A 288,358-nucleotide genomic window follows, 5' to 3' on the forward strand; every position below is an offset into this window, starting at 1 on the left:
CCTTGTTGTGCCTCCAAACATCAATTTTGATGCTCTGAAAACACAAATTTTCAAGCACAAGCTATGAAACAGGGTTCTAAGAGCATGATGTGTGTCAAAATTGCATTTTGATGCTATTGGCTCTGGAATCAACAATTGCATCTTGAAAGCTTGTTGTGCCTCCAAACACCAATTTTGATGCTCCAAAATCAAGGCTTTTGATGCACAAGCTCCGAAAAGAAAATGATATTCGTCTAATTCAAATTTTAACAGTACCGACTCTTGAATTGGGACTTGCATCTTGAAAGCTTGTTGTGCCTCCAAACACCAATTTTTATGCTCCAAAACTAGTGCTTTCAATGCACAATCTCTTAAAGGAGGTTCTAAGAGCACAATGTGCGTCAAAATTGAATTTTGATGCTATCGGCTCTGAAATCAGGACTTGCGCCTTGAAAACTTGTTGTACATCCAAACACTGATTTTCATTCTCTAAAGTAGGGGATTTCAAGGCACAATATCCAAAATGAAGTTATAAGAGCACGATGTGCATTAAAATCATGTTTTGATGCTACCGGCTCAGGAATCGAGACTTGTGTCTTGAAACCTCCTTTTGCCTCCAAACATTGATTTTGATGCTCTGAACTCAGGGCTTTCGAGGTATAAGATCCTTCTAAGAGCATAATGTGTGCCAAAATCATGTTTTAATGCTACTGACTCTGGAATCTAGACTTGGGTCTTGAAACTATGTTGTGCCTCCAAACAACAATTATGATGCTCTGAAATTGGGGCTTTTGAGGCATAAGATCCAAAATGAGGTTATAAGAGAATGACATGCATAAAAACAAAATTTTGATGCTATCGGCTCCAAACTCGGGACTTCCATCTTGAAACCTTGTTGTGCCTCCAAACACTGATTTTGATTCTTCGAAACCGAGGCTTTCGAGACACAATTTCAAAAATGATGTTCTAAAAGCACGAAGTGCACCAAAATAGCTTTTTGACACTACAAGCTTCAAAATCGGGACTTGCATATTGAAACCCTGTTATGCCGCCAAACATCTATTTTGATACTTTTAAACCAAGGCCTTCAAGGCACAAGCTCCAAAAAGGGGTTCTAAGAGCACAATGTGCATCAAAGTCAAATTTTAATGCTACAGGCTCTAAAACTGGGACTTGCATCTTGAAACCATGTTGTGCCTCAAAACACCAATTTTGGTGCTCTAACACTGGGGCTTTTGAAGCACAAGCTTTGAAATGAAGTTCTAAGAGCATGATGTGTGCCAAAATTGCGTTTTGACGCTACCAGCTCTAGAATCAGGACTTATGACTTGAATTCAACCTTGTTGTGCCTCGAAACATAGAGTTTGATGCTCCAAAACTTGGGCTTTCAAGGTAAAAGCCCCAAAATGAGCTTCTATGAGAATGATGTGCACAAAATTGAATTTTGATGCTACCGGCTCCAAAATCGAGACTTCCATCATGCTCGTGGCTTTGGAATCAAAACTTGTATTTTCAAACCTTGTTGTACCTCAAAACAAACATTTTGATTCTTCAAACCTTCCGTTTAGTAACCAAAAGCTTCAAAAGGATGATTTTGGAGTACAATAAGTTTCATAACTGTGTTTCCATGCTTGTGGCTTTGAAATTAGAACTTGCATTTTCAAGTTTGTTGTACCTCCAAACACACATGTTAATGATTAAAAAGTTGCATTTAGGAAGCGCAAGCTTCAAAATGGTGATTTTGGATTCGGATAAGTTTCATAATAGAGCTTTCATGCTTGTGGCTTCAGAATTAGAACTTGCACATTTTCAAAGCTTGTTGTACCTCCAAAAACACATTTTGATTCTTCAAACCTTGCATTTAGTAACCAAAAGCTTCAAAATGATGATTTGGGAGTACGATAAGCTTCATGACCGTGTTTCCATGCTCGTGGCTTTGAAATTAGAACTCACATTTTCATTCTTGTTGTACCTCCAAACACACATGTTAATGATTAAAAACTTGCGTTTAGGAAGCACAAGCTTCAAAATGATGATTTTGGATTCCGATAAGTTTCACAACAGAGCTTTCAAGCTTGTGGCTTCAGAATTAGAACTTGGATTTTTAAGCTTGTCGTGCTTCCAAACACACATTTTGATGTTTCTAAACTTATGTCTAGGAAGCACAAGCTTCAAAATGATGATTTGGGAATAGGATAAGTTTCATAATCGTGCTTTCATGCGAAGCTTGTGCTTCCTAAATGCAAGTTGTAAAACCATCATAATGTGTTTTTGGAGATACAACAAGCTTGAAAATGCAAGTTTATATTCCGAAGCCACAAGCATGAAAGCACGATTATGAAAGTTATCGTACTCCCAAATCATCATTTTGAAGTTTGTGCTTCCTAAAACACATGTTTTCAAGCATCAAAAAGGGTGTTTGGAGGCACAACAAGATTGAAAATGCAAGTTTTGATTCTAAAGCCTCAACCATGATTATGAAACTTATCATACTCCAAAATCATCAGTTTAAAATTTATGCTTCCTAAAAGCATGTATTGAAGCATGAAAATGGGTGTTGGGAGGCACAAGAAGTTTGAAAATGCAAGTTTTGATTTCGAAGCCATGAGCATGAAAGCATTGTTGTGAAACTTATCGCACTCCCAAATCATCATTTCGAAACATGTGCTTCCTAAACAAAGGTTTTGAAGTGTCAAAATGGGTGTTTGGAGGCACAACAAGCTTGAAAATGTAAGTTCTAATTTAGGGGCGACAAGCATGAAAGCGTGATTGTGAAACTTATCGTACTCCCAAATCATAATTTTGAAGTTTGTGCTTCCAAAACGCAATTTTTTGAATTATGAAAATGTGTGTTTGGAGGTAGAATAACCTTGAAAATGGAAGTTATGATTTTGAATCCATGAGCATGAAAGTGTGACTGGGAAACTTATCGTACTCTTTAGGCAGTGTTCCTGAATGCATGTGCATTCCCCCTAATAATATTTTCACGTACTACTCTGTAGGGTATCATTTTAATGTGAGTAGCTTCCCACCGTGATTTTTACCTTAACTAGGTTTTCCACATCAAACTCTTGGTGTTATGTGAGCTGTTGTTATTTATTTAATCTTTGTTCTTATTGAAATTGATCAGATATGAAGTTGTGATAAAATTGTTATAGCCAATGAAAACTGATTCACCCCCTCTCAGTTTTCCTTCATTATTATTGCCGACTCGATTTTTATGCTCCGAAATGAGGTTCTAAGAGAACAATGACCGTCAAAATCATGTTTCGATGCTACTGGCTCTAGAATTAGGACTTGCATCTTCTAACCTTGTTTTGCATCCAAACACTGATTTTGATGCTCTAAAACTAAGGATTTTGAGTGACAAGCTCCAAAGCAAGGTTCTAAGAGCATGAGGTGTGTCAAAATCAAATTTTGACACTACCAGCTCTGGAATAAGGACTTGCATCTTCAAACCTTGTTGTGCCTCCAAATATTGATTTCGATGCTCCAAAACTAGGGCTTTTGAGGCACAATTTCGAAAACAAGGTTCTAAGAGCATAATGTGCATCAAAATTGAATTTTGATTCTACTGGCTCTAGAATCGGGGCTTGCATCTTGAGACCTTGTTGTGCCTCAAAACACTTATTTACATGCTCTGAAACTGGGGCTTTCGAGGCACAAGCTTCGAAATGAGGTTCTAAGAGCACTATGTGCGCCAAAATCAGATTTTGATGCTATTGACTCTAGAATCGAGACTTGCATCTTGAAACTTTGTTGTGCCTCTAAAAGAATAATGTGCGTCAAAATTGAATATTGACGCTACAGGCTCCGAAATAGGGACATTCGTGCAACCTTGTGCCTCCAAACACCAATTTTGATGCTATGAAACTGGGGCTTTCGAGGCACAAGCTCCTAAACAAGGTTCTAAGAGCACAATGTGCTTCAAAATCGCATTTTGACACTACCGGCTTTGGAATCGAGACTTGCATCTTGAAACCTTGTTGTGCCTCCAAACACCAATTTTGATCTTCCAAAACCGAGGCTTTCGATGTGCAAGCTCCAAAACAAGGTTCTAAGAGAACAATGTGCATCAAATTTCAATTTTGATGCAACTAGCATAGGAATCGGGACTTGCATCTTGAAAACATTGATTTTGATGTTCCAAAATCAGGGCTTTCAAGGCACAAGCTCCGAAATGAGGTTCTAAGAGAACGATGTACATCAAAATTGCGTTTTGACACTACCGACTCTGGAATCGGGACTTGTGTCTTGAAACCTTGTTGTGCCTCCAAACACTAATTTTTATCCTCCAAAAATGAGGCTTTTGAGGCACAACCTCCGAAATGAGGTTCTAAGAACACCATGTTTGTCAAAATCGTGTTTTGACGCTATCAGCTTGAGAATCAGACTTGTGTCTTGAAACCTTGTTATGCCTTTAAACATTGATTTTGATGTTTTGAAATTGGAGCTTTCGAGCCACATGCTCTGAAATGAGGTACAAAGAGCACGATGTGCATCAAAATCATGGTTTGACACTACAGGCTCCGGAATAGGGACTTGCATCTTGAAAGCATGTCGTGCCTCCCAACACCAATTTTGATGGTTTGAAACCAAATAGTTCGAGGCATAAGCTCCAAAACAAAGTTCTAAGAGCACGATGTGCATCAAAATCAAATTTTCATGCTATTGGCTCCAGAATCAGGACTTGTGTCTTGAAACCTTGTTGTGCCTCCAAACATCAATTTTGATGCTCTGAAACTGCAAATTTTTCAGGCACAAGCTCTAAAATGAGTTTCTAAGAGCACGATGTGTGTCAAAATTGCATTTTGATGCTATCAGCTTCGGAATTAACACTTGCATCTTGAAAGCTTGTTGTGCCTCCAAACACCAATTTTGATACTCCAAAATCAAGGCTTTTGATGCACAAGCTCTGAAAAGAAAATGATATTCATCTGATTCAAATTTTGACAGTACTGACTCTTCGATGCACAAGCTTCGAAATGAAGTTCTAAGAGCATGATGTGCGCCAAAATTGCGTTTTGACGCTACCGGCTCTAGAATCAAGACTTATGACTTGAATTCAACCTTGTTATACCTCAAAACACTGATTTTGATGCTCCGCAACTGGGGCTTTCAAGGCACAAACCCCAAAATGAGCTTCTAAGGGAATGATCTGCACCAAATTGAATTTTGATGCTACCGGCTCCAGAATAGAGACTTGCATCATGCTCATGGCTTTGGAATCAGAACTTGCATTTTCAAAGCTTGTTGTACCTCGAAACAAACATTTTGATTCTTCAAACCTTGCATTTAGTAACCAAAAGCTTCAAAAGGATGATTTTAGAGTACGATAAGTTTCATAACCGTGTTTCCATGCTCGTGGCTTTGAAATTAGAACTTGCATTTTCAAGCTTGTTGTACCTCCAAACACACATGTTAATGAATAAAAAATTGTGTTTAGGAAGTGCGAGCTTCAAAATGGTGATTTTGGATTCGGATAAGTTTCTTAATAGAGCTTTCACGCTCGTAGCTTTAGAATTAGAACTTGCACATTTTCAAATCTTGTTGTACCTCCAAAAACACATTTTGATTCTTCAAACCTTGCATTTAGTAACCAAAAGCTTCAAAATGATGATTTGGGAGTACGATAAGTTTCATGACCGTGTTTCCATGCTCGTGGCTTTGAAATTAGAACTCGCATTTTCATTCTTGTTGTACCTCCAAACACACATGTTAATGATTAAAAACTTGCGTTTAGGAAGTGCGAGCTTCAAAATGATGATTTTGGATTCCGATAAGGTTCATAATAGAGCTTTCACGCTCGTGGCTTCAGAATTAGAACTTGCATTTTTAAGCTTGTCGTGCTTCCACACACACATTTTGATATTTCTAAACTTATGTCTAGGAAGCACAAGCTTCAAAATGATGATTTGGGAGTAGGATAAGTTTCATAATCACGCTTTCATGTGAAGCTTGCGCTTCCTAAACGCAAGTTGTAAAACCATGAAAATGTGTTTTTGTAGATACAACAAGCTTGAAAATGCAAGTTTCTATTCCGAGGCCACGAGCATGAAAGTGCCATTATGAAAGTTATCGTAATCCCAAATCATCATTTTGAAGTTTGTGCTTCCTAAAACACATGTTTTGAAGCATCAAAAAGGGTGTTTGGAGGCACCACAAGATTGAAAATGCAAGTTTTGATTCTGAAGCCTCAACCATGATTATGAAACTTATCATACTCCAAAATCATCAGTTTAAAATTTATGCTTCCTAAAAGCATGTATTGAAGCATCAAAATGGGTGTTGGGAGGCACAAGAAGTTTGAAAATGCAAGTTCTGATTTCTAAGCCACGAGCATGAAAGCGTCGTTGTGAAACTTATCGCACTCCCAAATCATCATTTTGAAACATGTGCTTCCTAAACACAAGTTTTGAAGTGTCAAAATAGGTGTTTGGAGGCACACCAAGCTTGAAAATGTAAGTTCTAATTGAGGGGTGACGAGCATGAAAGTGTGATTATGAAACTTATCGTACTCCCAAATCAAAATTTTGAAACTTGTGCTTTCTAAACGCAATTTTTTGAAGAATGAAAATGTGTGTTTGGTGCGACTGGTGTTATGTGAGTTGTTGTTATTTAATTTATCTTTGTTCTTATTGCAATTGATCAGATACGAAGTTGTGATAAAATTGTTATATCCAATGAAAACTGATTCAGCCCCCTCTTAGTTTTCCTTCATTATTATTGCCGACTTGATTTTGATGCTCCAAAATGAGGTTCTAAAAGAACAATGACCGTCAAAATCATGTTTTGATGCTATTGGCTCTAAAATTAGGACTTGCATCTTCAAACCTTGTTTTGCATCCAAACATTGATTTTGATGCTCTAAAACTGAGGCTTTTGAGTGACAAGCTCCAAAGCAAGGTTCTAAGAGCATGAGGTGTGTCAAAATCAAATTTGACACTACCAGCTCTAGAATAAGGACTTGCATCTTCAAACCTTTTTGTACCTCCAAACATCGATTTCGATGCTACAAAACTGGGGCTTTTGAGGCACAATTTCTAAAATAAGGTTCTAAGAGCACCAATGTGCATCAAAATTGAATTTTGATTCTACTGGCTCTAGAATCAAGGCTTGCATCTTGAAACCTTGTTGTGCCTCAAAACACTTATTTAGATGATCCGAAACTAGATCTTTCAGGCCACGAGCTCCGAAATTAGCTTCTAAGAGAATGATGTGCATCAAAATCAAATTTTGACGCTACGGGCTCCGGAATAGGGACTTGCTTCCTGAAACCTTGGTGCCTTCAAACAATGATTTTGATGTTTCAAAATCAGAGCTTTCGAGGCACGAGCTCTGCAAACGAGGTTCTAGGAGCATGATGTGTGTCAAAATCACGTTTCGACGCTACCGGCTTCGAAATCGCGACTTGCATCTTGCAACCTTTTGCCTCCAAACATGAATTTTGATGCTCCAAAACCCGGGCTTTCGAGGCACCAGCTCCTAAATAAGGTTCTAAGAGCACAATGTGCTTCAAAATTGCATTTTGACACTACCGGCTTTGGAATCGGGACTTGCATCTTGAAACCTTGTTGTGCCTCCAAACACCAATTTTGATGCTCCAATTCGATGTGCAAGCTCTGAAACAAGTTTCTAAGAGAACGATGTGCATCAAAATTGAATTTTGATGCTACCAGCATGAGAATCGGGACTTGCATCTTGAAAACATTGATTTTGATGTTCCAAAATCAGGGCTTTCAAGGCACAAGCTCAGAAATGAGGTTCTAAGAGCATGATGTACATCAAAATTGCGTTTTGACGCTACCGACTCTGGAATCAGGACTTGTGTCTTGAAACCTTGTTTTGCTTCCAAACACTAATTTTTATGCTCCAAAAATGAGGCTTTTGAGGCACAACCTCCGAAATGAGGTTCTAAGAACACCATGTGTTGTCAAAATTGTGTTTTGACGCTATCAGCTTGAGAATCGGGACTTGTGTCTTGAAACCTTGTGTGCCTTTAAACATTGATTTTGATGTTTTGAAATGGGAACTTTTGAGCCACATGCTCCGAAACAAGGTACTAAGAGCACGATGTGCATCAAAATCATGTTTTGACACTACAGGCTCCGAAATACGGGCTTGCATCTTGAAAGCGTGTTGTGCCTCCAAACACCAATTTTGATGCTTCGAAACTGAAGATTTTGAGGCATAAGCTCCAAAACAAAACAAGGTTCTAAGAGCACGATGTGCATCAAAATCAAATTTTGATGCTACTGGCTCCAGATTCAGGACTTGTGTCTTGAAATCTTGTTGTGCCTCCAAACATCAATTTTGATGCTCTAAAACCACAAATTTTCAGGCACAAGCTTTGAAACGAGGTTCTAAGAGCATGATGTGTGCCTAAATTGCATTTTGACGCTATCGGCTCTAGAATCAACACTTGCATCTTGAAAGCTTCTTGTGCCTTCAAACACCGATTTTGATGATCCAAAATCAAGACTTTTGATGCACAAGCTTCAAAAAGAGAATGATATTCGTCTGATTGAAATTTTCATAGTACCGACTCTTCAATTGGGACTTGCATGTTGAAAGCTTGTTGTGCCTCCAAACACTAATTTTTATGCTCCGAAACTGGTGCTTTCAACACACAATCTCTTAAAGGAGTTTCTAAGAGCACAATGTGTGTCAAAATTGAATTTTGTTGCTATCGGCTCCGAAATCGGGACTTGCGCCTTGAAAACTTCTTGTACATCCAAACACTAATTTTCATTCTCTAAAGTAGGGGCTTCCAAGGCACAACATCCAAAATGAGGTTCTAAGAGCTCGATGTGCGTTAAAATCACATTTTGATGCTACCGGCTCAAGAATCGAGACTTGTGTCTTTAAACCTCCTTCTGCCTCTAAACACTAATTTTGATGCTTTGAAATCAGGGCTTTCGAGGTATAAGCTCCTTCTAAGAGCATAATGTGTGCTGAAATCATGTTTTAATGCTATCGACTCTAGAATCTGGACTTGGGTCCTAAAACTGTATTGTGCCTCCAAACAACAATTTTGATGCTTTGAAATTGGGCCTTTCGAGGCATAAGATCCAAAATGAGGTTATAAGAGAATTATGTGCATAAAAATAAAATTTTGATGCTATCGGCTCCAAAATCGGGATTTGCATCTTGAAACCTTGTTGTGCCTCCAAACACCAATTTTGATTCTTCGAAACCGAGGCTTTCGAGACACAATTTCAAAAATGATGTTCTAAAAGCACGAAGTGCACCAAAATAGCGTTTTGATGCTACCAGCTTCGAAATCGAGACTTGCATCTTGAAACGCTGTTATGCCACCAAACATCTATTTTCATACTTTGAAACCGAGGCCTTCAAGGCACAAGTTTCAAAAAGGGGTTCTAAGAGCACAATGTGCATCAAAGTCAAATTTTAATGCTACGGGTTCTAAAACTAGGACTTGCATCTTGAAATCGTGTTGTGCCTCAAAACACCAATTTTGGTGCTCTGAAACTGGGGCTTTCAATGCACAAGCTTCAAAATGAAGTTCTAAGAGGATGATGTGTGCCAAAATTGCATTTTGATGCTACCGGCTCTAGAATCAGTACTTATGACTTGAATTCAACCTTGTTGTGCCTCGAAACACTGATTTTGATGCTCTGAAACTTGGGCTTTCAAGGTAGAAGCCCCAAAATGAGCTTCTATGAGAATGATGTGCACAAAATTGAATTTTGATGCTACCGGCTCCAGAATCGAGACTTGCATCATGCTCGTGGCTTTAGAATCGGAACTTGCATTTTCAAAGCTTGTTGTACCTCCAAACACACATTTTGATTCTTCAAACCTTGCATTTAGTAACCAAAAGCTTCAAAAAGATGATTTGGGAGTACGATAAGTTTCATAACCATGTTTCCATGCTCTTGGCTTTGAAATTAGAACTTGCATTTTCAAGCTTGTTGTACCTCCAAACACACATGTTAATGATTAAAAAGTTGCATTTAGGAAGTGGAAGATTCAAAATGTTTATTTTGGATTCCGATAAGTTTCATAATAGAGCTTTCATGCTCGTGGCTTTGGAATTAGAACTTGCATTTTTAAGCCTGTCATGCTTCCAAACACACATTTTGATGTTTCTAAACTTATTTCTAGGAAGCACAAGCTTCAAAATGATCATTTGGGAATAGGATAAGTTTCATAATCACGCTTTCATGCGCTTCCTATACGCAAGTTGTAAAACCATCAAAATGTGTTTTTCGAGATACAACAAGCTTGAAAATGCAAGTTTCTATTCCGAAGCCATGAGCATGAAAGTGCAATTATGAAAGTTATGGTACTCCCAAATCATCATTTTGAAGTTTGTGCTTCCTAAAACACATGTTTTGAAGGATCAAAAAGGGTGTTTGGAGGCACAACAAGATTGAAAATGCAAGTTTTGATTCTGAAGCCTCAACCATGATTATGAAACTTATCATACTCCAAAATCATCAATTTAAAATTTATGATTCCTAAAAGCATGTATTGAAGCATCAAAATGGGTGTTGGGAGGCACAAGAAGTTTGAAAATGCAAGTTCTGATTCTGAAGCCACGAGTATGAAAGCGTCATTGTGAAACTTATCGCACTCCCAAATCATCATTTCGAAACATGTGCTTCCTAAACACAAGTTTTGAAGTGTCAAAATGGGTGTTTGGAGGCACACCAAGCTTGAAAATGTAAGTTCTAATTGAGGGGCGACAAGCATGAAAGCATGATTATGAAACTTATCGTACTCCCAAATCATAATTTTGAAGCTTGTGCTTCCTAAACAAAATTTTTTGAAGTATGAAAATGTGTGTTTTGAGGTACAGTAAGCTTGAAAATGCAAGTTATGATTTTGAAGCCATGAGCATGAAAGTACGACTGGGAAACTTATCGTACTCTCTAGGCAGTGTTCCTGAATGCATGTGCATTCCCTGTTATAATATTTTAATGTGGATAGCTTCCCAGCGTGGTTTTTCCCTTAACTAGTTTTTCCATGTCAAACTATTGGTGTTATGTGAGTTGTTATTTATTTTATCTTTGTTCATATTGCAATTGATCAGATACAAAGTTGTGATAAAATTGTTATATCCAGTGAAAACTGATTCAACCCCCTCTCAAGTTTCCTTCATTATTATTGCCGACTCAATTTTGATGCTCTGAAATGAGGTTCTAAGAGAACAATGACTGTCAAAATCATGTTTTGATGCTACTGGCTCTAAAATTAGGACTTGCATCTTCAAACCTTGTGTTTACATCCAAACACTGATTTTGATGCTCTAAAACTGAGGCTTTCAAGTGACAAGCTCCAAAGCAAGGTTCTAAGAGCATGAGGTGTGTCAAAATCAAATTTTGACACTACTAGCTCTGGAATAAGGACTTCCATCTTCAAACCTTGTTGTGCCTCCAAACATCGATTTCAATGCTCCAAAACTGGGGCTTTTCAGGCACAATTTCTAAAATAAGGTTCTAAGAGCACAATGTGCATCAAAATTGAATTTTGATTCTACTGGCTCTAGAATCGGGGCTTGCATTTTGAAACGTTTTTGTGCCTCAAAACACTTATTTAGATGCTCCAAAACCTGGGCTTTCGAGGGACAAGCTTTGAAATGAGGTTCTAAGAGCAAGATGTGTGCCAAAATCATATTTTGGCACTATTGACTCTAGAATTGGGACTTGCATCTTGAAACTTTGTTGTGCCTCCAAACACCAATTTTGATGCTCCAAAACTGGGGCTTTCGAGGCACGAGCTCTTAAACAAGGCTCTAAGAGCACAATGTGCTTCAAAATCGCATTTTGACACTACTGGCTCTGGAATCGGGACTTGCATCTTGAAACCTTGTTGTGCCTCCAAACACCAATCTTGACGCTCTGAAATCGGGGCTTTTGATGTGCAAGCTCCGAAACAAGGTTCTAAGAGAACGATGTGCATCAAAATTCAACATGGGAATCGGGACTTGCATCTTGGAAACATTGATTTTGATGTTCCAAAATAAGGGCTTTCAAGGCACAAGCTCCGAAATGAGGTTCTAAGAGCATGATGTACATCAAAATTGCATTTTGACGCTATCGACTTTGGAATTGGGACTTGTGTCTTGAAACCTTGTTGTGCCTCCAAACACTAATTTTTATGCTCCAAAAATGAGGCTTTTGAGGCACAACCTCCAAAATGAGGTTCTAAGAACACCATGTTTGTCAAAATCGTGTTTTGACGCTATGAGCTTGAGAATCGGGACTTGTGTCTTGAAACGTTGTTGTGCCTTTAAATATTGATTTTGATGTTTTAAAACTGGAGATTTTGAACCACATGCTCCAAAACAAGGTACTAAGAGCACGATGTGCATCAAAATCACATTTTGACACTACAAGCTCCAGAATAGGGGTTTGCATCTTGAAAGCTTGTTAAAAATCACGTTTTGACACTACAGGCTCCGGAATAGGGGCTTGCATCTTGAAAGCTTGTTGTGCCTCCAAACACCAATTTTGATGCTTCAAAACTAAAGATTTTGAGGCATAAGCTCCAAAACAAGGTTCTAACAACACAATGTGTGTCAAAATCAAATTTTGACACTACCGGCTCTAGAATCAGGACTTGTATCTTGAAACCTTGTTGTGCCTCCAAACATCAATTTTGATGCTCTGAAACCATAGATTTTCAGACACAAGCTCCGAAATGAGATTCTAAGACCACGATGTGTGTCAAAATTGCATTTTGATGCTATCAGCTCTAGAATCATCACTTGCATCTTGAAAGCTTGTTGTGCCTCCAAACACCGATTTTGATGCACCAAAATTGAGGCTTTTGATGCACAAGCTCCGAAAAGAGAATGATATTCGTTTGAATCAAATTTTGACAGAACCCACTCCTGAATTGGGACTTGCATCCTGAAAGCTTGTTGTGCCTCCCAAAACTATTTTTTATGCTCCAAAAATGAGGCTTTTGAGGCACAACCTCTGAAATGAGCTTCTAAGAACACCATGGTTGTCAAAATTGTGTTTTGACGCTATGAGCTTGAGAATTGGGACTTGTGTCTTGAAACCTTATTGTGCCTTTAAACATTGATTTTGATGTTTTGAAACTAGAGCTTTCAAGCCACATGCTCTGAAATGAGGTACTAAGAGCACGATGTGCATCAAAATCACATTTTGACACTACAAGCTCCGGAATAGGGGTTTGCATCTTGAATGCTTGTTCAAAATCACATTTTGACACTACAGGCTTTGGAATAGGGTCTTGCATCTTAAAAGCTTGTTGTGCCTCCAAAAACCAATTTTTATGCTTTGAAATCAAAGATTTTGAGGCATAAGCTGCAAAACAAGGTTTTAACAGCACAATGTGCGTCAAAATTAAATTTTGACACTACCAGCTCTAAAATCAGGACTTGTGTCTTGAAACCTTGTTGTGCCTCCAAACATCAATTTTGATGCTCTGAAACTACATATTTTTAGGCACAAGCTCCGGAATGAGGTTCTAAGAGCACGATGTGTGTCAAAATCAAATTTTGATGCTATCAGCTCCAGAATCAGCACTTGCATCTTGAAAGCTTGTTGTGCCTCCAAACACCGATTTTGATGCTCCAAAATCGAGGCTTTTGATGCACAAGCCCGAAAAGAGAATGATATTCGTTTGAATCAAATTTTGACAGTACCCACTCTTGAATTGGGACTTGCATCTTGAAAGCTTGTTGTGCCTCCAAACACCAATTTTTATGCTCTAAAACTGGTGCTTTCAATGCACAAGCTCTTAAAGGAGGTTCTGAGAGCACAATGTGCGTCAAAATTGAATTTTGATGCTATCAGTTCCAAAATCAAGACTTGGGCCTTGAAAACTTGTTGTACATCCAAACACTTATCATACTCCCAAATCATAATTTTTAAATTTATGCTTCCTAAAAGCATGTTCTGAAGCATCAAAAAGGGTGTTTGGAGGCACAATAAGCTTGAAAATGCAAGTTTTGATTCTGAAGCCACAAGCATGATTATGAAACTTATCATACTTCCAAATCACCAATTTGAAGCTTTGTGGTTTCTAAACTCAAGTTTTGAAGTATGAAAATGAGTCTTTGAAGGCACAACAAACTTGAAAATGGGAGTTCTGATTCAAAAGCCAAGAGTATGAAAGCATGATGATGAAACTTATCGTACTCCCAAATCATGATTTTGAAGTTTGTGATTTCCTAAACGCAAGTTTTGAAGCATCGAAATGTGTGTTTGGAGGGACAACAAGTTTGAAAATGCAAGTTTTTTTTTCCGAAGCCACAAGCATTAAAGCGCGATTATGAAAGTTATTGTACTCCCAAATCATCACTTTTAAATTTATGCTTCCTAAAAGCATGTTTTGAAGCATCAAAGAGGGTGTTTGGAGGCACAAGAAGCTTTAAAATGGAAATTTTGATTATGAAGCCACCAACATGAAAGCGTCGTTGTGAAACTTATCATACTCCCAAATCATCATTTTGAAACATGTGTTTCCTATACACAAGTTTTGAAGTATCAAAATGGGTGTTTGGAGGCACAACAAGCTTGAAAATTTAAGTTCTAATTGAGGGGCCATGAGCATGAAAGTGCGGTTATTAAACTTATCGTACTCGCGAATCAAAATTTTGAAGCTTGTGCTTCCTAAATGCAAGTTTTGAAGCATCAAAATGGGTGTTTCATGGAACACCAAGTTTGAAAATGCACAATTAAATTTTGAATCCACAAGAATACAAGTTTTGAAGTGTCAAATGGGTGTTTGGAGGCACAAAAAGCTTGAAAGTGCAAGTTATGATTTCAAAGCCACGAGCATGAAAGCGTGATTATGAAAATTATCGTACAACCAAATCAACATTTTGAAGCATAAAAATGGGTGTATGGAGGCACAACAAGCATGAAAATGCTTGGCCTGATTCTAAAGCCACTAGCATGTAAGTACGATGATGAAACTTATCATACTACCAAATTATCATTTTCAAGCTTGTGCTGCCTAAATGCAAGTTTCGAAGCATCAAAATGTGTGTTTAGAGGTACAACAAGCTTGAAATTGCAAGTTTTGATTCTAAAGGCATGATCATGAAACTTATCGTACTACCAAATCATCATTTTGAAGTTTTTCTTCCTAAAGTTATGTTTTGAAGCATCAAAATGGGTATGTTGAGGCACAACAAGATTGAAAATGCAAGTTCTGATTTTGGAACCACAAGCATGAAAGAGCGATTATGAAACTTATCATCATTTTGAATCATCAAAATGTGTGTTTGGACGTACAAAAAGCTTGAAAATGCAAGTTTTGATTCCGAACCAACATGAAAGCACAATTATGAAATTTATCATTCTCCCAAATCATCGTTTTGAAGTTTGTACTTTCTAAACGCATGTTTTGAAGCATCAAAAAGGGTGTTTGGATGCACAAAAATATTCAAAATGTAACTTTTGATTTTGAAGCCATGACCATGAAAGTGCGATTATGAAACTTATCCTACTCCCAAATCATTGTTTTGAAGCTTGTGCTTCCTAAACATAAATTTTTTAACATCAAAATGTATGTTTGGAATCATAACAAGCTTGAAAATGCAATTTCTAATTCCGAAGCCACGAGCGTGAAATCTCAGTTATGAAACTTATCGTAATCCCAAATCATCATTTTGAAGCGCTAAACACAAGTTTTTAAGCATTAACATGTGTGTTTGGAGGCACGAAAAGCTTGAAAATGCATCTTTTGATTATGAAGCCACAAACATATAAGCGCGATTATGAGACTAATCATACTCCCAAATCATCATTTTGAAGCATCAAAATATGTGTTTGGAGGTACAAAAAGGTTGAAAATGCAAGTTTTGATTCTGAAGCCACGAGCATGAAATTGTGATTATGAAACTTATCGCACTCCCAAATTATCATTTATAAGATTATGCTTCCTAAATGCAAATTTTGAAGCATCAAAATGGTTGTTTGGAGGCACAATAAGCTTGATAACGCAAGTTCTAATTCGGAAGCCACAAGCAGGAAAGCATTATTATGAAACTTATCATACTTCCAAACCATCATTTTGAAGCTTGTGGTTCCTAAACGCAAGTTTTGAAGTATGAAAATGAGTCTTTGGAGGCAAAACAAACTTGAAAATACAAGTTTTGATTCAGAAGCCATGAGCATGAAAGCGCGATTATGAAACTTATCGTACCCTCAAATCATGATTTTGAAGTTTGTGCTTCCTAAAAGCATTTTTTGAAGCATCAAAAATGGTGTTTGGAGGAACAAGAAGCTTGAAAATGCAAGTTTTGATTCTGAATCCACAAGCATGAAAGCATGATTATGAAACTTATCATACTTCCAAATCATCATTTTGAAGCTTGTGGTTCCTAAACACAAGTTTGGAAGTATGAAAATGGGTCTTTGGAGGCACAACAAACTTGAAAATGCAAGTTCTGATTCAGAAGCCATGATTATGAAACTTATCGTACTCCCAAATCATGATTTTGAAGTTTGTGTTGTCCTAAACACAAGTTTTGAAGCATCAAAGTGTGTGTTTGGAGGTACAACAATTTTTAAAAGGCAAGTTTTGATTTAGAAGCCATGACCATGAGAGCATGAAAGCGCAATTATGAAAGTTATCATACTTCCAAATCATCATTTTGAAGTTTGTGCTTCCTAAACACATGTTTTGAAGCATCAAAAAGGGAGTTTGGAGGCACAACAAAATTGAAAATTCAAGTTTTGATTCTAAAGCTACAACCATGAAAGCGCAATTATGAAACTTATCATACTTCCAAATCATCATTTTTAAATTTATGCTTCGTACAAGCATGTTTTTGAAGCATAAAAAATGGTGTTTGGAGGCACAAGAAGATTGAAAATGCAAGTTCTAATTCAGAAGCCACCAGCATGAAAGTGTCATTGTGAAACTTATTGTACTCCCAAATCATTATTTCGAAACATGTGTTTCCTAAACACAAATTTTGGAGTATCAAAATGGATTTTTGTAGGCACAACAAGCATGAAAATGCAAGTTATGATTTTGAAGCCACGAGCATGAAAGCGTGGTTATGAAACTTATCGTACTATGAAATCAACATTTTGAAGCTTGTGCTTCCTAAACGCACATTTTGAAGCATAAAAATGGGTATTTGGAGGTACAACAAGTTTGAAATTGCATGTTCTGATTCCGAAGCCACTAGCATGTAAGCGTACTCACAACAAGCTTGAAAATGCAAGTTCTGATTTTGAAGCCATGAGTATGAAAGCATGATTATGAAACTTATCATACTCACAAATCATCATTTTGAAGTTTTTTTCCTAAATTTATGTTTTGAAGCATCAAAATGGGTATATGGAGGCACAACAAGCTTGAAAATGCAAGTTTAGATTTTGGAGCCACGAGCATGAAAGCACGATTATGGAACTTATCATACTCCCAAATGATCATTTTGAAGTTGGTGCTTCTGAAACACATGTTTTGTAGAATCAATATATCTTTGGATGGTACAAAAAGCTTGAAAATGCAATTTTTGATTCAGAAGACACATGAAAGCACAGTTTTATCATACTCCAAAATCATCATTTTGAAGCTTTTGCTTCTTAAATGCACATTTTAAAGCATAAAAATAGGTGTTTGTTGGAACAACAAGCTTGAAAATGCACATTCTTATTCGGAAGCCACTAGCATGTAAGCGCAATGATGAAACTTATCATACTCCCAAATCATCATTTTGAAGCTTGTGCTTCCTAAATGCAAATTTTGAAGCATCAAAATGTGTGTTTGGAGGTACAACAAGATTGAAAAAGCAAGTTCTGATTCTGAATCCATGAGCATGATTATGTAAATTATCATGCTCGTAAATCATCATTTTGAAGTTTTTCTTCCTAAACTTATTCTTTGAAGCATCAAAATGGGTATGTGGAGGAACAACAAGCTTGAAAATGCAAGTTCTAAAACTTATCGTCCTCCCAAATCAACCTTTTCAAGCTTGCCCTTCCTAAATGCATGTTTTGAAGCATCAAAATGGGTGTTTGGAGGGACAAGCTTGAAAATGCAAGTTTTTATTCTAAAGCAAGAAGCATGAAAGCACAATTATGAAACTTATCATTTTTTGGTTCCGAAGCCAAGCATGAAAGCGTGATTATGAAAATTCTCCTGCTCCCAAATCATCATTTTGAAGCTTGTGCTTCCTAAACATATGTTTTGAAAAATCAAAATGTGTGTTTGGAAGCACATCAAGCTTGAAATTGCAAGTTCTAATTCCAAAGCCACGAGCGTGAAAGCTAAGTTATGAACTTATCGTACTCCCAAATCATCATTTTGAAGCTTGTGCTTCCTAAACATAAGTTTTTAAGCATTAATATGTGTGTTTGGAGACACAACAAGCGTGAAAATGCAAGTTCTAATTTCAAGATTGTGCTTCCTAAACGTAAGTTTTGAAGCATCAAAATGGTTGTTTGGAGGCACAACAAGCTTGAAAATGCAAGTTCTGATTCTGAAGCCACAAGCATGAAAGCATGATTATGAAATTTATCATCATTTTGAAGCTTGTTGTTCGTAAACACAAGTTTTGAATTTTGAAAATGGATCTTTGGAGGCACAATAAACTTGAAAATGCAAGTTGTGATTCATAAGCCATGAGTATGAAAGGGCAATTATGAAACTTATCATACTCCCAAATCATGATTTTGAAATTTGTGCTTTCCTAAATGCAAGTTTTGAAGCATCAAATTGTGTGTTTGGTGGTACAACAAACTTGAAAATGCAAGTTTTGATTAATCATGAGCATGAAAGCATGATTAAGAAACTTATTGTACTCCCAAATCATCTTATTCAAGGTTGTGCTTCCTAAATATATGTTTTCAAGCATCAAAATGGGTGTTTGGAGGGACAACAAGCTTTAAAATGCAAGTTTTTATTCTGAAGCCACGAGCATGAAAGCGTGATTATGAAAGTTATCGTACTCTCAAATCATTATTTTGAAGTTTGTGCTTCCTAAACACATGTTTTGAAGCATCAAAAAGGGTGTTTGGAGGCACAACAAGATTGAAAATGCTTCCTAAATGCAAGTTTTGATGTATGAAAATGTGTGTTTGGAGGTACAATAAGATTGAAAATGCAAGTTATGATTTCGAAGCCATGAGCATGAAACTGTGTTTATTAAACTTATCGTACTCACAAAATAAGTTTTGAAGCATCAAAATGGATGTTTCATGGAACACCAAGTTTGAAAATTCACAATTGAATTTTGAAGCCATGAGAATGAAAGCACACGATTGTGAAACTTATCGTACTCCAAATCATCATTTTGAAACTTTTGCTTCCTAAACACAAGATGTAAAAGCATAAAAATACGTGTTTGGAGATACAACAAGATTGAAAATGCAAGTTCTGATTCTGAAGCCATGAGCATGAAAGCACAATTATGAAATTTATCATACTCCCAAATCATTAATTTGAAGATTGTGCTTCTTAAATGAAAGTTTTGAAGTGTCAAAATGGGTGTTTGGAGGGACAACAAGCTTCAAAATGCAAGTTATGATTCTGAAGTGCATGAAAGCGTGATTATGAAACTTATCATACTAACAAATCAACATTTTGAAGCATAAAAATAGGTGTTTGGAGGCACAACATTTTGAACCTCATTGTACTCCCAAATCATCATTTTGAAGCTTGTGCTTCCTAAATGCAAGTTGTAAAAGCATCAAAATGCACGTTTGGAAATGCAACAAACTTGAAAATGGAAGTTTTGATTCCGAAGCCACGAGCATGAAAGGATGATTGTGAAACTTATCGTACTCCCAAATCATCATTTTGAAGCTTGTGCTTCCCGAATTAAAGTTTTGAAGTGTCAAAATAGGTGTTTGGAGGCACAACAAGCTTGAAAATGCAAGTTTTGATTCCAAAGCCACGAGCATGAAAGCGTGATTATGAAACTTGTCGTACTTCCAAATGAACAATTTGAAGCTTGTGCTTCCCATATACACATTTTTAAGCATAAAAATGGGTGTTTGAAGGCACAACAAGCTTGAAAATGCATGTTTTGATTCCAAAGCCACTAGCAAGTAAGCACAATGATGAAACTTATTATACACCCAAATCATCATTTTGAAGCTTGCGCTTCCTAAACGCAAGTTTTGAAGCATCATCAAATAGTATGTTTGGAGGTACAAAAAGTTTGAAAATGCAAGTTTTGATTCTGAAGCCATAAACATGAAAGCATGATTATGAAACTTATCGTACTTGTAAATCATCATTTTGAAGTTTTTCTTCCTAAACTTATATTTTGAAGCATCAAAATGGGTATGTGGAGGCACAACAAGCTTGAAAATGCAAGTTTTGATTTCGGAGCCACGAGCATGAAAATGTGATTATGCAACTTATGATACTCCCAAATGATCATTTTGATGTTGGTGCTCACTAAACACAAGTTTTGAAGCTTCAAAATGTGTGTTTGGACGCACAAAAATCTTGAAATGCAATTTTTGATTTCATAGTTATAAAACTTATCGTACTCCCAAATCATCATTTTCAAGCCTGCCCTTCCTAAACGCATGTTTTGAAGCATCAAAATGGGTGTTTGGAGGGACAAGAATCTTGAAAATGTGAATTTTTATTCTGAAGCCACGAGCATGAAAGCACAATTATGAAACTTATTGTACTCCTCAATCATCATTTTGAAGTTTGTGGTTTCTAAATGCATGTTTTGAAGAATAAAAAATGGTGTTTGGATGCACAAAAAGTGAAAATGTAACTTTTGATTCCAAAGCCATGATTATGAAACTTATCCTACTCCCAAATAATCATTTTGAAGCTTGTTCTTCCTAAACGCAAGTTGTAAAAGCATCAAAATGCGTGTTTGGAGATACAACAAGCTTGAAAATGGAAGTTCTGATTTCGAAGCCATGAGCATTAAAGCATGTTTATGAAACTTATCGTTCTCCCAATTTTTAATCATTAACATGTGTGTTTGGAGGTACAACAAGCTTGAAAATGCAAGTTCTAATTTCAAAGCCACGAGCATGGAAACAGGGTTATGAAACTTATCATACTCCCAAATCATCCTTTTGAAGCTTTTGGTTACTAAATGCAAGGTTTGAAGAATCAAAATGTGTGTTTGGAGGTACAACAAGCTTTGAAAATGCAAGTTTCGATTCCAAAGCCACAAGCATGATGCAAGTCTCGATTCTGGAGCTAGTAGCATCAAAATTCAATTTTAAGCACATCATTCTCTTACAAGCTCATTTTGGGGCTTGTGCCTCGGTAGCCCCATTTTCGAAGCATCAAAATCACTTTTTCAAGGCACAACAAGGTTGAATTCAAATCACAAGTCCTGATTCTAGAGACGGTAGTGTCAGAATGCAATTTTGCTGCACATCATGCTCTTAGAACTTCATTTTGAAGCTTGTGCATCGAAAGCCCCAGTTTCAGAGCATCAAAATTGGTGTTTTGAGGCACAACATAGTTTCAAGATGCAAGTCCCAATTTTAGAGCCCGTAGTGTTAAAAATTGACTTTAATGCATATTGTGCTCTTAGAACCCTTTTTTGGAGCTTGTGCCTCGAAGGCCCCGGTTTCAAAGTATCAAAATAAATGTTTGGTGGCATAACAACGTTTCAAGATGCAAGTCCCGATTTCAAAGCTGGTAGCGTCAAAACGCTATTTTGGTGCACATCGTGCTTTTGGAACATCATTTTTGAAACTGTGTCTCAAAGGCCTTGGTTTTGAAGAATCAAAATCGGTGTTTGGAGGCACAACAAGGTTTCAAGATGCAAGTCCCGATTTTGTAGCCGATAGCATCAAAATTTTATTTTTATGCACATCATTCTCTTATAACCTCATTTTGGATCTTATACCTCGAAAGCCCCGATTTCAAAGCATCAACTTTGTTGTCTGGAGGCACAACACAGTTTCAAGATGCAAGTCTAGTTTCCAGAGTTGGTAGCGTTAAAACATGATTTTCGTACACATTATGCTCTTAGAAGGAGCTTATACCTCGAAAGCCTTGATTTCAGAGCATCAAAATCAATGTTTGGAGGCACAAGGAGGTTCCAAGACACAAGTCTCGATTCCTGAGCCAGTAGCATCAAAACGCGATTATAATGCACATCGTGCTTTTAGAACCTTGTTTTGGATATTATGCCTTGAAGGCCCCTGCTTTAGAGAATGAAAATCAATGTTTGGATGTACAACAAATTTTCAAGTTGTGAGTCCTGATTTCGGAGCCGATAGCATCAAATTTCAATTTTGACGCACATTGTGCTCTTAGAACATCCTTTAAGAGCTTGTGCGTTGAAAGCACCAGATTTGAAGCATAAAATTGGTGTTTGGAGACACAACAAGCTTTCAAGATGCAAGTCCCAATTCAAGAGTTGGTACTATCAAAATTTGATTCATACGAATATCATTCTCTTAGAACCTCATTTCGGAGCTTGTGCATCAAAAGCCTCGATTTTGGAGCATCAAAATCGATGTTTGGAGGCACAACAAGCTTTCAAGATGCAAGTTCTGATACCGAAGCCAATAGCGTCAAAATGCGATTTTGACACACATCGTGCTCTTAGAACCTCATTTCGGAGCTTGTGCCTGAAAATGTGCGATTTCAGAGCATCAAAATTGATGTTTGGGGGCACAACAAGGTTTCAAGACTCAAGTCCTGATTTTGGGGCTGATAGCATCAAAATTTGCTTTTGGCGCACATCGTGCTCTTACAACCTTGTTTTGGAGCTTATGCCTCAAAATTTTTGGTTTCGAAGCATCAAAATTGGTGTTTGGAGGCAAACAAGCTTTCAAGATGCAAGCCCCTATTCCGGAGCCTATAGTGTCAAAACATGATTTTGATGCACATCATGCTCTTAGTACCTCATTTTTGAGTGTGTGGCTCGAAATCTCCAATTTCAAAACATCAAAATCAATGTTTAAAGGCACAACAAGGTTTCAAGACACAAGTCCTGATTCTCAAGCTAATAGCATCAAAACACTTGTTGTGCCTCTGGAATTAGGGCTGGCTCTAGAATCGGGGCTTGCATCTTGAAACCTTGTTGTGCCTCAAAACACTTATTTAGATGCTCCGAAACTGGGGCTTTCGAGGCACAAGCTTGGAAATGAGGTTCTAAGAGCACGATGTGTGCCAAAATCAGATTCTAATGCTATTGACTCTAGAATCGGGACTTGCATCTTGAAACCTTATTGTGCCTCCAAACATTGATTTTGATGGTCTAAAACTGGATCTTTTGAGCCACTAGCTCCGAAATTAGCTTCTAAGAGAATGATGTGCATCAAAATCAAAATTTGACGTTACAGGCTCCAAAATAGGGACTTGCTTCTTGAAACCTTGTTTGATGCTCTGAAATCGGGGCTTTTGAGGCACAAGCTCCTAAACAAGGTTCTAAGAGCACAATGTGTTTCAAAATCGCATTTTGACACTACTAGCTCTGTAATCATGACTTGTGTCTTGAAACCTAGTTGTGCCTCCAAACACCAATTTTGATGCTCTGAAACTATGGCTTTCAATATGCAAGCTCAAAAACAATGTTCTAAGAGAATGATGTGCATCAAAATTGAATTTTGATGCTACCAGTATGGGAATCGGGACTTGCATCTTGAAAACATTGATTTTGATCTTCCAAAATCAGGGCTTTCAAGGCACAAGCTCCGAAATGAGGTTCTCAGAGCATGATGTACATAAAAATTGCATTTTGACGCTACCAACTCTTGAAACCTTGTTGTGCATCCAAACACGAATTTTTATGCTTCAAAAATGAGGGATTTGAGGCACAACCTCTGAAATGAGGTTCTACGAACACCATGTTTGTGAAGAAATTTTGTTGTACATCCAAACATTGATTTTCATTCTCTAAAGCAGGGGCTTTCAAGGCACAATATCCAAAATGAGGTTCTAAGACCATGATGTATGTTAAAATAACATTTTAATGCTACCAGCTCAGGAATCAAGACGTGTGCCTTGAAACCTCCTTGTGCCTCCAAACATTGATTTTGATGCTCTGAAATCATGGCTTTCGACGCTACCGACTCTGGAATCTGGACTTGTGTCTTGAAACTATGTTGTGCCTCCAAACAACGATTTTGATGCTCTAAAATCAGGGCTTTTGAGGCATAATCTCTAAAATGAGGTTATATGAGAATGATGTGCATAAAAATAAAATTTTGACGCTATCGGCTCCAAAATTGGGGCTTGCATCTTGAAACCTTGTTGTGCCTCCAAACACCGATTTTGATTCTTCGAAACCAAGGCTTTTGAGACACAATTTCAAAAATGATGTTCTAAAAGCACGATGTGCACCAAAATAGCATTTTGACACTACCAGCTTCGAAATCGGGACTTGCATCTTGAAACCTTATTATGCCACCAAACATCAATTTTCACACTTTGAAACCAGGGCTTTCGAGGCACAAGCTCCAAAAAAAGTTCTAAGAGCACAATGTGCATCAAAGTAAAATTTTAATGCTACGGGCTTTAAAATTGGGTCTTGCATCTTGAAACCTTGTTGTGCCTCAAAACACCAATTTTGATGCTCTGAAACTGGGGCTTTCAATGCAAAAGCTTCAAAATGAACTTCTAATAGCATGATGTGCGCGAAAATTGCGTTTTGATGCTACCGGCTCTAGAATTAGGACTTGCGACTTGAATTAAACCTTGTTGTGCCTTCACACATTGATTTTAATGCTCCAAAAATGGGGCTTTCGGGGCACAAGCCCCAAATTGAGCTTCTAAAAGAATGATCTACGTCAAAATTGATTTTTTGTGCTACCGGCTCCAAAATCGAGACTTGCATCATGCTCATGGCTTTGGAATCAAAACTTGCATTTTCAAGCTTGTTGTACCTCCCAACACATATTTTGATTCTTCAAACCTTGCATTTAGTAACCAAAAGCTTCAAAATGATGATTTGGGAGTACGATAAGTTTCATAACCATGTTTCCATGCTCGTGGCATTGAAATTAGAACTTGCATTTTCAAGCTTGTTGTACCTCCAAACACACATTTTAATGATTAAAAACTTGCATTTAGGAAGTGCAAGCTTCAAAAGGATGATTTTGAATTCTGATAAGTTTCATAGCTGAGTTCATGCTCGTGGCTTTGGAATTAGAACTCGCATTTTTAAGCTTGTTATGCTTCCAAACACACATTTTGATGTTTCAAAACTTACATCTAGGAAGCGCAAGCTTCAAAACAATGATTTAGGAGTAGGACTTAGTTTCATAATCATTCTTTCATGTGAAGCTTGTGCTTCCTAAATGCAAGTTGTAAAACAATCAAAATGTGTGTTTGGAGATACAACAAGCTTGAAAATGCAAGTTTCTATTCCAAAGCCATGAGCATGAAAGCGCGATTATGAAAGTTATTGTACTCCCAAATCATCATTTTGAAGTTTTTTGTTTCTAAAACACATGTTTTGAAGCATCAAAAAGGGTGTTTGGAGGCACAACAAGATTGAAAATGCAAATTTTGATTCTAAAGCCACGACCATGATTATGAAACTTATCACACTCCAAAATCATCATTTTAAAATTTCTGCTTCCTAAAAGCATGTATTGAAGCATCAAAAAGGGTGTTCGGAGGCACAAGAAGCTTGAAAATGCAAGTTCTGATTTCAAAGCCATGAGCATGAAAGCATTGTAGTGAAACTTATCGCACTCCCAAATTATCATTTCAAAACATGTGCTTCCTAAACACAAGTTTTGAAGTGTCAAAATGGGTGTTTGGAGGCACACCATGCTGAAAATGTAAGTTCTAATTGAGGGTATTTTTAAGCTTGTTCCTTCCTAAATACAATTTTTTGGAGGTACAAGAAGCTTGAAAATGCAAGTTATGATTTTGAAGCCATGAGCATTTACTCCCTAGGCAGTGAACCTGAATGCATGTGCATTCTCCATTATAATATTTTCACATACTGCTGTAGGGTATCATTTTTAATGTGGGTAGGTTCCCATTGTGGTTTGTGCCTTAACTTGGTTTTCCACATCAAACTCTTGGTATTATGTGTGTTGTTGCTATTTATTTTATCTTTGTTCTTATTGCAATTGAACAGATATGAAGTTGTGATTAAATTGTTATATCTAGTGAAAACTGATTCACCCTCTTCTCAGTTTTCCTTTTGCCGAATCGATTTTGATGCTCTGAAACTAGGGTTTTTGAGGAACAAGCTCCAAAATAAGGTTCTAATAGAACAATGATCGTTAAATTCATGTTTTGATGCTACTGGCTCTAGAATTAGGACCTACATCTTCAAACCTTGTTTTGTATCCAAACACTGATTTTGATGCTCTAAAACTGAGGATTTCAAGTGACATGCTTCAAAGCAAGGTTCTAATAGCACGATGTGTGTCAAAATCAAATTTTGATACTACCAGCTCTAAAATTACGACTTGCATCTTGAAACCTTGTTGTGCCTCCAAACATCGATTTTGATGCTCCAAAACTAGGGCTTTTGAGGCACAATTTCTAAAACAAGGTTCTAAGAGCACAATGTGCATCAAAATTGAATTTTGATGTTACTAGTTCTAGAATCGGGGCTTGCATCTTGAAACCTTGTTGTGCCTCAAAACACTGATTTTGATGCTCGAAAATTGGGGATTTTGAGGCACAAGCTTCGAAATGAGGTTCTAAGAGCACGATGTGCTCCAAAATCAGATTTTGATGCAATTGACTCTAGAATCGAGACTTGCATCTTGAGACCTTGTTGTGCCTCCAAACATTGATTTTGATCTTGAAAACTGGGTCTTTCAAGGCAAAAGTTCCAAAATGAGCTTCTAAGAGAATGATGTGCATCAAAATCGAATTTTGATGCTATAGGCTCTGGAATAGGGACTTGCTTCTTGATACCTTGCTGTGACTCCAAATAGTGATTTTGATGTTTCTAAATTGAGGCTTTCGAGGCACAAGCTCCACAAACGAGGTTCTAAGAGCACGATGTGCGTCAAAATCATGTTTTGACGCTACTAGCTCCAAAATTGCAAGTTGCGTCTTGCAACCTTATGCCTCCAAACACCAATTTTGATGCTCTGAAACTAGGGTATTTGAGGCACAAGCTCCTAAACAAGGTTCCAAGAGCACAATGTGCTTCAAAATTGCATTTTGACACTACTGGCTTTACAATCGAGTATTGTGTCTTGAAACCTTGTTGTGCCTCCAAACACCAATTTTGATGCTCCGAAACTGAGGCTTTCGTGGTGCAAGCTTGGAAACAAGGTTCTAAGAGAACGATGTGCATCAAAATTGAATTTTGATGCTACCAGCATGGGAATTGGGACTTGCATCTTCAAACCTTGTTGTGGCTCCAAACATTGATTTTGATGTTCCAAAATTAGTGCTTTCAAGGAACAAGCTCTGAAATGAGGTTCTAAGAGCATGATGTACATCAAAATTGCATTTTGATGCTACCGACTCTAGAATGGGGACTTGTGTCTTGAAACCTTGTTGTGCCTCCAAACACTAATTTTTACGCTCCAAAAATGAGGCTTTTGAGGCACAACCTCCAAAATGAGGTTCTAAGAACACCATGTTTGTCAAAATCGTGTTTTGACGCTATTAGCTTGAGAATCAGGACTTGTATCTTGAAGCCTTGTTGTGCCTTTAAACATTGAATTTGATGTTTTGAAACTGGAGCTTTCGAGCCACATGCTCCAAAATGTGGTTCTAAGAGCATGATGTGCATCAAAATCATGTTTTGATAGTACAAGCTCCAAAATAGGGACTTGCACGTTGAAAGCTTGTTGTGCCTCCAAACACCAATGTGCATCAAAATCAAATTTTGATGCTACCAGCTCTAGAATCAGGACTTGTGTCTTGAAACCTTCTTTTTCCTCCAAACATCAATTTTGATGCTCTAAAACTGTAGATTTTCAGGCACAAGCTCCAAAATGAGGTTCTAAGAGCACAGTGTGTCAAAATCCCATCTTGACGCTATCGGCTCCAAAATCAGCACTTGCATCTTGAAAGCTTGTTGTTCTTTCCAACATCGATTTTGATGCTCCAAAATCAAGGCTTTTGATGTACAAGCTCCGTAACGAGGTTCTAAGAGAATGATATTCGTCACAATTAAATTTTGATAGTATCGACTCTTGAAGTGGAACTTGAATCTTGAAATCTTGTTGTGCCTCCAAACACCGATTTTGATTCTTTGAAACTAAGGCTTTCAAGACACAAGTACAAAAATGATGTTCTAAAAGCACGATGTGCACCAAAATAGCACTTTGACGCTACCAGCTTTGAAATCAGGACTTGCATCTTGAAACCTTGTTATGCTGCCAAACATCAATTTTGATATTTTGAAACTGGGGCTTTCGAGGCACAAGCTCCAAAAAAGGGTTCTAAGAGCACAATGTGCATCAAAGTCGAATTTTAACGCTACGAGCTCTAAAATTGGGACTTGCCTCTTCAAACCTTGTTGTGTGTCAAAACACTAATTTTCAAGCTCTGAAATAGGGGCTTTTGATGCACAAGCTTCGAAATGAAGTTGTAAGAGTATGATGAGTGCCAAAATTCCATTTTGATGCTATCTGCTCTAGAATCAGAACTTGTGACATGAATTCAATCTTGTTGTATGTCCAAACACTAATTTTGATGCTCAGAAACTAGGGCTTTCGAGGCACAAGCCCCAAAGGAGCTTCTAAGAGAATGATGTGCATCAAAATTGAATTTTGATGCTACTAGCTCCAGAATTGAGACTTGCATCATGCTACCGGCAAGTTGTAAAACCATCAAAATGTGTGTTTGGAGATACAACAAGCTCAAACATGAAAGTTTCTATTCTGAAGCCACGAGCATGAAAGCACAAATATGAAAGTTATCGTACTCCAAGATCATCATTTTGAAGTTTGTGCTTACTAAAACACATGTTTTGAAGCATCAAAAAGGGTGTTTGGAGGCACAACAAGATTGAAAATGCAAATTTTGATTCTGAAGCCACGACCATGATTATGAAACTCATCATACCCCCAAATCATCATTTTGAAATTTATGCTTCCTAAAAGCATGTATTGAAGCATCAAAAAGGGTGTTTGGGGGCACAAGGAGCTTGAAAATTCAAGTTCTGATTCCGAAGCCACTAGCATGAAAGTGTTGTTGTGAAACTTATCGCACTCCCAAATCATCATTTCAAAACATGTGCTTCCTAAACACAAGTTTTGAAGTGTCAAAATGGGTGTTTGGAGGCACACCAAGCTTGAAAATGTAAGTTCTAATTGAGCAGCGATGAGCATGAAAGCATGATTATGAAACTTATTGTAGTCCCAAATCATAATTTTGAAGCTTGTGCTTCGTAAACACAATTTTCTGAAATATGAAAATGTGTGTTTGGAGTTACAATAAGCTTGAAAATGCAAGTTATGATTTCTAAGCCATGAGCATGAAAGTGAGATTGGGAAACTTATCATACTCCCTAGGCTGTGTTCCTGAATGCATGTGCATTCCCCATTATAATATTTTCACATACTAATGTAGGGTATCATTTTAATGTGGGTAGGTTCCCACTGTGGTTTCTCCCTTAACCAAGTTTTCCACGTCAAACTCTTGGTGTTATCTGTGTTGTTGTTATTTATTTTATCATTGCTTTTATTGCAATTGATTAGATATGAAGTTGTGATTAAATTGTTATATCCAGTGAAAACTGATTCACCACCCTCTCATTTTTCCTTCATTATTATTGTCGACTCGATTTTGATGCTCTGAAACTAGGGTTTTCGAGGCACAAGCTCCAAAATGATGTTCTAAGAGAACAATGAATGTCAAAATCATGTTTTGATGCTACTGGCTCTTGAATTAGGACTTGCATCCTCATACCTTGTTTTGCCTCCAAACATTGATTTTGTTGCTCTGAAACTGAGGCTTTCAAGTGACAAGCTCCAAAGCAAGGTTCTAGGGGCACGATATGTGTCAAAATCAAATTTTGACACTACCAGCTCCACAATCAGGGCTTGCATCTTGAAACCTTTTTGTGCCTCCAAACATCGATTTTGATGCTCCAAAATTAGGGCTTTTGAGGCATAATTTCTAAAACAAGGTTCTAAGAGCACAATGTGCATCAAAATTCAATTTTGATGCTACTAGCTCTAGAATCGGGGTTTGCATCTTGAAATCTTGTTGTGCCTCAAAACACTAATTTTTATGCTCTAAAACTGGGGCTTTCAAGCCACAAGCTTTAAAATGAGGTTCTAAGAGCTTGGAAATCAGATTTTGACACTATTGACTCTATAATCAGGACTTGCATCTTGAAACCTTGTTTTGCCTCCAAACATTGATTTTGATTCTCCAAAACTGAGTCTTTCAAGGAATAAGCTCTGAAACCGCGACTTGCGTCTTGCAACCTTGTGCCTCGAAACACCAATTTTGATGCTCCAAAATAGGGGCTTTCTAGGAACAAGCTCCTAAACAAGGTTCTAAGAGCACAATGTGCTTCAAAATCGCATTTTGACACTACCGGTTCTAGAATCAGGACTTGCATCTTGAAACCTTGTTGTGCCTACAAACACCAATTTTGATGTTCCAAAACCAGGGCTTTTAAGGTGCAAGCTCTGAAACAAGGTTCTAAGAGAACGATGTGCATCAAAATTCAATTTTGATGCTACCAGCATGAGAATCAAGACTTGCATCTTGAATACATTGATTTTGATGTTCCAAAATTAGGGCTTTCAAGGCACAAGCTCCGAAATGAGGTTCTAAGAGCATGATGTACATCAAAATTATGTTCTGATGCTACCGAGTTCGTAATCAAGACTTGTGTCTTGAAACCTTGTTGTGCCTCCAAGCACTAATTTTTATGCTCCAAAAATGAGGCTTTTGAGGCACAACCTCTGAAATGAGGTTCTAACAACACCATGTTTGTCAAAATCATGTTTTGATGCTATTAGCTTGAGAATCAGGACTTGTGTCTTGAAACCTTATTGTGCCTTTAAGAATTGATTTGATGTTTTGAAACTAGACCTTTCAAGCCACACACTCCGAAATGAGGTTCTAAGAGCATGATGTGCATCAAAATCATGTTTTGACAGTACGGGCTCTAGAATAGGGACTTGTGTCTTGAAAGGTTGTTGTGCCTCCAAACACCAATTTTGATGCTTCGAAACTGAAGATTTTTAGGCATAAGCTCCAAAACAAGGTTCTAAGAGCACGATGTTTGTCAAAATTGCATTTTGACGCTATCAGCTCTAGAATTAGCACTTGCATCTTGAAAGCTTGTTGTGCCTCCAAACACTGATTTTGATTATCCAAAATCGAGGCTTTTGATGCACAAGCTCCAAAATGAGGTTCTAAGAGAATGATATTCATCTAAATCAAATTTTGATAGTACTGACTCTTGAATTGGGACTTGCATCTTGAAAGCTTGTTGTGCCTCCAAAGACCAATTTCTATGCTCTAAAACTAGTGCTTTCAATGCACAAGCTCTTAAAGGAGATTCTAAGAGCACAATGTGCGTCAAAATTGAAATTTGATGCTATCGGCTCTGAAATCAGGACTTGCGCTTGAAACCTTGTTGTACATCCAAACACTGATTTTCATTCTCTAAAACAGGGGCTTTCAAGGCACAATCTCCAAAATGAGGTTCTAAGAGCACGATGTGCATTGAAATCGTGTTTTGATGCTACCGGTTCAAGAATCAAGACTAGTGTTTTGAAACCTCCTTGTGGCTCCAAACATTAATTTTGATGCTCTAAAATCAGGGCTTTCGAGATAGAAGATCCTAGATGAGGTTCTAAGACCATAATGTGTGTCAAAAACATGTTTTGACACTACCAACTCTGGAATCTAGACTTACATCTTGAAACTGTGTTGTGCTCTAAACAATGACTTTGATGCTATGAAATTGGAGCTTTCGAGGCATAAGCTCCAAAATGAGTTTATAAGAGAATGATGTGCATAAAAATAAAATTTTAACACTACCGGCTCCAAAGTTGAGACTTGCATCTTGAAACCTTGTTGTGCCTCCAAACACCCTTTTTGATTCTTCAAAACCAAAGTGCCAAAATTGCATTTTGATACTACCAGCTCTAGAATCTGGACTTGCAACTTGAAACCTTGTTATGCCTCCAAACACTGATTTCGATGCTCTGAAACTAGAGCTTTGGAATTGGAACTTGCATTTTCAAGCTTGTTGTACCTCCAAACACACATTTTGATTTTTCAAACCTTGCATTTACTAACCAAAAGCTTCAAAATGATGATTTGGGAGTACGATAAGTTTCATAACCATGTTTCCATGCTCGTGGCTTTGAAATTAGAACTTGCATTTTAAACCTTGTTGTACCTCCAACACACATTTTAATGATTAAAAACTTGCATTTAGGAAGCACAAGCTTCAAAATGATGATTTCGAATTCCGATAATTTTCATGACTGAGCTTTCACACTCATGGCTTCGGAAATAAAACTTGCATTTTTAAGCTTGTTGTGCTTCCAAACAGACATTTTGATGTTTCAAAACTTATGTGTAGGAAGCACAATATTCAAAATGATGATTTGGGAGTAGGACTTAGTTTCATAATCGTGCTTTCATGTGAAGCTTGTGCTTCCTAAACGCAAGTTGTAAAACCATCAAAATATGTGTTTGGAGATACAACAAGCTTGAAAATGCAAGTTTCTATTCCGAAGCCGTGATTATGAAAGTTATAGTACTCCCAAACCATCATTTTGAAGTTTGTGCTTTCTAAATACATGTTTTGAAGCATCAAAAAGGGTGTTTGGAGGCACAACAAAATTGAAAATGCAAGTTTTAATTTTGAAGCCATGACCATGATCATGAAACTTATCACTCCCAAATCATCATTTTGAAATTTATGCTTCCTAAAAGCATGTATCGAAGCATAAAAAAGGGTGTTGGGAGGCACAAGAAGTTTGAAAATGCAAGTTCTAATTCCGAAGCCACGAGCATGAAAGCGTCGTTGTGAAACTTATCGCACTCCCAAATTGTCATTTCAAAACATGTGCTTCCTAAACACAAGTTATGAAGTGTCAGAATGTGTGTGTGGAGGCATACGAAGCTTGAAACTGTTAGTTCTAATTGAGGGGTGATGAGCATGAAAGCGTGATTATGAAACTTATCATACTCCCAAATCATTATTTTGAAGCTCGTGCTTCCTAAACGCAATTTTTTGAAGTATGAAAATGTGTGTTTGGAGGTACAATAAGCTTGAAAATGCCAGCTATGATTTCAAGGCCATGAGCATGAAAGTACGATTGGGAAACTTATCATACTCCATAGGCAGTGTTCCTGAATGCATGTGCATTCCCCATTATAATATTTTCACATACTACTATAGGGTATCATTTTAATGTGGGTAGCTTTACCGTGGTTTTTCCCTTAACTAGGTTTTCCACATCAAACTCTTGGTGTTATGTGTGTTGTTATTTATTTTAGCTTTGTTGTTATTGTAATTGATCAGATATGAAGTTGTGATTAAATTTTTATATCTAGTGAAAACTGATTCACCCCCCTCTTAGTTTTCCTGCAATATTGTTGCCAACTTGATTTTGATGCTCCGAAACTAAGGTTTTTGAGGCGCAAGCTCCAAAATGACTTTCTAAGAGAACAATGACTGTCAAAATCATGTTTGATGCTACTGGCTCTTGAATTAGGACTTGCATCTTCAAACCTTGTTTTGCCTCCAAACACTGATTTCGATGCTCTGAAGCTGAGGTTCTAAGAGCATGATGTGTGTCATAATCATATTTTGACACTACCACCTCTGTTTTAAAGCTTGTTGTATCTCCAAACACACATGTTAATGATTAAGAACTTGTTTCTAGGAAGCACAAGCTTCAACATGATGATTTTGGATTTCGATAAGTTTCATAACTGAGCTTTCATGCTCGTGACCTCAAAAATTAGAACTTGCATTTTTAAGCTTGTTGTGCTTCCAAACACACATTTTGATGTTTCAAAACTTGTGTCTAGGAACCACAAGCTTCAAAACAATGATTTGGGAGTAGGATAAGTTTCATAATCGTGCTTTAATGCGAAGCTTGTGCTTCCTAAATGCAAGTTGTAAAACCATCAAAATGTGTGTTTGGAGATACAGCAAGCTTGAAAATGCAAGTTTCTATTCCTAAGCCACAAGCATGAATAGGCAATTATGAAAGTTATCGTACTCCCAAATCATCATTTTAAAGTTTGTGCTTCCTAGAACACATGTTTGAAGCATCAAAAATGGTGTTTGGAGGCACAACAAGATTGAAAATGCAAGTTTTGATTCTGAGGCCACGCCATAATTATGAAACTTACCATACTCCCAAATCATCATTTTGAAATTTATGTTTCCTAAAAGCATGTATTGAAGCATCAAAAAGGGTGTTTGGAGGCACAAGAAGCTTGAAAATGCAAGTTCTAATTCCGAAGCCACAAGCATGAGAGCATCCTTATGAAACTTATCGCACTCCCAAATCATCATTTCAAAACATGTGCTTCTTAAACACTGATTTTGATGATCTGAAACTGAGGCTTTTGAGTGACAAGCTCCAAAACAAGGTTCTAAGAGCACGATGTGTGTGAAAATCAAATTTTGACACTACTAGCTCTAGAATCAGGAATTGCATCTTGAAACCTTGTTTTGCCTCCAAACGTCAATTTTGATGCTCCAAAACTAGGGCTTTTGAGGCACAATTTCTAATACAAGATTCTAAGAGCACAATATGCATCAAAATTGAATTTTGATGCTACTGGCTCTAGAATTGGGGCTTGCATCTTGAAACCTTATTGTGCCTCAAAAAACTGATTTTGATGCTTTGAAACCGGGGCTTTCGAGGCACAACCTTCGAAATGAGGTTCTAAGAGCACAATGTGTGCCAAAATCAAATTTTGATGCTATTGACTCTAGAATCAGGACTTGTAACTTGAAACCTTGTTGTGCCTCCAAACATTGATTTTGATGCTCCAAAACTAGGTCTTTCGAGGCACAAGCTCCGAAATGAGTTTCTACAAGAATAATGTTCGTCAAAATCAAATTTTGATGCTACAAGCTCCGGAATAGGGACTTGCTTCTTGAAACGTTGTTTTGCCTCCAAACACTAATTTTGATGTTTCAAAATCAGGGATTTCAAGGCACAAGCTCTACAAACGAGGTTCTAAGAGCATGATGTGCATCAAAATAACATTTTGATGCTACCGGCTTCGAAATCGTGACTTGCATCTTGCAACCTTGTGCCTTCAAACACCAATTTTGATGCTTTGAAACCAGGGCTTTTGAGGCACAAGCACCTAAACAATGTTCTAAGAGAACAATGTGCACCAAAATTGAATTTTGATGCTACCAGCATGGGAAGTGGGAATTGCATCGTCAAACCTTTTTGTGCCTGCAAATATTGATTTTGATGTTCCAATATTAGGGCTTTCAAGGCATAAGATCCAAAAAGAGGTTCTAAGAGCATGATGTTTATAAAAATTGCATTTTGACACTACCGACTCTGGAATGGGTTGTGTCTTGAAACCTTGTTGTGTATCCAAACACTAACTTTTATGCTCCAAAATTGAGGCTTTTGAGGCACAACCTCTGAAATGAGGTTCTAAGAACACCATGTTTGTCAAAATCATTTTTTGACGCTATCAACTTGAGAATGCGAACTTGTGTCTTGAAACCTTGTTGTGCCTTTAAACATTGATTTTGATGTTTCAAAATTGGAGCTTTTGAGTTTGTTTGGAGAGAAAACAAGCTTTCAAATGAAAGTTCCAAGCTTCGAATGAGGTTTTAAGAGCATGATGTGCACCAAAATCAGATTTTGACGCTATTGAATCTATAATCGGGACTTGCATCTTGAAACTTTGTTGTGGCTCAAAAAATCAATTTTGATGCTCCAAAACCAGAGCTTTTGAGATACAATTTCTAAAACAAGGTTCTAAGGGAAAAATTTGCATTAAACTTGAATTTTCATGCTACTGGCTCTAGAATAGGGGCTTGCATCTTGAAACCTTGTTGTGCCTCAAAACACTGATTTTAATGATCCGAAACTAGGGATTTTGACGCACAAGCTTCAAAATGAGGTTTTAAGAGCACGATGTGCACCAAAATCAAATTTTGATGCTATTGAATCTAGAATCAGGACTTGCATCTTCAAACCTTGTTGTGCCTCCAAACATTGATTTTGATGCTCCAAAACTGAGTCTTTTGAGGCACGAGCTCCGAAATGAGCTTCTCAAACAATGATGGAATTTTGACACTACTAGCTCCACAATAGGGACTTGTTTCTTGAAACCTTGTTGTGCCTCAAAACATTGATTTTGATGTGCCAAAATCACGGCTTTCAAGGCACAATCTCCGAAATGAGGTTCTAAGAGCATGATGTACATCAAAATTGCATTTTGACTCTACCCACTCTGGAATTGGGACTTGTGTCTTGAAACGTTGTTGTGTTTCCAAACACTAATTTTTATGTTCCAAAAATGAGGCTTTTGAGTCACAAACTCCAAAATGAGGTTCTAAGAACACCACGTTTGTGAAAATTGTGTTTTGATGCTATCAACTTGAGAATTGGGACTTGTGTCTTGAAACCTTGTTGTGCCTTTAAACATTGATTTGGGTGTTTTGAAACTGGTACTTTCAAGCCACAAGCTCCGAAATGAGTTTCTAAGACCATGATGTGCATCAAAATCATGTTTTGACACTACAGGCTCGGGAATAGGGACTTGCCTCTCGAAAGCTTGTTATGACTCCAAACACCAATTTTGAGGCTACGAAACTGATGATTTTCAGGCATAAGCTCCAAACCAAGGTTCTAAGAGCATGATGTGCATCAAAATAAAATTTTGACCCTACTGGCTCCAGAATCAGGACATGCATCTTGAAACCTTGTTGTGCCAATTGGGGCTTTTGAGGCACAATTTCTGAAACAAGGTTCTAAGAGCACAATGTGCATCAAAATTAAATTTTGATGCTACTAGCTCTAGAATCAGGGCTTGCATCTTGAAACCTTGTTGTGCCTCAAAACATTGATTTTGATACTCTAAATCTGGGGCTTTTGAGGCACAACCTTTGAATGAGGTTTTAAGAGCACGATGTGTGCCAAAATCAGATTTTGATGCTATTGACTCTATAATCGGGACTTGCATCTTGAAACCCTGTTGTGCCTTGAAACATTGATTTTGATGCTCCAAAACTGAGTCTTTCGAGGCACAAGCTCTGAAATGAGCTTCTAAGCGAATGATGTGCATCAAAATGGAATTTTGACGCTACTAGCTCCAAAATAGGGACTTGTTTCTTGAAACCTTGTTGTGCCTCAAAACACTGATTTTGATGTGCCAAAATCAGGGCTTTAAAGGCACAATCTCCGAAATGAGGTTCTATAAGCATGATGTTCCAAAAATTATGCTTTTGAGTCACAACCTCCGAAACGAGTTTCTAAGAGGACGATGTGCATCAAAATCACGTTTTGACACTATAGGCTCCGAAATAGGGACTTGCATCTCGAAAGCTTCTTGTGCCTCCAAACACCAATTTTGATGCTTCGAAACCGATGATTTTGAGGCATAAGCTCCAAAACAAGGTTCTAAGTGCACTGTGTGCATCAAAATCAAATTTTGATGCTACCGGCTCGAGAATTAGGACTTGCATCTTGAAACCTTGTTGTGCCTCCAACGATGTGCACCAAAATCATGTTTTGACACTATAGGCTCTGGATTAGGGACTTGCGACTGGAAAGCTTGTTGTGCCTCCAAACACCAATTTTGATGCTTTGAAACTGATGATTTTGAGGCATAAGCTCCAAAACAAGGTTCTAATAGCATGATGTGCATCAAAATCGATGCTCCAAAATTGGGGCTTTTGAGGCACAATTTCTAAAACAAGGCTCTAAGGGCACAATGTGCATCAAACTTGAATTTTGATGCTACTGGCTCTAGAATAGGGGCTTGCATCTTCAAACCTTATTGTGCCTCAAAACACTGATTTTGATGATCCAAAACTAGGGCTTTTGAGACACAAGCTTCGAAATGAGGTTCGAAGAGCACGATGTGCACCAAAATCAAATTTTGATGCTATTGACTCTAGAATTAGGACTTGCCTCTTGAAACCTTGTTGTGCCTCCAAATGTTGATTTTGATGCTCCAAAACTGAGTCTTTTGATGCACAAGCTCTGAAATGTGCTTCTCAAAGAATGATGTGCGTCGAAATTGACGCTACTGGCTCCGGAATAGGGACTTGTTTCTTGAAACCTTGTTGTGCCTCAAAACATTGATTTTGATGTGCCAAAATTAGGGCTTTCAAGGCACAAACTCCGAAATGAGGTTCTAAGAGCATGATGTACATCAAAATTGCATTTTGACTCTACCCACTCTAGAATTGGGACTTGTGTCTTGAAACCTTTTTGTGACTCCAAACACTAATTTTTATGTTCCAAAAATGAGTCTTTTGAGTGGCAACCTCCAAAATGAGGTTCTAATAAGAACACCATGTTTTTCAAAATCGTGTTTTAATGCTATCAGCTTGAGAATTGGGACTTGTGTCTTGAAACATTGTTGTGCCTTTAAACATTGATTTGGTTCTTTTGAAACTGGAGCTTTCGAGCCACATGCTTCGAAATGAGTTTCTAAGAGCACGATGTGCATCAAAATCAAGTTTTGACACTACAGGTTTTGGAATAGGGACTTGCCTGTTGTGCCTCGAAAAAAAAAATTTGATGCTTTGAAACTGATGATTTTGAGGTATAAACTTCAAAACAAGGTTCTAAGAGCATGATGTGCGTGAAAATCAAATTTTGACTCTATGGGCTCTAGAATTAGGACTTGCATCTTGAAACCTTGTTGTGCCTCCAAAAATCGATTTTGATGCTCAAAAACTGTGGCTTTTGAGGCACAATTTCTAAAACAGGGTTCTAAGAGCACAATGTGCATCAAAATTAAATTTTGATCCTACTGTCTCTAGAATCGAGGCTTGCTTCTTGAAATCTTGTTGTGCCTGAAAACACTGATTTTGATGATTCGAAACCAGGGCTTTTGAGACACAAGCTTTGAAATGAGGTTCTAAGAGAACGATGTGCACCAAAATCAGATTTTGATGCTCCAAAACTGAGTCTTTCGAGGCACAAGCTTTGAAATGAGCTTCTCAAAGAATGTTGTGTGTCAAAATGGAATTTGGATGGTACTGGCTCTGGAATAGGGACTTGTTTCTTGAAACCTTGTTGTGCCTGAAAACATTGATTTTGATGTGCGAAAATCAGGGCTTTCAAGGCACAATCTCCGAAATGAGGTTCTATGAGCATGATGTTCCAAAAATTATGCTTTTGAGTCACAACCTCCGAAATGAGTTTCTAAGAGGACGATGTGCATCAAAATTACGTTTTGACACTATAGGCTCCGAAATAGGGACTTGCATCTCGAAAGCTTCTTGTGCCTCCAAACATCAATTTTGATGCTTCGAAACCGATGATTTTGAGGCATAAGCTCCAAAACAAGGTTCTAAGAGCACGATGTGCGTGAAAATAAAATTTTGATGCTAGCGGCTCTAGAATAAGGACTTGCATCTTGAAACCTTGTTGTGCCTCCAAACATCAATTTTGATGCTCCAAAATTGGGGCTTTTGAGGCACAATGTGCTTCAAAATTAAATTTTGATGATACTAAGTCTAGAATCGAGGCTTGCAACTTGAAACCTAGTTGTGCCTCAAAACATTGATTTTGATGCACTGAATTTGGGTCTTTTGAGGCACAAGCTTCAAATGAGGTTTTAAGAGCACAATGTGCACCAAAATCATATTTTGATGCTATTGACTCTATAATCGGCACTTGCATCTTGTAACTTTATTGTGACTCCAAAAATCGATTTTGATGCTCCAAAACTGGGGCTTTTGAGGAACATTTTCTAAAATAGGGTTCTAAGGTCACAATGTGCATCAAACTTGAATTTCGATGCTACTGGCTCTAGAATAGGAGCTTGCATCTTGAAACCTTGTTGTGCCTCAAAACACTAATTTTATTGATCTGAAACCAGGGCTTTTAAGGCACAACCTCGGAAATGAGGTTCTAAGAACACTACATTTGTCAAAATTATGTTTTGATGCTATCAGCTTGAGAATTGGGACTTGTGTCTTGAAACCTTGTTGTACCCTTAAACATGTATTTGAGTATTTTGAAACTCATGCTTTCAAGCCACATGCTCCAAAATGAGTGTCTAAGAGCATGATGTCCATCAAAATCACGTTTTGACACTACATGCTAGAAAATAGGGACATGTGTCTTGAAAGCTTTTGAGTCACAACCTCGGAAATGAGGTTCTAAAAACACTACGTTTGTCAAAATCATGTTTTGATGCTCTGAAACTAAGGCTTTTGAGGCACAAGCTTCAAAATGAGGTTCTAAATGTACAATGTGAACCAAAATCAGATTTTGATGCTATTGATTGTAGAATCAGGAATTGCATCTTGAAACCTTGTTGTGCCTCCAAACATTGATTTTGATGCTCCAAAACTAAGTCTTTCGAGGCACAAGCTCTGAAATGAGCTTCTCAAAGAATGATGTGCGTCAAAATGGAATTTTGACGCTACTGGCTCCAGAATAGGGACTTGTTTCTTGAAACCTTGTTGTGCCTCAAAACATTGACTTTGACGTGCCAAAATCAGGGCTTTCAAGGCACAACCTCCAAAATGAGGTTCTTAAATGCTAATTTTTATGTTCCAAAAATGAGGTTCAAGGCACAATATCTGAAATGAGGTTCTAAGAGCATGATGTACATCAAAATTGCATTTTGACTCTACCCACTCTGGAATTGGGACTTGTGTCTTGAAACCTTGTTGTGACTCCAAACACTAATTTTTATGTTCCAAAAATGACGCTTTTGAGTCACAACCTCCGAAATGAGGTCCTAACAACACCATGTTTGTCAAAATAGTGTTTTGATGCTATCAGCTTGAGAAATTGGACTTCTGTCGTGAAACCTTGTTGTGCCTTCAAACATTGATTTGGGTGTTGTCAAACTGGTGCTTTCGAGCCCCATGCTCTGAAATGAGTTTCTAAGAGCATGACGTGCATCAAAATCACATTTTGACACTACAAGCTTTGGAATAGGGACTTGCATCTCCAAAGCTTGTTGTGCCTGCAAACACCAATTTTGATGCTTCGAAACCAATTATTTTGATGCATAAGCTCCAAAACAAGGTTCTAAGAGCATGATGTGCGTCAAAATTAAATTTTGATGCTACCAGCTCCAAAATAAGGACTTGCATCTTGAAACCTTGTTCTTGCTCCAAACAACAATTTTGATGCTCCAAAATTGGGGCTTTTGAGGCACAACTTCTGAAACAGGGTTCTAAGAGCATAATGTGTATCAAAATTAAATTTTGATGCTACTGGCTCTAGAATCGGGGCTTGCATCTTGAAACCTTATTGTGCCTCAAAACATTGATTTTCATGCTTTGAATCTGGGGCTTTTGAGGCACAAGCTTCGAATGAGCTTTTAAGAGCACGATGTGCGCCAAAATCATATTTTGATGCTATCGACTCAAAACCCTTATTTTTGGAATATAAAAATTAGTGTTTGGAGTCACAACAAGGTTTCAAGACACAAGTCCCAATTCCAGGGTGGGTAGAGTCAAAATGCAATTTTGATGTACAACATGCTCTTAGAACCTCATTTCGAAGATTGTAACTTGAAAGCCTTGATTTTGGCACATCAAAATCAATGTTTTGAGGCACAACAAGGTTTCAAGAAACAAGTCCCTATTCCGGAGCCAGTAGCGTCAAAATTCCATTTTGACGCACATCATTCTTTGAGAAGCTCATTTCAGACCTTGTGCCTTGAAAGACTCAGTTTTGGAGCACCAAAATCAATGTTTGGAGGCACAACAAGTTTTCAAGATGCAAGTCCTGATTCTAGAGTCAATAGCATCAAAATCTGATTTTGGTGCACATTGTGCTCTTAGAACCTCCTTTCAAAGCTTGTGCCTTAAAAGCCCTGGTTTCGGATCATCAAAATCAGTGTTTTGAGGCACAACAAGGTTTCAAGATGCAAGCCCCTATTCTAGAGTCAGCAGCATCAAAATTCAAGTTTGATGCACATTGTGCCCTTATGACCCTGTTTTAGAAATTGTGCCTCAAAAGCCCCAGTTTTGGAGCATCAAAATCAATTTTTTGAGTCACTACAAAGTTTCAAGATGCAAGTGCTAATTATAGAGTCAATAGCATCAAAATATGATTTTGGCGCACATCGTGCTCTTAAAATCTCATTCGAAGCTTGTGCCTCAAAAGCCACAGATTCAGAGCATCAAAATCAATCTTTTGAGGCACAACAATGTTCCAAGATGCAAGCATTGATTCTAGAACCAGTAGCATCAAAATTTAATTTTGATGCACATTGTGCTCTTAGAATCCTGTTTCAGAAATTGTGCCTTAAAAGCCCCAATTTTGGAGCCTCAAAATCGATGTTTGGAGGCACAACAATGTCTTAAGATGCAAGTCTTGATTCTGGAGCTGGTAGCATCAGAATTTGATTTTGATGCACATCATGCTCTTAGAACCTTGTTTCGGAGCTTATGCCTCAAAATCGTCGGTTTCGAAGTATCTATATTGGTGTTTGGAGGCACAACAAGCTTCCGAGACGCAAGTCCCTATTCCAGAGCCTATAATGTCAAAACGTGATTTTGATGCACATCGTGCTTTTAGAAACTAGTTTCAAAGCATGTGGCTCGAAAGCACCAGTTTCAAAAATCAAAGCATGTTGAAACTTTGTTGTGACTCCAAAAATTGATTTTGATGCTCCAAAACTGGGGCTTTTGAGGCACAATTTCTAAAATAGGGTTCTAAGGGCACAATGTGCATCAAACTTAAATTTTGATGCTACTGGCTCTAGAATAGGGGCTTGCATCTTGAAACCTTATTGTGCCTCAAAACACTTATTTTGATGATCCGAAACCAGTGCTTTTGAGGCACAAGCTTCAAAATGAGGTTCTAAGAGTACAATGTGCACCAAAATCAGATTTTGATGCTATTGACTCTAGAAACAAGACTTGCATCTTGAAACCTTGTTATGCCTCCAAACATTGATTTTGATTCTCCAAAACTGAGTCTTTTGAGGTACAAGCTCTGAAATGAGCTTCTCAAAGAATGATGTGCGTCAAAATGGAATTTTGACGCTACTATCTCCGGAATAGGGACTTGTTTATTGAAACCTTGTTGTGCCTCAAAATAATGATTTCGATATTCCAAAATCAGGGGTTTGAAGCCACAATATCCGAAATGAGGTTCTAAGAGCATGATGTACATCAAAATTGCATTTTGACTCTACCCACTCTAGAATTGGCACTTGTGTCTTGAACAACACGTTTGTCAAAATCATGTTTTGATGCTATGAGCTTGAGAATTGGGACTTGTGTCTTGAAACCTTGTTGTGCCTTTAAACATTGATTTGGGTGTTTTGAAACTGGTAGTTTTGAGCCACATGCTCTGAAACGAGTTTTTAAGAGCATGATCTGCATCAAAATCATGTTTTGACACTATAGACTCCGGAATCGAGAATCAGGTTTTACATCTTGAAACCTTGTTGTGCCTCCAAACATCAATTTTGATGCTCCAAAATTGGGGCTTTTGAGGAACAAATTTTGAAACAGGGTTCTTAGAGCACAATGTGCATCAAAATTAAATTTTGATGCTACTGGCTCTAGAATCGGGGGCTTGCATCATGAAACCTTGTTGTGCCTCAAAACATTGATTTTGATGCTTTGAATCTGGGGATTTTGAGGACAAACTTCGAATGAGATTTTAAGAGCATGATGTGCGCCAAAATCATATTTTGATGCTATTGACTCTATAATCGGTACTTGTGTCTCTAAACTTTGTTGTGACTCCAAAAATTGATTTTGATGCTCCAAAACTAGGGCTTTTGAGGCACGATTTCTAAAACAAGGTTCTAAGGGCACAATATGCATCAAACTTGAATTTTGATGCTACTAAAACCTTGTTGTGCCTCAAAACATTGATATTGATGATCTGAAACCAGGGCTTTTGAGGCACAAGCTTCGTAATGAGGTTCTAAGAGGATGATGTGCACCAAAATCAGATTTTGATGTTATTGACTCTAGAATCAGGAATTGCATCTTGGAACCTTCTTGTGCGTCCAAACATTGATTTTGATGCTCCAAAACTGAGTCTTTCGAGGCACAAGCTCTGAAATGAGCTTCTTAAAGAATGATGTGCGTCAAAATGGAATTTTGACGCTACTGGCTCCAGAATAGGGACTCATTTCTTGAAACATTGGTGTGCCTCAAAACATTGATTTTGATGTGCCAAAATTAGGGCTTTCAAGGCACAATCTCCAAAATGAGGTTCTAAGAGCATGATGTACATCAAAATTGCATTTTGACTCTACCCACTCTAGAATTGGGACTTGTGTCTTGAAACCTTATTGTGACTCCAAATACTAATTTTTATGTTCCAAAAATGAAGTTTTAAGAACACCATGTTTGTCAAAAATCATGTTTTGATGCTATCAGCTTGAGAATCGGGACTTGTGTCTTGAAACCTTGATGTGCCTTTAAACATTGATTTGGGTGTTTTGAAACTAGAGCTTTCAAGCCACATGCTCCGAAATGAGTTTCTAAGAGCATGATGTGCATCAAAATCACATTTTGACACTATAGGCTCCGGAATAGGGATTTGCGTCTCGAAAGCTTGTTGTGCCTCCAAACACCAATTTTGATGGTTTGAAACTAATGATTTTGAGGCATAAGCTCCAAAACAAGATTCTAAGAGCACAATGTGCGTCAAAATCAAATTTTGACGCTACCCGATCCAGAATCAGGACTTGCATTTTGAAACCTTGTTGTGCCTCCAACTATGTGCATCAAAATCACGTTTTGACAATACAGGCTTCGAAATAGGGACTTGCGTCTTGAAAGCTTGTTGTGGCTCCAAACACCAATTTTGATGCTTCAAAATCAATGATTTTGAGGCATAAGCTCCAAAAAAAGGTTCTAAGAGCACGATGTGTGACAAAATCAAATTTTGACACTATCAGCTCCAGAATTAGGACATGCATCTCAAAACCTTGTTGTGCCTCCAACGATGTGCATCTTGACACCTTTTTGTGCCTCCTAACATCAATTTTGATGCTCCAAAATTGGGGCTTTTGAGGCACAATTTCCGAAATAGGGTTCTAAGAGCACAATGTGCATCAAAATTAAATTTTGATGCTACTGGCTCTAGAATCGGGGCTTGCATCTTGAAACCTTGTTGTGCCTCAAAACATTGATTTTGATGCTCTGAATCTGGGGCTTTTGAGGCACAAGCTTCGAATGAGGTTTTAAGAGCAGGGTGTGCACCAAAATCACATTTTGATGCTATTGACTCTATAATCAGGACTTGCATCTTGAAACTTTGTTGTGACTCCAAAAATTGATTTTGATGCTCCAAAACTAGGGCTTTTCAGGCATAATTTCTAAAACAGGGTTATAAGGAAACAATGTGCATCAAACTTGAATTTTGATGCAACTATCTCTAGAATAGGGGATTGCATCTTGAAACCTTGTTGTGCCTCAAAACACTGATTTTGATGATCCGAAACCAGGGCTTTTGAGGCACAAGCTTCGAAATGAGGTTCTAAGAGCAGGATGTGCACCAAAAACAGATTTTGATGATATCAATTCTAGAATCAGGACTTGCATCTTCAAACCTTGTTGTGCCTCCAGACATTGATTTTGATGCTCCAAAACTGAGTCTTTCAAGGTACAAGCTCTGAAATGAGCTTCTCAAAAAAGGATGTGCGTCAAAATGGAATTTTGACGCTACTGGCTCTGAAATAGGGACTTGTTTCTTGAAACCTTGTGGTGCCTCAAAACATTGATTTTGATGTGCCAAAATCAGGCCTTTCAAAGCACAATCTCTGAAAGGAGGTTCTAAGAGCATGGTGTGCCTCAAAATTGCATTTTGACTCTACCCACTCTGGAATTGGGACTTGTGTCTTGAAAACTTGTTGTCACTCGAAACACTAATTTTTATGTTCCAAAAATGAGGCTGTTGAGTCACAACCTCCGAAATGAGGTTTTAAGAACACCACTTGTCAAAATCGTGTTTTGATGCTATGAGCTTGAGAATTGGGACTTGTGTCTTCAAACCTTGTTGTGCCTTTAAACATTGATTTGTGTGTTTTGAAACTAGTGCTTTCGAGCCACATGCTTCGAAATGAGTTTCTAAGAGCACGATGTGCGTCAAAATGGCTCCAGAATAGGGACTTGTTTCTTGAAACCTTGTTGTGCCTCAAAACATTGATTTTGATGTGCCAAAATTAGGGCTTTCAAGGCACAATCTCCGAAATGAGTTCTAAGAGCATGATGTACATCAAAATTGCATTTTGACTCTACCCACTCTAGAATTGGGCCTTGTGTCTTGAAACCTTGTTGTGAGTCCAAACACTAATTTTTATGTTACAAAAATGAGGCTTTTGAGTCACAACCTCTGAAATTAGGTTCTAAGAACACTACGTTTGTCAAAATCATGTTTTGATGCTATCAGCTTGATAATTGGGACTTGTGTCTTGAAACCTTATTGTGCCTTTAAACATTGATTTGGGTGTTTTGAAACTAGTGCTTTCGAGCCACATGCTCGGAAACGAGTTTCTAACAGCACGATCTGCATCAAAATCACGTTTTGACACTACAGGCTTTGAAATAGGTACTTGCATCTCGAAAGCTTGTTGTACCTCCAAACACCAATTTTGATGCTTCGAATTCGATGATTTTGAGGCATAAGCTCCAAAACAAGGTTCTAAGAGAACGATGTGTGTCAAAATCAAATTTTGACTCTACCGGCTCCAGAATCAGAAGCATCTTGAAACCTTGTTGTGCCTCCAAACATCAATTTTGATGCTCCAAAATCAGGGCTTTCAAGGCACAATCTCCGAAATGAGGTTGAAAATTAAATTTTGATGCTAATGGCTCTAGAATCAGGGCTTGCATCTTGGAACCTTGTTGTGCCTCAAAACATTGATTTTGATGCTCTGAATATGGGGCTTTTGAGGCACAAGGTTCGAATGAGGTTTTAAGGGCACGATGTGCGCCAACATCATATTTTGAGACTATTAACTCTATAATGGGGACTTACATCTTGAAACTTTGTTGTGACTCCAAAAATCGATTTTGATGCTCCAAAACTAGGAATTCTGAGGCACAATTTCTAAAATAGGGTTCTAAGGGCACAATGTGAATCAAACTTGAATTTTGATGCTACTCAAACCTTGTTGTGCCTCAAAACACTGATTTTGATAATCCAAAACCAGGACTTTAGAGGCACAAGCTTCGAAATGAGGTTCTAAGAGCACGATGTGCACCAAAATAAGATTTTGATGCTATTGACTCCAGAATCAGGACTTGCATCTTGAAACCTTGTTGTGCCTCAAAACATTGATTTTGATGCTCTGAATCTTGGGCTTTTGAGCCACAAGCTTCGAATGCTCTGAAACTTTGTTGTGACTCGAAAAAATTCATTTTGATGCTCCAAAACTTGGGCTTTTGAGTTACAATTTCTAAAACAGGGATCTAAGAGCACAATGTGCATCAAAATTAAAATTTGATGCTACTGGCTCTAGAATCGGGGCTTGCATCTTGAAACCTTGTTGTGCCTCAAAACATTGATTTTGATGCTCTGAATCTCGGGCTTTTGAGCCACAAGCTTCGAATGCTCTGAAACTTTGTTGTGACTCGAAAAAATTCATTTTGATGCTCCAAAACTGGGGCTTTTGAGGCACAATTTCTAAAACAGGGTTCTAAGGGCACAATGGGCATCAAACTTGAATTTTGATGCTACTGGCCCTAGAATAGGGGCTTGCATCTTGAAACCTTGTTGTGCCTCAAAATACTGATTTTGATGATCCGAAACAAGGGCTTTTGAGACACAAGCTTCAAAATGAGGTCCGAAGAGCACGATGTGCATGAAAATCAAATTTTGATGCTATTGACTCTAGAATCAGGACTTGCATCTTGAAACCTTGTTGTGCCTCCAAACATTGATTTTGATGCTCCAAAATTGAGTCTTTCGAGGCACAAGCTCTGAAATGAGCTTCCCAAAGAATGATGTGCGTCAAAATGGAATAGGGACTTGTTTCTTGAAACCTTGTTGTGCTCAAAACATTGATTTTGATGTGCCAAAATCAAGGCTTTCAAGGCACAATCTCCAAAATGAGGTTCTAAGAGCATGATGTACATTGAAATTGCATTTTGACTCTACCCACTCTGGAATTCGGACTTGTGTCTTGAAACCTTTTTGTGACTCCAAACACTAATTTTTATGTTCCAAAAATGAGGCTTTTGAGTGGCAACCTTCAAAATGAGGTTCTAAGAACACCATGTTTGTCAAAATCATGTTGTGATGCTATCAGCTTGAAAATTGGATCTTGTGTCTTGAAACCTTGTTGTGCCTTTAAACATTGATTTGGGTGTTTTGAAACTGGAACTTTCGAGCCACATGCTCCGAAATGAGTTTCTAAGAGCACGATGTGCATCAAAATCACGTTTTGACACTACAGGCTCTAGAATAATGACTTGCGTCTCGAAAGCTTTTTGTGCCTCCAAACACCAATTTTGATGCTTTTAAACTAATGATTTTGAGGCATAAGCTCCAAAACAAGGTTCTAAGAGCATGATGTGCGTCAAAATCAAATTTTGATGCTACCGGGTCCAGAATGAGGACTTGCATTTTGAAACCTTGTTGTGCCTCCAACGATATGCATCAAAATCATGTTTTGACACTACCGGCTCCGGAATAGGGTCTTGCATCTCGAAAGCTTGTTGTGCCTCCAAACACCAATTTTGATGCTTTCAAATTGATGGTTTTGAGGCATAAGCTCCAAAACATGGTTCTAAGAGCACGATGTGTGTCAAAATCAAATTTTGACGCTATCAGCTCCAGAATCAGGACATGCATCTTGAAACCTTGTTGTGCCTCCAACAATGTGCATCAAAATCACGTTTTGACACTACAGGCGCCAGAATAGGGACTTCCGTCTTGAAAGCTTATTGTGCCTCAAAACATTGATTCTGATGCTCTGAATCTGGGGGTTTTGAGGCACAAGCTTCGAATGATGTTTTAAGAGCATGGTGTGCGCCAAAATTAGATTTTGATGCCATTGACTCTATAATCGGGACTTGCACCTTCAAACTTTGTTGTGACTGCAAAAATCATGTTTGATGCTCCAAAACTGGGGTTTTTGAGGCACAATTTCTAAAACAGGGTTCTAAGGGCACAATGTGCATCAAACTTGAATTTTGATGCTACTGGCTCTAGAATAGAGGTTTGCATCTTGAAACCTTGTTGTGCCTCAAAACACTGATTTTGATCATCCGAAACCAGGGCTTTTGAGGTAGAAACTTTGAAATGAGGTTCTAAGAGCACGATGTGCACCAAAATAAGATTTTGATGCTGTTGACTCTAGAATCAGGACTTGCATCTTGAAACCTTGTTGTGCCTCCAAACATTAATTTTGATTCTCCAAAACTGAGTGTTTCAAGGCACAAGCTCTAAAATGAGCTTCTCAAAGAATGATGTGCATCAAAATCAAATTTTGACGCAACTAGCTCCAGAATAGGGACTTTTTTCTTGAAACCATGTTGTGCATCAAAACATTGATTTTGATGCACCGAATTCAGGGCTTTCAAGGCACAATCTTCTAAATGAGGTTCTAAGAGCATGATGTACATCAAAATTGCATTTTGACTCTACCCACTCTGGAATTGGGACTTGCATCTTGAAACCTTGTTGTGACTCCAAACACTAATTTTTATGTTCCAAAAATGAGGCTTTTGAGTCACAACCTCCGAAATGAGGTTCTAAGAACACCACGTTTGTCAAAATCGTGTTTTGATGCTATCAGCTTGAGAATTGGGACTTGTGTCTTGAAAGCTTGTTGTGCCTTTAAACATTGATTTTTGTGTTTTCAAACTGGTGCTTTCGAGCCACATGCTCTGAAATGAGTTTCTAAGAACACGATGTGCATCAAAATCACGTTTTGACAGTACAAGCTCCGGAATAGGGACTTGCATCTCGAAAGCTTGTTGTGCCTCCAAATACCAATTTTGATGCTTTGAAACTGATGATTTTCAGCCATAAGCTCCAAAACAAGGTTCTAAGAACACGATGTGCGTCTTGAAAGCTTGTTGTGCATCCAAACACCAATTTTGATGCTTCGAAAATGATGATTTTCAGGCATAAGCTCCAAAACAAGGTTCTAAGAGCACAATGTGCATCAAAATCAAATTTTGACGCTACTGGCTCCAAAATCAGGACTTGCATCTTGAAACCTTGTTGTGCCTGCAAACATCAATTTTGATGCTCCAAAATTGGGGTTTTGAGGCACAATTTCTGAAATAGGGTTGTAAGAGCATAGTGTGGATCAAAATTAAATTTTCATGCTACTGGCTCTAGAATCGGGGCTTGTATCTTGAAACCTTCTTGTGCCTCAAAACATTGATTTTGATGATCCGAAACAAAGGCTTTTGAGGCACAAGCTTCGAAATGAGGTTCTAAGAGCACGATGTGCACCAAAATCAGATTTTGATGCTATTGACTCTAGAAATAGAACATGCATCTTGAAACCTTGTTGTGCCTCCAAACATTGATTTTGATGCTTCAAAACTGAGTATTTCAAGGCACAAGCTATGAAAGGAGCTTCTTAAAGAATGATGTGCGTCAAAATGGAATTTTGATGCTACTGGCTCTGGAATAGGGACTTGTTTCTTAAAACCTTGTTGTGCTCAAAACATTGATTTTGATGTGCCAAAATCAAGGCTTTCAAGGCACAATCTCCGAAATGAGGTTATAAGAGCATGATGTCAATCAAAATTGCATTTTGACTCTACCCACTCTGGAATTGGGACTTGCATCTTGAAACCTTGTTGTGACTCCAAACACTAATTTTTATGTTCCAAAAATGAGGCTTTTGAGTCACACCCTCCGAAATGAGGTTTTAAGAACACCACGTTTGTCAAAATCATGTTTTGATGCTATCAGCTTGAGAATTGGGACTTGTTGTGCATCCAAACACCAATTTTGATGCTTCAAAAGCGATAGTTTTGAGGCATAAGCTCCAAACTAATTTTTATGTTCCAAAAATGAGGCTTTTGAGTCACAACCTCTGAAATGAGGTTCTAAGAGCATGATGTGCGTCAAAATCAAATTTTGATGCTATCGGCTCTAAAATCAGGACTTGCATTTTGAAACCTTGTTGTGCCTCCAAACATCGATTTTGATTCTCCAAAATTGGGGCTTTTGAGGCACAATTTCTGAAATAGGGTTCTAAGAGCACAATGTGCATCAAAATTAAATTTTGATCCTACTGGCTCTAGAATCGGGGCTTGCATCTTGAAACCTTGTTGTGCCTGAAAACATTGATTTTGATTCTCTGAATCTGGGCCTTTTGAGGCACAATCTTTGAATGAGGTTTTAAGAGCACGATGTGTGCCGAAATCAGATTTTGACGCTATTGACTCTATAATCAGAACTTGCATCTTGAAACATTGTTGTGACTCCAAAACTTGATTTTGATTCTGCAAAACTAGGGCTTTTGAGGCACAATTTCTAAAATAGGGTTCTAAGCGCACAATGTGCATCGAACTTGAATTTTGATGCTACTGGCTCTAGAATCAGGACTTGCATCTTGAAACCTTGTTGTGCCTCCAAACACTGATTTTGATGCTCCAAAACCGAGTCTTTCGACGCACAAGCTCTGAAATGAGCTTCTCAAAGAATGATGTGCCTCCAAACATTGATTTTGATGTGCCAAAATCAGGGCTTCCAAGGCACAATCTTCGAAACGAGGTTCTAAGAGCATGATGTACATCAAAATTGCATTTTGACTCTACTCACTCTAGAATTGGGACTTGTGTCTTGAAACCTTGTGGTAACTCCTTTTGATGCTACTGGCTCTAGAATCGAGGCTTGCATCTTGAAACATTGTTGTGCCTCAAAACATTGATTTTGATGCTCTGAATCTGGGGCTTTTGAGGCACAAGCTTCAAATGAGGTTTTAAGAGCACGATGTGTGCAAAATCAGATTTTCACGCTATTGACTCTATAATGGGGACTTGCATCTTGAAACTTTGTTGTGACTCCAAAAATCGATTTTGATAATCAAAAACTGGGGCTTTTGAGGCACAATTTCTAAAATAGGGATCTAAGGGCACAATGTGCATCAAACTTGAATTTTCATGCTACTGATACCTTGTTGTGCCTCAAAACACTGATATTGATAATCTGAAACCATGGCTCTTGAGGCACAAGCTTTGTTATGAGGTTCAAAGAGCATGATGTGCACGAAAATCAGATTTTGATGTTATTGACTCTAGAATCAGGACTTGCATCTTGAAACCTTTTTGTGACTCCAAACACTTATTTTTATGTTCCAAAAATGAGGCTTTTGAGTGACAACCTCCGAAATGAGGTTCTAAGAACACCACGTTTTTCAAAATCATGTTTTGATGCTATCAGCTTGAGAACTGCGACTTGTGTCTTGAAACCTTGTTGTGCCTTTAAACATTGATTTCGGTGTTTTGAAACTGGTGCTTTCGAGCCACATGCTCCGAAACGAGTTTCTAAGAGCACGATGTGCATCAAAATCATGTTTTGAGACTACAGGCTCTAGAATAGGGACTTGCATCTCGGAAGCTTGTTGTGCCTCCAAACACCAATTTTGATGCTTCGAAACTAATGATTTTGAGGCATAAACTCCAAAACAAGGTTCTAAGAGCACGGTGTGCAACAAAATCAAATGTTGATGCTACCAGCTCCAGAATCAGGAATTGCATCTTGAAACCTTGTTGTGCCTCCAAACATCGATTTTGATTCTCCAAAATTGGGGCTTTCGAGGCACAATTTCTAAAATAGGGTTCTAAGAGCACAATGTCCATCAAAATTAAATTTTCATGCTACTTGCTCTAGAATCAGGGCTTGCACCTTGAAACCTTGTTGTGCCTCAAAACATTGATTTTGATGCTCTGAATCTGGGACTTTTGAGGCACAAGCTTCGAATGAGGTTTCAAGAGCACGATGTGCACCAAAATCAGATTTTGACGCTATTGACTCTATAATCGGGACTTCCATCTTGAAACTTTGTTGTGACTCCAAAAATTGATTTTGATGCTCCAAAACTAGGGTTTTTGAGGCACAATTTCTAAAACAGGGTTCTAAGGGTACAATGTGCATCAAACTTGAATTTTGATGCTCCTAAAACCTTGTTGTGCCTAAAAACACTAATTTTGATGATCCAAAACCAGGGCTTTTCAATCAGAAGCTTTGAAATGAGGTTCTAAGAGCACGATGTGCACAAAAATCAGATTTTAATGCTATTGACTCTAGAATCGGGACTTGCATCTTGAAACCTTGTTGTGCCTCCAAACATTGGTTTTGATGCTCAAAAACTGAGTCTTTCGAGGCAAGAGCTCCGATATGAGCTTCTCAAAGAATGATGTGTGTCAAAATCGAATTTTGACGATACTGGCTCTGGAATAGGGACTTGTTTCTTGAAAACTTGTTGTGCCTCAAAACATTGATTTTGATGTGCCAAAATTAGGGCTTTCAAGGCACAATCTCCAAAATGAGGTTGAAAATTAAATTTTGATGCCACTGGCTCTAGAATCGGGGCTTGCATCTTGAAACCTTGTTGTGCCTCAAAACTTTGATTTTGATGCTCTGAATCTGGTTCTTTTGAGGCACAAGCTTTGAATGAGGTTTTAAGAGCACGATGTGCACCAAAATTAGATTTTGATGCTATTGACTCTATAATCAAGACTTGCATCTTGAAACTTTGTTGTGACTCCAAAAATTGATTTAGATGCTCCAAAACTAGGGCTTTTGAGGCACAATTTCAAAAACAGGGTTCTAAGGTCACAATGTGCATCAAACTTGAATTTTGATGCTACTGGCTCTAGAAAACAGGCTTGCATTTTGAAACCTTGTTGTGCCTCAAAACACTGATTTTGATGATACGAAACTAGGGCTTTTGAGGCACAAGCTTTGAAATGAGCTTCTAAGAGCACGATGTGCGCCAAAATCAGATTTTGATGCTATTGACTCTAGAATCAGGACTTGCATCTTGAAACCTTGTTGTGCCTCCAAATATTTATTTTGATGCTCCAAAACTGAGTCTTTCGAGGCACAAGTTCTGAAATGAGCTTCTCAAAGAATGATGTGCGTCAAAATGGAATTTTGATGCTACTGGATCCGGAAAAGGGACCTGTTTCTTGAAACCTTCTTGTGCCTCAAAACATTGATTTTGATGTGCCAAAATCAGGGCTTTCAAGGCACAATCTCCGAAATGAGGTTCTAAGAGCATAATGTACATCAAAATTACATTTTGATTGTACCCACTCTGGAATTGGGACTTGTGTCTTGAAACCTTGTTGTGACTACAAAAACTAATTTTTATGTTCCAAAAATGAGGCTTTTGAGTCACAACCTTAGAAATGAGGTTCTAAGAACACAATGTTTGTCAAAATCATGTTTTGATGCTATCAGCTTGAGAATTGGGACTTGTGTCTTGAAACCTTGTTGTGCCTTTAAACATTGATTTGGGTGTTTTGAAACTGGTCCTTTCGAGCCACATTCTCTGAAACGAGTTTCTAAGAGCATGATATGCATCAAAATCACGTTCTGACACTACAGACTCCGAAATAGCGACTTGCCTCTCGAAAGCTTGTTGTGTGTCCAAACATCAATTTTGATATTTCAAAACTGATGATTTTGAAGCGTAAGTTGCAAAAGAAGGTTCTAAGAGCATGATGTGCGTCAAAATCAAATTTTGATGCTACCGGCTCGAGAATTAGGACTTGCATCTTGAAACCTTGTTGTGCCTCCAAACATCGATTTTGATGCTCCAAAATTGGGGTTTTTGAGGCACAATTTCTGAAACAGGGTTCTAAGAACACAATGTGCATCAAAATTAAATTTTGGTGCTATTGCCTCTAGAATCGGGGCTTGCATCTTGAAACCTTGTTGTGCCTCAAAACATTGATTTTGATGCTTTGAATCTAGGTCTTTTGAGGCACAAGCTTCGAATGAGGTTTTAAGAGCACTATGTGTGCCAAAATTAGATTTTGATGCTATTGACTCTATAATCGAGATGTGCATCTTGAAACTTTGTTGTGAATCCAAAAATCAATTTTGATGCTCCAAAACTAGGGCTTTTGAGGTACAATTTCTAAAACAGGGTTCTAAGGGCACAATGTGCATCGAACTTGAATTTTGATGCTACTGAAACCTTGTTGTGCCTCAAAACACTGATTTTGATGATCCCAAATGAAGGCTTTTTAGGCACAAGCTTCGAAATGAGGTTCTAAGAGCATGATGTGCACCAAAATAAGATTTTGATACTATTGACTCTAGAATCAGGACTTGCATCTTGAAACCTTGTTTTGCCTCCAAACGTTGATTTTGATGCTCCAAAACTAAGTATTTCTAGAAACAAGCTCTGAAATGAGCTTCTCAAATAATGATGTGGGTCAAAATAGAATTTTGACGCAACTGGCTCCGGAATAGGGACTTGTTTCTTGAAACCTTGTTGTGCCTCAAAACATTGATTTTGATGTGCCAAAATCAGGGCTTTCAAGGCACAATCTCGGAAAAGAGGTTCTAAGAGCATGATGTACATCAAAATTGCATTTTGACTCTACCTACTCTGGAATTGGGACTTGTGTCTGAAACCTTGTTGTGACTCCAAACACTAATTTTTATGTTCCAAAAATGAGGCTTTTGAGTCACAACCTCTGGAATGAGGTTCTAAGAACACCATGTTTGTGAAAATCGTGTTTTGATGCTATCAGCTTGAGAATTGGGACTTGTGTCTAGAAACTTTGTTGTACCTTTAAACATTGATTTGGGTGTTTTGAAACTGGAGCTTTCGAGCCACATGCTCTGAAATGAGTCCCTATTCCAGAGCTTTCAACATGATTTTGACGCAAGTCCCTATTTCGGAGCCCGTAGTGTCAAAACATGATTTTGATGCTACTGGCTCCAGAATAAGGACTTGCATCTTAAATAGGGTTCTAAGAGCACAATGTGCATGAAAATTAAATTTTGATGCTATTGGCTCTAGAATCGGGGCTTGCATTTTGAAACCTTGTTGAGCCTCAAAATATTGATTTTGATGCTCTGAATCTGGGGCTTTTGAGGCACAAGCTTCGAATGAGGTATTAAAAGCATGATGTGCGCCAAAATCAGATTTTGACGCTATTGACTCTATAATCAGGAATTGCATCTTGAAACTTTGTTCTGACACCAAAAATCGATTTTGATGCTCCAAAACTGGGGCTTTTGAGGCACAATTTCTGAAACAGGGTTCTAAGGGTACAATGTGCATCAAACTTGAATTTTGATGCTTCTCGCTCTAGAATAGGGGCTTGCATATTCAAACCTTGTTGTTCCTAAAAACACTAATTTTGATGATATGAAACCAAGGCTTTTGAGGCACAAGCTTTGAAATGAGGTTCTAAGAGCACGATGTGCACGAAAATCAAATTTTGATACTATTGACTATAGAATCAGGAATTTCTTCTTGAAACCTTGTTGTGCCTCCAAACATTGATTTTGATGCTCCAAAATTGAGTCTTTCGAGGCACAAGCTCTGAAATGAGCTTCTCAAAGAATAATGTGCGTCAAAATAGAATTTTGACGCTACTGGCTCTGGAATAGGGACTTGCTTCATGAAACCTTGTTGTGCCTGAAAACATTGATTTTGATGTGCCAAAATCAGCGCTTTCAAGGCACAATCTCTGAAATGAGGTTCTAAGAGCATGATGTAAATCAAAATTGCATTTTGACTCCACCCACTCTGGAATTGGGACTTGTGTCTAGAAACCTTGTTGTACCTTTAAACATTGATTTGGGTGTTTTGAAATTGGAGCTTTCGAGCCACGTGCTCTTCTTTCGAGGCACAAGCTCTAAAATGAGCTTCTCAAAGAATGATGTGTGTCAAAATGGAATTTTGACGCTGCTGGCTCCTGAATAGGGACTTGTTTCTTGAAACCTTGTTGTGCCTCAAAACATTGATTTTGATGTGCCAACATCAGGGCTTTCAAGGCACAATCTCCGTAATGAGGTTCTAAGAACATGATGTACATCAAAATTGCCTTTTGACTCTACCCACTCTGGAATTGGGACTTGTGTCTTGAAACCTTTTTGTGACACCAAACACTAATTTTTATGTTCCAAAAATGAAGCTTTTGAGTCACAACCTCCGAAATGAGGTTCTAAGAACAACATGTTTGTCAAAATCGTGTTTTGATGCTATCAGCTTGAGAATTGGGACTTGTGTCTAGAAACCTTGTCGTACCTTTAAAGATTGATTTGGGTGTTTTGAAACTGGAGCTTTCGAGCCACATGAACTAAAATGAGTCCCTATTACGAAGCTGTCAACATGATTTTGACGCAAGTCCCTCTTCCGGAGCCTGTAGTGTCAAAACATGATTTTGACGCTACTGGCTCTAGAATAGGGGCTTGCATCTTGAAACCTTGTTGTGCCTCAAAACACTGATTTTGATGATCCAAAACCAGGGCTTTTGAGGCACAAGCTTTGAAATGAGGTTCTAAGAGCACGATGTGCACCAAAATTGGATTTTGACGCTATTGACTCTATAATCAGGACTTGCATCTTGAAACTTTGTTGTGACTCCAAAAATCGATTTTCATGCTCCAAAACTGGGCCATTTGAGGCACAATTTCTAAAACAGGTTTCTAAGGGCACAATGTGCATCAAACTTGAATTTTGACGCTACTGAAACCTTTTTGTGGCTTAAAACACTAATTTTGATCATCCGAAACCAGGGCTTTAGAGGCACAAGCTTCGAAATGAGGTTCTAAGAGCACGATGTGCACCAAAATAAGATTTTGATGATATTGACTCTAGAATCAGGAATTGCATCTTGAAACATTGTTGTGCCTCCAAACATTGATTTTGATGCTCCAAAACTGAGTCTTTCAAGGCACAAGCTATGAAATGAGCTTCTCAAAGAATGATGTGCGTCAAAATGGAATTTTGACGCTACTGGCTTCGGAATAGGTACTTGTTTCTTGAAACCTTGTTGTGACTCCAAACACTAATTTTTATGTTGCAAAAATGAGGCTTTTGAGTCACAACCTCCGAAATGAGGTTCTCAGAACACAATGTTTGTCAAAATTGTGTTTTGATGCTATCAGCTTGAGAATTGGGATTTGTGTCTTGAAACCTAATTGTGCCTTTAAACAAATATTTGGGTGTTTTGAAACTGGTGCTTTCGAGCCACATGCTCTGAAATGAGTTTCTAAGAGCACGATGTGCATCAAAATCAAATTTTGATGCTACCGGCTCCAGAATCAGGACTTTCATCTTGAAACCTTGTTGTGCCTCCAAACATCAATTTTGATGCTCCAAAATTGGGGCTTTTGAGGCACAATTTTCTAAAACAGGGTTCTAAGAGCACAATGTGCATCAAAATTAAATTTTTATGCTACTAGCTCTAGAATCGGGGCTTTCATCTTGAAACCTTGTTGTGCCTCAAAACATTGATTTTGATGCTCTGAATCTAGAGATTTTGAGGCACAAGCTTTAAATGTGGTTTTAAGAGCACGATATGGGCCAAAATCAAATTTTGACACTTTACTCTATAATCGGGACTTGAATCTTGAAACTTTGTTGTGACTCCAAAAATCATGTTTGATGCTCAAAAACTGGGGCTTTTGAGGCACAATTTCTAAATCAGGGTTCTAAGGGCACAATGTGCATCAAACTTGAGTTTTGATGCTATGGGCTCTAGAATAGGGGCTTGCATCTTGAAACCCTCTTGTGCCTCAAAACACTGATTTTGATGATCCAAAACCAAGGCTTTTGAGGAACAAGCTTCGAAATGAGGTTCTAAGAGCACGATGTGCACCAAAACCAGATTTTGATTCTATTGATTCTAGAATCAAGACTTGCATCTTCAAACCTTGTTGTGCCTCCAAACATTGATTTTCATTCTCCAAAACTGAGTCTTTCGAGGCACAAGCTCTGAAATAAGATTCTCAAAGAATAATGTGCGTCAAAATAGAATTTTGATGCTACTGGCTCTGGAATAGGGACTTGTTTCTTGAAACCTTGTTGTGCCCCAAAACATTGATTTTGATGTGACTCTAAACACTAATTTTTATGTTCCAAAAATGAGGCTTTTGAGTCACAACCTCCAAAATGAGGTTCTAAGAACACCACGTTTGTCAAAATCATGTTTTGATGCTAGCAGCTTGATAATTGGGACTTGTGTCTTGAAACCTTATTGTGCCTTTAAACATTGATTTGGGTGCTTTCAAACTGGTGCTTTCGAGCCACATGCTCCGAAATGAGTTTCTAAGAGCACGATGTGCATCAAAATCACATTTTTACAGGCTCCAGAATAGGGACTTGCATCTCGAAAGCTTGTTGTTCCTCCAAATACCAATTTTGATGCTTCGAAACCGATGATTTTGAGGCATAAGCTCCAAAACAAGGTTCTAAGAGCACGGTGTGCATCAAAATCAAATTTTGACGCTACCAGCTCCAGAATAAGGACTTGCATCTTGAAAACTTGTTGTGCCTCCAAACATCAATTTTGATGCTCCAAAATTGGGGCTTTTAAGGCACAATTTCTGAAACAGGGTTCTAACAGCACAATGTGCATCAAAATTAAATTTTGATGCTACTGGCTCTAGAATCGGGGCTTGCATCTTGAAACCTTCTTGTGCCTCAAAACATTGATTTTGATGCTCTGAATCAGGGGCTTTTGAGGCACAACCTTTGAATGAGGTTTTAAAAGCACAGTGTGCACCAAAATTAGATTTTGATACTATTGACTCTATAATCGGGACTTGCATCTTGAAAATTTGTTGTGACTCCAAAAATCGATTTTTATGCTGCAAAACTAGGGCTTTTGACAATCCAAAACTAGGGCTTTTGAGGCACAAGCTTTGAAATGAGGTTCTAAGAGCACGATGTGCAATAAAATAAGATTTTGATGCTATTGACTCTACAATCAGGACTTGCATCTTGAAACTTTGTTGTGCCTCCAAACATAGATTTTGATGCTCCAAAACTGAGTCTTTCGAGTCACAACCTCTGAAATGAGGTTCTAAGGACACCATGTTTGTCAAAATCATGTTTTGATGCTATCAGCTTGAGAATTGGGACTTGTGTCTTGAAACCTTGGTGTGCCTTTAAACATTGATTTGGGTGTTTTGAAACTGGTGCTTTCGAACCACATGCTCCGAAATGAGTTTCTAAGAGCACAATGTGCATAAAAATGATGTTTTGACACTACAATCTATGGAATAGGGACTTGTGTCTCAAAAGCTTGTTGTGCCTCCAAACACCAATTTTGATGCTTCGAAACCAATGATTTTGAGGCATAAGCTCCAAAACAAGGTTCTAAGAACATGATGTGAGTCAAAATCAAATTTTGACACCACCGGCTCCAAAATTAGGACTTTCATCTTGAAACCTTGTTGTGCCTCCAAACATCAATTTTGACGCTCAAAAATTGGGACTTTTGAGGCACAATTTCTAAAATAGAGTTCTCAGAGCACAATATGCATCAAAATTAAATTTTGATTCTACAGGCTCTAGAATTGGGGAATGCATCTTGAAACCTTGTTATGCCTCAAAACATTGATTTTCATGCTCTGAATCTGGGGCTTTTGAGGCACAAGATTTGAATGAGGTTTTAAGAGCATGATGTGCGCCAAAATCAAGCTTTGACTTGCATCTTGAAACTTTGTTGTGACTCCAAAAATTGATTTTTATGATCCAAAATTGAGGCTTTTGAGGCACAATTTCTAAAACACGGTTCTAAGGGCACAATGTGCATCAAACTTGAATTTTGATGCTACTGAAACTTTGTTGTGCCTCAAAACACTAATTTTGATGATCCGAAATCAGGCCTTTTGAGACACAAGCTTCAAAATGAGGTTCTAAGAGCACGATGTGCACCAAAATCAAATTTTGATGCTATTGACTCTAGAATCAAGACTTGCATCTTGAAACCTTGTTTTGCCTCCAAACATTGATTTTGATGCTCAAAAACTAAGTCTTTCGAGGCACAAGCTCTGAAATGAGCTTCTCAAAGAATGATGTTCGTCAAAATGGAATTTTGACGCAACTGGCTCTGAAATAGGGACTTGATTCTTGAAACCTTGTTGTGCCTCAAAACATTGATTTTGATGTGCCAAAATCAGGGCTTTCAAGGCACAATCTCCGAAATGAGGTTTTAAGAGCATGATGTACATGAAAATTGCATTTTGACTCTACCCACTCTGCAAATGGGACTTGTGTCTGGAAACATTGTTACGACTCCAAACACTAATTTTTATTTTCCAAAAATGAAGCTTTTGAGTCAGAACCTCCAAAATGAGGTTCTAAGAACACCATGTTTGTCAAAATCGTGTTTTGATGCTATCAGCTTGAGAATTGGGACATGTATCTTGAAACCTTGTCGTAACTTTAAACTGATACTTTCGAGCCACATGCTCCGAAATGAGTTTCTAAGAGCACGATGTGCATCAAAATCATGTTTTCACACTACAGGCTCCGGAATAGGGACTTGCATCTCGAAAGCTTGTTTTGCCTCCAACCACCAATTTTGATGCTTCGAAACTGTTGATTTTGAGGAATAAGCTCCAAAAGAAGGTTCTAAGAGCACGATGTCCATCAAAATCAAATTTTGACGCTACCAGCTCAAGAATCAGGAGTTGCATCTTGAAACCTTGTTGTGCCTCCAAACATCGATTTTGATGCTTTAAAATTCGGGCTTTTGAGACACAATTTCTAAAAAAGGGTTCTAAGAGCACAATGTGCATCAAAATTAAATTTTGATGCTACTGGCTCTAGAATCGGGGCTTGCATTTTGAAACCTTGTTGTGCCTCAAAACATTGATTTTGATACTCTAAATCTGGGGCTTTTGAAGCACAATCTTCGAATGAGGTTTTAAGAGCACGATGTGCGCAAAATCAAATTTTGACGCTATTGACTCTATAATTAGGACTTGCATCTTGAAACTTTTTTGTGACTCCAAAAATCAATTTTGATAATCCAAAACTGGGGCTTTTCAGGCACAATTTCTAAAATAAGGTTCTAAGGGCACAATGTGCATCAAACTTGAATTTTGATGCTATTGAAACCTTGTTGTGCCTCAAAACATTGAAATCGATGATCCAAAACTAGGACTTTTGAGGCACAAGCTTCGTAATGAGGTTCTAAGAGCATGATGTGCACGAAAATCAGATTTTGATGTTATTGACTCTAGAATCAGGACTTGCATCTTGAAACCTTGTTGTGCCTCCGAACGTTGATTTTGATGCTCCAAAACTGAGTCTTTCGAGGCACAAGCTCTGAAATGAACTTCTCAAAGAATGGTATGAGTCAAAAATGGAATTTTGACACTACTGGCTCCGAAATATGGACTTGTTTCTTGAAACCTTGTTGTGCCTCAAAACATTGATTTTGATGTGCCAAAATCAGGGCTTTCAAAGCACAATCTCCGAAATGAAATTCTAAGAGCATGATGTACATCAAAATTGCATTTTGACAGTACCCACTCTGGAATTGGGACTTGTGTCTTGAAACCTTGTTGTGACTCCAAACACATATTTTTATGTTCCAAAAATGAGGCTTTTGAGTCACAACTTCCGAAATGAAGTTCTAAGAACACCACGTTTGTCAAAATCATTTTTTGATGCTATCAGCTTGAGAATTGGGACTTGTATCTCGAAAACTTGTTGTACCTTTAAACATTGATTTGCGTGTTTTGAAATTGGTGCTTTCGAGCCACATGCTCCGAAATGATTTTCTAAGAGCACGATGTGCATCAAAATCACATTTTGACACTACAGGCTCCGGAATAGGGACTTGCGTCCCGAAAGCTTGTTTAGCCTCCAAACACCAATTTTGATGCTTCGAAACCGATGATTTTAAGGCATAAGCTACAAAACAAGGTTCTAAAAGCACGATGTGTGTCAAAATCAAATTTTGATGCTACCGGCTACAAAATCAAGACTTGCGTCTTGAAACCTTGTTGTGCCTCCAAACATCGATTTTGATGCTCCAAAATTGGGGCTTTTGAGGCACAATTTCTGAAACAGGGTTATAAGAGCACAATGTGCATCAAAATTAAATTTTGATGCTACTAGCTCTAGAATCGGGGATTGCATCTTGAAACCTTGTTGTGCCTCAAAACATTGATTTTGATGCTCTGAACCTGGGGCTTTTGAGGCACAAGCTTCGAATGAGGTTTTAAGAGCACGATGTGTGCCAAAATCAACTTTTGATGCTATTGACTCTAAAATCAGGACTTGCAACTTGAAACTTTGTTGTGACTCCAAAAATCAATTTTCATGCTCCAAAACTAGGGCTTTTGACGAACAATTTCGAAAATAGGGTTCTAAGGGCACAATCTGCATCAAACTTGAATTTTGATACTACTGGCTCTAGAATAGGGGCTTGCATCTTGAAACCTTGTTTTGCCTCAAAACATTGATTTTGATAATCTGAATCTAAGCCTTCTGAGGCACAAGCTTCGAATGAGGTTTGAAGAGCACAATGTGGGCCAAAATTAGATTTTGACGCTATTGAGTCTATAATTAGGACTTGCATCTTGAAACTTTGTTGTGACTCCAAAAATTGATTTTGATGCTCCAAAACTAGGGCTTTTGAGGTACAATTTCTAAAACAGGGTTCTAACAGTACAATGTGCACCAAACTTGAATTTTGATGATACTGGCTCTAGAATAGAGGCTTGCATCTTGAAACCTTCTTGTGCCTCAAACCGTTGATTTTGCCAATTCGAAACCAGGGCTTTTGAGGTACAAGCTTCGAAATGAGGTTCTAAGAGCACGATGTGCACCAAAATCAGATTTTGATGCTATTGACTCTAGAATCAGGACTTGCATCTTGAAACCTTGTTGTGCCTCCAAACATTGATTTTGATGCTCCAAAACTGAGTCTTTTGAGGCACAAGCTCTGAAATGACCTTGTCAAAGAATGATGTGCATCAAAATGGAATTTTGACACTACTGGCTCTGGAATAGGGACTTGTTTCCTGAAACCTTGTTGTGCTCAAAACATTGATTTTGATGCGCCAAAATCAGGGCTTTCAAGGCACAATTTCTGAAATGAGGTTCTAAGAGCATGATGTACATCAAAATTGCATTTTGCCTGTACCCACTTTGGAATTGGGACTTGTGTCTTGAAACCTTGTTGTGACTCCAAACACTAATTTTTATGTTCCAAAAATGAGGCTTTTGAGTGGCAACCTCCGAAATGAGGTTCTTAGAACACCATGTTTGTCAAAATCGTGTTTTGATGCTATCAGCTTGAGAATTGGGACTTGTGTCTTGAAACCTTATTGTGCCTTTAAACATTGATTTGGGTGTTTTCAAACTGGAACTTTCGAGCCACATGCTCCAAAATGAGTTTCTAAGATCACGATGTGCATCAAAATCACGTTTTGACATTACAGGCTCCGGAATAGGGACTTGCATCTCGAAATCTTGTTGTACCTCCAAACACCAATTTTGATACTTTGAAACTAATGATTTGAGGCATAAGCTCCAAAACAAGGTTCTAAGAGCATGATGTGCGTCAAAATCAAATTTTGACACTACCAGGTCCAGAATCAGGACTTGAAACCTTGTTCTGCCTCCAACGATGTGCACCAAAATCAAGTTTTGACACTATAGGCTCCGGAATAGGGACTTGCATCTCGAAAGCTTGTTGTGCCTCCAAAAACCAATTTTGATGCTTTCAAATCGATGATTTTGAGGCATAAGCTCCAAAACAAGGTTGTAAGAGCACGATGTGCATAAAAATCAAATTTTGATGCTATCGGCTCTAGAATCAAGACATCCATCTTGAAACCTTGTTATGCCTCCAACGATGTGCATCAAAATCACGTTTTGACACTACAGGATCCGAAATAGGGACTTGTGTCTTAAAAGCTTGTTGTGCCACCAAACAACAATTTTGATGCTTTGAAACTGATGATTTTGAGGCATAAGCTCCGAAACAAGGTTCTAAGAGCACGATGTGTGTCAAAATCAAATTTTGATGCTATCGACTCCAAAATTAGGACTTGCATCTTGAAACCTTGTTGTGCCTCCAAACATCGATTTTGATGTTCCAAAACTAGGGATTTTGAGGAACAATTTCTAAAATAGGGTTCTAAGAGCACAATGTGCATCATAATTAAATTTTGATGCTACTAGCTCCAGAATCAGGGCTTGCATCTTGAAACCTTGTTGTGCCTCAAAACAATGATTTTGATGCTCTGAATCTGGGGGTTTTGAGGCACAAGCTTCAAATGATATTTTAAGAGCATGGTGTGCGCCAAAATCAGATTTTGACGCTATTGACTCTATAATCGGGACTTGCATCTTGAAATTTTGTTGTGACTCCAAAAATCATGTTTGATGCTCCAAAACTGGGGCTTTTGAGGCATAATTTCTAAAACAGGGTTCTGAGGGCAAAATGTGTATCAAACTTGACCTTTGATGCTACTAGCTCTAGAATAGGGGCTTCCATCTTGAAACCTTCTTGTGCCTCAAAACACTGATTTTGACGATCCAAAACTAGGGCTTTTGAGGCACAAGCTTCGAAATGAGGTTCTAAGAGCACGATGTGCACCAAAATCAGATTTTGATGCTATTGACTCTAGAATCAGGACTTGCATCTTGAAACCTTGTTGTGCCTCCAAACATTGATTTTGATGCTCCAAAAATGTGTCTTTCGAGGCACAAGCTCTGAAATGAGCTTCTCAAAGAATGATCTGCGTCAAAATGGAATTTTGACGCTACTGGCTTTGGAATAGGGACTTGTTTCTTGAAACCTTGTTGTGCCTCAAAACAATCATTTTGATGTGCCAAAATCAGGGCTTTCAAGGCACAATCTCTAAAATGAGGTTCTAAGAGCATGGTGTACATCAAAATAGGGTCTTGAATCTTGAAACCTTTTTGTGACTCAAAACATTGATTTTGATGTGCTTTTCAGGGCTTTCAAGGCTTAATCTCCGAAATGAGGTTCTAAGAGCATGATGTACATCAAAATTGTATTTTGACTCTACCCACTTTGGAATTGGGACTTGTGTCTTCAAACCTTGTTGTGAATCCAAACACTAATTTTTATGTTCCAAAAATGAGGCTTTTGAGTCAAAACCTCCAAAATGGGGTTCTAAGAACACCACGTTTGTCAAAATCATGTTTTGATAAAATCAGCTTGAGAATTGGGACTTGTTTCTTAAAACCTTGTTGTGCCTTTAAGCATTGATTTAGGTGTTTTGAAACTGGTGCTTTCCAGCCACATGCTCTGAAATGAGTTTCTAAAAGCACAATGTGCATCAAAATCATGTTTTGACACTACAAGCTCCGGAATAGGGACTTGCATCTCGAAAGCTTGTTGTACCTCCAAACACCAATTTTGATGCTTCGAAACCGATGATTTTGACGCATAAGCTCCAAAACAAGGTTCTAAGAGCATGATGTGCGTCAAAATCAAATTTTGACGCTATCGGCTCCAAAATTAGGACTTGCATCTTGAAACCTTGTTGTGCCTCCAAACATCGATTTTGAAGCTCCAAAATTGGGGCTTTTGAGGCACAATTTCTAAAACAGGGTTCTAAGAGCACAATGTGCATCAAAATTAAATATTGATGCTACTGGCTCTAGAATTGGGGCTTGCATCTTGAAACCTTGTGCCTCAAAACATTGATTTTGATGCTCTAAATCTAGGGCTTTTGAGGCACAAGCTTCGAATGTTTGGAGCATCAAAATCGATGTTTGGAGGCACAACAAGGTTTCAAGATGCAAGTCCTGATTCTGGAGCCGGTAGCGTCAAAATTTGATTTTGATGCACATCGTGCTGTTAGAACCTCATCAGTTTCAAAGCATCAAAATTAGTGTTTTGCATCAAAATCAATTTTTGGAGTCACAACAAAGTTTCAATATGCAAGTCCCGATTATATAGTCAATAGCGTCAAAAAATTATGTTGGCGCACATCATGCTCTTTAAACCTCATTCGAACCTTGTGCCTCAAAAGCCCCAGATTCAAAGCATCAAAATCAATGCTTTGAGGCGCAACAAGCTTTCGAGATGCAAGTACCTATTTCGAAGCCTGTAGTGTCAAAACGTGATTTTAATGCACATCGTGCTCTTAGAAACTCGTTTCGGAGCATGTGGCTCGAAAGCACCAATTTAGAAACACCCAAATCAATGTTTAATGGCACAACAATGTTTCAAGACACAAATCCCAATTCTAAAGTTGATAGCACCAAAACATGATTTTGACAAACATTGTATTCTTAGAACCTCATTTCGGAGGTTGTGACTCAAAAGCCTCATTTTTGGAACATGAAAATTAGTGCCTCGAGTCACCACAAGGTTTCAAGACACAAGTCCCAATTCTAGAGTGGGTAGAGTCAAAATTCAATTTTGATGTACATCATGCTCTTAGAACCTCATTTTGAAGATTGTGCCTTGGAAGCCCTGATTTTGGCACATCAAAATCAATGTTTGGAGGCACATCATTCTTTGAGAAGCTCATTTCAGAGCTTGTGCCTCGAAAGACTCAGTTTTGGAGCATCAAAATCAATGTTTGGCGGCACAACAAGGTTTCAAGATGCAAGTCCTGATTCTAGAGCCAATAGCATCAAAATTCAAGTTTGATACACATTGTGCCCTTAGAACCCTATTTTAGAAATTGTGCCTCAAAAGCCCCAGTTTTGGAGCATCAAAATTGGTTTTTGGAGTCACAACAAAGTTTCAAGATGCAAGTCCTGATTATAGAGTCAATAGCGTCAAAATGTGATTTTGGCGCACATCGTGTTCTTAAAACCTCATTCAAAGTTTGTGCCTCAAAAGGCCCAGATTCAGAGCATCAAAATCAATGTTTTGAGGCACAACAAGGTTTCAAGATGCAAGCCCCGATTGTAGAGCCAGTAGCATCAAAATTTAATTTTGATGCACAATGTGCTCTTAGAACCCTTTTTCAGAAATTGTGCATCAAAAGCCCCTATTATGGAGCATCAAAATCGATGTTTGGAGGCAGAACAAAGTTTCAAGATGCAAGTCCATATTTTGGAGCCGGTAGCGTTAAAATTTGGTTTTGACGCACATCGTACTCTTAGAACCTCATTTTGGAGCTTATGCCTGAATATCATCGGTTTCGAAGCATTAAAATTGGTGTTTGGAGGCACAACAAGCTTTCGAGATGCACATCGTGCTTTTAGAACCTTGTTTTGGAGCTTATGCCTGAAAATCATTGGTTTCCAAGCATCAAAATTGGTGTTTGGAGGCACAACAAGCTTTCGACACGCAAGTCCCTATTCCAGAGCTTGTAGTGTTAAAACGTGATTTTGATGCACGTCGTGCTCTTAGAAACTCGTTTCGGAGCATGTGGCTCGAAAGCACCAGTTTCAAAACACCCTAATCAATGTTTAAAGGCACAAGAAGGTTTCAAGACACAGATCGCAATTCTCAAGCTGATAGCCTCAAAACACAATTTTGACAAACATGGTATTCTTATAACCTCATTTTGGAGGTTGTGACTCAAAAGCCTCATTTTTGGAACATAAAAATTAGTATTTGGAGTCACAACAAGGTTTCAACACACAAGTCCCAATTCCGGAGTGGGTAGAGTCAAAATGCAATTTTGATGTACATCATGCTCTTAGAACCTCATTTCAGAGATTGTGCCTTGAAAGCCCTGATTTTTGTACATCAAAATCAATGTATTGAGACACAACAAGGTTTCAAGAAACAAGTCCCTATTCCAGAGCCAGTAGTGTCAAAATTTTATTTTGAAGCACATTATTTTTTAAGAAGTTCATTTCAGAGCTTGTGCCTCAAAAGACTCAATTTTGGAGCATCAAAATCAATGTTTGGAGGCACAACAAGGTTTCAAGATGCAAGTCCTGATTCTAGAGTCAATAGCATCAAAATCTGATTTTGGTGCACATCGTGTTCTTAGAACCTCATTTTGAAGCTTGTGCCTCAAAAGCCCTGGTTTCGGATGATCAAAATCAGTGTTTTGAGGAACAACAAGGTTTCAGTAGCATCAAAAGTCAAGTTTGATGCACATTGTGCCCTTAGAACCCTATTTTAGAAATTGTGCCACAAAAGCCCCAGATTCAGAGCATCAAAATCAATGTTTTAAGGCACAACAAGGTTTCAAAATGCAAGCCCCGATTCTATAGTCAATGGCATTAAAATTTAATTTTGATGCATATTGTGCTCTTAGAACCCTTTTTCAGAAATTGTGCCTCAAAAGCTCCAATTTTGGAGCATGAAAATCGATGTTTGGAGGCACAACAAGTTTTCAAGATGCAATTCCTAATTCTGGAGCCGGTAGGGTCAAAATTTGATTTTGACGCACATCATGCTCTTAGAACCTTGTTTTGGAGCTTATGCCTCAAAATCATCGGTTTCAAACCTCATTTCGAAGCTTGTGCCTCAAAAGCCCTGGTTTCGGATCATCAAAATAAGTGTTTTGAGGCACATCAAGGTTTCAAGATGCAAGAGCCAGTAGCATCAAAACTCAAGTTTGATGCACATTGTTCCCTTAGAACCCTGTTTTAGAAATTGTGCCTCAAAAACCCCAGTTTTTAAGCATCAAACATGATTTTTGGAGTCAAAACAAAGTTTCAAGATGCAAGTCCTGATTATAGAGTCAATAGCATCAAAATCTGATTTTGGCGCACACCATGCTCTTAAAACATCATTCAAAGCTTGTGCCTCAAAACCCCCAAATTCAGAGCATCAGAATCAATGTTTTGAGGCCCAACAAGGTTTCAAGATGCAAGCCCCGATTCTAAAGCCAATAGCATCAAAATTTAATTTTGATGCACATTGTGCTCTTAGAACCCTGTTTTAGAAATTATGCCTCAAAAGCCCCAGTTTTGGAGCATCAAAATCGATGTTTGGAGGCACAACAAGGTTTAAAGATGCAAGTCCTGATTTTGGAGCCGGTAGCATCAAAATTTGATTTTGATGCACATCGTGCTCTTATAACCTTGTTTTGGAGCTTATGCCTCAAAATCATCGATTTCGAAGCATCAAAATTGGTGTTTGGAGGCAAAACAAGCTTTGGGAGACGCAAGTCCCTATTCCAGAGCCTGTAGTGTCAAAACATGAATTTGATGCACATCATTGGAGGCACAACAAGGTTTCAAAATGCAAGTCCTAATTCTCGACCTGGTAGCATCAAATTTTGATTTTGACGCACATCGTGCTCTTAGAACCTTGTTTTGGAGCTTATGCCTCAAAATCATCAGTTTGAAAGCATGAAAATTTGTGTTTGGAGGCACAACAAGCTTTCGGGATGCAAGTCCCTATTCCAGAGCCTCTAGTGTCAAAACGTGATTTTGATGCACATCATGCTCTTATAAACTCATTTCGAAGCATGTGGCTCGAAAGTTCTAGTTTCAAAACACCCAAATCAATGTTTAAAGGCACAACAAGGTTTCAAGACACAAGTCCCAATTCTCAAGCTGGTAGCATCAAAACACAATTTTGACAAAAATGGTGTTCATAGAACCTCATTTCAGAGGTTGCCACTCAAAAGCCTCATTTTTGGAACATAAATATTAGTGTTTAGAGTCACAACAAGGTTTCAAGACACAAGTCCCAATTCCAGAGTGCGTAGAGTCAAAATGCAATTTTGATGTATATCATGCTCTTAGAACCTCATTTCGGAGATTTTGCCTTGAAAGCCCTGATTTTGGCACATCAAAATCAATGTTTTGAGCACAACAAGGTTATAAGAAACAAGTCCCGATTCTGGAGCCAGTAGCGTCAAAATTCCATTTTGATGCACATCATTCATTGAGAAGCTCATTTCAAAGCTTTTGCCTCGAAAGACTTAGTTTTGGAGCATCAAAATCAATGTTTGGAGGCACAACAAGGTTTCAAGATGCAAGTCCTGATTCTAGAGTCAATAGCATAGAAATCTGATTTTGGTGCACATCGTGCTCTTAGAACCTCATTTCAAAGCTTGTGCCTCAAAAGCCCTGGTTTCGGATCGTCAAAATTAGTGTTTTGAGGCACAAGAAGGTTTCAAGATGCAAGCCTCTATTCTAGAGCCAGTATCATCAAAATTCAAGTTTGATGCACATTGTACCCTTAGAACCCTGTTTTAGAAATTGTGTCTCAAAAGCCCCAGTTTTGGAGCATCAAAATCGATTTTTGGAGTCACAACAAAGTTTCAAGATGCAAGTCCCAATTATAGATTCAATAGCATCAAAATTTGATTTTGGTGCACATCGTGCTCTTAAAACTTCATTCGAAGCTTGTGCCTCAAAAGCCCCAGAGTCAGAGCATCAAAATCAATGTTTTAAGGCATAACAAGGTTTCAAGATGCAAGCCCCGATTGTAGAGCCACTAGATCAAAATTTAATTTTGATGCACATTCTGCTCTTAGAACCCTATTTCAGAAATTGTGCCTCAAAAGCCCCAATTCGGGAGCATCAAAATCGATGTTTGGAGGCACAACAAGTTTTCAAGATGGAAGTCCTCATTCTGGAGCCGGTAGCGTCAAAATTTGATTTTGACGCACATCGTGCTTTTAGAACCTTTTTCTGGAGCTTATGCCTCAAAACCATCAGTTTTGAAGCATCAAAATTGGTGTTTGGAGGCACAACAAGCTTTTGAGATGCAAGTCCCTATTCGAGAGCCTGTAGTGTGAAAACGTGATTTTGATGCACATCGTGCTCTTAGAAACTTGTTTCAGAGCATGTGGCTCAAAAACACCAGTTTCAAAACACCTAAATCAATGTTTAAAGCCACAACAAGGTTTCAAGAGACAAGTCCCAATTCTCAAGCTGATAGCATCAAAACACGATTTTCACAAATGTGGTGTTCTTAGAATCTCATTTCGGAGGTTGTGACTCAAAAGCCTCATTTTTGGAACATAAATATTAGGTTGTGACCAATTTTGATGCTTCGAAACCGACGATTTTAAGGCATAAGCTCCAAAACAAGGTTCTAAAAGCACGATGTGCAACAAAATCAAATTTTGACGCTACCGGCTACAAAATCAAGACTTGCATCTTGAAACCTTGTTGTGCCTCCAAACATCGATTTTGATGCTCCAAAATTGGGGCTTTTGAGGCACAATTTCTGAAACAAGGTTCTAAGAGCATGCATCAAAATTAAATTTTGGTGCTACTAGCTCTAGAATCGGAGCTTGCATCTTGAAACCTTGTTGTGCCTCAAAACATTGATTTTGATGCTCTGAATCTGGGGCTTTTGAGGCACAAGCTTCGAATGAGGTTTTAAGAGCACGATGTGCGCCAAAATTAAATTTTGACGCTATTCACTCTATAATCGGGACTTGCATCTTGAAACTTTGTTGTGACTCCAAAAATCAATTTTGATGCTCCAAAACTAGGGCTTTTGATGCACAATTTCTAAAATAGGGTTCTAAGGGCACAATGTGCATCAAACTTGAATTTTGATGCTACTGGCTCTAGAATAGGGGCTTGCATCTTGAAACCTTGTTGTTCCTCAAAAGATTAATTTTGATACTCTGAATTTGGGCCTTTGGAGGCACAAGCTTCAAATGAGGTTTTAAGGGCACGATGTGGGCCAAAATCAGATTTTGATGCTATTGAGTCTATAATCATGACTTGCATCTTGAAACTTTGTTGTGACTCCAAAAATCGATTTTGATGCTCCAAAATTGGGGCTTTTGAGGCACAATTTCTAAAACAGGGTTCTAAGGGTACAATGTGCATCAAACTTGAATTTTGATGATACTGGCTTTAGAATAGGGGCTTGGATCTTGAAACCTTCTTGTGCCTCCAAACATTGATTTTGATGCTCCAAAACTGAGTCTTTCGAGGCACAAGCTCTAAAATGAGCTTCTCAAAGAATGATGTCTGTCAAAATAGAATTTTGACGCTACTGGCTCCGGAATAGGGACTTGTTTCTTGAAACCTTGTTGTGCTCAAAACATTGATTTTGATGTGCCAAAATCAGGGCTTTCAAGGCACAATCTCCTAAATGAGGTTCTAAGAGCATGATGTACATCAAAACTACATTTTGACTTTACGCACTCTAGAATTTGGATTTGTGTCTTGAAACCTTGTTGTGACTCCAAACACTAATTTTTATGTTCCAAAAATGAGGCTTTTGAGTGGCAACCTCTGAAATGAGGTTCTTAGAACACTATGTTTGTCAAAATCGTGTTTTGATGCTATCATTAGAACCTCATTTCGAAGCTTGTGCCTCAAAAGACCTAGTTTCGAATCATCAAAATCAATGTTTTGAGGCACAGCAAGGTTTCAATAGCATCAAAATTCAAGTTTGATGCACATTGTGCCCTTAGAACCATGTTTTAGAAATTGTGCCTCAAAACCCCCAGTTTTTGAGCATCAAAATTGATTTTTGGAGTCACAACAAAGTTTCAAGATGCAAGTCCCGATTATAGAGTCAATAGCGTCAAAATATGATTTTGGCACAAATCGTGCTTTTACAACCTCATTCGAAGCTCGTGCCTCAAAAGCCCCAGATTCATAGCATCAAAATCAATGTTTTGAGGCACACCAAGGTTTCAAGATGCAAGCCTCGATTCTAGAGCCAGTAGCATCAAAATTTAATTTTGATGCACATTGTGCTCTTAGAACCCTATTTCAGAAATTGTGCGTCAAAAGCCCCAATTTTGGAGCATCAAAATCGATATCTGGAGGCACAACAAGGTTTCAAGATGCAAGTCCTGATTCTAGAGCCGGTAGTGTCAAAATTTGAATTTGATGCACATCGTCCTCCTAGAACCTTGATTTGGAGCTTATACCTCCAAATCATTGGTTTTGAAGCATCAAGCCTCAAAAGCCATGGTTTGGGATCATGAAAATCAGTGTTTTGAGGCACAACAAAGTTTCACTAGCATCAAAATTCAAGTTTGATGCACATTGTCCCCTTAGAACCCTATTTTAGAAATTGTACCTCAAAAGCCCCAGTTTTGGAGTATCAAAATCGATTTTTGGTGTCACAACAAAGTTTCAAGATGCAAGTCCCGATTATAGAGTCAATAGCGTCAAAATTTGAATTTGGTGCACATCGTGCTCTTAAAACCTCATTCGAAGCTTGTGCCTCAAAAGGCCCAGATTCAGAGCATCAAAATCAATGTTTTGAGGCACAACAAGGTTTCAAGATGCAATCCCCGATTCTAGAGCGAGTAGGATCAATTTTGATGCACATTGTGCTCTTAGAACCCTATTTTAGAAATTATGCTTCAAAAGCCCCAATTTTGGAGCATCAGAATCAATGTTTGGAGGCACAACAAGGTTTCAAGATGCAAGTCCTGATTCTGGAGCCGGTAGCATCAAAATTTGATTTTGACGCACATCGTGCCCTTAGAACCTTGGTTTGGAGTTTATGCCTCAAAATCATCGGTTTCAAAGCATCAAAATTGGTGTTTGTAGGCACAACAAGCTTTCGAGACGCAAGTCCCTATTCCGGAGCCTGTAGTGTCAAAACGTGATTTTGATGCAGATCGTGCTCTTAGAAACTTGTTTCGGAGCATGTGACTCGAAAGCACTAGTTTCAAAACACCCAAGTCAATGTTTAAAGGCAAAACAAGGTTTCAAGACACAAATCCCAATTCTCGAGCTGATAGCATCAAAACACGATATTGACAAACGTGGGGTTCTTAGAACCTCATTTCGGAGGTTGTGACTCAAAAGCCTCATTTTTCCCACATTAAAATTAGTGTTTGGACTCACAACAAGGTTTAAAGACACAAGTCCCAATTCCAGAGTGGGTAGAGACAAAATGGAATTTTGATGTACATCATGCTCTCAGAACCTCATTTCAGAGATTGTGCCTTGAAAGTCCTGATTTTGGCACATCAAAATCAATGTTTTGAAGAAACAAGTCCCTATTCCGGAGCCAGTAGTGTCAAAATTCCATTTTGATGCACATCATTCTTTGAGAAACTCATTTTAGAGATTGTGCCTCGGAAGAGTTAGTTTTGGAGCATCAAAATCAATGTTTGGAGGCACAACAAGGTTTCAAGATGCAAGTCCTGATTCTAGAGTCAATAGAATCAAAATCGGATTTTGGTGCACATCGTGATCTTAGAACCTCATTTCGAAGCTTGTGCCTCAAAAGCCCTGGTTTTGGATCATCAAAATCAATGTTTTGAGGCACAACAAGGTTTTTATTAGCATCAAAATTCAAGTTTGATGCACATTGTGCCCTTAGAACCCTATTTTAGAAATTGTGTCTCAAAAGCCCTAGTTTTGGAGCATCAAAATCAATTTTTGAAGTCACAACAAAGTTTCAAGATGCAAGTCCCAATTATAGAGTCAATAGCATCAAAATCTAATTTTGGCGCACATCGTGCTCTTGAAACCTCATTCAAAGCTTGTGCCTCAAAAGCGCCAGATTCAGAGCATCAAAATAAATGTTTTGAGGCACAACAAGGTTTCAAGATGCAAGCCCGATTCTAGAGCCAGTAGCATCAAAATTTAAATTTGATGCACATTGTGCTCTTAGAACCCTGTTTCAAAAATTGTACTTGAAAAGCTCCAATTTTGGAGCATCAAAATCAATGTTTGGAGGCACAACAAGGTTTCAAAATGCAGGTCCTGATTCTTGAGCCGATAGTGTCAAAATTTGATTTTGACGCACATCATGCTCTTAGAACCTCATTTTGGAGGTTGTGACTCAAAAGCCTCATTTTTTGAACACAAAAATTAGTTTGGAGCTTATGCCGCAAAATCATCAGTTTTGAAGCATCAAAATTGGTGTTTGTAGGCACAACAAGCTTTCGAGACGCATGTCCCTATTTTGGAGCCTGTAGTGTCAAAACATGATTTTGATGCACATCATGCTCTTAGAAATACATTTCGGAGCATGTGGCTCGAAAGTACCAGTTTCAAAACACCCAAATCAATCTTTAAAGGCACAACAAGGTTTCAAGATATATGTCCCAATTCTCAAGCTGATAGCATCAAAACACAATTTTGACAAACAACGTGTTCTTAGAACGTCATTTCGGAAGTTGTGACTCAAACGCGTCATTTTTAGAACATAAAAATTAGTGTTTGGCTTCAAAACAATGTTTCAAGACACAAGTCCCAATTCCAAAGTGGGTAGAGTCAAAATGCAATTTTGATGTACATCATGCTCTTAGAACCACATTTCGGAGATTGTGCCTTGAAAGCCCTAATTTTGGCACATCAAAATCAATGTTTTGAGGCACAACAAGGTTTCAAGAAACAAGTCCCTATTCCTGAGCCAGTATTGTCAAAATTCCATTTTGACGCACATCATTCTTTGAGAAGCTCATTTCAGAGCTTGTGTCTCGAAAGACTCATTTTTGGAGCATCAAAATCAATGTTTGGAGGCACAACAAGGTTTAAAGATACAAACCCCTATTCTAGAGCCAGTAGCATCAAATTCAAGTTTGATGCACATTGTGCCCTTAGAACCCTATTTTAGAAATTTTGCCTCAAAAGCCCCAGTTTTGGAGCATCTAAATCGATTTTTGGAGTCAGAACAAAGTTTCAAGATGCAAGTCCCGATTATAGAGTCAATAGTGTCAAAATCTGATTTTGGCGCACATCATGCTCTTAAAACCTCATTCGAAGCTTGTGCCTGAAAAGCCCCAGATTAAGAGCATCAAAATAAATGTTTTGAGGCACAACAAGGTTTCAAGATGCAAGCCCTGATTCTAGAGCCAGTAGCATCAAAATTTAATTTTGATGCACATTGTGCTCTTAGAAACCTGTTTCAAAAATTGTGCCTCAAAAGCCCCAATTTTGGAGCATCAAAATCGATGTTTGTAGGCACAACAAGATTTCAAGATGCAAGTCCTGATTCTGGAGTTGGTAGCATCAAAATCTGATTTTGATGCACATCATGCTCTTAGAACCTTGTTCTAGAGCTTATGCCTCAAAATCATCGGTTTCAAAGCATCAAAATTGGTGTTTGGAGGGACAACAAGCTTTCAAGATGCAAGTCCAAATTCTGAAGCTTGTAGTGTCAAAACATGATTTTGATGCATATCATTCTCTTAGAAACTCATTTCGGAGGATGTGGCTCGAAAGCATTAGTTTCAAAACACCCAAATCAATGTTGAAAGGCACAACAAGGTTTCAAGACACAAGTCTCCATTCTCGAGCTGATAGCATCAAAACATGATTTTGACAAATGTGGTGTTCTTAGAACTTCATTTAAGAGTTTGTGACTCAAAAGCCTCATTTTTGGAATAGAAAAATTAGTGTTTGGAGTCACAACAAGGTTTCAAGACACAAGTCCCAATTCCAGAGTTGGTAGAGTCAAAATGAAATTTTGATGTACATCATGCTCTAAGAACCTCATTTCGGAGATTGTGCTTGAAAGCCCTGATTTTGGCACATCAAAATCAATGTTTTGAGACACAACAAGGTTTCAAGAAACAAGGCCCTATTCTTGAGCCAGTAGCGTGAAAATTCCATTTTGAGGAATATCATTCTTTGAGAAGCTCATTTCAGAGCTTATGAGTCAAAAGACTCAGTTTTGGAGCATCAAAATCAATGTTTGGAGGCACAAAAAGGTTTGAAGATGCAAGTCCTGATTCTAGAGTCAATAGCATCAACATCTGATTTTGGAGCACATCGTGCTCTTAGAACCTCATTTCAAAGCTTGTGCCTCAAAAGCCCTGGTTTCGGATCATCAAAATCAATATTTTGAGGCACAACAAGGTTTCAGTAGTATCAAAATTCAAGTTTGATGCACATTGTGGCCTTAGAACCCTGTTTTAGAACTTGTGCCTCAAAAGCCCCAGTTTTGGAGCATCAAAATCAATTTTTGGAGTCACAACAAAGTTTCAAGATGCAAGTCTCGATTATAGATTCAATAGCATCAAAATCTGATTTTGGTGCACATCGTGCTCTTAAAACCTCATTCGAAGCTTGTGCCTCAAAAGCCCCAGATTCAGAGCATCAAAATCATTGTTTTGAGGCACAACAAGGTTTCAAGATGCAAGCCCCGATTCTACAGCCAATAGCATCAAAATTTAATTTTGATGGACATTTTGCTCTTAGAACCTTGTTTTAGAAATTTAATTTTGATGCATATTGTGCTCTTAGAAATTTGTTTTGGAGCTTATGCCTCAAAATCATCGGTTTCGAAGCATCAAAATTGGTGTTTGGAGGCACAACAAGCTTTCATGATGCAAGTCCCTATTTTGTAGCCTGTAGTGTCAGAACATGATTTTGATACACATCGTGCTCTTAGAAACTCATTTCGGAGCTTGTGTTTCGAAAGCACCAGTTTCAAAACACCCAAGTCAATGTTTAAAGGCACAACAAGGTTTCAAGACACAAGTCCCAATTCTAAAGCTGATAGCGTCAAAACACAATTTTGACAAACGTGGTGTTCTTAGAACCTCATTTCAGAGGTGGTGACTCAAAAGGCTCATTGTTGGAACATAAAAATTAGTGTTTGGAGTCACAACAAGGTTTCAAGACACAAGTCCCAATTCCAGAGTGGGTAGAGTCAAAATGCAATTTTGATGTACATCATGCTCTTAGAACCTCATTTTGGACATTGTGCCTTGAAAGCCCTGATTTTGGGACATGAAAATCAATGTTTTGAGGCACAACAAGGTTTCAAGAAATAAGTCCCTATTTCGGAGCCAATTGCGTCAAAATTCCATTTTGATGCACACCATTCTTTGAGAAGCTCATTTCGGAGCTTGTTCCTCGAAAGACTTAGTTTATTGGAATCAAAATCAATGTTTGGAGGCACAACAAGGTTTCAAGATACAAGTCCTGATTCTAGAGTCAATACCATCAAAATCTGATTTTGGTGCACATCGTGCTCTTAGAACCTCATTTCGAAGCTTGTGCCTCAAAAGCCCTCTTTTCGGATCATCAAAATTAGTGTTTTGAGGCAAAAGAAAGTTTCAAGACGCAAGCCCCTATTCTAGAGCCAGTAGCATCAGAATTCAAGGTTGATGCACATTGAAACCTTAGAACCCTATTTTAGAAATTGTGCCTCAAAAGCCCCAGTTTTGGAGCATCAAAATCAATTTTTGCTGTCACAACAAAGTTTCAAGATACAAGTCCCGATTATAGAGTCAATAGCATCAAAATATGATTTTGGCGCACCTCATGCTCTTAAAATGTCATTCGAAGCTTGTGCCTAAAAAGTCTCAGATTCAAAATCTAATTTTGGTGCACATCGTGTTCTTGAATGTCATTTCGAAGCTTGTGCCTCAAAACCCTGGTTTTTGATCATCAATATCAGTGTTTTGAGGCACAAGAAGGTTTCAAGATGCAAGCCCCTATTCTAGAGCCAGTAGCATCAAAATTTATGTTCAATGCACATTGTGCCCTTAGAACCCTGTTTTAGAAATTGTGCCTCAAAAGCACCAGTTTTAGAGCATCAAAATCAACTTTTGGAGTCACAACAAAGTTTCAAGATGCAAGTCCCCATTATAGAGTCAGTACCATCAAAATCTGATTTTGGCGCACACAGTGCTCTTAAAACCTCATTCGAAGCTTGTGCCTCAATAGCCCTAGATTCAGAGCATCAAAATCAATGTTTTGAGGCACAACAAGGTTTCAAGATGCAAGCCCTGATTCTAGAGCCAGTAGCATCAAAATTTAATTCTGATGCACATTGTGCTTTTAGAACCCTATTTCAAAAATTGTGCCTGAAAAGCCACAATTTTGGAGCATCAAAATCGATGTTTGGAGGCACAACAAGGTTTAAAGATGCAAGTCCTGATTCTGGAGCCAGTAGCATCAAAATTTGATTTTGATGCACATCGTGCTCTTAGAACCTCATTTCAGAGGTTGTGACTCAAAAGCCTCATTTTTGGAACATAAAAATTAGTTTGGAGCTTATGCCTCAAAATCATCAGTTTCGAAGCATCAAAATTGGTGTTTGGATGCACAACAAGCTTTCGAGATGCAAGTTCCTATTCCGAAGCCTGTAGTGTCAAAACATGATTTTGATGCACATCGTGCTCTTAAAAACTCATTTTGGAGCATGTGGCTCGAAAGCACCAGTTTCAAAACACCCAAATCAAGTTTTGAAGGCACAACAAGGTATCAAGACACGATTTTGACAAACATTGTGCTCTTAGAACCTCATTTTGAACTTTATGCCTTGAAAGCCATGATTTTGGCACATCAAAATCAATGTTTTGACGCACAACAAGATTTCCAGAAACAAGTCCCTATTCCGAAGCCAGTTGCGTCAAAATTCAAAAGCTCATTTCAGAGCTTGTGCCTTGAAAGACTCAATTTTGGAGCATCAAAATCAATGTTTGGAGGCACAATAAGGTTTTGAGATGCAAGTCTTGATTCTAGAATCAATAGCATCAAAATCTGATTTTGGTGCATTTGGAACCTTGTGCCTCAAAAGCCTTGGTTTTGGATCATCAAAATTAGTGTTTTGAGGCACAACAAGGTTTCAAAATGCAAGCCCATTTTCTAAAGCTAGCAACATCAAAATTCAAGTTTCATGCACATTGTGCCCTTAGAACCCTGTTATAGAAATTGTGCCTCAAAAGCCCTAGTTTTGAAGCATCAAAATCAATTTTTGGAGTCACAACAAAGTTTCAAGATGCAAGTCTTGATTATAGAGTCAATAGCATCAAAATCTGATTTTGGCACACATCGTGCTCTTAAAACCTCATTCGAAGCTTGTGCCTTAAAAGACCCAGATTCAGAGCATCAAAATCAATGTTTTGAGGCACAACAAGGTTTAAAGATGCAAGCCCCAATTCTAGAGCCAGTAGCATCAAAATTTAATTTTGATGCACATTGTGCTGTTAGAAACCTATTTCAGAAATTGTGCCTCAAAAGCCACAATTTTGGATCATCAAAATTGATGTTTGGAGGCACAACAAGGTTTCAAGATGCAAGTCCTGATTCTGGAGCCGGTAGCATCAAAATCTGATTTTGACGCACGACGTGCTCTTAGAACCTCATTTTGGAGGTTGTGACTCAAAAGCCTCATTTTTGGAACATAAAAATTAGTTTGGAGCTTATGCCTCAAAATCATCGATTTCGAAGCGTCAAAATTGGTGTTTGGAGGCACAACAAGCTTTCGAGATGCAAGTCCCTATTCCGGAGCCTATAGTGTCAAAACGTGATTTTGATGCACATCGTGCTCTTAGAATCTCATTTCGAAGTATGTGGCTCAAAATTACCAGTTTCAAAACACCCAAATCAATGTTTAAAGGCACAAAAAGGTTTCAAGACACAGGTCCCAATTCTCAAGCTGATAGCATCAAAACACAATTTTGACAAACCTGGTGTTCTTAGAACCTCATTTCAGAGGTTGTGACTCAAAAGCGTCATTTTTGGAACTTGCATCTTGAAACTTTGTTGTGACTCCAAAAATCGATTTTGATGCTCCAAAACTGGGTCTTTTGAGGCACAATTCCTAAAACAAGGTTCTAAGGGCACAATGTGCATCAAACTTGAATTTTGTTGCTACTGAAACCTTGTTGTGCCTCAAAACACTAATTTTGATGATCCCAAACCAAGGCTTTTGAAGCACAAGCTTTGAAATGAGATTCTAAGAGCACGATGTAAACCAAAATCAGATTTTGATGCTATTGACTCTAGAATCAGGACTTGCATCTTGAAACCTTGTTTTGCCTCCATACATTGATTTTGATGCTCCAAAACTGAGTCTTTCAAGGCACAAGCTCTGAAATGAGCTTCTCAAAGAATGATGGAATTTTGACACTACTGGCTCCAGAATAGGGACTTTGTTGGAGGAGCACCCTAGTTAGGCTAAGTATCTAAATGTAATAAAGGTTCTATTTGGATACCATCTGTAAGACCTAGCCCCAGAATTGGCGTTTATAAGCCCTCGGGTAGCTAATGGTTAATGGGTTATCCTGAACCTTAGCATTAGGACAGTCATTTAGATTTTATGTTCTTGTTAATAAGATCCATGTTGGATCACCCAAAATTGGTTTAAGACCAAGTTGGTTATTTAGTTTAGGAAAAACTTTAAACTCATTCCCAAGTGGCTAGTTGGTTTTCAACTATATTGTAACCACTGGGAATGCATCTACTTAACCCACAGGCGGGAAGTAGAAAGGGAGAAAAAAAGTTGTAATCTATTTTGAAATCAATAAAATAAAACTCTGTTTCCCTGTTATCTCTTTTTGAACACTCGTTTCCTGTAGATGTATTTGGTGGTTTGAAAACAATCTCGTAGCATTAGCATTTGATCTGCATCTGCCCCAAACCAGTGTTCGTTGTGTGAATTGAAGCAGCCGGTTGAGGAAGGTTTGTGTGTGGAATCTGGTTCACTAGTTGGATGCCCTAAATTGGTTCACATTGGAGATTGAGGACTGTCCCGAACTCCACAATGGGAATCTAATATCCTCTGGTGGAGATTTTATCTTTCATGTCTTTATTATGCAACTTTGGAATGTGGGTTTGCAGGGAACAGGGCGTTTATTGATGCATTAAGTGCACATAACTAGTTGTGCACCCAGACTCGCTGATAACAGTCCACTCCCTCTCTTTGAAATTACAGACTTATTATGCCACGCACGGCTCAGGATTGCAGACTTTACGCATCCCTTTACCTGGAAAAAAGTGACAGATAGATTTGGAGGTCATGATAAAGTGCTGGTAGTGTTTCAAGTTGTGCCAGCCCTTTTCATTTGTAGTGAATGAATGCGGCTTGATGACAGCCATTTTCCACAAATGAATCTCGAGTTCATATCAGTGCACTCCAGATTAACTAAGGCGTCGATGAAGGTAGCATGATTGTTTGAAGGCGTGGGCTATGAATCAAGATACATGTCAAATGTTTGCGGAAATGCCACACAGGTTTGACCGAAGGCATCAGCAGTGTGACCGAACATTGAACCCTATTTTTTTGAAGTCCTTGAGTTCGTGAGGAATGCTGACTGGTTTCTAATCCATGTCGACATGTCAAATAGAAGTGCCTTGAATTCCAAATTGGTGACCCCCTGTCTTCCCGCCGAAGCCTGGTAAGGAATTTGTCTATACAACTGGCACGTTATGAAATAATGAAAGTGGTGTTCTGAGTTGTTCGATTGTTTACGTTGAGGTTTGTGAAGCCGAGTCTATCACTTGTAAGTCCTTTGCATTTTTAGATTCTCAAAATCTCTATCTTCTCCATCGAATTTGAATGTCGAATGGAGTAGTAAGACTATTCTGTTTTGAAAAAAAAAAACCAAGTGTGTCAACGATACAACATACTTTGGGCTGTCGGCATTTTAATTCATATTGTGTTTGGAAGGCCTTAAGCCTGAGTCTTATGTTGGACTATTGAATGTATCAACTATTGCACTGTGTTTCTTAGAACCCAAGAAGGGTAATACAATCTTTTACTACTTCAAGGACAAACTAATATGCAGTGGCAATCTCAATAGAGATGTTTTGTGATTTTGACTACAAGTAATGTTGCGTAGAGTCCCAAGAAAAGGGTTGTTTCATTTAGTCCTATTCATTTCATTGTCATCTTGGTGAATCCATTTTTCTTGTCTGTTACAATCAGGTCTGTGTAGTACACCAAACCTTAATAGGACACCCTGTTCATTGTGATTCATTTGCAATAAGTTAACAACTTGTGAGTCCATACCTGTATCTGTTGTTGACCAGTGATTGGTTAACTATTGGCTTAATTGGGGTTCAGTGATTGAGCACCATTTTGGCAGGCTATGATAGCCTACAATGAGTCCTTGACAGCAAGTCTGAAAGAGTACAGGGAACACCAGAACAAAGGCCCTCATTTTCCAGATTCTTGGTTAGTTTTTGGAAGGTTTGAAAGGGCAAATACAGAGTTAATCCACACTTCCAGTGACCACTTGCATCAGACTTGTTTCTTGAAACCTTGTTATGCCTCAAAACATTGATTTTGATGTGCCAAAATCATGGCTTTCAAGGCACAATCTCCGAAACAAGGTTCTAAGAGCATGATGTACATCAAAATTGCATTTTGACTCTACCCACTCTCGAATTGGGACTTGTGTCTTGAAACCTTGTTGTGACTCCAAACACTTATTTTTATGTTCCAAAAATGAGGCTTTTGAGTCACAACCTCCGAATTGAGGTTCTAAGAACACCACGTTTGTCAAAATCATGTTTTGATGCTATAAGATTGAGAATTGGGACTTGTGTCTTGAAACCTTTTTGTGCCTTTAAACATTGATTTGGGTGTTTTGAAACTGGAGCTTTTGAGCCTCATGCTATGAAATGAGTTTCTAAGAGCACGATGTGCATCAAAATCACATTTTGACACTACAGCCTCTAGAATAATGACTTGCATCTCGAAAGCTTGTTGTGCCTCCAAACACCAATTTTGATGCTTCGAAACCGATGATTTTGAGGCATAAGCTCCAAAACAAGGTTCAAAGACTATGATGTGCGTGAAAATAAAATTTTGATGATACCGGCTCCAGAATCAGGACTTGCATCTTGAAACCTTGTTGTGACTCCAAACATTGATTTTCATGATCCAAAATTGGGGCTTTTGAGGCACAATTTCTGAAACAGAATTCTAATAGCACAATGTGCATCAAAATTAAATTTTGATGCTACTGGCTCTAGAATCCGGGCTTGCATCTTGAAACCTTGTTGTGCCTCTAAACATTGATTTTGATGCTCTGAATCTGGGCCTTTTGAGGCACAAGCTTCGAATGAGGTTTTAAGAGCACGATGTGTGCCAAAATCAGATTTTGACGCTATTGACTCTATAATCGGGACTTGCATCTCGAAACTTTTTTTCGACTCCAAAAATTGATTTTGATGCTCCAAACTTGGGGCTTTTGAGGCACAATTTCTAAAATAGGGTTCTAAGGGCACAATGTGCATCAAACTTGAATTTTGATGCTACTGAAACCTTGTTGTGCCTCAAAACACTGATTTTGATGATCCGAAACCAAGGCTTTTGAGGCACAAGCTTCGAAATGAGGTTCTAAGAGCACGATGTGCACCAAAATCAGATTTTGGTGCTATTGACTCTAGAATCAGGACTTGCATCTTGAAACCTTTTTGTGCCTCCAAGCATTGATTTTGATGATCCAAAATTGAGTCTTTCGAGGCACAAGCTCTGAAATGAGCTTCTCAAAAAATGATGTGCTTCAAAATGAAAGTTTGACACTACTGGCTCCGGAATAGGGATTTGTTTCTTGAAACCTCGTTCTTCCTCAAAACATTGATTTTGATGTACCAAAATCAGGGCTTTCAAGGCACAATCTCCATAATGAGGTTCTAAGAGCATGATGTACATCAAAATTGCATTTTGACTCTACCCACTCTAGAATTGGGACTTGTGTCTTGAAACCTTGTTGTGACTCCAAACACTAATTTTTATGTTCCAAAAATGAGGCTTTTGAGTCACAACCTCCGAAATGAGGTTCTAAGAACACCATGTTTGTCAAATTGTGTTTTGATGCTATCAGCTTGAAAATTGGGACTTGTGTCTTGAAAGTTTGTTGTGCCTTTAAACATTGATTTTTGTGTTTTCAAACTGGTGCTTTTGAGCCACATGCTCCGAAATGAGTTTCTAAGAGCACGATGTGCATCAAAATCATGTTTTGACACTACAATCTCCGGAATAGGGACTTGCGTCTCGAAAACTTGTTGTGCCTCCAAACACCAATTTTGATGCTTCGAAACCGATTATTTTCAGCCATAAGCTCCAAAACAAGGTTCTAAGAGCACGATGTGCATCTTGAAAGCTTGTTGTGCCTCCGAACACCAATTTTGATGCTTCAAAAATGATGATTTTCAGGCATAAGCTCCAAAACAAGATTCTAAGAGCATAATGTGCATCAAATGGTTACAGAATCAAGACTTGCATCTTGAAACCTTGTTGTGCCAACAAACATCGAATTTGATGCTCCAAAATTGGGGCTTTTGAGCCACAATTTCTGAAATAGGGTTCTAAGAGCACAATGTGCAACAAAGTTAAATGTTTATGCTACTGGCTCTACAATCGGGACTTGCGTTTTGAAACCTTGTTGTGCCTCAAAACATATATTTTGAAACTCTAAATCTGGGGCTTTTGAGGGACAAGCTTCGAATGAGCTGTTAAGAGCACGATGTGTGCCAAAATTAGATTTTCACGCTATTGAGTCTATAATCAGGACTTGCATCCTGAAACATTGTTGTGACTCCAAAAATTGTTTTTGATGCTCCAAAACTGGGGCTTTTCACGCACAATTTCTAAAACAGGGTTCTAAGGGTACAATGTGCATCAAACTTGAATTTTGATGATACTGACTCTAGAATAGGGGCTTGCATCTTGAAACCTTCTTGTGCCTCAAAACACTAATTTTCAGGATCCAAAACCAAGGCTTTTGAGGCACAAGCTTCGAAATGAGGTTCTAAGAGCACGATGTTCACCAAAATCAGATTTTGATGCTGCTGACTCTAGAATCAGGACTTCCATATTGAAACCTTGTTGTGCCTCCAAACATTGATTTTGATGCTCCAAAACTGAGTCTTTCGAGGCACAAGCTTTGAAATTAGCTTCTCAAAGAATGATGTGCATCAAAATGGAATTTTGACACAACTGCCTCCGGAATAGGGACTTGTTTCTTGAAACCTTGTTGTGCACGAAAACATTGATTTTGATGTGCCAAAATCAGGGCTTTCAAGGCACAATCTCCGAAATGAGGTTCTAAGAGCATGATGTACATCGAAATTGCATTTTGACTCTACCCACTCTCAAATTGGGACTTGTGTCTTGAAACCTTGTTGTGACTCCAAACACTTATTTTTATTTTCCAAAAATGAGGCTTTTGAGTCACAACCTCTGAAATGAGGTTCTAAGAACACCACGTTTGTCAAAATCGTGTTTTGATGCTATCAGCTCAAGAATTGTGAGTTGTCTCTTGAAACCTTGTTGTGCCTTTAAACATTGATTTGGGTGTTTTTAAACTAGTGCTTTCGAGCCACATGCTCTGAAACGATTTTCTAAGAGAACGATGTGCATCAAAATCACATTTTGACACTATAGTCTACGTAATAGGGACTTGCATCTGGAAACCTTGTTGTGACTCCAAACACCAATTTTGATGCCTTGAAACCAATGATTTTGAGGCATAAGCTCCAAAACAAGGATCTTTTGAGGCACAATTTCTAAAACAGGGTTCTAAGGGCACAATGTGCATCAAACTTGAATTTTGATGCTACTGGCTCTAGAATAGGGGTTTGCATCTTGAAACCTTGTTTTGCCTCAAAACACTGATTTTGATGATCTGAAACCAAGGCTTCTAAGGCACAAGCTTCAGAATGAGGTTCTAAGAGGACGATGTGCACCAAAAAAATATTTTGATGCTATTGACCCTAGAATCAGGACTTGCATCCTGAAACCTTGTTGTGCCTCCAAACATTGATTTTGATGCTCCAAAACTGAGTCTTTCAAGCCACAAGCTCTGAAATGAGCTTCTCAAAGAATGATGTGCATCAAAATGGAATTTTGACGCAACTGGCTCCGGAATATGGACTTTTTTCTTGAAACCTTGTTGTGCCTCAAAACATTGATTTTGGTGTGTCAAAATCAGGGCTTTCAAGGCACAATCTCTGAAATGATGTTCTAAGAGCATGATGTACATCAAAATTGCATTTTGACTCTACGCACTCTAGAATTGGGACTTGTGTCTTGAAACCTTGTTCTGCCTTTATACATTGATTTGGGTGTTTTCAAACTGGAACTTTTGAGCCACATGCTCCGAAATGAATTTCTAAGAGCACGATGTACATCAAAATCACGTTTTGACATTACAGGCTCCGGAATATGGACTTGCATCTCGAAATCTTGTTGTGCCTCCAAACATGAATTTTGATGCTTTGAAACTGATGATTTTGAGGCATAAGTTCCAAAACAATGCTCTGAATATGGGGCTTTTGAGGGACAAGCTTCGAATGAGGTTTTAAGAGCACGATGTGCTCCAAAATTTGATTTTAACACTATTGACTCTATAATGGGGACTTGCATCTTGAAAATTTGTTGTGACTCCAAAATACGATTTGGATGCTCCAAAACTGGGGCTTTTCAGGCACAATTTCTAAAATATGGTTCTAAGGGCACAATGTGCATCCAAGTTGAATTTTGATGCTACTGGCTCTAGAATAGGGGTTTGCATCTTGAAACCTTGTTGTGCCTCAAAACACTGATTTTGATGATCCGAAACCAGGGCTTTTGAGGTACAAGCTTCGAAATGAGGTTCTAAGAGCACGATGTGCACCAAAATTAGATTTTGATGCTATTAACTCTAGAATCAGGACTTGGATCTCGAAACTTTGATGTGCCTCCAAACATTCATTTTGATGCTTCAAAACTGAGTCCTTCGAGGCACAACCTCTGAAATGAGCTTCTCAAAGAATGATGTGCGTCAAAATTACTGGCTCTGGAATAGGGACTTGTTTCTTCAATCCTTTTTGTGCCTAAAAACATTGATTTTGATGTGCCAAAATCAGGGCTTTCAAGGCACAATCTCTGAAATGAGGTTCTAAGAGCATGATGTAAATCAGAATTGCATTTTGACTCTACCCACTCTGAAATTGGGACTTGTGTCTTGAAACCTTGTTGTGACTCCAAACACTAATTTTTATGTTCCAAGAGCACAATGTGCATCAAGATTAAATTTTTATGCTACTGGCTCTAGAATCGGGGCTTGCATCTTGAATCCTTGTTGTGCTTGAAAACATTGATTTTGATGCTTTGAATCTGGGGCATTTGAGGCACAACCTTGGAATGAGGTTTTAAGAGCACGATGTGCACCAAAATCAGATTTTCATGCTATTGACTCTATAATCAGGACTTGCATCTTGAAACTTTGTTGTGACTCCAAAAATCGATTTTGATGCTCCAAAACTGGGGCTTATAAGGCACAGTTTCTAAAATAGGGTTCTAAGGGCACAATGTGCATCAAACTTGAATTTTTATGCTATTGGCTCTAGAATAGGGGCTTGCATATTGAAACCTTGTTGTGCCTCAAAACACTAATTTTGATGATCCGAACCCAGAGCTTTTGAGGCACAAGCTTCAAAATGAGGTTGTAAGAGCATGATGTGTACCAAAATCATATTTTGATGCTATTGACTCTAGAATCAGCACTTCCATCTTGAAACCTTGTTGTGCCTCCAAACATTGATTTTGATGCTCCAAAACTGAGTCTTTCGAGGCACAAGCTCTGAAATGAGCTTCTCAAAGAATGATGTGCGTCAAAGTGGAATTTTGACGCAACTGGCTCCGGAATAGGGACTTGTTTCTTGAAACCTTGTTGTGCCTCAAAACATTGATTTTGATTTGCCAAAATCATGGCTTTCAAGGTACAATCTCCGAAACGAGGTTCTGAGAGCATGATGTTCATCAAAATTGCATTTTGACTCTACCCACTCTCAAATTGGGACTTGTGTCTTGAAACCTTGTTGTGACTCCAAACACTTATTTTTATGTTCCAAAAATGAGGCTTTTGAGTCACAACCTCTGAAATGAGGTTCTAAGAACACCACGTTTGTCAAAATCGTGTTTTGATGCTATCAACTCAAGAATTGGGACTTGTGTCTTGAAACCTTGTTGTGCCTTTAAACAATGATTTGGATGTTTTTAAACTAGTGCTTTCGAGCCACATGCTCTGAAACGAGTTTCTAAGAGTACGATGTGCATCAAAATCATGTTTTGACAATACAGGCTACGTAATAGGGACGTGTATCTCAAAATCTTGTTGTGACTCCAAACACCAATTTTGAAGCTTCAAAATCGATGATTTTGAGGCATAAGCTCCAAAACAAGGTTCTAAGAGCACGATGTGCGTCAAAATCAAATTTTGACACTACCGGCTCCAGAATCAGGACTTGCATCTTGAAACCTTGTTGTACCTCCAAACATCGATTTTGATGATCCAAAATTGGGGCTTTTGAGGCACAATTTATGAAATAGGGTCCTAAGAGGACAATGTGCATCAAAATTAAATTTTGATGCTACTGGCTCTAGAATCAGGGCTTGCATCTTGAAACTTTGTTGTGCCTCAAAACATTGATTTTGATGCTCTGAATCTGGGGCTTTTGAGGCACAAGCTTCGAATGAGGTTTTAAGAGCATGATGTGCGCCAACATCATATTTTGACGCTATTCACTCTATAATCGGAACTTGCATCTTGAAACTTTGTTGTGACTCCAAAAATCAATTTTGATGCTCCAAAACTGGGGCTTTTGAGGAACAAATATGTTTGGAGGCACAACAAGGTTTCAAGATGCAATCCTGATTCTAGAGTCAATAGCAATAAAATCTTATTTTGGTGCACATCATGCTCTTAGAACCTCATTTCAAAGCTTGTGCCTCAAAAGCCCTGGTTTCGGATCATCAAAATCAGTGTTTTGAGGCACAACAAGGCTTTAGTAGCATCAAAATTCAAGTTTGATGCACATTGTATCCTTAGAACCCTGTTTTAGAAATTGTGCCTCAAAAGCCCTAGTTTTGGAGCATTAAAATCGATTTTCGGAGTCACAACAATGTTTCAAGATGCAAGTCCCGATTATAGAGTCAATAGCGTCAAAATCTGATTTTGGTGCACATCGTGCTCTTAAAACCTTAATCAAAGCTTGTGCCTCAAAAGGCCCAGATTCAGAGTATCAAAATCAATGTTTTGAGGCACAACAAGGTTTCAAGATGCAAGCCCTGATTCTAGAGCCAGTAGCATAAAAATTTAATTTTGATGCACATTGTGCTCTTAAAACCTTATTTTCAAAAATTGTGCCTCAAAAGCCCCAATTTTGGAGCATCAAAATCGATGTTCGGAGTCACAACAAGGTTTGAAGATGCAAGTTCTGATTCTGGAGCCAGTACCATCAAAATTTGATTTTCACGCACATCATTCTCTTAGAACCTCATTTCGGAGGTTGTGACTCAAAAGCCTCATTTTTGGAACATAAAAATTAGTTTGGAGCTTACGCCGCAAAATCATCGGTTTCGAAGCATCAGATTTGGTGTTTAGAGGCACAACAAGCTTTTGAGACGCAAGTCCCTATTCCGGAGCCTGTAGTGTCAAAACGTGATTTTGATCCACATCGTGCTCTTAGAAATTTGTTTCAAAGCATGTGGGTCGAAAGCACCAGTTTCAAAACACCCAAATCAATGTTTAAAGGCACAACAATGTTTCAAGACACAAGTCCCAATTCTCAAACTGATAGCATCAAAACATGATTTTGACAAACATGGTGTTGTTAGAACCTCATTTCGGAGGTTGTGACTCAAAAGCCTCATTTTTGGAACATAAAAATTAGTGTTTGGAGTCACAACAAGGTTTCAAGACACAATTCCCAATTCCAGAGTGGGTAGAGTCAAAATGCAATTTTGATGTACATCATGCTCTTAGAACCTCATTTCAGAGATAGTGCCTTGAAAGCCTTAATTTTGGCACATCAAAATCAATGTTTTGAGGCACAACAAGGTTTCAAGAAACAAGTCCCTATTTCAGAGCCATTTTGACGCACATCATTCTTTGAGAAGCTCATTTCAGAGCTTGTGCCTAGAAAGACTCAGTTTTAGAGTATCAAAATCAATGTTTGGAGGCACAACAAGGTTTCAAAATGCAAGTCCTGAATCTAGAGTCAATAGCATCAAAATTTGATTGTTGTGCACATCGTGCTCTTAGAACCTCATTTCGAAGCTTGTGCCTCAAAAGCCCTGGTTTTGGATTATCAAAATCAGTGTTTTGAGGCACAACAAGGTTCGGTAGAATCAAAATTCAAGTCTGAAATTGTGCCTCCAAAGCCCCAGTTTTGGAGCATCCAAATCGATTTTTGGAGTCACAACAAAGTTTCAAGATGCAAGTCCCTATTATAGAGTCAATAGTGTCAAAATCTGATTTTGGTGCACATTGTGCTCTTAAAACCTCATTCGAAGCTTGTGCCTCAAAATCCCCAGAGTCAGAGCATCAAAATCAATGTTTTGAGGCACAACAGGGTTTCAAAATGCAAGCTCCGATTCTAGAGCTAGTAGCATCAAAATTTAATTTTGATGCACATTGTGCTCTTAGAACCCTGTTTCAGAAATTGTGCCTCAAAAGCCCCAATTTTGGAGCATCAAAATCGATGTTTGGAGGCACAACAAGGTTTCAAGATGCAAGTCCTGATTACAGAGCCCGTCGCATCAAAATTTGATTTTGACGCACATCGTGCTCTTAGAACCTTGTTTTGGAGCTTATGCCTCAAAATCATCGATTTCAAAGCATCAAAACTGGTGTTTGGAGGCACAACAAGCTTTCAAGATGCAAGTACCTATTTCAGAGCCTGTAGTGTCAAAACATGATTTTGATCCACATCATGCTCTTAGAAACTCGTTTCAAAGCATGTGGCTCGGTAGCACCAGTTCCAAAACACCCAAATCAATGTTTAAAGGCACAACAAGGTTTCAAGACACAAGTCCCAATTCTCAAGCTTATAGCATCAAAACATGATTTTGAAAAATGTGGTGTTCTTAGAACCTCATTTCGGATGTTGTGACTCAAAAGCCTCATTTTTGGAACATAAAAATTAGTGTTTTGAGGCACAACAAAGTTTCAAGACACAAGTCCCAATTCGATAGTGGGTAGAGTCAAATTGCAATTTTGATGTACATCATGCTCTTAGAACCTCATTTCGGAGATTGTGCCTTGACAGCCTTGCTTTTGGCACATCAAAATCAATGTTTTGAGGCACAACAAGGTTTCAAGAAACAAGTCCCTTTTCCGAAGCCTGTATTATAAAGATTCAGTTTTGGAGTATCAAAATCAATGTTTGAAGGCACAACAAGTCTTCAAGATGGAAGTCCTAATTCTAGAGTCAATAGCATCAAAATCTGATTTTGGTGCACATCGTGCTCTTAGAACCTCATTTTGAAGCTTGTGCCTCAAAAGCTCTAGTTTCGGATCATCAAAATCAGTGTTTTGAGGCACAACAAGGTTTCAAGATGCAAGCCCCTATTCTAGAGCTAGTAGCATCAAAATTCAAGTCTGATGCACATTGTGCCCTTAGAACCCTGTTTTAGAAACTATGCCTAAAAAGCCCCAGTTTTGGAGCATCAAAATCGATTTTTGGAGTCACAACAAAGTTTCGAGATGCAAGTCCTGATTATAGAGTCAATAGCGTCAAAATCTGATTTTGGCACACATCGTGCTGTTAAAACCTCATTCGAAGCTTTTGAGACGCAAGTCCCTATTCCGGAGCCTGTATTATAAAAATGTGATTTTGATGCACATCATGCTCTTAGAAACTCGTTGCGGAGCATGTGGCTCGAAAGCACCAGTTTGAAAACAGGCAAATCAATGTTTAAAGGCACAACAAAGTTTCAAGAAACAAGTCGCTTTTTCGGAGCCAGTAGCGTCAAAATTCCATTTTGACGCACATCATTCTTTGAGAAGTTCACTTCAGAGCTTGTGCCTCGAAAGACTCAGTTTTGGAGCATCAAAATCAATGTTTGAAGGCACAACAAGGTTTCAAGATGCAAGTCCTGATTCTAGAGTAAATAGCATCAAAATCTTATTTTGGTGCACATCGTAGTCTTAGAATCTCATTTCGAAGCTTGTGCCACAAAAGCCATAGTTTCGGATCATCAAAATCAGTGTTTTGAGGTACAACAAGGTTTCAAGATGCAAGCCCCTATTCTAGAGCCAGGAGCATCAAAATTCAAGTTTGATGCACATTGTGCCCTTAGAACCCTGTTTTAGAAACTATACCTCAAAAGCCCTAGTTTTGGAGCATCAAAATCGATTTTTGGAGTCACAACAAAGTTTCAAGGTGCAAATCCCGATTATAGAGTCAATAGCATCAAAATCAGATTTTGGCGCACATCGTGCTCTTAAAACCTCATTCGAAGCTTGTACCTCAAAAGCCCCAGATTCAAAGCATCAAAATCAATGTTTTGAGGCAGAACAAGGTTTCAAGATGCAAGGCCCGATTCTAGAGCCAGTACCATCAAAATTTAATTTTGATGCACATTGTGCTCTTAGAACCCTGTTTCAGAAATTGAGCCTAAATTTTGATGCACATTGTGCTCTTAGAACCCTATTTCAGAAATTGTGCCTCAAAAGCCCCAATTTTGGAGAATCAAAATCAATGTTTGGAGGAACAACAACGTTCCAAGATGCAAGTGCTAATTCTGGAGCCAATAGCGTCAAAATTTGATTTTGACGCACATCGTGCTCTGAGAACCTTGTTTTGGAGCTTATGTCTCAAAATCATCGGTTTCGAAGTATCAAAATTGGTGTTTCAAGGCACAACAAGCTTTCGAGACGCAAGTCCCTATTCTGGATCCTGTAGTGTCAAAACATGATTTTGAAGCACATTGTTCTCTTAGAAACTCATTTCGGAGCATGTGGCTCGAAAGTACCAGTTTCAAAATACCCAAATCAATTTTTAAAGGCACAACAAGGTTTCAAGACACAAGTCCCAATTCTCGAGTTGCTAGCATCAAAAGACAATTTTGACAAACGTGGTGTTCTTAGAACGTCATTTCGGAGGTTGTGACTCAAAAGCTTCATTTTTGGAACATAAAAATTAGTGTTTGGAGTCACAACAAGGTTTCAAGACACAAGTCCCAATTCCAGAGTGCACATCGTTGGAGGCACAACAAGGTTTCAAAATGCAAGTCCTGATTCTGGACCCGGTAGCGTCAAAATTTGATTTTGACACACATCGTGCTCTTAGAACCTTGTTTTGGAGCTTATGCCGAAAAATCATGAGTTTCAAAGCATCAAAATTGGTGTTTGGAGGCACAACAAGCTTTCAAGATGCAAGTCCCTATTCGGGAGCCTGTAGTGTCAAAATGTGATTTTGATGCACATCGTGCTATTAGAAACTCATTTCGGAGCATGTGGCTTGAAAGCTCAAATTTTAAAACAACCAAATCAATGTTTAAAGGCACAACAAGGTTTCAAGACACAAGTCCCAATTCTCAAGCCTGTAGTGTTTAAGAAATTGTGCCTCAAAAGACCCAATTTTGGAGCATCAAAATTGATGTTTGGAGGCACAACAAGGTTTCAAGATGCAAGTCCTGATTTTGGAGCCGGTAGCGTCAAAATTTTATTTTGACACACATCATGCTCTTAGAACCTCATTTCAAAGGTTGTGACTCAAAAGCCTCATTTTTGGAACATAAAAATTAGTTTCAAGCTGATGCCTCAAAATCATCTGTTTCAAAGCATCAAAATTGGTGTTTCGCACAACAAGCTTTCGAGACGCATGTCCCTATTCCGGAGCCTATAGTGTTAAAATGTGATTTTGATGCACATCGTGCTCTTAGAAACTCATTTCAGAGCATGTGGCAAGAAAGCACCAGTTTCAAAACACCCAAATCAATGTTTAAAGGCACAACAAGGTTTCAAGACACAAGTCGCAATAAAAATTAGTGTTTGGAGTCACAACATGGTTTCAAGACACAAGTCCCAATTCCAGAGTGGGTAGAGTTAAAATCCAATTTTGATGTACATCATGCTCTTAGAACCTTATTTCAGAGATTGTGCCTTAAAAAGCCCTGAATTTGGTACATCAAAATCAATGTTTTGAGGCACAACAAGGTTTCAAGAAACAAGTCCCTATTCCTGAGCCAGTAGCGTCAAAATTTCATTTTGAAGCACATCATTTTTTGAGAAACTCATTACAGAGCTTGTGCCTCGAAAGACTCAGTTTTGGAACAACAAAATCAATGTTTGGAGGCACAACAAGGTTTCAAGATGCAAGTATTGATTCTAGACTCAATAGCATCAAAATCTGATTTTCGTGCACATCGTGCTCTTAGAACCTCATTACGAAGCTTGTGCCTCAAAAGCCCTAGTTTCGGATCATCAAAATCAGAGTTTTGAGGCACAACAAGGTTTCAGTAGCAATCAAAATTCAAGTTTGATGCACATTGTGCCCTTAGAACCCCGTTTTAGAAATTGTGCCTCAAACGCCCCAGTTTTGGAGCATCAAAATCAATTTTTGGAGTCACAACAAATTTTCAAGATGCAAGTCCCGATTATATAGCCGGTAGCATCAAAATTTGATTTTGATGCACACCGCGCTCTTAGAACCTTGTTTTGGAGTTTATAACTCAAAATCATAGGTTTTGAAGCATCAAAATTGGTTTTTGGAGGCACAACAAGCTTTCGAAACGCAAGTCTCTATTCCGGAGCCTGTAGTGTCAAAACATGATTTTGATGCACATCGTGCTCTTAAAAACTCATTTCGGAGCATGTGGCACAGAAGCACCAGTTTCTAATGCCCAATAAATGTTTAAAGGCACAACAAGGTTTCAAGACGCAAGTCACAATTCTCAAGCTGATAGCATCAAAACATGATTTTCACAAACATGGTGTTTCTTAGAACCTTATTTCGGACGTTGTGACTCAAAAGCCTCATTTTTGGAACATAAAAATAAGTTTTTGGAGTCCCAATTCCATAGTTGGTAGAGTCAAAATGCAATTTTGATGTACATCATGCTCTTAGAACCTCATTTTGAAGATTGTGCTTTGAAATCCTAATTTTGGCACATCAAAATCAATGTTTTGAAGCACAACAAGGTTTCAAGAAACAAGTCCCTATTCTAGAGTCACACAAAGTTTCAAGATGCAAGACGCGATTATAAAGTCAATAGCGTCAAAATTTGATTTTGGTGCACATCATGCTCTTAAAACCTCATTAGAAGCTTGTGCCTCAAAAGCCCAGATTCAGAGCATCAAAATCAATGTTTTGAGGCACAACAAGGTTTCAAGATGCAAGCCCCGATTCTAGAGCCAGTAGCATCAAAATTTAATTTTGATGTACATTGTGCTCTTAGAACCCTATTCCAGAAATTGTGCCTCAAAAGCCCCAATTTTGGAGCATCAAAATCGATGTTTAGAGGCACAACAAGGTTTCAAGATGCAAGTACTGAATTCTAGAGCCGGTAGCATCAAAATTTCATTTTGACGTACATTATGCTCTTAGAACCTTGTTTTGGAGCTTATGCCTCAAAATCATTGGTTTCGAAGCATCAAAATTGCTGTTTGGAGGCACAACAAGCTTTCAAGACGCAAGTCCTTATTCCGGACCCTGTAGTGTCAAAACGTGATTTTGATGCACATCGTGCTGTTAGAATCTTGTTTCAGAGCATGTGGCTCGAAAGCACCAGTTTCAAAACATCCAAATCAATGTTTAAAGGCACACCAAGGTTTCAAGACACAAGTCCCAATTCTAAAGCTGATAGCATCAAAACACGATTTTGACAAGCGTGGTGTTTTTAGAACCTTATTTCAGAGCTTGTGACTCAAAAGCCTCATTTTCGGAACATAAAAATAAGTTTTTGGAGTCAAAAAAAGGTTTCAAGATACAAGTCCCAACTCCAGAGTGGGTAGAGTCAAAATGCAATTTTGCTGTACATCATGCTCTTAGAACCTCATTTTGGAGATTGTACCTTGAAAGCCCTGATTTCGGCACATCAAAATCAATGTTTTGAAGGACAATATTTTGACGCACATCATTCTTTGAGAAACTCATTTCAGAGCTTGTGCCTCGAAAGACTCAGTTTTGGAGCATCAAAATCAATGTTTGGAGGCAAAACAAGGTTTCAAGATGCAAGTCTTGATTCTAGAGTCAATAGCATCAAAATTTGATTTTGGTGCACATCGTACTCTTAGAACCTCATTTCAAAGCTTGTGCCTCAAAAGCCTTGGTTTGGGATCATCAAAATCAGTGTTTTGAGGCATAACAAGGTTTTAGTAGCATCAAAATTCAAGTTTGATGCACATTGTGCCCTTACAACCCTGTTTTATAAATTGTGCCTCAAAAGCCCCAGTTTTGGAGCATCAAAATCGATTTTTGGAGTCACAACAAAGTTTCAAGATGCAAGTCCTGATTATAGAGTCAATAGCGTCAAAATCTATTTTTGGCACACAGCGTGCTCTTAAAACCTCATTCGAAGCTTGTGCCTCAAAAACCCCAGATGCAGTAGCATCAAAATTTAATTTTGATGCACATTGTGCTCTTAGAACGCTATTTCAGAAATTGTGCCTCAAAAGCTCCAATTTTGGAGCATCAGAGTCAATGTTTGGAGGTACAACAAAGTTTCAAGATGCAAGTCCCGATTCTGGAGCCAGTATCATCAAAATTTGATTTTGACGCACATCATGCTCTTAGAACCTTGTTTTGGAGCTTATGCTTGAAAATCATCAGTTTCGAAGCCTCAAAATTGGTGTTTGGAGGCACAACAAGCTTTTGAGACGCAAGTCACTATTCCGGAGCCTATAGTGTCAAAACGTGATTTTGATGCACATCGTGCTCTTAGAAACTCATTTCGGAGCATGTGGCTTGAAAGTACCAGTTTCAAAACACCCAAATCAATGTTTAAGAACACAACAAGGTTTCAAGACACAAGTCTCAATTCTCAAGCTGGTAGCATCAAAACATGATTTTGACAAACCTAGTGTTCTTAGAACCTCATTTCAGAGGTTGTGACTCAAAAGCGTCATTTTTGGAACATAAAAATTAGTGTATGGTGTCACAACAAGGTTTAAAGACACAGGTCCCAATTCCGGAGTGGGTAGAGACAAAATGGAATTTTGATGTACATCATGCTCTCAGAACCTCATTTCAAAGATTGTGCGTTGAAACTCCTGATTTTGGCACATCAAAATCAATGTTTTGAGGCACAAAGAGGTTTCAAGAAATAAGTCCCTATTCCGGAGCCAATATCATCGAAATTCCATTTTCACGCACATCATTCTTTGAGAAAATCATTTTAGAGATTGTGCCTCGAAAGACCCAGTTTTGGAGCATAAAAATCAATGTTTGGAGGCACAATAAGGTTTCAAGATGCAAGTCCTTATTCTAGAGTCAATAGCATCAAAATCTGATTTTGGTGCACATCGTGCTCTTAGAAGCTCATTATGAAGCTTGTGCCTCAAAAGCCCTGGTTTCGCATCATCAAAATCTATGTTTTGAGGCACAACAAGGTTTCAGTAGCATCAAAATTCAAGTTTCATGCACATTGTGCCCTTAGAACCCAGTTTTAGAAATTGTGCCTCAAAAGCCGCAGTTTTGGAGCATCAAAACTGATTTTTGGAGTCACAACAAAGTTTCAAGATGCAAGTCCCGATTATAGAGTCAATAACATCAAAATCTGATTTTGGGGCACATCATGCTCTTAAAACCTCATTCGAATCTTGTGCCTAAAAAACCCCAGATTCAGAGCATCAAGTTCAATGTTTTGAGGCACAACAATGTTTCAAGATGCAAGCCCCGATTCTAGAGCCAGTAGCATCAAAATTTTATTTTCAAGCACATTGTGCTCTTAGAACCCTATTTCAGAAATTGTGCCTCAAAAGCCCCAATTTTGGAGCATCAAAATCGATCTTTGGAGGCACAACAAGGTTTCAAGATGCAAGTCCCTATTCCAGAGCCGGTAGTGTCAAAAGGTGATTTTGATGGACATCGTGCTCTTAGAAACTCATTTCGGAGCATGTCGCTCGAAAGCACCAGTTTCAAAACACCCAAATCAATGTTTCAAGGCACAACAAGGTTTCAAGATACAAGTCCCAATTCTCAAGCTGATAGCATCAAAAAATGATTTTGAAAAATGTGGTGTTCTTAGAACCTCATTTTAGTGGTTGTCACTCAAAAGCCTCCTTTTTGGAACATAAAAATAAGTGCTTGGAGTCACAACAAGGTTTCAAGACACAAGTCCCAATTCCAGAGTGGGTTGAGTCAAAATGCAATTTTGGCGTACATCATGTTCTTAGAACCTCATTTCAGAGATTGTGCCTTGAAAGCCCTAGTTTTGGCATATCAAAACCAATGTTTTGAGGCACAAGAAGGTTTCAAGAAACAAATCCCTATTCCAGAACCAGTTGCGTCAAAATTTCATTTTGACGAACATCATTCTTTGAGAAGCTCATTTCAGAGCTGGTGCCTTGAAAGACTCAGTTTTGGAGCATCAAAATCAATGTTTGGAGGCAAAATAAGGTTTCAAGAATGTTGTGCCTCCAAACATCGATTTTGATTCTCCAAAATTGGGGGTTTTGAGACACAATTTCTGAAATAGCGGTCTAAGAGCACAATGTGCATCAAAATTAAATTTTGATGCTACAGGCTCTAGAATCAAGGCTTGCATCTTGAAAACTTGTTGTGCCTCAAAACATTGATTTTGATGCTCTGAATCTGGGGTTTTCTAGCACAAGCTTCAAATGAGGTTTTAAGAGCACGAAGTGAGCCAAAATCAGATTTTGACGCTATTGACTCTATAATCGGGACTTGCATCTTGAAACTTTGTTGTGACTCCAAAAATTGATTTTGATAATCCAAAACTAGTGCTTTTGAGGCACAATTTCTAAAACAGGGTTCTAAGGGCACAATGTGCATCAAACTTGAATTTTGACACTACTGAAACCTTGTTGTGCCTCAAAACACTGATATTGATGATGCAAAACTATGGCTTTTGAGGCACAAGCTTCGTAATGAGGTTCTAAGAGCATGATGTGCACCAAAATAAGATTTTGATGTTATTGACTCTAGGATCAGGACTTGCATCTTGAAACCTTGTTGTGCCTCCAAACATTGATTTTGATGCTCCAAAACTGAGTCTTTCGAGGCGCAAGCTCTGAAATCAGCTTCTCAAAGAATGATATGCGTCAAAATAGAATTTTGATGCTACTGGCTCCATAATAGTGACTTGTTTCTTGAAACTTTGGTGTGCCTCAAAACATTGATTTTGATGCGCCAAAATCAGGGCTTTCAAGGCACAATCTCTGAAATGAGGTTCTAAGAGCATGATGTACATCAAAATTGCATTTTGACTCTACCCTCTATAGAATTGGGACTTGTGTCTTGAAACCTTATTGTGAATCCAAATACTAATTTTTATGTTTAAAGGCACAACAAGGTTTCAAGACACAAGTCCCAATTCTCAAGATACTAGCACCAAAACACAATTTTGACAAATGTGGTGTTCTTAGAACTTCATTTCAGAGGTTGTGACTCAAAAGCCTCATTTTTGGAACATGAAAATTACTATTGCAGTCACAACAAGGTTTCAAGACATAAGTCCCAATTCTAGAAGTGGGTAGAGTCAAAATGCAATTTTGATGTACATCATGCTCTTAGAACCTCATTTCAAAGATTGTGCCTTGGAAGGCCTGATTTTGGCACATCAAAATGAATTTTTTGAGGCACAACAAGGTTTCAAGAAACAAGTCCCTATTTTGGAGCCAGTAGTGTCAAAATTCCATCATTCTTTGAGAAGCTCTTTTCAAAGCTTGTGCCTCGAAAGACTCAGTTTTGGAGCGTCAAAATCAATGTTTGGACGCACAACAAGGTTTCAAGATGCAAGTCCTGATTCTAGAGTCACTAGCATCAAAATTTGATTTTGGTGCACATCGTGCTCTTAGAACCTCATTTTGAAGCTTGTGCCTCAAAAGCCCTAGTTTTGGATCATCAAAATCAGTGTTTTGAGGCCCAACAAGGTTTCAAGATGCAAGCCCCTATTCTAGAGCCAATAGCATCAAAATTCAAGTTTGATGCACATTGTGCCCTTAGAACCCTGTTTTAGAAATTGTGCCTCAAAAGCCCCAGTTTTGGAGCATGAAAATAGATTTTTGGAGTCACAACAAAGTTTTAAGATGCAAGTCCCAATTATAGAGTCAATAGCATCAAAATCTAATTTTGGCACACACCGTGCTCTTAAAACCTCATTCGAAGCTTGTGGCTCAAAAGCCCTAGATTCACAGCATCAGAATCAATGTTTTGAGGCACAACAAGGTTTCAAGATGCAAGCGCCGATTCTAGAGCCAATAGCATCAAACTTTAATTTTGATGCACATTGTGCTTTTACAACCCTGTTTTAGAAATTGTGCCTTAAAAGCCCTAGTTTTGGAGCATCAAAATTGATGTTTGGAGGCACAAGAAGGTTTCAAGATGCAAGTCCTGATTCTGGAGCTGGTAGCATCAAAATTTGATTTTGACGCACATCATGCTCTTAGAACCTTATTTTGGAGCTTATGCCTCAGAATCATCAGTTTTGAAGCATCAAAATTGGTGTTTGGAGGCACAACAAGCTTTCGAGATGCAAGTCCCTATTCGAGAGCTTGTAGTGTCAAAACGTGATTTTGATGCACATCATGCTCTTAGAAACTCATTTTGAAGTATGTGGCTTGAAACCTCCAATTTCAAAATACCCAAATCAATGTTTAAAGGCACAACAAGCTTTCAAGACACAAGTCCCAATTCTCAAGCTGATTGTATCAAAACACGATTTTTACAAACATTATGTTCTTAGAACCTCATTTCGGAGGTTGTGACTCGAAAGCCCTGATTTTGGCACATCAAAATCAATGTTTTCAGGCACGACAAGGTTTCAAGAAACAAGTCCCTATTCCGGAGCCAGTAGCGTCAAAATTCCATTTTGACGCACATCATTCCTTGAGAATCTTATTTCAGAGCTTGTGCCTCGAAAGACTCAGTTTTGGAGCATCAAAATCAATGGTTGTAGGCACAACAAGGTTTCAAGATGCAAGTCCCGATTCTAGAGTCAATAGAATCAAAATCTGATTTTGGTGCACATCGTGCTTTTAGAACCTCATTTCGAAGCTTGTGCCTCAAAAACCATGATTTCAAGATGCAAGTCCTGATTTTGACGCACATCGTGCTCTTATAACTTCTTTTTGGAGATTATGCCTCAAAATCATCAGTTTCAAAGCATCAAAATTGGTGTTTGGAGGCACAACAAGCTTTCAAAAGTCTCTATTCCGAAGGCTGTACTGTCAAAACATGATTTTGATGCACATCGTTGGAGGCACAACAAGGTTTCCAGATGCATGTCCTGATTTTGGAGCCGATAGCATCAAAATTTGATTTTGATGCACATCATGCTCTTAGAACCTTGTTTTGGAACTTATGCCTCAAAATCATCGATTTCGAAGCATCAAAATTGGTGTTTGGAGGCACAACAAGTTTTCGAGATGCAAGTCCCTATTCCGGAGCCTATAGTGTCAAAACATGATTTTGATGCACATCGTGCTCTTCGAAACTCATTTCAGAGCATGTGGCTCAAAAATTCCAGTTTTAGAACACTCAAATCAATGTTTAAAGGCACAAAAGGGTTTCAAGATGCAAATCCTGATTCTAGAGTCAATATCATCAAAATCTGATTTTGGTGCACATCATGTTCTTGGAACCTCATTTCAAAGCTTGTGCCTCAAAAGCCCTGGTTTCGGATCATCAAAATTAGTGTTTTGAGGCACAAGAAGGTTTCAAGATGCAAGCCCCTATTCTAGAGCTAGTATCATCAAAATTCAAGTTTGATGCACATTGTGCCCTTAGAACCCTATTTTAGAAATTGTGCCTCAAAAGCCCCAGTTTTGGAGCATCCAAATCGATTTTTGGAGTCACAACAAAGCTTCAAGATGCAAGTCCCTATTATAGAGCATCAAAATGCAAGTCAGAGCATCAAAATCAATGTTTTGAGGCACAACAAGGTTTCAAGATGCAAGCCTCGATTCTAGAGCCAGTAGCATCAAAATTTAATTTTGATGCGCATTGTGCTCTTAGAACCCTGTTTCAAAAATTGTGCCTCAAAAGCCCCAATTTTGGAACATAAAAATCGATGTTTCGAGGCACAATAATGTTTCAAGATGCAAGTCCTGATTCTGAAGCTGGTAGCGTCAAAATTTGATTTTGACGCACATCGTGCTCTTAGAACCTTGTTTTGGAGCTTATGCCTCAAAATCATCAGTTTCAAAGCATCAAAATTGGTGTTTTGGAGGCAGAACAAGCTTTCGAGATGCAAGTCCCTATTCCGGGGCATGTAGTACCAAAACATGATTTTGATGCACATCGTGCGCTTAGAAACTCATTTCGGAGCATGTGGCTCGAAAGCACCAATTTCAAAACACCCAAATCAATGTTTAAAGGCACAACAAGGTTTCAAGACACAAGTCCCAATTCTCGAGCTGATAGCATCAAAACACAATTTTGACAAACGTGGTGTTCTTAGAACCTCATTTCGGAGGTTGTGACTCAAAAGCCTCATTTTTGGAACATAAAAATTAGTGTTTGGAGTCACAACAATGTTTCAAGACACAAGTCCCAATTCCAGAGTGGGTAGAGTCAAAATGCAATTCTGATGTACATCATGCTCTTAGAACCTCATTTCGGAGATTGTGCCTTGAAAGCCCTGATTTTGGCACATGAAAATCAATGTTTTGAGGCACAACAAGGTTTCAAGAAACAAGTCCCTTTTCCGGAGCCAGTAGCATCAAAATTCCATTTTGATGCACATCATTCTTTGAGAAGCTCATTTCAAAGCTTGTGCCTCGAAAGACTCTGTTTTGGAGCATCAAAATCAATGTTTTAAGGCACAACAAGGTTTCAAGATGCAAGTCCTGATTCTAGAGTCAATAGCATCAAAATCTGATTTTGGCGCACATCATGCTCTTAAAACCTCATTTTGAAGCTTGTGCCTCAAAAGCCCTAGTTTCGGATCATGAAAATCAGTGTTTTGAGGCATAACAAGGTTTCAAGATGCAAGCCCCTATTCTAGAGCCAGTAGCATCAAAATTCAAGTTTGATGCACATTGTGCCTAGAACCCTATTTTAGAAACTGTGCCTCAAAAGCCCCAGTTTTGGAGCATCAAAATCAATTTTTGGAGTCACAATAAAGTTTCAAGATGCAAGTCCCGATTATAGACTCAATAGCGTCAAAATCTAATTCTGGCTCACATCATGCTCTTTAAACCTCATTCAAAGCTTGTGCCTCAAAAGCCCTGGTTTCAGATCATCAAAATCATTGTTTTGAGGCACAACAAGGTTTCAAGATGCAAGCCCTGATTCAAAGGATCAAAATCAATGTTTTGAGGCACAACAAGTATTCAAGTTGTAAACCTCGATTCTAGAGCCAGTAGCATAAAAATTTAATTCTGATGCACATTGTGCTCTTAGAACCCTATTTCAGAAATTGTGCCTCAAAAGCCCCAATTTTGGAGCATCAAAATCGATGTTTGGAGGCACAACAAGGTTTCAAGATGCAAGTCTTGACTCTGGAGCCGATAGCGTCAAAATTTTATTTTGATGCTCACCATCCTTTTTGAATGTTGTTTTGGAGCTTATGCCTCAAAATCATCAGTTTTGAAGCATCAAAATTGGTGTTTGGTGGCACAAAAAACTTTCGAGATGCAAGTCCCTAGTCCGGAGCTTGTATTATAAAAATGTTATTTTGATTCACATCATGCTCTTAGAAACTCGTTTCGGAGCATGTGGCTCAAAAGAACCAGTTTGGAAACACCCAAATCAATGTTTAAAGGCACAACAAGGTTTCAAGAAACAAGTCCCTTTTCCAGAGCCAATAGCGTCAAAATTCCATTTTGATGCACATCATTCTTTGAGAAGCTCATTTCAGAGCTTGTGCCTTGAAAGACTCAGTTTTGGAGCATCAAAATCAATGTTTGAAGGCACAACAAGGTTTCAAGATTCAAGTCCTGATTCTAGAGTCAATAGCATCAAAATCTGATTTTGGTGCACATCGTGCTCTTAAAACCTCATTTCGAAGCTTGTGCCTGAAAAGCCCTAGTTTCGGATCATCAAAATCAATGTTTTGAGGCACAACAAGGTTTCAAGATGCAAGCCCCTATTCTAGAGCCAGTAGCATCAAAATTCAAGTTTGATGCACATTGTGCCCTTAGAACCCTGTTTTAGAAACTGTGCCTGAAAAGCCCCTGATTTGGAGCATCAAAATCAGATTTTGGAGTCACAAGAAAGTTTCAAGATGCAAGTCCCGATTATAGAGTCAGTAGCGTCAAAATCTGATTTTGGCCCACATCGTGCTCTTAAAACCTCATTCAAAGCTTCTACCTCAAAAGCCAGGCACAACAAGGTTTCAAGATGCAAGCCCCTATTCTAGAGCCAGTAGCATCAAAATTTAATTTTGATGCACATTGTGCCCTTAGAACCCTGTTTTAGAAACTGTGCCTGAAAAGCCCCTGATTTGGAGCATCAAAATCAGATTTTGGAGTCACAAGAAAGTTTCAAGATGCAAGTCCCGATTATAGAGTCAGTAGCGTCAAAATCTGATTTTGGCCCACATCGTGCTCTTAAAACCTCATTCAAAGCTTCTACCTCAAAAGCCAGGCACAACAAGGTTTCAAGATGCAAGCCCCTATTCTAGAGCCAGTAGCATCAAAATTTAATTTTGATGCACATTGTGCTCTTAGAACCCTATTTCAGAAATTTTGCCTCAAAAGCCCCAGTTTTGGAGCATCAAATTCGATGTTTGGAGGCACAACAAGGTTTCAAGATGCAAGTCCTCATTCTGGAACCGGTAGCATCAAAATTTGATTTTGACACACATCGTGCTCTTAGAACCTTGTTTTGGAGCTTATGTCTCAAAATCATCGGTTTCGAAGCAACAAAATTGATGTTTCAAGGCACAACAAGCTTTCAAGATGCAAGACCCTATTCTGGATCCTGTATTGTCAAAACTTGATTTTGAAGCCTCAAAATCATCAGTTTCGAAGCATCAAAATTGGTGTTTGGAGGCACAACAAGCTTTCGAGATGCAAGTCCCTATTCCGGGGCCTATACTGCCAAAACATGATTTTGATGCTCATCGTGCTCTTAGAAACTCATTTCGGAGCATGTGGCTCGAAAGCACCAATTTCAAAACACCCAAATCAATGTTTAAAGGCACAACAAGGTTTCAAGACACAAGTCCCAATTCTCGAGCTCATAGCATCAAAACACAATTTTGACAAGCGTGGTGCTCTTAGAACCTCATTTCAGAGGTTGTGACTTAAAAGCCTCTTTTTTGGAACATAAAAATTAGTGTTTGGAGTCACAACAAGGTTTCAAGACACAAGTCCCAATTCCAGAGTGTGTAGAGTCAAAATGTAATTTTGATGTACATCATGGTCTTAGAATCTGATTTCGAAGCTTGTGCCTCAAAAGTCCTGGTTTTGGATCATCAAAATCAGTGTTTTGAGGCACAATAAGGTTTCAAGATGCAAGCCCCTATTCTAGAGCTAGTAGCATCAAATTTTAATTTTGGTGCACATTGTGCTGTTAGAACCCTATTTCAAAAATCTAGCCTCAAAAGCCCCAATTTTGGAGCATCAAAATCGATGTTTGGAGGCACAACAAGGTTTCAAGATGCAAGTCCTCATTTTGGAGCCGATAGCGTCAAAATCTGATTTTGATGCACATCGTGCTCTTAGAACCTTCTTCTACAGCTTATGCCTCAAAATCATCAGTTTTGAAGAATCAAAATTGGTGTTTGGAGACACAACAAGCTTTCAAGACGCAAGTCCCTATTCCAGAGCCTGTAGTGTCAAAACCTGATTTTGATGCATATCGTGATCTTAGAAACTCATTTCGAAGCATGTGGCTCAAAAGCACCAGTTTCAAAACACCTAAATCAATTTTTAAAGGCACAACAAGGTTTCAAGAGACAAGTCCCAATTCTCAAGCTGATAGCATCAAAACACGATTTTGAAAAATGTAGTGTTCTTTGAACCTCATTTCGAAGGTTGTGACTCAAAAGCCTCATTTTTGGAACATAAAAATTAGTGTTTGGAGTTACAACAAGGTTTCAAGACACAAGTCCCAATTCCAAAGTGGGTAGAGTCAAAATGCAATTTTGATGTACACTATGCTCTTAGAACCTCATTCCGGAGATTCAGCCTTGAAAGCCCTGATTTTGGTACATCAATATCAATGTTTTGAGGCACAAATAGGTTTCAAGATTCAAGTCCCTATTCCGGAGCCAGTAGCGTCAAAATTTCATTTTGATGCACATCATTCTTTGAGAAGCTCATTTCAGAGCTTGTGCCTCGAAAGACTCAGTTTTGGAGTATAAAAATCAATGTTTGGAGGCACAACAATGTTTCAAGATGCAAATCCTTATTCTAGAGTCAATAGCAACAAAATTTGATTTTGGTGCACATTGTGCTCTTAGAACCTCATTCCGAAGCTTGTGCCTCAAAAGCCCTGGTTTCAGATCATCAAAATCAGTGTTTTGAGGTAGAAAAAGGTTTCAAGATGCAAGCCCCTATTCTAGAGCCAGTAGCATCAAAATTTAATTTTGATGCACATTGTGCTCTTAGAACCCTGTTTTAGAAATTGTGCCTGAAAAGCCCTAGTTTTGGAGCATCAAAATCGATGTTTGGAGGCACAACAAGGTTTCAAGATGCAAGTCCTGATTCTAGAGACAGTAGCATCAAAATTTGATTTTGACGCACATCATGCTCTTAGAGCCTTGTTTTGGAGCTTATGCCTCAAAATCATCAGTTTCGAAGCATCAAAATTGGTGTTTGGAGGCACAACAAGCTTTCGAGATGCAAGTCCCTATTCCAGAGCCTGTAGTGTCAAAATGTGATTTTGATGCACATAGTGCTCTTAGAAACTCATTTTGGAGCATGTGTCTTGAAACCTCCAGTTTCAAAACACCCAAATCAATGTTTAAAGGCACAACAAGGTTTCAAGACACAAGTCCCAATTCTCAAGCTGATAGCATCAAAAAATGATTTGACAAACATTGTGTTCTTAGAACCTCATTCCGGAGGTTGTGACTGAAAAGCCCCGATTTTGGCACATCAAAATCAATGTTTTTAGGCACAACAAGGTTTCAAGAAACAAGTCCCTATTCTGGAGCCAGTAGCGTCAAAATTCCATTTTGACGTACATCATTCTTTGAGAATCTTATTTCAGAGCTTGTGCCTCGAAATCTGATTTTGGTGCACATCGTGCTTTTGGAACCTCATTTCGAAGCTTGTGCCTCAAAAGCCATGGTTTCGGATCATCAAAATCAGTGTTTTGAGGCACAAGAAGGTTTCAAGATGCAAGCCCCTATTCTAGAGCCAGTAGCATCAAAACTCAAGTTTTATGTACATTGTGCCCTTAAAACCCTATTTTAGAAATTGTGTCTCAAAAGCCCAAGTTTTTGAGCATCAAACATGATTTTTGGAGTCACAACAAAGTTTCAAGATGCAAGTCCCGATTATAGAGTTAATAGCGTCAAAATCTGATTTTGGCGCACACCATGCTCTTAAAACCTCATTCGAAGCTTGTGCCTCAAAAGCCCAAATTTAGAGCATCAAAATCAATGTTTTGAGGCACAACAAGGTTTCAAGATGCAACCCCCAATTCCAGAGCCAGTAGCATCAAAATTTAATTTTGATACACATTGTGCTCTTAGAACCCTGCTTCAGAAATTATGCCTTAAAAGCCCAAATTTTAGAGCATCAAAGTCGATGTTTGGAGGGACAACAAGGTTTCAAGATGCAAGTCCTGATTGTAGAGCCAGTAGTATCAAATTTTGATTTTGACGCACATCGTGCTCTTAGAACCTCATTTCGGAGGTTGCGACTCAAAAGCCTCATTTTTGGAACATAAAAATTAGTTTGGAGCTTATGCCTCAAAATCATCAGTTTCGAAGCATCAAAATTTCTGTTTGGATGCACAACAAGCTTTCAAGATGCAAGTCCCTATTCCGTAGCCTATAGTGTCAATACGTGATTTTGATGCACATCGTGCTCTTAAAAACTCATTTCGAAGCATGTGGCTCGAAAGTACCAGTTTCAAAACACCCAAATCAATGTTTAAAAGCACAACAAGGTTTCAAGACACATGTCACAATTCTCAAGCTGATAGCATCAAAACATGATTTTCACAAACGTGGTGTTCTTAGAACCTCATTTCCAAGGTTGTGACTCAAAAGCATCATTTTTGGAACATAAAAATTAGTGTTTGGAGTCACAACAAGGTTTCAAGACACAAGTCCCAATTCTAGAGTGGGTAGAGTTAAGATGCAATTTTGATGTACATCATGCTCTTAGAATCTCATTTTGGAGATTGTGCATTGAAAGCCCTAATTTTGGCACATCAAAATCAATGTTTTGAGGCACCAAAAGGTTTCAAGAAATAAGTCCCTATTCCGAAGCTAGTAGCGTTAAACTTCCATTTTGACACACAGCATTCTTTGAGAAGCTCATTTCAGAGCTTGTGCCTCGAAAGACTCAGTTTTGGAGCATCAAAATCAATGTTTGGATGCACAACAAGGTTTCAAGATGCATGTCCTGATTCTAGAGTCAATAGCATCAAAATCTGATTTTGGTGCACATCGTGCTCTTAGAACCTGATTTCGAAGCTTGTGCCTCAAAGGCCCTGGTTTCGGATCCTCAAAAATAGTGTTTTGAGGCACAACAAAGTTTCAGTAGCATCAAAATTCAAGTTTGATGCACATTGTGCCCTTAGAACCGTGTTTCAAGATGCAAGCCCCTATTCTAGAGCCAATAGCATCAAAATTTAATTTTGGTGCACATAGTGCTCTTAGAACCCTATTTCAGATATTTTGCCTGAAAAGCCCCAATTTTGGAGCATCAAAATCGATGTTTCGAGGCACAACAAGGTTTCAAGATGCAAGTCCTCATTTTGGAGCCGGTAGTGTCAAAATCTGATTTTGACACACATCGTGCTCTTAGAACCTTCTTCTGGAGCTTATGCCTCAAAATCATCAGTTTCAAAGCATCATAATTGGTGTTTGGAGGCACAACAAGCTTTCAAAACGCAAGTCCCTATTCCAGAGCCTGTAGTGTCAAAACTTTATTTTGATGCATATCGTGATCTTAGAAACTCATTTCGGAGCATGTGGCTCAAAAGCACCAGTTTCAAAACACCTAAATCAATTTTTAAAGGCACAACAAGGTTTCAAGAGACAAGTCCCAATTCTCAAGTTGATAGCATCAAAACACGATTTTGACAACCGTAGTGTTCTTAGAACCTCATTTCGGAGGTTGTGACTCAAAAGCCTCATTTTTGGAACATAAAAATTAGTGTTTGGAGTCACAACAAGGTTTCAAGACACAAGTCCCAATTCTAGAGTGGGTAGAGTCAAAATGCAATTTTGATGTACATCATGCTCTTAGAACCTCATTTCGGAGATTCAGCCTTGAAAGCCCTGATTTTGGCACATCAAAATCAATGTTTTGAGGCACAAATAGGTTTCAAGATTCAAGTCCCTATTCCGGAGCTAGTAGCGTCAAAATTTCATTTTGATGCACATCATTCTTTGAGAAGCTCATTTCAGAGCTTGTGCCTCGAAAGACTCAGTTTTGGAGTATAAAAATCAATGTTTGGAGGTACAACAAGGTTTCAAGATGCAAATCCTTATTCTAGAGTCAATAGCATCAAAAGCTTGTTTTGGTGCACATCGTGCTCTTAGAAACTCATTTCGAAGCTTGTGCCTCAAAGGCCCTGGTTTCAGATCATCAAAATCACTATTTTGAGGCACAACAAGGTTTCAATAGCATCAAATTTCAAGTTTGATGCACATTGTGCCCTTAGAACCCTATTCTAGAAATTGTGCCTCAAAAGCCCTTGTTTTGGAGCATCAAAATCAATTTTTGGAGTCACAACAAAGTTTCAAGACTCAAGTCCCGACTATAGAGTCAATAGTGTCAAAATCTGATTTTGGCGTCCTTCATGCTCTTAAAACCTCATTCGAAGCTTGTGCCTGAAAACCCCAGATTCAGAGCATCAAAATCAATGTTTTGAGGCACAACAAGGTTTCAAGATGCAAGCCCCGATTCTAGAGCCAGTAGCATCAAAATTTAATTTTGATGCACATTGTGCTCTTACCTTGTTTAATAAATTGTGCTTCAAAAGCCCCAATTTTGGAGCATCAAAATAGATGATTGGAGGCACAACAAGATTTCGAGATGCAAGTACTGATTCAGGAGCCAGTAGCATCAAAATTTGATTTTAATGCACATCGTACTCTTAGAACCTTGTTTTGGAGCTTATCCCTCAAAATCATCAGTTTCGAAGCATCAAAATTGGTGTTTGGAGGCACAACAAGCTTTCGAGATGCAAGTCCCTATTCCGTAGCCTGTAGTGTCAAAACGTGATTTTGATGCACATCGTGCTCTTAGAAACTCATTTTGGAGCATGTGGCTCAAAAGCGCCAGTTTCAAAACACCCAAACCAATGTTTAAAGGCACAAAAAGGTTTCAAGACATGTCGCAATTCTCAACCTGATAGCATCAAAACATGATTTTGACAAACATGGTGTTCTTAGAACCTCATTTCGGAAGTTGTGACTCAAAAGCCTCATTTTTGGAACATAAAAATATGTGTTTGGAGTCACAACAAAGTTTCAAGACACAAGTCCCAATTCCAGAATGGGTAGAGTAAAAATGCAATTTTGATGTACATCATGCTCTTAGAACCTCATTTCGGAGATTGTGCCTTGAAAGCCCTGATTTTGGCACATAAAAATCAATGTTTTGAGGCACAATAAGGTTTCAAGAAACAAGTCCGTATTCCGTAGCCAATTGCGTCAAAATTCCATTTTGATGCACATCATTCTTTGAGAAGCTCATTTAAGAGGTTGTGCGTCGAAAGCCTCAGTTTTGGAGCATCAAAATCAATGTTTGGAGGCAAAACATGGTTTCAAGATGCAAGTCCTAATTCTAGAGTCAATCGCATCAAAATCTGATTTTTGTGCACATCGTGCTCTTAAAACCTCATTTCGAAGCTTGTCCCTCAAAAGCCTTGGTTTGAGATCATAAAAATCAATGTTTTGAGGCACAAGGCACAACAAGGTTTCAAGAAACAAGTCCCAATTCTCAAGCTGAGAGCATCAAAACATGATTTTGACAAACGTGGTGTTCTTAGAACCTCATTTCGAAGGTTGTGACTCAAAGGCCTCATTTTTGGAACATAAAAATAAATGTTTGGAGTCACAACAAGGTTTCAAGACACAAGTCCCAATTCCAGAGTGGGTAAAGTCAAAATGCAATTTTGATGTACATCATGCTCTTAGAACCTCATTTCAGAGATTTTGCCATGAAAGCCTTGATTTTGGTACATCAAAATCAATGTTTTGAGGCACAACAAGGTTTCAAGAAACAAGTCCCTATTTCGGAGCTAGTAGCGTCAAAATTTAATTTTGAAGCACATCATTTTTTGAGAAGTTCATTTCAGAGCTTGTGCCTCGAAAGACTCAGTTTTGGAGCATCAAAATCAATGTTTAGAGGCACAACAAGGTTTCAAGATGCAAGTCCCGATTCTAGAGTCAATAGCATCAAAATCTAATTTTGGTGCACATATTGCTCTAACCTCATTTTGAAGGTTGTGCCTCAAAAGCCCTAGTTTCGAATCATCAAAATCAGTGTTTTGAGGAACAACAAGGTTTCAGTAGTATCAAAATTCAAGTTTGATGCACATTGTGCCCTTAGAACCCTATTTTAGAAATTGTGCCTCAAAAGCCCCAGATTTAGAGCATCAAAATCAATATTTTAAGGCACAACAAGGTTTCAAGATGCAAGCCCTGATTCTACAGTCAGTGGCATTAAAATTTAATTTTGATGCGCATTGTGCTCTTAGAACCCTGTTTCAGAAATTGTGCCTCAAAAGCCCCTTTTTTGGAGCATCAAAATCGATGTTTGGAAGCACAACAAGGTTTCAAGATGCAAGTCTTGATTCTGGAGCCGGTAGCATCAAAATTTAATTTTGACGCACACCGTACTCTTAGAACCTTGTTTTGGAGCTTATGCCTCAAAATCATCAGTTTCGAAGCATCAAAATTGGTGTTTGGAGGCACAAGAAGCTTTCGAGATGCAAGTCCCTATTACAGAGCCTGTAGTGTGAAAACATCATTTTGATGCACATCATGCTCTTAGAAACTCGTTTCAGAGCATGTGGCTCAAAAGCACCAGTTTCAAAACACCTAAATCAATGTTTAAAGGCACAACAAGGTTTCAAGACACAAGTCCCAATTCTCAAGCTGCTAGCATCAAAACATGATTTTGACAAATGTGGTGTTCTTAGAACGTCATTTTGGATGTTGTGACTCAAAAGCCTCATTTTTTGAGAAGCTCATTTAAGAGAGTGTGCCTCGAAAGAATCGGTTTTGGAGCATCAAAATCAATGTTTGGAGGCACAAAAAGCTTTCAAGAGGCAAGTCTTGATTCTAGAGTCAATAGCATAAAAATCTGATTTTGGTGCACATCGTGCTCTTAGAGCCTCATTTCAAAGCTTGTGTCTCAAAAGCCCTAGTTTCGGATCATCAAAATTAGTGTTTTGAGGCACAACAAGGTTTCAAGATGCAAGCCCCTATTCTGGAGCCAGTAGTGTCAAAATTTGATTTATATGCACATCGTGCTCTTAGAACCTTGTTTTGGAGCTTATGCCTCAAAATCATCGGTTTTGAAGCATCAAAATTGGTGTTTGGAGGCACAAAAAACTTTCGAGACGCAAGTCCATATTCTGAAGCCTGTACTGTTAAAACGTGATTTTGATGCACATCGTGCTCTTAGAAACTCGTTTCGGAGCAGGTGGCGTGAAAGCACTAGTTTCAAAACACCTAAATCAATATTTAAAGGTACAACAAGGTTTCAAGACACAGGTCCCATTACTCAAGCTGATATCATCAAAACACGATTTTGACAAACATGGTGTTCTTAGAATGAGGTTGTGACTCAAAATCCTTATTTTTGGAACATCAAAAATTAGTGTTTGCTGTCACAACAAGGTTTCAAGACACAAGTCCCAATTCCAGAGTGGGTAGAGTCAAAATGCAATTTTGATGTACATCAAGCTCTTCGAACCTCATTTCGGAGATTGTGCTTTCAAAACCTTGATTTTGGCACATCAAAATCAATGTTTTGAGGCAACACAAGGTTTCAAGAAACAAGTCCTTATTCTAGAGTCAATAGCATCAAAATCTGATTTTGGTGCACATCGTGCTCTTAGAACCTCATTCCAAAGCTTGTGCCTCAAAAGCCCTGGTTTCAGATCATCAAAATCAGTGTTTTGAGGCACAATAAGGTTTCAAGATGTAAACCCCTCTTCTAGAGTCAGTAGCATCAAAATTCAAGTTTGATGCACATTGTGCCCTTAGAATCCTGTTTTAGAAATTGTGCCTCAAAAGCACCAATTTTTTAGCATCAAAATCGATTTTTTGAGTCACAATAAATTTTCAAGATGCAAGTCCCGATTATAGAGTCAAGAGCGTCAAAATATGATCTTTGGCGCACATTGTGCTCTTAAAACCTCATTTGAAGCTTCTTCCTCAAAAGCCCCAGATTCAGAGCATCAAAATCAATGTTTTGAGGCACGACAAGGTTTCGAGATGCAAGCCCCGATTCTAGAGCCAGTAGCATCAAAATTTAATTTTGATGCACATTGTGCTTTTAGAACCCTGTTTCAGAAATTGTGCCTCAAAAGCCCCAATTTTGGAGCATCAAAATCGATGTTTGGAGGCACAAGCAGGTTTCAAGATGCAAGTCCTGATTCTGGAGCTGATAGCGTCAAAATTTGATTTTGACACACATCGTGCTCTTAGAACCTTGTTTTGGAGCCTATGCCTCAAAATCATCGGTTTCGAAGCATCAAAATCAATGTTTTGAGGCACAACAACCTTTCGAGATGCAAGTCCCTATTCCGGAAACTATAGTGTCAAAACATGATTTTGATGCACATCGTGCTCTTAAAAACTCATTTCGGAGCATGTGGCTCGAAAGCTCTAGTTTCAAAACACCCAAATCAATGTTTAAAGGCACACCAAGGTTTCAAGACACAAGTCCCAATTCTCAAGCTAATAGCATCAAAATAGGATTTTGACAAACATGGTGTTCTTAGAACCTCATTTCAGAGGTTGTGACTCAAAAGCCTCATTTTTGGAACATAAAAATTAGTCTTTGGAGTCACAACAAGGTTTCAAGACACAACTCCCAATTCCAAAGTGGGGAGAGGCAAAATGCAATTTTGATGTACATCATGCTCTTAGAACCTCATTTTGGAGATTGTGCCTTGAAAGCCCTGATTTTGGCACATCAAAATCAATGTTTTGAGGCAAAACAAGGATTCAAGAAATAAGTCCCTATTCCGGAGCCAGTAACGTAAAAATTCCATTATTCTTTGAGAAGCTAATTTCAGACCTTGCGCCTCGAAAGACTCAGTTTTGGAGCATCAAAATCAATGTTTGGAGGCACAACAAGGTTTCAAGATGCAAGTCCTGATTCTAGAGTCAATAGCATCAAAATCTAATATTGGTGCACATCGTGCTCTTAGAACCTCATTTCAAATCTTGTGCCTAAAAGCCCTAGTTTCGGAGCATCAAAATTGATTTTTGCAGTCACAACAAAGTTTCAAGATGCAAGTCCCGATAATAGAGTCAATAGCATCAAAATATGATTTTAGCGCACATCGTGCTCTTAAAACCTCATTCGAAGCTTGTGCCTCAAAGGCCCCAGATTCAAAGCATCAAAATCAATGTTTTGAGGCACAACAAAATTTAAAGATGCAAGCCTCGATTCTAGAGCTAGTTTTTGATGCACATTGTGCTCTTAGAACCCTGTTTCAAAAATTGTGCCTCAAAAGCCCCAATTTTGGAGCATCAAAATTGATGTTTGGAGGCACAACAAGGTTTCAAGATGCAAGTCCTGATTCTAGAGCCGGTAGCATCAAAATTTCATTTTGACGCACATCATGTTCTTAGAACCTTGTTTTGGAGCTTATGCATCAAAATCATCGGTTTCGAAGCATCAAGCCTCAAAAGCCCTAGTTTTGGATCATCAAAATCAGTGTTTTGAGGCACAACAAGGTTTTGCTACCATCAAAATTCAAGTTTGATGCACATTGTGCCTCAAAAGCCCCAATTTTGGACCATCAAAATCGATTTTTGGAGTCACAAAAAGTTTCAAGATGCAAGTCCTAATTATAGAGTCAATAGCATCAAAATCTGATTTTGGCGCACATCGTGCTCTTAAAACCTCATTCGAAGCTTGTGCCTCAAAAGGCCCAGATTCAGAGCATTAAAATCAATGTTTTGAGACAAAACAAGGTTTCAAGATGCAAGCCCTGATTCTAGAGCCAGTAGCACCAAAATTTAATTTTGATGCACATTGTGCTCTTAGAACCCCATTTCAAAAATTGTGCCTCAAAAGCCCCAATTTTGGAGCATCAGAATTGATGTTTGGAGGCACAACAAGGTTTCAAGAAGCAAGTCCTGATTCTGGAGCCGGTAGCATCAAAATTTGATTTTGACGCACATCGTGCTCTTAGAACCTTGTTTTGGAGCTTATGCCTGAAAATGATCAGTTTCGAAGCATCAAAATTGGTTTTTGGAGGCACAACAAGCTTTCGAGATGCAAGTCCCTATTCCGACGGTTGTAGTGTCAAAACGTGATTTTGATGCACATTGTGCTGTTATAAACGCGTTTCAAAGCATGTGGCTCGAAAGCACCACTTTGAAAACACCCAAATCAATGTTTAAAGGCACAACAAGGTTTCAAGATACAAGTCCCAATTCTCAAGCTGATAGCATCAAAACACTATTTTGACAAACATGGTGTTCTTAGAACCTCATTTCAAAGGTTGTGACTCAAAAGCCTCATTTTTGGAACATAAAAATTAGTGTTTGGAGTCACAACAAGGTTTCAAGAAACAAGTCCCAATTCCAGAGAGGGTAGAGTCAAAATGCAATTTTGATGTATATCATGCTCTTAAAACCTCATTTCGAAGATTGTGCCTTGAAATCCCTGATTTTGGTACATTAAAATCAATGTTTTGAGGTACAACAAGGTTTCAAGAAACAAGTCCCTATTCCGGAGCCATTAGCGTCAAAATTTCATTTTGAAGCACATCATTTTTTGAGAAGCTCATTTCAAAGCTTGTGCCTTGAAAGGCTTAGTTTTGGAGCATCAAAATAAATGTTTGGAGGCACAACAAGGTTTCAAGATGCAAGTCCTGATTCTAGAGTCAATAGCATCAAAATCTGATTTTGGTGCACATCGTGCTCTTAGAACCTCATTTCGAAGCTTGTGCCTCAAAAGCCTTGGTTTCGGATAATCAAAATCTGTGTTTTGAGGCACAACAAGGTTTCAGTAGCATCAAAATTCAAGTTTGGTGCACATTGTGCCCTTAGAACCCTATTTTAAAAATTGTGCCTCAAAAGCCCCAGTTTTGGAGCATCAAAATCGATTTTTGGAGTCGCAATAAAGTTTTAAGATGCAAGTCCCGATTATAGAGTCAATAGCTTTAAAATCTGATTTTGGCGCACATCGTGCTCTTAAAACCTCATTCGAAACTTGTGCCTCAAAAGCCCTAGATTCAGAGCATCAAAATAGCTATTTTGAGGTACAACAAGGTTTCAAGATGCAAGCCCCAAATCTAGAGGTTGTAGTATCAAAACTTAATTTTGATGCACATTGTGCTTTTAGAACCCTATTTCAGAAAATGTGACTCAAAAGCCCTAATTTTGGAGCATCAAAATCGATGTTCGGAGGCACAACAAGGTTTCAAGATGCAAGTCTTGATTCTGGAGCCGGTAGTGTGAAAATTTGATTTTGACGCACGACGTGCTCTTAGAACCTCATTTCGGAGGTTGTGACTCAAAAGCCTCATTTTTGGAACATAAAAATTAGTTTGGAGCTTATGCCTCAAAATCATCGGTTTCGAAGCGTCAAAATTGGTGTTTGGATGCACAACAAGATTTTGAGACGCAAGTCCCTATTCCAGAGCCTGTAGTGTCGAAATTCCATTTTGACGCACATCATTCTTTGAGAAGCTCATTTAAGAGCTTGTGCCTCAAAAGACTCAGTTTGGGAGCATCAAAATCAATGTTTGAATGCACAACAAAGTTTCAAGATGCAAGTCCTAATTCTAGAGTCAATAGCATAAAAATCTGATTTTGGTGCAGATCGTGCTCTTAGAACCTCATTTCGAAGCTTGTGCCTAAAAAGCCCTGGTTTCAGATCATCAAAATCAGTGTTTTGATGCACAACAAGGTTTCAAGATGCAAGCCTCTATTCTAGAGCCAGTAGAATCAAAATTCAAGTTTGATGCACATTGTGCCCTTAGAACCCTATTTTAGAAATTGTACCTCAAAAGTCCCAGTTTTGGAGCATCAAAATTGATTTTTGGAGTCACAACAAAGTTTCAAGATCCAAGTCCCCATTATAAAGTCAATAGCGTCAAAATCTGATTTTGGTGGACATCGTGCTTTTAAAACCTCATTCGAAGCTTGTGCCTCAAAAGCACCAGATTCAGAGCATCAAAATCAATGTTTTAAAGCACAACGAGGTTTCAAGATGCAAGCCCCAATTCTAGAGCCAGTAGAATCAAAATTTAATTTTGATGCACATTGTGCTCTTAGAAAGTCAATAGCATCAAAATCTTATTTTGGTGCACATCGTGCTCTTAGAACCTCATTTCGAAGCTTGTGCCTCAAAAGCCCTGGTTTCGGATCATCAAAATCAGTGTTTTGAGGCACAACAAGGTTTCAAGATGCAAACCCCTAGAGTCAATAGCGTCAAAATCTTATTTTGGCGCACATTGTGCTCTTAAAACCTCATTCAAAGCTTGTGCCTCAAAAGCCCCAGATTCAGAACATCAAAATCAAAATTTTGATGCACATTGTGCTCTTAGAACCTTGTTTCAGAAATTGTGCCTCAAAAGCTCCAATTTTGGAGCATCAAAATCGATGTTTGGAGGCACAACAAGGTTTCTAGATGCAAGTCCTGATTCTGGAGCCGGTAGCATCAAAATTTGATTTTGACGCACGACATGCTCTTAGAACCTCATTTCGGAGGTTGTGACTCAAAAGGCTCATTTTTGGAGAATAAAAATTAGTTTGGAGCTTATGCCTCGAAATCATCAGTTTCAAAGCATCAAAATTGGTGTTTTGCACAACAAGCTTCGGAGATGCAAGTCCCTATTCTGGAGCCTGTAGTGTTAAAATGTGATTTTGATGCACATCGTCCTCTTAGAAACTCGTTTCGGAGCATGTGGCTCGAAAGCTCCAGTTTCAAAACACCCAAATCAATGTTTCAAGGCACAACAAGGTTTCAAGACACAAGTCGCAATTCTCAAGCTGATAGCATCAAAACACGATTTTGACAAACATGGTGTTCTTAGAACCTCATTTCCGAGGTTGTGACTCAAAAGCATCATTTTTGGAATATAAAAATTAGTGTTTGGAGTCACAACATGGTTTCAAGACACAAGTCCCAATTCCAGAGTGGGTAGAGCTAAAATCCAATTTTAATGTACATCATGCTCTTAGAACCTCATTTCGAAGATTGTTCCTTGAAAGCCCCGATTTTTGCACATCAAAATCAATGTTTTGACGCACAACAAGGTTTCAAGAAACATCTCCCTATTCCGAAACCAGTAGTTTCAAAATTTCATTTTGACGCACATCATTCTTTGAGAAGCTCATTTCAGAGCTTGTGCCTCAAAAGACTCAGTATTGGGGCATCAAAATCAATGTTTGGAGTCACAACAAGGTTTCAAGATGCAAATCCTGATTCTAGAGTCATAACATGGTTTCAAGATGCAAGCCTCGATTCTAGAGCCAGTAGCTTCAAAATTTAATTTTGATGCACATTGTGCTCTTAGAACCCTATTTCAGAAATTGTGCCTCAAAACCCCAAATTTTTGAGAATCAAAATCGATGTTTGGAGGCACAACAAGGTTTCAAGATGCAAGTCCTAATTCAGAAGCCGATAGCATCAAAATTTGATTTTGATGCACAACAAGCTTTCGAGACGCAAGTCCCTATTCCGGAGCCTATAGTGTATAAACGTGATTTTGATGCACATTGTGCTCTGAGAAACTCATTTCGAAGCATGTGGCCTGAAAGCACCAGTTTCAAAACACCGAAATCAATGTTTAAAGGCACAAGTCCCAATTCTCAAGCTGATAGCATCAAAACATGATTTTGACAAACGTGGTGTTCTTATAACCTCATTTCGGAGGTTGTCACTCAAAAGCCTCATTTTTGGAACATAAAAATAAGTGTTTGGAGTCACAACAAGGTTTCAAGACACAAGTCCCAATTCCAGAGTGGGTAGAGTCAAAATGCAATTTTGATGTACATCATGCTCTTAGAACCTCATTTCGAAGATTGTGCCTTGAAAGCCCTGATTTTGGCACATCAAAATCAATGTTTTGAGGCACAACAAGGTTTCAAGAAACAAGTCCCTATTCCGGAGTCAATTGCGTCAAAATTCCATATTGATGAACATCATTCTTTGAGAAGGTCATTTCAGAGCTTGTGCCTCAAAAGACTCAGTTTGGGATCATCAAAATAAGTGTTTTGAGGCACAACAAGGTTTCAGTAGCATCAAAATTCAAGTTTCATGCACATTGTGCCCTTAGAACCTTGTTTTATAAATTGTGCCTTAAAAGCCCCAGTTTTGGATCATCAAAATCGATTTTTGGAGTCACAACAAAGTTTCAAGATGCAAGTCCCAAATATAGAGTCAATAACGTCAAAATCTGATTTTAGCGCACATCATGCTCTTAGAACCTCAATTCGGAGATTGTGCTAAAGCCCTGATTTTGGCACATCAAAATCAATGTTTTGAGGCACAACAAGGTTTCAAGAAACAAGTCCCTATTCCGGAGCCAATAGCGTCAAAATTCCATATTGACGCATATCATTTTTTGAGAAGCTCCTTTTAGAGCTTGTGCCTCGAAAGACTCAGTTTTGGAGCATCAAAATCATTTTTTGGAGGCACAACAAGGTTTCAAGATGCAAGTCCTGATTTTAGAGTCAATAGCATCAAAATTGGATTTTGGTACACATCGTGCTCTTAGAACCTCATTCTGAAGCTTGTGCCCTAGTTTTGGATCATCAAAATCAGTGTTTTGAGGCACAACAAGGTTTCAAGATGCAAGCCCCTATTCTAGAGACAGTAGCATCAAAATTAAAGTTTGATGCACATTGTGCCCTTAGAACCTTGTTTTAGAAACTTTGCCTCAAAAGCCAAGTTTTCGAGCATCAAAATCTATTTTTGGAGTCACAACAAAGTTTCAAGATGCAAGTCCCGATTATAGAGTCAATAGTGGCAAAAACTAATTTTGGTGCACATCGTGCTCTTAAAACCTCATTCGAAGCTTGTACCTCAAAAGCCTCAGATTCAGAGCATCAAAATCAATGTTTTGAGGCACAACAAGGTTTCAAGATGCAAGCCCCGATTGTAGAGCCAGTAGCATCAAAATTTAATTTTGATGCACCTTGTGCTCTTAAAACCCTATTTCAGAAATTGTGCCTCAAAAGCCCCAATTTTAGAGCATCAAAATCAATGTTTGGAGGCACAATAAGGTTTCAAGATGCAAGTCCTGATTCTGGAGCCAGTAGTGTCAAAATTTGATTTTGATGCACATCGTGCTCTTAGAACCTTGTTTTGGAGCTTATGCCTCAAAATCATCGGTTTTGAATCGTCAAAATTCATTTTTGGAGGCACAACAAGCTTTCGGGATGCAAGTCCCTATTCCGGAGCCTATGGTGTCAAACTGTTATTTTGATGCACATCGTGCTCTTAGAAACTCGTTTCGGAGCATGTGGCTTGAAAGCACCAGTTTCAAAACACCAAAATCAATGTTTAAAGGCACAACAAGGTTTCAAGACACAAGTCGCAATTCTCAAGCTGATAGCATCAAAACATGATTTTGACAAACATGGTGTTCTTAGAACCTCATTTCTGAGGTTGTGACTCAAAAGCGTCATTTTTGGAACATAAAAATTAGTGTTTGGAGTCACAACAAGGTTTCAAGACACAAGTCCCAATTCCAGAGTGGGTAGAGTCAAAATGCAATTTTGATGTACATCATGCTCTTCGAACCTCATTTCGGAGATTGTGCTTTCAAAGCCTTGATTTTGGCACATAAAAATCAATGTTTTGAGCCACAACAAGGTTTCAAGAAACAAGTCCCCATTCCAGAGCCAGTTCCGTCAAAATTCCATTTTGACGGACATCATTCTTTGAGAAGTTCATTTTAGAGCTTGTGCCTTGAAAGACTCAGTTTTGGAGCATCAAAATCAATGTTTGGAGGCACAACAAGGTTTCAAGATGCAAGGCCTGATTCTAGAGTCAATAGCATCAAAATCTGATTTTGGTGCACATCGTGCTCTTAGAACCTCATTTCGAACCTTGTGCCTCAAAAGCTCTGGTTCCGGATCATCAAAATCAGTTATTTGAGACACAATAAGGTTTCAAGATGCAAGCCCCTATTCTAGAGCCAGTAACATCAAATTTCAAGTTTGATGCACATTGTGCCCTTAGAACCCTGTTTTAGAAATTGTGCCTCAAAAGCCCCAGTTTTGGAGCATCAAAATTAATTTTTTGAGTAAAAAAAAGGTTTCAAGATGCAAGTCCTGATTATAGAGTCAATAGCATCAAAATATGATTTTGGCGCACATCGTGCTCTTAAAACCTTATTCGAAGCTTGTTCCTGAAAAGCCTTCGATTTAGAGCATCAAAATCAATGTTTTGAGGCACAACAAGGTTTGAAGGTGCAAGCCTCGATTCTAGAGCCAGTAGCATCAAAATTTAATTTTGATGCACATTGTGCTCTTAGAACCTTATTTTAGAAATTGTGCCTCAAAAGCCCCAATTTTGGAGCATCAAAATCAATGCTTGGAGGCACAACAAGGTTTCAAGATGCAAGTCCTGATTCTGGAGCCAGTAGCGTCAAAATTTGATTCTGACACACATCGTGCTTTTAGAACCTTGTTTTGGAGCTTATACCTCAAAATCATCTATTTTGAAGCATCAAAATCAATTTTTTGAGGCACAACAATCTTTCGAGACGCACATCCCTATTTCGGAGCCTGTAGTGTCAAAACATGATATTGATGCACATCATGCTCTTAGAAACTCATTTCAGAGCGTGTGCCTCAAAAGCTCTAGTTTTAAAACACCCAAATCAATGTTTTAAGGCACACCAAGGTTTCAAGACACAAGTCCCAATTCTCAAGTTGATAGCATCAAAACACGATTTTGAAAAACATGGTGTTCTTAGAACCTCATTTCAGAGGTTGTGACTCAAAAGCCTCATTTTTGGAACAAAAAAATTAGTGTTTTGTGTCACAACAAGGTTTCAAGACACAAGTCCTAATTCCAGAGTGAGTAGAGTCAAAATGCAATTTTGATGTACATCATGCTCTTAAAACCTCATTTCACAGATTGTGCCTTGAAAGCCCTAGTTTTGGCACATCAAAATAAATGTTTTGAGGCACAACAAGGATTCAAGAAACAAGTCCCTATTCCGGAGCCAGTAACGTCAAAATTCCATTTTGACTCATATCATTCTTTGAGAAGCTCATTTCAAAGCTTGTGCCTTGAAAGACTCAGTTTTGGAGCATCAAAATCAATGTTTGGAGGCACAACAAGGTTTCAAGATGCAAGTCCTGATTCTAGAGTCAATAGCATCAAAATCTAATTTTGGTGCACATCATGCTCTTAGAACCTCATTTCGAAGCTTGTGCCTCAAAAGCTCTGGTTTCGGATCATCAAAATCAGTGTTTTGAGGCACAACAAGGTTTCAAGATGCAAGCCCTATTCTAGAGCCAGAAGCATCAAAACTCAAGTTTGATGGACATTGTGCCCTTAGAACCTTGTTTTAGAAATTGTGCCTCAAAAGCACCAGTTTTGGAGCATCAAATTCAATTTTTGGAGTCACAACAAAGTTTCAAGATGCAAGTCCTGATTATAGAGTCAACAGCGTCAAAATATGATTTTGGCGCACATCGTGCTCTTAAAACCTCATTTGAAGCTTGTTCCTCGAAAGCTCCAGATTCAGAGCATCTAAATCAATGTTTTGAGGCACAACAAGGTTTCAAGATGCAAGCCCCAATTGTAGAGCCAGTAGCATCAAAATTTAATTTTGATGCACCTTGTGCTCTTAAAACCCTGTTTCAGAAATTGTGCCTCAAAAGCCCCAATTTTAGAGCATCAAAATCAATGTTTGGAGGCACAACAAGGTTTCAAGATGCAAGTCCTGATTCTGGAGCTAGTAGTGTCAAAATTTGATTTTGATGCACATCGTGCTCTTAGAACCTTGTTTTGGAGCTTATGCCTCAAAATCATCGGTTTCGAATCATCAAAATTCATTTTTGGAGGCACAACAAGCTTTCGGGATGCAAGTCCCTATTCCGGAGCCTGTGGTGTCAAACCATGATTTTGATGCACATCGTGCTCTTAGAAACTCGTTTTGGAGCATGTGGCTCGAAAGCACCAGTTTCAAAACACCAAAATCAATGTTTAAAGGCACAACAAGGTTTCAAGACACAAGTCGCAATTCTCAAGCTGATAGCATCAAAACATGATTTTGACAAAAATGGTGTTCTTAGAACCTCATTTCTGAGGTTGTGACTCAAAAGCGTCATTTTTGGAACATAAAAATTAGTGTTTGGAGTCACAACAAGGTTTCAAGACACAAGTCCCAATTCCAGAGTGGGTAGAGTCAAAATGCAATTTTGATGTACATCATGCTCTTCGAACCTCATTTCGGAGATTGTGCTTTCAAAGCCTTGATTTTGGCACATAAAAATCAATGTTTTGAGTCCCAACAAGGTTTCAAGAAACAAGTCCCTATTCCAGAGCCAGTTCCATCAAAATTCCATTTTGACGCACATCATTCTTTGAGAAGTTCATTTCAGAGCTTGTGCCTTGAAAGACTCAGTTTTGGAGCATCAAAATCAATGTTTGGAGGCACAACAACGTTTCAAGATGCAAGGCCTGATTCTAGAGTCAATAGCATCAAAATCTGATTTTGGTGCACATCGTGCTCTTAGAACCTCATTTTGAACCTTGTGCCTCAAAAGCGCTGGTTCCGGATCATCAAAATCAATTATTTGAGACACAGTAAGGTTTCAAGATGCAAGCCCCTATTCTAGAGCCAGTAACATCAAATTTCAAGTTTGATGCACATTGTGCCCTTAGAACCCTGTTTTAGAAATTGTGCCTCAAAAGCCCCAGTTTTGGAGCATCAAAATTAATTTTTTGAGTAAAAAAAAAGTTTCAAGATGCAAGTCCTGATTATAGAGTCAATAGCATCAAAATATGATTTTGGCGCACATCATGCTCTTAAAACCTTATTTGAAGCTTGTTCCTGAAAAGCCTTCGATTTAGAGCATCAAAATCAATGTTTTGAAGGTGCAAGCCTCGATTCTAGAGCCAGTAGCATCAAAATTTAATTTTGATGCACATTGTGCTCTTAGAACCTTATTTTAGAAATTGTGCCTCAAAAGCCCCAATTTTGGAGCATCAAAATCAATGCTTGGAGGCACAACAAGGTTTCAAGATGCAAGTCCTGATTCTGGAGCCCGTAGCGTCAAAATTTGATTTTGACACACATCGTGCTTTTAGAACCTTGTTTTGGAGCTTATACCTCAAAATCATCTGTTTTGAAGCATCAAAATCAATTTTTTGAGGCACAACAATCTTTCGAGATGCACATCCCTATTTCGGAGCCTGTAGTGTCAAAACATGATATTGATGCACATCATGCTCTTAGAAACTCATTTCAGAGCGTGTGCCTCGAAAGCTCTAGTTTTAAAACACCCAAATCAATGTTTTAAGGCACACCAAGGTTTCAAGACACAAAAATATTAGTGTTTTGTGTCACAACAAGGTTTCAAGACACAAGTCCTAATTCCAGAGTGGGTAGAGTCAAAATGCAATTTTGATGTACATCATGCTCTTAAAACCTCATTTCAGAGATTGTGCCTTGAAAGCCCTAGTTTTAGCACATCAAAATAAATGTTTTGAGGCACAACAAGGATTCAAGAAACAAGTCCCTATTCCGGAGCCAGTAACGTCAAAATTCCATTTTGACTCATATCATTCTTTGAGAAGCTCATTTCAGAGCTTGTGCCTTGAAAGACTCAGTTTTGGAGCATCAAAATCAATGTTTCGAGGCACAACAAGGTTTCAAGATGCAAGTCCTGATTCTAGAGTCAATAGCATCAAAATCTAATTTTGGTGCACATCATGCTCTTAGAACCTCATTTCGAAGCTTGTGCCTCAAAAGCTCTGGTTTCGGATCATCAAAATCAGTGTTTTGAGGCACAACAAGGTTTCAAGATGCAAGCCCTATTCTAGAGCCAGAAGCATCAAAATTCAAGTTTGATGGACATTGTGCCTTTAGAACCTTGTTTTAGAAATTGTGCCTCAAAAGCACCGGATTTGGAGCATCAAATTCAATTTTTGGAGTCACAACAAAGTTTCAAGATGCAAGTCCCGATTATAGAGTCAACAGCGTCAAAATATGATTTTGGCGCACATCGTGCTCTTAAAACCTCATTCGAAGCTTGTTCCTCGAAAGCTCCAGATTCAGAGCATCAAAATCAATGTTTTGAGGCACAACAAGGTTTCAAGATGCAAACCCCGATTCTAGAGCCAGTAGCATCAAAATTAAATTTTGATTCACATTTTGCTCTTAGAAGCCTATTTTAGAAATTATGCCTCAAAAGCCCCAATTTTGGAGCATCAAAATCGATGTTGGGAGGCACAACAAGGTGTCAAGATGTAAGTCCTAATTCTAGAGCGATTTTGATGCACATCGTGTTTTTAGAACCTTGTTTTGGAGCTTATGCCTAAAAATCATCGGTTTCGAAGCATCAAGCCTCAAAAGCCCTGGTTTCGGTTCATCAAAATCAGTGTTTTGAAGCACAACAAGGTTTCACTAGCATCAAAATTCAAGTTTGATGTACATTGTCCCCTTAGAACCCTATTTTAGAATTTGTACCTCAAAAGCCCAAGTTTTGGAGCATCGAAATTGATTTTTGGTGTCACAACAAAGTTTCAAGATCCAAGTCCTGATTATAGAGTCAATAGCGTCAAAATCTGATTTTGGCCCACATCGTGCTCTTAAAACCTCATTCGAAACTTGTGCCTCAAAAGCCCCAGATTCAGAGCATCAAAATCAATGTTTTGAGGCACAACAAGGTTTCAAGATGCAATCCCTGATTCTAGAGCCAGTAGCATCAAAATTTAATTTTGATGCACATTGTGCTCTTAGAACCCTGTTTCAGAAATTGTGCCTCAAAAGCCCCAATTTTGGAGCATCAAAATCGATGTTTGGAAGCACAACAAGGTCTCAAGATGCAAGTCCTGATTCTGGAGCCGGCAGCGTCAAAATTTGATTTTGACGCACATCGTGCTCTTAGAACCTTGTTTTGGAGCTTATGCCTCAAAATCATCGGTTTCAAAGCATCAAAATTGTTGTTTTGAGGCACAACAACCTTTCAAGATGCAAGTCACTATTCCGGAGTCTGTAGTGTCAAAACGTGATTTTGGTACACATCGTGCTCTTAGAATCTCATTTCGAAGCATGTGGCTCGAAAGCTCTAGTTTCAAAACACCCAAATCAATGTTTAAAGGCACACCAAGGTTTCAAAACACAAGTCCCAATTCTCAAGCTAATACATCAAAACATGATTTTGACAAACATGGTGTTCTTAGAACCTCATTTCAGAGGTTGTGACTCAAAAGCCTCATTTTTGGAACATAAAAATTAGTCTTAGGAGTCACAACAAGGTTTCAAGACACAACTCCCAATTCCAGAGTGGGTAGAGTCAAAATGCAATTTTGATGTACATCATGCTCTTAGAACCTCATTTTGGAGATTGTGCCTTGAAAGCCCTGATTTTGGCACATCAAAATAAATGTTTCGAGGCACAAGAAGGATTCAAGAAACAAGTCCCTTTTCCGGAGCCAGTAACGTGAAAATTCTGTCATCCTTTGAGAAGCTCATTTCAGAGCTTGTGCCTCAAAAGACTCAGTTTTGGAGCATCAAAATCAATGTTTGGAGGCACAACAAGGTTTCAAACTGCAAGTCCTAATTCTAGAGTCAATAGCATCAAAATCTAACTTTGGTGCACATCTAGCGTCAAAATATGATTTTAGTGCACATCATGCTCTTAAAACCTCATTCGAAGCTTGTGCCTCAAAAGCCCAAGATTCAGAGCATCAAAATCAATGTTTTGAGGCACAACAAGGTTTCAAGATGCAAGCCCCGATTCTAGAGCCAATTTTTGATGCACATTGTGCTCTTAGAACCCTGTTTCAGAAATTGTGCCTCAAAAGCCCCAATTTTGGAGTATCAAAATCGATGTTTGGAGGCACAACAAGGATTCAAGATGCAAGTCCTGATTCTAGAGCCGGTAGCATCAAACTTTGATTTTGACCCACATCGTGTTCTTAGAACCTTGTTTTGGAGCTTATGCATCAAAATCATCAGTTTCGAAGCATCAAGCCTCAAAAGCCCTGGTTTCGGATCATCAAAATCAGTGTTTTGAGGCACAACAACGTTTCGCTAGCATCAAAATTCAAGTTTGATGCACATTGTGCCCTTAGAACCTTGTTTTAGAAATTGTTCCTCAAAAGCCCCAGTTTTGGAGCATCAAAATTGATTTTTGGAGTCACAAAAAGGTTTCAAGATGCAAGTCCTGATTCTGGAGCTGGTAGCGTCAAAATTTTATTTTGACGCACATCGTGCTATTAGAACCTTGTTTTGGAGCTTATGCCTGAAAATCATCGGTTTCGAAGCATCAAAATTGGTGTTTAGAGGCACAACAAGCTTTCGAGACGCACATCATGCTCTTAGAACCTTGTTTTGGAGCTTATGCCTGAAAATCATCGGTTTCAAAGCATCAAAAATGTTGTTTGGAGGCACAACAAGCTTTCGAGATGCAAGTCCCTATTCCGGAGCTTGTAGTGTCAAAACATGATTTTGATGGACATTGTGCTCTTAGAAACTTGTGGCTCGAAAGGACCACTTTGAAAACACCCAAATCAATGTTTAAAGGCACAACAAGGTTTCAAGACACAAGTCGCAATTCTCAAGCTAATAGCATCAAAACACTATTTTGACAAACATGGTGTTCTTAGAACCTCATTTCGGAGGTTGTGACACAGAAGCCTCATTTTTGGAACATAAAAATTAGTGTTTGGAGTCACAACAAGGTTTCAAGAAACAAGTCCCAATTCCAGAGAGGGTAGAGTCAAAATGCAATTTTGATGTACATCATGCTCTTACAACCTCATTTCAGAGATTGTGCCTTGAAAGCCCTGATTTTGGTACATCAAAATCAATGTTTTGAGGTACAACAAGGGTGCAAGAAACATGTCCCTATTCCCGAGCCAGTAGCGTCAAAATTTCATTTTGATGCACATCATTTTTTTAGAAGCTCATTTTAGAGCTTGTGCCTCCAAAGGCTCAGTTTTGGAGGATCAAAATCAATGTTTGGAGGCACAACAAGGTTTCAAGATGCAAGTCCTGATTCTAGAGTCAATAGCGTCAACATCTGATTTTGGTGCACATCGTGCTCTTAGAACCTCATTTCTAAGCTTGTGCCTCAAAAAACCTGGTTTCAGATGATCAAAATCTGTGTTTTGAGGCACAACAACATTTCAGTAGCATCAAAATTCAAGTTTGATGCACATTGTGCCCTTAGAAACCTATTTTAAAAATTGTTCCTCAAAAATCCCAATTCCAGAGATGATTTTGAGTAGCACCAAAATTCAAGTTTGATGCACATTGTTTCCTTAGAACCCTGTTTTAGAAATTGTGCCTCAAAAGCCCTAGTTTTGGAGCATCAAAATCGATTTCTGGAGTCACAACAAAGTTTCAAGATGCAAGTCCCGATTATAGAGTCAATAGCTTTAAAATCTGATTTTGGCGCACATCGTGCTCTAAAAACCTCATTCAAAACTTGTGCCTCAAAAGCCCCAGATTCAGAGCATCAAAATCACTGTTTTGAGGTACAACAAGGTTTCAAGATGCAAGCCCCGATTATAGAGCGCGTAGTATCAAAATTTAATTTTGATGCACATTGTGCTTTTATAACCCTGTTTCAGAAATTGTGCCACAAAAGCCCCAATTTTGGAGCATCAAAATTGATGTTTGGAGGCACAACAAGGTTTCAAGATGCAAGTCTTGATTCTAGAGCCGGTAGTGTCAAAATTTGATTTTGACGCACGACATGCTCTTAGAACCTCATTTCGGAGGTTCTGACTCAAAAGCCTCATTTTTGGAACGTAAAAATTAGTTTGGAGCTTATGACTCAAAATCATTGGTTTTGAAGCGTCAAAATTGGTTTTTGGAGGCACAACAAGCTTTGGAGACACAAGTCCCTATTTTGGAGCCTGTAGTGTCAAAATTATATTTTGACGCACATCATTCTTTGAGAAGCACATTTCAGAGCTTGTGCCTCGAAAGACTCAGTTTTGGAGCATCAAAATCAATGTTTGAATGCACAACAAGGTTTCAAGATGCAAGTCCTAATTCTAGAGTCAATAGCATCAAAATCTAATTTTGGTGCACATCGTGCTCTTAGAACCTCATTCCGAAGCTTGTGCCTCAAAAGCCCTGATTTCGGATCATGAAAATCTGTGTATTGGGGCACAAGAAGGTTTCAAGATGCAAGCCCATATTCTATAGCCAATAGAATCAAAATTCAAGTTTGATGCACATTGTGCCCTTAGAACCCTATTTTAGAAATTGTGCCTCAAAAGCCCTAGTTTTGGAGCATCAAAATCGATTTTTGGAGTAACAACAAAGTTTCAAGATCCAAGTCCTGATTATAGAGTCAATAGCGTCAAAATCTGATTTTGGCGGACATCGTGCTTTTAAAACCTCATTCAAAGCTTGTGCCTCAAAAGCACCAGATTCAAAGCATCAAACTCAATATTTTAAGGCACAACAAGTTTTCAAGATGCAAGCCCCACCCAATTCTAGAGCTAGTAGCATCAAAATTTAATTTTGATGCACATTGTGCTCTTAGAACCCTGTTTCAAAAATTGTACCTCAAAAGCCCCAATTTTGGAGCATCAAAATCGATGTTTGGAGGCACAACAAGGTTTCAAGATCCAAGTCCTGATTCTGGAGCTGGTAGCGTCAAAATTTGATTCTGATGCACATCATGCTCTTAGAACCTTGTTTTGAAGCTTATGCCTCAAAATCATCGGTTTCAAAGCATCAAAATTGGTGTTTGGAGGCACAACAAGCTTTCGAGACGCAACTCCCTATTCCGGAGCTTGTAGTGTCAAAACATGATTTTGATGTACATCGTGCTCTTAGAAACTCACTCTGGAGCATGTGACTCAAAATCACTAGTTTCAAAACACCCAAATCAATGTTTAAAGGCACAACAAGGTTTCAAGACACAAGTCCCAATTCTTGAGCTGATAGCATCAAAACATGATTTTGACAAATGTGGTGTTCTTAGAACCTCATTTTGGATGTTGTGACTCAAAAGCCTCATTTTTGGAACATAAAAATTAGTGTTTGGAGTCACAACAAGGTTTCAAGGCACAAGTCCCAATTCCAGAGTGGGTAGAGACAAAATGGAATTTTGATGTACATCATGCTCTCAGAACCTCATTTCAGAGATTGTGTCTTGAAAGCCCTGATTTTGGCCAATGTTTTGAGGCACAACAAGGTTTCAAGAAACAAGTCCCTATTCCAGAGCCAGTAGCGTCAAAATTACAATTTGAAGCACATCGTTCTTTGAGAATCTCATTTCAGAGCTTGTGCCTCGAAAGACTTAGTTTTGGAGCATCAAAATCATTTTTTGGAGGCACAACAAGGTTTCAAGATGCAAGTCCTGATTCTAGTGTCAATAGCATCAAAATCTATTTTTGGTGCACATCGTGCTCTTAGAACCTCATTTCGAAGCTTATGCCTCTAAAGCCCTCGTTTCGGATCATCAAAATCAATGTTTTGAGGCACAACAAGGTTTCAAGATGCAAGCCCCTATTCTAGAGCCAGTAGCATCAAAATTCAGGTTTGATGAACATTGTGCCCTTAGAACCCTGTTTTAGAAATTGTGCCTCAAAAGCCCCAATTTTGAAGCATCAAAATCGATTTTTGGAGTCACAACAGAGTTTAATGCTCTTAGAACCTTGTTTTGGACCTTATGCCTAAAAATCATCGGTTTCAAAGCATCAAAATTGGTGTTTGGAGGCACAACAAGCTTTCGAGACACAACTCCTTATTCTGGAGCCTGTAGTGTCAAAACGTGATTTTGATGCACATCGTGCTCTTAGAAACTCACTTCAGAGCATGTGACTTGAAAGCACGAGTTTCAAAACACCCAAATCAATGTTTAAAGGCACAACAAGGTTTCAAGACACAAGTCCCAATTCTTGAGCTGATAGCATCAAAACATGATTTTGACAAATGTGGTGTTCTTAGAACCTCATTTTGGATGTTGTGACTCAAAAGCCTCATTTTTGGAACATAAAAATTAGTGTTTGGAGTCACAACAAGGTTTCAAGACACAAGTCCCAATTCCAGAGTGGGTAGAGACAAAATGGAATTTTGATGTACATCATGCTCTCAGAACCTCATTTCAGAGATTGTGTCTTGAAAGCCCTGATTTTGGCCAATGTTTTGAGGCACAACAAGGTTTCAAGAAACAAGTCCCTATTCCAGAGCCAGTAGCGTCAAAATTACAATTTGAAGCACATCGTTCTTTGAGAATCTCATTTCAGAGCTTGTGCCTCGAAAGACTTAGTTTTGGAGCATCAAAATCATTTTTTGGAGGCACAACAAGGTTTCAAGATGCAAGTCCTGATTCTAGTGTCAATAGCATCAAAATCTATTTTTGGTGCACATCGTGCTCTTAGAACCTCATTTCGAAGCTTATGCCTCTAAAGCCCTCGTTTCGGATCATCAAAATCAATGTTTTGAGGCACAACAAGGTTTCAAGATGCAAGCCCCTATTCTAGAGCCAGTAGCATCAAAATTCAGGTTTGATGAACATTGTGCCCTTAGAACCCTGTTTTAGAAATTGTGCCTCAAAAGCCCCAATTTTGAAGCATCAAAATCGATTTTTGGAGTCACAACAGAGTTTAATGCTCTTAGAACCTTGTTTTGGACCTTATGCCTAAAAATCATCGGTTTCAAAGCATCAAAATTGGTGTTTGGAGGCACAACAAGCTTTCGAGACACAACTCCTTATTCTGGAGCCTGTAGTGTCAAAACGTGATTTTGATGCACATCGTGCTCTTAGAAACTCACTTCAAAGCATGTGACTTGAAAGCACGAGTTTCAAAACACCCAAATCAATGTTTAAAGGCACAACAAGGTTTCAAGACACAAGTCCCAATTCTCGAGCTGATAGCATCAAAACATGATTTTGACAAATGTGGTGTTCTTAGAACCTCATTTCGGACGTTGTGACTCAAAAGCCTCATTTTTGGAACATAAAAATTAGTGTTTGGAGTCACAACAAGGTCTCAAGACACAAGTCCCAATTCCTGAGTGGGTAGAGACAAAATGGAATTTTGATGTACATCATGCTCTTAGAACCTCATTTCGGACATTGTGTCTTGAAAGCCCTGATTTTGGCACATCAAAATCAATGTTTTGAGGCACAACAAGGTTTCAAGAAACAAGTCCCTATTTCGGAGCCAGTAGCGTCCAACTTACATTTTGACGCACATCATTCTTTGAGAAGCTCATTTTAGAGCTTGTGCCTTGCAGCATCAAAATCATTTTTTGGAGGCACAACAAGGTTTCAAGATACAAGTCCAGATTCTAGAGTCAATAGCATCAAAATTTGTTTTTGGCGCACATTGTGCTCTTAGAATCTAATTTCGAAGCTTATGCCTGCAAATCCCTGGTTTCGGATCATCAAAATCAATGTTTTGAGGCACAACAAGGTTTCCAGATGCAAGCCCCTATTCTAGAGCCAGTAGCATCAAAATTCAATTTTGATGCACATTGTGCCCTTAGAACCCTATTTTAGAAATTGTGCCTCAAAAGCCCCCGTTTTGGAGCATCAAAATCGATTTTTGGAGTCACAACAAAGTTTCAAGATGCAACTCCCGATTATAGAGTCAAACATGAAAATATGATTTTGGTGCACATCGTGCTCTTAAAACCTCATTCAAAGCTTGTGCCTCAAAAGCCCCAGATTGAGAGCATCAAAATCAATGTTTTGAGGCACAACAAGTTTTGAAGATGAAAGCCCCGATTCTAGAGCTGGTAGCATCAAAATTTAATTTTGATGCACATTGTGCTCTTAGAACCCTGTTTCAGAAATTGTGCCTCAAAAGCCCCAATTTTGGAGCATCAAAATCAATGTTTGGAGGCAAAACAAGGTTTCAAGATAAAAGTCTTGATTCTGGAGCCAGTAGCATCAAAATTTAATTTTGACGTACAGCGTGCTCTTAGAACCTTGTTTTGGAGCTTATGCCTCAAAATCATCAGTTTCAAAGCATCAAAATTGGTGTTTGGAGGCATAACAAGATTTTGAGATGCAAGTCCCTATTCTGGAGCTTGTAGTGTCAAAATGTGATTTTGATGCCCATCGTGCTCTTAGAAAATTATTTCGGAGCATGTGGCTTGAAAGCACTAGTTTCAAAACACCCAAATCAATGTTTAAAGGCACAACAAGGTTTCAAGACACAAGTACCAATTCTCAAGCTGATAGCATCAAAACATGATTTACAACCTCATTACGAAGCTTGTGCCTCAAAAGTCCTCGTTTTGGATCATCAAAATCAGTGTTTTGAGGCACAACAAGGTTTCAAGATGCAAGCCCCTATTCTAGGGCCAGTAGCATCAAAATTCAAGTTTGATGCACATTGTGCCCTTAGAACCCTATTTTAGAAATTGTGCCTCAAAAGCCCCAGTTTTGGAACATCCAAATCAATTTTTGGAGTCACAACAAAGTTTCAAGATGCAAGTCCCCATTATAGAGTCAATAGCGTCAAAATCTAATTTTGGTGCATATCGTGCTCTTAAAACCTCATTCGAAGCTTCTGCCTTAAAAGCCCCAGATTTAGAGCATCAAAATCAATGTTTTGAGGCACAACATGGTTTCAAGATGCAAGCCCCAGTAGCATCAAAATTTAATTTTGATGCACATTGTGCTCTTAGAACCCTGTTTCAGAAATTGTGCCTTAAAAGCCCAATTTTGGAGCATCAAAATCGATGTTTGGAGGCACAACAAGATTTCAAGATGCAAGTCCTGATTCTGGAGCTGATAGCGTCAAAATTTGATTTTCACACACATCGTGCCTTTAGAACCTTGTTTTGGAGTCTATGCATTAAAATCATCGGTTTTGAAGCATCAAAATTGGTGTTTGGAGGCACCACAACCTTTCGAGATGCATGTTCCTATTCCGGAACCTGTAGTGTCAAAACATCATTTTGATGCACATCGTGCTCTTAGAAACTCATTTCGGAGCATGTGGCTCGAAAGCTCCCGTTTCAAAACACCCAAATCAATGTTTAAAGACACAACAAGGTTTGAAGACACAAGTCCCAATTCTCAAGCTGATAGCATCAAAACATGATTTTGACAAACATTGTGTTCCTAAAACCTCATTTCGAAGATTGTGACTCAAAAACCTTATTTTTGCAACATGAAAATTAGTGTTTGGACTCAGAACAAGGTTTCGAGACACAAGTCCCAATTGTAGAGTGGGTAGAGTCAAAATGCAATTTTGATGTACAACATGCTCTTAGAACCTCATTTCGGAAATTGTGCCTTGAAAGCCTTGATTTTGGCACATCAAAATCAATGTTTTTAGGCACAACAAGGTTTCAAGAAACAAGTCCCTATTCCGCAACAAGTAGCGTCAAAATTCCATTTTGACACACATCATTCTTTGAGAATCTTATTTCAGAGCTTGTGCCTCGAAAGACTCAGTTTTGAAAATTGTGCTTCAAAAGCCCCAATTTTTTAGCATCAAAATTGATTTTTGGAGTCACAAAAAAAGTTTCAAAATGCAAGTCCTGATTATAGAGTCAATAGCGTCAAAATCTTATTTTGGCGCACATCATGCTCTTAAAACCTTATTCAAAGCTTGTGCCTCAAAACCCGCAGATTCAGAGCATCAGAATGAATATTTTGAGGCACAACAAGGTTTCAAGATACAAGCCCCAATTCTAGAGCCAGTGGCAGCAAAATTTAATTTTGATGCACATTGTGCTCTTAGAACCCTATTTTAGAAATTGTGCCTCAAAAGCCCCAGTTTTGGAGCATCAAAATCAATTTTTGGAGGCACAAAAAGGTTTCAAGATGCAAGTCCTAATTTTGGAGCCGGTAGTGTCAAAATTTGATTTTGACGCACATCATGCTCTTAGAACCTTGTTTTGGAGCTTATGCCTCAAAATCATTGGTTTCAAAGCATCAAAATTGGTGTTTGGAGGCACAACAAGCTTTCAAGTAACAAGTCCCTATTCCGGAGCCTATAGTGTCAAAACGTGATTTTGATGCACATCGTTGGAGGCACAACAAGGTTTCAAGATAAATGTCCTGATTCTGGAGCCAATAGCATTAAAATTTGATTTTGACGCACATCGTGCTCTTAGAACCTTGTTTTGGAGCTTATGCCTCAAAATCATCGATTTTGAAGCATCAAAATTGGTGTTTGGAGGCACAAAAAGCTTTCGAGATGCAAGTCCCTATTCCGGAGCTTGTAGTGTCAAAACGTGATTTTGATGCACATCGTTGGAGGCACAACAAGGTTTCAAAATGCAAGTCCTGATTCAGGACTGGGTAGCGTCAAAATTTGATTTTGACACACATCGTGCTCTTAGAACATTATTTTGGAGCTTATGTCTCAAAATCATCAGTTTCAAAGCATCAAAATTGGTGTTGGGAGACACAACAAGCTTTCGAGACGCAAATACCTATTCCAGAGCCTGTAGTGTCAAAACGTGATTTTGATGCACATCGTGCTCTTAGAAACTCATTTCAGAGCATGTGGCTCGAAAGCTCCAGATTCAAAACACTCAAATCAATGTTTAAAGGCACAACAAATTTTCAAGACACAAGTCCCAATTCTCAAGCTGATAGCATCAAAACATGATTTTCAGGCACAACAAGGTTTCAAGAAACAAGTCCCTATTCTGGAGCCAGTAGCATGAAAATTCTATTTTGACGCATATCATTCTTTGAGAAGGTCATTTAAGAGCTTGTGCATCGAAAGACTCAGTTTTGGAGCATCAAAATCAATGTTTGGAGGCACAACAAGGTTTCAAGATGCAAGTCCTCATTCTAAGAGCATGATGTACATCAAAAGTGCATTTTGACTCTACCCACTCTGGAATTGGGAATTGTGTCTTGAAACCTTGTTGTGACTCCAAACACTAATTTTTATGTTCCAAAAATGAGGCTTTTGAGTCACAACCTCCGAAATGAGGTTCTAACAACACCATGTTTGTCAAAATCGTGTTTTGATGCTATCAGTTTGAGAATTGGGACTTGTGTGTTGAAACCTTGTTGTGCCTTTAAACATTGATTTGGGTGTTTTGAAACTTGTGCTTTCAAGGCACATGCTCCAAAACGAACTTCTAAGAGCACGCTGTTCATCAAAATCACATTTTGACACTAGAGGCTCCAGAATAGGCACTTGCATCTCGAAAGCTTGTTGTGCCTCCAAACACCAATTCTGATGCTTTGAAACCAATGATTTTGAGGCACAAGCTCCAAACTAATTTTATGTTCCAAAAATGAGGCTTTTGAGTCACAACCTCCGAAATGAGGTTCTAACAGAATGATGTGCGTTAAAATCAAATTTTAATGCTACCGGCTCCAAAATGAGCACAATGTAAATCAAAATTAAATTTTTAGGAACAATTTTTGAAATAGGGTTTTATGAGCACAATGTAAATCAAAATTAAATTTTTATGCTACTGGCTCTAGAAACGGGGCTTGCATCTTGAAACCTTGTTGTGCCTCAAAACATTGATTTTGATGCTCTGAATCTGGGGCTTTTTAGGCACGAGCTTCGATTGAGGTTTTAAGAGCACGATGTGCGCCAAAATCATATTTTGACGCTATTGACTCTGTAATCGGGACTTGCATTTTGAAACTTTGTTGTGACTCGAAAAATCATTTTCAGGCACAAGCTTTGATTGAGGTTTTAAGAGCATGATGTGCGCCAAAATCTGATTTTGACGCTATTGACTCTATAATCGGGACTTGCATCTTGAAACTTTGTTGTAACTCCAAAAATTGATTTTGATGCACCAAAACTAGGGCTTTTCAGGCACAATTTCTAAAATAGGGTTCTAAGGAAACAATGTGCATCAAACTTGAATTTTGATGCTACTCAAAATCATCTCTGGAATTGGGACTTGTGTCTTGAAACCTTGTTGTGACTCCAAACACTAATTTTTATGTTCCAAAAATGAGGCTTTTGAGTCACAACCTCCGAAATGAGGTTCTAAGAACACCACGTTTGTCAAAATTCTGTTTTGATGCTAGCAGCTTGAGAATTGGGACTTGTGTCTTGAAACCTTGTTATGCCTTTAAACATTGATTTGGGTGTTTTGAAACTGGTGCTTTCAAGCCACATGCTCCGAAATGAGTTTGTAAGAGCACAATGTGCATCAAAATCATGTTTTGACACCATAGGCTTCGGAATAGGGACTTGCATCTCGAAAGCTAGTTGTGCCTCCAAACACCAATTTTGATGCTTCGAAACCGATGATTTTGAGGCATAAGCTCCAAAACAAGGTTCTAAGAGCACGATGTGCATCAAAATCAAATTTTGACCCTATAGGCTCCAGAATCAGGACTTGCATCTTGAAACCTTGTTGTGCCTCCAAACATCGATTTTGATGCTCTAAAATTGGGGCTTTTGAGGCACAATTTTTGAAACAGTGTTCTAAGAGCACAATGTGCATCAAACTTAAATTTTGATGCTACTGGCTCTAGAATCGGGGCTTGCATCTTGAAACCTTGTTGTGCCTCAAAACATTGATTTTGATGATCCTGAACCAGGGCTTTTGAGGCACAAGCTTCGAAATACGGTTCGGAACCGATGATTTTGAGGCATAAGCTCCAAACTAATTTTTATGTTCCAAAAATGAGGCTTTTGAGTCACAACCTTCGAAATGAGGTTCTAAGAGCACGTCGTCCATCAAAATCAAATTTTAACACTACCAGCACCAAAATCAGGACTTGCATCTTGAAACCTTGTTGTGCCTCGAAACATCGATTTTGATGCTCCAAAATTGGGGCTTTTGAGACACAATTTCTGAAATAGGGTTCTAAGAGCACAATGTGCATCAAAATTAAATTTTAATGCCACTCACTCTAGAATCGGGGCTTGCATCTTGAAACCTTGTTGTGCCTTAAAACATTGATTTTGACACTCTGAATCTGTGGCTTTTGAGGCACAATTTCTAAAATAGGGTTCTAAGGGCACAATGTGCATCAAACTTGAATTTTGATGTTACTGAAACCTTGTTGTTCCTCAAAACACTAATTTTGATGATCCGAAACCAAGGCTTTTGAGGCATAAGCTTCGAAATAAGGTTAGAGCAATATGTGCACCAAAATCAGATTTTGATGCTATTGACTCTAGAATGAGGACTTGCATCTTGAAACCTTGTTGTGCCTCCAAAAATTGATTTTGATGCTCCAAAACTGAGTCTTTCGACGCACAAGCTCTGAAATGAACTTCTCAAAAAATGATGTGCTTCAAAATTAAATTTTGACGCAACTAGCTCCGGAATAGGGACTTGTTTCTTGAAACCTTGTTGTGTCTCAAAACATTGATTTTGATGTACCAAAATCAGGACTTTGAGAAGCTCATTTCAGAGCTTGTGCATCGAAAGACTCAGTTTTGGAGCATCAAAATCAATGTTTGGAGGCACAACAAGGTTTCAAGATGCAAGTCCTCATTCTAGAGTCAATAGCATCAAAATTTGATTTTCGTGCACATCGTGCACTTAAAACCTCATTTCAAAGCTTGTGCCTCAAAAGCCGTGGTTTCAGAGCATCAAAATAAATTTTTGGAGTCACAACAAGGTTTCAAGATGCAATCCCCTATTCTAGAGCGAGTAGGATCAATTTTAATTTTTAATTTTTATGCACATTGTGCTCTTAGAACCCTGTTTCAGAAATTGTGCCTCAAAAGCCCCAATTTTGGAGTATCAAAATCGATGTTTGAAGGCGCAATAAAGTTTCAAGATGCAAGTCCTTATTCTGCAGCCAGTAGCATAAAAATCATGTTTTAACACTACAGGCATGTGGCTCGAAAGCTCTAGTTTCAAAACACCCAAATCAATGTTTAGAGGACAACAAGGTTTCAGACACAAGTCCCAATTCCAGAGTGGGTCCGAGTCACAAAGCAATTTTGATGAACATCATGTTCTTAGAACCTCATTTCGGAGATTGTGCCTTGAAAGCCCTCATTTTGGCACATCAAAAACAATGTTTTGAGGCACAACAGGGTTACAAGAAACAAGTCCTTGTTCCGGAACCAGTTGCATCAAAATTCCATTTTGACGCACATCATTCTTTGAGAAGCTCATTTCAGAGCTTGTGCCTAGAAAGACCCAGTTTTGGAGTATCAAAATCAATGTTTGGAGGCAAAACAAGGTTTCAAGATGTAAGTCCTGATTCTAGAGTCAATAGCATCAAAATCTCATTTAGGTGCACATCGTGCTCTTAGAACCTCATTTTGAAGCTTGTGCCTCAAAAGCCTTGGTTTGGGATCATCAAAATCAGTATTTTGAGGCACAACAGGGTTTCAGTAGCATCAAAATTCAAGTTTGATGCACATTTTGCCCTTAGAACCTTGCTTTAGAAATTATGCCTCAAAAGCCCCAGTTTTGGAGCATCAAAATCGATTTTTGGAGGCAAAACAAAGTTTCAAGATGTAAGTCCCGATTATAGAGTTAATAGCGTCAAAATATGATTTTGGTGCACATCATGCTCTTAAAACCTCATTCGAAGCTTGTGCCTCAAAAGCCCAAGATTCAGAGCATCAAAATCAATGTTTTGAACCTGTAGTGTAAAAATGTGATTTTGATGCACATCGTGCTCTTAGAAACTCGTTTCAGAGCATGTGGCTCGAAAGCACCAATTTCAAAACACCCAAATCAATATTTAAAGGCACAACAAGGTTTAAAGACACAAGTCCCAATTCTAAAGCTGACAGCATCAAAACAAGATTTTGACAAACGCGGTGTTCTTAGAACCTCATTTCAGAGGTTGTGACTCAAAAGCCTCATTTTTGGAACATAAAAATTAGTGTTTGGAGTCAAAACAAGGTTTCAAGACACAAGTCCCAATTCCAGAGTGGGGAGAGTCAAAATGCAATTTTGATGTACATCATGCTCTCAGAACCTCATTTCGGAGATTGTGCCTTGAAAGCCCTGATTTTGGCACATCAAAATCAATGTTTTAAGGCACAACAAGGTTTCAAGAAACAAGACCCTATTTCGGAGCCAGTTGCATCAAAATTCCATTTTGATGCACACCATTCTTTGAGAAGCTCATTTTAGAGCTTGTGCCTCTAAAGACTCAGTTTTTGAGCATCAAAATTAATGTTTGGAGGCACAACAAGGTTTCAAGATGCAAGTCCTGATTCTAGAGTCAATAACACCAAAATTTTATTTTGGTGCACATCGTGCTCTTAGAACCTCATTTCGAAGTTTGTGCCTCAAAAGCCATAGTTTCGGATCATCAAAATCAATGTTTTGAGGTACAACAAGGTTTCAAGATGCAAGCCCCTATTCTAGAGCTTGTAGCATCGAAATTCAAGTTTGATGTACATTGTGCCCTTAGAACCCTGTTTTAGAAATTGTGCCTCAAAAGCCCCAGTTTTGGAGCATGAAAATCGATTTTTGGAGTCACAACAAAGTTTCAAGATGCAAGTCCCGATTATACAGTCAATAGCATCAAAATCTGATTTCAGCACACACCGTGCTTTCAAAACCTCATTCGAAGCTTGTGTCTCAAAAGCCCCAGATTCACAGCATCAGAATCAATGTTTGGAGGCACAACAAGGTTTCAAGATGCAAGTCTTGATTCTAGAGCCGGTAGCATCAAAACTTGATTTTGACTTACATCATGCTCTTAGAACCTTGTTTTGGAGCTTATGCGTCAAAATCATCAGTTTCGAAGCATCAAAATTGGTGTTTGGAGGCGCAACAAGCTTTCGAGACGCAAGTCCCTATTCTAGAGCCTATAGTGTCAAAATGTGATTTTGATGCACATCGTGCTCTTAGTAACTTGTTTCAGAGAATGTGGCTCGAAAGCACCAATTTCAAAACACCCAAATAAATGTTTAACGACACAATAAGGTTTCAAGACACAAGTCCCAATTCTCAAGCTGGTAGCATCAAAACACAATTTTGACAAACGTGGTGTTCTTAGAACCTTATTTCGCAGGTTGTGACTGAAAAGCTTTATTTTTGGAACATAAAAATTAGTGTTTGGAGTCACAACATGGTTTCAATACACAAGTCCCAATTCCAGAGTGGGTAGAGTTAAAATCTAATTTTGATGTACATCATGCTCTTCGAACCTCATTTTGGAGATTGTGCCTTGAATGCCCAGATTTTCGCACATCAAAATCAATGTTTTGAGGCACGACAAGGTTTCAAGAAACAAGTCCCTATTCCAGAGCCAGTAGCGTCAAAATTCCATTTTGACGCACATCATTCTTTGATAAGCTCATTTCAGAGCTTGTGCTTCGAAAGACTCAGGTTTGGAGCATCAAAATCAATGTTTGGAGGCACAACAAGGTTTCAAGATGCAAGTCCTAATTGTAGAGTCAATAGCATCAAAATCTAATTTTGGTGCACATCGTCCTCTTAGAACCTCATTTCGAAGCTTGTGCCTCAAAAGCCCTAGTTTCGGATAATCAAAATTAGTGTTTTGAGGCACAACAAGGTTTCAGTAGCTTCAAAATTCAAGTTTGATGCACATTGTGCCCTTTGAACCCTATTTTAGAAATTGTGCCTCAAAAGCCCCAGTTTTGGAGCATCAAAATCAATTTTTGGAGTCACAACAAAGTTTCAAAATGCAAGTCCCGATTATAGACTCAATAGCATCAAAATCTGATTTTGGCGCACATCGTGCTCTTAAAACCTCATTCAAAGCTGAAAATCCCCAGATTCAGAGCATCAAAATCAATGTTTTGAGGCACAACAAGGTTTCCAGATGCAAGCCTGGATTCTAGAGCCAGTAGCATCAAAATTTAATTTTGCTGCACATTGTGCTCTTAGAACCGTGTTTCAGAAATTGTGCCTCAAAAGCCCCAATTTTGGAGCATCAAAATTGATATTTGGAGGCACAACAAGGTTTCGAGATGCAAGTCCTGATTCTGGAGCCAGTAGCATCAAAAATTGATTTTGAAGCACATCGTGCTCTTAGGACCTTGTTTTGGAGCTTATGCCTCAAAATCATCGGTTTCGAAGCATCAAAATTGGTGTTTGGAGGCACAACAAGCTTTGGAGACGCAAGTCCCTATTCCAAAACTTGTAGTGTCAAAACGTGATTTTGATGCACATCGTGCTCTTAGAAACTCGCTCCGAAGCATGTGACTCGAAAGCACCAGTTTCAAAACACCCAAATCAATGTTTAAAGGCACAACAAGGTTTCAAGACACAAGTCTCAATTCTCGAGCTGATAGCATCAAAACATGATTTTGAGAAACGTGGTGTTCTTAGAACTTCATTTCATAGGTTGTGACTGAAAAGCCTCATTTTTGGAACATAAAAATTAGCATTTTGAGTCACAACAAGGTTTCAAGACACAAGTCCCAATTCCAGAATGGGTAGAGTCAAAATGCAATTTTGATGTAAATCATGCTTTAAGAACCTCATTTCGGAGATTGTGCCTTGAAAGCCTTGATTTTGGCACATCAAAATCAATGTTTTGAGGCACAAAAAGGTTTTAAGAAACAAGTCCCTTTTTTGGAGCCAGTAGCATCAAAATTCTATTTCGACGCATATCATTCTTTGAGAAGCTCATTTCAGAGCTTGTGCCTTGAAAGACTTAGTTTTGGAGCATCAAAATCAATGTTTGGAGGCACAACAAGATTTCAAGATGCAAGTCCTGATTCTAGAGTCATGTGCATCAAAATCTGATTTTGGTGCACATCGTACTCTTAGAATGTCATTTTGAAGCTTGTGCCTCAAAAGCCCTGGTTTTCAAGAAGTCCTGATTCTAGAGCCAGTAGCGTCAAAATTTGATTTTGATTCTCACCGTGCTCTTAAAACCTTGTTTTGGAGCTTATGCCTAAAAATCATCAGTTTTGAAGCATCGAAATTGGTGTTTGGAGGCACAACAAGCTTTCGAGACGCAAGTCCTGATGATAGACTCAATAGCGTCAAAACCTTATTTTGGCCCACATCGTGCTCTTACAATCTCATTCGAAGCTTGTGCCTCAAAAGGCCCAAATTCAGAGTATCAAAATCAATGTTTTGAGGCACAACAAGGTTTCAAGATGCAAGCCCCGATTCTAGAGTCAATAGCATCAAAATTTAATTTTGATGCACATTGTGCTCTTAGAACTCTATTTCAGAAATTGTGCCTCAAAAGCCCTAGTTTTGGAGCATCAAAATTGATGTTTGGAGGCACAACAAGGTTTCAAGATGCAAGTCCTGATTCTGAAGCCGATAGCGTCAAAATTTGATTTTGACGCACATCGTGCTCTTAGAACCTTGTTTTGGAGCTTATGCCTCAAAATCATTAGTTTCAAAGCATCAAAATTGGTGTTTGGAGGCACAACAAGCTTTCGAGACGCAAGTCCCTATTCCGGAGCTTGTAGTGTCAAAACATGATTTTGATGCACATCGTGCTCTTAGAAACTAATTTTGGAGCATGTGACTCGAAAGCTCTAGTTTGAAAACACAAAAAACAATGTTTAAAGGCACAACAAGCTTTCAAGACACAAGTCCCAATTCTTAAATTGATAGCATCAAAACACTATTTTGACACACATGGTGTTCTTAGAACCTCATTTCGGTGGTTGTGACTCAAAAGCGTCATTTTTGGAACATAAAAATTAGTGTTTGGAGTCACAACAAAGTTTCAAGACACAAGTCCCAATTCCAGAGTGGGTAGTGTCAAAATGCAATTTTGATGTACATCATGCTATTAGAACCTCATTTCGGAGATTGTGCCTTGAAAGCCCTGATTTTGGTACATCAAAATCAATGTTTTGAGGCACAACAAGGTTTCAAGAAACAAGTCCCTGTTCCGCAGCCAGTAGCGTCAAACTTTTATTTTGAAGCACAAAATTTTTTGAGAAGCTCATTTAAGAGCTTGTGCTTTGAAAGACTCAATTTTGGAGCATCAATATCAATGTTTGCAGGCACAACAACTCTTCAAGATGCAAGTCCTGATTCTAGAGTCAATAGCATTAAAATTTGATTTTGGTGCAAATCGTGCTCTTAGAACCTTATTACGAAGCTTGTGCTTCAAAAGCCTTGGTTTCGGATCATCAAAATCAATGTTTTGAGGCACAACAAGGTTTCAGTAGCATCAAAATTCAAGTTTGATGAACATTGTGCCCTTAGAACCCTATTTTAGAAATTGTGCCTCGAAAGCCTCAATTTTGGAGCATCAAAATTAATATTTGGAGTCACAACAAAGTTTCAAGATGCAAGTCCCGATTATAGAGTCAATAGCGTCAAAATCTGATTTTGGCACACATCGTGCTCTTAAAACCTCATTCGAATCTTGTGCCTCAAAAGCCCCAGATTTAGAGCATCAAAATCAATGTTTTGAGGCACAACAAGGTTTCAAGATGCAACCCCCGATTCCAGAGCCAGTAGCATCAAAATTTAATTTTGATGCACATTGTGCTCTTAGAACCCTGTTTTAGAAATTGTGCCTCAAAAGCTCCAATTTTGGAGCATCAAAATCGATGTTTGGAGGCACAACAAGGTTTCAAGATGCAAGTCCTAATTGTAGAGACGGTAGTATCAAAATTTTATTTTGATGCACATCGTTCTCTTAGAACCTCATTTCGGAGGTTGCGACTCAAAAGCCTCAGTTTTGGAACATAAAAATTAGTTTGGAGCTTATGCCTCAAAATCATCGGTTTCGAAGCATCAAAATTTGTGTTTGGATGCACAACAAGCCTTTGAGATGCAAGTCCCTATTCCAGAGCCTATAGTGTCAAAACATGATTTTGATGCACATCATGCTCTTAGAAACTCATTTCGAAGCATGTGGCTAGAAAGTACCAGTTTCAAAACACCCAAATCAATGTTTAAAGGCACAACAAGGTTACAAGACACATGTCCCAATTCTCAAGTTGATAGCATCAAAACATGATTTTGACAAACGTGGTGTTCTTAGAACCTCATTTTGGAGGTTGTGACTCAAAAGCCTCATTTTTGGAACATAAAAATTAATGTTTGGAGTCACAACAAGGTTTCAAGACACAAGTCCCAATTCTAGAGTGGGTAGATACAAAATGGAATTTTGATGTACATCATGCTCTCAGAACCTCATTTCGGAGATTGTGTTTTGAAAGCCCTGATTTTGGCCAATGTTTTGAGGCACAACAAGGTTTCAAGAAACAAGTCCCTATTCTAGAGCCAGTAGCGTCAAAATTACATTTTGACGCACATCATTCTTTGAGAAACTCATTTTAGAGCTTGTGCCTCGAAAGACTCAGTTTTGGAGCATCAAAATCATTTTTTGTAGGCAAGACAAGGTTTCAAGATGCAAGTCCTGATTCTAGAGTTAATAGCATCAAAATCTGTTTTTGGTGCACATCGTGCTCTTAGAACCTCATTTCGAAGCTTATGCCTCTAAAGCCCGGTTTTAGATCATCAAAATCAATGTTTTGAGGCACAACAAGGTTTCAAGATGCAAGCCCCTATTCTAGAACGAGTAGCATCAAAATTCAAGTTTGATGCACATTGTGCCCTTAGAACACTATTTTAGAAATTGTGCCTCAAAAGCCTCAGTTTTGGAGCATCAAAATCGATTTTTGGAGTCACAACAAAGTTTCATGCTCTTAGAACCTTGTTTTGGAGCTTATGCCTCAAAATCATCGGTTTCAAAGCATCAAAATTGGTGTTTGGAGGCACAACAAGCTTTCGAGATACAACTCCGTATTCCGGAGCCGGTAGTGTCAAAAGGTGATTTTGATGCACATCGTGCACTTAGAAACTCGCTTCGAAGCATGTGACTCGAAAGCATGAGTTTCAAAATACCCAATTCTTGAGCTGATAGCATCAAAAATGATTTTGACAAACGTGGTGTTCTTAGAACCTCATTTCGGACGTTGTGACTCAAAAGCCTCATTTTTGGAACATAAAAATTAGTGTTTGGAGTCACAACAAGGTCTCAAGACACAAGTCCAAATTCCATAGTGGGTAGAGACAAAATGGAATTTTGATGTACATCATGCTCTCAGAACCTCATTTCGGACATTGTGTCTTGAAAGCCCTGATTTTGGCACATCAAAATCAGTGTTTTGAGGCACAACAAGGTTTCAAGAAACAAGTCCCTATTCCGGAGCCAGTAGAATCCAACTTACATTTTGACACACATCATTCTTTGAGAAGCACATTTCGGAGCTTGTGCCTCGAAAGACTCAGTTTTGGAGCATCAAAATCATTTTTTGGAGGCACAACAAGGTTTCAAGATGCAAGTCCTGATTATAGAGTCAATAGCATCAAAATCTATTGACGCACATCGTGCTCTTAGAACCCTGTTTTGGAGCTTATGCCTCAAAATCATCGGTTTCAAAGCATCAAAATTGGTTTTGGAGGCATAACAAAATTTCGAGATGCAAGTCCCTATTCTGGAGCTTGTAGTGTCAAAACGTGATTTTGATACCCATCGTGCTCTTAGAAACTCGTTTTAAAGCATGTGGCTCGAAAGTACCAGTTTCAAAAAACCCAAATCAATGTTTAAAGGCACAACAAGGTTTCAAGACACAAGTCCCAATTCTTAACCTAATAGCATCAAAACACCATTTTTAAAAACTTGGTGTTCTTAGAACCTCATTTTGGAGGTTGTGACTCAAAAGCCTCATTTTTGGAATATAAAAATTAGTGTTTGGAGTCACAACAAGGTTTCAAAACATAAGTCCCCAATACCAGAGTGGGTAAAGTCAAAATGCAATTTTGATGTACATCATGCTCTTAGAACTTCATCTCGGAGATTGTGCCTTGAAAGCCTTGATTTTGGCACATCAAAATCAATGTTTTGAGGCACAACAACGTTTCAAGAAACAATTCCCTATTCCGGAGCCAGTAGAATCAAAATTCAAGTTTGATGCACATTGTGCCCTTCGAACCCTGTTTTAGAAATTTTGCCTCAAAAGCCTCAGCTTTGGAGCATCAAAATCAATTTTTGGAGAGTCACAACAAAGTTTGAAGATGCAAGTCCTGATTATAGAGTCAATAGCATCAAAATCTGATTTTGGCAGACATCGTGCTCTTAAAACCTCATTCAAAGTCCTGATTCTATTGTCGGTAGCGTCAAAATTTGATTTCGATGCACATCATGCTCTTAGAACCTTGTTTCGGAGCTTATGCCTCAAAATCATCGGTTTCGAAGCATCAAATTTGGTGTTTGGAGGCACAACAAGCTTTCGAGACGCAAGTCCGTATTTCAGAGCCTGTAGTGTCAAAACATGATTTTGGTGCACATCGTGCTCTTAGAAACTCATTTCGGAGCATGTGGCTTGAAAGCACCAGTTTCAAAACACCCAAATCAATGTTTAAAGGCACAACAAGGTTTCAAGACACAAGTGCCAATTCTCAAGCTGATAGCATCAACACATGATTTACAACCTCATTACGAAGCTTGTGCCTCAAAAGTCCTGGTTTCAGATCATCAAAATCAGTGGTTTGAGGCACAACAAGGTTTCAAGATGCAAGCCCCTATTCTAGAGCCAGTAGCATCAAAATTCAAGTTTGATGCACATTGTGCCCTTAGAACCCTGTTTTAGAAATTGTGCCTCAAAAGCCCCAGTTTTGGAGTATCCAAATCGATTTTTGGAGTCACAACAAAGTTTCAAGATGCAAGTCCCCATTATAGAGTCAATAGCATTAAAATCTAATTTTGGTGCATATCGTGCTCTTAAAACCTGATTAGAAGCTTGTGCCTCAAAAGCCCCAGATTCAAAGCATCAAAATCAATGTTTTGAGGCACAACATGGTTTCAAGATGCAAGCCCCTATTCTAGAGCCAGTAGCATCAAAATTTAATTTTGATGCACATTGTGCTCTTAGAACCCTATTTCAAAAATTGTGCCTCAAAAGCCTAATTTTGGAGCATCAAAATCGATGCTTGGAGGCACAACAAGATTTCAACATGCAAGTCCTGATTCTAGAGCCGGTAGCTTCAAAATTTAATTTTCACGCACATCATGCCTTTAGAACCTTGTTTTGGAGTCTATGCATCAAAATCATCGGTTTTGAAGCGTCAAAATTGGTGTTTGGAGGCACAACAAGCTTTTGAGACGCAAGTCCCTATTCCGGAACCTGTAGTGTCAAAACATGATTTTGATGCACATCGTGCTCTTAGAAAGTCATTTCAGAACATGTGGCTTGAAAGCTCCCATTTAAAAACACTTAAATTAATGTTTAAAGACACAACAAGGTTTGAAGACACAAGTCCCAATTCTCAAGCTGATAGCATCAAAACATGATTTTGACAAATATTGTGTTCCTAAAACTTCATTTCGAAGATTGTGACTCAAAAACCTTATTTTTGGAACATGAAAATTAGTGTTTGGACTCAGAAAAAGGTTTCGAGACACAAGTCCCAATTGTAGAGTGGGTAGAGTCAAAATGCAATTTTGATGTACAACATGCTCTTAGAACCTCATTTCGGAGATTGTGCCTTGAAAGCCTTGATTATGGCACATTGATTTTGATGTGCCAAAATCAAGGCTTTCAAGGCACAATCTCTGAAATGAGGTTCTTAGAGCATGATGTACATCAAAATTGCATTTTGACTCTACCCACTCTAGAATTGGGACTTGTGTCTTGAAACCTTGTTGTGACTAAAAACACTAATTTTTACGTTCCAAAAATGAGGCTTTTAAATCACAACCTCCGAAATGAAGTTCTAAGAACACCACGTTTATCAAAATCATCTTTTGATGCTATCAGCTTGAGAATTGAGACTTGTGTCTTGAAACCTTGTTGTGGCTTTAAACATTGATTTGGGTGTTTTGAAACAGGTGCTTTCGAGTCACATGCTCCGAAAATGAGTTTCTAAGAGCATGATGTGCATCAAAATCATGTTTTGACACTACAGGCTTCGCAATAGGGACTTGCATCCTGAAACTTTGTTGGCTTTAAACATTGATTTGGGTGTTTTGAAACAGGTGCTTTCGAGTCACATGCTCCGAAATGAGTTTCTAAGAGCACAATGTGCATCAAAATCAAATTTTGATGGTACTGGCTCTAGAATCAGGGATTGCATCTTGAAACCTTGTTGTGCCTCAAAACATTGATTTTGATGCTCTGAATCTTTCCCTTTTGAGGCACAAGCTTCGAATGAGGTTTTAAGAGCACGATGTGCGCCAAAATCATATTTTGACGCTATTGACTCTATAATCAGGACTTGGATCTTGAAACTTTGTTGTGACACCAAAAATCAATTTCGATGCTCCAAAACTGGGGCTTTTGAGGTACAATTTCTAAAATAGGGTTCTAAGGGGACAATGTGCATCAAACTTGAATTTTGATGCTAGTGAAACCTTGTTGTGCCTCAAAACATTGATTTTAATGATCCGAAACCAGGGCTTTTGAGGCTTGATGCTTCGAAACCGATGATTTTTAGGCATAAGCTCCAAAACAAGGTTCTAAAAATACGATGTTCGTCAAAATGGCTCTAGAATTAGGACTTACATCTTGAAACCTTGTTGTGCCTCCCAACATCGATTTTGATGCTCTAAAATGGGGGCTTTTGAGGCAAAATTTCTGAAATAGGCTTCTAAGAGCACAATGTGAATCAAAATTTAATTTTGATGCTACTGGATCTAGAATCGGGGCTTGCATCTTGAAACCTTGTTGTGCCTCAAAACATTGATTTTGATGCTCTGAATCTGGGGCTTTTGAGGAACAAGCTTCAAATGAGGTTTTAAGAGCACGATGTGCGCCAAAATCATATTTTGACGCTATTGACTCTATAATCGGGATTTGCATCTTGAAACTTTGTTGTGACTCCAAAAATTGATTTTGATGGTCCAAAACTGGTGCTTTTGAGGCACAATTTCTAAAACAGGGTTCTAAGGGCACAATGTCTATCAAACTTGAATTTTGATGCTTCTAGCTCTAGAATATTGCTTGCATCTTGAAACCTTGTTGTGCCTCCAAACATTGATTTTGATGCTCCAAAACTGAGTCTTTCGAGGCACAAGCTCTGAAATGAGCTTCTCAAAAAATTATATGAGTCAAAATAGAATTTTGACGCTACTGGCTCCGGAATAGGGACTTGTTTCTTGAATCCTTGTTGTGTCTCAAAACATTTATTTTGATGTGCCAAAACCAGGGCTTTCAAGGCACAATCTCTGAAATGAGGTTTTAAGAGCATGATGTACTTCAAAATTGCATTTCGACTCTACGAACTCTGGAATTGGGACTTGTGTCTTGAAACCTTGTTGTGACACAAAACACTAATTTTTATCTTCCAAAAATGAGGCTTTGTAGTCACAACCTCTAAAATGAGGTTCTAAGAACACCATGTTTTTCAAAATCCTGTTTTGATGCTATTGGCATGAGAATTGGGACTTGTGTCTTGAAACCTTGGTGTGCCTTAAAACATTGAGCATCAAAATCAATTTTTGGAGTCACAAAAAAGTTTCATTCTCTTAGAACCTTGTTTTGGAGATTATGCCTCAAAATCATCGGTTTCAAAGCATCAAAATTGGTGTTTGGAGGTACAACAAGCTTTCGAGACGCAACTCCCTATTCTGGAGCCTATAGTGTCAAAACATGTTTTTGATTGACGTCGTGCTCTTAGAAACTCACTTCAGAGCATGTGACTCGAAAGCACCAGTTTCAAAACACCCAAATCAATGTTTAAAGGCACAACAAGGTTTCAAGACACAAGTCCCAATTCTCGAGCTGATAGCATCAAAACATGATTTGGACAAACGTGGTGTTCTTAGAACCTCATTTCGGACGTTGTGACTCAAAAGCCTACTTTTTGGAACATAAAAATTAGTGTTTGGAGTCACAACAAGGTCTCAAGACACAAGTCCCAATTCCTGAGTGGGTAAAGACAAAATGGAATTTTGATGTACATCATGCTCTCAGAACCTCATTTCGGACATTGTGTCTTGAAAGCCCTAATTTTGCCACATCAAAATCAATGTTTTGAGGCACAACAAGGTTTCAAGAAACAAGTCCCTATTCCGGAGCCAGTAGCGTCCAACTTACATTTTGATGCACATCATTCTTTGAGAAGCACATTTCAGAGCTTGTGCCTCGAAAGACTCAGTTTTGGAGCATCAAAATCATTTTTTGGAGGCACAACAAGGTTTCAAGATGCAAGTCCTGATTCTAGAGTCAATAGCATCAAAATTTGTTTTTGGCGCACATTGTGCTCTTAGAATCTCATTTCGAAGCTTATGCCTCTAAAGCCCTGGTTTCGGATCATCAAAATCAATGTTTTGAGGCACAACAAGGTTTCAAAATACAAGCCGCTATTCTAGAGCCAGTACCATCAAAATTCAAGTTTGATGCACATTGTGCCCTTAGAACCTTGCTTTAGAAATTGTGCCACAAAAGCCCCAGTTTTGGAGCATCAAAATTGATTTTTGGAGTCACAACAAAGTTTCAAGATGCAACTCCCGATTATAGAGTCAAGCATGAAAATATGATTTTGGCGCACATCATGCTCTTAAAACCTCATTCAAAGCTTTTGCCTCAAAACCCCTAGATTGAGAGCATCAAAATCAATGTTTTGAGGCACAACAAGTTTTGAAGATGAAAGCCCCGATTCTAGAGCCGGTAGCATCAAAATTTAATTTTGATGCACATTGTGCTCTTAGAACCCTGTTTCAGAAATTGTGCCTCAAAAGCCCCAATTTTGGAGCATCAAAATCAATGTTTGGAGGCAAAACAAGGTTTCAAGATGAAAGTCCTGATTCTGGAGCCGGTAGTATCAAAATTTAATTTTGATGCACATCGTGCTCTTAGAACCTTGTTTTGGAGCTTATGCCTCAAAATCATCAATTTCAAAGCATCAAAATTGGTGTTTGGAAGCACAACAAGCTTTCAAGTCGCAAGTCCCTATTACGGAGCCTGTAGTGTCAAAACATTATTTTGATGCACATCGTAGGAGGCACAATAAGGTTTCAAGATGCATGTCCTGATTCTGGAGCCAATAAAGTCAGAAATTTGATTTTGACGCACATCATGCTCTTAGAACCTTGTTTTGGAGCTTATGCTTAAAAATCATCGATTTTGAAGAATCAAAATTGGTGTTTGGAGGCACAACAAGCTTTCGAGAGGCAAGTCCCTATTCCAGAGTTTGTAGTATCAAAACATGATTTTGATGCACATCGTTGGAGGCACAACAAGCTTTCAAAATGCAAGTCCTGATTCTGGACCGGGTAGTGTCAAAATTTGATTTTGACGCACATCGTGCTCTTAGAACCTTTTTTTGGAGCTTATGCCTCAAAATCATCAATTTCAAAGCATCAAAATCGGTGTTTGGAGGCACAACAAGCTTTCAAGATGCAATTCTCTATTCCAGAGCCTGTAGTGTCAAAACGTGATTTTGATGCACATCGTGCTCTTAGAAACTAATTTCAAAGCATGTGGCTCGAAAGCTCCAGATTCAAAACACCCAAATCAATGTTTAAAGGCACAACAAGGTTTCAAGACACAAGTCCCAATTCTCAAGCTAATAGCATCAAAACAGGATTTTGAAAAACATGGTGTTCTTAGAACCTCATTTCGGAGGTTGCCACTCAAATGCCTCATTTTTTGAACATAAAAATCAGTGTTTGGAGTCACAAAAAGGTTTCAAGACACAAGTCCCAATTCTAGAGTGGGTAGAGTCAAAATGCAATTTTGATGTACATCATGCTCTTAGAACCTCATTTCAGAGATTGTGCCTTGAAAGCCCTGATTTTGGCAAATCAAAATCAATGTTTTGAGGAACAAGAAGGTTTCAAGAAACAAGTCCCTATTCTAGAGCCAGTAGCGTCAAAATTCCATTTTGATGTATATCATTCTTTGAGAAGCTCATTTAAGAGCTTGTGCATCGAAAGACTTAGTTTTGGAGCATCAAAATCAATGTTTGGAGGCACAACAAGGTTTCAAGCTGCAAGTCCTCATTCAAGAGTCAATAGCATCAAAATTTGATTTTCATGCAAATCGTGCACTTAAAACCTCATTTCGAAGCTTGCGCCTCAAAAGCCCTAGTTTCAGAGCATCAAAATCAATTTTTGGAGTCACAACAAGGTTTCAAGATGCAATCCCCGATTCTAGAGCCAGTAGGATCAAATTTTAATTTTTATGCACATTGTGCTCTTAGAACCCTGTTTCAGAAATTGTGCCTCAAAAGCCCCAATTTTTGAGCAACAAAATCGATGTTTGGAGGTGCAACAAGGTTTCAAGATGCAAGTCCTTATTCTGCAGCCAGTAGCGTAAAAATCATGTTTTGACACTACAGGCTCCATAATAGGGACTTGCGTCAAAATCATGTTGAAAGCTACAGAATAGGGACTCCTTTTAGAGCATGTGGCTCGAAAGCTCCACTTTCAAAACACCCAAATCAATGTTTAGAGGACAACAAGGTTTCTAGACACAAGTCCCAATTCTCAAGCTGATAGCATCAAAACACGATTTTGACAAACTTGGTGTTCTTAGAACCTCATTTCGGAGGTTGTGACTCAAAAGCCTCATTTTTGGAACAAAAAAATTAGTGTTTGGAGTCACAACAAGGTTTCAAGACACAAGTCCCAATTCCAGAGTGGGGAGAGTCAAAATGCAATTTTGATGTACATCATGCTCTTAGAACCTCATTTCAGAGATTGTACCTTGAAAGCCCTGATTTTGGCACATCAAAATCAATGTTTTAAGGCACAACAAGGTTTCAAGAAACAAGTCCCTATTTCGGAGCCAGTTGCATCAAAATTCTATTTTGATGCACATCATTCTTTGAGAAGCTCATTTTAGAGCTTCTGCCTTGAAAGACTCAGTTTTGGAGCATCAAAATCAATGTTTGGAGGCACAATAAGGTTTCAAGATGCAAGTCTTGATACTAGAGTCAATAGCATCAAAATCTGATTTTGGTGCACATCGTGCTCTTAGAACCTCATTTTGAAGCTTGTGCCTCAAAAGCCCTAGTTTCGGATCATCAAAATCAGTGTTTTAAGGCACAACGAGGTTTCAATAGCATCAAAATTTAAGTTTGATGCACATTGTGCCCTTAGAATCTTTTTTTAGAAATTGTGCCTCAAAAGCCCCAATTTTGGAGCATCAAAATCGATTTTTGGTGTCACAACAAAGTTTTCAGATGCAAGTTGCGATTATAGAGTCAATAGCGTCAAAATCTAATTTTGGCACACATCATGCTCTTAAAACGTCATTCGAAGCATGTGCCTTAAAAGTCCCAGATTCAGAGCATCAAAATCAATGTTTTGAGGCACAACAAGGTTTCAAGATGCAAGCCCCGATTCTAGAGCTAGTACCATCAAAATGTAATTTTGATCCACATTGTGTTCTTAGAACCCTATTTCAGAAATTGGGCCTCAAAAGTCCCAATTTTGGAACATCAAAATCGATGTTTGGAGGCAGAATAAGGTTTCAAGATGCAAGTCCTGATTCTAGAGTCAATAGCATCAAAATCTTATTTTGGTGCACATCAGGCTCTTAGAACCTCATTTCGAAGCTTGTGCCTCAAAAGTACTCGTTTCCAATCATCAAAATCAGTGTTTTAAGGCACAACAAGGTTTCAAGATGCAAACCCCTAGATTCAATAGCGTCAAAATCTGATTTTGGTGCACATCGTGCTCTTAGAACCTCATTTCGAAGCTTGTGCCTCAAAAGCCCTAGTTTCGAATCATCAAAATTAGTGTTTTGAGGCACAGCAAGGTTTCACTAGCATCAAAATTAAAGTTTGATGCACATTGTGCCCTTAGAACCCTGTTTTAGAAATTTTGCCTCAAAAGCCCCAGTTTTGGAGCATCAAAATCAATTTTTGGAGTCACAATAAAGTTTCAAGATGCAAGTCCTGATTATAGAGTCAATAGCATCAAAATCTGATTTTGGTGCACATCGTGCTTTTAAAACCTCATTCAAAGCTTGTGCCTCAAAAGGCCCAGATTCAGAGCATCAAAATCAATGTTTTGAGGCACAACAAGGTTTCAAGATGCAAGCCCCGATTCTAGAGCCAATAGCATCAAAATTTAATTTTGATGCACATTGTGCTCTTAGAACCCTATTTCAGAAATTGTGCCTCAAAAGCCCCAATTTTAGAGCATCAGAATCGATGTTTGGAGGCACAACAAGGTTTCAAGATGCAAGTACTAATTCTGGAGCCGGTAGCGTCAAAATTTGTTTTTGACGCACATCGTGTTCTTAGAACTTTGTTTTGGAGCTTATGCCTGAAAATCATCAGTTTTGAAGCATCAAAATTGGTGTTTGGAAGCACAACAAGCTTTCGAGATGCACATCGTGCTCTTAGAACCTTGTTTTGGAGCATATGCCTGAAAATCATCGGTTTCAAAGCATCAAAATTGGTATTTGGAGGCACAACAAGCTTTCAAGATGCAAGTCCCTATTCCGGAGCTTGTAGTGTCAAAACATGATTTTGATCCACATCGTGCTCTTAAAAACTCATTTCGAAGCATGTGGCTCGAAAGCACTAGTTTGAAAACACCCAAATCAATGTTCAAAGGCACAACAAGATTTCAAGACACAAGTCCCAATTCTCAAGCTGATAGGATCAAAACACTATTTTGACAAACATGGTGTTCTTAGAACCTCATTTCGGAGGTTCTAACTCAAAAGCCTCATTTTTGGAACATAAAAATTAGTGTTTGGGGTCACAACAAGGTTTCAAGACACAAGTCCTAATTCCAGAGTGGGTGGAGTCAAAATGCAATTTTGATGTACATCATGCTCTTAGAACCTCATTTCGAAGATTGTGCCTTTAAAGTGTTGATTTTGGCACATCAAAATCAACGTTTGCAGGTACAACAAGGTTTGAAGATGCAAGTCCTGATTCTAGAGTCAATAGCATCAAAATCTGATTTTGGTGCACATCATCCTCTTAGAACCTCATTGGAAGTTTGTGTCTCAAAAGCCCCAGATTCAGAGCATCAAAATCAATGTTTTGAGGCACAACAAGGTTTCAAGATGCAAGCCCCTATTCTAGAGCTAGAGGGATCAAAATTTAATTTTGAAGTACATTGTGCTCTTAGAACCCTATTTCAGAAATTGTGCCTTAAAAGCCTCAATTTTGGAGCATCAAAATCGCTGTTTGGAGGCACAATAAGGTTTCAAGATGCAAGTCCTGATTCTGGAGCCGGTAGCATCAAAATTTGATTTTGAGGTATATCGTGCTCTTAGAACCTTGTTTTGGAGCTTATGCCTCAAAATCATCAGTTTCGAAGCATCAAAATTGGTGTTTGGAGGCACAATAAGCTTTCGAGACGCAAGTCCCTATTTCAGAGCTTGTAGTGTCAAAACATGATTTTGATGCACATCGTGCTGTTAAAAACTTGTTTTGGAGCATGTGGCTTGAAAGCACCAGTTTCAAAACACCAAAATCAATGATTAAAGGCACAACAAGGTTTCAAGACACAAATCGCAATTCTCAAGCTGATAGCATCAAAACACGATTTTGACAAACATGGTGTTCTTAGAACCTCATTTCTGAGGGTGACTCAAAAGCATCATTTTTGGAACATAAAAATTAGTGTTTGGAGTCACAACAAGGTTTCAAGACACAAGTCCCAATTCCAGAGTGGGTAGAGTCAAAATGCAATTTTGATGTACATCATGCTCTACGAACCTCATTTCGGAGATTGTGCTTTCAAAGCCTTGATTCTGGAACATCAAAATCAATGTTTTGAGGCACCACAAGGTTTCAAGAAACACGTCCCTATTCTAGAGCCAGTAGCGTCAAAATTCTATTTTGATGCACATCATACTTTGAGAAGCTTATTTCAAAGCTTGTGCCTCAAAAGACTCGATTTTGGAGCATCAAAATCAATGTTTGGAGCCACAACAAGGTTTCAAGATGCAAGTCCTGATTCTAGAGTCAATAGCATCAAAATCTGATTTTGGTGCACATCGTGCTCTTAGAACCTCATTTCTAAGCTTGTGCCTCAAAAGCCCTAGTTTCGGATCATCAAAATCAGTGTTTTGAGGCACAATAAGGTTTCAAGATGCAAGCCCATATTCTAGAGCCAGTATCATCAAAATTCAAGTTTGATGCACATTGTGCTCTTAGAACCCTGTTTCAGATATTGTGCATCAAAAGCCCCAATTTTGCAGCATCAAAATCGATGTTTAGAGGCACAACAAGGTTTCAAGATGCAAGTCCTGATTCTAGAGCCGGTAGCGTCAAAATCTGATTTTGATGCACATCGTGCTCTTAGAACCTTGTTTTGGAGCTTATGCCTCAAAATCATCGATTTCAAAGCATCAAGCCTCAAAAGCCCTGGTTTCGGATCATCAAAATCAGTGTTTTGAGGCACAACAAGGTTTCACTAGCATCAAAATTCAAGTTTGATGCACATTGTCCCCTTAGAACCCTGTTTTCAGTTTTGGAGCATCAAAATCGATTTTTGGTGTCACAACAAAGTTTCAATATCCAAGTTTTGATTATAGAGTCAATAGCGTCAAAATCTGATTTTGGTGCACATCGTGCTCTTAAAACCTCATTCGAAGCTTGTGCCTCAAAAGCCCCAGATTAAGAGCATGAAAATCAATGTTTTGAGGCACAACAAGGATTCAAGATGCAAGCCCCGATTCTAGAGCCAATAGCATCAAAAGTTAATTTTGATGCACATTGTGCTCTTAGAACCCTATTTTAGAAATTGTACCTCAAAAGCCCCAATTTTTGAGCATCAGAATCAATGTTTGGAGGCAAAATAAGGTTTCAAGATGCAAGTCCTGATTCTGGAGCCGGTAGCGTCAAAATTTGATTATGACGCACATCGTGTTCTTAGAACCTTGTTTTGGAGCTTATGCCTCAAAATCATTGGTTTCGAAGCATCAAAATTGGTGTTTGGAGGCACAACAAGCTTTCGAGACACAAGTCCCTATTCTGGAGCTTGTAGTGTCAAAAAGTGATTTTGATGCACATCGTGCTCTTAGAAACTAATCTCGGGGCGTGTGGCTTGAAAGTACCAGTTTCAAAACACCCAAATCAATGTTTAAAGGCACAACAAGGTTTCAAGACACAAGTCCCAATTCTCAAGCTGATAGCATCAAAACACGATTTTGACAAACGTCGTGTTCTTAGAACCTCATTTCGGAGGTTGTCATTCAAAAGCCTCCTTTTTGGAACATAAAAATAAGGTTTTGGAGTCACAACAAGGTTTCAAGACACAAGTACCAATTCTAGAGTTGGTCGAGTCAAAATGCAATTTTGACGTACATCATGCTCTTAGAACCTCATTTCGGAGATTGTGCCTTGAAAGCTCTAAATTTGGCACGTTAAAATCAATATTTTGAGGCACAACAAAATTTCAACAAACAAGTCCCTATTCCGGAGCCAGTTGCGTCAAAATTCCATTTTGACGAACATCGTTCTTTGAGAAGCTCATTTCAGAGCTTGTGGCTCGAAAGACTCAGTTTTGGAGCATCAAAATCAATGTTTGGAGACAAAACAAAGTTTCAAGATGCAAGTCCTGATTCTAGAGTCAATAGCATCAAAATTTGATTTTGGTGCACATCGTGCCAAAAATGAGGCTTTTGAGTGACAACCTCCGAAATGAGGTTCTAAGAACACGACGTTTGTCAAAATCGTGTTTTGATGCTATCAGCTTGAGAATTGGGACTTGTGTCTTGAAACCTTGTTGTGCCTTTAAACATTGATTTGGGTGTTTTAAAACTGGTGCTTTCGAGCCACATGCTCCGAAACGAGTTTCTAAAAGTACGATATGCATCAAAATCACGTTTTGACACTACAGGCTCCAGAATAGGGACTTGTGTCTCGAAAACTTGTTGTGCCTCCAAACTCCAATTTTGATGCTTTGAAACTAATGATTTTGAGGCATAGGCTCCATAATCAAGACTTGCATCTTGAAACCTTGTTGTGCCTCCAAACATCGATTTTGATGCTCCAAAATTGGGGCTTTTGAGGCACAATTTCTGAAATACGGTTCTAAGAGCACAATGTGCATCAAAATTAAATTTTGATGCAACTAGCTCTAGAATCGGGGCGTGCATCTTGAAACCTTGTTGTGCCTCAAAACATTGATTTTGATGCTCTGAATCCCAGCCTTTTGAGGCACAAGCTTCGAATGATGTTTTAAGAGCATGATGTGCACCAAAATCAGATTTTGACACTATTGACTCTATAATCAGGACTTGCATCTTGAAAATTTCTTGTGACTCCAAAAATTGATTTCGATGCTCCAAAACTGGGGCTTCTGAGGCACAATTTCTAAAACAGGGTTCTAAGGGCACATTGTGCATCAAACTTGAATTTTGATGCTACTGAAACCTTGTTGTGCCTAAAAACACTGATTTTGATGATCTGAAACCAGGGCTTTTGAGGCACAAGCTTCGAAATGAGGTTCTAAGAGCACGATGTGCACCAAAATCAGATTTTGATGCTATTGAATCTAGAATCAGGACTTGCATCTTGAAACCTTGTTGTGCCTCCAAACATTGATTTTGATGTGCGAAAATCAAGGCTTTCAAGGCACAATCTCCGAAATGAGGTTCTAAGAGCATGAGGTACATTAAAATTGGATTTTAACTCTACGCACTCTAGAATTGGGACTTGTGTCTTGAAGCCATATTGTGACTCCAAACACTAATTTTTATGTTCCAAAAATGAGGCTTTTGAGTCACAACCTCCGAAATGAGGTTCTAAGAACACCATGTTTGTCAAAATCGTGTTTTGATGCTATCAGCTTGACAATTCTGACTTGTGTCTTGAAACCTTGTTGTGCCTTTAAACATTGATTTTGGTGTTTTGAAACTGGTGCTTTCGAACCACATGCTCCGAAATGAGCTTCTAAGAGCACGATGTGCATCAAAATCACATTTTCACACTACAGTCTCCGGAATAGGGACTTGCGTCTCGAAAGCCTCATTTTTGGAACTTGAGAATTAGTGCTTGGAGTCACAACAAGTTTTCATGACACAAGTCCCAATTGTAGAGTGGGTAGAGTCAAAATGCAATTTTGATGTACATCATGCTCTTAGAACCTCATTTCAAAGATTGTGCCTTGGAAGCCCTGATTTTGGCACATCAAAATCAATGTTTTAAGGCACCACAAGGTTTCAAGAAACAAGTCCCTATTTTGGAGCCAGTAGCATCAAATTTCCATCATTCTTTGAGAAGCTAATTTTAGAGCTTGTGCCTCGAAAGACTCAGTTTTGGAACATCAAAATCAATATTATGAGGCAAAACAAGGTTTCAAGAAACAAGTCCCTATTCCGGAGCCAGTTGCGTCACAATTCCATTTTGAAGCACATCATTATTTAAGAAGCTCATTTCAGAGCTTGTACCTTGAAAGGCTCACTTTTGGAGCATCAAAATAAATTTTTGGAGGCAAAACAAGGTTTCAAGATGAAAGTCCTGATTCTAGAGTCCATAGCATCAAAATCTTATTTTGGTGCACATCGTGCTCTTAGAACCTCATTTCGAAGCTTGTGCCTAAAATGCATTGGTTTGGGATCATCAAAATAAGTGTTCTGAGCCATAACAAGGTTTCAGTAGCATCAAAATTCAAGTTTGATGCACATTGTGCCCTTAGAACCTTGTTTTATAAATTGTGCCTCAAAAGCCCCAGTTTTGGAGCATCAAAATCGATTTCTGGAGTCAGAACAAAGTTTCAAGATGCAATTCCCGATTATAGAGTCAATAGCGTCAAAATCTGATTTTGGCGAACATTGTGCTCTTAAAACCCATAAGAAACTTTTGCCTTGAAAGTCCCAGATTCATAGCATCAAAATCAATGTTTTGAGGCACAACAAGGTTTTAAGATGCAAACCTCGATTCTAGAGTCAGTAGCATCAAAATTTTATTTTGATGCACATTGTGCTCTTAGAACCCTGTTTCAGAAATTGTTCCTCAAAAGCCCCAATTTTGGAGCATCAAAATCGATGTTTGGAGGCACAACAAGGTTTAAAGATGGAATTCCTAATTCTGGTTAGGGTAGCATCAAAATTTGATTTTGATGTATGACGTGCTCTTAGAACCTCATTTCGGAGGTTGTGACTCAAAAGCCTCATTTTTGGAACATAAAATTTAGTTTGGAGCTTATGCCTCAAAATCATCCGTTTCGAAGCGTCAAAATTGGTGTTTGGAGGCACAACAAGCTTTCGAGACACAAGTCCCTATTCCAGAGTCTGTAGTGTCAAAACGTGATTTTCATGCACATCGTGCTCTTAGAAACTCATTTCAGAGCATGTGGCTTGAAAGTACCAGTTTCAAAATACGCAAATCAATGTTTAAAGGCACAACAAGGTTTCAAGACACAAGTCCCAATTCTCAAGCTGATAGCATCAAAACATGATTTTGACAAACCTGGTGTTCTTAGAACCTCATTTCGGAGGTTGTGACTCAAAAGCATCATTTTTTGAAAATAAAAATTAGTGTTTCGAGTAAAAATAAGGTTTCAAGACACAAGTCCCAATTCCAGAGTGGGTAGAGACAAAATGCAAATTTGATGTACATCATGCTCTTAGAACCTCATTTCGGAGATTGTCCTTTGAAAGCCTTGATTTTGGCACATCAAAATCAATGTTTTGAGGCACAACAAGGTTTCAAGAAACAAGTCCCTATTCCGGAGCCTTGATTCTAGACTCAATAGCATCAAAATCTGATTTTGGTGCACATCGTGCTCTTAGAACCTCATTATGAAGCTTGTGCCTCAAAAGCCTTTGTTTCGGATAATCAAAATCAGTGTTTTGAGGCACAACAAAGTTTCAGTAGCATCAAAATTCAAGTTGGATGCACATTGTGCCCTTAAAACCTTGTTTTAGAAATTGTGCCTCAAAAGCCCCAGTTTTGGAGCATCAAAATCAATTTTTGGAGTCACAACAAAGTTTCAAGATGCAAGTCCCGATTATAGAGTCAATAGCATCAAAATCTAATTTTGGAACACATCGTGCTCTTAAAACCTCATTCAAAGCTTGTGCCTCAAAAACCCAGGATTCAGAGCATCAAATTCAATGTTTTGAGGAACAACAATGTTTCAAGATGCAAGCCCCGATTCTAAAGCCAGTAGCATCAAAATTAAAATTTGGATGCACATTGTGCTCTTAGAACCCTATTTCAGAAATTGTGCCTCAAAAGCCCCAATTTTGGAGCATCAAAATGGATGTTTGGAGGCACAACAAGGTTTCAAGATGCAAGTCCTGATTATGGAGCCGGTAGCGTCAAATTTTGATTTTGATGCACATCGTGCTCTTAGAACCTTGTTTTGGAGCTTATGCCTCAAAATCATAGGTTTTGAAGAATCAAAATTGGTGTTTGGAGGCACAACAAACTTTCGAGACACAAGTCCCTATTCCGGAGCCTGTAGTGTCAAAACATGATTTTGATGGACATCGTGCTCTTAGAAACTCATTTCGGAGCATGTAGCTTGAAAGAACCAGTTTCAAAACACCCAAATCAATGTTTACAGGCACAACAAGGTTTCAAGACACAAGTCCCAATTCTCAAGCTGATAGCATCAAAACACAATTTTGGCAAACATGGTGTTCTTAGAACCTCATTTCGGAAATTGTGCCTTGAAAGCCCTGATTTTGGCACATCAAAATCAATGTTTTGAGGCACAATAGGTTTCAAGAAACAAGTCCCTATTCCAGAGCCAGTTGCGTCAAAATTCCATTTTGATGAACATCATTCTTTGAGAAGCTCATTTCAGAGCTTGTGCCTCGAAAGACTCAGTTTTGGAGCATCAAAATCAATGTTTGGAGGCAAAATACTAATTTTTATGTTCCAAAAATGAGGCTTTTGAGTCACAACCTCTGAAATGAGGTTCTAAGAACACCACGCTTGTCAAAATTGTGTTTCGATGCTATCAGCTTGAGAATTGGGACTTGTGTCTTGAAACCTTGTTGTTCCTTTAAACATTGATTTGGTTGTTTTGAAACTGGTGCTTTCGAGCCACATGCTCCGAAATGAGTTTCTAAGAGCACGATGTGCATGAAAATCATGTTTTGGCACTACAGGCTCCGGAATAGGGACTTGCGTCTCAAAAGCTTGTTGTGCCTCCAAACGCCAATTTTGATGCTTCGAAACCGATGATTTTGAGGCATAAGCTCCAAAACAAGTTTGAATTTTGATGCCACTAAAACCTTGTTGTGCCTCAAAACACTGATTTTGATGATCCGAAACCAAGGCTTTTGAGGCACAAGCTTTGAAATGAGGTTCTAAGAGCACGATGTGCACCAAAATAAGATTTTGATGCTATTGACTCTAGAATCAAGACTTTCATCTTGAAACCTTGTTGTGCCTCCAAACATATTTGTGCACATCGTGCCATTAGAACCCTCTTCTAGACTCAAGCCCTGATTCTAGACTCAATAGCATCAAAATCTGATTTTGGTGCACATCGTGCTCTTAGAACCTCATTTCAAAGCATGTGCCTCAAAATCAATTTTTGGAGTCACAACAAAGATTCAAGAAGCAAGATTATAGAGTCAATAGCATCAAAATATGATTTTGGCACACATCATGCTCTTAAAACCTCATATGAAACTTGTGCCTCAAAAGCCCCAGATTCAAAGCATCAAAATCAATGTTTTGAGGCACAACAAGGATTCAAGATGCAAGCCTCGATTCTAGAGCCAGTAGCATAAAAATTTAATTTTTATGCAGATTGTGCTCTTAGAACCCTATTTTAGAAATTGTGCCTCAAAAGCCCCAATTTTGGACCATCAAAATTGATGTTTGGAGGCACAACAAGGTTTCAAGATGCAAGTCCTAATTTTGGAGCCGGTAGCATCAAAATTTGATTTTGATGCTCACCGTGCTCTTAGAACCTTGTTTTGGAGCTTATGCCTCAAAATAATCAATTTCGAAGCATCAAAATTGGTGTTTGGAGGCACAACAAGCTTCCGAGACGCAAGTCCCTACTCCAGAGCCTATATTATAAAAATGTGATTTTGATGCACATCATGCTCTTAGAAACTCGTTTCGGAGCATGTGGCTCGAAAGCACCAGTTTGAAAACACCCAAATTAATATTTAAAGGCACAACAAGGTTTCAAGAAACAAGTCCCGTTTCTGGAGCCAGTAGCATGAAAATTGCATTTTGACGCACATCATTCTTTGAGAAGCTCATTTCAGAGCTTGTGCCTTGAAAGACTCAGTTTTGGAGCATCAAAATCAATGTTTGAAGGCACAACAAGGTTTCAAGATGCAAGTCCTGATTCTAGAGTCAATAGCATCAAAATCTGATTTTGGTGCACATCGTGCTCTTAGAACCTCATTTCGAAGCTTGTGCCTCAAAAGCCATAGTTTCAGATCATCAAAATCAGTGTTTTGAGGCACAACAAGGTTTCAAGATGCAAGCCCCTATTCTAGAGCTAGTAGCATCAAAATTCAAGTTTGATGCACATTGTGCCCTTAGAGCCCTGTTTTACAAACTGTGACTCAAAAGCCCCAGTTTTGGAGCATCAAAATTGATTTTTGGAGTCACAACAAAGTTTCAAGATGCAAGTCCCAATTATAGAGTCAAAACCTCATTCGAAGCTTGTGCCTCAAAAGCCCCAAATTCAAAGCATCAAAATCAATGTTTTGAGGTACAACAAGGTTTCAAGATGCAAGCCCCAATTCTAGGGCCAGTAGCATCAAAATTTAATTTTGATGCACATTGTGCTCTTAGAACCCTGTTTTAAAAATTGTGCCTCAAAAGCCCCAATTTTGGAGCATCAAAATTGATGTTTGGAGGCACAACAAGGTTTTAAGATGCAAGTCCTAATTCTGGAGTCCATAGCGTCAAAATTTGATTTTGACGCATATCGTGCTCTTAGAACCTTGTTTTGGAGCTTATGTCTCAAAATCATCAGTTTCGAAGCATCAAAATTGGTGTTTTGAGGCAGAACAAGCTTTCGAGAGGCAAGTCCCTATTCTGGATCCTGTAGTGTCAAAACGTGATTTTGAAGCACATCGTGCTCTTAGAAACTCATTTCAGCGCATGTGGCTCGAAAGTACCAGTTTGAAAATACCCAAATCAATGTTTAAAGGCACAACAAGGTTTCAAGACACAAGTCCCAATTCTCAAGCTGCTAGCATCAAAACACAATTTTGACAAACGTGGTGTTCTTAGAACCTCGTTTTGGAGGTTGTGACTCAAAAGCCTCATTTTTGGAACATAAAAATTAGTGTTTGGAGTCACAACAAGGTTTCAAGACACAACTCCCAATTTCAGAGTGCGTAGAGTCAAAATGCAATTTTGATGTACATTATGCTCTTAGAACCTCATTTCGGAGATTGTGCCTTGAAAGCCCTAATTTTGGCACATCAAAATCAATGTTTTGAGGCACAATAAGGTTTCAAGAAACAAGTCCCTATTCCAGAGCCAGTAGTGTCAAAATTCCATTTTGACGCACATCATTCTTTGAGAAGCTCATTTCAGAGCTTGTGTCTCGAAAGACTCAGGTTTGGAGCATCAAAATCAATGTTTGGAGGCAAAACAAGGTTTCAAGATGCAAGTCCTGATTCTAGAGTCAATAGCATCGAAATCTTATTTTGGTGCATATTGTGCTCTTAGAACCTCATTCCGAGATGCAAGCCCTTATTTTGGATACTGTGTCAAAACGTGATTTTGAAGCACATCGTGCTCTTGGAAACTCATTTCGGTGCATGTGGCTTGAAAGCACCAACTTCAAAATACCCAAATCAATGTTTAAAGGCACAACAAGGTTTGAAGACACAAGTCCCAATTCTCAAGCTGCAAGCACCAAAACACATAATGCTCTTAGAACCTCATTTCGAAGATTGTAAATTGGAAGCCCTGATTTTGGCACATTAAAATCAATGTTTTGAGGCACAACAAGGTTTCAAGAAACAAGTCCCTATTCTGGAGCTAGTAGTGTCGAAATTCCATCATTTTTGAGAAGCTTATTTCAGAGCTTGTGCCTCGAAAGACTTAGTTTTGGAGCATCAAAATCAATATTTGGAGGCACAACAAGGTTTCAAGATGCAAGCCCTGATTCTAGAGTCAATAGCACCAAAATTTGATTTTGGTGCACATCGTGCTCTTAGAACCTCATTTAAAAGTTTGTGCCTCAAAAGCCCTGATTTCGGATCATTAATATCAGTGTTTTGAGGCACAACAAGGTTTCAAGATGCAAGCCCCTATTCTAGATTCAGTAGCATCGAAATTCAAGTTTGATGCACATTGTGCCCTTAGAACCCTGTTTTAGAAATTGTGCCTCAAAAGCCCCAGTTTTGGAGCATGAAAATCGATTTTTGGAGTCACAACAAAGTTTCAAGATGAAAGTCCCGATTATAGAGTCAATAGCGTCAAAATCTGATTTTGGCACACACCGTGCTCTCAAAACCTCATTCGAAGCTTGTGTCTCAAAAGCCCCAGATTCATAGCATCGGAATCAATGTTTTGAGGCACAACAAGGTTTCAAGATGCAAGCCCCGATTCTAGAGCCAGTAGCATCAAAATTTAATTTTGATGCACATTGTGCTCTTAGAACCCTGTTTTAGAAATTGCGCCTCAAAAGCCCTAGTTTTGGAGCATCAAAATCGATGTTTGGAGGCACAACAAGGTTTCAAGATGCAAGTCTTGATTCTGGAGCCGGTAGCATCAAAATTTGATTTTGACTTAAATCATGCTCTTAGAACCTTGTTTTGGAGCTTATGCGTCAAAATCATCAGTTTCGAAGCATCAAAATTGGTGTTTGGAGGAACAACAAGCTTTCGAGACGCATGTCCCTATTCCAGATCCTGTACTGTCAAAACGTGATTTTGATGCACATCATGCTCTTAGAAACTCGTTTCAGAGCATGTGGCTTGAAACCTCCAATTTTAAAACACCCAAATCAATGTTTAAAGGCACAACAAGGTTTCAAGACACAAGTCCCAATTCTCAAGCTAATAGCATCAAAACATGATTTTGACAAACATTGTGTTCTTAGAACCTCATTTCAGAGGTTGTGACTCGAAAGCCCTAATTTTGGCACATCAAAATCAATGTTTTCAGGCACAACAAGGTTTCAAGAAACAAGTCCCTATTCCGGAGCCAGTAGCATCAAAATTCCATTTTGACGCACATCATTCTTTGAGAATCTTATTTCAGAGCTTGTGCCTCGAAAGACTCAGTTTTGGAGCGTTAAAATCAATGTTTGGAGGCACAACAAGGTTTCATAATGCAAGTCCAGATTATAGAGTCAATAGCGTCAAAATCTGATTTTGGCGCACACCATGCTCTTAAAACATCATTTGAACCTTGTGCCTCAACACCCCCAGATTCAGAGCATCAAAATCAATGTTTTGAGGCACAACAAGGTTTCAAGATGCAAGCCCCGATTCTAGAGCCAGTAGCATCAAAATTTAATTTTGATGCACATTGTGCTCTTACAACACTGTTTTAGAAATTGTGCCTCAAAAGCCCCAGTTTTGGAGCATCAAAATCGATGTTTGGAGGCACAAAAAAGGTTTCAAGATGCAAGTCCTGATTTTGGAGCCGGTAGCGTCAAAATTTGATTTTGATGCACATCGTGCTCTTATAACATTGGTTTGCAGCTTATGCCTCAAAATCATCGATTTCGAAGCATCAAAATTGGTGCTTGGAGGCAGAACAAGCTTTCGAGACATAAGTCCCTATTCCAGAGCCTGTAGTGTCAAAACATGATTTTGATGCACATCATTAGAGGCACAACAAGGTTTCAAAATGCAAGTCCTGATTCTGGACCCGGTAGCGTCAAATTTTGATTTTGATGCACATCATGCTCTTAGAACCTTGTTTTGGAGCTTATGCCTCAAAATCATCAGTTTCAAATCATGAAAATTGGTGTTTGGAGGCACAACAAGCTTTTGAGATGGAAGTCCCTATTCCGGGGCCTGTAGTGTCAAAACGTGATTTTGATGCACATCGTGCTCTTAGAAACTCATTTTGAAGCATGTGGCTCAAAAGTTCCACTTTCAAAACACCCAAATCAATGTTTAATGGCACAATAAGGTTTCAAGATGCAAGTCCTGATTCTAGAGTCAATAGCATCAAAATCTGAATTTGGTGCACATCGTGCTCTTGGAACCTCATTTCAAAGCTTGTGCCTCAAAAGCCCTGGTTTCGGATCATCAAAATCAGTGTTTTGAGGCACAAGAAGGTTTCAAGATGCAAGCCCCTATTCTAGAGCCAGTATCATCAAAATTCAAGTTTGATGCACATTGTACCCTTATTACCCTATTTTAGAAATTGTGCCTCAAAAGCCCCAGTTTTGGAGCATCAAAATCGATTTTTGGAGTCACAACAAAGTTTCAAGATGCAAGTCCTGATGATAGACTCAATAGCGTCAAAATCTTATTTTGGCCCACATCGTGCTCTTAAAACCTCATTCGAAGCTTGTGCCTCGAAAGGCCCAGATTCAAAGTATCAAAATCAATGTTTTGAGGCACAATAAGGTTTCAAGATGCAAGCCCTGATTCTAGAGTCAGTAGCATCAAAATTTAATTTTGATGCACATTGTGCTCTTAGAACCCTATTTTAGAAATTGTGCCTCAAAAGCCCCAATTTTGGAGAATCAAAATCGATGTTTGGAGGCACAACAAGGTTTCAAGATGCAAGTCCTGATTCTAAAGCCGATAGCGTCAAAATTTGATTTTGACAAACATCGTGCTCTTAGAACCTTGTTTTGGAGCTTATGCCTCAAAATCATCAGTTTCCAAGCATCAAAATTGGTGTTTGGAGGCAAAAACAGCTTTCGAGATGCAAGTCCCTATTCCGGAGCTTGTAGTGTCAAAACATGATTTTGATGCACATCGTGCTCTTAGAAACTAATTTTGGAGCATGTGGCTCGAAAGCTCCAGTTTGAAAACACAAAAATCAAAGTTTAAAGGCACAACAAGCTTTCAAGACACAAGTCCCAATTCTTAAGTTGATAGCATCAAAACACTATTCTGACAAACATGGTGTTCTTAGAACCTCATTTCGGAGGTTGTGACTCAAAAGCCTCATTTTTGGAACATAAAAATTAGTGTTTGGAGTCACAACAAGGATTCAAGACACAAGTCCCAATTCCAGAGTGGGTAGTGTCAAAATGCAATTCTGATGTACATCATGCTCTTAGAACCTCATTTCAGAGATTGTGCCTTGAAAGGCCTGATTTTGATACATCAAAATCAATGTTTTGAGGCACAACAAGGTTTCAAGAAACAAGTCCCTATTCCGCAGCCAGTAGCGTGAAACTTTTATTTTGAAGCACAAGATTTTTTGAGAAGCTCATTTCAGAGCTGGTGCCTCGAAAGACTCAGTTTTCGAGCATCAAAATCAATGTTTGGAGGCAAAACAAGGTTTCAAGACGCAAATCTTGATTCTAGAGTCAATAGCATCAAATTTTGATTTTGGTGCACATCATGCTCTTAGAACCTCATTTCGAAGCTTGTGACTCAAAAGCCTTGTTTTGGGTTCATCAAAATCAGTATTTTGAGGCACAACAAGGTTTCAAGATGCAAGCCCCTATTCTAGAGCCAGTAGCATCAAAATTCAACTTTGATGCACATTGTGCCCTTAGAACCCTGTTTTAGAAATTGTGCCTCAAAAGCCCCAGATTCAAAGCATCAAAATCAATGTTTTGAGGCACAACAAGGATTCAAGATGCAAGCCCCGATTCTAGAGCCAATAGCATCAAAATATGATTTTGGCGCACATCATGCTCTTAAAACCTCATTTGAAACTTGTGCCTCAAAAGCCCCAGATTCAAAGCATCAAAATCAATGTTTTGAGGCACAACAAGGATTCAAGATGCAAGCCCCGATTCTAGAGCCAATAGCATAAAAATTTAATTTTGATGCCGATTTTGCTCTTAGAACCCTATTTCAGAAATTGTGCCTCAAAAGCCCCAATTTTGGAGCATCAAAATCGATGTTTGGAGGCACAACAAGGTTTCAAGATGCAAGTCTTGATTCTGGAGCCGGTAGCATCAAAATCATCAGTTTCGTAGCATCAAAATTGGTGTTTGGAGGCACAACAAGCTTTGGAGACGCAAGTCCCTACTCCAGAGAGCCTGTATTATAAAAATGTGATTTTGATGCACATCATGCTCTTAGAAACTTGTTTCGGAGCATGTGGGTCGAAAGCACCAGTTTGAAAACACCCAAATCAATGTTTAAAGGCACAACAAGGTTTCAAGAAACAAGTCCCTTTTCCGGAGACAGTAGCGTGAAAATTCAATTTTGACGCACATCATTCTTTGAGAAGCTCATTTCAGAGCTTGCGCCTTGAAAGACTCAGTTTTGGAGCATCAAAATCAATGTTTGAAGGCACAACAAGGTTTCAAGATGCAAGTCCTGATTCTAGAGTCAATAGCATCAAAATCCGATTTTGGTGCACATCATGCTCTTAGAACCTCATTTCGAAGCTTGTGCCTCAAAAGCCCTAGTTTCGGATCACCAAAATCATTGTTTTGAGGCACAACAAGGTTTCAAGATGCAAGCCCCTATTCTAGAGCCAGTAGCATCAAAATTCAAGGTTGATGAACATTGTGCCCTTAGAACTCTACTTTAGAAACTGTGCCTCAAAAGCCCCAGTTTTGGAGCATCAAAATTGATTTTTGGAGTCACAAAAAAGTTTCAAGATGCAAGTCCCGATTATAGAGTCAATAGCATCAAAATCTAATTTTGGTGCACATCGTGCTCTCAAAACCTCTTTCGAAGCTTGTGCCTCAAAAGCCCCAGATTCAAAGCATCAAAATCAATGTTTTGAGGCACAAAAAGGTTTCAAGATGCAAGCCCCGATTCTAGAGCCAGTAGCATCAAAATTTAATTTTGATGCACATTGTGCTCTTAGAACCCTATTTTAGAAATTGTGCCTCAAAATCGATGTTTGGAGGCACAACAAGGTTTCAAGATGCATGACGTCATTCTGGAGCCGATAGCATCAAAATTTGATTTTGACGCACATCGTGCTCCTAGAACCTTGTTTTGGAGCTTATGTCTCAAAATCATCAATTTCGAAGCATCAAAATTGGTGTCTTGAGGCACAACAAGCTTTCGAGACGCATGTCCCTATTCTGGATTCCAATTCTCAAGCTGCTAACATCAAAACACAATTTTGACAAACGTGGTGTTCTTAGAACCTCATTTCGGAGGTTGTGACTCAAAAGCCTCATTTTTGGAACATAAAAATTAGTGTTTGGAGTCACAACAAGGTTTCAAGACACAAGTGCCAATTTCAGAGTGACTAGAGTCAAAATGCAATTTTGATGTACATCATGCTCTTAGAACCTCATTTTCGAGATTGTGCCTTGAAAGCCCTGATTTTGGCACATCAAAATCAATGTTTTAAGGCAGAATAAGGTTTCAAGAAACAAGTCCCTATTCCAGAGCCAGTAGCGTCAAAATTCCATTTTGACGCACATAATTCTTTGAGAAGCTCATTTCAAAGCTTCTGCCTCGAAAGACTCAGGGTTGGAGCATCAAAATCAATGTTTGGAGGCACAACAAGGTTTCAAGATGCAAGTCCTAATTCTAGAGTCAATAGCATCGAAATCTTATTTTGGTGTATATTGTGCTCTTAGAACCTCATTTCGAGACGCAAACCCCTATTTTGGATCTTGTAGTGTCAAAACGTGATTTTGAAGCACATCGTGCTCTTAGAAACTCATTTCGGAGCATGTGGCTCGAAAGCACCAGTTTCAAAATACCCAAATCAATGTTTAAAGGCACAATAAGGTTTCAAGACACAAGTTCAAATTCTCAAGCTGCTAGCACCAAAACACAATTTTGACAAACGTGGTGTTCTTAGAACCTCATTTTAGAGGTTGTGACTCAAAAGCCTCATTTTTGGAACATGAAAATTAATGTTTGGAGTCACGACAAGGTTTCAAGACACAAGTCCCAATTCTAGAAGTGGGTAGAGTCAAAATGCAATTTTGATGTACATCATGCTCTTAGAACCTCATTTCGAAGATTGTACCTCAGAAGCCCTGATTTTGGAACATGAAAATCAATGTTTCTAGGCACAACCTCTTAAATGAGCTTCTCAAAGAATGATGTGCGTCAAATGGAATTTTGACGCTACCAGCTTCTTAATAGGGACTTGTTTCTTGAAACCTTGTTGTGCCTGAAAACATTGATTTTGATGTGCCAAAATCAGGGCTTTCAAGTCACAATCTTTGAAATGAGGTTCTAAGAGCATGATGTACATCAAAATTTCATTCTGACTGTACCCACTCTGGAATTCGGACTTGTGTCTTGATACCTTGTTGTGACTCCAAACACTAATTGTTATGTTCCAAAACTGAGGCTTTTGAGTCACAACATCCTAAATGAGGTTCTAAGAACACCACGTTTGTCAAAATTAGTTTTTGATGCTATCAGCTTGAGAATTAGGACTTGTGTCTTGACACTACAGGCTCCGGAATGGGGACTTGCATCTCGAAAGCTTGCTGTGCCTCCAAACACCAATTTTGATGCTTCGAAACCGAAGATTTTTAGGCATTAGCTCCAAAACCAGGTTCTAAGAGCACGATGTGCGTCAAAATCAAATTTTGACGCTACCGTCTCCAGAATCAAGACCTACATCTTGAAATCTTGTTGTGCCTCGAAACATCGATTTTGATTCTCCAAAATTGGAGCTTTTGAGGCACAATTTCTAAAATGGGGTTCTAAGAGCAGAGTGTGCATCAAATTTAAATTTTGATGCTACTGGCTCTAGAATCAGGGCTTGCATCTTTAAACCTTGTTCTGCCTCAAAACATTGATTTTGATGCTTTAAAGATGAATCTGGGGCTTTTGAGTCAAAAGCTTTGAATGAGGTTTTAGGAGCACGATGTACGTCAAAATTATATATACACGCTATTGACTCTATAATCGAGACTTGCATCTTGAAACTTTCTTGTGACTTCAAAAATTTATTTTGATGCTCCAAAATTGAGGCTTTTGAGGCACAATTTCTGAAATAGGTTTCTAAGAGCACAATGTGCATCAAAATTAAATTTTTATGCTACTAGCTCTAGAATCGGGGCTTGCATCTTGAAACCTTGTTGTGCATCAAAACATTGATTTTGATGTACCAAAATCAGGGCTTTCAAGGCACAATCTCCGAAATGAGGTTCTAAGAGCATGTCGCACGTCAAAATCAAATTTTGACGCTACCGGCTCCAGAACCAGGACTTGCATCTGGAATCCTTGTTGTGCCTCCAAACATCAATTTTGATGCTCCAAAATTGGGGCTTCTGAGGCACAATTTCAGAAATAAGGTTCTAAGAGCACAATGTGCATCAAAATTAAATTTTGATGCTACTGGCTCTAGAATCGGGGCTTGCATCTTCAGAATTTGTTGTGCCTCAAAATATTGATTTTGATGCTCTAAATCTTGTCCTTTTGAGGCACAAGCTTTGAATGAGGTTTTAAGAGCACGATGTGCACCAAAATCATATTTGACGCTATTCACTCTATAATCACGACTTGCATCTTGAAACTTTGTTGTGACCCCAAAAATCAATTTTCATGCTCCAAAACTAGGGCTTTTGTGGCACAATTTATAAAACAAGGTTCTAAGGGCACAATGTGCATCAAACTTGAATTTTGATGCTACTGAAAACTTGTTGTGCCTCAAAACACTGATTTTGATGATCCCAAACCAAGGTTTTTGAGGCACAAGCTTCGAAATAAAGTTCTAAGAGCACGATGTGCACCAAAATCAGATTTTGATGTTATTGACTCTAGAATAAGGACTTGCATCTTGAAACCTTGTTGTGCCTCCAAACATTGATTTTGATGCTCCAAAACTGAGTTTTTAAAGGCACAAGCTCTGAAATGAGCTTCTCAAAGAATGATGTGCATCAAAATGGAATTTTGACGCTACTGGTTCCGGAATAGGGACTTGTTTCTTGAAACCTTGTTGTGCCTCAAAACATTGATTTTGATGTGCGAAAATCAGGGCTTTCAAGGCACAATCTTCGAAATGAGGTTCTAAGAGCATGATGTACATCAAAATTGGATTTTAACTCTACCCACTCTAGAATTGGGACTAGTTGTGCGAAACTCTAATTTTGATGCTTTGAAACCGATGATTTTGAGGCATAAGCTCCAAACTAATTTTTATGTTCCAAAAATGAGGCTTTTGAGTCACAACCCTCCAAAATAAGGTTCTAAGACCACGATGTGCGTCAAAATAAAATTTTGATACTACCGGCTTCAGAGTCAAGACTTGCATCTTCAAACCTTGTTGTGCCTCCAAACATCGCTTTTGATGCTCCAAAATTGGGGCTTTTGAGGCACAATTTCTTAAACAGGGTTCTAAGAGCACAATGTGCATCAAAATTAAGTTTTGGAGCATCAAAATCGATTTATGGAGTCACAACAAAGTTTCAAGATGCAAGTCTCGATTATAGAGTCAATAGCTTTAAAATCTGATTTTGGGGCACATCGTGCTCTTAAAACCTCATTCGAAACTTGTGCCTCAAAAAACCAAGATTCAGAGCATCAAAAATCACTGTTTTGAGGTACAACAAGGTTTCAAGATCCAAGCCCCGATTCTAGAGCACGTAGTATCAAAATTTAATTTTGAAGCACATTGTGCTTTTAGAACCCTGTTTCAGAAATTGTGCCACAAAAACCCCAATTTTGGAGCATCAAAATCGATGTTTGGAGGCACAACAAGGTTTCAAGATGCAAGTCTTGATTCTGGAGCCGATAGTGTCAAAATTTGATTTTTACGCATGATGTGCTCTTAGAATAGCATTTCGAAGGTTGTGACTCAAAAACCTCATTTTTGGAAAATAAAAATTAGTTTGGAGCTTATGCCTCAAAATCATCAGTTTCGAAGTGTCAAAATTGGTGTTTGGAGGCACAACAAGCTTTCGAGACACAAGTCCCTATTTTGGAGCCTGTAGTGTCAAAATTTGATTTTGACACACATCATTCTTTGAGAAGCACATTTCAGAGCTTGTGCCTCAAAAGACTTAGTTTTGGAGCATCAAAACCTAATTTTGGTGCACATCGTGCTCTTAGAACCTGATTTTGAAGGTTGTGCCTCAAAAGCCCTGATTTCGGATCATCAAAATCAGTGTTTTGAGGCACAACAAGGTTTCAAGATGCAAGCCCATATTCTAGAGCTAGTAGAATCAAAATTCAAGTTTGATGCACATTGTGCCCTTAGAACCCTATTTTAGAAATTGTGCCTCAAAAGCCCTATTTTTGGAGCATCAAAATCAATTTTTAGAGTCACAACAAAGTTTCAAGATCCAAGTCCCGATTATAGAGTCAATAGCGTCAAAATCTTATTTTGGCGAACATCGTGCTTTTAAAACCTCATTTGAAGCTTGTGCCTCAAAAGCACCAGATTCAGACCATCAAAATCAATGTTTTAAGGCACAACAAGTTTTCAAGATGCAAGCCCCAATTCTAGAGCCAGTAGCATCAAAATTTAATTTTGATGCACATTGTGCTCTTAGAACCCTGTTTCAAAAATCATGCCTCAAAAGCCCCAATTTTGGAGCATCAAAATCGATGTTTGGAGGCACAACAAGGTTTCAAGATGCAAGTTCTGATTCTGGAGCCGGTAGCGTCAAAATTTTATTTTGACTTACATCATGCTCTTAGAACCTTGTTTTGGAGCTTATGCTTCAAAATCATCGGTTTCAAAGCATGAAAATTGGTGTTTGGAGGCACAACAAGCTTTCGAGACGCAAGTCCCTATTTCGGAGCATGTGACTCAAAAGCACCAGTTTCAAAACACCCGAATCAATGTTTAAAGGCACAACAAGGTTTCAAGACACAACTCCCAATCTCGAGCTGATAGCATCAAAACAAGATTTTGACAAACGTGGTGTATTTAGAACCTCATTTCCGAGGTTGTGACTCAAAAGCCTCATTTTTGGAACATAAAAATTAGTGTTTGGAGTCACAGCAAGGTTTTAAGACACAAGTCCCAATTCCAGAGTGGGTAGAGACAAAATGGAATTTTGATGTACATCATGCTCTCAGAACCTCATTTCGGAGATTGTGTCTTCAAAGCCCTGATTTTGGCCAATATTTTGAGGCACAACAAGGTTTCAAGAAATGAGTCCCTATTCCGAAGCCAGTAGCGTCAAAATTACATTTCGACGCACATCATTCTTTGAGAAGCTCATTTCAGAGCTTGTGCCTCGAAAGACTCAGTTTTGGAGGCACAACAAGGTTTCAAGATGCAAGTCCTGATTCTAGAGTCAATAGCATCAAAATCTATTTTTGGTGCACATTGTGCTCTTAGAACCTGATTTCAAAGCTTATGCCTCTAAAGCCCTCGTTTCGGATCATCAAAATCAATGTTTTGAGGCACAACAAGGTTTCAAGATGCAAGCCCCTATTCTAGAGCCAGTAGTATCAAAATTCAAGTTTGATGCACATTGTTCCCTTAGAACCCTATTTTAGAAATTTTGCCTCAAAAGCCCCAGTTTTGGAGCATCAAAATCATTTTTTGGAGTCACAACAAAGTTTCAAGATGCAACTACCGATTATAGAGTCAAGCATGAAAATATGATTTTGGTGCACATCGTGCTCTTAAAACCTCATTCAAAGCTTGTGCCTCAAAAGCCCCAGATTCAGAGCATAAAAATCAATGTTTTGAGGCATAACAAGTTTTGAAGATTAAAGCAGGTAGCATCAAAATTTCATTTTGATGCACATTGTGCTCTTAGAACGCTGTTTCAGAAATTGTGCCTCAAAAGCCCCAATTTTGAAGCATCAAAATCAATGTTTGGAGGCAAAACAAGGTTTCAAGATGAAAGTCCTGATTCTAGAGCCAGTAGCATCAAAATTTGATTTTCACACACATCGTGCTCTTAGAACCTTGTTTTGGAGCTTATGCCTCAAAATCATCAGTTTCAAAGCATCAAAATTGTTGTTTGGAGGCATAACAAGATTTCAAGACGCAACTCCCTATTCTGGAGCTTGTAGTGTCAAAACGTGATTTTGATGCCCATCGTGCTCTTAGAAACTCGTTTCGGAGCATGTGGCTCGAAAGCACCAATTTGAAAACACCCAAATCATTGTTTAAAGGCACAACAAAGTTTCAAGACACAAGTCCCAATTCTCAAGCTGATAGCATCAAAACACCATTTTTAAAAACCTGGTGTTCTTAGAACCTCATTTCGGAGGTTGTGACTCAAAAGCCTCATTTTTGGAACATAAAAATTAGTGTTTGGAGTCACAACAAGGTTTCAAAACATAAGTCCCAATTCCAGAGTGGGTAAAGTCAAAATGCAATTTTGATGTACATCATGCTCTTAGAACTTCATCTCGGAGATTGTGCCTTGAAAGCCTTGATTTTGGCACATCAAAATCAATGTTTTGAGGCACAACAAGGTTTCAAGAAACAATTCCCTATTCCGGAGCCAGTAGCGTAGAGATTCTATTTTGACGCACATCATTCTTTGAGAAGCTCATTTCAGAGCTTGTGCATCGAAAGACTCAGTTTTGGAGCATCAAAATCAATGTTTGGATGCACAACAAGGTTTCAAGATGCAAGTCCTAATTCTAGAGTCAATAGCATCAAAATCTAATTTTGGTGCACATCGTGCTCTTAGAACCTCATTTCAAAGCTTGTGCCTCAAAAGCCCTGGTTTCGGATTATCAAAATCAGTGTTTTGAGCCACAATAAGGTTTCAAGATTGAAGCCCCTATTCTATAGCCAGTAGAATCAAAATTCAAGTTTGATGCACATTGTGCCCTTAGATACCTGTTTTAGAAATTTTGCCTCAAAAGCCTCAGTTTTGGAGCATCAAAATCAATTTTTGGAGAGTCACAACAAAGTTTCAAGATGCAAGTCCTAATTATAGAGTCAATAGCATCAAAATCTGATTTCGGCAGACATCGTGCTCTTAAAACCTCAATCAAAGCTTGTGCCTCAAAAGCACCAGATTCAAAGCATCAAAATCAATGATTTGAGGCACAACAAGGTTTCAAGATGCAAGCCACGATTCTACAACCCCTGTTTCAGAAATTGTGCCTGAAAAGCCCCATTTTTGGAGCACCAAAATCAATGTTTGGAGGCAAAACAAGGTTTCAAGATGAAAGTCCTGATTCTGGAGCTGGTAGCATCAAAATTTGATTTTGATGCACATCGTGCTCTTAGAACCCTGTTTTGGAGCTTATGCCTCAAAATCATCGGTTTCAAAGCATCAAAATTGTTGTTTGGAGGCATAACAAGATTTCAAGATGCAAGTCCCTATTCTGGAGCTTGTAGTTTCAAAACGTGATTTTGATGCCCATCGTGCTCTTAGAAACTCATTTCGGAGCATGTGGCTCGAAAGGACTAGTTTGAAAACACCCAAATCAATGTTTAAAGGCACAACAAGGTTTCAAGACACAAGTCCCAATTCTCAAGCTGATAGCATCAAAACACCATTTTTAAAAACCTGGTGTTCTTAGAACCTCATTTCGGAGGTTGTGACATGAAAGCCTCATTTTTGGAACATAAAAGTTAGTGTTTGGATTCACAACAAGGTTTCAAAACATAAGTCCCAATTCCAGAGTGGGTAAAGTCCAAATGCAATTTTGATGTACATCATGCTCTTAGAACTTCATCTCTGAGATTGTGCCTTGAAAGCCTTGATTTTGGCACATCATAATCAATGTTTTGAGGCACAACAAGGTTTCAAGAAACAATTCCCTATTCCGGAGGCAGTAGCGTAGAAATTCTATTTTGACGCACATCATTCTTTGATGAGCTCATTCCAGAGCTTGTGCCTCAAAAGACTTAGTTTTGGAGCATCAAAATCAATGTTTGGATGCACAACAAGGTTTCAAGATGCAATTTCTAATTCTAGAGTCAATAGCATCAAAATCTAATTTTGGTGCACATCGTGCTCTTAGAACCTCATTTCAAAGCTTGTGCCTCAAAAGCCCTGGTTTCGGATCATCAAAATCAGTGTTTTGAGGCAAAATAAGGTTTCAAGATTGAAGCCCCTATTCTAGAGCCAGTAGAATCAAAATTCAAGTTTGATGCACATTGCGCCCTTAGATCCCTATTTTAGAAATTTTGCCTCAAAAGCCTTAGTTTTGGAGCATCAAAATCAATTTTTGGAGAGTCACAACAAAGTTTCAAGATGCAAGTCCTAATTATAGAGTCAATAGCATCAAAATCTTATTTTGGCAGACATCGTGCTCTTAAAACCTCATTCAAAGCTTGTGCCTCAAAAGCACCAGATTCAAAGCATCAAAATCAATGTTTTGAGGCACAACAAGGTTTCAAGATGCAAGCCCCGATTCTAGAAACCTGTTTCAGAAATTGTGCCTCAAAAGCCCCAATTTTGGAGCATCAAAATCAATGTTTAGAGGCAAAACAAGGTTTCAAGATGAAAGTCCTGAGTCTGGAGCTGGTAGCATCAAAATTTGATTTTGATGCACATCGTGTTTCGGAGCTTATGCCTCAAAATCATCGGTTTCAAAGCATCAAAATTGTTGTTTGGAGGCATAACAAGATTTCAAGATGCAAGTCCCTATTTTGGAGCTTGTAGTGTCAAAACGTGATTTTGATGCACATCGTGCTCTTAGAAACTCATTTTAGAGTATGTGGCTTGAAAGCACCAGTTTGAAAACACCCAAATCAATGTTTAAAGGCACAACAAGGTTTCAAGACACAAGTCCCAATTCTCAAGCTGATAGCATCAAAACACCATTTTTAAAAACCTGGTGTTCTTAGAACCTCATTTCAGAGGTTGTGACTCGAAAGCCTCATTTTTAGAACATAAAAATTAGTGTTTGGAGTCACAACAAGGTTTCAAAACATAAGTCCCAATTCTAGAGTGGGTAAAGTCAAAATCAATGTTTTGAGGCACAACTAGCTTTCAAGAAACAATTCCCTATTCCGGAGCCAGTAGTGTAGAAATTCTATTTTGACGCACATCATTCTTTGAGAAGCTCATTTCAGAGCCTGTGCCTCGAAAGACTTAGTTTTGGAGCATCAAAATCAATGTTTGGATGCACAACAAGGTTTCAAGATGCAAGTCCTAATTCTAGAGTCAATAGCATCAAAATCTAATTTTGGTGCACATAGTGCTCTTAGAACCTCATTTCAAAGCTTGTGCCTCAAAAGCCCTGGTTTCGGATCATCAAAATCAGTGTTTTGAGGCACAATAAGGTTTCAAGATTGAAGCCCCTATTCTAGAGCCAATAGCATCAAATTTTAGTTTTGATGCACATTATGCTCTTAGAACCCTGTTTCAGAACTTGTGCCTCAGAAAGCCCAATTTTGGAGCATCCAAATTGATGTTTGAAGACACAACCAAGTTTCAAGATGCAAGTCCTGATTCTATTGCCGGTAGTGTCAAAATTTGATTTTGATGCACATTGTGCTCTTAGAACCTTGTTTCAGAGCTTATGCCTCAAAATCATCGGTTTCGAAGCATCAAAATTGGTGTTTGGAGGCACAACAAGCTTTCGAGATGCAAGTCCGTATTTCGGAGCCTGTAGTGTCAAAACATGATTTTGATGCACACCGTGCTCTTAGAAACTTGTTTTGGAGCATGTGGCTCGAAAGCACTAGTTTCAAAACACCCAAATCAATGTTTAAAGGCACAACAAGGTTTCAAGACACAAGTGCCAATTCTCAAGCTGATAGCATCAAAACATAATTTACAACCTCATTACGAAGCTTGTGCCTCAAAAGTCCTGGTTTCGGATCATCAAAATCAGTGTTTTGAGGCACAACAAGGTTTCAAGATGCAAGCCCCTATTCTAGAGCCAGTAGCATCAAAATTCAAGTTTGATGCACATTGTGCCCTTAGAACCCTGTTTTAGAAATTGTGCCTCAAAAGCCCCAGTTTTGGAGTATCCAAATCAATTTTTGGAGTCACAACAAACTTTCAAGATGCAAGTCCCCATTATAGAGTCGATAGCATCAAAATCTAATTTTGGTGCATATCATGCTCTTAAAACCTCATTCGAAGCTTGTGCCTCAAAAGCCCCAGAATCAGAGCATCAAAATCAATGTTTGGAGGCACAACATGGTTTCAAGATGCAAGCCCCGATTCTAGAGCTAGTAGCATCAAAATTTAATTTTGATGCACATTTTGCTCTTAGAACCCTGTTTCAGAAAATGTGCCTCAAAAGCCCAATTTTGGAGCATCGAAATCGATGTTTCGAGGCACAACAAGATTTCAAGATGAAAGTCCTGATTCTGGAGCCGGTAGCGTCAAAATTTGATTTTCACGCACATCTTTCCTTTAGAACATTGTTTTAGAGTCTATGCATCAAAATCATCGGTTTTAAAGCGTCAAAATTGGTGTTTGGAGGCACCACAAGCTTTTGAGATGCAAGTCCCTATTCCGGAACCTGTAGTGTCAAAACATGATTTTGATGCACATCGTGCTCTTAGAAACTCATTTCGGATCATGTGGCTCGAAAGCTCCTGTTTCAAAACACCCAAATCAATGTTCAAAGACACAACAAGGTTTGAAGACACAAGTCCCAATTCTCAAGCTCATAGCATCAAAACATGATTTTGATCAACTTTGTGTTCCTAAAACCTCATTTCAAAGATTGTGACTCAAAAACCTTATTTTTGGAACATGAAAATTAGTGTTTGGACTCAGAACAAGGTTTCAAGACACAAGTCCGAATTGTAGAGTGGGTAGAGTCAAAATGCCTTGATTTTGGCACATCAAAATCAATGTTTGTAGGCACAACAAGGTTTCAAGAAACAAGTCCCTATTCCAGAGCCAGTAGCGTCAAAATTCCATTTTGACGCACATCATTCTTTGAGAATCTTATTTCAGAGCTTGTGCCTCGAAAGACTCAGTTTTGGAAATTGTGCCTCAAAAGCCCCAGTTTTTTAGCATCAAAATTGATTTTAGGAGTCACAACAAAGTTTCAAAATGCAAGTCCCGATTATAGAGTCAATACCGTCAAAATCTTATTTTGGAGCACATCATGCTCTTAAAACCTTATTCGAAGCTTGTGCCTCAAAACCCCCAGATTCAGAGCATTAGAATAAATATTTTGAGGCACAACAAGGTTTCAAGATACAAGCCCCGATTCTAGAGCCAATGGCATCAAAATTTAATTTTGATGCACATTGTGCTCTTAGAACCCTATTTTAGAAATTGTGCCTCAAAAGCCCCAGTTTTGGAGCATCAAAATCGATGTTTGGAGGCACAACAAGGTTTCAAGATGCAAGGCTTGATTTTGGAGCCGGCAGCGTCAAAATTTGATTTTGACGCATACCGTGCTCTTAGAACCTTGTTTTGGAGCTTATGCCTCAAAATCATCAGTTTCCAAGCATCAAAATCAAATTTTGACTCTACCAGCTCCAGAATTAGGACTTGCAGCTTGAAACCTTGTTGTATCTCCAAACATCAATTTTAATGCTCACAAATTGGGACTTTTGAGGCACAATTTCTGAAACAGGGTTCTAACAGCACAATGTGCATCAAATGTTACTGGCTCTAGAATCGGGGCTTGCATCTTGAAACCTTGTTGTGCCTCAAAACACTGATTTTGATGCTCTGAATCTGGGGATTTTGAGGCACAATTTCTAAAATAGGGTTCTAAGGGCACAATGTGCATCGAACTTGAATGAGGTTTTAAGAGCACGATGTGCGTCAAAATCAGATTTTGACGCTATTGACTCTATAATCAGGACTTGCATCTTGAAACTTTGTTGTGACTCCAAAAATAGATTTTGATTCTCCAAAACTTGGGCTTTTGAGGCACAATTTCTAAAACCGGGTTCTAAGGGCACAATGTGCATCAAACTTGAATTTTGATGGTATTCGCTCTAGAATAGGGGCTTGTATCTTGAAACCTTATTGTGCCTCAAAACACTGATTTTGATGATCCGAAACCAGAGCTTTTGAGGCACAAGCATCGAAATGCAGTTCGAAACCGATGATTTTGAGGCATAAGCTCCAAAACAAGGTTCTAAGAGCATGATGTGCATCAAAAGAAAAATTTGACCCCACCGGCTCCAGAATCAGGAATTGCATCTTGAAACCTTATTGTTCCTCCAAACATCGATTTTTATGCTCCAAAATTGGGGCTTTTGAGGCACAATTTCTGAAACAGGGTTCTAAGAGCACAATGTGCATCAAAATTAAATTTTAATGCCACTGACTCTAGAATCGGGGCTTGCATCTTGAAACCTTGTTGTGCCTTAAAACATTGATTTTGATGCTCTTAATCTGGGGTTTTTGAAATACAATTTCTAAAATAGGGTTCTAAGGGTACAATGTGCATCGAACTTGAATTTTGATGCTACTGAAACCTTGTTGTGCCTCAAAACACTGATTTTGATGATCCGAAACCAAGGCTTTTGAGGCACAAGCTTCAAAATGAGGTTCTAAGAGCACGATGTGCAACAAAATCAGATTTTGATGCTATTGACTCTAGAATCAGGACTTGCATCTTGAAACCTTGTTGTGCCTCCAAACATTGATTTTGATGCTCCAAAACTGAGTCTTTCCAAGCACAAGCTCTGAAATGAGCTTCTCAAAAAATGATGTGCTTCAAAATGAAATTTTGACGCTACTGGGCCTGGAATAGGGACTTGTTTCTTGAAACCTTGTTGTGCCTCAAAACATTAATTTTGCTTTACCAAAATCAGAGCTTTCAAGGAACAATCTCCGAAATGAGGTTCTAAGAATCTTTCGAGGCACAAGCTCTGAAACCTTGTTGTGCCTCAAAACATTGATTTTGATGTGCCAAAATCAAGGCTTTCAAGGCACAATCTCCAAAATCAGGTTCTTAGAGCATGATGTACATCAAAATTGCATTTTGACTCTACCCACTCTAGAATTGGGACTTGTGTCTTGAAACCTTGCTGTGACTCCAAACACTAATTTTTATGTCCAAAAATGAGGCTTTTAAGTCACAACCTCCGAAATGAAGTTCTAAGAACACCACGTTTATCAAAATCATGTTTTGATGCTATCAGCTCGAGAATTGAGACTTGTGTCTTGAAACTTTGTTGTGCCTTTAAAAATTGATTTGGATGTTTTGAAACAGGTGCTTTCGAGCCACATGCTCCGAAATGAGTTTCTAAGAGCATCATGTGCATCAAAATCATGTTTTGACACTACAGGCTTCAGAATAGGGACTTGCATCCTAAAAGCTTGTTATGCCTCCAAACACCAATTTTGATGCTTCGAAACCAATGATTTTGAGGCATAAGCTCCAAAACAAGGTTCTAATAGCATGATGTGCGTCAAAATCAAATTTTTACGCTACCGGCTCCAGAATCAGGACTTGCATCTTGAAACCTTGTTGTGCCTCCAAACATCGATTTTGATGCTCCAAAATTGGGGCTGTTGAGGCACAATTTCTCAAACAGGGTTCTAAGAGCACAATGTGCATCAAAATTAAATTTTGATGCAATTGGCTCTAGAATCGGGGCTTGCATCTTGAAACCTTGTTGTGCCTCAAAACATTGATTTTGATGCTATGAACCTGGGGCTTTTGAAGCACAAGCTTCGAATGAGCTTTTAAGAGCACGATATGCGTGAAAATCAGATTTTGACGCTATTGACTCTATAATCAGGACTTGCATCTTGAAACTTTGTAGTGACTTCAAAAATCTATTTTGATGCTCCAAAACATGGGCTTGTGAGGCACAATTTCTAAAATAGGTTTCTAAGGGCACAATGTGCATCAAACTTGAATTTTGATGCTACTCGCTCTAGAATAGCGGCTTGCATCTTGAAACCTTGTTGTGTCTCAAAACACTTATTTTGATGATCCAAAACATAAGCTTTTGAAGCACAAGCTTCTAAATGAGGTTCTAAGAGCACAATGTGCACCAAAATCAGATTTTGATGCTATTGACTCTAGAATCAGGACTTGCATCTTGAAACCTTGTTGTGCCTCCAAACAATGATTTTGATGCTCCAAAACTGAGTCTTTCGAGGCACAAGCTCTGAAATGAGCTTCTCAAAGAATGATATTCGTCAAAATGAAATTTTGACGCTACTGGCTCCAAAATAGGGACTTGTTTCTTGAAACCTTGTTGTGCCTCAAAACATTGATTTTGATGTGCCAAAATCATGGCTTTCAAGGCACAATCTCTGGAATGAGGTTCTTAGAGCATGATGTACATCAAAATTGCATTTTGACTCTACCAACTCTGGAGTTGGGACTTGTGTCTTGAAACCTTGTTGTGACTCCAAACACTAATTTTTATTTTCCAAAAATGAGGCTTTTGAGTCACAAACTCCGAAATGAACTTCTAAGAACACCACGTTTTTCAAAATCATGTTTTGATGCTATCAGCTCAAGAATTGAGACTTGTGTCTTGAAATGTTGTTGTGCCTTTAAACTTTGATTTGGGTGTTTTGAAACTAGTGCTTTCGAGCCACATGCTCCGAAATGAGTTTCTAAGAGCATTATGTGCATCAAAATCACGTTTTGACACTAAAGGCTTCAGAATAGGGATTTGCGTCTCGAAAGCTTTTTATGCCTCCAAACACCAATTTTGATGCTTCGAAACTGATGATTTTGAGGCATAAGCTCCAAAACAAGGTTCTAAGAGCACAATGTGCGTCAAAAGAAGATTTTGACGCTACCAGCTCCAGAATCGGGACTTGCATCGTGAAACCTTGTTGTGCCTCCAAACATCGATTTTGATGCTCCAAAATTGGGGCTTTTGAGGCACAATCTCTGAAACAGGTTTCTAAGAGCATAATGTGCATCAAAATTAAATTTTGATGCTACTGGCTCTAGAATCAGGGCTTGCATCTTGAAACCTTGTTGTGCCTCAAAACATTGATTTTGATGCTCTGAATCTGGGGCTTTTGAGGCACAAGCTTCGAATGCGGTTTTAAGAGCACGATGTGCGCCAAAATTAGATTTTGACACTATTGACTCTATAATCAAGACTTGCATCTTGAAACTTTGTTGTGTCTCGAAAAATCGATTTGGATACTCCAAAACTGGGGCTTTTCAGCAGAATTTCTAAAACAGGGTTCTAAGGGCACAATGTGCATCAAACTTGAATTTTTATGCTACTGGCTCTAGAATAGGGGTTTGTATATTGAAACCTTGTTGTGCCTCAAAACACTGATTTTGATGATCCGAAACTAGGGCTTTTGAGGCACAAGCTTTGAAATGAAGTTCTAAGAAAACAATGTTTGTCAAAATCATTTTTTGATGCTGTCAACTTGAGAATTGGGACATGTGTCTTGAAACCTTGTTGTGCCTCAAAAGCCCTGGTTTCGGATCATCAAAATCAGTCTTTTGAGAATTGGGACTTGTGTCTTGAAACCTTGTTGTGCCTCAAAAGCCCCAGATTTAGAGCATCAAAATCATTGTTTTGAGGTACAACAAGGTTTCAAGATGCAAGCCCCGATTCTAGAGCCCGTAGTATCAAAATTTAATTTTGATGCACATTGTGCTCTTAGAACCCTGTCTCAAAATCATCGGTTTCGAAGTGTCAAAATTGGTGTTTGGACGCACAACAAGCTTTCGAGACGCAAGTCCCTATTCCGGAGCCTGTAGTGTCGAAATTCCATTTTGACACACATCATTCTTTGAGAAGCTCATTTCAGAGCTTGTGCCTCGAAAGACTCAGTTTTGGAGCATCAAAATCAATGTTTGAATGCACAACAAGGTTTCAAGATGCAAGTCCTAATTCTAAAGTCAATAGTATCAAAATCTGATTTTGGTGCACATCGTGCTCTTAGAACCTCATTTCAAAGCTTGTGCCTCAAAAGCCATGGTTTTGGATCATCAACATCAGTGTTTTGAGGCACAACAATGTTTCAAGATGCAAGCCCCTATTCTAGAGCGGGTAGAACCAAAATTCAAGTTTGATGCACATTGTGCCCTTAGAACCCTATTTTAGATATTGTGCCTCAAAACCCCTAGTTTTGGAGCATCAAAATAGATTTTTGTAGTCACAACAAAGTTTCAAGATGCAAGTTCCGATTATAGACTCAATAGCGTGAAAATCTTATTTTGGCGCATATCGTGCTCTTAAAACCTCATTCGAAGCTTGTGCCTCAAAACCACCAGATTCAGAGCATCAAAATCAATATTTTGAGGCATAACAAGGTTTCAAGATGCAAGCCTCAATTCTAGAGCCAGTAGTATCAAAATTTAATATTGATGCACATTGTGCTCTTAGAACCCTGTTTCAGAAATTGAGCCTGAAAAGCCCCAATTTTGGAGCATCAAAATCGATGTTTGGAGGCACAACAAGGTTTGAAGATGCAAGTCCTGATTCTAGAGCCGGTAGCATCAAAATTTGATTTTGACACACATCGTGCTCTTGGAACCTCATTTCCGAGGTGGTGACTCAAAATCCTCATTTTTGAAACATAAAAATTAGTTTGGAGCTTATGCCTCAAAATCATCGATTTCGTAGCCTCAAAATTGGTGTTTGGAGGCACAACAAGCTTTCGAGACACATGTCCCTATTCCAAAGCTTGTAGTGTCAAAACATGATTTTGATGCACATCGTGCTCTTAGAAACTCATTTCGGAGCATGTAGCTCGAAAGTACCAATTTCAAAACACCCAAATCAATCTTTAAAGACACAACAAGGTTTCAAGATACGTGTCCCAATTCTCAAGCAGATAGCATGAAAACATGATTTTGATAAACATGGTGTTCTTAGAACCTCATTTCGGAGGTTGTGACTCATAAGCATCATTTTTGGAACATAAAAATTAGTGTTTGGAGTTACAACAAGGTTTCAAGACACAAGTCCCAATTCCAAAGTGGGTAGAATCAAAATGCAATTTTGATGTACATCATACTCTTAGAACCTCATTTCCAAGATTGTGCCTTGAAAGCCCTAATTTTGGCAAATCAAAATCAATGTTTTGAGGCACAACAAGGTTTCAGGAAACAAGTCCCTATTCTGGAGCCAGTAGCGGCAAAATTCCATTTTGACGCACATCATTCTTTGAGAAGCTCATTTCAGAGCTTGTGCCTCGAAAGACTTAGTTTTGGAGCATCAAAATCAAAGTCTGGAGGCACAACAAGGTTTCAAGATGCAAGTCCTGATTCTAGAGTCAATAGCATCAAATTTTGATTTTGGTGCACATCGTGCTCTTAGAACCTCATTTCAAAGCTTGTGCCTCAAAAGCCCTGGTTTCGGATCGTCAAAATCAGTGTTTTGAGGCACAAGAAGGTTGCAAGATGCAAGCCCCTTTTCTAGAGCTAGTATCATCAAAATTCAAGTTTGATGCACATTGTACCCTTAGAACCCTGTTTTAGAAATTGTGCCTCAAAAGCCGCAGTTTTGGAGCATCAAAATCGATTTTTGGAGTCACAACAAAGTTTCAAGATGCAAGTCCTGATTATAGACTCAATAGCGTCAAAATCTAATTTTGGCGCACATCATGCTCTTAAAACCTCATACAAAGCTTGTGCCTCAAAACCCCTAGATTCAAAGCATCAAAATCAATGTTTTGAGGAACGACAAGCTTTCATGATGCAAGCCCCGTTTCTAGAGCTAGTAGCATCAAAATTTAATTTTGATGCACATTGTACTCTTAGAACCCTGTTTCAAAAATTTTTCCTCAAAAGCCCCTATTTTGGAGCATCAAAATTGATGTTTGGAGGCACAACATGGTTTCAAAATGCAAGTCCTGATTTTGTAACCGGTATTTTGACGCACATCGTGCTCTTAGAACCTTGTTTTGGAGCTTATTCCTTAAAATCATCGGTTTCAAAGCATCAAAATTGGTGTTTGGAGGCACAAGCAACTTTCCAGAGCCTGTAGTGTCAAAATGTGATTTTGATGTACATCGTGCTCTTAGAAACTTATTTCGGAGCATGTGGCTCAAAAGCAGGTTTCAAAACACCCAAATCAATGTTTAAAGGCACAACAAGGTTTCAAGGCTCAAGTCCCAATTCTCAAGTTGATAGCATCAAAAGACGATTTTGACAAACATGGTGTTCTTAGAACCTCATTTCGGAGGTTGTGACTCAAAAGCCTCATTTTTGGAACATAAAAATTAGTGTTTGAAGTCACAACAAGGTTTCAAGACACAAGTCCCAATTCTAGAGTGTGTAGAGTAAAAATGCAATTTTCATGTACATCATGCTCTTAGAACTTCATTTCAGAGATTGTGCCTTGAAAGCCCTGATTTTGGCACATCAAAATCAATGTTTTGAGGCACAATAAGGTTTCAAGAAACAAGTCCCTATTCCGGAGCTATTTTTACGCACATCGTGCTCTTAGAAACTCGTTTCGGAGCATGTGGCTCGAAAGCACCAGTTTCAAAACACCCAAATCAATGTTTAAAGGCAGAACAAGGTTTCAAGACACAAGTCCCAATTCTCAAGCTAATAGCATCAAAACATGATTTTGACAAACGTGGTGTTCTTAAAACCTCATTTCGGAGGTTGTGACTCAACAATCTCATTTTTGGAACATAAAAATTAGTGTTTGGAGTCACAACAAGGTTTCAAGACACAAGTTCCTAATCCGGAGCCAGTAGCGTCAAAATTCCATTTTGACACAAATCATTCTTTGAGAAGCTCATTTTAGAGCTTGTGCCTCGAAAGACTCAGTTTTGGAGCATCAAAATCAATGTCTGGAGGCACAACAAGGTTTGAAGATGCAAGTCCTGATTCCAAAGCTTGTTCCTCAAAAGCCCTGGTTTCGGATCATCAAAATTAGTGTTTTGAGGCACACCAATGTTTCAAGATACAAACCCCTATTTTAGAGCCAGTAGCATCAAAATTCAAGTTTGATACACATTTCGCCCTTTGAACCCTGTTTCAGAAATTGTGCCTCAAAAGCCCCAATTTTGGAGCATCAAAATCGATGTTTGTAGGCACAACAAGGTTTCAAGATGCAAGTCTTCATTCTGGAGACGGTAGCGTCAAAATTTGATTTTGACACACATCGTGCTCTTAGAACCTTGTTTTGGAGCTTATGCCTCAAAATCATCGGTTTCGAAGCATCAAAATTGGTGTTTAGAGGCACAACAAGATTTCGAGACGCAAGTCCCTATTCTGAAGCCTGTAGTGTCAAAACGTAATTTTTATGCACGTCATGCTCTTAGAAACTCATTTCAGAGCATGTGGCTCGAAAGCACTAGTTTCAAAACACCCAAATCAATCTTTAAAGGCACAACAAGGTTTCAAGACACAAATCTCAATTCTCGAGCTGATAGCATCAAAACACGATTTTGACAAAAATGGTGTTCTTAGAACTTCATTTCGGAGTTTGTGACTCAAAAGCCTTACTTTTGGAACATAAAAATTAGTGTTTGGAGTGACAACAAGGTTTCAAGACACAAGTCCCAATTCTAGAGTTGGTAGAGTCAAAATCCAATTTTGATGTACATCATGCTCTAAGAACCTCATTTCGGAGATTGTGCCTTGAAAGCCCTGATTTTGGCACATCAAAATCAATGTTTTGAGGCACAACAAGGTATGAAGAATCAAGCCCCTATTTTGGAGCAAGAAGCATCAAAATTCCATTTTGACGCATATCATTCTTCGAGAAGCTCATTTCAGAGCTTGTGCCTCGAAAGACTCAGTTTTGGAGAATCAAAATCAATGTTTGGAGGCCCAACAAGGTTTCAAGATGCAAGTCATGATTCTAGACTCAATAGAATCAAAATCTAATTTTGGTGCACATCGTGCTCTTAGAACCTCATTTCGAAGCTTGTGCCTCAAAAGCCTTGGTTTGGGATCATCAAAATCAGTGTTTTGAGGCACAACAAGGTTTCAATAGCATCAAAATGCAATTTTGAGGCACATTGTGCCCTCATAACCTTTTTTTATAAATTGTGCCTCAAAAGCCCCTGTTTTGGAGCATCAAAATTGATTTTTGGAGTCACAACAAAGTTTCAAGTTGCAAGTCCCGATTATAGAGTCAATAGCGTCAAAATCTAATTTTGGCACACACCGTGCTCTCAAAACCTCATTCGAAGCTTGTGTCTCAAAAGCCCCAGATTCACAGCATCAGAATCAATGTTTTGAGGCACAACAAGGTTTCAAGATGCAAACCCTGATTGTAGAGCCAGTAGCATCAAAATTTAATTTTCATGTACATTGTGCTCTTAGAACCCTGGTTTAGAAATTGTGCCTCAAAAGCCCCAATTTTAGAGCATCAAAATCGATGTTTGGAGGCACAACAAGGTTTCAAGATGCAAGTCATGATTTTGGAGCCGGTAGTGTCAAAATTTGATTTTGATGCACATCGTGCTCTTAGAACCTTGTTTTTGAGCTTATGCCTCAAAATCATCGGTTTAGAAGCATCAAAATTGGTGTTTGGAGGCATAACAAGCTTTCGAGATGCAAGTCCCTATTCCGAAGCCTATGGTGTCAAAACGTGATTTTGGTGCACATCGTGCTTTTAGAAACTTGTTTTGGAGCATGTGGCTTGAAAGCACCAGTTTCAAAACACCCAAATCAATGTTTAAAGGCACAACAAGGTTTCAAGACACAAGTCCTAATTCTCAAGCTGATAGCATCAAAACATGATTTTGACAAACGTGGTGTTCTTAGAACCTCATTTCAGAGGTTGTGACTCAAAAGCCTCATTTTTGGAACATAAAAAATAAGTGTTTGGAGCCACAAATAGGTTTCAAGACACAAGTCCCAATTCTAGAGTGGGGACAGTCAAAATGCAATTTTGATGTACATCATGCTCTTAGAACCTCATTTCGGAGATTGTGCCTTGAAAGCCTTGATTTTGGCACATCAAAATCAATGTTTTGAGGCACAACAAGGTTTCAAGGAAAAAGTCCCTATTCGAAGCTCAAAAGCCTCATTTTTGGAACATCAAAAATTAGTGTTTGGAGTCGAAACAAGGTTTCAAGACACAAGTCCCAATTCCAGAGTGGGTAGAGTCAAAATGCAATTTTGATGTACATCATGCTCTTCGAACCTCATTTCGGAGATTGTGCTTTGAAAGCCTTGATTTTTGCACATCAAAATCAAGGCTTTGGGGCACCACAAGGTTTCAAGAAACAAGTCCCTATTTCGGAGCTAGTAGTGTCAAAATTCTATTTTGACGCACATCATTCTTTGAGAAGCTCATTTCAGAGCTTGTGCCTCGAAACACTCATTTTTGGCGCATCAAAATCAATGTTTGGAGGCACAACAAGTTTTCAAAATGCAAGTCCTGATTCTAGAGTCAATAGATTCAAAATCTGATTTTGGTGCACATCGTGCTCTTAGAACCTCATTTCGAAGTGCACCAAAAGAAGATTTTGATGCTATTGACTCTAGAATCAGGACTTGCATTTTGAAACCTCTTTGTGCCTCCAAACATTGATTTTGATGCTCCAAAACTGAGTCTTTCGAGGCACAAGCTCTAAAATGAGCTTCTCAAAAAATGATGTGCTTCAAAATGAAAGTTTGATGCTACTGGCTCCGGAATAGGGACTTGTTTCTTGAAATCATGCTGTGCCTCAAAACATTGATTTTTATGTACCAAAATCAGGGATTTCAAGGCACAATCTCTGAAATGAGGTTCTAAGAGCATGATGTACATCAAAATTCCATTTTGACTCTACCCACTCTGGAATTGGGACTTGTGTCTTGAAACCTTGTTGTGACTCCAAACACTTATTTTTATGTTCCAAAAATGAGGCTTTTGAGTCACAACCTTCGAAATGAGGTTCTAAGAACACCACGTTTGTCAAAATCATGTTTTGATGCTATCAGCTTGAGAATTGGGGCTTGTTTCTTGAAACCTTGTTGTGCCTTTAAACATTGATTTGGGTGATTTAAAACTGGCTCCGGAATAGGTGCGTCTCGAAAGCTTGTTGTGCATCCAAACACCAATTTTGATGCTTCGAAACCGTTAATTTTGAGGCATAAGCTCCAAACTAATTTTTATGTTCCAAAAATGAGGCTTTTGAGTCACAACCTCTGAAATGAGGTTCTAAGAGCACGATGTGCGTCAAAATGAAATTTTGATGCTACCGGCTCTAAAATTAGGACTTGCATTTTGAAACCTTGTTGTGCCTCCAAACATCGATTTTGATTCTCCAAAATTGGGGCTTTTGAGGCACAATTTCTGAAACAGGGTTCTAAAAGCACAATGTGCACCAAACTTAAATTTTGATGCTACTGGCTCTAGAATCGAGGCTTGCATCTTAAAACCCCGTTGTGCCTCAAAACATTGATTTTGATGTTGTGAATCTGGGGCTTTTGAGGCACAAGCTTCGAATGAGGTTTTAAGAGCACGATGTGCGCCAAAATCACATTTTGATGCTATTGACTCTATATTCGGGACTTGCATCTTGAAACTTTGTTGTGACTCCAAAAATCAATTTTGATGCTCCAAAACTTGGGCTTGTGAGGTACAATTTCTAAAACAGGGTTCTAAGGGCACAATGTGCCTCAAACTTGAATTTTGATGCTACTAAAACCTTGTTGTGCCTCAAAACACTGATTTCGATGATCTGAAGCCAGGGCTTTTGAGGCCTAAGCTTCGATATGAGGTTCTAAGAGTACGATGTGCACGAAAAAAAGATTTTGATGCTATTGACTCTAGAATCAGGACTTGCATCTTGAAACCTCGTTGTGCCTCCAGACATTGATTTTGATACTCCAAAACAGAGTCTTTCTAGGCACAAGCTCTGAAATGAGCTTCTCAAAGAATGATGTGCATCAAAATGGCTCTGGAATAGGGACTTATTTCTTGAAACCTTGTTTTGGCTCAAAACATTGATTTTGATGTGCCAAAATCAGGGCTTTCAAGGCACAATCTCTAAAATGAGGTTGTAAGAGCATGATGTACATCAAAATTGCATTTTGACTCTACCAACTCTGGAATTGGGAATTGTGTCTTGAAACCTTATTGTGACTCCAAACACTAATTTTTATGTTCCAAAAATGAGGGTTTTGAATCACAACCTCCGAAATGAGGTTTTAACAACACCATGTTTGTCAAAATTGTGTTTTGATGCTATCAGTTTGAGAATTGGGACTTGTGTGTTGAAACCTTGTTGTGCCTTTAAACATTGATTTTGGTGTTTTGAAACTTGTGCTTTCGAGGCACATGCTCGGAAACAAATTTCTAAGAGCACGCTGTTCATCAAAATCACGTTTTGACACTACAGGCTCTAGAATAGGGACTTGCATCTCGAAAGCTTGTTGTGCCTCCAAACACCAATTTTGATGCTTCGAAACCGATGATTTTGAGGCATAAGCTCCAAACTAATTTTTATGTTCCAAAAATGAGGCTTTTGAGTCACAACCTCCGAAATGAGGTTCTAACAGAACGATGTTCGTCAAAATCAAATTTTAATGCTACCAGCTCCAGAATCAGGACTTGAATCTTGAAACCTTGTTGTGCCTCCAAACACCGATTTTGATGCTCCAAAATTGGGGCTTTTGAGGCACAATTTCTGAAATAGGGTTTTAAGAGCACAAAGTAAATTAAAATTAAGTTTTTATGCTACTGGCTCTAGAAACGGGGCTTGCATCTTGAAACCTTGTTGTGCCTCAAAACATTTATTTTGATGCTCTGAATCTAGGCATTTTCAGGCACAAGCTTGGATTGAGGTTTTAAGAGCACGATGTGCGCCAAAAGCATATTTTGACGCTATTGACTCTATAATCGGGACATGCATCTTGAAACTCTATTGTGACTCCGAAAATCATTTTCAGGCACAAGCTTTGATTGAGGTTTTAAGAGCATGATGTGCGCCAAAATCATATTTTGACACTATTGACTCTATAATCGGGACTTGCATCTTGAAACTTTGTTGTGACTCCAAAGCTTTTGAGGCACAATTTCTAAAACAGAGTTCTAAGGAAACAATGTGCATCAAACTTGAATTTGGATGCTACTCAAAATCATCTCTGCAATTGGGACTTGTGTCTTGAAACCTTGTTGTGACTCCAAACACTAATTTTTATGTTCCAAAAATGAGGCTTCTGAGTCACAACCTCCGAAATGAGGTTCTAAGAACACCATGTTTGTCAAAATTGTGTTTTGATGCTAGCAGCTTGAGAATTGGGACTTGTGTCTTGAAACCTTGTTGTGCCTTTAAACATTGATTTGGGTGTTTTGAAATTGGTGCTTTCGAGCTACATGCTCTGAAATGAGTTTCTAAGAGCACGATGTGCATCAAAATCACGTTTTGACACCACAGGCTCCGGAATAGAGACTTGCATCTCGAAAGCTAGTTGTGCCTGCAAACACCAATTCTGATGCTTCGAAACGGAAGATTTCGAGGCATAAGCTCCAAAACAAGGTTCTAAAAGCACGATGTGCATCAAAATCAAATTTTGACCCTACTGGCTCAAGAATCAGGACTTGCATCTTGTAACCTTGTTGTGCCTCCAAACATCGATTTTGATGCTCTAAAATTGGGGCTTTTGAGGCACAATTTCTGAAACAGTGTTCTAAGAGCACAATGTGCAGCAAACTTAAATTTTGATGCTACTGGCTCTAAAATCGGGGCTTGCATCTTGAAACCTTGTTGTGCCTCAAAACATTGATTTTGATGCTCTGAATCTGGGGCTTTTGAGGCACAAGCTTCGAATGAGGTTTTAAGAGCACGATGTGTGCCAAAATTAGATTTTGACTCTATTGACTCTATAATGGGGACTTGCATCTTGAAACTTTGTTGTGACTCCAGAAATCGATTTTGATTCTCCAAAACTAGGGCTTTTGAGGCACAATTTCTAAAACCGGGTTCTAAGCGCACAATGTGCATCAAACTTGAATTTTGATTCTATTGGCTCTTGAATAGGGGCTTGTATCTTGAAACCTTATTGTGCCTCAAAACATTGATTTTGATGATCCGAAACCAGGGCTTTTGAGGCACAAGCTTCGAAATGCGGTTCAAAACTGATGATTTTGAGGCATAAGCTCCAAACTAATTTTTATGTTCCAAAAATGAGGCTTTTGAGTCACAACCTCCGAAATGAGGTTCTAAGAGCACGTCGTGCACCAAAATCAAATTTTGACGCTACCGGCTCCAAAATCAGGACTTGCATCTTGAAACCTTGTTGTGCCTCGAAACATCAATTTTGATGCTGCAAAATTGGGGCTTTTGAGGCACAATTTCTGAAACAGGGTTCTAAGAGCACAATATGCATCAAAATTAAATTTTAATGCGACTGACTCTAGAATCGGGGCTTGCATCTTGGAACCTTTTTGTGCCTTAAAACATTGATTTTGACGCTTTGAATCTGGGGATTTTGAGGCACAATTTCTAAAATAGGGTTCTGAGGGCACAGTGTGCATCAAACTTGAATTTTGATGTTATTGAAACCTTGTTGTTCCTCAAAACACTGATTTTGATGATCCGAAACTAGGGCTTTTGAGGCCCAAGCTTCGAAATGAGGTTAGAGCAATATGTGCACCAAAATCATATTTTGATGCTATTGACTCTAGAATCAGGACTTGCATCTTGAAACCCTGTTGTGCCTCCAAATATTGATTTTGATGCTCCAAAACTGAGTCTTTCGAGGCACAAGCTCTTAAATGAGCTTCTCAAAGAATGATACGCGTCAAAATGGAATTTTGACGCTACTGGCTCCAAAATAGGGACTTGTTTCTTGAAACCTTGTTGTGCCTCAAAACATTGATTTTGATGTGCCAAAATCATGGCTTTCAAGGCACAATCTCTGAAATAGGGACTTGCATCCCGAAAGCTTGTTGTGCCTCCAAAGACCAATTTTAATGCTTCGAAACCGATGATTTTCAGCCATAAGCTCCAAAACAAGGTTCTAAGAGTACGATGCGCATCTCGAAAGCTTGTTGTCCCTCCAAACACCAATTTTGATGCTTCAAAACCGATGATTTTCAGGTATAAGCTCCAAAACAAGGTTCTAAGAGCACAATGTGCGTCAAAATCAAATTTTGATGCTACCGGCTCCAGAATCAGAACCTGTATCTTGAAACCTTGTTGTGCCTCCAAAAATAGATTTTGACGCTCCAAAACTGGGGCTTTTGAGGCACAATTTCTGAAACAGAGTTCTAAGGGTACAATGTGCATCAAACTTGAATTTTGATGCTACTAGCTCTAGAATAGGGGCTTGCATCTTGAAACAATCTTGTGCCTCAAAACACTGATTTTGACGATCCGAAACCGGGGCTTTTGATGCACAAGCTTCGAAATGAGGTTCTAAGAGCATGATGTGCACCAAAATCAGATTTTGATTCTATTGACTCTAGAATAAGGCCTTGCATCTTGGAACCTTGTTGTGGCTCCAAACATTGATTTTGATGTGCCAAAACTGAGTCTTTCAAGGCACAAGCTCTGAAATGAGGTTCTCAAAGAATGATGTACGTCAAAATGGAATTTTGACGATACTGGCTCCAAAATAGGTTGAAAACACCCAAATCAATGTTTAAAGGCACAACAAGGTTTTGAGACACAAGTCCCAATTCTCAAGATCAATGTTTGGAGGAACAACAAAGTTTCAAGATGCAAGTCTTGATTCTAGAGTCAATAGCATCAAAATCTGATTTTGGTTCACATCGTGCTCTTAGAACCTCATTTCAAAGCTTGTGCCTCAAAAGGCCTGGTTTCGGATCATCAAAATCAGTGTTTTGAGGCACAACAAGGTTTCAAGATGCAAAACCCTATTTTGATGCTACTGGCTCTAGAATTGGGGCTTGCCTCTTGAAACCTTGTGGTGCCTCAAAACATTGATTTTGAATCTCTGAATCTGGGGCTTTTGAGGCACAAGCTTCAACTGAGGTTTTAAGAGCATGATGTGTGCCAAAATCAGATTTTGACGCTATTGACTCTATAATCGGGACTTGCATCTTGAAACTTTGTTGTGACTCCAAAAATTGATTTTGATCCTCCAAAACTGGGGCTTTTGAGGCACAATTTCTAAAACAGTGTTCTAAGGGCAGAATGTTCATCAAACTTGAATTTTAATGCTACTGGCTCTAGAATAGGGGCTTGCATCTTGAAACCTTGTTGTGCCTCAAAACACTGATTTTGATGATCCAAAACCAGGGCTTTTGAGGCACAAGCTTCAAAATAAGGTTCTAAGAGCACAATGTGCACCAAAATCAGATTTTGATGCTATTGACTCTAGAATCAGGACTTGCATCTTTAACCTTGTTGTGCCTCAAAACATTGATTTTGATTTTCCAAAACTGAGTCTTTCGAGACACAAGCTCTAAAATGAGCTTCTCAAACTGAAATTTTGATGCTATTGTCTCTGGAATAGGCACTTGTTTATTCAAACCTTGTTGTGCCTCAAAATATTGATTTTGATATTCCAAAATCGGGGGTTTCAAGGCACAATATCCAAAATGAGTTTCTAAGAGCATTATGTACATCAAAATTGCATTTTGACTCTACCCACTCTACAATTGGGAGTTGTGTCTTGAAACCTTGTTGTGACTACAAACAGTAATTTTTATGTTCCAAAAATGAAGCTTTTGAGTAACAACCTCTGAAATGAGGTTCTAAGAACACCACGTTTGTCAAAATCATGTTTTGATGCTATGAGCTTGAGAATTGGGACTTGTGTCTTGAAAACCTATTGTGCTTTTAAACATTGATTTGGGTTTTTTGAAACTAGTACTTTCGAGCCACATCCTCCGAAATGAGTTTCTAAGAGCATGATGTGCATCAAAATCATGTTTTGACACTACAGACTCCAGAATAGGGACTTGCATCTCGAAAGCTTGTTGTGCCTCCAAACACCAATTTTTATACTTTGAAACCGATGATTTTGAGGCATAAGCTCCAAAACAAGGTTCTAAGAGCACGGTGTGTGTCATTATCGATTTTGACGCTACTGGCTTGAGAATCAGGTTTTACATCTTCAAACCTTGTTGTGCCTCCAAACATCGATTTTGATGCTCCAAAATTGGGGCTTTTGAGGAACAATTTCTAAAACTGGGTTCTAAGAGCACAATGTGCAACAAAATTAAATTTTAATGCTACTGGCTCTAGATTCGGGGATTGTATCTTGAAACCTTGTTGTGCCTCAAAACATTGATTTTGATGCTCTGAATTTGGGGCTTTTGAGGCACAAGCTTTGAATGAGATTTTAAGAGCACGATGTGTGCAAAAATCATATTTTGATGCTATTGAATCTATAATCGGGACTTGCATCTTGAAACTTTGTTGTGACTCCAAAAATTGATTTTGATGCTCCAAAACTGGGGCTTGCATCTTCAAACCTTGTTGTGCCTCAAAGCACTGATTTTGATAATCGGAAACCAGGGCTTTTAAGGCACAAGCTTCGAAATGAGATTCTAAGAGCACGATGTGCACCAAAATCAGATTTTGAGGCTATTGACTCTAGAATCAGAACTTGCATCTTGAAATCTTGTTGTGCCTCCAAACATTCATTTTGATGCTCCAAAACTGAGTCTTTCTAAGCACAAGCTCTGAAATGAGCTTCTGAAAGAATGATGTGCGTCAAAATGGAATTTTGAGGCTACTGGCTCTGAAATAGGGACTTGTTTCTTGAAACCTTGTTATGCCTCAAAACATTGATTTTGATGTGCCAAAATCAGGGCTTTCAAGGCACAATCTCCGAAATGAGGTTCTAAGAGCATGATGTACATCAAAATTGCATTTTGACTCTACCCACTCTGGAATTGGGAATTGTGTCTTGAAACCTTGTTGTGACTCCAAACACTAATTTGTATGTTCCAAAAATGAGGCTTTTGAGTCACAACCTCCTAAATGAGGTTCTAAGAACACCAGGTTTGTCAATATCGTGTTTTGATGCTATCAGCTTGAGAATTGGGACTTGTGTTTTGAAACCTTGTTGTGACTCCAAACACTAATTTTTATGTTCCAAAAATGAGGCTTTTGAGTCACAACCTTCGAAATGAGGTTTTAAGAATACCATGTTTTTCAAAATCGTGTTTTGATGATATCAGCTCGAGAATTGGGACTTGTGTCTTGAAACCTTGTTGTGCCTTTAAACATTGATTTGGGTGTTTTGAAACTGGTGCTTTCGAGCCACATGCTCCAAAATGATTTTCTAAGAGCACGATGTGCATCAAAATCATGTTTTGACACTACAGGCTCTGAAATAGGGATTTGCGTCTCGAAAGCTTGTTGTGTCTCCAAACACCAATTTTGATGCTTTGAAACCGATGATTTTGAGGCATAAGCTCCAAAATAAGGTTCTAAGAGCACGATGTGCGTCAAAATGAAATTTTGATGCTATCGGCTCCAGAATCAGGACTTGCATCTTGAAACCTTGTTATGCCTCCAAACATCAATTTTGATCCTCAAAAATTGGGGCTTTTGAGGCACAATTTCTGAAACAGGGTTCTAAGAGCACAATGTGCATCAAAATTAAATTTTGATACTACTGGCTCTAAAATCGGGCGTTGCATCTTGAAACCTTGTTGTGCCTCAAAACATTGATTTTGATGCTGTGAATCTGGGGCTTTTGAGGCACAAGCTTCGAATGAGGTTTTAAGAGCACGATGTGCACCAAAATCAGATTTTGACGCTATTGACTCTATATTTGGGACTTGCATCTTGAAACTTTGTTGTGACTCCAAAAATCAATTTTGATGCTCCAAAACTTGGGCTTGTGAGGCACAATTTCTAAAACAGGGTTCTAAGGGCATAATGTGCATCAAACTTGAATTTTGATGCTACTGGCTCTAGAATAGAGGCTTGCATCTTGAAACCTTGTTGTGCTTCAAAACTCTGATTTTGATGATCGGAAACCAGGGCTTTTGAGGCACAAGCTTCGAAATGAGATTCTAAGAGCACGATGTGCACCAAAATCAGATTTTGATGTTATTGACTCAAGAATAAGGACTTGCATCTTGAAACCTTCTTGTGTCTCCAAACATTGATTTTGATGCTCCAAAACTGAGTCTTTCGAGGCACAAGCTCTGAAATGAGCTTCTCAAAGAATGATGTGCGTCAAATGAAATTTTGACGCTACTGTCTTCAGAATAGGGACTTGTTTCTTGAAACCCTGTTGTGCCTGAAAACATTGATTTTGATGTGCCAAAATTAGGGCTTTCAAGTCACAATCTCCGAAATGAGGTTCTAAGAGCATGATGTACATCAAAATTTCATTTTGACTCTACCCAGTTTGGAATTGGGACTTGTGTCTTGAAACCTTGTTGTCCCTTTAAACATTGATTTGGGTTTTTTGAAACTGGTGCTTTCGAGCCACATGTTCCGAAATGAGTTTCTAACAGCACGATGTGCATCAAAATCATATTTTGACAATACAGTCTCCGGAATACGGACTTACCTCTCGAAAGTTTGTTGTGCCTCCAAAGACCAATTTTCATGCTTCGAAATTGATGATTTTGAGGCATTAGCTCCAAAACAAGGTTCTAAGAGAACGATGTGCATCAAAATCAAATTTTGACGCAACCGGCTCAAGAATCAGTACTTGCATCTTGAAATCTTGTTGTGCCTCGAAACATTGATTTTGATTCTCCAAAATTGGGGCTTTTGAGGCACAATTTCTAAAATGGGGTTCTAAGAGCAGAATGTGCATCAAAATTAAATTTTGATGCTACTGGCTCTAGAATCGGGGTTTGCGTCTTTAAACCTTGTTCTGCCTCAAAACATTGATTTTGATGCTCTAAATCTGGGGCTTTTGAGGCACAAGCTTCGAATGAGGTTTTAAGAGCACGATGTACGCCAAAATTATATATTCACGCTATGACTCTATAATCGGGACTTGCATATTGAAACTTTGTTGTGACTCCAAAAATTGATTTTGATGCTCCAAAACTGGGGCTTTTGAGGTATAATTTCTAAAATAGGGTTCTAAGGGCAGAATGTGCATCAAACTTGAATTTTGATGCTACTGGCTCTAGAATAGGGGCTTGCATCTTGAAATCATGTTTTGACACTACAGGCTCTGGAATAGGGACTTGCGTCTCGAAAGCTTGTTGTGCATCCAAACATCGAATGATTTTGATGCTTTGAATTTGGGGCTTTCGAGGCACAAGGTTCGAATGAGGTTTTAAGAGCACGATGTGCGCAAAAATCAGATCTTGATGCTATTGACTCTATAATCGGGACTTGCATCTTGAAACTTTGTTGTGACTTCAAAAATTGATTTTGATGCTCCAAAACTGAGGCTTTTGAGGCACAATTTCTAAAATAGGGTTCTAAGGGCACAATGTGCATCAAACTTGAATTTTGATGCTACTGGCTCTAGAATAGGGGCTTGCATCTTGAAAACTTGTTGTGCCTGAAAACACTGATTTTGATGATCCGAAACTAGGGCTTTTGAGGCACACAAGGTTCGAAATGAGGTTCTAAGAGCACGATGTGCACCAAAATCATATTTTGATGCTATTGACTCTAGAATCAGGACTTGCAACTTGAAACCTTTTTGTGCCTCCCAATATTGATTTTGATGCTCCAAATCTGAGTCTTTCGAGGCACAAGCTCTGAAATGAGCTTCTCAAAGAATGATGTACGTTAAAATGGAATTTTGATGCTACTGGCTCTGGAATAGGGACTTGTTTCTTGAAACCTTGTTGTGTTTGAAAACATTGATTTTGATGTGCCAAAATCAGGGCTTTCAAGGCACAATCTCCGAAATTAGGTTCTAAGAGCATGATGTACATCAAAATTGCATTTTGACTCTCCCCACTCTGGAATTGGGACTTGTGTCTTGAAACCTTGTTGTGACTCCAAACACTAATTTTTATGTTCCAAAAATGAGGCTTTTGAGTCACAACCTTCGAAATGAGGTTCTAAGAACACCACATTTGTCAAAATCGTGTTTTGAGACTAGCAGCTTGAGAATTGGGACTTGTGTCTTGAAACATTGTTGTGCCTTTAAACATTGATTTGGGTGTTTTCGAACTGGTGCTTTCAAGCCACATGCTCCGAAATGAGTTTCTAAGAGCACGATGTGCATCAAAATCACATTTTTACAATACAGGCTTCGGAATAGGGACTTGCGTCTTGAAAGCTTGTTTCGCCTCCAAACACCAATTTTGATGCTTTGAAACCGATGATTTTCAGGCATAAGCTCCAAAACAAGGTCCTAAGAGCACGGTGTGCATCAAAATCAAATTTTGACGCTACCGGCTTGAGAATCAGGACTTGCATCTTGAAACCTTGTTGTGCCTTCGATATTGATGCTCGAAAATTGGGGCTTTTGAGGAACAATTTATGAAACAGTGTTCTAAGAGCACAATGTGCATCAAAATTAAATTTTGATTCTACTGGCTCTAGAATCAGGGCTTGCATTTTGTAACCTTGTTGTGCCTCAAAACATTGATTTTGATGCTCTGAATCTGGGGCTTTTGAGGTACAAGCTTCGAATGATGTTTTAAGAGCACGATGTCCGCCAAAATCAGATTTTGACGCTATTGACTCTATAATCGGATCTTGCATCTTGAAACTTTGTTGTGCCTCCAAAAATTGATTTTGATGCTCCAAAACTGAGGCTTTTGAGGCGCAATTTCTAAAATAGGGTTCTAAAAGCACAATGTGCATCAAACGTGCATCAATTTTTGGAGTCACAACAAAGTTTCAAGATGCAAGTCCCGATTATAGAGTCAATAGCATCAAAATCTGATTTTGGCGCACATCGTGCTCTCAAAACCTCTTTCGAAGCTTGCCTCAAAAGCCCCAGATTCAAAGCATCAAAATCAATGTTTTGAGGCACAACAAGGTTTCAAGATGCAACGCCCGATTTTAGAGCTAGTAGCATAAAAATTTAATTTTCATGCACATTGTGCTCTTAGAACCCTATTTCAGAAATTGTGATTCAAAAGCCCCAATTTTGGACCATCAAAATCGATGTTTGGAGGCACAACAAGGTTTCAAGATGCAAGTCTTGATTCTGGATCCGGTAGCGTCAAAATTTAATTTTGATGCTCACCGTGCTCTTAGAACCTTGTTTTGAAGCTTATGCCTCAAAATCATCAGTTTCAAAGCATGAAAATTGGTGTTTGGAGGCACAACAAGCTTTTGAGACGCAAGTCTCTATTCTAGAGCCTGTAGTGTCAAAACGTGATTTTGATGCACATCGTGCTCTTAGAAAATCATTTCGGAGCATGTGGCTCAAAAGTTCCAATTTAAAAACACCCAAATCAATGTTTAAAGGCACAACAAGGTTTCAAGACACAAGTCCCAATTCTCAAGCTGAGATAGCATCAAAACACGATTTTGACAAACATGGTGTTCTTAGAACCTCATTCCAGAGGTTGCCACTCAAAAGCCTCATTTTTGGAACATAAAAATTAGTGTTTGGAGTCACAACAAGGTTTCAAGATAAAAGTCCCAATTCCAGAGTGGGTAGAGTCAAAATGCAATTTCGATGTACATCATGCTCTTTTTGATTCACATCATTCTTTGAGAAGCTCATTTAAGAGCTTGTGCCTCGGAAGACTCAGTTTTGGAGCATCAAAATAAATGTTTGGAGGCACAACAAGGTTTCAAGATGCAAGTCCTGATTCTAGAGTCAATAGCATTAAAATCTAATTTTGGTGCACATCGTGCTCTTAGAACCTCATTTTGAAGCTTGTTCTTCAAAAGCCTTGGTTTGGGATCATCAAAATCAGTGTTTTGAGGCACAACAAAGTTTCAGTGTTTTGGAGCATCAAAATCGATTTTTGGAGTCACAACAAAGTTTCAAGATGCAAGTCCCGATTATAGATTCAATAGCGTCAAAATCTGATTTTGGTGCACATCGTGCTCTTAAAATCTCATTCGAAGCTTGTGCGGCGAAAGCCCTAGATTAAGAGCATCAAAATCATAGTTTTGAGGCACAACAAGGTTTCAAGATGCAAGCCCCGATTCTACAGCCAGTAGCATCAAAATTTAATTTTGATGCACATTGTGCTCTTAGAACCCTGTTTTAGAAATTGTGCCTAAAAAGCCCCAATTTTGGAGCATCAAAATCAGTGTTTGGAGGCACAACAAGGTTTCAAGATGCCAGTCCTGATTCTGGAGCCAGTAGTGTCAAAATTTGATTTTGACGCACATCGTGCTCTTAGAACCTTGTTTTGGAGCATCAAAATTGGTGTTTGGAGGCACAACAAGCTTTCAAGATGCAAGTCCCTATTCCGGAGCCTGTAGTGTCAAAACATGATTTTGATGCACATCATGCTCTTAGAAACACATTTCGGAGCATGTGGCTCGAAAGCACCAGTTTCAAAACACCCAAATCAATATTTAAAGGGACAACAAGGTTTCAACACACAAGTCCCAATTCTCAAGCTGATAGCATCAAAACATGATTTTGACAAACATGGTGTTCTTAGAACCTCATTTCGGAGGTTGTGACTCAAAAGCCTCATTTTTGGAACATAAAAATTAGTGTTTGGAGTCACAACAAGGTTTCAAGACACGAGTCCCAATTCCAAAGTGGGTAGAGACAAAATGGAATTTTGATGTACATCATGCTCTCAGAAACTCATTTCGGAAGTACCAGTTTCAAAACACCAAAATCAATGTTTAAAGGCACAACAAGGTTTCAAGACACATGTCCCAATTCTCAAGCTGATAGCATCAAAACATGATTTTGACAAACGTGGTGTTCTTAGAACCTCATTTCAGAGGTTGTGACTCAAAAGGCTTATTTTTGGAACATAAAAATTAGTGTTTGGAGTCACAACAAGGTTTCAAGACAAAATTCCCAATTCTAGAGTGGGTAGAGTCAAAATGCAATTTTGATGTACATCATGCTCTTAGAACCTCATTTAGGAGATTGTGCCTTGAAAGCCCTAATTTTGGCACATCAAAATCAATGTTTTGAGGCACAACAAGGTTTCAAGAAAAAAAGCCCTATTCCAGAGCCAGTTGCATCAAAATTCCATTTTGATGCACATCATTCTTTGAGAAGCTCATTTCAGAGCTTGTGCCTCGAAAGACTCAGTTTTGGAGCATCAAAATCAATGTTTGGATGCACAACAAGGTTTCAAGATGCAAGTCCTAATTTTAGAGTCAATAGCATCAAAATCTGATTTTGGTGCACATCGTGCTCTTAGAACCTCATTTCAAAGCTTGTGCCTCAAAAAACCTGGTTACGGATGATCAAAATCAGTGTTTTGAGGCACAGCAAGGTTTCAAGATGCAAACCCCTATTATAGAGCCAGTAGCATCAAAATTCAAGTTTGATGCACATTGTGCGCTTCGAACCCTGTTTCAGAAATTGTGCCTCAAAAACCCCAATTTTGGAGCATCGAAATCGATGTTTGGAGGCACAACAAGGTTTCAAGATGCAAGTCCTGATTCTAAAGTCGATAGCGTCAAAATTTTATTTTGACCCACATCATGCTCTTAGAACTTTGTTTTGGAGCTTATGCCTCAAAATAATTGGTTTCGAACCTCATTTCGAAGCTTGTGCCTCACAAACCCTGGTTTTGGACCATCAAAATCAGTGTTTTGAGGCACAACAAGTTTTCAAGATACAAGCCCCTATTCTAGAGCCAGTAGCATCAAAATTCAAATTTCATGCACATTGTGCCCCTAGAACCCTTTTTTAAAAACTGTGCCTCAAAAGCCCCAGTTTTGGAGCAGCAAAATCGATTTTTGGAGTCACAACAAATTTTCAAGATGCAAGTCCCAATTATAAAGTCAATAGCGTCAAAATATGGTTTTGGCGCACATCATGCTCTTAAAACCTCATTCGAAGCTTGTGCCTCAAAAGCCCCAGATTCAGAGTATCAAAGTCAATGTTTTGACGAACAACAAGGTTTCAAGAAGCAAGCCCCGATTCTAGGGCCAATAGCATGAAAATTTAATTTTGATGCACATTGTACTCTTAGAACCCTGTTTCAGAAATTGTGCCTCAAAAGCCCCAATTTTGGAGCATCAAAATCGATGTTTGGAGTACAAAAAGGTTTCAAGATGCAAATCTTGATTCTGGAGCCGGTAGGGTCAAAATTTGATTTCGATGCACATCGTGCTCCTAGAACCTTGTTTTGGAGATTATGCCTCAAAATCATCGCTTTCAAACCTCATTTCGAAGCTTGTGCCTCACAAGCCCTGGTTTCGGATCATCAAAATCAGTGTTTTGAGGCACAACAAGGTTTCAAGATACAAGCCCCTATTCTAGAGCCAGTAGCATCAAAATTCAAGTTTGATGCACATTGTGCCCTTAGAACCCTGTTTTAGAAATTGTGCCTCAAAAGCCCCAGTTTTGGAGCATCAAAATCGATTTTTGGAGTCACAACAAAGTTTCAAGATGCAAGTCCCGATTATAGAGTCAATAGCATCAAAATATGATATTGGCGCACATCGTGTTCTTAAAACCTCATTCGAAGCTTGTGCCTGAAAAGCCCCAAATTCACAGCATCAAAATCAATGTTTTGAGGCACAACAAGGTTTCAAGATGCAACGCCCGATTTTAGAGCCAGTAGCATCAAAATTTAATTTTGATGCACATTGTGCTCTTAGAACCCTGTTTCAGAAATTGTGCCTCAAAAGCCCCAATTTTGGAGCATCAAAATCGATGCTTGGAGGCACAACAAGGTTTCAAGATGCAAGTCCTGATTTTGGAGCCGGTAGCGTCAACATTTGATTTGGACGCACATCGTGCTCTTAGAACCTTGTTTTGGAGCTTATGCCTGAAAATCATCGGTTTGAAAGCATCAAAATTGGTGTTTGGAGGCACAACAAGCTTTCCAGATGCAAGTCCCTATTCCGGAGCTTGTAGTGTCAAAACATGATTTTGATGCACATCGTGCTCTTTGAAACTCATTTCAGAGCATCTGTCTCGAAAGCACCAATTTGAAAACGCCCAAATCAATGTTTAAAGGCACAACAAGGTTTCAAGACACAAGTCCCAATTCTCAAGCTGATAACATCAAAACACTATTTTGACAAACATGGTGTTCTTAGAACCTCATTTTGGAGGTTGTGACTCATAAGCCTCATTTTTGGAACATAAAATTTAGTGTTTGGAGTCACAACAAGGTTTCAAGAAACAAGTCCCAATTCTAGAGAGGGTAGAGTCAAAATGCAATTTTGATGTACATCATGCTCTTAGAACCTCATTTCAGAGATTGTGCCTTGAAAGCCATGATTTTGGCACATCAAACTCAATGTTTTGAGGCACAACAAGGTTTCAAGAAACAAGTCCGTATTCTGGAGCCAGTAACCTTAAAATTCGATTTTGATGCACATCATTCTTTGAGAAGCTCATTTCAGAGCTTTTGCCTCAAAAGACTTATTTATGGAGCATCAAAATAAATGTTTGGAGGCACAATAAGGTTTCAAGATGCAAGTCCTGATTTTAGAGTCAATAGCATCAAAATATGATTTTGGCGCACATCGTGCTCTTAAAACCTCATTCGAAGCTTGTGCCTCAAAAGCCCCAGATTCAGAGCATCAAAATCAATGTTTTAAGGCACAACGAGGTTTGAAGATGCAAGCCCTGATTCTAGAGCCAGTAGCATTTAATTTTGATGCACATTGTGCTCTTAGAACCCTGTTTTAGAAATTGTGCCTCAAAAGCCCCAATTTTGGAGCATCAAAATCGATGTTTGGAGGCACAACAACGTTTCAAGATGCAAGTCCTAATTCTGGAGACGGTAGCGTCAAAATTTGATTTTGATGCACATCATGCTCTTAGAACCTTGTTTTTGAGCTTATGCCTCAAAATCATCGGTTTCGAAGCATCAAAATTGGTGTTTGGAGGCACAACAAGGTTTTGAGACGCAAGTCCCTATTTCAGAGCCTGTAGTGTCAAAACATGATCTTGGTGCACATCGTGCTCTTAAAAATTCATTTCAGAGCATGTGACTCGAAAGCACCAGTTTCAAAACACCCAAATCAATGTTTAAAGGCACAACAAGGTTTCAGGACACAAGTCCCAATTCTCAAGATGCTAGCATCAAAACACGATTTTGACAAACGTGGTGTTCTTAGAATGTCATTTCGGATGTTGTGACTCAAAAGCCTCATTTTTGGAACATAAAATTTAGTGTTTGGAGTCACAAAAAGGTTTTAAGACACAAGTCCCAATTCCAGAGTGGGTAGAGTCAAAATGCAATTTTGATGTACATCATGCTCTTAGAACCTCATTTCGGAGATTGTGCCTTGAAAGCCATGATTTTGGCACATCAAAATCAATGTTTTGAGGCACAATAAGGTTTCAAGAAACAAGTCCTTATTCCGGAGTCAGTAGCGTCAAAATTCCATTTTGAGGCACATCATTCTTTAAGAAGCTCATTTTAGAGCTTGTGCCTCGAAAGACTCAGTTTTGGAGCATCAAAATCAATTTTTGGAGGCACAAGAAGGTTTCAAGATGCAAGTCCTGATTTTAGAGTCAATAGCATCAAAATCTTATTCTGGTGCACATCGTGCTCTTAGAACCTCATTTCGAAGCTTGTGCCTCTACACCCCTGGTTTCGGATCATCAAAATACAACAAGGTTTTAGTAGCATCAAAATTCAAGTTTGATGCACATTGTGCCCTTAGAACCCTGTTTTAGAAATTATGCCTCAAAAGACCCAGTTTTGGAGGATCAAAATCAATTTTTGGAGTCAGAGCAAAGTCTCACGATGCAAGTCCCGATTATAGAGTCAATAGCCTTAAAATCTGATTTTGGCGCACATCGTGCTCTTAAAACCTCATTCGAAGCTTGTGCATGAAAAGCCGCAGATTCAGAGCATCAAAATCAGTGTTCTGAGGCACAACAAGGTTTCAAGATGCAAGCCCCTATTCTAGAGCCAGTAGCATCAAATATCAAGTTTGATGCACATTGTGCTCTTAGAAACCTGTTTAAGAAATTGTGCCTCAAAAGCCATAGTTTTGGAGCATCAAAACCGATTTTTGGAGTCACAAGAAAGGTTAAAGATGCAAGTCCTGATTATAGAGTCAATAGCATCAAAATCTTATTTCAGCACACATCGTGCTCTTAAAACCTCATTCGAAGCATGTGCCTCAAAAACCCTAGATTCAGAGCATCAAAATCAATGTTTTGAGGCACAACAAGGTTTCAGGATGCAAGCCCCAATTCTAGAGCCAATAGCATCAAAATTAAATTTTGATGCACATTGTACTCTTAGAACCCTGTTTCAGAAATTTTGCCTCAAAAGCCCCAATTTTACAGCATCAAAATCAATGTTTGGACGCACAACAAGGTTTCAAGATGCAAGTCCTGATTCTTGAGCGGGTAGCATCAAAATTTGATTTTGACACACACCGTGCTCTTAGAACCTTGCTTTGGAGCTTATGCCTCAAAATCATCAGTTTCGAAGCATCAAAATTGGTGTTTGGAGGCACAAAAAGCTTTCAAGACGCAAGTCCCTATTCCGAAGCTTGTAGTGTCAAAACGTGATTTTGATGCACTTCGTGCTCTTAGAAACTTGTTTTAGGGCATGTGGCTTGAAAGCACCAGTTTTAAAACACCTAAATCAATGTTTAAAGGTACAGCAAGGTTTCAAGACACAAGTCCCAATTCGTAGAACCTCATTTCGGAGGTTGTGACTCAAAAGCCTCATTTTTGGAACATAAAGCACCAATTTTGGAGCATCAAAAGCACCAATTTTGGAGCATCAAAATCAATGTTTGGAGGCACAACAAGGTTTCAAGATGCAAGTCCTGATTCTGGAGCTAGTAGCGTCAAAATTTGATTTTGACGCACATCATGCTCTTACAACCTTGTTTTGGAGCTTATGCCTCAAAATCTGTTTTTGGTGCATCAAATTTAGTTTTGATGCACATTGTGCTCTTAGAACCCTGTTTTCAGAAATTGTGCCTCAAAAGCACCAATTTTGGAGCATCAAAATCAATGTTTGGAGGCACAACAAGGTTTCAAGATGCAAGTCCTGATTCTGGAGCTGGTAGCGTCAAAATTTGATTTTGACGCACATCATGCTCTTAGAACCTTGTTTTGGAGCTTATGCCTCAAAATCATCGGTTTCAAAGCATCAAAATTGGTGTTTGGAGGCACAACAAGCTTTCGAGATGCAAGTCCCTATTCCGAAGCCTGTAGTGTCAAAACGTGATTTTGATGTACATCGTGCTCTTAGAAACTCGCTTCAGGTCATGTGACTTGAAAGCACCACTTTCAAAACACCCAAATCAATGTTTAAAGGCACAACAAGGTTTCAAGACACAAGTCCCAATTCTTAGAACCTCATTTCGGAGGTTGTGACTCAAAAGCCTCATTTTTGGAACATAAAAATTAGTGTTTGGAGTCACAACAAGGTTTCAAGACACAAGTCCCAATTCCAAAGTGGGTAGAGACAAAATGGAATTTTGATGTACATCATCCTCTTAGAAACTCATTTCGAAGATTGTGTCTTGAAAGCCCTGATTTTGGCCAATGTTTTGAGGCACAACAACGTTTCAAGAAACAAGTCCCTATTTCGGAGCCAGTAGCATCAAAATTATATTTTGGCACACATCATTCTTTGAGAAGCACATTTCAGAGCTTGTGCCTCGAAAGACTCAGTTTTGGAGCATCAAAATCATTTTTTGGAGGCACAACAAGGTTTCAAGATGCAAGTCCTGATTCTAGAGTCAATAGCATCAAAATCTGTTTTTGGTGCACATTGTGCTCTTAGAACCTCATTTCAAAGCTTATGCCTTTAAAGCCTTGGTTTCGGATAATCAAAATCAATGTTTTGAAGCACAATAATGTTTCAAGATGCAAGCCCCTATTCTAGAGCCAGTAGCATCAAAATTCAAGTTTGATGCACATTGTGCCGTTAGAACCCTGTTTTAGAAATTGTGCCTCAAAAGCCCCAGTTTTGGAGCATCAAAATCAATTTTTGGAATCACAACAAAGTTTCAAGATGCAACTCCCGATTATAGAGTCAAGCATGAAAATATGATTTTGACACACTTCATGCTCTTAAAACCTCATTCAAAGCTTGTGCCTCAAAAGCCCCAGATTCAAAGCATCAAAATCAATGTTTTGAGGCACAAAAAGTTTTTAAGATGAAAGCCCTAATTCTAGAGCCAGTAGCATTAAAATTTAATTTTGATGCACATTGTGCTCTTAGAACCCTGTTTCAAAAATTGTGCCTCAAAAGCCCCAATTTTCGAGCATCAAAATCAATGTTCGGAGGCAAAACAAGGTTTCAAGATGAAAGTCCTAATTCTGGAGCCCGTAGCATCAAAATTTGATTTTGATGCACATCATGCTCTTAGAACCTTGTTTTGGAGCTTATGCCTCAAAATCATCGGTTTCAAAGCATCAAAATTGGTGTTTGGAGACACAACAAGATTTCGAGACGCAAGTCCCTATTCTGGAGCTTGTAGTATCAAAATGTGATTTTGATGCACATCGTGCTCTTAGAAACACATTTCGGAGCATGTGGCTTGAAAGCACCAATTTCAAAACACACCCAAATCAATTTTTAAAGGCACAACAAGGTTTCAAGACACAAGTCCCAATTCTCAAGCTGATAGCATCAAAACACCATTTTGACAAACGTGGTGTTCTTAGAACCTCATTTCGGAGGTTGTGACTCAAAAGCCTCATTTTTGAAACATAAAAATTAGTGTTTGGAGTCACAACAAGGTTTCAAGACACAAGTCCCAATTCCAAAGTGGGTAGAGTCAAAATGCAATTTTCATGTACATCATGCTCTTAGAACTTCATCTCGGAGATTGTGCCTTGAAAGCCCTGACTTTGGCCCATCAAAATCAACGTTTTGAGGCACAACAAGGTTTCCAGAAATAATTCCCTATTCCGGAGCCACTAGCGTAGAAATTCCATTTTGACGCACATCATTCTTTGAGAAGCTCATTTCAAAGCTTGTGCCTTGAAATATTCAGTTTTGGAGCATCAAAATCAATGTTTGGATGCACAACAAGGTTTCAAGATGCATGTCCTAATTCTTAGAGTCAATAGCATCAAAATCTGATTTTGGTGCACATCGTGCTCTTAGTGTTGGCATATGGACACTCCAATGAGACATTGTGTGTGATTGAAGGTTTTGTCATTGATGGCAACCTTGCAATCCTATGGCACCGGCAAGACATTATACCGACAAACCATTACTCAGGCAACCTTGCAATCCTATGGCACCGAAAAGACATTATACTGCCAAAACATTACTCAAACAAAACAATGCTTCGACATTAACAAAATCAATCTACACCGGCACCGGCACAAAAGATGTACACCAGCATAGAAGATGTACACCGTCACAGAAGGAAATATGTATACCGGCACAGAAGCCGATAGGATTTTTGATATGTAATATTTTGTTTATCATTATAAGCTGAATTGGCAAATTGTAAAATGACTCTTGTATATAAAAGAGATCATTGTAGGCATTTGTATGATATGGATAGAAAGTAATAAATAAATTATAAGGTAGACCTAATGTGCGAATTGTAGGTCAAGGGTATATGTAAAGAATAGAGCAAGAACCGGTACTGAATCTGGCATTGAAGATGCTATTGTAAAGCAGTACAAGATATTGGATTTATGTAAATCCTCATTGTAAGTCAGTGTGACTTCTTATTGAGCAGTGAGCTCTAGGCAGTTGGCCTTCCTGCATGTGCAGGCCCCTATTGTATGTAATATTCTCTTATTGGCCATTAAGTGAATATTGTGGGTCACAAATCCCACCAAGGTTTTTCCCACACCAGGTTTCCTCGTTAAACATCTTGTGTTATGCTGTTCTTTTCATGTGATGCTTTTGATTCTGTTATTTGCATTAATTCTTGCATACCAGTATACTGTTACTTTATATTCTACATGTTCAGTTTTAAGAAAATTTCATTACCGGTCAGATATTGATTCACCCCCCCCTCTCAGTATTTGTGGGAACCCTAACAATTGGTATCAGAGCTTGGTGCTCTATTTTCAGAAGTCTAACAGCTTAAGGAAGATCTTGACACCGATAAAGATGGAAAATCTGATGAAACAACATGAAGGAGCTCTTACTGACTATGATGCAAAGAAGTTGAAAAATATCAAATTAGAAGATGATTTAAAAGCAGCTCAGGACATTATTCAAGCACTTCAAGAAAATCTTACTATTACAAGAAACAAGAGAAGAGAACTTTGTGAAAAATTGCAAAATGAAAATGATGAAAGGGAATCACTAAATGATATGATAAGCAAATTGAAACAAGAGATCATAACAACAAAAAATAAAATGCAGGATATGACTATGAGATTCTGCAAAGAGATTGAGGACAGAAAGAAGAATGAAGAAGAATTGACCAGAAGACTAAGTGATGCAGCAAATGAGAACACAAGACTTAGCTATGAAAATGACATGTTGAAGACAGATCTGATGCATACTCAAAATGACTCGAATGAACTAATGAGACAAAAAGAGATCTTGGAAAGGGAATTGGAAACTACAAATCAATACAAAGAAAAATTCACGAAAAGCTCAGAAGAACTTGGTAGCTTATTGAAGAATAAAAAACCCAAAGGTGACACCTCTGGAGTTGGATTTGAAGTTGGAGAAATCTCCGGTATTGCAAATACCCAGGATCAAAGCAAACCGGTAATACCCTCTAATACTTACAAACCGACATAGGTTATGGGAAAGCCATTCAAAAAAATAATGTAACTTGTTATGCATGTAACAAGATTGGTCATATTGCTAAATTCTATAGAAGTAAAGGTACACCGGTAGATAACAGAAGTACTAGCTTGAAAGGTAAAGAAAAGGTTGAAGAGGTTAAGCAAGAATTTTCAAAACAATGGATTAGAAAAGGTGATCTAAATATTGGGGTTACTTCTCCACCGGTAGAACCAACAAATGCTTCACCGGCAGGACAGAGCAATGCTCCACCGGCAAGATGTTCTTCATCAAATTGAAGAAAATTATCTTGAGGGTTTGGCAATTTAATGACACATGTGCTATTATTCCCTCGGTCAGAGAAAAGAAGTTGAAAATCCTTCATTACCGGCAAATGAAGTTGAGTTAATACATTACCGACAAACAATTAATGTGGTAGGTAGTAGAAAAGACTTTATAAAATAAGGTTTTTGGCTCCATTTCATTTCACCATGAATTCAAACTTTCAAAGAGTGCGAAGATTTCCGAGCTAAGGCATTTCGAGCAAAGAGGCAAAGCACTTCAACAATCAATCCATCCAAAGGTAGAAAAAGGTATTTATCATCATGACATCCTCCTCTACACTTGAATTCATAGCAAACCCTATAGTAGTCGAGGTTATAAATGACCTAGGCCCGTGTTTGAGCTAGTTCCCGAGAGAGCTAAGAAAGATGACAACACAGGTGCTTTTTCCCAAATTCCAAAGGGTGTTGTTTATGCAGAAGACCCTAGAATGTATATTCATTGCAACATAGAGGAATTAGGTGATGAAGAAAACAAAAACATGTATAAATCTATTATATGTGACAATGCCGGAAATGTGAAACTTGAACATAAAATTGTTGAAACCCATTCACTGAAATCCTCTGCATTCTTGAATTTCCCAAGGAAGTGGTTAGGATAGTTCTTAGCAGGGTACATGGCTCTTTCTTTTGGCTTGACTCAGTGCATAAAATTACAAAGGTAGCTGTGAAAGCAGTAACAGGGTTACCTTCCACCGGTACCAGACCTGACAAAACCAAGAAGGTCTCCAATGACCTAGTAATGAAATTAACTGGTGCAACATCTGACAAAAGATCATTGAGGGTTAATGATGTGACCAATACAAATGTGAGATTCATTAGCATGATTCTAGGTTACAAAGCAACTCATGCAAATAGGCTTAACTCTATTTCCATTTTATGCATAAAAAGTGCTTATGAAAAAAATTGATATCTGTGAATGGTTAAAAGATGAGCTAATTGACAATTTGGCAAAAATCAAGAAAGATAAGAAAGGAACCTTTAGATTTGGAAATTTGCTTGTATGCTTAATGTTACATATAACCAAACAGGCTCCCGGTATAGGCTATAAGGATTTTGGATTCGACATACCGGTAAGAAAACAATTGTTTGACTTATTCAACAGCATGGGTGAAAACAGAGAAAAGAATATCAATGAGTATTTTCAAGCACTAAAGGTCAAAATGAATAAGAGGATTAGACTATCACAGGAAATTGTCAACAAATACAAGGACGATATATGCTTTGTAATAAAAAAGGATGAGATCTGGATGGAAGCAGTCATCGCAAGAACAATCTGGGTTACAGAGATGGGGTATGAAACAGATGACCACATAGTGGAAACTTATGCCAAAGCACTTCTGGAAGCCCCCATTGAACCAAAGGAAGACGTATTTGGTAGTGCTAAGACCATCGAAAGTGAAATTCAATGTAAAAACAAAGTAACGAAAGTTGAGGCAGTTGTGAGGAAAGGAACCAGGCAAGCAAAAGCCATAAAAGATGATCTATTAAAGAAAACCAGCATAACAAAAGAAGAGTTGGCAGCCAAACTACCTGAAACTCATCTATCACCAGTAGATACCTCCTCAGAAGGAGATATGCCAACAACTTTCAAAAGAATTGTTAGGAAAAGAGACCCCTCATCGGTATCCACTCCTTCACCTAGAAGGACAAGATAGAAGCAACAAGCTGTAAGGTCTCCAGTCAAGAAAGCCACATCTAAGAAAAAGCTGACCCCCAAAAAGAAGAAGAAGACAAACACTAACTTGGCCCCTTTTGACATATTACTGAATGAGATCACAGAGGAAGGTAAATTGGAAAACATAGGGAAAATCTACGACACCCTATCAGATGATGAGAAAGGAAATTGATGATTTGATAGCTCAGGCCAACCGGACAGTTTTTTCCACTGCACACCGGCAAATATCACTAATGGCAGGTAGAGTTACTGAAGTTTCAAAGGAAACAGAAAATGGTTGGGACATATTCTTGGTTGAAAAAGAAAAACAAGAAGAATATAGGAATCCCAAGCCCATTTTGGTATATCAAAAGGACAAAGGGAAAGGTAAAGTTGGTGAACCACCAAGTATCAAGATTAGAGACAACTTACCCCCACCTCCTTTAAATACTCCACCGATAAAAACAACAACTGTAGAAGATCAACCGGCAGCTGAGAGCATGGACACAGAGGATAATAATCCTAATCTTGAAGTCCTATATACTGTGAATGTTGATACTCAAAAAATCAACATAGTGGTAGATAAGGATACCACAGATAAATCAAAAAACAAAGAGCAACTGGCAACAAAAAATAAAGAGCAACCGACAGGAGATTTAGAGAAAAAGGTGGAATCTCGAACACAAACAAAGCAACCAACAGAGCTAAAGGCTCCAGAACAGATGCCACCGGTAAGAAATGATGCAGGAAAAATTGTTCTTGAAAAGATGGAGACACAAACAAACCTACCAGAGGTCAATACCAGCATGGTCACCTCCACCAACACTCAGTTTATTGGGTCACCATCAAATGTAATAGAGGTATTGCTTGAATCTATCAAGAAAATAACTGATTATAGCTCACAAGCCTATAAACTGATAGATGATTCAATTCCAGTTTTGAAATCAATAGCTCCCAATTGTAATATAGCCAACAAAGATTCTTTAGGCTAGTTGGATACACTTTGTAAATATATTTCTGAAAATTTTGAGCAAACAAGGGTAGAAACTGTAAAGGAAAGTGTAGAAAAAGAGAAACAAAAATTCTTTGAGGAAGGAATAAAGAAGTGTAACAGGGAATTTGAAACACTTCTACCTGAACTGTGCAATTTATTGAAAGAGTACAAAACTCAGTACAAAGATACCTGTAAGATAAACTTTTTGACCACGGATGTAGACAAAAAGATGAGCAAAGTATAGGAAGAGATCAATTAAATTGATGATAATTTTGTTAACTCACTTGATACATTATCAGTTTTTGAGGAAAAGATAACAAATTTTGAGGAAGAATTGCTCAAATTAGAAAGAGAAAAAGAGAAAATAATAAACAAGGCAAAATTTTTGAGATCTAAACTAAGTCCAAGATTGGACTATTTAGCATCTCTGCGTAAGGAAATCTCAGAGGCACTAACACAGGCAGAGCACTTGAAACATCTCACCGGTACAGTATACAAAACTGAGATAGCAATAAAGGAGAGCAAGAAGTTTATGGATGGCATAAACTTAATTTTGGGAGATATTCTTTAGATAATAACTACCCAACTACAAGGTTGAGGTTATGAATTGGTACAACTACAAAATCTACTAACCTTTGTCATTGATGCCAAAGGGGGAGTAGTAGATGAGAAAATTCAAAACACAGGGATCACATGCTTAGGGGGAGCTCTCACATTTTTGGTAACATTTTTTTTGGTCTAAACATTTTCGGATATCTTTTTGAAATTTCTCGTGAGTATTGCCATCAATGCCAAAGGGGGAGATTTTTGGCATATAGACACTTCAATGAGACATTGTGTGTGATTGAAGGTTTTGTCATTGATGGCAACCTTGCAATCCTATGGCACCGACAAGACATTATACCGGCCAAGCATTACTCAAGCAACCTTGCAATCCTATGGCACCGGCAAGACATTATACCGGCAAATCATTACTCAAACAAAACAATGCTCCGACATCAACAAAATCAATCTACACCGGAACGGGCACAGAAGATGTACACCGGCACAGAAGGAAATATGTATACTAGCACAGAGGCCGAGAAGATTTTTGATATGTAATATTTTGTTTATCATTATAAGCCGACTTGGCAAATTGTAAAATGACAATTGTATATAAAAGAGATCATTGTAGGCATTTGTATGATATGGATAGAAAGTAATAAATAAATTATAAGGTAGACCTAATGTGCGAATTGTAGGTCAAGGTTATATGTAAAGAACACAGCAAGAACCGGTACTGAATTTGGCATTGAAGATGCTATTGTAAAGCAGTACAAGATATTGGATTTATGTAAATCCTCATTGTAAGTTAGTGTGACTTCTTATTGAGCAGTGAGCTCTACGCAGTTGGCCTTCCTGCATATCCAGGCCCCTATTGTAAGTAATATTCTCTTATTGGCCAGTAAGTGAATATTGTGAGTCACAAATCCCACCTAGGTTTTTCCCACACCGAGTTTCCTCATTAAACATCTTGTGTTATGATGTTCTTTTCATGTGGATATTTTTTATTCTGTTATTTGCATTAATTCTTGCATACAGGTATACTGTTACTTTATATTTTGCATGTTCAGTTTTAAAAAAATTTCATTACCAGTCAGATATTGATCCACCCCCCCCTCTCAGTATCTGTGGGAACACTAACACTTAGAACCTCATTTCAAAGCTTGTACCTCAAAAGCCCTGGTTTCGGATCATCAAAATTAGTGTTTTGAGGCACAACAAGGTTTCAAGATTGAAGCCCCTATTCTAGAGCCAGTAGAATCAAAATTCAAGTTTGACACAAATTGTGCCCTTAGAACCCTGTTTTAGAAATTGTGCCTCAAAAGCCCCAGTTTTGGATCATCAAAATCGATTTTTGGAGTCACAACAAAGTTTCAAGATGCAAGTCCCGATTAAAGAGTCAATAGCATCAAAATCTGATTTTGGTGGACATCGTGCTCTTAAAACTTCATTCGAAGCTTGTGCCTCAAAAGCACCAGATTCAAAGCATCAAAATCAATGTTTGGAGGCTCAACAAGGTTTCAAGATGCAAGCCCCGATTATGCACATTGTGCTCTTAGAACCCTGTTTCAGAAATTGTGCCTCAAAAGCCCCAATTTTGGAGCATCAAAATCGATGTTTGAAGACACAACCAAGTTTCAAGATGCAAGTCCTGATTCTATTGTCGGTAGCATCAAAATTTGATTTTGATGCACATCGTGCTCTTAGAACCTTGTTTCAGAGCTTATGCCTCAAAATCATCAGTTTCGAAGCATAAAAATTGGTGTTTGGAGGCAAAACAAGCTTTCCAGATGCAAGTCCGTATTCCGGAGCCTGTAGTGTCAAAACGTGATTTTGATGCACATCGTGCTCTTAGAAACTCGTTTCAGAGCATGTGGCTCGAAAGCACTAGTTTCAAAACACCCAAATCAATGTTTAAAGGCACAACAAGGTTTCAAGACACAAGTGTCAATTCTCAAGCTGATAGCATCAAAACATGATTCAGAACCTCATTACGAAGCTTGTGCATCAAAAGCCCTAGTTTCGGAACATCAAAATCAATGTTTTGAGGCACAACAAGGTTTCAAGATGCAAGCCCCTATTCTAGAGCCAATAGCATCAAAATTCAAGTTTGATGCACATCGTGCCCTTAGAACCCTGATTTAGAAATTGTGCCTCAAAAGCCCCAGTTTTGGAGCATCCAAATTGATTTTTGGAGTCACAACAAAGTTTCAAGATGCAAGTCCCCATTATAGAGTCAATAGCATCAAAATCTAATTTTGGCGCACATCGTGCTCTTAAAACCTCATTCGAAGCTTGCACCTCAAAAGCCCCAGATTCAGAGAATCAAAATCAATGTTTTGAGGCACAACATGGTTTCAAGATGCAAGCCCAGATTCTAGAGCCAGTAGCATCAAAATTTAATTTTCATGCACATTGTGCTCTTAGAACCCTATTTCAGTAATTGTGCCTCAAAAGCCGCAATTTTGGAGCATCAAAATCGATGTTTGGAGGCACAACAAGGTTTCAAGATGCAAGTCTTGATTCTGGAGCCGGTAGCATCAAAATTTGATTTTGACATACGACGTGCTCTTAGAACCTCATTTCGAAGGGTGTGACTCAAAAGCCTCATTTTTGGAACATAAAACTTAGTTTGGAGCTTATGTCTCAAAATCATCGGTTTCGAAGCGTCAAAATTGGTGTTTGGAGGCACAACAAGCTTTCGAGATGCAAGTCCCTATTCCAGAGCCTGTAGTGTCAAAACATGATTTTGATGCACATCGTGCTCTTAGAAACTCATTTTGGAGCATGTGGCACGAAAGTACTAGTTTCAAAACACCCAAATCAATGTTTAAAGGCACAACAAGGTTTCAAGACACAAGTCCCAATTCTCAAGCTCATAGCATCAAAACACGATTTTGACAACCTTGTTGTGTCTCCAAACATCAATTTTGATGCTCCAAAATTGGGGCTTTTGAGGCACAATTTCTTAAACAGGGTTCTAAGAGCACAATGTACATCAAAAGTAAATTTTGATGCTATTGGCTCTAGAATCGAGGCTTGCATCTTGAAACCTTGTTGTGCCTCAAAACATTGATTTTGATGCTCTAAATCTGGGGCTTTTTAGGCACAAGCTTTGAATGAGGTTTTAAGAGCACGATGTGTGCCAAAATCAGATTTTGACACTATTGACTCCATAATCGGGACTTGCATCTTGAAACTTTGTTGTGACTCCAAAAATCGATCTTCATGCTCCAAAACAAAGGCCTTTGAGGCACAATTTCTAAAACAAGGTTCTAAGGGCACAATGTGCATCAAACTTGAATTTTGATGCTATTGAAACCTTGTTGTGCCTGAAAACACTGATTTTGATAATCCAAAACCAAGGTTTTTGAGGCACAGGCTTTGAATTGAGGTTCTAAGAGGATGATGTGCACCAAAATCAGATTTGGATGCTATTGACTCTAGAATCAAGACTTGCAACTTGAAACCTTGTTGTGCCTGCAAGCATTGATTTTGATGCTCCAAAACTGAGCCTTTCGAGGCACAAGCTCTAAAATGACTTTCTCTAAGAATGATGTGTGTCAAAATGGAATTTTGAAGCTATTGGCTCCAAAATAGGGACTTGTTTCTTAAAACCTTGTTGTGCTTCAAAACGTTGATTTTGATTTGCCAAAATCAGGGCTTTCAAGGCACAATCTCCAAAATGAGGTTCTACGAGCATGATGTACATCAATATTGCATTTTGACTCTACCCACTCTAGAATTGGGACTTGTGTCTTGAAACCTTGTTTTGACTCCAAAAACTTATTTTTATGTTCCAAAAATGAGGCTTTTGAGTCACAACCTCTGAAAAAAGGTTCTAAGATCACCGCGTTTGTCAAAATTGTGTTCTGATGCTATCAGCTCGAGAATTGGGACTTGTGTCTTGAAACCTTGTTGTTCCTTTAAACATTGATTTGGGTGTTTTGAAAATGGTACTTTTAACCACATCCTCCGAAATGAGTTTCTAAGAGCATGATGTGCATCAAAATCATGCTTTGACATTACAAGATCCGGAATAGGGACTTGCGTCTCGAAAGTTTGTTGTGCCTCCAAAAACCAATTTTGACGCTTCGAAACCGATGATTTTGAGGCATAAGCTCCAAACTAATTTTTATGTTCCAAAAATGAGGCTTTTGAGTCACAACCTTCGAAATGAGGTTCTAAGAGCATGTCGTGCGTCAAAATCAAATTTTGATGCTACAGGCTCTAGAATCAGGACTTGCATCTTGAAACCTTGTTGTGCCTCCAAACATCGATTTTGATGCTCCAAAATTGGGGCTTTTGAGGCACAATTTCTTAAACAGGGTTCTAAGAGCACAAGGTGCATCAAAATTAAATTTTCATGCTACTGGCTCTAGAATCGAGGCTTGCATCTTGAAAATTTGTTGTGCCTCAAAATATAGATTTTGATGCTCTGAATCTGGGGCTTTTGAGGCACAATCTTCGAATGGGGTTTTAAGAGCACGATGTGCGCCAAAATCAGATTTTGACGCTATTGACTCTATAATCGAAACTTGCATCTTGAAACTTTGTTGTGACTCCAAACACTAATTTCTATGTTCCAAAAATGAGGCTTTTGAGTCACAACCTCCGAAATGAGGTTCTAAGAACACCACGTTTGTCAAAATCGTGTTTTGATGCTATCAGCTTGAGAATTGGGACTTGTGTCTTGAAAACTTGTTGTGCCTTTAAACATTGATTTGGGTGTTTTGAAATTGGTGCTTTCAAGCCACATGCTCTGAATCGAGTTTCTAAGAGCACGATGTGCATCAAAATCACGTTTTAACACTACAGGCTACGTAATAGGGACTTGCATCTCGAAAGCTTGTTGTGACTCCAAACACGAATTTTGATGCTTCGAAATTGATGATTTTGAGGCATAAGCTCCAAAACAAGGGTCTAAGAGTACGATGTGCGTCAAAATCAAATTTTGATGCTACCAGCTCCAGAATCAAGACTTGCATCTTGAAACCTTGTTGTGCCTTCAAACATCGATTTTGATGCTCCAAAATTGGGGCTTTTGAGGCACCATTTCTGAAACAGTGTTCTAAGAGGACAATGTGCATCAAAATTAAATTTTGATGCTACTGGCTCCAGAATCGGGGCTTGCATCTTGAAACCTTGTTGTGCCTCAAAACATTGATTTTGATGCTCTGAATCTAGGGCTTTTGAGGCACAAGCTTCGAATGAGGTTTTAAGAGCATGATGTGCGCCAACATCATATTTTGACGCTATTCACTCTATAATCGGGACTTGCATCTTGAAACATTGTTGTGACTCCAAAAACCGATTTTGATGCTCCAAAACTGGGGCTTTTGAGGCACAAATATGTTTGGAGGCACAACAAGGTTTCAAGATGCAAGTCCTAATTCTAGAGTCAATAGCATCAAAATCTTATTTTGGTGCACATCGTGCTCTTAGAACCTCATTTCAAAACTTGTGCCTCAAAAGCCCTAGTTTCGGATCATCAAAATTAGTGTTTTGACTCACATAAAGGTTTTAGTAGCATCAAAATTCAAGTTTGATGCACATTGTTTCCTTAGAACCCTGTTTTAGTAATTTTGCCTCAAAAGCCCTAGTTTTGGAGCATCAAAATCGATTTTCGGAGTCACAACAAAGTTTCAAGATGCAAGTCCCAATTATAGAGTCAATAGCATCAAAATCTAATTTTGGCGCACTTCATGCTCTTAAAACCTCAATCGAAGCTTGTGCCTCAAAAGCCCTAGATTCAGAGCATCAAAATCAATGCTTTGAGGCACAACAAGGTTTCAAGATGCAAGCCCCAATTCTAGAGCCAGTAGCATCAAAATTTAATTTTGATGCACATTGTGCTCTTAGAACCCTGTTTCAGAAATTGTGCCTCAAAAGCGCCAATTTTGGAGCATCAAAATTGATGTTGGGAGGCACAACAAGGTTTCAAGATGCAAGTCCTGATTCTCGAGCCGGTAGCATCAAAATTTGATTTTGACACACATCATTCTCTTAGAACCTTGTTTTGGAGTTTATGCCTCAAAATCATCGGTTTCAAAGCATCAAAATTTGTGTTTTGAGCTACAACAAGATTTCGAGATGCAAGTCGCTATTCTGGAGCTTGTAGTGTAAAAACATGATTTTGATGCACATCAAAATCAGTGTTTTGATGCACAACAAGGTTTAACTAGCATCAAAATTCAAGTTTGATGCACATTGTCCCCTTGGAACCCTATTTTAGAAATTTTACCTCAAAAGCCCCAGTTTTGGAGCATCAAAATTGATTTTTGGTGTCACAACAAAGTTTGAAGATCCAAGTCCTGATTATAGAGTCAATAGCATCAAAATATGATTTTGGCGCACATCGTGCTCTTAAAACCTCATTCGAAGCTTGTGCCTCAAAAGGGCCAGATTCAGAGCATCAAAATCAATGTTTTGAGGCACAACAAGGTTTCAAGATGCAATCCCTGATTCTAGAGCCAGTACCATCAAAATTTGATTTTGATGCACATTGTGCTCTTAGAACCCTATTTCAGAAATTGTGCCTCAAAAGCCCCAATTTTGGAGCATCAAAATCGATGTTTGGAGGCACATTAAGCTTTCCAGATGCAAGTCCCTATTCCAGATCCTGTAGTGTCAAAACGTGATTTTGATGCACATCGTGCTCTTAGAAACTCATTTCGGAACATGTGACTCGAAAGCACCAGTTTCAAAACACCCAAATCAATGTTTAAAGGCACAACAAGTTTTCAAGACACAAGTCCCAATTCTGGAGCTGATAGCACCAAAACACAATATTGACAAATGTGGTGTTCTTAGAACCTCATTTCGGAGGTTGTGACTCAAAAGCCTCATTTTTCAAACATAAAAATTAGTGTTTGGAGTCACAACAAGGTTTCAAGACACAGGTCCCAATTCCAGAGTGGGTAGAGACAAAATGGAATTTTGATGTACATTATGCTCTCAGAACCTCATTTCGTAGATTGTGCCTTGAAAGTCCTGATTTTGGCACATCAAAATCAATGTTTTAAGGCACAACAAGGTTCCAAGAAACAAGTCCCTATTCCAGAGCCAATAGCGTCGAAATTTCATTTTGACACACATCATTCTTTGAGAAACTCATTTTAGAGATTGTGCCTCGAAAGACTCAATTTTGGAGCATCAAAATCAATGTTCGGAGGAACAACAAGATTTTAAGATGCAAGTCCTGATCATAGAGTCAATAGCATCAAAATCTGATTTTGGCGCACATCGTGCTCTTAAAACCTCATTCGAAGCTTGTGCCTCAAAAGCCCCAGATTGAGAGCATCAAAATCAATTTTTTGAGGCACAACAAGGTTTCAAGATGCAAGCCCCGATTCTAGAGCCAGTAACATGAAATTTTGATTTTGAGGCATAAGCTCCAAAACAAGAATCTAAGAGCACGATGTGTGTCAAAATCAAATTTTGACGCTACTGGCTCTAGAATCAGGACTTGCATCTTGAAACCTTGTTGTGCCTCCAAACATCGATTTTGATGCTCGAAAACTAGGGCTTTTCGGGCACAATTTCTGAAACAGGGTTCTAAGACCACAATGTGTCAAAATTAAATTTTGATTCTACTGGCTCTAGAATCGGGGCTTGCATCTTGAAACCTTGTTGTGCCTCGAAACATTGATTTTGATGCTCTAAATTTGTGGCTTTTGAGGCACAAGCTTTGAATGAGGTTTTAAGAGCACGATGTGCGCCAAAATCAGTTTTTGCTGCTATTGATTCTATAATCGGGACTTGCATCTTGAAACTTTGTTGTGACTCCAAAAATCAATTTTGATGCTCCAAAACTAAGGTTTTTGATGTACTATTTCTAAAACAGGGTTCTAAGGGCACAATGTGCATCAAACTTGAATTTTGATGCTACTGAAACCTTGTTGTGCCTCAAAACACTGATTTTGATGATCTGAAACCATGTCTTTTGAGGCACAAGCTTTGAAATGAGGTTCTAAGAGCGCGATGTGCACCAAAATTAGATTTTGATGCGATTGACTCTAGAATCAGGACTTGCATCTTGAAACCTTGTTGTGCCTCCAAAAATTGATTTTGATACTCCAAAACTGAGTCTTTCGAGGCACAAGCTCTGAAATGACCTTCTCAAAGAATGATGTGCGTCAAAATGGCATTTTAATGCTACTGGCTCCAGAATTGGGACTTGTTTCTCTAAACCTTGTTGTGCCTCAAAACATTGATTTTGATGTACCAAAATTAGGGCTTTCAAGGCACAATCTCAGAAATGAGATTCTAAGAGGATGATGTATATCAAAATTGCATTTTGACTCTACCCACTCTAGAAATGGGACTTGTGTCTTGAAACCTTGTTGTGACTCCAAACACTAATTTTTATGTTCCAAAAATGACGCTTTTGAGTCACAACCTCCGAAATGAAGTTCTAAGAACACCATGTTTGTAAAAATCATGTTTTGATGCTATCAGCTTGAGATTCGGGATATGTATCTTGAAACCTTGTCATCACTTTAAACATTGATTTGGGTGTTTTGAAACTGGTACTTTTGAGCCACATGCTCCGAAATGAGTTTCTAAGAGCACGATGTGCATCAAAATCTGATTTTGGTGCACATCGTGCTCTTAGAACCTTATTTCGAAGCTTGTGTCTCAAAAGCCTTGGTTTCGGATCATCAAAATCAATGTTTAAAGGTACAACAAGGTTTCAAGACACAAGTCCGATTTCTCAAGCTGATAGCATCAAAACGTGATTTTGACAAACATGGTGTTCTTAGAATGAGGTTGTGACTCAAAAGCCTCATTTTTGGAACATCAAAAATTAGTGTTTGGTGTCACAACAAGGTTTCAAGACACAAGTCCCAATTACAGAGTGGGTAGAGTCAAAATGCAATTTTGATATACATCATGCTCTTCGAACCTCATTTCGAAGCTTGTGCCTCAAAAGCCCTGCTTTCGGATCATCAAAATCAGTGTTTTGAAGCACAATAAGGTTTCAAGATGCAAACCCCTATTCTAGAGCCAGTAGCATCAAAATTCAAGTTTGATGCACATTGTGCCCTTACAACCTTGTTGTGCCTTTAAACATTGATTTGAATGTTTTGAAACTGGTGCTTTCGAGCCACATGTTCCGAAATGAGTTTCTAACAGCACGATGTGCATCAAAATCATATTTTGACACTACAGGCTCCGGAATAGGGAATTGCGTCTTGAAAGTTTGTTGTGCCTCCAAAAACCAATTTTGATGCTTCGAAACCGATGATTTTGAGGCATGAGCTGCAAAACAAGGTTCTAAGAGAATGATGTGCGTCAAAATCAAATTTAGACGCAACCGGCTCAAGAATCAGGACTTTCATCTTGAAATCTTGTTGTGCCTCGAAACATCGATTTTGATTCTCCAAAATTGGGGCTTTTGAGGCACAATTTCTAAAACGGGGTTCTAAGAGAAGAATGTGCATCAAAATTAAATTTTGATGCTACTGGCTCTAGAATCGGGGCTTGCATCTTTAAACCTTGTTCTGCATCAAAACATTGATTTTGATGCTCTGAATCTGGGGCTTTTGAGGCAGAAGCTTCGAATGAGGTTTTAAGAGCACGATGTGCGCCAAAATTATATATTCATGCTATGACTCTATAATCGAGACTTGCATATTGAAACTTTGTTGCGACTACGAAAATTGATTTTGATGCTCCAAAACTGAGGCTTTTGAGGCATAATTTCTAAAATAGGGTTCTAAGGGCACAATGTGCATCAAACTTGAATTTTGATGCTACTGGATCTAGAATAGGGGCTTGCATCTTGAAATCATGTTTTGACACTACAGGCTCTGGAATAGGGACTTGTGTCTCGAAAGCTTGTTGTGCATCCAAACACCAATTTTGATGCTTCGAAATCGATGATTTTGAGGCATAAGCTCCCAAATAAGGTTCTAAGAGCACGATGTGCGTCAAAATCAAATTTTGATGCTACTGGCTCCAAAATCAGGACTTGCATCTTGAAACCTTGTTGTTCCTCCAAACATCGATTTTGATGCTCCAAAATTGGGGCTTTTGAGGCAAAATTTCTAAAACAGGGTTCTAAGAGCACAATATGCATCAAAATTAAATTTTGATGCTACTGGCTCTAGAATCGGGGCTTGCATCTTGAAACATTGATTTTGATGCTCTTTATTTGGGGCTTTCGAGGCACAAGCTTCGAATGAGGTTTTAAGAGCACGATGTGCGCCAAAATCAGATCTTGATGCTATTGACTCTATAATCGAGACTTGCATCTTGAAACTTTGTTGTGACTTCAAAAATTGATTTTGATGCTCCAAAACTGAGGCTTTTGAGGCAAAATTTCTAAAACAGGGTTCTAAGGGCACAATGTGCATCAAACTTGAATTTTGATGATACTGGCTCTAGAATAGGGGCTTGCATCTTGAAACCTTCTTGTGCCTCAAAACACTGATTTTGATGATCCGAAACCAGGGCTTTTGAGGCACACAAGCTTCGAAATGAGGTTCTAAGAGCAGAATGTGCACCAAAATCATATTTTGATGCTATTGACTCTAGAATCAGGATTTGCAACTTGAAACCTTGTTGTGCCTCCAAATATTGATTTTGATGCTCCAAAACTGAGTCTTTCGAGGCACAAGCTCTAAAATGAGCTTCTCAAAGAATGATGTACGTTAAAATGGAATTTTGACGCTACTGGCTGTGGAATAGGGACTTGTTTCTTGAAACCTTGTTGTGTTTGAAAACATTGATTTTGATGTGCCAAAATTAGGGCTTTCAAGGCACAATCTCCGAAATGAGGTTCTAAGAGCATGATGTACATCAAAATTGCATTTTGACTCTACGCACTCTACAATTGGGGCTTGTGTCTTGAAACCTTTATGTGACTCCAAACACCTCATGTTCCAAAAATGAGGCTTTCGAGTCACAACCTCCGAAATGAGGTTCTAAGAACACCACATTTGTCAAAATCGTGTTTTGAGACTAGCAGCTTGAGAATTGGGACTTGTGTCTTAAAACCTTATTGTGCCTTTAAACATTCATTTGGGTGTTTTCGAACTGGTTCTTTCGAGCCACATGCTCCGAAATGAGTTTCTAGGAGCACGATGTGCATCAAAATCACATTTTTACAATACAGGCTTTGGAATAGGGACTTGCGTCTTGAAAGCTTGTTGTGCCTCCAAACACAAATTTTGATGCTTTGAAACCGATGATTTTTAGGCATAAGCTCCAAAACAAGGTCCTAAGAGCACAGTGTGCATCAAAATAGAATTTTGACGCTATCGGCTCGAGAATCAGGACTTGCATCTTGAAACCTTGTTGTGCCTCCAAACATCGATTTTGATGCTCCAAAATTGGGGCTTTTGAGGCACAATTTCTGAAACAGTGTTCTAAGAGCACAACGTGCATCAAAATTAAATTTTGATTCTACTAGCTCTAGAACCAGGGCTTGCATCTTGTAACCTTGTTGTGCCTCAAAACATTGATTTTGATGCTCTGAATCTAGGGCTTTTGAGGTACAAGCTTCGAATGATGTTTTAAGAGCACGATGTGTGCCAAAATCAGATTTTGACACTATTGACTCTATAATCGGATCTTGCATCTTGAAAGTTTGTTGTGACTCCAAAAATTGATTTTGATGCTCCAAAACTGAGGCTTTTGAGGCAAAATTTCTAAAATAGGGTTCTAAGGGCATAATGTTCATCAAACGTGAATTTTGATGATCGGAAACCAGGGCTTTTGAGGCACAAGCTTCGAAATGAGGTTCTAAGAGGACGATGTGCACCAAAATAAGATTTTGATGCTATTCACTCTAGAATAAGGACTTGCATCTTGAAACTTTGTTGTGCCTCCAAACATTGATTTTGATGCTCCAAAACTGAGTCTTTCGAGGCACAAGCTCTGAAATGAGCTTCTCAAAGAATGATGCAACTGGCTCCAGAATAGGGACTTTTTTCTTGAAACCTTGTTGTGCCTCAAAACATTGATTTTGATGTGCCAAAATCAGGGCTTTCAAGGCACAATATCCGAAATGAGGTTTTAAGAGCATGATGTACATCAAAATTGCATTTTGACTCTACCCCCTCTGGAATTGGGACTTGTGCCTTGAAAGCTTGTTGTGACTCCAAACACTAATTTTTATGTTCCAACAATGAGGCTTTTGAGTCACAACCTCCAAAATGAGGTTCTAAGAACACCACGTTTGTCAAACTCGTGTTTTGATGCTTTCAGCTTGAGAATTGGGACTTGTGTCTTGAAACCTTGTTGTACCTTTAAATATTGATTTGCGTGTTTTGAAATTGGTGCTTTGGAGCCACATGCTCCGAAATGAGTTTCTAAGAGCACAATGTGCATCAAAATAACGTTTTGACACTATAGGCTACGGAATAGGGACTTGCATCTTGAAAGCTCGTAATGAGGTTCTAAGAGAATGATTTGCACCAAAATCAAATTTTGATGTTATTGACTCCAGAATCAGGACTTGCATCGTGAAACCTTGTTGTGCCTCCAAACATTGATTTTGATGCTCCAAAACTGAGTCTTTCGAGGCACAAGCTCTGAAATGAGCTTCTCAAAGAATGATATGAGTCAAAATGGAATTTTGACGTTACTATTTCCGGAATAAGGTCTTGTTTCTTGAAACTTTGTTGTGCCTCAAAACATTGATTTTGATGTGCCAAAATCAGGGCTTTGAAGCCACAATCTCCGAAACGAGTTTCTAAGAGCATGATGTGTATCAAAATCATATTTTGACACTCCAGGCTCCGAAATAGGGACTTGCGTCTCGAAAGCTTGTTGTGCGAGACACCAATTTTGATGGTTTGAAACCGATGATTTTGAGGCATAAGCTCCAAACTAATTTTTATGTTCCAAAAATGAGGCTTTTGAGTCACAACCTCCGAAATGAGGTTCTAAGAGCACGATGTGCGTCAAAATCAAATTTTGATGCTATTGGCTCTAGAGTCAAGACTTGCATTTAAAAACCTTGTTGTGCCTCAAAAAATCGATTTTGATGCTCCTAAATTGGGGCTTTTGAGGCACAATTTTTTAAACAGGTTTCTAAGAGCATAAGGTGCATCAAAATTAAATTTTGATGCTACTGGCTCTAGAATCGGGGCTTGCATCTTGAAAATTTGTTGTGCCTCAAAATATTGATTTTGATGCTCTGAATCTGGGGCTTTTGAGGCACAAGCTTCGAATGAGGTTTTAAGACCACGATGTGCGCCAAATCATATTTTGAGGCACAATGTGCATCAAACTTGAATTTTGATACTACTGGCTCTAGAATAGGGTCTTGCATCTTGAAACCTTGTTGTGCCTCAAAACACTAATTTTGTTGACCTGAAACCAGGGCTTTTGAGGCACAAGTTTCGAAATGAGGTTCTAAGAGCACGATGTGTACCAAAATCAAAATTTGATGATCTTGACTATAGAATCAGGACTTGCATCTTAAAACCTTGTGTTGCCTCCAAATATTGATTTTGATGCTCCAAAACTGAGTCTTTCGAGCCACAACCTCTGAAATGAGCTTCTCAAAGAATGATGTGCGTCAAAATGGAATTTTGACGCTACTGGCTCCAAAATAGGGACTTGTTTGTTTAAACCTTGTTGTGCCAAAATCAGAGCTTTCAAGGTACAATCTCTGAAATGAGGTTTTAAGAGCATGATGTACATCAAAATTGCATTTCGACTCTACCCACTCTGGAATTGGGACTTGTGTCTTGAAACCTTGTTGGGACTCCAAACACTAATTTTTATGTTCCAAAAATGAGGCTTTTGAGTCACAACCTCCGAAATGAGGTTCTAAGAACACCACGTTTGTCAAAATCGTGTTTTGATGCTATCAACTTGAGAATTGGGACTTGTGTCTTGAAACCTTGTTGTGCCTTTAAACATTGATTTGGGTGTTTTGAAACTGGTGCTTTCGAGCCACATGCTCTGAAACAAGTTTCTAAGACCACGATGTGCATCAAAATCACGTTTGGACATTACAGGCTACGTAATAGGGACTTGCATCTCAAAAGCTTGTTGTGCATCGAAAAACTCAGTTTTGGAGCATCAAAATCAATGCTTGAAGGCACAACAAGGTTTCAAGATGCAAGTCCTGATTCTAGAGTCAATAGCATCAAAATCTGATTTCGGCGCACATCATGCTCTTAAAACCTCATTTTGAAGCTTGTGCCTCAAAAGCCCTGGTTTCGGATCATCAAAATCAGTGTTTTGAGGCACAACAAGGTTTCAAGATACAAGCCCCTATTCTAGAGTCAGTAGCATCAAAATTCAAGTTTGATGCACATTGTGCCCTTAGAACCTTGTATTAGAAACTGTGCCTCAAAAGCCGCAGTTTTGGAGCATCAAAACCGATTTTTGGAGTCACAACAAAGTTTCAAGATGCAAGTCTCGATTATAGAGTCAATAGCGTCAAAATCTAATTTTGTCGCACATCGTGCTCTTAAAACCTCATTCGAAGCTTGCCTCAAAAGCCTCAGATTCAAAGCATCAAAATCAATGTTTTGAGGCACAACAAGGTTTCAAGATGCAACGCCCGATTTTAGAGCTAGTAGCATAAAAATTTAATTTTGATACACTTTGTGCTCTTAGAACCCTATTTCAGAAATTGCGCCTCAAAAGCCCCAATTTTGGAGCATCAAAATCGATGTTTAGAGGCACAACAAGGTTTCAAGATGCAAGTCTTGATTCTGGAGCCGGTACCATCAAAATTTAATTTTGATGCTCACTGTGCTCTTAGAACCTAGTTTTGGAGCTTATGCCTCAAAATCATCAGTTTGAAAGCATGAAAATTGGTGTTTGGAGGCACAACAAGCTTTTGAGACGCAAGTCCCTATTCTTGAGCCTGTAGTGTCAAAACGCGATTTTGATGCACATCGTGCTCTTAGAAACTCATTCCGGAGCATGTGGCTCGAAAGTTGCAATTTCAAAACACCTAAATCCATGTTTAAAGGCACAACAAGGTTTCAAGAAACAAGTCCCAATTCTCAAGCTCAGATAGCATCAAAACACGATTTTGACAAACATGGTGTTCTTAGAACCTCATTTCGGAGGTTGCCACTGAAAAGCGTCATTTTTGGAACATAAAAATTAGTGTTTGGAGTCACAACAAGGTTTCAAGACACAAGTCCCAATTCCAGAGTGGGTAGAGTCAAAATGCAATTTCGATGTACATCATGCTCTTTTTGATGCACATCATTCTTTGAGAAGCTCATTTAAGAGCTTGTGCCTCAGAAGACTCAGTTTTGGAGCATCAAAATAAATGTTTGGAGGCACAACAAGGTTTCAAGATGCAAGTCCTGATTCTAGAGTCAATAGCATCAAAATATAATTTTGGTGCACATCGTGCTCTTAGAACCTCATTTTGAAGCTTGTGCTTCAAAAGCCTTGGTTTGGGATCATCAAAATCAGTGTTTTAAGGCACAACAAAGTTTCCGTAGCATCAAAATTCAAGTTTGATGCACATTGTGCCCTTAGAACATTGTTTTATATATTTTGCCTCAAAAGCCCCTGTTTTGGAGCATCAAAATCGATTTTTGGAGGAACAACAAAGTTTCAAAATGCAAGTCCCGATTATAGATTCAATAGCTTCAAAATCTGATTTTGGCGCACATCATGCTCTTAAAACCTCATTCGAGGCTTGTACGTCGAAAGCCTTAGATTACGAGCATCAAAATCATAGTTTTGAGGCACAACAAGGTTTCAAGATGCAAGCCCCGATTCTAGAGCTAGTAGCATCAAAATTTAATTTTGATGCACATTGTGCTCTTAGAACCCTATTTTAGAAATTGTGCCTGAAAAGCCCCAATTTTGGAGCATCAAAATCAATGTTTGGAGGCACAACAAGGTTTCAAGATGCAAGTCCTGATTCTGGAGCCAGTACGGTCAAAATTTGATTTTGACGCACATCGTGCTCTTAGAACCTTGTTTTGGAGCATCAAAATTGGTGTTTGGAGGCACAACAAGCTTTCAAGATGCAAGTCCCTATTTTGACAAACGTGGTGTTCTTAGAACCTCATTTCAGAGGTTGTGACTCAAAAGGCTCATTTTTGTAACATAAAAATTAGTGTTCGGTGTCACAACAACGTTTCAAGACAAAAGTCCCAATTCCAGAGTGGGTAGAGTCAAAATGTAATTTTGATGTACATCATGCTCTTAGAACCTCATTTCGGAGATTGTGCCTTGAAAGCCCTGATTTTGGCACATCAAAATCAATGTTTTGAGGCACAACAAGGTTTCAAGAAAAAAATCCCTATTCCAGAGCCAGTTGCATCAAAATTCCATTTTGACGCACATCATTCTTTGAGAAGCTCATTTCAGAGCTTGTGCCTCGAAAGACTCAGTTTTGGAGCATCAAAATCAATGTTTGGATGCACAACAAGGTTTCAAGATGCAAGTCCTAATTTTAGAGTCAATAGCATCAAAATCTGATTTTGGTGCACATTGTGCTCTTAGAACCTCATTTCAAAGCTTGTGCCTCAAAATCCCTGGTTACGGATGATCAAAATCAGTGTTTTGAGGCACAACAAGGTTTCAAGATGCAAACCGCTATTATAGAGCCAGTAGCATCAAAATTCATGTTTGATGCACATTGTGCGCTTCGAACCCTATTTCAGAAATTGTGCCTCTAAAACCCCAATTCTGGAGCATCAAAATCGATGTTTGGAGGCACAACAAGGTTTCAAGATGCAAGTCCTGATTTTGGAGCCGATAGCGTTAAAATTTTATTTTGACGCACATTATGCTCTTAGAACTTTGTTTTGGAGCTTATCCCTCAAAATAATTGGTTTCGAACCTCATTTCAAAGCTTGTGCCTCACAAGCCCTGGTTTTGGATCATCAAAATCAATGTTTTGAGGCACAATAAGGTTTCAAGATACAAGCCCCTATTCTAGAGCCAGTAGCATCAAAATTCAAGTTTCATGCACATTGTGCCCCTAGAACCCTGTTTTAAAAATTGTGCCTCAAAAGCCCCAGTTTTGGAGCATCAAAATCGATTTTTGGAGTCACAACAAATTTTCAAGATGCAAGTCCCGATTATAAAGTCAATAGCGTCAAAATATGATTTTGGCGCACATTGTGCTCTTAAAACCTCATTCGAAGCTTGTGCCTCAAAAGCCCCAGATTCAGAGTATCAAAGTCAATGTTTTGAGGAACAACAAGGTTTCAAGAAGCAAGCCCCCATTCTAGAGCCAATAGCATCAAAATTTAATTTTGATGCACGTTGTACTCTTAGAAACCTGTTTCAGAAATTGTGCCTCAAAAGCCCCAATTTTGGAGCATCAAAATCGATGTTTGGAGGCACAACAAGGTTTCAAGATGTAAATCTTGATTCTGGAGCCGGTAGGGTCAAAATTTGATTTCGATGCACATCGTGCTCCTAGAACCTTGTTTTGGAGCTTATGCCTCAAAATCATCGCTTTCAAACCTCATTTCGAAGCTTGTGCCTCTCAAGCCCTGGTTTCGGATCATCAAAATCAGTGTTTTGAGGCACAACAAGGTTTCAAGATACAAGCCCCTATTCTAGAGCCAGTAGTATCAAAATTCAAGTTTGATGCACATTGTGCCCTTAGAACCCTGTTTTAGAAATTGTGCCTCAAAAGCCCCAGTTTTGGAGCATCAAAATCGATTTTTGGAGTCACAACAAAGTTTCAAGATGCAAGTCCCGATTATAGAGTCAATAGCATCAAAATCTGATATCGGTGCACATCGTGATCTTAAAACCTCATTCGAAGCTTGTGCTTCAAAAGCGCACAATTTTGAAAAACATGGTCTTCTTAGAACCCCATTTCGGAGGTTGCCACTCAAAAGCCTCATTTTTGGAACATAAAAATTAGTGTTTGGAGTCACAAAAAGGTTTCAAGACACAAGTCCCAATTCCAGAGTGGGTAGAGGCAAAATGCAATTTTGATGTACATCATGCTCTTAGAACCTCATTTCAGATATTCTGCTCTGAAAGCCCTAATTTTGGCACATCAAAATCAATGTTTTGAGGCACAACAACGTTTCAAGATGCAAGCCTCGATTCTAGAGCGCGTAGTATCAAAATTTAATTTTGATGCAGATTGTGCTCTTAGAACCCTGTTTCAGAAATTGTGCCTCAAAAGCCCCAATTTTGGAGCATCAAAATTGATGTTTGGAGGCACAACAAGGTTTCAAGATGCAAGTCCTGATTTTGGAGCTGGTAGCGTCAAAATTTGATTTTGATGCACGATGTGCTCTTAGAACCTCATTTCGGAGGTTGTGACTCAAAAGACTCATTTTTGGAACATAAAAATTAGTTTGGAGCTTATGCCACAAAATCATCGGTTTCGAAGCGTCAAAATTGGTGTTTGGAGGCACAACAAGCTTTCGAGACGTAAGTCCCTATTCTAGAGCCTGTAGTGTCGAAATTCCATTTTGACGCACATCATTCTTTGAGAACCTCATTTCAAAGCTTGTGCCTCAAAAGCCCCAGTTTTGGAGCACCAAAATATATTATTGGAGTCACAACAATGTTTCAAGATCCAAGTCCCGATTATAGAGTCAATAGCGTCAAAATCTGATTTTGGCGGACATCGTGCTCTTAAAACCTCATTCGAAGCTTGTGCCTCAAAAGCCCTAGATTCAGAGCATCAAAATCAATGTTTTGAGGCACAACAAGGTTTCAAGATGCAAGCCCCAATTCTAGAGCCAGTAGAATCAAAATTTAATTTTGATGCACATTGTGCTCTTAGAACCCTGTTTTCAGAAATTGTGCCTCAAAAGCCCCAATTTTGTAGCATCAAAATCAATGTTTGGAGGCACAACAAGGCTTCAAGATTCAAGTCCTGATTCTGGAGCTGGAGGCATCAAAATTTGAGTTTGATGCACATCATGCTCTTAGAACCTTGTTTTGGATCTTATGCCTCAAAATCATCGGTTTCAAAGCATCAAAATTGGTGTTTGGAGGCACAACAAGCTTCCGAAGCCTGTAGTGTCAAAACGTGATTTTGATGCACATCGTGCTCTTGGAAACTCGCTTCGGAGCATGTGACTCGAAAGCACCAGTTTCAAAACACCCAAATCAATGTTTAAAGGCATAACAAGGTTTCAAGACACAAGTCCCAATTCTCGAGCTGATAGCATCAAAACATGATTTTGACAAACGTGGTGTTCTTAGAACCTCATTTCGAAGGTTGTAACTCAAAAGCCTCATTTTTGGAACATAAAAATTAGTGTTTGGAGTCACAACAAGGTTTCAAGACACAAGTCCGAATTCCAAAGTGGGTAGAGACAAAATGGAATTTTGATGTACATCATGCTCTCAGAAACTCATTTCGGAGATTGTGTGTTGAAAGCCCTGATTTTGGTAAATGTTTTGAGGCACAACAAGGTTTCAAGAAACAAGTCCCTATTCCGGAGCCAGTAGCATCAAAATTACATTTTGACGTACATCATTCTTTGAGAAGCTCATTTCAGAGCTTGTGCCTCGAAAAGCTCAGTTTTGGAGCATCAAAATCATTTTTTGGAGGCACAACAAGGTTTCAAGATGCAAGTCCTGATTCTAAAGTCAATAGCATCAAAATCTATTTTTGGTGCACATTATGCTCTTAGAACCTCATTTCAAAGCTTATGCCTCTAAAGCCCTAGTTTCGGATCATCAAAATCAATGTTTTCAGGCACAATAAGGTTTCAAGATGCAAGCCCCTATTCTAGAGCCAGTAGCATCAAAATTCAAGTTGATGCACATTGTACCCTTAGAACCCTGTTTTAAAAATTGTGCCTCAAAAGCCCTAGTTTTGGAGCATCAAAATCGATTTTTGGAGTCACATCAAAGTTTCAAGATGCAACTCCCGATTATAGAGTCAAGCATGAAAATATGATTTTGACACACTTCATGCTCTTAAAACCTCATTCAAAGCTTGTGCCTCAAAAGCCCCTGATTCAGAGCATCAAAATCAATGTTTTGAGGCACAAGAAGTTTTTAGGATGAAAGCCCTGATTCTAGAGCCAGTAGCATCAAAATTTAATTTTGATGCACATTGTGCTCTTAGAACCCTGTTTCAGAAATTGTGCCTCAAAAGCTCCAATTTTGGAGTATCAAAATCAATGTTTGGAGGCAAAACAAGGTTTCAAGATAAAAAGTCCTAATTCTGGAGCCGGTAGCATCAAAATTTGATTTTGATGCACATCGTGCTCTTAGAACCTTGTTTTGGAGCTTATGCCTCAAAATCATCAGTTTCAAAGCATCAAAATTAGTGTTTGGAGGCACAACAAGATTTCAAGACGCAGGTCCCTATTTTGGAGCTTGTAGTGTCAAAATGTGATTTTGATGCACATCGTGCTCTTAAAAACTCATTTCGGAGCATGTGGCTCGAAAGCACCAGTTTCAAAACACCCAAATCAATTTTTAAAGGCACAACAAGGTTTCAAGACACAAGTCCCAATTCTCAAGCTGATAGCATCAAAACAGGATTTGGACAAACGTGGTGTTCTTAGAACCTCAATTTGGAGGTTGTGACTCAAAAGCCTCATTTTTGGATCATAAAAATTAGTGTTTGGAGTCACAACAAGGTTTCAAGACACAAGTCCCAATTCCAAAGTGGGTAGAGTCAAAATGCAATTTTGATGTACATCATGCTCTTAGAACTTCATCTCGGAGATTGTGCCTTGAAAGCCCTGACTTTGGCACATTAAAATCAACGTTTTGAGGCACAACAAGGTTTCAAGAAACAATTCCCTATTCCGGAGCCAATAGCGTAGAAATTCCATTTTGAAGCACATCATTCTTTGAGAAGCTCATTTCAGAGCTTGTGCCTCGAAATATTCAGTTTTGGAGCATCAAAATCAATGTTTGGATGCACAACAAGGTTTCAAGATGCATGTCCTAATTCTTACAGTCAATAGCATCAAAATCTGATTTTGGTGCACATCGTGCTCTTAGTGTTGGCATCTGGACACTCCAATGAGACATTGTGTGTGATTTAAGGTTTTGTCATTGATGGCAACCTTCCAATCCTATGGCACCGGCAAGACATTATACCGGCTTGGTCCTCTATTTTCAGAAGCCTAACAACTTGAGGAAGATCTTGACACCGGTAAAGATGGAATATCTGATGAAGCAACTTGAAGGAGCTCTTACTGACTATGATACAGAGAAGTTGAAAAATATCAAATTAGAAGATGATTTAAAAGCAGCTCAGGACATTATTCAAGCACTTCAAGAAAATCTTACTATTACAAGAAACAAGAGAAGAGAACTTTGTGAAAAATTGCAAAATGAAAATGATGAAAGGGAATCACTAAATGATATGATAAGCAAATTGAAACAAGAGATCATGACAACAAAAAATAAAATACAAGATATGACTATGAGATTCTGCAAAGAGATTGTGGACAGAAAGAAGAATGAAGAAGAATTGACCAGAAGACTAAGAAAAGCTCAGAAGAACTTGGTACCTTATTGAAGAATAAAAAACCCAAAGGTGACACCTCTGGAGTTGGATTTGAAGTTGGAGAAAGCTCCGGTACTGCAAATACCCTCTAATACTTACAAATTCAATCTAAAATGCTTTAATTGTAATAAATATGGTCATAGGGCAAATGAATGTAGATCTAGGAATTATCAGAACATCAATCCTCCCACCTGTCAATGCACCAAATGCAACAAAATTGGTCATAACTCTGAAAATTGAAGAATGAATGTAAGATGTTATGTTTGTGGAAAATTTGGTCATTTATCAAATAAATGCAAAACACAAACTAACATATAGGTTATGGGAAAGCTATTCAGAAAAATAATGTAACTTGTTATGCATGTAACAAGATTGGTCATATTGCTAAATTCTATAGAAGTAAAGGTACACCGGTAGATAACAGAAGTACTAGCTTGAAAGGTAAAGAAAAGGTTGAAGAGGTTAAGCAAGAATTTTCAAAACAATGGATTAGAAAAGGTGATCTAAATAGTGGGGTTCCTCCTCCACCGGTAGAACCAACAAATGCTTCACCGGCAGGACAGAGCAATGCTCCACCGGCAAGATGTTCTTCATCAAATTGAAGAAAATTATCTTGAGGGTTTGGCAATTTAATGACACATGTGCTATTATTCCCTTGGTTAGAGAAAAAAAGTTGAAAATCCTTCATTACCGGCAAATAAAGTTGAGTTAATATATTACCGACAAACAATTAATGTGGTAGGTAGCATAAAAGACTTTATAAAATAAGGTTTTTGGCTCCATTTCATTTCACCATGAATTCAAACTTTCAGAGAGTGCGAAGATTTCCGAGCTAAGGCATTTCGAGCAAAGAGGCAAAGCACTTCAGCAATCAATCCATCCAAAGGCAAAAAAAGGTATTTATCATCATGGCATCCTCCTCTGCACCTGAATTCATAGCAAACCCTACAGTAGTCGAGGTTATAAATGACCTAGGCCCATGTTTGAGCTAGTTCCCGAGAGAGCTAAGAAAGATGACAACACAGGTGCTTTTTCCCAAATTCCAAAGGGTGTTGTTTATGGAGAAGACCCTAGAATGTATATTCGTTGCAACATAGAGGAATTAGGTGATGAAGAAAACAAAAACATGTATAAATCTATTATATGTGACAATGCCGAAAATGTGAAACTTGAACATAAAATTGTTGAAACCCTAGGATTCACTGAAATCCTCTGCATTCTTGAATTTCCCAAGCAAGTGGTTAGGATAGTTCTTAGCAAGGTACATGGCTCTTTCTTTTGGCTTGACTCAGTGCATAAAATTACAAAGGTAGCTGTGAAAGCAATAACAGGGTTACCTTCCACCGGTACCAGACCTGACAAAACCAAGAAGGTCTCCAATGACCTAGTAATGAAATTAACTGGTGCAACATCCGACAAAAGATCATTGAGGGTAAATGATGTGACCAATACAAATGTGAGATTCATTAGCATGATTCTAGGTTACAAAGCAACTCATGCAAATAGGCTTAACTCTATTTCCAGTTTATGCATGGGTGAAAATAGAGAAAAGAATATCAATGAGTATTTTCAAGCACTAAAGGTCAAAATGAATAAGAGGATCAGACTATCACAGGAAATTGTCAACAAATACAAGGACGATATATGCTTTGTAATAAAAAAGGATGAGATCTGGATGGAAGTAGTCATCGCAAGAACAATCTGGGTTACAGAGATGGGGTATGAAACAGATGACCACATAGTGGAAACTTATGCCAAAGCACTTCTGGAAGCCCCCATTGAACCAAAGGAAGAAGTATTTGGTAGTGCTAAGACCATCGAAAGTCAAATTCAATCTAAAAAGAAAGTAAAGAAAGTTGAGGCAGTTGTGAGGAAATGAACCAGGCAAGCAAAAGCCATAAAAGATGATCTATTAAAGAAAACCGGCATAACAAAAGAAGAGTTGGGCAGCCAAACTGCCTGAAACTCATCTATCACTAGTAGATACCTCCTCAGAAGGAGATATGCCAACAACTTTCAAAAGAATTGTTAGGAAAAGAGACTCCTCACCGGTAGCCACTCCTTCACCTAGAAGGACAAGACAGAAGCAACAAGCTGTAAGGTCTCCAGTCAAGAAAGCCACACCTAAGAAAAAGCTGACCCCCAAAAAGAAGAAGAAGACAAACACTGACTAGGCCCCTTTTGACATATTACTGAATGAGATCACTTTGTAAATATATTTTTGAAAATTTTGAGCAAACAAGGGTAGAAACTGTAAAGGAAAGTGTAGAAAAAGAGAAACAAAAAATTCTTTGAGGAAGGAATAAAGAAGTGTAACAGGGAATTTGACACACTTCTACTGGAACTATGCAATTTATTGAAAGAGTACAAAACTCTGTACAAAGATACCTGTAAGATAAACTTTTTGTATCGTTCTCTTAGAAACTCATTTCATGTGGCTCGAAAGCACCAATTTCAAAACACCCAAATGAATGTTTTAAGGCACAACAAGGTTTCAAGACACAAGTCCCAATTCTCAAGCTGAAAGCATCAAAACACGATTTTGCCAAACGTGGTGTTCTTAGAACCTCATGTGCGTCAAACTTGAATTTTGATGCTACTGGTTCTAGAATAGGGGCTTGCATATTGAAAACATCATGTGCCTCAAAACAATGATTTTGACGATCCGAAACTAGGGCTTTTGATGCACAAGCTTCAAAATGAGGTTCTAAGAGCACGATGTGCACCAAAATCAGATTTTGATGCTATTGACTCTAGAATCAGGACTTGCATCTTGAAACATTGTCGTGCCTCCAAAAATTGATCTTGAGAATTGGGACTTGTGTCTCGAAACCTTGTTGTGCCTTTAAACATTGATTTGGGTGTTTTGAACCTATTTTGGAGCCAGTAGCGTCAAAATTCCATTTTGACGAACATCATTCTTTGAGAACCTCATTTTAGAGCTTTTGCCTCGAAAGACTCAGTTTTGGAGCATCGAAATCAATGTTTGGAGGCACAACAAGGTTTCAAGATGCAAGTCCTGATTCTAGAGTCAATAGCATCAAAATCTGATTTTGGTGCACATCGTGCTCTTAGAACCTCATTTTGAAGCTTGTGCATCAAAAGCCCTAGTTTCGGATCGTCAAAATCATTGTTTTGAGGCACATGATGTTTTCAATATGCAAGCCCCTATTCTAGAACCAGTAGCATCAAAATTCAAGTTTGACGCACATTGTACCCTTAGAACCCTGTTTTAGAAATTGTGCCTCAAAAGCCCCAGTTTTCGAGCATCAAAATCAATTTTTGGTGTCAGAACAAAGTTTCAAGATGCAAGGCCTGATTATAGAGTCAATAGCGTCAAAATCTGATTTTGGCGCACATTGTGCTCTTAAAACCTCATTCGAAGCTTGTGCCTCAAAAGGCCCAGATTCAGAGTATCAAAATCAATGTTTTGAGGCAGAACAAGATTTCAAGATGCAAGCCCCGATTCTAGAGCTAGTAGCATCAAAATTTAATTTTAATGCACATTGTGCTCTTACAACCCTATTTCAGAAATTGTACCTCTAAAGCTCCAATTTTGGAGCATCAAAATCAATGTTTGGAGGCACAACAAGGTTTCAAGATGCAAGTCCTGATTCTGTTGCCAGTAGCATCAAAATTTGATTTTGACGCACATCATACTCTTAGAACCTTGTTTTGGAGCTTATGCCTCAAAATCATCGGTTTCAAAGCATCAAAATTGGTGTTTGGAGGCACAACGAGCTTTTGAGATGCAAGTCCCTATTTCGGAGCCTGTAGCGTCAAAAGGTGATTTTGATGCACATCGTGTTCTTAGAAACTCATTTCGGAGCATGTGGCTCAAAAGCACTAGTTTCAAAACACCCAAATCAATGTTTAAAGGCACAAAGAGGTTTTAAGACACAAGTCCCAATTCTCAAGCTGATAGCATCAAAACATGATTTTGACAAATGTGGTGTTCTTAGAACCTCATTTCGGAAGTTGTGACTCAAAAGCCTCATTTTTGAAACATAAAAATATGTGTTTGGAGTCACAACAAGGTTTCAAGACACAAGTCCCAATTCCAGAGTGGGTAGATTCAAAATGCCATTTTGATGCACATCATGCTCTTAGAACCTCATTTCGAAGATTGTGCCTTCAAAGCCCTGATTTTTGCACATGAAAATCAATGTTTCAGGCACAACAAGGTTTCAAGAAACAAGTCCCTATTCTAGAACCAGTAGCGTCAAAATAAAATTCCATTTTGATGCACATCATTGTTTGAGAAGCTCATTTTGAGAGCTTGTGCCTCGAAAGACTTAGTTTTGGAGCATCAAAATCAATGTTTGGAGGCAAAACAATGTTTCAAGATGCAAGTCCTGATTCTAGAGTCAATAGCATCAAAATCTAATTTTGGTGCACATCGTGCTCTTAGAACCTCATTTTGAAGCTTGTGCTTCAAAACCCTTCGTCGGGGATCATCAAAATTAGTGTTTTGAGGCACAACAAAGTTTTAGTAGCATCAAAATTCAAGTTTGATGCACATTGTGCCCTTAGAACCCTGTTTTAGAAATTGTGCCTCACAAGCCCAAGTTTTGGAGCATCAAAATCGATTTTTGGAGTCACAACAAAGTTTCAAGATGCAAGTCTTGAATATAGAGTCAATAGCGTCAAAATGTGATTTTGGCGCACATCGTGCTCTTAAAACCTCATTCGAAGCTTGTGCCTCAAAAGACCTAGATTCACAGCATCAAAATCAATGTTTTGAGGTACAACAAGGTTTCAAGATGCAAGCCTCGATTCTAGAGCCAGTAGCATCAAAATTTAAGTTTGGTGCACATTGTGCTCTTAGAACCCTGTTTCAGAAATTGTGCCTCAAAAGCCCCAATTTTGGAGAATCAAAATCGATGTTTGGAGGCACAACAAGGTTTTAAAATGCAAGTCCTAATTTTAGAGCCGGTAGCATCAAAATTTGATTTTGACGCACATCTGCTCTTAGAACATCATTTCAGAGGTTGTGACTCAAAAGCCTCATTTTTGGAACATAAAAATTAGTTTGGAGCTTATGCCTCAAAATTATCGGTTTCGAAGCATCAAAATTGGTGTTTGGATGCACAACAAGCTTTCGAGACGCACCTATTCCGGAGCCAGTTTCAAAACTTCTAAATGAATGTTTAAAGGCATAACAAGGTTTCAAGACAGAAGTCCCAATTCTCAAGCTGATAGCATCAAAACACGATTTTGAAAAATGTGGTGTTCTTAGAAGCTCATTTCGGAGGTTGTGACTCAAAAGCCTCATTTTTGGAACATAAAAATTAGTTTTAGGAGACGCAACAAGGTTTCGAGGCACAAGTCCCAATTCTAGAGTGGGTAGAGTCAAAATGCAATTTTGATGTACATCATGCTCTTAGAAACTCATTCTAGAGTCAATAGCATCAAAATCTAATTTTGGTGCACATTAAGCTCTTAGATGATCCGAAACGAGGGCTTTTGAGGCCTTAGCTTCGATATGAGGTTCTAAGAGCACGATGTGCACGAAAAAAAGATTTTGATGCTATTGCTTCTAGAATCAGGACTTGCATCTTGAAACCTCGTTGTGCCTCCAGACATTGATTTTGATACTCCAAAACAGAGTCTTTCTAGGCACAAGTTCTGAAATGAGCTTCTCAAAGAATGATGTGTGTAAAAATCACTCTGGAATAGGGACTTGTTTCTTGAAACCTTGTTTTGGCTCAAAACATTGATTTTGATGTGCCAAAATCAGGGCTTCAAGGCACAATCTCCAAAATGAGGTTCTAAGAGTATGATGTACATCAAAATTGCATTTTGACTTTACCAACTCTGGAATTGGGAATTGTGTCTTGAAACCTTGTTGTGACTCCAAACACTAATTTTTATGTTCCAAAAATGAGGCTTTTGAGTCACAACCTCCGAAATGAGGTTTTAACAACACCATGTTTGTCAAAATCGTGTTTTGATGCTATCAGTTTGAGAATTGGGACTTGTGTGTTGAAACCTTGTTGTGCCTTTAAACATTGATTTGGGTGTTTTGAAACTTGTGCTTTCGAGCCACATGCTTGGAAACGAATTTCTAAGAGCACGTTGTTCATCAAAATCACGTTTTGACACTACAGGCTCTGGAATAGGGACTTGCATCTCGGAAGCTTGTTGTGCCTCCAAACACCAATTATCATGCTTTGAAACCGATGATTTTGAGGCATAAGCTCCAAACCAATTTTTATGTTCCAAAAATGAGGCTTTTGAGTCACAACCTCCGAAATGATGTTCTAACCGAACAATGTTCGTCAAAATCAAATTTTAATGCTACTGGCTCCAGAATCAGGACTCGCATCTTGAAACCTTGTTGTGCCTCCAAACACCGATTTTGATGCTCCAAAATTGGGGCTTTTGAGGCACAATTTCTGAAATAGGGTTTTAAGAGCACAATGTAAATTAAAATTAAGTTTTTATGCTACTGGCTCTAGAAACGGGGCTTGCATCTTGAAACATTGTTAAGCCTCAAAGCATTTATTTTGATGCTCTGAATCTAGGGATTTTCAAGCACAAGCTTCGATTGAGGTTTTAAGAGCATGATGTGGGCCCAAAACATATTTTGACGTTGTTGACTCTGTAATTGGGACTTGCATCTTGAAACTCTATTGTGACTCCAAAAATCATTTTCAGGCACAAGCTTCGATTGAGGTTTTAAGAGCACGATGTGCGCCAAAATCAAATTTTGATGCTATTGACTCTATAATCGGGACTTGCATCTTGAAACTTTGTTGTGACTCCAAAAATTGATTTTGATGCACCAAAATTAGGGCTTTTGAGGCACAATTTCTAAAACAGGGTTCTAAGGAAACAATGTGCATCAAACTTGAATTTGGATGCTACTCAAAATCATCTCTGCAAATTGGAATTGTGTTTTGAAACCTTGTTGTGACTCCAAACACTAATTTTTATGTTCCAAAAATGAGGCTTCTGAGTCACAACCTCCGAAATGAGGTTCTAAGAACACCATGTTTGTCAAAATTGTGTTTTGATGCTAGCAACTTGAGAATTGGGACTTGTGTCTTGAAACCTTGTTGTGCCTTTAAACATTGATTTGGGTGTTTTGAAATTGGTGCTTTTGATCTACATGCTCCGAAATGAGTTTCTAAGAGCACGATGTGCATCAAAATCACGTTTTGACACCACAGGCTCCGGAATAGAGACTTGCATCTCGAAAGCTAGTTGTGCTTGCAAACACCAATTTTGATTCTTCGAAACCGAAGATTTTGAGGCATAAGTTCCAAAACAAGGTGCTAAGAGCACGATGTGCATCAAAATCAAATTTTGACCCTACTGGCTCAAGAATCAGGACTTGCATCTTGAAACCTTGTTGTGCCTCCAAACATCGATTTTGATGCTCTAAAATTGGGGCTTTTGAGGCACAATTTCTGAAACAATGTTCGAGCACAATGTGTAGCAAACTTAAATTTTGATGCTACTGGCTCTAAAATTAGGGCTTGCATCTTGAAACCTTGTTGTGCCTCAAAACATTGATTTTGATGCTCTGAATCTGGGGCTTTTGAGGCACAAGCTTCGAATGAGGTTTTAAGAGCACGATGTGCGCCAAAATTAGATTTTGACGCTATTCACTCTATAATAGGGACTTGCATCTTGAAACTTTGTTGTGACTCCAAAAATCGATTTTGATTGTCCAAAACTAGGGCTTTTGAGGCACAATTTCTAAAACCGGGTTCTAAGGGCACAATGTGCATCAAACTTGAATTTTGATGCTATTGGCTCTAGAATAGAGGCTTGTATCTTGAAACCTTATTGTGCCTCAAAACACTGATTTTGATGATCCAAAACCAAGGCTTTTGAGGCACAAACTTTGAAATGCGGTTCGAAACTGATGATTTTGAGGCATAAGCTCCAAACTAATTTTTATGTTCCAAAAATGAGGCTTTTGAGTCACAACCTCCGAAACGAGGTTCTAAGAGCACGTCGTGCGTCAAAATCAAAATTTGACGCTACCGGCTCCAAAATCAGGACTTGCATCTTGAAACCTTGTTGTGCCTCCAAACATCGATTTTGATGCTGCAAAATTGGGGCTTTTGAGGCACAATTTCTGAAACAGGGTTCTAAGAGCACAATGTGCATCAAAATTAAATTTTAATGCCACTGACTCTAGAATCGGGACTTGCATCTTGGAACCTTGTTGTGCCTTAAAACATTAATTTTGGCGCTCTGAATCTGGGGCTTTTGAGGCACAATTTCTAAAATAGGGTTCTAAGGGCACAATGTGCTTCAAACTTGAATTTTGATGTTATTGAAACCTTGTTGTTCCTCAAAACACTGATTTTGATGATCCGAAACCAGGGCTTTTGAGGCACAAGCTTTGAAATGAGGTTAGAGCAATATGTGCACCAAAATCAGATTTTGATGCTATTGACTCTAGAATCAAGACTTGCATCTTGAAACCTTGTTGTGCCTCCAAACATTGATTTTGATGCTCCAAAACTGAGTCTTTCAAGGCACAAGCTCTGAAATGAACTTCTCAAAAAATGATGCGCTTCAAAATTAAATTTTGACGCTACTGGCTCCGGAATAGGGACTTGTTTCTTGAAACCTTATTGTGACTCAAAACATTGATTTTGATGTACCAAAATCAGGGATTTCAAGGCACAATCTCTGAAATGAGGTTCTAAGAGCATGGTGTACATCAAAATTGCATTTTGACTCTACCCACTCTGGAATTGGGATTTGTGTCTTGAAACCTTGTTGTGACTCTAAACACTAATTTTTATGTTGCAAAAATGACGCTTTTGAGTCGCAACCTCCGAAATGAGGTTCTAAGAACACCACGTTTGTCAAAATCATGTTTTGATGCTATCAGCTTGAGAATTGGGACATGTGTCTTGAAACCTTGTTGTGCCTTTAAACATTGATTTGGATGTTTTTAAACTAGTAATTTCAAGTGACATGCTCCGAAATGACTTCCTAAGAGCACGATGTGCATCAGAATCATGTTTTGACACTACAGGCTCTGGAATAGGGACTTGCATCTCGAAAGCTTGTTGTGCCTCCAAACATCAATTTTTATGCTCCAAAATTGGGGCGTTTGAGGCACAATTTCTGAAACAGGGTTCTAAGAGCACAATGTGCATCAAACTTAAATTTTGATGCTACTGGCTCTAGAATCGGGGCTTACATCTTGAAACCTTGTTGTGCCTGAAAACATTGATTTTGATGCTCTGAATCTGGGGTTTTTGAGGCACAAGCTTCGAATGATTTTTTAAAAGCACAATGTGCACCAAAATCAGATTTTGACGCTATTGACTCTATAATTGGGACTTGCATCTTGAAACTTTGTTGTGACTTAAAAAATCAATTTTGATGCTCCAAAACTGGGGCTTTTGAGGCATAATTTCTAAAATAGGGTTCTAAGGGCACAATGTGCATGAAACTTGAATTTTGATGCTCCAAAACTGGGGCTTTTGAGGCACAATTTCTAAAATAGGGTTTTAAGGGCACAATGTGAATCAAACTTGAATTTTGATGCTACTGAAACCTTGTTTTGCCTTAAAACACTATTTTGATGATCCGAAACCAGGGATTTTGAGGCAGAAGCTTTGAAATTAGGTTCTAAGAGTACGATGTGCACCAAAATCTGATTTTGATGCTATTGACTCTAGAATCAGGACTTGCATCTTGAAACCTTGTTGTGCCTCCAAAAATTGATTTTGATGCTCCAAAACTGAGTCTTTCGACGCACAAGCTCTAAAATGAGCTTCTCAAAAAATTATGTGCTTCAAAATGAAATTTTGACGCTACTGGCTCTGGAATAGGGACTTGTTTCTTGAAACCTTGTTGTGCCTCAAAACATTAATTTTTATTTACCAAAATCAGGGCTTTCAAGGCACAATCTCCGAAATAGGGACTTGCATCTCGAAAGCTTGTTGTGCCTCCAAAGACCAATTTTGATACTTCGAAACCGATGATTTTTAGCCATAAGCTCCAAAACAAGGTTCTAAGAGCATGATGTGCATCTCGAAAGCCTGTTGTCCCTCCAAACACCAATTTTGATGCTTCAAAATTGATGATTTTCAGGCATAAGCTCCAAAACAAGGTTCTAAGAGCACGATGTGCGTCAAAATCAAATTTTGACTCTACCGACTCCAGAATCAGGACCTGTATCTTGAAACCTTGTTGTGCCTCCAAAAATTGATTTTGATGCTCCAAAACTGGGGCTTTTAAGGAACAATTTCTGAAACAGAGTTCTAAGGGTACAATGTGCATCAAACTTGAATTTTGCTGCTACTAGCTCTGAAGGGGGATTGCATCTTGAAACCATCTTGTGCCTCAAAACACTGATTTTGACGATCCGAAACCAGGGCTTTTGATGCACAAGCTTCGAAATGAGGTTCTAAGAGCACGATGTGCACCAAAATCAGATTTCGATTCTATTGACTCTATAATAAGGCCTTGCATCTTGGTACCTTGTTGTGCCTCCAAACATTGATTTTGATGCGCCAAAACTGAGTCTTTCGAGGCACAAGCTCTGAAATGAGGTTCTCAAAGAATGATGTGCGTCAAAATGGAATTTTGACGATACTGGCTCCAAAATAGGTTGAAAACACCCAAATCAATGTTTAAAGGCACAACAAGGTTTCGAGAGACAAGTCCCAATTCTCAAGATCAATGTTTGGAGGCACAACAAAGTTTCAAGATGCAAGTCCTGATTCTAGAGTCAATAGCATCAAAATCTGATTTTGGTGCACATCATGCTCTTAGAACCTCATTTCGAAGCTTGTGCCTCAAAAGCCCTGGTTTCGGATCATCAAAATTAGTGTTTTGAGACACAACAAGGTTTCAAGATGCAAAACCCTATTTTGATGATACTGGCTCTAGAATTGGGGCTTGCCTCTTGAAACCTTGTGGTGCCTCAAAACATTGATTTTGAATCTCTGAATCTGGGGCTTTTGAGGCACAAGCTTTGACTGAGGTTTTAAGAGCATGATGTGTGCCAAAATCAGATTTTGACGCTATTGACTCTATAATCGGGACTTGCATCTTGAAACTTTGTTGTGACTCCAAAAATTGATTTTGATCCTCCAAAAACTAGGGCTTTTGAGGCACAATTTCTAAAATAGGGTTCCAAGGGCAGAATGTGCATCAAACTTGAATTTTAATGCTAGTGGCTCTAGAATAGGGGTTTGCATCTTGAAACCTTGTTGTGAGTCCAAACACTGATTTGTATGTTCCAAAAATGAGGCTTTTGAGTCACAACCTCCTAAATGAGGTTCTAAGAACACCAGGTTTGTCAAAATCGTGTTTTGATGCTATCAGCTTGAGAATTGGGACTTGTGTTTTGAAACCTTGTTGTGACTCCAAACACTAATTTTTATCTTCCAAAAATGAGGCTTTTGAGTCACAACCTCCGAAATGAGGTTTTAAGAATACCACGTTTTTCAAAATTGTGTTTTTGATGCTATCAGCTCGAGAATTGGGACTTGTGTCTTGAAACCTTGTTGTGCCTTTAAACATTGATTTGGGTGTTGTGAAACTGAGGCTTTTGAGGCACAATTTCTAAAACAGGGTTCTAAGGGCACAATGTGCATCAAACTTGAATTTTGATGATACTGGCTCTAGAATAGGGGCTTGCATCTTGAAACCTTCTTGTGCCTCAAAACACTGATTTTTATGATCTGAAACCAGGGCTTTTGAGGCACACAAGCTTCGAAATGAGGTTCTAAGAGCACAATGTGCACCAAAATCATATTTTGATGCTATTGACTCTAGAATCAGGACTTGCAACTTGAAACCTTGTTGTGCCTCCAAATATTGATTTTGATGCTCCAAAACTGAGTCTTTCGAGGCACAAGCTCTGAAATGAGCTTCTCAAAGAATGATGTACGTTAAAATGGAATTTTGACGCTACTGGCTCTGGACTAGGGACTTGTTTCTTGAAACCTTATTGTGTTTGAAAACATTGATTTTGATGTGCCAAAATCAGGGCTTTCAAGGCACAATCTCCGAAATGAGGTTCTAAGAGCATGATGTACATCAAAGTTGCGTTTTGACTCTACGCACTCTGTAATTGGGGCTTGTGTCTTGAAACCTTGTTGTGACTCCAAACAACTCATGTTCCAAAAATGAGGCTTTCGAGTCACAACCTCCGAAATGAGGTTCTAAGAACACCACATTTGTCAAAATCGTGTTTTGAGACTAGCAGTTTGAGAATTGGGACTTGTGTCTTAAAACCTTATTATGCCTTTAAACATTGATTTGGGTGTTTTCGAACTGGTGCTTTCGAGCCACATGCTCCGAAATGAGTTTCTAAGAGCACGATGTGCATCAAAATCACATTTTTACAATATAGGCTCGAGAATCAAGGTCCTAAGAGCACGGTGTGCATCAAAATCAAATTTTGACGCTAACGGCTCGAGAATCAGGACTTGCATCTTGAAACCTTGTTGTGCCTTCGATTTTGATGCTCCAAAATTGGGGCTTTTGAGGCACAATTTCTGAAACAATTTTCTAAGAGCACAACGTGCATCAAAATTAAATTTTGATGCTACTGGCTCTAGAATAAGGGCTTGCATCTTGTAACCTTGTTGTGCCTCAAAACATTGATTTTGATACTCTGAATCTGGGGCTTTTGAGGTACAAGCTTCGAATGATGTTTTAAGAGCACGATGTGCGCCAAAATCAGATTTTGACGCTATTGACTCTATAATCAGATCTTGCATTTTTTAACTTTGTTGTGACTCCAAAAATTGATTTTGATGCTCCAAAACTGAGGCTTTTGAGGCACAATTTCTAAAATAGGGTTCTAAGGGCACAATGTGCATCAAACGTGAATTTTGATGATCCGAAACCAGGGCTTTTGAGGCACAAGCTTCGAAATGAGGTTCTAAGAGGACGATGTGCACCAAAATAAGAATTTGATGCTATTCACTCTAGAATAATGACTTGCATCTTGAAACTTTGTTGTGTCTCCAAACATTGATTTTGATGCTCCAAAACTGAGTCTTTCGAGGCACAAGCTCTGAAATGAGCTTCTCAAAGAATGATGCAACTGGCTTCGGAGTAGGGACTTTTTTCTTGAAACCTTGTTGTGCCTCAAAACATTGATTTTGATGTGCCAAAATCAAGGCTTTCAAGGCACAATATCCGGAATGAGGTTTTAAGAGAATGATGTACATCAAAATTGTGACTCCAAACACTAATTTTTATGTTCCAACAATGAGGCTTTTGAGTCACAACCTTCGAAATGAGGTTCTAAGAACAGCACGTTTGTCAAAATTGTGTTTTGATGCTTTCAGCTTGAGAATTGGGACTTGTGTCTTGAAACCTTGTTGTACCTTTAAACATTGATTTGCATGTTTTGAAATTGGTGCTTTTGAGCCACATGCTCCGAAATGAGTTTCTAAGAGCACGATGTGCATCAAAATCACATTTTGACACTACAGGCTACGGAATAGGGACTTGCGTCTTGAAAGCTCGTAATGAGGTTCTAAGAGAATGATGTGCACCAAAATCAAAATTTGATGTTATTGATTCTAGAATCAGGACTTGCATCATGAAACCTTGTTGTGCCTCCAAACATTGATTTTGATGCTCCAAAACTGAGTCTTTCGAGGCACAAGCTCTAAAATGAGCTTCTCAAAGAATGATATGAGTCAAAATGGAATTTTGACTCTACTATTTTTGGAATAGGGACTTGTTTCTTGAAACTTTGTTGTGCCTCAAAACATTGATTTTGATGTGCCAAAATCAGGGCTTTCAAGGCACAATCTCCGAAATGAGTTTCTAAGAGCATGATGTGCATCAAAATCATATTTTGACACTACAGGCTCCGGAATAGGGACTTGCGTCTTGAAAGCTCGTAATGAGGTTCTAAGAGAATGATGTGCACCAAAATCAAATTTTGATGTTATTGACTCTAGAATCAGGACTTGCATCGTGAAACCTTGTTGTGCCTCCAAACATTGATTTTGATGCTCCAAAACTGAGTCTTTCGAGGCACAAGCTCTGAAATGAGCTTCTCAAAGAATGATATGAGTCAAAATGGAATTTTGACGCTACTATTTCTGGAATAGGGACTTGTTTCTTGAAACTTTGTTGTGCCTCAAAACATTGATTTTGATGGGCCAAAATCAGGGCTTTCAAGGCACAATCTCTGAAACGAGTTTCTAAGAGCATGATGTGCATCAAAATCATATTTTGACACTACAGGCTCCGAAATAGGGACTTGCATCTTGAAAGCTTGTTGTGCGAAACACCAATTTTGATGCTTTGAAACCGATGATTTTGAGGCATAAGCTCCAAACTAATTTTTATGTTCCAAAAATGAGGCTTTTGAAACCTTGTTGTACCTTTAAACATTGATTTGCGTGTTTTGAAATTAGTGCTTTCGAGCCACATGCTCCGAAATGAGTTTCTAAGAGCACGATGTGCATCAAAATCACATTTTGACACTACAGGCTACGGAATAGGGACTTGCGTCTTGAAAGCTCGTAATGACGTTCTAAGAGAATGATGTGCACCAAAATCAAATTTTGATGTTATTGACTCTAGAATCAGGACTTGCATCGTGAAACCTTGTTGTGCCTCCAAACATTGATTTTGAGTCACAACCTCTGAAATGAGGTTCTAAGAGCACGATGTGCGTCAAAATCAAATTTTGATGCTACCGGCTCCAGAGTCAGGACTTGCATCTTGAAACCTTGTTGTGCCTCAAAACATCGATTTTGATGCTCCAAAATTGGGGCTTTTGAGGCACAATTTCTTAAACAGGGTTCTAAGAGCATTAGGTGCATCAAAGTTAAATTTTGATGCTACTGGCTCTAAAATCGGGGCTTGCATCTTGAAAATTTGTTGTGCCTCAAAATATTGATTTTGCTGCTCTGAATCTGGGGCTTTCGAGGCACAAGCTTCGAATGAGGTTTTAAGAGCACGATGTGCGCCAAAATCAGATTTTGAGGCACAATGTGCATCAAACTTGAATTTTGATGCTACTGGCTCTAGAATAGGCGCTTGCATCTTGAAACCTTGTTGTGCCTCAAAACACTATTTTTGATGATCTGAAACCAGGGCTTTTGAGGCACAAGTTTCGAAATGAGGTTCTAAGAGCACGATGTGCACCAAAATCAAATTTTAATGATATTGACTATAGAATCAGGACTTGCATCTTGAAACCTTGTTGTGCCTCCAAACATTGATTTTGATGCTCCAAAATTGAGTATTTCGAGGAATAACTTCTGAAATGAGCTTCTCAAAGAATGATGTGCGTCAAAAAAGAATTTTGATGCTACTGGTTCCAAAATAGGGACCTGTTTCTTTAAACCTTGTTGTCCCAAAATCAGAGCATTCAAGGTACAATCTCTGAATTGAGGTTTTAAGAGCATGATGTACATCAAAATTGCATTTCGACTCTACCCACTCTGGAATTGGGACTTGTGTCTTGAAACCTTGTTGGGACTCCAAACACCAATTTTTATGTTCCAAAAATGAGGCTTTTGAGTCAAAACCTCCGAAATGAGGTTCTAAGAACACCACGTTTGTCAAAATTGTGTTTTGATGCTATCAGCTTGAGAATTGGGACTTGTGTCTTGAAACCTTGTTGTGCCTTTAAACATTGATTTGGGTGTTTTGAAACTGGTGCTTTCGAGCCACATGCTCTGAAACAAGATTCTAAGAGCACGATCTGCATCAAAATTACGTTTTGACACTACAGGCTATGTAATAGGGACTTGCATCTCGAAAGCTTGTTGTGCCTCGAAAGACTCAGTATTGGAGCATCAAAATCAATGCTTGAAGGCACAACAAGGTTTCAAGATGCAAGTCCTGATTCTAGAGTCAATAGCATCACAATCTAATTTCGGCGCACATCGTGCTCTTAAAACCTCATTTTGAAGCTTGTGCCTCAAAAGCCCTGGTTTCGGATCATCAAAATCAGTGTTTTGAGGCACAACAAGGTTTCAAGATGCAAGACCCTATTCTAGAGCCAGTAGCATCAAAATTCAAGTTTGATGCACATTGTGCCATTAGAACCTTGTTTTAGAAACTGTGCCTCAAAAGCCCCCGTTTTGGAGCATCAAAATCAATTTTTGGAGTCACAACAACGTTTCAAGATGCAAGTCCCGATTATAGAGTCAATAGCGTCAAAATCTGATTTTGGCGCACATCGTGCTCTTAAAACCTCATTCGAAGCTTGCCTCAAAAGCCCCAAATTCAAAGCATCAAAATCAATATCTTGAGGCACAACAAGGTTTCAAGATGCAACGCCCGATTTTAGAGCTAGTACCATAAAAATTTAATTTTGATGCACATTGTGCTCTTAGAACCCTATTTCAGAAATTGTGCTTCAAAAGCTCCAATTTTGGAGCATCAAAATCGATGTTTGGAGGCACAACAAGGTTTCAAGATGCAAGTCTTGATTCTGGAGCCGGTAGCGTCAAAATTTAATTTTGATGCTCACCGTGCTCTTAGAACCTTGTTTTGGAGCTTATGCCTCAAAATCATCAGTTTCAAAGCATGAAAATTGGTGTTTGGAGGCACAACAAGATTTTGAGATGCAAGTCCCTATTTTGGAGCCTGTAGTGTCAAAACGTGATTTTGATGCACATCGTGCTCTTAGAAACTCATTTCGGAGCATGTGGCTCAAAAGTTCCAATTTCAAAACACCCAAATCAATGTTTAAAGGCACAACAAGGTTTCAAGACAGAAGTCCCAATTCTCAAGCTGAGATAGCATCAAAACACGATTTTGACAAACATGGTGTTCTTAGAACCTCATTTCGGAGGTTGCCACTCAAAAGCCTCATTTTTGGAACATAAAAATTAGTGTTTGGAGTCACAACAAGGTTTCAAGACAAAAGTCCCAATTCCAGAGTGGGTAGAGTCAAAATACAATTTCGATGTACATCATGCTCTTTTTGATGCACATCATTCTTTGAGAAGCCCATTTAAGAGCTTGTGCCTCGGAAGACTCAGTTTTGGAGCATCAAAATAAATGTTTGGAGGCACAACAAGGTTTCAAGATGCAAGTCCTGATTCTAGAGTCAATAGCATAAAAATCTAATTTTGGTGCGCATCGTGCTCTTAGAACCTCATTTTGAAGCTTGTGCTTCAAAAGCCTTGGTTTGGGATCATCAAAATCAGTGTTTTGAGGCACAACAAAGTTTCAGTAGCATCAAAATTCAAGTTTGATGCACATTGTGCCCTTAGAACCTTGTTTTAGAAATTGTGCCTCAAAAGCCCCAGTTTTGAAGCATCAAAATCGATTTTTGGAGTGACAACAAAGTTTCAAGATGCAAGTCCCGATTATAGATTCAATAGTGTCAAAATCTGATTTTGGTGCACATCGTGCTCTTAAAACCTCAATCGAAGCTTGTGCGTCGAAAGCCCCAGATAAAGAGCATCAAAATCATAGTTTTGAGGCAAAACAAGGTTTCAAGATGCAAGCCCCGATTCTAGAGCCAGTAGCATCAAAATTTAATTTTGATGCGCATTGTGCTCTTAGAACCCTGTTTTTGAAATTGTGCCTAAAAAGCCCCAATTTTGGAGCATCAAATTCAATGTTTGGAGGCACAACAAGGTTTCAAGATGCAAGTCCTGATTCTGGAGCCACTAGTGTCAAAATTTGATTTTGACGCACATCGTGCTCTTAGAATGTTGTTTTGGAGCATCAAAATTGGTGTTTGCAGGCACAACATGCTTTCAAGATGGAAGTCCCTATTCCGGAGCGTGTAGTGTCAAAACACCCAAATCAATGTTTAAAGGCACAACAAGGTTTCAAGACACAAGTCCCAATTCTCAAGTTGATAGCATCAAAACATGATTTTGACAAACGTTGTGTTCTTAGAACCTCATTCCAGAGGTTGTGACTCAAAAGGCTCATTTTTGGAACATAAAAATTAGTGTTTGGAGTCACAATAAGGGTTCAAGACAAAAGTCCCAATTCCAGAGTGGGTAGAGTCAAAATGCAGTTTTGATGTACATCATGCTCTTAAAACCTCATTTCGGAGATTGTGCCTTGAAAGCCCTGATTTTGGCACATGAAAATCAATGTTTTGAGGCACAACATGGTTTCAAGAAAAAAATCCCTATTCCATAGCCAGTTGCATCAAAATTCCATTTTGACGCACATCATTCTTTGAGAAGCTCATTTCAGAGCTTGTGCCTCGAAAGACTCAGTTTTGGAGCATCAAAATCAATGTTTGCATGCACAACAAGGTTTCAAGATGCAAGTCCTAATTCTAGAGTCAATAGCATCAAAATTTGATTTTGGTGCACATCGTGCTCTGAGAACCTCATTTCAAAGCTTGTGCCTTAAAATCCCTGGTTTCGGATGATCAAAATCAGTGTTTTGAGGCACAACAAGGTTTCAAGATGCAAACCCCTATTCTAGAGCCAGTACCATCAAAATTCAAGTTTGATGCACATTGTGCGCTTCAAACCCTGTTTCAGAAATTGTGCCTCAAAAACCCCAATTTTGGAGCATCAAAATCGATGTTTGGAGGCACAACAAGGTTTCAAGATGCAAGTCCTAATTCTGGAGCCGATAGCATCAAAATTTTATTTTGACACACATCATGCTCTTAGAACTTTGTTTTGGAGCTTATGCCTCAAAATAATTGGTTTTGAACCTCATTTCGAAGCTTGTGCCTCACAAGCCCTGGTTTTGGATCATCAAAATCAGTGTTTTGAGGCACAACAAGGTTTCAAGATACAAGCCCCTATTCTAGAGCCAGTAGCATCAAAATTCAAGTTTGATGCACATTGTGCCCCTAGAACCCTGTTTTAAAAATTGTGCCTCAAAAGCCCCAATTTTGGAGCATCAAAATTGATTTTTGGAGTCACAACAAATTTTCAAGATGCAAGTCCCGATTATAAAGTCAATAGCGTCAAAATATGATTTCGGCGCACATCGTGCACTTAAAACCTCATTCGAAGCTTGTGCCTCAAAAGCCCCAGATTCAGAGTATCAAAGTCAATGTTTTGAGGAACAACAAGGTTTCAAGAAGCAAGCGCCGATTCTAGAGCCAATAGCATCAAAATTTAACTTTGATGCACGTTGTACTCTTAGAACCCTATTTCAGAAATTGTGCCTCAAAAGCCCCAATTTTGGAGCATCAAAATCGATGTTTAGAGGCACAACAAGGTTTCAAGATGCAAATCCTGATTCTGGAGCTGGTAGCGTCAAAATTTGATTTCGATGCACATCGTGCTCCTAGAACCTTGTTTTGGAGCTTATGCCTCAAAATCATTGCTTTCAAACCTCATTTCGAAGCTTGTGCCTCACAAGCCCTGGTTTCGGATCATCAAAATCAGTGTTTTGAGGCACAACAAGGTTTAAAGATAGAAGCCCCTATTCTAGAGCCAGTAGCATCAAAATTCAAGTTTGATGCACATTGTGCCGTTAGAACCCTGTTTTAGAAATTATGCCTCAAAAGCCCCTGTTTTGGAGCATCAAAATTGAGTTTTGGAGTCACAACAAAGTTTCAAGATGCAAGTCCTGATTATAGAGTCAATAGCATCAAAATCTGATATTGGCGCACATCGTGATCTTAAAACATCATTTGAAGCTTGTGCCTCAAAAGCCCCAGATTCACAGCATCAAAATCAATGTTTTGAGGCACAACAAGGTTTCAAGATGCAATGCCTGATTTTAGAGCCAGTAGCATCAAAATTTAGTTTTGATGCACATTGTGCTCTTAGAACCTTGTTTCAGAAATTGTGCCTCAAAAGCCCCAATTTTGGAGCATCAAAATTGATGTTTGGAGGCACAATAAGGTTTCAAGATGCAAGTCCTGAATTTGGAGCCGGTAGCGTCAAAATTTGATTTGGACGCACATCGTGCTCTTAGAACCTTGTTTTGGAGCTTATGCCTGAAAATCGTCGGTTTCAAAGCATCAAAATTGGTGTTTGGAGGCACAACAAGCTTTCGAGATGCAAGTCCCTATTCCGGAGCTTGTAGTGTCAAAACGTGATTTTGATGCACATCGTGCTCTTTGAAACTTGTTTCGGAGTATCTGGCTTGAAAGCACCAGTTTGAAAACACCCAAATCAATGTTTAAAGGCACAACAAGGTTTCAAGACACAAGTCCCAATTCTCAAGCTGATAGCATCAAAACGCTATTTTGAAAAACATGGTGTTCTTAGAACCTCATTTTGGAGGTTGTGACTCAAAAGCCTCATTTTTGGAACATAAAATTTAGTGTTTGGAGTCACAACAAGGTTTCAAGAAACAAGTCCCAATTCTAGAGAGGGTAGAGTCAAAATGCAATTTTTATGTACATCATGCTCTTAGAACCTCATTTCAGAGATTGTGCCTTGAAAGCCATGATTTTGGCACATCAAAATCAATGTTTTGAAGCACAACAAGGTTTCAAGAAACAAGTCCCTATTCTGGAGCCAGTAACCTTAAAATTCCATTTTGACGCACATCGTTCTTTGAGAAGCTCATTTCAAAGCTTTTGCCTCGAAAGACTCAGTTATGGAGCATCAAAATAAATGTTTGGAGGCACAACAAGGTTTCAAGATGCAAGTCCTGATTGTAGAGTCAATAGCATCAAAATATGATTTTGGCGCACATCGTGCTCTTAAAACCTCATTCGAAACTTGATCCTCAAAAGCCTCAGATTCAGAGCATCAAAAACAATGTTTTAAGGCACAATGAGGTTTGAAGATGCAAGCCCCGATTCTAGAGCCAGTAGAATTTAATTTTGATGCGCATTGTGCTCTTAGAACCTTGTTTCAGAAATTGTGCCTCAAAAGCCCTAATTTTGGAGCATCAAAATCGATGTTTGGAGGCACAACAAGGTTTCAAGATGCAAGTCCTGATTCTAGAGCCGGTAGCGTCAAAATTTGATTTTGACGCACATTGTGCTCTTAGAACCTTATTTTGGAGCTTATGCCTCAAAATCATCGGTTTTGAAGCATCAAAATTCATGTTTGGAGGCACAACAAGCTTTTGAGACGCAAGTCCCTATTTCAGAGCCTATAGTGTCAAAATGTGATTTTGATGCACATCGTGCTCTTAGAAATTCGTTTCAGAGCATGTGACTCGAAAGCACCAGTTTCAAAACACCCAAATCAATGTTTAAAGGCACAATAAAGATTCAGGACACAAGTCCCATTTCTCAAGCTGTTAGCATCAAAACACGATTTGGACAAACATGGTGTTCTTAGAACGTCAGTTTAGATGTTGTGTTTCAAAAGCCTCATTTTTGGAACATAAAATTTTGTGTTTGGAGTCACAAAAAGGTTTTAAGACACAAGTCCCAATTCCAGAGTGGGTAGAGTCAAAATGCAATTTTGATGTACATCATGCTCTTAGAACCTCATTTTGGAGATTGTGCCTTGAAAGCCATGATTTTGGCACATCAAAATCATTTTTTTGAGGCATAACAAGGTTTCAAGAAACAAGTCCCTATTCCGGAGTCAGTAGCATCAAAATTCCATTTTGAGGCACATCATTCTTTGAGATGCTCATTTTAGAGCTTGTGGCTCGAAAGACTCAATTTTGGAGCATCAAAATCAATGTTTGGAGGCACAAGAAGGTTTCATGATGCAAGTCCTGATTTTAGAGTCAATAGCATCAAAATCTTATTTTGGTGCACATCGTGCTCTTAGAACCTCATTTCGAAGCTTGTGCCTCTAAAGCCCTGCTTTCGGATCATCAAAAAATAACAAGGTTTCAGTAGCATTAAAATTCAAGTTTGATGCACATTGTGCCCTTCGAACCCTGTTTTAGAAATTATGCCTCAAAAGCCCCAGTTTTGGAGGATCAAAATCAATTTTTGGAGTCACAGCAAAGTATCAAGATGCAAGTCCTGATTATAGAGTCAATAGCCTTAAAATCTGATTTTGGCGCACATCGTGCTTTTAAAACCTCATTCGAAGCTTGTGCATGAAAAGCCGCAGATTCAGAGCATCAAAATCAATGTTTTGAGGCACAACAAGGTTTAAAGATGCAAGCCCCGATTCTAGAGCCAGTAGCATCAAAATTTAATTCTGATGCACATTCCCTATTCCGGAGCCTGTAGTGTCAAAACGTGATTTTGATGCACATCTTTCTCTTAGAAACTCATTTCGGAGCATGTGGATCGAAAGCTCCAGTTTCAAAACACCCAAATCAATGTTTAAAGGCACAACAAGGTTTCAAGACACAAGTCCGAATTCTCGAGCTGATATCATCAAAACACGATTTTGACAAACATGGTGTTCTTAGAACCTCATTCCGGACGTTGCCACTCAAAAGCCTCATTTTTGGAACATAAAAATTAGTGTTTGGAGTCACAACATGGTTTCAAGACACAAGTCCCAATTCGAGAGTGGGTAGAGTTAAAATCTAATTTTGATGTATATCATGCTCTTCGAACCTCATTTTGGAGATTGTGCCTTGAATGCCCTGATTTTTGCACATCAAAATCAATGTTTTGAGGCACAACAAGGTTTCAAGATGCAAGTCCTGATTCTAGAGTGAATAGCATCAAAATCTAATTATGGTACACATCGTGCTCTTAGAACCTCATTTCGAAGCTTGTGCCTCAAAAGCTCTAGTTTCAAATCATCAAAATTAGTGTTCTGAGGCACAACAAGGTTTCAAGATGCAAGCCCCAAAAGCCAGTAGCATCAAAGATTAATCAAGCTTGATGCACATTGTGCTCTTAGAACCCTGTTTCAAAAATTGTGCCTCAAAAGCCATAGTTTTGGAGCATCAAAACCGATTTTTGCAGTCACAACAAAGGTTAAAGATGCAAGTCCTGATTATAGAGTCAATAGCATCAAAATCTTATTTCAGCGCACATCGTGCTCTTTAAACCTCATTCGAAGCATGTGCCTCAAAAACCCTAGATTCGGAGCATCAAAATCAATGTTTTGAGGCACAACAAGGTTTGAAGATGCAAGCACTGATTCTAGAGCCAGTAGCATCAAAATTAAATTTTGATGCACATTGAGCTCTTAGAACTCTGTTTCAGAAATTGTGCCTCAAAAGCCCCAGTTTTGGAGCATCAAAATCGATTTTTGGAGTCACAACAAAGTTTCAAGGTGCAAGTCCTGATGATAGGCTCAATAGCGTCAAAATCTTATTTTGGCCCACATCGTGCTCTTAAAACCTCATTCGAAGCTTGTGCCTCAAAAGGCCCAGATTCAGAGTATCAAAATCAATGTTTTGAGGCACAACAAGGTTTCAAGATGCAAGTCCTAATTCTGGAGCGGGTAGCGTCAGAATTTGATTTTGACGCACACCGTGCTCTTAGAACCTTGTTTTGGAGCTTATGCCCCAAAATCATCAGTTTCGAAGCATCAAAATTGGTGTTTGGAGGCACAACAAGCTTTCGAGACGCAAGTCCCTATTCCAAAGCTTGTAGTGTCAAAACGTGGTTTCGATGCAATTCGTGCTCTTAGAAACTCGGTTCGGGGCATGTGGCTTGAAAGCATCAGTTTTGAAACACCTAAATCAATGTTTAAAGGTACAACAAGGTTTCAAGACACAAGTCCCAATTCTCAAGCTGCTAGAATCAAAACACGATTTTGATAAGCGTGGTGTTCTTAGAATGTCGTTTCGGATGTTGTGAGTCAAAAGCCTTATCTTTGGAACATAAAATTTAGTGTTTGGAGTCACAAAAAGGTTTCAAGACACAAGTCCCAATTCCCGGAGTGGGTAGAGTCAAAATACAATTTTGATGTACATCATGCTCTTGGATCCTCATTTCGGAGATTGTGCCTTGAAAGCCATAATTTTGGCACATCAAAATCAATGTTTTGAGGCACAACAAGGTTTCAAGAAACAAGTCCCCATTCCGGAGACATTTTGATGCACATCATTTTTTGAGCAGCTCATTTCAGAGCTTGTGCCTCGAAAGGCTTAGTTTTGGAGCATCAAAATCAATGTTTGGAGGCACAACAAGGTTTCAAGATGCAAGTCCTGATTCTAGAGTTAATAGCATCAAAATCTGATTTTGAAGCACATTGTGCTCTTAGAACCTCATTCCAAACCTTGTGCCTCAAAAGCCCTAGTTTTGGATCATCAAAATCAGTGTTTTAAGGCACAACAAGGTTTCAGTAGCATCAAAATTCAAGTTTGATGCACATTGTGCCCTTAGAACCCTATTTTAAAAATTGTGCCTCAAAAGCCCAAGTTTTGGAGCATCAAAATCGATTTTTGGAGTCACAATAAAGTTTCAAGATGCAAGTCCCGATTATAGAGTCAATAGCTTTAAAATCTGATTTTGGCGCACATCGTGCTCTTAAAAGCTCATTCAAAGCTTGTGCCTCAAAAGCCCCAGAGTCAGAGGATCAAAATCACTATTTTCAAGTACAACAAAGTTTCAAGATGCAAGCCTCGATTCTAGAGCGTGTAGTATCAAAATTTAATTTTGATGCACATTGTGCTCTTAGAACCTTGTTTCAGAAATTGTGCCTCAAAACCCCCAATTTTGGAGCTTCAAAATTGATGTTTGGAGGCACAACAAGGTTCCAAGATGCAAGTCCTGATTTTGGAGCCGGTAGCGTCAAAATTTGATTTTGACGCATGACGTGCTCTTAGAACGTCATTTCGGAGGTTGTGACTCAAAAGCCTCATTTTTGGAACATAAAAATTAGTTTGGAGCTTATGCCTCAAAATCATCAGTTTCGAAGCGTCAAAATTGGTGTTTGGAGGCACAACAAGCTTTCGAGATGCAAGTCCCTATTCTAGAGCCTGTAGTGTCGAAATTCCATTTTGACACACATCATTCTTTGAGAAGCTCATTTCAGAGCTTGTGCCTCGAAAGACTTAGTTTTGGAGCATCAAAATCAATGTTTGAATGCACAACAAGGTTTCAAGATGCAAGTCCTTATTCTAGAGTCAATAGCATCAAAATCTGATTTTGTATGCACATTGTGCTCTTACAACCGCATTCCAAAGCTTGTGCCTGAAAAGCACTGGTTTTGGATCATCAAAATAAGTGTTTTGAGGCACAACAAGGTTTCAAGATGCAAGCCCCTATTCTAACTCCAGTACAATCAAAATTCAAGTTTGATGCACATTTTGCCTCAAAAGCCCCAGTTTTGGAGCATCAAAATCTATTTTTGGAGTCACAACAAAGTTTCAAGATCCAAGTCCCGATTATAGAGTCAATAGCGTCAAAATCTGATTTTGGTGGATATCGTGCTCTTAAAAGCTCATTCGAAGCTTGTGCCTCAAAAGCACCAGATTCAGAGCATCAAAATCAATGTTTTGAGGCACAACAAGGTTTCAAGATGCAAGCCCCAATTCTAGAGCCAGTAGCATCAAAATTTAATTTTGATGCACATTGTGCTCTTAGAACCCTATTTTCAGAAATTGTGTCTCAAAAGCCCATATTTTGGAGCATCAAAATCAATGTTTGGAGACACAACAAGGTTTCAAGATGCAAGTCCTGATTCTGGAGCTGGTAGCGTCAAAATTTGATTTTGACGCACATCATGCTCTTAGAACATCAATTTCAAAGCATCAAAATTGGTGTTTGGAGGCACAACAAGCTTTCGAGATGCAAGTCCCTATTCCGAAGCCTGTAGTGTCAAAACGTGATTTTGATGCACATCGTGCTCTTAGAAACTCACTTCGGAGCATGTGACTCGAAAGCACCAGTTTCAAAACACCCAAATCAATGTTTAAAGGCACAACAAGGTTTCAAGACACAAGTCCCAATTCTCGAGCTGATAGCATCAAAACATGATTTTGACAAACATGGTGTTCTTAGAACCTCATTTCAGAGGTTGTGACTCAAAAGCCTCATTTTTCGAACATGAAAATTAGTGTTTGGAGTCACAACAAGGTTTCAAGACACAAGTCCCAAATCCAAAGTGGGTAGAGACAAAATGGAATTTTGATGTACATCATGCTTTCAAAAACTCATTTCGGAGATTGTGTCTTGAAAGCGCTGATTTTGGCCAATGTTTTGAGGCACAACAAGGTTTAAAGAAACAAGTCCCTATTCCGGAGCCAATAGCATCAAAATTACATTTTGACACACATCATTCTTTGAGAAGCTCATTTCAGAGCTTGTGCCTCGAAAAACTCAGTTTTGGAGCATCAAAATCATTTTTTGGAGGCACAACAAGGTTTCAAGATGCAAGTCCTGATTCTAGAGTCAATAGCATCAAAATCTATTTTTGGTGCACATTGTGCTCTTAGAACCTCATTTCAAAGCTTATGCCTCTAAAGCTCTGGTTTCGGATCATCAAAATCAATGTTTTGAGGCACAATAAGGTTTCAAGATGCAAGCCCCTATTCTAGAGCCAGTAGCATCAAAATTCAAGTTTGATGCACATTGTGCCCTTAGAACCCTGTTTTAGAAATTGTGCCTCAAAAGCCCCAGTTTTGGAGCATCAAAATCGATTTTTGGAGTCACAACAAAGTTTCAAGATGCAACTTCCGATTAAAGAGTCAAGCATGAAAATATGATTTTGACACACTTCAGATTCAGACCATCAAAATCAATGTTTTGAGGCACAACAAGTTTTTAAGATGAAAGCCCTGATTCTAGAGCCAGTAGCATCAAAATTTAATTTTGATGCACATTGTGCTCTTAGAACCCTGTTTAGGAAATTGTGCCTCAAAAGGCCCAATTTTAGAGCATCAAAATCAATGTTTGGAGGCAAAACAAGGTTTCAAGATGAAAGTCCTAATTCTGGAGCCAGTAGCATCAAAATTTGATTTTGATGCACATCGTGCTCTTAGAACCTTGTTTTGGAGCTTATGCCTCAAAATCATCAGTTTTAAAGCATCAAAATTGGTGTTTGGAGGCACAACAAGATTTCGAGACACAAGTCCCTATTCTGGAGCTTGTAGTGTCAAAATGTGATTTTGATGCACATCGTGCTCTTAGAAACTCATTTCGGAGCATGTGGCTTGAAAGCACCAGTTTCAAAACACGCAAATCAATTTTTAAAGGCACAACAAGGTTTCAAGACACAAGTCCCAATTTTCAAGCTGATAGCATCAAAACACGATTTTGACAAACGTGGTGTTCTTAGAACCTCATTTCGGAGGTTGTGACTCAAAAGCCTCATTTTTGGAACATAAAAATTAGTGTTTGGAGTCACAACAAGGTTTCAAGACACAAGTCCCAATTCCAAAGTGGGTAGAGTCAAAATGCAATTTTGATGTACATCATGCTCTTAGAACTTCATCTCGGAGATTGTGCCTTGAAAGCCCTGACTTTGGCACATCAAAATCAATGTTTTGAGGCACAACAAGGTTTCAAGAAACAATTCCCTATTCTGGAGCCAGTAGCGTAGAAATTCCATTTTGACACACATCATTCTTTCAGAAGCTCATTTCAGAGCTTGTGCCTCGAAATATTCAGTTTTGGATCATCAAAATCAATGTTTGGATGCACAACAAGGTTTCAAGATGCATGTCTTAATTCTTAGAGTCAATAGCATCAAAATCTGATTTTGGTGCACATCGTGCTCTTAGTGTTGGCATATGGACACTCCGATGAGACATTGTGTGTGATTGAAAGTTTTGTCATTGATGGCAACCTTGCAATCCGATGGCACTGGCAAGACATTATACCGGCAAAGGATTACTCAGGCAACCTTGCAATCCTATGGCACCGGCAAGACATTATACCGCCAAAACATTACTCAAACAAAACAATGCTTTGGCATCAACAAAATCAATCTACACTGGCACCGGCACAGAAGATGTACACCGGCACAGAAAATGTACACCGTCACAGAAGGAAATATGTATACCGGGACAGAAGCCGATAGGATTTTTGATATATAATATTTTGTTTATCATTATAAGCCGACTTGGCAAATTGTAAATGACTCTTGTATATAAAAGAGATCATTGTAGGCATTTGTATGATATGGATAGAAAGTAATAAATAAATTATAAGGTAGACCTAATGTGCGAATTTTAAGTCAAGGGTATATGTAAAGAACAGAGCAAGAACCGGTACTGAATCTGGCATTGAAGATGCTATTGTAAAGTAGTACAAGATATTGGATTTATGTAAATCCTCATTGTAAGTCAGTGTGACTTCTTATTGAGCAATGAGCTCTAGGCAGTTGGCCTTCCTGCATGTGCAGGCCCCTATTAATGTAATATTCTCTTATTGGCCAGTAAGTGAATATTGTGGGTCACAAATCCCACCAAGGTTTTTCCCACACCGGGTTTCCTCGTTAAACATCTTGTGTTATGGTGTTATTTTCATGTGGATGCTTTTGATTCTGTTATTTGCATTAATTCTTGCATACCGGTATACTGTTACTTTATATTCTGCATGTTCAGTTTTAAGAAAATTTCATTACCGGTCAGATATTGATTCACCCCCCCCCCCTCTCAGTATCTGTGGGAACCCTAACAATTGGTATCAGAGCTTGGTCCTCTATTTTCAGAAGCCTAACAGCTTGAGGAAGATCTTGACACCAGTAAAGATGGAAAATCTGATGAAGCAACTTGAAGGAGCTCTTACTGACTATGATGCAGAGAAGTTGAAAAATATCAATTTAGAAGATGACTTAAAAGCAGCTTAGGACATTATTCAAGCACTTCAAGAAAATCTTACTATTACAAGAAACAAGAGAAGAGAACTTTGTGAAAAATTGCAAAATGAAAATGATGAAAGGGATTCACTAAATGATATGATAAGCAAATTGAAACAAGAGATCATGACAACAAAAAATAAAATGCAGGATATGACTATAAGATTCTGCAAAGAGATTGAGGATAGAAAGAAGAATGAAGAAGATTTGACCAGAAGACTAAGTGATGCAGCAAATGAGAACACAAGACTTAGCTATGAAAATGATATGTTGAAGACAGATCTGATGCATACTCAAAATGACTCGAATGAACTAATGAGACAAAAAGAGATCTTAGAAAGGGAATTCGAAACTACAAATCAATACAAAGAAAAATTCAAGAAAAGCTCAGAAGAACTTGGTACCTTATTGAAGAATAAAAAACCCAAAGGTGACACCTCTGAAGTTGGATTTGAAGTTGGAGAAAGCTCCGGTATTGCAAATACCCAGGATCAAAGCAAACCGGTAAGACCCTCTAATACTTACAAATTCAATGGAAAATGCTTTAACTGTAATAAATATGGTCATAGGGCAAATGAATGTAGATCTAGGAATTATCAGAACGTCAATCCTCCCACTGGTCAATGCACCAAATGCAGCAAAATTGGTCATAACTCTGAAAATTACAGAATGAATGTAAGATGTTATGTTTGTGGAAGATTTGGTCATTTATCAAATAAATACAAAACACAAACCGACATAGGTTATGGGAAAGCTATTCGAAAAAATAATGTAACTTCTTATACATGTAACAAGATTGGTCATATTGCTAAATTCTGTAGAAGTAAAGGTACACCGGTAGATAACAGAAGTACTAGCTTGAAAGGTAAAGAAAAGGTTGAAGAGGTTAAGCAAGAATTTTCAAAACAATGGATTAGAAAAGGTGATCTAAATATTGGGGTTACTCCTCCACCGGTAGAACCAACAAATGCTTCACCGGCAGGACAGAGCAATGCTCCACCGGCAAGATGTTCTTCATCAAATTGAAGAAAATTATCTTGAGGGTTTGGCAATTTAATGACACATGTTCTATTATTCCCTCGGTTAGAGAAAAGAAGTTGAAAATCCTTCATTACCGGCAAATAAAGTTGAGTTAATACATTACCGACAAACAATTAATGTGGTAGGTAGCAGAAAAGACTTTATAAAATAAGGTTTTTGGCTCCATTTCACTTCACCATGAATTCGAACTTTCCAAGAGTGTGAAGATTTCTGAGCTAAGGCATTTCGAGCAAAGAGGTAAAGCACTTCAGCAATCAATCCTTCCAAAGGTAGAAAAAGGTATTTATCATCATGGCATCCTCCTCTGCACCTGAATTCATAGCAAACCCTACTAGTCGAGGTTATAAATGACCTAGGCCCGTGTTTGAGCTAGTTCCCGAGAGAGCTAAGAAAGATGACAACACAGGTGCTTTTTCCCAAATTCCAAAGGGTGTTGTTTATGCAGAAGACCCTAGAATGTATATTCGTTGCAACATAGAGGAATTAGGTGATGAAGAAAACAAAAACATGTATAAATCTATTATATGTGACAATGCCGGAAATGTGAAACTTGAACATAAAATTGTTGAAACCCTAGGATTCACTGAAATCCTCTGCATTCTTGAATTTCCCAAGCAAGTGGTTAGGATAGTTCTTAGCAGGGTACATGGCTCTTTCTTTTGGCTTGAATCAGTGCATAAAATTACAAAGGTAGCTGTGAAAGCAGTAACAGGGTTACCTTCCACCGGTACCAGACCTGACAAAACCAAGAAGGTCTCCAATGACCTAGTAATGAAATTAACTGGTGCAACATCTGACAAAAGATCATTGAGGGTTAATGATGTGACCAATACTAATGTGAGATTCATTAGCATGATTCTAGGTTACAAAGCAACTCATGTAAATAGGCTTAACTCTATTTCCAGTTTATGCATGGGTGAAAACAGAGAAAAGAATATCAATGAGTATTTTCAAGCACTAAAGGTCAAAATGAATAAGACGATCAAACTATCACAGAAAATTGTCAACAAATACAAGGACGATATATGCTTTGTAATAAAAAAGGATGAGATCTAGATGGAAGCAGTCATCGCAAGAACAATCTGGGTTACAGAGATGGGGTATGAAACAGTTGACCACATAGTGGAAACTTATGCCAAAGCACTTTTGGAAGCCCCCATTGAACCAAAGGAAGAAGTATTTGGTAGTGCTAAGACCATCGAAAGTCAAATTTAATCTAAAAAGAAGGTAAAGAAAGTTAAGGCAGTTGTGAGGAAATGAACCAGGCAAGCAAAAGCCATAAAAGATGATCTATTAAAGAAAACCGGCATAACAGAAGAAGAGTTGGCAGCCAAACTGCCTGAAACTCATCTATCACCAGTAGATACCTCCTTAGAAGGAGATATGCCAACAACTTTCAAAAGAATTGTTAGGAAAAGAGACCCCTCACCGGTATCCAGTCCTTCACCTAGAAGGACAAGACAGAAGCAACAAGCTGTAAGGTCTCCAGTCAAGAAAGCCACACCTAAGAAAAAGCTGACCCCGAAAAAGAAGAAGAAGACAAACACTAACTTGGCCCCTTTTGACATATTACTGATTGAGATCACAGAGGAAGGTAAATTGAAAAACATAGGGAAAATCTACAACACCCTATCAGATGATGAGAAAGGACAAGTCGAGGAAAGTGTTATATTACACATGGACATGTATAAAATGTTTTTCATGCAAGTCCTAATTGAAATTCCTGATGAATTATATAAAAGACTTGAGGCCAGAAGGCAAGGAGTAGTTGAGTTGGATAAGAAAATTAAAATAGAAAAATTACTTGCAGTATACCCAGTCAACTCACCTAAGGAAATTGATGATTTGATAGCTCAGGCCAACCAGATAGTTTTTTCCACTGCACACCAGCAAATATAACTAAAGGCAGGTAGAGTTATTGAAGTTTCAGAGGAAACAGAAAATGGTTGGGACATATTCTTGGTTGAAAAAGAAAAACAAGAAGAATATAGGAATTCCAAGCCCATTCTGGTATATCAAAAGGACAAAGGGAAAGGTAAAGTTGGTGAACCACCAAGTATCAAGATTAGAGACAACTTACCCCCACCTCCTTTAAATACTCCACCAATAAAAACAACAACTGCAGAAGATGAACCGGCAGCTGAGAGCATGGACACAGAGGATAATAATCCTAATCCTGAAGTCCTATATACTATGAATGTTGATACTCAAAAAATCAATATAGTGGTAGATAAGGATACCACAGATAAATCAAAAAACAAAGAGCAACCGGCAACAGAAAATAAAGAGCAACCGGCAGCAGATTCAGAGAAAAAGGTGGAATCTGGAACACAAACAAAGCAACCAACAGAGCTAAAGGCTCCACAACAGATGCCACCGATAAGAAATGATGCAGGAAAAATTGTGCTTAAAAAGATGGAGACACAAACAAACCTACTAGAGGTCAATACCAGCATGGTCACCTCCACCGGCACTCAGTTTATTGGGTCACCATCAAATGTAATAGAGGTATTGCTCAAATTCCAGTTTTGAAATCAATAGCTCCCAGTTGTAATATAGCCAACAAAGATTCTTTAGGCCAGTTGGATACACTTTGTAAATATATTTCTGAAAATTTTGAGCAAACAAGGGTAGAAACTGTAAAGGAAAGTGTAGAAAAAGAGAAACAAAAATTCTTTGAGGAAGGAATAAAGAAGTGTAACAGGGAATTTGACACACTTGTACCGGAACTATGCAATTTATTGAAAGAGTACAAAACTCTGTACAAAGATACCTGTAAGATAAACTTTTTGACCACGGATGTAAACAAAAAGATGAGCAAGGTATAGGAAGAGATCAATAAACTTGCTGATAATTTTGTTAACTCACCTGATACATTATCAGTTTTTTAGGAAAAGATAACAGATTTTGAGGAAGAATTGCTCAAAGTAGAAAGAGAAAAAGAGAAAATAATAAACAAGGCAAAATTTTTGACATCTAAACTAAGTCCAAGATTGGACTATTTAGCATCTCTGCGTAAGGAAATCTCAGCAGCACTAACACAGAGTAGCAAAACATCGGCAGAGCACTTGAAACATCTCACCGGTACAGTATACAAAACTGAGATAGCAATAAAGGAGAGCAAGAAGTTTATGGATGGCATAAACTTAATTTTGGGAGATATTCTTTAGATAATAACTACCCAACTACAAGGTTGAGGTTATGAATTGGTACAACTACAAAATCTACTAACCTTTGTCATTGATGCCAAAGGGGGAGTAGTAGATGAGAAAATTCAAAACACAGGGATCACATGCTCAGGGTCAAAAGCCCCAATTTTGGAGCATCAAAATCGATTTTTGGACCGGCACAACAAGGTTTAAAGATGGAATTCCTGATTCTGGAGAGGGTAGCATCAAAATTTGATTTTGATGTATGACGTGCTCTTAGAACCTCATTTCGGAGGTTGTGACTCAAAAGCCTCACTTTTGGAACATAGAAATTAGTTTGGAGCTTATGCCTCAAAACCATCAGTTTCGAAGCGTCAAAATTGGTGTTTGGAGGCACAACAAGCTTTCGAGACACAAGTCCCTATTCCGGAGTCTGTAGTGTCAAAACATGATTTTGATGCACATCGTGCTCTTACAAACTCATTTCAGAGCATGTGGCTTGAAAGTACCAGTTTCAAAACATGCAAATCAATGTTTAAAGGCATAACAAGGTTTCAAGACACAAGTCCCAATTCTCAAGCTGATAGCATCAAAACATGATTTTGACAAACCTGGTGTTCTTAGAACCTCATTTCGGAGGTTGTGACTCAAAAGCGTCATTTTTGGAACATAAAAATAAGGTTTCAAGACACAAGTCCCAATTCCAGAGTGGGTAGAGTCAAAATGCAATTTTGATGTACATCATGCTCTTAGAACCTCATTTCATAGATTGTGCTTTCAAAGCCTTGATTTTGGCACATCAAAATCAATGTTTTGAGGCACAACAAGGTTTTAAGAAACAAGTCCCTATTCCGGAGCCAGTAGCGTCAAAATTCTATTTTGACTCATATTATTCATTGAGAAGCTCATTTCAGAGCTTGTGCCTCGAAAGACTCAGTATTGGAGCATCAAAATCAATGTTTGGAGGCACAACAAGGTTTCAAGATGCAAGTTCTGATTCTAGAGTCAATAGCATCAAAATCTGATTTTGGTGCACATCGTGCTCTTAGAACCTCATTACAAAGCTTGTGCCTCAAAAGCCTTGGTTTCGGATCATCAAAATCAGTGTTTTGAGGCACAACAAAGTTTCAGTAGCATCAAAATTCAAGTTGGATGCACATTGTGCCCTTAAAACCCTGTTTTAGAAATTGTGCCTCAAAAGCCCTAGTTTTGGAGCACCAAAATCAATTTTTGGAGTCACAACAAAGTTTCAAGATGCAAGTCCCGATTATAGAGTCAATAGCATCAAAATCTAATTTTGGTGCACATCGTGCTCTTAGAACCTTGTTTTTGGAGCTTATGCCTCAAAATCATAGGTTTTGAAGCATCAAAATTGGTGTTTGGAGGCACAATAAACTTTCAAGACACAAGTCCCGATTCCGGAGCCTGTAGTGTCAAAACATGATTTTGATGGACATCGTGCTCTTAGAAACTCATTTCAGAGCATGTAGCTCGAAAGCACCAGTTTCAAAACACCCAAATCAATGTTTAAAGGCACAACAAGGTTTCAAGACACAAGTCCCAATTCTCAAGCTGATAGCATCAAAACACGATTTTGGCAAACATGGTGTTCTTAGAACCTCATTTCGGAGGTTGTGACTCAAAAGCCTCCTTTTTGGAACATAAAAATAAGTGTTTGGAGTCACAACAGGGTTTTAAGACACAAGTCCAAATTCTAGAGTGGGTCGAGTCAAAATGCAATTTTAACGTACATCATGCTCTTAGAACCTCATTTCGGAGATTGTGCCTTGAAAGCCTTGATTTTGGCACATCAAAATCAATGTTTTGAGGCACAATAAGGTTTCAAGAAACAAGTCACTATTCAAGAGCCAGTTGCATCAAAATTCCATTTTGACGAACATCGTTCTTTGAGAAGCTCATTTCAGAGCTTGTGCCTCGAAAGACTCAGTTTTGGAGCATCAAAATCAATGTTTGGAGGCAAAACACTAATTATTATGTTCCAAAAATGAGGCTTTTGAGTCACAACCTCTGAAATGAGGTTCTAAGAACACCACGCTTGTCAAAATTGTGTTTTGATGCTATCAGCTCGAGAATTGGGACTTGTGTCTTGAAACCTTGTTGTGCCTTTAAACATTGATTTGGGTGTTTTGAAACTGGTGCTTTCGAGCCACATGCTCCGAAATGAGTTTCTAAGAGCACGATGTGCATCTAAATCACGTTTTCGCACTACAGGCTCTGGAATAGGGACTTGCGTCTCGAAAGCTTGTTGTGCCTCCAAATACCAATTTTGATGCTTCAAAACCAATGATTTTGAGGCATAAGCTCCAAAACAAGTTTGAATTTTGATGCTACTAAAACCTTGTTGTGCCTCAAATCACTGATTTTGATGACCTGAAACCAGGGCTTTTGAGGCACAAGCTTTGAAATGAGGTTCTAAGAGCATGATGTGCACTAAAATAAGATTTTGATGCTATTGACTCTAGAATCAGGACTTGCATCTTGAAACCTTGTTGTGTCTCCAAACATATTTGTGCCTCAAAAGCCTCAATTTTGGAGCATCAAAATCGATTTTTGGAGTCACAACAAAGTTTCAAGATGCAAGTCCCGATTATAGAGTGAATAACGTCAAAATAAGATGTTGGCGCACATCAAGCTCTTCAAACCTCATTCGAAGCTTGCGCCTCAAAAGCCCTAGATTCAGAGCATCAAAATCAATGTTTTGAGGCACAACAAGGTTTCAAGATGCAAACCCCGATTCTAGACTCAATAGCATCAAAATCTGATTTTGGTGCACATCGTGCTCTTAGAACCTTATTTTGAAGCTTGTGCCTCAAAAGCCCTGGTTTTAGATCATCAAAATCAGTGTTTTGAGGCACAACAAGGTTTCAGTAGCATCAAAATTCAAGTTTGATGGACATTTTGCCCTTAGAAACCCTCTTTTAGAAATTGTGCCTCAAAAGCCCCAATTTTAGAGTATCAAAATTGATTTTTGGAGTCACAACAAAGATTCAAGATGCAAGTCTTGATTATAGAGTCAATAGCATCAAAATATGATTTTGGCGCACATCATGCTCTTAAAACCTCATTCGAAACTTGTGCCTCAAAAGCCCTAGATTCAAAGCATGAAAATCAATGTTTTGAGGCACAACAAGGATTCAAGATGCAAGCCCCAATTATAGAGCCACTAGCATAAAAATTTAATTTTGATGCAGATTGTGCTCTTAGAACCCTAATTCAGAAATTGTGCCTCAAAATCCCCAATTTTTGAGCATCAAAATCGATGTTTGGAGGCACAACAAGGTTTCAAGATGCAAGTCTTGATTCTGGAGCCGGTAGCGTAAAAATTTGATTTTGATGCTCATCGTGCTCTTAGAACCTTGTTTTGGAACTTATACCTCAAAATCATCAGTTTCGCAGCATCAAAATTGGTGTTTGGAGGCACAACAAGCTTTCGAGACGCAAGTCCCTACTCCAGAGCTTATATTATAAAAATGTCATTTTGATGCACATCATGCTCTTAGAAACTTGTTTCGAAGCATGTGGCTCGAAAGCACCAGTTTGAAAACACCCAAATCAATGTTTAAAGGCACAACAAGGTTTCATGAAACAAGTCCCTTTTCTGGAGCCAGTAGCATCAAAATTCCAATTTGACGCACATCATTCTTTGAGAAGCTCATTTCAGAGCTTGTGCCTTGAAAGACTCAGTTTTGGAGCATCAAAATCAATGTTTGAAGGCACAACAAGGTTTGAAGATGGACGTTCTGATTCTAGAGTCAATAGCATCAAAATCTGATTTTGGTGCACATCATGCTCTTAGAACCTCATTTTGAAGCTTGTGCCTCAAAAGCTCTGGTTTTAGATCATCAAAATCAGTGTTTTGAGGCACAACAAGGTTTCAAGATGCAAGCCCCTATTCTAGAGCCAGTAGCATCAAAATTCAATTTTGATGCACATTGTGCCCTTAGAACGCTGTTTTAGAAACTGTGCCTCAAAAGCCCCAGTTTTTTAGCATCAAAATCAATTTTTGGAGTCACAACAAAGTTTCAAGATGCAAGTCCCGATTATAGAGTCAATAGCGTCAAAATCTGATTTTGGCACACATCGTGCTCTCAAAATCTCATTCGAAGCTTGTGCCTCAAAAGCCCCAGATTCAAAGCATCAAAATCAATGTTTTGAGGCACAACAAGGTTTCAAGATGCAAGCCCCAATTCTAGGGCCAGTAGCATCAAAATTTAATTTTGATGCACATTGTGCTCTTAGAACCCTGTTTTAGAAATTGTGCCTCAAAAGCCCCAATTTTGGAGCATCAAAAACGATGTTTGGAGGCACAACAAGGTTTTAAGATGCAAGTCCTAATTCTAGAGCCGATAGCGTCGAAATTTGATTTTGACGTACATCGTGCTCTTAGAAGCCTGTTTTGGAGCTTATGTCTCAAAATCATCGGTTTCGAAGCATCAAAATTGGTGTTTGGAGGCACAACAAGATTTCGAGACGCAGGTCCCTATTCTGGAGCTTGTAGTGTCCAAATGTGATTTTGATGCACATCGTGCTCTTACAAACTCATTTCGGAGCATGTGGCTCGAAAGCACCAGTTTCAAAATACCCAAATCAATGTTTAAAGACACAACAAGGTTTCAAGACACAAGGCCCAATTCTCAAGCTACTAGCACCAAAACACAATTTTTGACAAACGTGGTGTTCTTAGAACCTCATTTCGGAGGTTGTGACTCAAAAGCCTCATTTTTGGAACATGAAAATTAGTGTTTGGAGTCACGACAAGGGTTCAAGATGCAAGTCCCAATTCTAGAAGTGGGTAGAGTCGAAATGCAATTTTGATGTACATCATGCTCTTAGAACCTCATTTCGAAGATTGTACCTTGGAAGCCCTGATTTTGGCACATCAAAATCAATGTTTTGAGGCACAACAAGGTTTCAAGAAACAAGTCCCTATTTTGGAGCCAGTAGTGTCAAAATTTCATCATTCTTTGAGAAGCTCATTTCTAAGCTTGTGCCTCGAAAGACTTAGTTTTGGAGCATCAAAATCAATGTTTGGAGGCACAACAAGGTTTCAAGATGCAAGTCCTGATTCTAGAGTCAGTAGCACCAAAATTTTATTTTGGTGCACATCGTGCTCTTAGAACCTCATTTCGAAGTTTGTGCCTCGGATCATCAAAATCAATGTTTTGAGGCACAACAAGGTTTCAAGATGAAAGCCCCTATTCTAGAGCCAGTAGCATCGAAATTCAAGTTTGATGCACATTGTGCCTTTAGAACTCTGTTTTAGAAATTGTGCCTCAAAAGCCCCAGTTTTGGAGCTTGAAAATCGATTTTTGGAGTCACAACAAAGTTTCAAGATGCAAGTCCCGATTATAGAGTCAATAGAGTCAAAATCTGATTTTAGCACACACCGTGCTCTCAAAACCTCATTCGAAGCTTGTGTCTCAAAAGCCCCAGATTCACAGCTTCAGAATCAATGTTTTGAGGCACAACAAGGTTTCAAGATGCAAGTCCCGATTCTAGAGCCAGTAGCATCAAAATTTAATTTTGATGCACATTGTTCTCTTGGAACCCTGTTTTAGAAATTGTGCCTCAAAAGCCCTAGTTTTGGAGCATCAAAAACGATGTTTGGAGGCACAACAAGGTTTCAAGATGCAAGTCTTGATTCTGGAGCTGGTAGCATCAAAATTTGATTTTGACTTACATCGTACTCTTAGAACCTTGTTTTGGAGCTTATGCATCAAAATTGGTTTTTGGAGGCACAACAAACTTTCGAGACACAAGTCCCTATTCCAGAGCCTGTAGTGTCAAAACGTGATTTTGATGCACATCGTGCTCTTAGAAACTTGTTTCGGAGAATGTGGCTTGAAACCTCCAGTTTCAAAACGCCCAAATCAATGTTTAAAGGTACAACAAGGTTTCAAGACACAAGTCCCAATTCTCAAGCTGATAGCATCAAAACACGATTTTGACAAACATTATGTTCTTAGAACCTCATTTTGGAGGTTGTGACTCAAAAGCTCTGATCTTGGCACATCAAAATCAATGTTTTCAGGCACAACAAGGTTTCAAGAAACAAGTCCCTATTCCAGAGCCAGTAGTGTCAAAATTCAATTTTGACGCACATCATTCTTTGAGAATCTTATTTCAGAGCTTGTGCCTCGAAAGATTCAGTTTTGGAGCATCAAAATCAATATTTGGAGGCACAACAAGATTTCAAGATGCAAGTCCAGATTATAGAGTCAATAGCGTCAAAATCTGATTTTGGCGCACACCATGATCTTAAAACATCATTGGAAGCTTGTGCCTCAAAACCCCCAGATTAAGAGCATCAGAATCAATGTTTTGAGGCACAACAAGGTTTCAAGATGCAAGCCCCGATTCTAGAGCCAGTAGTATCAAAATTTAATTTTGATGCACATTGTGCTCTTAGAACCCTGTTTTAGAAATTGTGCCTCAAAAGCCCCAGTTTTGGAGCATCAATATCGATGTTTGCAGGCACAACAAGGTTTCAAGATGGAAATCCTGATTTTGGAGCCAGTAGCGTCAAAATTTGATTTTGATGCACATCGTGCTCTTATAACATTGTTTTGGAGCTTATGCCTCAAAATCAATGATTTCGAAGCATCAAAATTGGTGTTTGGAGGCACAACAAGCTTTCGAGACGCAAGTCCCTATTCCGGAGCCTGTAGTGTCAAAACGTCATTTTGATGCACATCGTTGGAGGCACAACAAGGTTTCAAAATGCAAGTCCTAATTCTGGACCCGGGTAGCGTCAAATTTTGATTTTGATGCACATCATGCTCTTAGAACCTTGTTTTGGAGCTTATACCTCAAAATCATCAGTTTCAAATGATGAAAATTGGTTTTTGGAGGCACAATAAGCTTTCGAGATGCAAGTCCATATTTCAGAGCCTGTAGTGTCAAAACGTGATTTTGATGCACATCGTGCTCTTAGAAACTCATTTCAGAGCATGTCACTTGAAAGTTCCAGTTTCAAAACACCCAAATCAATGTTTAAAGGCACAACAAGGTTTCACGATGCAAGTCCTGATTGTAGAGTCCCCTATTCCGGAGCCTGTAGTGTCAAAACGTGATTTTGATGCACATCGTGCTCTTAGAAACTCATTTCGGAGCATGTGGCTCAAAAGCACCAGTTTAAAAACACCCAAACCAATGTTTAAAGGCACAAAAAGGTTTCAAGACACAAGTCGCAATTCTCAAGCTGATAGCATCAAAACATGATTTTGACAAAGGTGGTGTTCTTAGAACCTCATTTCGGAAATTGTGACTCAAAAGCCTCATTTTTGAAACATAAAAATAAGTGTTCGGAGTCACAACAAGGTTTCAAGAGACAAGTCCCAATTCCAAAGTGCGTAGACTTAAAATGCAATTTTGATGTACATCATGCTCTTAGAACCATATTTCGGAGATTGTGCCTTGAAAGCCCTGATTTTGGAACATAAAAATCAATGTGTTGAGGCACAACAAGGTTTCAAGAAACAAGTCCCTATTCCAGAGCCAGTTGCGTCAAAATTCCATTTTGACACACATCATTCTTTGAGAAGCTCATTTCAAAGTTTGTGCCTCGAAAGACTCAGTTTTGGAGCATCAAAATCAATGTTTGGAGGCAAAACAAGGTTTCGAGATGCAATTCCTGATTTTAGAGTCAATAGCATCAAAATCTGATTTTGGTGCACATCGTGCTCTTAAAACCTCATTTCGAAGCTTGTCCCTCAAAAGCCCTGGTTTGGGATCATCAAAATCAGTGTTTTGCGGCTCAACAAGGTTCAGTAGCATCAAAATTCAAGTTTGATGCACATTGTGCCCTTAGAGCCTTGTTTTAGAAATTCTGCCTCAAAAGCCCCAGTTTTGGAGCATCAAAATCGATTTTTGGAGTCACAACAAAGTTTCAAGATACAAGTCCCGATTATAGAGTCAATAGCATCAAAATCTGATTTTGGTGCACATCGTGCTCTTAAAACCTCATTTGAAGTTTGTGCCTCAAAAGCCCCAGATTCAGAGCATCATAATCAATGTTTCGAGGCACAACAAGGTTTCAAGATGCAAGCCCTGATTCTAGAGCTAGTAGCAACAAAATTTAATTTTGATGCACATTGTACTGTTAGAACCCTATTTCAAAAATTGTGCCTCAAAAGCCCAAATTTTAGAGCATCAAAATTGATGTTTGGAGGCACAACAAGGTCTCAAGATGCAAGTCCTGATTCTGGAGCCGGTAGCGTCAAAATTTGATTTTGACACACATCATGCTCTTAGAACCTTGTTTTGGAGCTTATGCCTCAAAATCATCGGTTTCGAAGCATCAAAATTGGTGTTGGGAGGCACAACAAGCTTTCGAGATGTAAGTCCCTATTCAAAAGCTTGTAGTGTCAAAACGTGATTTTGATGCACATCGTGCTCTTAGAAACTCATTTCGGAGCATGTGGCTCGAAAGCACTAGTTTCAAATCACCCAAATCAATATTTAAAGGTACTACAAGGTTTCAAGAAACAAGTCCCAATTCTCAAGCTGATAGTATCAAAACACGATTTTGACAAACGTGGTGTTCTTAGAACCTCATTTCGGAGGTTGTGACTCAAAAACCTCATTTTTGGAACATAAAAAAAAATGTTTGGAGTCACAACAAAGTTTCAAGACACAAGTCCCAATTCCAGAGTGGGTAAAGTCAAAATGCAATTTTGATGTACATTAGAACCTCATTTCGAAGATTGTGCCATGAAAGCCCTGATTTTAGTACATTAAAATCAATGTTTTGAGGAACAACAAGGTTTCAAGAAACAAGTACCTATTCTAGAGCCAGTTGCGTCAAAATTCCATTTTAATGCACATCATACTTTGAGAAGCTCATTTCAGAGCTTGTGCCTCGAAAGACTTAGTTTTGGAGCATCAAAATCAATGTTTGGAGGCAAAATAAGGTTTCAAGATGCAAGTCCTGATTCTAGAGTCAATATCATCAAAATCTGATTTTGGTGCACATCGTGCTCTTAGAACCTCATTTTGAAGCTTGTGCTTCAAAAGCCTTGGTTTGGGATCATCAAAATCAGTGTTTTGAAGCACAACAAAGTTTCAGTAGCATCAAAATTCAATTTTGATGCACATTGTGCCTCAAAAGCCCCAGTTTTGGAGCATCAAAATCGATTTTTGTAGTCACAACAAAGTTTCAAGATGCAAGTCCCCATTATAGAGTCAATAGCGTCAAAATCTGATTTTGGCGCACATTGTGCTCTTAAAACCTCATTCAAAGCTTGTGCCTCAAAAGCCCCAGATTCAGAGCATCAAAATCACAGTTTTGAGGCACAACAAGGTTTCAAGATGCAAGCCCGGATTCTAGAGCCAGTAGCATCAAAATTTAATTTTGATGCACATTGTGCACTTAGAACCCTGTTTTAGAAATTGTGCCTCAAAAGCCCCAATTTTGGAGCATCAAAATTGATGTTTGGAGGCACAAAAAGGTTTCAAGATGCAAGTCCTAATTCTGGAGCCGGTAGCATCAAAATTTGATTTTGACGCACATGGGACTTGTGTCCTGAAACCTTGTTGTGCCTTTAAACATTGATTTGGGTGTTTTGAAACTGGTGCTTTCGAGCCACATGCTCTGAAACAAGTTTTTAAGAGCACGATGTGCATCAAAATCATGTTTTGACACTACAAGCTACGTAATAGGGACTTGCATCTTGAAAGCTTGTTGTGCCTCGAAAGACTCAGTTTTGGAGCATCAAAATCAATGCTTGAAGATATAACAAGGTTTCAAGATGCAAGTCCTGATTCTAGAGTCAATAGCATCAAAATCTTATTTTGGTGCACATCATGCTCTTAAAACCTCATTTTGAAGCTTGTGCCTCAAAAGCCCTGGTTTCGGATCATCAAAATTAGTGTTTTGAGGCACAACAAGGTTTCAAGATGCAAGCCCCTATTCTAGAGCCAGTAGCATCAAAATTCAAGTTTGATGCACATTGTGCCCTTAGAACCTTGTTTTAGAAACTGTGCCTCAAAAGCCCCAGTTTTGGAGCATCAAAATCGATTTTTTGAGTCACAACAAAGTTTCAAGATGCAAGTGTTGATTCTGGAGCTGGTAGCGTCAAAATTTAATTTTGATGCTCACCGTGCTCTTAGAACCTTGTTTTGGAGCTTATGCCTCAAACTCATCAGATTCAAAGCATGAAAATTGTTGTTTGGAGGCACAACAAGCTTTGGAGACGCAAGTCCCTATTTTGGAGCCTGTGGCTCGAAAGTTTCAATTTCAAAACACCCAAATCAATGTTTAAAGGCACAACAAAGTTTCAAGACATAAGCCCCAATTCTCAAGCTGAGATAGCTTCAAAACACAATTTCAAGACACAAGTCCCAATTCGAGGCATCAATGTTTCGAGGCACAACAAGGTTTCAAGATGCAAGCCCCGATTCTAGAGCTAGTAGCAACAAAATTTAATTTTGATGCACATTGTGCTCTTAGAACCTCATTTCAAAGCTTGTGCCTCAAAAGCACTGTTTTGAGGCACGAGAAGGTTTCAAGATGCAAGCCCCTATTCTACAGCCAGTATAATCAAAATTCAAGTTTGATGCACATTGTACCCTTAGAATCCTATTTTAGAAATTGTGCCTCAAAAGCCCCAGTTTTGGAGCAACAAAATCGATTTTTGGAGTCACAACAAAGTTTCAAGATGCAAGTCCCGATAATAGAGTCAATAGCGTCAAAATATGATTTTAGCGCACATTGTGCTCTTAAAACTGCATTCGAAGCTTGTGCCTCAAAAGCCCCAGATTCAGAGCATCAAAATCAATGTTTTGAGGCACAACAAGGTTTCAAGATGCAAGCCCCGATTCTACAGCCAGTTTTTGATGCACATTGTGCTCTTAGAATGCTATTTCAGAAATTGTGCCTCAAAAGCCCCAATTTTGGAGTATCAAAATCGATGTTTTGAGGCACAACAAGGTTTCAAGATGCAAGTCCTGATTCTAGAGCCGGTAGCATCAAAATTTGATTTTGACGCACATCGTGTTCTTAGAACCTTGTTTTGGAGCTTATGCATCAAAATCATCGATTTCGAAGCATCAAGCCTCAAAAGCCCTGGTTTCGGATCATCAAAATCAGTGTTTTGAGGCATAACAAGGTTTCGCTAGGATCAAAATTCAAGTTTGATGCACATTGTGCCCTTAGAACCCTGTTTTAGAAATTGTGCCTCAAAAGCCCCAGTTTTGGAGCATCAAAATCGATTTTTGGAGTCACAAAAAGTTTCAAGATGCAAGTCCTAATTATAGAGTCAATAACATCAAAATCTGATTTTGGCGCACATCGTGCTCTTCAAACCTCATTTTGAGACACAACAAGGTTTCAAGATGCAAGCCCCGATTCTAAAGCCAGCAGCATCAAAATTTAATTTTGATGCACATTGTCCTCTAGAACCCCATTTCAGAAATTGTGCCTCAAAAGCCCCAATTTTGGAGCATCAAAATCGATGTTTGGAGGTACAACAAGGTTTCAAGATGCAAGTCCTGATTCTAGAGTTGGTAGCGTCAAAATTTGATTTTGATGCAGATCGTGCTCTTAGAACCTTGTTTTGGAGCTTATGCCTGAAAATCATCGGTTTCGAAGCATCAAAATTGGTGTTTGGAGGCACAACAAACTTTCAAGATGCACATTGTGCTCTTAGAACCTTGAATCATCGGTTTCGGATCATCAAAATTGTTGTTTGGAGGCACAACAAGCTTTCGAGATGCAAGTCCCTATTCCGGAGCTTGTAGTGTCAAAACGTGATTTTGATGGACATTGTGCTCTTAGAAACTTGTTTCGGAGCATGTGGCTCGAAAGCACCACTTTAAAAACACCCAAATCAATGTTTAAAGGCACAACAAGGTCTCAAAACACAAGTCCCAATTCTCAAGCTGATAGCATCAAAACACTATTTTGACAAACATGGTGTTCTTAGAACCTCATTTCGGAGGTTGTGACTCAAAAGCCTCATTTTTGGAACATAAAAATTAGTGTTTGAAGTCACAACAAGGTTTCAAGAAACAAGTCCCAATTCCAGAGAGGGTAGAGTCAATATACAATTTTGATGTACATCATTCTCCTAGAACCTCATTTCGGAGATTGTGCCTTGAAAGCCCTGGTTTTGGTATATCAAAATCAATGTTTTGAGGTACAACAAGGTTTCAAGAAACAAGTCCCTATTCCGGAGCCAGTAGCGTCAAAATATCATTTTGAAGCACATCATTTTTTGAGAAGCTCATTTCAGAGCTTGTGCCTCCAAAGGCTCAATTTTGGAGCATCAAAATCAATGTTTGGAGGCACAACAAGGTTTCAAGATGCAAGTCCTGATTCTAGAGTCAATAGCATCAAAATCTGATTTTGGTGCACATCGTGCTCTTAGAACCTCATTTCGAAGCTTGTGCCTCAAAAGCCCTGTTTTCGAATCATCAAAATCTGTGTTTTGAGGCACAACAATGTTTCAGTAGCATCAAAATTCAAGTTTGATGCACATTGTGCCCTTAGAACCCTATTTTAAAAATTGTGCCTCAAAAGCCCCAATTCCAGAGATTATTTTGAGTAGCATCAAAATTCAATTTTTATGCACATTGTTTCCTTAGAACCCTGTTTTAGAAATTGTGCCTCAAAAGCCCTAGTTTTGGAGCATCAAAATCGATTTCTGGAGTCACAACAAAGTTTCAAGATGCAAGTCCCGATTATAGAGTCAATAGCTTTAAAATCTGATTTTGGCACACATCGTGCTCTTAAAACCTCATTCAAAACTTGTGCCTCAAAAGCCCCAGATTCAGAGCATCAAAATCACTGTTTTGAGGTACAACAAGGTTTCAATATGCAACCCCCGATTCTAGAGTGCGTAGTATCAAAATTTAATTTTGATGCACATTGTGCTTTTAGAATCCCGTTTCAAAAATTGTGCCGCAAAAGCCCCAATTTTGGAGCATCAAAATCGATGTTTGGAGGCACAACAAGGTTTCAAGATGCAAGTCTTGATTCTGGAGCTGGTAGTGTCAAAAGTTGATTTTGACGCACGACGTTCTCTTAGAACCTCAATTCGGAGGTTGTGACTCAAAAGCCTCATTTTTGGAACATAAAAATTAGTTTGGAGCTTATGCCTCAAAATCATTGATTTCGAAGCGTCAAAATTGGTTTTTGGAGGCACAACAAGCTTTTGAGACACAAGTCCCTATTTTGGAGCCTGTTGTGTTGAAATTCCATTTTGACGCACATCATTCTTTGAGAAGCAATTCCTAATTCTAGAGTCAATAGCATCAAAATCTAATTTTGGTGCACATCATGTCGAAATTGGTTTTTGGAGGCACAACAAGGATTCAAGATGAGAGTCCTAATTCTAGAGTCAATAACATCAAAATCTAATTTTGGTGCACATCGTGCTCTTAGAACCTCATTTCGAAGCTTGTGCCTCAAAAGCCCTGATTTCGGATCATCAAAATCAGTGTTTTGAGGCACAACAAGGTTTCAAGATGCAAGCCCCTATTCTAGAGCCAGTCGCATCAAAATTCAAGTTTGATGCACATTGTGCCCTTAGAAACCTATTTTAGAAATTGTGCCTCACAAGCCCATGTTTTGGATCATGAAAATCGATTTTTGGAGTCACAACAAAGTTTCAAGATGCAAGTCCGGATTATAGAGTCAATAGCATCAAAATATGATTTTGGCACACATCGTACTCTTAAAATCTCATTCGAAGCTTGTGCCTCAAAAGCCCCAAATTCAGAGCATCAAAACATTGTGATGCACATTGTGCTCTTCGAACCCTGTTTCTGAAATTGTCCCTCGAAAACCCCAATTTTGGAGCATCAAAATCGATGTTTCAAGGCACAACAAGGTTTCAAGATGCAAGTCCTGTTTCTGGAGCTGGTTGCATCAAAATTTGATTTTGACGCACATCATGCTCTTAGAACCTTGTGCCTTAAAATCATCGGTTTCAAAGCATCAAAATTGGTGTTTGGAGGCACAACAAGCTTTCAAGACGCAACTCCCTATTCCGGAGCCTGTAGTGTCAAAACGTGATTTTGATGCACATCGTGCTCTTAGAAACTCGCTTCGGAGCATATGACTCGAAAGCACTAGTTTCAAAACACCCAAATCAATGTATGAAGGCACAACAAGGTTTCAAGACACAAGTCCCAATTCTCGAGGTGATAGCATCAAAACATGATTTTGACAAACATGGTGTTCTTAGAACCTCATTTCAGACGTTGTGACTCAAAAGCCTCATTTTTGGAACATAAAAATTAGTGTTTGGAGTCACAACAAGGTTTCAAGACACAAGTCCCAATTCCAGAGTGGGTAGAGACAAAATGGAATTTTGATGTACATTATGCTCTCAGAACATCATTTCGGAGATTGTGTCTTGAAAGCCCTGATTTTGGCCAATGTTTTGAGGCACAACAAGGTTTCAAGAAACAAGTCCCTATTCCAGAGCCAATAGCGTCAAAATTACATTTTGATGCACATCATTCTTTGAGAAGCTCATTTCAGAGCTTGTGGCTCGAAAGACTCAGTTTTGGAGCATCAAAATCATTTTTTGGAGGCACAACAAGGTTTCAAGATGCAAGTCCTGATTCTAGAGTCAATAGCATCAAAATCTGTTTTTGGTGCACATCGTGCTCTTAGAACCTCATTTCGAAGCTTATCCCTCTAAAGCCCTTGTTTCGGATCATCAAAATCAATGTTTTGAGGCACAACAAGGTTTCAAGATGCAAGCCCCTAGTTAGCTTCACCTAAGCTTCATCCTGGTCATGGATAGATCACCCAGGTTCGGGTCCATAAGCAGTG

Source organism: Cryptomeria japonica, chromosome 5, assembly GCF_030272615.1.
Source record: "Cryptomeria japonica chromosome 5, Sugi_1.0, whole genome shotgun sequence".
NCBI classification, from domain to species: domain Eukaryota; kingdom Viridiplantae; phylum Streptophyta; class Pinopsida; order Cupressales; family Cupressaceae; genus Cryptomeria; species Cryptomeria japonica.